This window comes from Plecotus auritus (assembly GCF_963455305.1).
Source record: "Plecotus auritus genome assembly, chromosome: 8".
NCBI lineage: Eukaryota > Metazoa > Chordata > Mammalia > Chiroptera > Vespertilionidae > Plecotus > Plecotus auritus.
The window spans coordinates 103521532-103809889 of record NC_137782.1 but is presented as its reverse complement, the minus strand read 5'-3'; the positions used below and the strand labels follow the sequence as shown (position 1 = coordinate 103809889).

Sequence of the window (288358 nt, the reverse complement as noted above, 5' to 3'; positions counted from 1 at the left end):
TTCTGGTTTCTTGGGATATAGTTCTAGAAGTGGGATAACTGGGTCAAATGGCAGTTCCATTTTTAATTTTTTAAGGAAACCCCATACTGTTTTCCACAGTGGCCGCACAGTCTGCATTCCCACCAGCAGTGAACTAGGGCTCCCTTTTCTCTGCATCCTCGCTGGCATTTGTTGTTTGTTGATCTGTTGATGATAGCCATTCTGACAGGTGTGAGATGATACTTCATTGTTGTTTTTATTTGCATGTCTCTGATGACCAGTGACTTTGAGCAAGAACATATTCCCCAATGATAAATCAGATAAGGGATTAATCTCCAAAATATATAAAGAACTTATACAACTCAACACCAGATACCCTACACCCTAGCTGGTTTGGCTCAGGGGATGCAGGCGTCCTCAAACTACGGCCCGTGGGCCACATGCGGCCCGCCGAGGACATCTATCCGGCCCGCCGGGTGCCGCTGCCTGTCCTGCTTAGCAGCCGACTCGTCCCGGGCCCGCAGTGCTCATAGGAATTTGTTCATAGTTTTTTTTTTTTAAACTATAGTCTGGCCCTCCAACGGTCTGAGGGACAGTGAACTGGCCCCCTGTTTAAAAAGTTTGAGGACCCCTGGTAGAGCATCGGCCTGCGGACTGAAAGGCCCTGCATTCGATTCCGGACAAGGGCACATACCCGGGTTGTGGGCTCGATCCCCAGTAGGCGGCATGCGGGAGGCAGCCAATCGATGATTCTCTCTCATCACTGATGTTTCTATCTCTCTCTCCCCATCCCTTCCTCTCTGAAATCAATAAAAATATATGTAAAAAATACCAGAAACTCTATAAAAAAATAGGCAAAGGACCTTAATAGACACTTCTTCAAAGAGGACATGCAAATGGCAACAGACATATAAAAAGATGCTTGGGATGCAGTTTATGCTGAAGGCAGGTCTTAGCCCAGGCCCACGAGCTCAGAGACTTGAACTCAACAAAAGGTAAACTGGGTTTGGCTCTTGCAAGTCCCCTCCTGTGAGCATGACCTGTGCCCTGCAGCCCTAAAGGGTGGGTTCTGAGGAAGAAATGTCTCATTTCTGTGACTTTTAATGTGTTGAAGAAAATTATGCAGGCACATTAGAATATAGCAGTTAAATCGGATGACATCAATACTAGATTTAAACTGAAATTCAAGTTCCTTGATAGTAACCATTACATTGACTCATCTTATATGCTTTAAATTAAAGTTACATTTCAGTAAAACTTTATTTTAAAGCCACAAAATTGAGGGTTTGACTTTTCATTCAGTCACCTAAAAAGTACTACAACAGGGTCTGGAGGAATGGAATTGCATTTCGGAGCCCAACATGACAGTTGGAATCAGTTAGGGGGCACACGGGTGTTCGTGAGGGTCAGTTGGTCTTTCCTCCAAGCTGCAGCGAACAGGCGACACCTGGAGGACACTGAAGACCTGCTCCTGTTCCTAAAGGCTAAACCTGTCAGGTAACGTTCACAGGGTACAGCAGGTAGATTACGGTGCAATGCCTAAGTGTAACATTTGAAGGAGTTATTTTTTTGTTGATTTTTAAATAAGATAAAATAAGGCAGGGGTCACTACCTGTGATTTCTCTAGGGATCTCTCTCTTTAGGAAGTGGCTCTGCATTGTCACAGCGGCCAGTGCATCGGTCGAAGCTTTAAAAAAGGATCTATACTAATAAAAGGGTAATATGCTAATTAGACTGGACATCTTCCAGACATCCTTCTGGACATCCTTCTTGACAAAGCCATGGTGGTGGGGGCCGAGACAGAGCTGGTTAAGGATGATCAGGCCAGCAGGGAAAATCAGTTGGGGGCGAGATTAGGCTGGCAGGGGCGGGCAGTTAGGAATGATCAGGCAGGCAGAGGCAGTTAGGGGCAATCAGGCAGGCAGGCAGAGGCAGTTAGGGGTGATTAGGCAGGCAGGCAGGTGAGCGCTTAGGAGCCAGCGGTCCCAGATTGCAGTCGGACATCCCCAAGGGGTCCCCGATTGGAGAGGGTGCAGGCTGGGCTGAGGGAACTCCCCCGCCCTGTGCATGAATTTCATGCACCGGGCCACTAGTATTGAAGATAATACACATGCAGGAAAAGGCCCATGTTACATGTCCAGCTGAATGAATTTTTACCCCCTGAACACACCTGTTTAGCCAGCACTCAGTTTAAAAAAATAAGACAGATTTATTTCACTTGGCACAGTACCCTCTAGGTCAGGGGTGGGCAAACTTTTTGACTCGAGGGCCACAATGGGTTCTTAAACTGGACTGGAGGGCCGGAACAAAAGCATGGATGGAGTGTTTGTGTGAACTAATATAAATTCAAAGTAAAGGAGCGGAGGGGAGAGCAAGAGAACCCTCCACTCTTTCGGCTCCACGGGCCAGATAGAACAGCCGAACGGGCCGGATCCGGCCCACGGGCCGTAGTTTGCCCACGGCTGCTCTAGGTCCATCCATGTTGTTGCAGAGGGCAAGATTTCATTCTGTTCTATGGCTAAGTCACACTCCATTGTATACATGCACCACTTCTTCTTTATCCATTTGTGTATTAATAGACACTTAGGTTGCTTATATATCTTGGCTTTGTAAATAATGCTGCAAATAATGTCAACATATGTGGACTCTAAAACACAGAAGAAACAAGCAAAACAGAAACAAACTCATCGATACAGGGAACAAACTGGATTGCAGGTGGGAGGGAGTTTGGGAAGATGGGTGAAAAAGGTAAAAGGATTAAGAAGTACAAACTACCAGTTATAGAATTAGTCACAGGGATGCAAAGTACAGCGTATGGAATAGAGTCAATAATATTGGAATAACAATGTATGGTGCCAGGTGGGTACTAGACTTAGAATGATCAACTGTAAGGTATATAAATGTCTAATCACTACATTGTACATCTGAAACTAATAGAATATTGTATGTTGGCTATATTGGAAAATAAAAATTATTTAAAATACATTTTAAAAATAAAGACAGAATATAACCAGCACCCAGAAACCCCTGCGCCCCCACCCCCCCACCCCCCACCCCCGCTGCCCCCGCAAGTCTAACAGCATGGATGAGTTCGGCCTGGCTCTGCATCTCCTATAAATGGAATCCCACGGGACGTTCCCTTCCTTGCCTGGCTCCTTTCACACGTCACGTCTGTGAGACGCGTCCACAGCGCTGTCCGTGGTTATAGATCACACTTTCTCTTTGTTGCTGACTGGTCCATGTGGGAACACGCCACAATCTGTCTCCATTCTGCAGCTGGCGGACATGGGTAGCTTCCCACCTGGGCCATCCCAAAGTGCCAGCTGCTCGAGCACTGCCCACTGCCGTGGGTGCAGTGTGCCCGCCGCCGCCTGGTCTGCGTGGATGCTGCCCGGCTGCTCAGAGAGCAGGGCCCCAGCCCCGGGCAGCCGGTCAGTCCTGTCCTCCTGGCAGAATGCGACCTGTGGGAGAAGACCACAGCTGCCCAGCTGGGAAAATGGAGTTTCATTTGCATGAAAAAGTTTCTTGAAAGACTAGCAACTGAGAACAGAAGTATTATTTGCATTATCGTGGAAACGTGAGCGGCGTGGGAGATAGGGGATAACTTATCCGATTAGCAGGATACAGCCTGACAATCCTGCGCAAGGCCAGGGCAGGCTCAGGGCGGAGACAGAATGAGCGGGAGTGAAACTCTGCGAGAAAACATCACTGAACCATCTCATCTGAACGGGTTACAAGCTTAGAAGAAGGGCAACGAGCCAAGGTGCTTTGTAAACAAAGTCGCCAGCTAAACTCTTCCTGGGAAGCAGGGAGCTCCGCGGGCACCTGAGGACACTACCTGGGCTGTGGGTGCCGCCCGCCCGCCAGAGGGCCGCAGAGTCAGTGAGACACTGTAAGGAAAGGGCTGGGGTGGGAATAGGTGCTGATCAAATGCTACCTTCCCTCTCCGCCTGGCCTTAACCAGAGCTCATTTGCTTCCATGGGCTAGAGTGCAGGAAACTGGAGGAAAGTCAGAAGGTTGACCGTTGTAGTTTAGAAAATGCAGAAGAAAATAAGTGAGAAGAGCATTGGTGCCAGCCCAGAGCAGAAGGGTGAGCGGTGGGGAGGTCAGGGTGCTCCGAAGGGGTGAGTGGTGGCTAAGGGGCAGGGCCAGAGGCTGTGCCCAGAGCACTCTGCCTGTTTATTCTAGGTGTTCCCTGCGTGTTGCTGGGAACAACAACAAAAAAGACTACAGCTACTTGCATCTTAGAATATTCTCGTTTGTCCAGATAAACCCATCTTTTTAGGCCCTCAACCGCTTGGCTAGGCTACCAAAGTGAGGCCTGGAGCCTCAGGGTTTAGGGCGGCTTCCGGTGGTCCCTTCCGAGAGCCCTCTGTGTGGGCCCACGTTGGTGGCTCCAAGACACCCTTCCTGTCTACTGCAAGTGGTCGTGGCATGAAGGCAACACACTGATGCTTCACGGCCGGTCCCAGTGTCTGATGCACCACGACGGCAGCCCCGCGGTGCAGGCAGCCCAGGCCCTGGGAGGCCGCAGCGAGCAGAACAAGTGGCCTGCGCCCACCCAGCTGGCTTCCCACCTCACTGGGCTGAGCTCCCTCTGCCTGTTGCTATCAGCTCCGTGGTTACTACACCTCATATTTACTCAAGGATGCCATGCTTGCTGGTCCTCAACATGAAAGTGATAAGGAGAATATCATGACAAATATGCTCAAGCAAACCCAGAGACCATAGATGACTGGCCGGCGTATAAAGAGCCACAGGTCATTGGTCCAGGTTTCCTGAGTGTTCACAGCAGACCACACCTTCCAGAACAGGGGTCTTCAAACTATGGCCCGCGGGCCACATGCGGCCCGTGGAGGACATTTATCCAGCCCGCCGGGTGCTGCTGCCTGTCCTGCTTAGCAGCCGATTCGTCCCGGGCCCACAATGCACATAGGAATTTGTTCATAGTTTTTTTTTTTAAACTATAGTCCGCCCCTCCAACGGTCTGAGGGACAGTGAACTGGACCCCTGTTTAAAAAGTTTGAGGACCCCTGTTCCAGAAGGATGGACATGAGTCTCTGACACAGGCAGCTGAATGGCCAGACCCAGGACTTAAGGGTCACAGACGGTGGCAACTCCGGTGCCACTGGCGGCAGATTAGCTTGTGACTTCATAACTAAGAATGAGGTGAGCAGATTTGAGATGTTTAGGTGGTACAGTGAACAGGAGTTGAGGAGAAACTGCTGGGCAGAGGGCAGTCCAATGGTTTCTAGTCTGGATCAGCATGAATGGTGGCATAATTGCTGGGCCAGCCAGCCCTGGAGGGCACCCTTGATCACAGAGAATAACCAACTTGATTACAGGAGTCATCATTCATTTATTTCATGAACAGACATTGTTACTACATGTGCCAAGCACTCTACTGAAGACAGAATCATGTGAAGCAGCAGGAATTGGTGTGGGAGCTGAGGTATTTGTTTGAATGTCATCCACGACTTCCCACTGCATTTAGAGTAAAATTTGAGCTCCTCCCCAAGGTCTCCAAATCCACACGGGAGCTGGCCTCTGCAGACTCCCACCTCATTTCCTCATCCTCCTTCTTATCTCCAGCCTGTGGTCACTTCCAACGCTGGGACCCTGGCAATCCCTTCCTTAGGACCCTCAGATATCACCTCCTCAGACAGGCCATCCCCAAGCACTCTCTTTGGTCTCTCTTTAGCCAAGTTCTCTGATGTGTTTTCCTTCATAGCACTTAATGTTATGAGAAACTACTGAATTTATTTATCAGCATGTTTGTTAACCACTTTCCCAGCCACATTTTATGATAGATGTTAGAAGGCAATAGCTGAGCAAGAGAATTAGACAAAGGTCATCCTGAAGGATATTGTTAAAGAGAAAACCACAGGCCCCAAATGGTGTCACGCTAAAGCCCATGATATCAAACCTACATTTAATTCCAGTTTCAACCTCTCCCAGAAACATAACATTAATCAACTGCGTCCAGTCTAGAATTTTCTGCTCAACATTAATGAGGCAGTCTAGTACATGGGTCTTCTCCATCCCCCATAGAAAGAAGAAGCAATCTGCATGATAAAAACCCTTCCTGTTCCCTTCCCCTCAAAAAACCTTTCTTTTCTTTTGTTACCAGCTCCATCACCCCACCCTTCTTCCCATAAAACCTATTTTGTACAACTCCTCAGAGTGCCCTTCTACTTGCTAGATGAGATGCTGCCTAGTTCATGAATTGCTTAATAAGGCCAATTAGATCTGTCAATTTACTTGGTTGAATTTGCTTTTAAACAAGATGGGGAGAAATTAGCAGATATATTCAAGAGATATTTAAGAGGCAGAGCTGACAAGGATTGTGGGTAAACTGGATAGGGAAGAGGAAAATGAAGACACCTTCTAGGTCTTCATGGATGACTGTTGCAATCACTGGGGAGTCCCAGAGGAGAGCTAGATGTGAATATGAAAGTCAACAGGTGGGCTATTCACTTACTGGTGTGCAGTGCCTTTGAGGCATCCAGGAGGACTTGCCAAGCACACAGGTGATTCCTGGATCTGGAGCTCAGCAGAGTTCTGAGACAGATATCATTCTGTGAGTTACCTTTGTGTAGCTCACAATGGACACAGTAGGTGTGGATGAGCTTGCCCTTTGGGTATAGAAGAGGGGGCCTTGGAGCAACCCGTGAGGAGGTTTACAAGAGCAGAGCGCAGTGGCCAATGACGGAAGATGTTGCTGTATGGGTGGACTTGCTTGGCACCCAAACTGGATTCCTTGGGAGGATCATCTCCAGCTCTGACAGCTAGTGTCTGTCCATAGCTGTGTGCTGGACTGGACACTCAGGCTTTCCCAGGGACATATTCCACAGGATTCACAAGAGCGGGCTCACTCAGGCCCCACAAAACCCACTCTTCAGGGTGGGAAACCAAGTCCCATGGGGGAAACCAAAGACTTGCCCAAGTCACATGGCAAACAAGTAGAGGTCTCAGAATTAAAACCCAGAATCCATGGTCTTTATCACCACCCGCCCCACTTCTCACAGGCTCCTGTTTTGGTGGTGCTGATACATCAGACCACTTTCAATGGCCAAACTTCAGCGTTAGTAAGACATATTCTCCCTGAATGCAAACAGGATATGAACCAATCTCCTCTTAAGCATTTGTTTAAGATGGTGCAATCTGGACTCTCCCCGCTTCTAGCTCCCTAAAGAATTGCTTTGTCACTCTTTGTGGGAGTTCCCGAGCTCTAGGGCAATTCCCCCTCGAAGAAGCTTCTGAGGTCAAGATCCCTGCAGAGGGACAAAGACTGAGCCATTCAGCCTTCCCCTCCCTCCTGAGTGGCGTCAGGGTCACCAGGGCCAGAGGACACTGGAGCCATTCACGGCAATCGCTCCTCATCACCTTCGACACTGGGCAGGGCAGCTCTCCCCACATCAGCTGAGCCGGGCCCGTTTCAGTTATAACTGAGTAAAAAGACGGTCTCAGCTGGAGAGTAGCTCAGTGATTTGTATGACCTTGAAGGTTCCTCTTCTTAGTAAGCTATCCTTCAGCATTATAAAGGCCAGGCTTTAGACTTGTCCTGTGATGTCGGTAACCAACATTTTTTAATTGCTAGTCCCCTCACAATTTCAAGTGAGTCTCTTTAACAGTTTGAAAACCTGCATTTGAAATTTAAAAAAAAAAAATCTTGACAACCAATCTTATCTTTCACAAAACAAAAAATAAGAGTTTCTCTTTGACTTTGTAAAATCCTAGGGCAGCCAACCTGAGGGTATATTTCAGTCACTTTGTATCCAAACAACACTTTGATTTGGTGAAAAGCCCTATGTTTACTCTCATCCTATATAATAAAAGCCTAATATGCTAAGTGTCTGGTCATCTGGTCATCCGTTCAACCAATCAAAGCGTAACATGCTAATGATATGCTAAGGTCACTCAACTGCTCGCTAAGATGTGCACTGACCACCAGAGGGCAGATGCTCTGACCGGTAGGTTAGCTTGCTGCTGGGGTCTGGCCAATCGGGACTGAGCGAGATGGTCTGGCCAACCTCCCACGTCCCTCCTTGGCCCCAATAGTGCACCGGTGGGGGTCCCTCAGCCTGGCCTGCACCCTCTCGAAATCCAGGCTGAGGGACCGCCCCCCCCCCCCCCCCCCCCGCCCAACAAGTGCACAAATTTCATGCACCGGGCCTCTAGTAAAATATAAATGTGTTAAAAACATCAAGTTACTATTGTGCAGGCATTTTTAATAGTCTATCAGAACTTCCTTCACTTCAGAAATGACACACTTTGGGGTAAAACTTCCTGTTTTAAAAACCACATAAATTCCCCCACCCGTTCTCCTTCCCACACATTCACAATCACTGTAGCAGACTTCTTAGTTCCCCACTGCAATTGGCGCTTGGCATCAAGCCTCACCAAGCTCAGAAGGATGCAGAAAAAGGCAGTCACATGGACACAGAGTCATTTTGTTGCTTCTTTCTTGCTTTTAAGGTCCATTTGGCTCACTGCCATCAGAATCTCTGTGGGTAATACATTATTCCCCAGGGCCAGACCCAGAGGGATATATGCTTGCCTTTGCATTAAGGTGGTTATCACGTGGGTTTGTAGTTTAAAAAGAAAGCAACTCCATTTTGCCTTGTAGAAACCTGACCTTTGGTTGGGCTGACTAATCTCATGACAAATCAATCCCGTCAGGATTGCACTGCTCCCTTATTCTCAGCACGACTTCCACGAGGGACAGACTGCTCTTCTGGCCCGGCCTGGCCTCAGCCCTGCCAGGGATTCGTGTTCACAGGGAGAGTCTCACCACATATCCGATGGGTATAAAGAGCTGTGGAAGCAGAGACCTGGGCTCAAACTCTTGCTCCACAGTTAGCAGCTATGCCAGCGCTGCGTCCAGGGCTCCCTGAATGGTCTTCTCCATTACCACCCACCGGCCAATCAATCACCAAGGCCTGTCTTTTTCACCTCTTAAGTGTCAGTCTACTGCAGCTGCCTCTCCCTATCTCCTCGGCCACGCCTGGCTCAGCCTCCATCACCCTTGGCCTCAGTATAGTCACCTAAATGGTCTCCTGCCTGGTATATGGGCTATGCAAGGGCTCTTTCAAAATGTAAACTGCGACTATAGCTCCCTCCCTCTCAAAATCCTCAACAGTTGCCCATCACCTGCAGGTTGAAGCCCAGGTGCCTCTTTTTTTACCCTGAAGCCCCCTCCATGCCAGGACACCCTCCCAGGCCTGTGTCCCCTCCCACCGCTGCCCCCAGCCTCACATGACAGGACAGGACATGGGTGCATACACAGTGCACTTTTCAGACCTTGCCTCTGGGCATTACTTGGAAGGGACTTAATCTCCACCCAGTTCCTCATTATCCCCAACATAGAACTCAGGGTCTAGAAACCTACTCTGCATCCTTGTCCTGCACCCAACCCCACCCCTAAGGGCTCCCTCAGGCTCCCATTTGCCTGTCTCCTGAGCTCCCTGAATACCCTACACTTGATGGAGTTTCTCTCTGAAAGTCTCCACCTCCTCCTCCAGGCTAAAGTCATTGTGGGCGGGACACGCTCTGTTTTCCTGTATCTCCACCCAAAGCATGCTCAGTGAGGGCTGGCCAGCTGGTGACAGGGCTGGAGCTCACGGTGGTTCTCAGGCTCCTGGGCTTCCGTCTGCGTCCATGGAAAGCTCCATGTAGGTTCCCAGGAATATTTGACTCTAATTTCCTTTTTAAAAGATTGTTAACTGATTTTGCATTCTGTACTATAATAGATTCAAAGACGTATTTATAAATACATGGCATATTGCAGATCAGCAGCTGTTACAAGGAGAAATCATTTTGTAAAGAGTAAATCTTCTGCCAAAACCAGTTTGGCTCAGTGGATAGAGCGTCGGCCTGCGGACTGAAAGGTCCCAGGTTCGATTCCGGTCAAGGGCACGTAACTTGGTTGCGGGCACATCCCCAGTAGGAGGTGTGCAGGAGGCAGCTAATCGATGTTTCTCTCTCATCGATGTTTCTAACTCTCTATCCCTCTTCCTTCCTCTCTGTAAAAAATCAATAAAATATTTTTTTTTTAAAAAAAGAGTAAATCTTCAATTGTTTGCTGCTTCCTTAAAGAATATCCCAAGGTTATGAGGTTCATTAGTTTTTAAATTGTTATTGTTTACAGCCATGCATCTTTGTGAATTAGGGATTTCTTATTACAATATGACCAAAGCAAACTGCAGAAATAAACCAGACCCTGAGGCTGGTATCAAATTGCAATGCTTTCCCATAACCCCAAGTTCCGTTTTTCCCACTTATTAAAACAGATTGTAATTGTCATTGGCTGACTTTACAGTGTGTGAGTAAATAAGCGTGACGTTATAATGGCAATGTATACGAATACGATGTAGTTGAGCCTTGACATTTTAGAGCTCTCTCTAATGCGTTGTTTGAAAGATGGGCTTAGCTACTTCTTTAGAAGTTTGAAAACTGCTTTGGAAGCAGGTCCCAGGGCTGAGGCTGCCCAGACAGCCCTCCCCACTTCCCGACCTTCCAGCTCCTGGGAGAACCAGGCAACTACCCCTGGGAGGGCGAGGGAAGGGCACCCCGACTTCTCTGAGGCAGAAGGACCAGGGATGTGCAGGAAGCGGCTCTGTGTCCCTCTACACACCGGAAGCCCTGGTCTCAGAGGCTGCAGGTCCCTGTTGCTGTCTGCCTCACAGAGGGGCCTGCTCTGCCTCTGGGAGGAACAGAGGCTGTGCGCCCGTGTGCTGGCTGCTGGGATGGGGACAGGCCCGTCTCCAGGGCTGCGAGGGGAATTCTGAAGGGACAGAGGTGAAAGGAAGCCCAGCCTCAGGTTTCTCACAGGAGCCTGGGGTAGATACAGGAAGGGGCCTCCAGAGCCTCCAGGACAAGGGGCAGCACTGCTCCTCTAGAGCAGTGTTCTCAACCTTTCTAATGCCATGACCCACAGGTTGAGAACCGCTAGCAGGGTCGCCTAAGACCATCGGAAAACACAGATATTTACATTACGATTCATAACAGTAGCAAAATTACAGTTATGAAGTAGCAACGAAAATAATTTTATGGTTGGGGATCACCACAACCTGAGGAACTGTATTAAAGGGTCATGGCATTAGAAAGGTTGAGAACCACTGCTCTAGAGATCATGCCCGGCCAGTGCTGGGTCAGCTGTGGGCTCCCGGGCTCGGTGCTGACGTCAGGCCCGGCCAGTGCTGGGTCAGCTGTGCACTCCTGGGTCTTTGTGCTATCTCTGTTCCTTTTTGCTCACTTAACAAATGTAGATTAGGTACAACATGCTGGGCTGCCTCTCTCTAAGATTCCTACAGCCATGCTTGCCCTGGGCTCCCTAAATCCCACCCCTAAAGCTTCTCTTGATTCTGGTTTTCCCCCAGCTACTGTCCTACCTCATGCCTACCCTTCAAACTGGAACTTCTTGGAAACCAGGTTCTTCCCCCGACCAAAACCATCAGGGCCCTCCCATCCCCCTAACACACCTGGTGTTTCCCTCCCAAAGGTCACCATGACTTCCTGATGTTAAATCCACAGCTTTCGGGAAGCCCTGCCGCCTCTCAGACCACCGGCCACACCCGTCATGCTTGAGAGACGCCTTCCTTTGCAGGTCACCTCCTGCCTCTCCCTCCAGCTCCCTGACCAGGTCTAGGCCTGCAGTCCCAGATCCAAGTGTCAGGGGCGGGCTCTTCCTGGGGCCTCTCTCCTGGGCTGGCCCGGCCGTCTCCTCCCTGAGTCTCCATCTGTGTGTGTTGTGTCCTAATCTCCTCTTCTCATGAAGGTGCCAGTCCTGTGGGGTCAGGGTCGCTCTCGTGACTCCATTTTAATTTCATTACCTCTGTGAAGGCCCTCTCTCCAAATACAGATTCACTCTGAGGCCTGGGCTTAGGGCTTTAACATGCACATTTTGAGTAAATGATTTTATCAATTTCATTTTTAAATTATAAAAGTAATATATCTCATTAAAATAAAATGTGACGATCCTTTACTGTTGGAAGGAAATATTAATAAGAAGATATGATTAAGAGCTCGAAGTTCTTTTTTTTTTTTTTTTAATTGTGGATGAAAGGGGCCACATGCTGACCTGACAAGCTCAGGGAAGGCCTGCATGGCGGTCTTGCAAACCCAGAGACCTAAAGTCACTACAAAGGATGGTCTGAAATTAAACTTTAACTGAAAGCAGTTGTAGTGGGTAGTCACCTCCTAGGCTGGTATCTTCACTGACGAGGTCAACCTTTACCTTAACTGAGCCTATTATTGTCTTTTTGCATCCATGATAACATATCATTGAAATGTCAGGGTAACTTGTAACTTCCCTTTTTCCTGGACTCCTTGGGACACAACCAAGTGTGCCTGGGCACCAGGACAGAGACCACAAGTTCCTTCGTTGTTGTTGTTATCTGTTAATTGCTGACTGTTAACTATCCTGCACCCACCTAAGTAAAAGAAGCATGTGAAGCGTTTGACTTTTTAGCCAATCCCAGAGGTTTCCCCGCTTTGCTTTCTACTGCCTCTCTAACCTATCACCAATGGATTTCATGTAACCCACCTTCGTCTCCTCCTTTGACTGTTATGTATAAAACAAGGTGAAAACCCACCATTCTCTGGAGCATTATCCCAATCCATTGAGATTCTGCTTCCTGGCAATTGTCAACAGTTTGGCTCAAATAAACTCACAAAAATTCTTTACAGGTTTTAATGTATTTACGTTAACAAAATGATGTTTTATTTTATTTTTTGCACTCCATCTGGATGACTTAATTTTATTCTTTTAATTTTATTTTTTGATTACAGTTCACATTCAATACATTTTTTGTATTAGTTTCAGGTGTACAGCACAGAAGGTAGACATTCATATAGGTTACACAGCATTCCTTCCGGTCATCCCAGTGCCTCCTGGCACCACAGGCAGTTACTACGTATTCAGTATTCTTGACTGAGTTCTAAGACCAAATTCCCGAAGTGCTGGCAAGCACCTCCCCTTGATGGCTGGCATCTCACACAGTGTTTTCTCCACAAACACTGTCTTACTTCCACTCCTCATCTGTTCACCTAAATGTCTCACAACTCTTTCAGTTACTTCTCTCCTCAGCCCCACTTGTAGGAAATGGGCCTCGTGACCCCTCTCCAGCATGGTGGGCTTCTGATGGAATTTCCCCCGGGCAATCAGAATGTGGGGAGGAGGAAGAGGATGTAGGAACAAAGAACTGGGCTCCTGGGACAGCATCCTGGTGGAAACCCCACAGGCGTCTGCCTCAGCTAGACAGGGGAGGTGGAGCAGCTAGAAAGGCCTCAGCCCAGTGTTTTTAATGGCCCCACGGGAGACAGCAAGACCCAGGCAACGTATGAGGAAACAGCTGAGCCCACAGTACCAGCCAATGAGGAACCGGAGGGGGGGCTGGATAACCAGGCTGTGTTCGCTGCCCTAGGTGTGCCTGGACAATGGACACCTGCGCTGGAGTTTTAAAGGCTTGTTTTTGCCATACTTCTGTCTTGAGTCCGTTATTTGAATTCGGACAGGTGAGCCAGTCCAGGTCCAAACATTCTGTCAGTCCTAGATGTCCCCTTCTCAAGACTGCCTACGGAACTTGCAAGATCCAGCTCAAAATTTGTGGGGCTTTTTGTTCAAAATCTATTAAGAATTTCAAGAGAGTGAGAGCTGAGCATTGAACCCAGCACAGGCCTCCAGCGCATGCCCCCAGGGTGTGAGGCCAAGGCCTGGGAGCCAGCCAGCCTGCCAGCATCCCTCCCACTCAGCCCCCACCACACCCCACGGCGGCTCCGGGGACCCTCATGCTCACTGCTCCCCACCCCACCATCAGCAGGGCCAGGCTTACTCAATGGCATCTGCACCTGGTCTCCTCTGCTCAAAGCGGCTGCCTTTTCCTCATTTCCTACCCGCTGGGCACAGACTCTTCAGGTCAGCATTTCAGGCCCTGATTTCCTGACTTGACTCCTACTCGCACCTCAACGGGACACAAAGCTTGAGGCGGATGTTCTAGTTACTTCCCCCTGGCTGTTCTCCGCATAGCAACCTCCTGCCTTTCTCTCTGAAATCCGACCCACCAGATGTGGGTCATTGGAACCTTCCCAAAGGTCCAGGCCAACCTCTTCCCTGGAGTGTTTCCTGGCCTCTGACCTGCCTGTCAGCCCCACATACCCCGGCACCACTGCAGGCTGCTCCCCCCACCCACTAACCCCATCCCCCGCAGGCTCTGTCACTGTCCCCTGGGGGCTGGAGGAGCTGGCTGAGTTGCATGAGCTCATTTGTACTGGGAAGTGGTGAACCCAGGTTCAAACCCACAGTCTGGCTCAGTCATGCCATCTGTGGGCCTGCGCAGCTGGCATCTGTGCATTCCTCCTGGGCCCACATGAGACAGCCCCCTGGCCTCTGGGCCCACACGAGGCAACCCTAGGAGGAAACAGATCTTTTTCCTCTCTGCTTCCCCAAGCACTTGCTGTGTCCCACACTCAGGATGAGTATGTGAGAGGACAGGAAGCCTGAACACTGGGTCGCCCAGAAAATCCCAGGGACAAATGCATGACTTTACATTTCCAAAAGCTCGGCCAATTAAGGGTTCTTTGGAGAGACAGGGACCCCTTTCAAAAGCCATGAGTGTGGGAGGCAGAGGCGAGCTGTCAGTCACACTTGCGGAGAACTGGAAGACTCAGCCCTTCAGGGTGCACCTTCCTTTCCAGGAGCCTGTGGTTGGAGGGAGGCCCCAGCCCCTCACACTCATCCTTCCTTTGGGTTGGTGTTAGCCTCATCTCCACCTCACTCCCCTGCCCCAGGCGAGGCGATCAAAGGGTAAAAGAAGAAATCAGATTTCTCTGCCGCCCAGTCTCTCATTCCCACCAGCACTGGGAGCCAGTGTCTCCAGACATCCTGGGCCCAGGTGGAAATGTTCTCTTCAATCCTCCTTCGTCCCTTTCCTGCCGAAGAGCCAGGTTCGGAGTGGAAACTGAGGAAGGTTGTGGAGAGTGGCACATGGTCAAGAAAAAGTTAGAAAATGTGCAACCATCAAATGTGCCATGAAAAATATTCAGTGGTAGGGACATGCCCATCGTGTGTTATTAACTGAGGGGAAGCAACCACAGAGCAGGTGTATAACAGGGCCCCATTCTCACACTTTCATATTTAAACAAATGTGTGTATTATACTTTATCCATAGATATTTGAGAAAATATGTATTGAAAAAAAGATATACTTCCCCAATATATTCACCAAAATGTTTTCAGTCCTTGTATGTGGGTAGCAAATTTTGGATGAAATTGTCTTACTTTTTAAGAAACATTTCAATGTCTGCAGTCAAGGACTACTTTGACCATGTTTGTGTTGAGTCAGAACCTTAGAGGAAATCTGCATGTGGCACTGGGTTTGGCCTCTGGTGTCCCTGTCTCCACCTCACCCAGTGGCCACCCTGGAACTACTGGGAGGAGGAGGGGGGACCAGGGGCTACAAAAGGCAGAACTCACCAGGAGTCACCACTTCCCCTTCAGGCAGGAATTCCAGGGCTGACGGTCTTACCTGGAGGAAAAGGGAATTGAGCAGAGCTCTCCTGATGCAACATCTTGTGTTTTTACCACAGAGCTCAGTTCCTTTGTTACTTTTTGCCACACTGGGGCTGGTGTCAGCCCAGAGCTCACTGGTGGTCCCCTCTTGGGTCTGCATGAGGTAGGGACAGGGGAGATGGCTCACAGGGGTCCTTTCACCCTGCCAGCCAGTGCCCTCTCTCTGGCCCTCTTGCCCCTTTACTTCAAAAGCCTGTCACCTGTCCTGCTCCTGACCCCTCCTCAGCCCACTGCAATCTTCCCAGCACAAGCTGGCACATTGTGGACATCCTGAAAATGCTGGCTAAGTGCCCAGGTCCTCACACCCTCCACAACCCACTCTGATTCCACCTCTCCTGAGACGGAGGTCTCTTCAACACTCCAGCCCTTCTCAGCCATGCTCATATCCAGCCTACAGGAACAGGAGGGTAGCACTCAAACAACACCCACTTCCATACCTCAACATTCCCCAGCTGCAGATAAAAAGAATGAGGGAGAAAAGCATGAACACTATGAAAACAAGCCCAGAGTGACAAAGTAGGATACTGTCCCACTTGTCCCTGCCCACCATCAGACCTGAGACGTGTCTGGTCATTACTCTTGATTGCTCATCCAGGTAGGCCTGCTCCCACCCACTCCCTCAGGCCATCCCTCTTCACAAATTCTCCTGGGCCCATTTCAACCCACAGAAGCTGCTTGTGACAATGCTGCTATTATTATTTCCCTCTTCATCTTCTCTTCTCCCAGACACATAACTCTGAGAACAGAGACCATATTCTTGGATGCATCAAAATGCATTGGTCTTGGGACTGAGACCTGGGCACAACACCTGACTCACACCCTTGGTGGTAATAAGAAATTAGGTAAGTAGCTTGAGCTCCCTGAAGGCTTGCTTATCTCTTCTGTCATTAGGCAGCAATAATCTCTACCTCACCGGACTGCTAGGATGATATATAAGGGTTCCGGGAAGTCAGTTATTTCCCCAACATTTGACATCCTGTCATCCTTCACAATACCTAGAAGAGGGCCTTTCATGTGTTGATGTTCAGTAAATATTTGCTGATTGATTAATTGACAGACTGTGAGTTACACTCCACTCCCCGCTGAATCTATATATCTTAGCAAGTTGGCCCTTAGGAAGTATTATGGAAGGGTTTGGATGTATACCTTGAGAGGAACAAGAAATTGGGGATAACTATTGCTGATTTTTTTGTTAATCCTCACCTGAGGATATCTTTTCCATTGATTTTTTTGTTTTAGAGAGAGTAAAAGGGAGGGAGAGAGATACAGAGAGAAACATTGATGTGAGAGAGACACATCGATTGGTTGACTCCCACACTTGCCCATCGGGACCAGGGAACAAACCTGCAACCAAGGTATGTATCCTTGACTGGGAATTGAACCCACAACCATTAAATGCACAGGCCAATGCTCTAACCACTGAGCTGGCTAGGGCAACTATTGCTGATTTTTATGTAACAATCCTACCTAATAAAAGAGTAATATGTAAATTGACCATACCTCCACTACACCCACAAGCCACGCCCACCAGCCAATCAGGAGCGAGTATGCAAATTAACCCAACCAAGATGGCTGCGACCACGGAGAGAGCAGGAGGCTTGGGTTTCCCCGGTAATGGAGGAAGCCAAGCTTTCCGCACACCCTGGCCCACCTAGGCCTCCACTCAAGGCTTCAATTGTAGAAGATAAATAAATCCCAACAAAAATGGCTGCAGCCACGGAGCAAGCAGGAGGCTTGGCTCCGCTCGAGGCTACAAAGTTTCAATTATAGAAGATAAATAAATCCCAGATACCAGGGCCTCCCCTTGGGTTGCCGGAGGGTGTGGCCTGCCTGCAAACCACCACAGGCCCCTTGCCCAGGCTGCCCCACACCCCAAAGGAACCCCCACCCTGATCCAGGACATCCTTCAGGGCAAACCAGCTGGCCCCCACCTGTGCACCAGGCCTCTATCTAATAAAAGAGTAATATGCAGATTGACCATCACTCCAACACACAAGATGGGTGCCCCCATGTGGTCAAAGATGGCTGCCCCCATGTGGACACAAGATGGCCACCACAAGATGGCCAGCAGGGGAGGGCAGTTAGGGGTGACCAGGCCAGCAGAGGAGGGAAGTTGGGGGTGACCCAGCCTGCAGGGAAGGGGAGTTGGGGGGACCCAGGCCTGCAGGGGAGGGCAGTTAGGGGTGACCAGGCCTGCAGGGGAGGGCAGTTAAAGGTGACTAGGCCTGCAAGGGAGGGCAGTTAGGGGCAAACAGGCTGGCAGAAGAGCAGTTAGGCATCAATTAGGCTGGCAGGGGAGCGGTTAGGGGCAATCAGGAAGGCAGGCAGGTGAGCAGTTGGGAGCCAGCAGTCCTGGATTGTGAGAGGGATGTCCAACTACCCTCGAGGGGTCCCAGATTGGAGAGGGTGCAGGCTGGGCTGAGGGACACACCCCCTCGTGCACAAATTTCATGCACCAGGCCTCTAGTACATCTATAAAGTAGTGTAAATTTTTTTATATATATATTTTATTGATTTTTTACAGAGAGGAAGGGAGAGGGATAGAGAGCCAGAAACATCGATGAGAGAGAAACATTGATCAGCTGCCTCCTGCACACCCCCCACTGGGGATGTGCCCACAACCAAGGTACATGCCCTTGACCAGAATCGAACCTGGGACCCTTGAGTTTGAAGGCCGACGCTCTATCCACTGAGCCAAACCGGTTAGGGCTGTAAATTTTTTTTGTTCCACAAGTTTTCCTATACCCAGACAAAAATAACATGTTTGAGAAAAAGTCTATGCCAGTCAGTCCTAATGGAATAGGACTTGTATGAGCAGTTAGTAGTCTCTTCCACAAGAGATTTAGAAAAATCTGACCTGTCCAATAGAAAGTAAGTGTATGGGTCAGGGATGTGGCCAGAAGATGGCACACTCTTGTTAAAGGGCTTTTCATTTACAAAGGGTTGGGAGAGAACAAAAAGAAATAGTGAAATCCTCCAGGTTACAGCAACGGGGAGCTTTTGCTATCCTATATCCAAAGGAGCAAAAGGAAGTATGAGTTCTTTGTTACCAGCAAGAGCTGGACCTGTCAGAGAAAGGCCTCCTGACATGAGCTACAGTCTCCATTAGAGTAATTCAACCTGTTCAGAGGGAGCTGGTGGGACCAATAGCCCAACCTTTCTGTCCACTGTCTTCCAATATACTGCTGGGGCTTCCATTGGCCCAACCTAATCAAACACCAAAGATCTGGGGGCAATGCTGGCAGTGCTTTGAGGTTAGCCCCTTAGGCACAGAGTGCGGTGGAGAGTGGATCTAAAAGGGAAATGGAGAGATAGAGAACCAAGATGCTGGTGTAGGTAATCACAGGTACTCACTGCCTCCCACAACCACATCAAAATTACAACTAAAATAAAGAACAATCATCATGCAGAACCACCTGAGAGCTGGCTGAATAGAAGTTCTATAACTAGAGAAGTAAAGAAGAAAGCACACTGAGACTAGTAAGAGGGACGGAGGCATGGAATGGGCTGGTCCAACACCCATGTGTGGTGTGCTTTTGATCAAGAGGGAGAACATCTCTGTGGAGGCTGCCTATGAGGAACAAGGGGTCCCAGCCCCACACCAGATCCCCAGCCCAGGGTTTCAGAGCTGAGAGGAGAAGTCAACGTAACTTCAGGTTGTAAAACCAGCGGGGATTGTGCCTGAGTGACACCAAGGCTACTGGAGACCCTGGTATTCCTCTTAAAGGGCCAGCCCACTTTACTTGGACTCCCAGCACCAGGCAGATTTGGGGGACCCAGACACATACAGAGAGGAACTGGATCGTCTGGCATTGGGGCAGGAACTCAGGAGTGCCTTTCTCCCAGACTGGGGGTGCTTGCAGGGGTCATTGTTCCTGTGATGGGACCTTCCCTGTCACAAGGCTGACTGGCAGCCATATCTGAGTCTCCATTAGCCTGGCTCACACTGTTCATGCTACCCTGGAGTTTCCCTGAAACCTGGCCCCATCCAATTTGCATCCTCATCCAACCTGTTTGCAGCAGCTTTGCCAAATGAATGGCCTGTCCTTGGTCAGGCTTCAGAATTTGCTAAAATTTCTCAAACAAGCTGCAGCTGGTGTAAGAGTGCCCAAAACCAATCAATAAAAGGCCCAAGACCTGGCACTGGTACCAGCCTGACTTGTCTGGGCACCTCCAAGCGCAATACAAATAGCTCTTGCCAGGTGGCCCCAGGCAGTGGCTGACTTTGCACCTCCCTGGAGGCCTTAGAGCAGCCATGGGCAAACTACGGCCTGCAGGCTGGATCCGGCCCGTTCGGCTGTTCTATCCGGCCCACTGAGCCAAAAGAGCAGAGGGTTCTCTTGCTCTCCCCTCCGCTCCTTTACTTTGAATTTATATTAGTTCACACAAACACTCCATCCATGCTTTTGTTCCGGCCCTCTGGTCCAGTTTAAGAACCCATTGTGGCCCTAGAGTCAAAAAGTTTGCCCACCCCTGCCTTAGAGCCTCCAGGGAGGTGCAAAGCATATAGGGCCTATAGCCAGTGCATATAGGGCCTAGAGCCAGTGCACCCATTGGACAGCTTCAGACCATAGCAGGTTACAACTCTACACATACACAAGTGACATACTCAAGGGGCAGACTCAGTGAGCACCAAAGCCCCACTGAAGCAAGTCTTGCTCCACAGGGGTATCTCCTGCACAGCAGCTCTCCCACTGTAGTCACAGCTGGTCCTCACAGCCAATTGGCCTGGAAGTCAAGTCCTCCCAGAGATGACAATAGCAATCAAGGCTCAACTACAACAAGACTGTGCTCACAGCTCACACAGGGGCACACCTAGAGTGCCCAGCTCAGGTGACTGGGGAAGCTGAGCCACTGGGCCCTACAAGACACCTACTACACAAGGCCACTCTACCAATTCCAAGAAATATAGCAGCTCTACCTAATACATAGAAACAAACACAGGCAGGGGAGCAGCCAAAATGAGTCTACAAAGAAACATGTCACACTGCCGAGACTGGTTTGGCTCCGTGGATAGAGCGTCGGCCTGGGGACTCAAGGGTCCCGGGTTCGATTCCGGTCAAGGGCATGTACCTTGGTTGCGGGCACATCCCCAGTAGGGGGTGTGCAGGAGGCAGCTGATGGATGTTTCTCTCTCATCGATGTTTCTAGCTCTCTATCCCTCTCCCTTCCTCTCTGTGAAATATCAATAAAATATATTTAAAAAAAAAAAAAAAAGAAACATGTCACAAATGAAAGAAATGGAAGCAAGCAAACTACTGAATACAGAGTTCAAAACCATGGCTATAAGGTTACTCAGAGATCTTCATGAGACTTTCAAGAATCTTAGTGAGAATTTCAAAGACATGAAAAAGGACCAGTCAGAAATTAAGGATTCATTAATTGAAATAAAGAATATTTTACAGGGATTCAACAGTAGAGAAGAGTATTCCAAGAATCAAATCAATGATTTGGAATATGAGGAAGCAAAACACCAGAAGAGCAAAAAGGAAAAAAAAAGAATCCGAACATATGAAGATAGTGTAAGGAGCCTCTGGGACCATTTCAAGTGTACCAACATTCATATTATGGGGGTACCAAAAGGAGAAGAGAGAGAGCAAGGTATTTAAAGAAATAATGACAGAAAACCTCCCCTACCTGGTAAAAGAAATAGACTTACAAGTCCAGGTAGCACAGAGTCCCAAACAAGAGGAACCCAAAGAGGCCCACACCAAGACACATCATAATTAAAATGCCAAGGGCTAAAGACAAAGAGAGAATCTTAAAAGCAGCAAGAGAAAAGCAGTTAGTTACCTACAAGGGAGCACCCATGTGACTGTCAGCTGATTTCTCAATAGAAACTTTGCAGGCCAGAAGGGAGTGGCAAGAAATATTCAAAGTGATGAAAAGCAAGGACCTGTGACCAAGATTACTCTACCCAGCAAAGCTATCATTTAGAATTGAGGATCAGATGAAAACATTCACAGACAAGAAAAAGCTAAAGGAGTTCATCACCACCAAACCAATATTCCATGAAATATTGAAGCGTATTCTGTAAGAAGAGGAAAAAGAAGCAGAAGAAGAAAAAGATAAAAAATATGAACAATAAAATGGCAACAAATACATATCTATCAACAATTGAATCTAAAAATCAAATAAACAAACAAGAAATCTAACGAACAAAATAAACTGGTGAATAAAATTGAATCAGAGGCATGGAAGCATGGAACATACGATCTCAAAGGGAAGGGAGTAAGGGTAGGGGGAGGGAAGAAATTAACCAAAGATCTTACCTATGGACACAGACAGTAGGGTGGTGAAGGCCTGGGGCAAGGCATGAATTGAGTAGAGAGGGGTAATGGCGGAGGAGGGACATCTGTAATACTCTCAACAATAAAGATTTTTTAAAATTTTTTAAATAAAAGGGAAATGGAAAATATCCAGTAGAATAGGAAAGGAGAAAATCAAGTTAAGAGAAATTAATGAGAAATAAGAACAACAAAAAATAGATGCTAGAAATAAATCCAAATAGTTTAGTAATCACAATAAATGTAAAGAGATTAAAGAGAGTCTCAGGCCCTAACCGGTTTGGCTCGGTCGATAGAGTGTCAGCCTGCGGACTGAAAGGTCCCAGGTTTGATTCTGGTCAAGGGCATGTACCTTGGTTGTGGGCACATCCCCACTGGGGGGTGTGCAGGAGGCAGCTGATCGATGTTTCTCCCTCATCGATGTTTCTAACTCTCTATCCCTCTCCCTTCCTCTCTGTAAAAAAATCAATAAAATATATTTTTAAAAATAAAATAAAAATAAATAAATAAAAATAAAGAGAGTCTCAGATTGGAAAAGTAAAAAGACAAACAACCACAATGTGCTTTAAAGAAGACATATATAAGCATAAGGACATTGAGAGGTGGGAAAGTAGAGAAAGATGTCCATGTGAACACTAAGCGAGGAGGCTTTCCAGCAGTGATATCAAACACGATTCAACTCAAGGTGAAAGTTTCAATTAAATGAGAATACCAATACACCAAGAAGATATAAAATCATGAAATAATGCTTAATAATATAATTTTAAAAGATATAAAGCTAAAATTGGTGGATTTCCACTAGGAAAGGGTCAAATATGCAGTCGTAACAGGAGATTTTACAGCATACTTCTCAGAAACTGACAGTAAGCAGACCAAAAGTTATAAACAACTGAGGCCTCCAAACTTAACAAAACCTTTAAGACAGGTTAACTTCAGTAGACAACATAAATTCCTGCCCCTTTCAAATAAATAATGCACTTTTTTTAAAAAGCACAAATGAAACATTTTCACAACTTGAGGACACTAGGCCACAAAGGAGGTTTCAACAAATTTCAATGAATCGGTATCATAAAGACCATCACAACCTCTGAGCGCAATGCAGTATAGGTGACTATTAAAAATCAGCAAAAAGGTATCCAAACCATTTCCTTATCTGTAGCAGGTCCTCCAATAACGTAATTTTGTAATAATGTTGATGAAAGAAAAAAACTGATTTCCAGAGGGAATCAGTGTGGAGTTTGCACTGGGTTCCCCCAGCACCCCAAAGCTGTGCATGAGAGGGAAATGGAGTGCCTGCACTGTCCCTGTCTGAGTGAGTGGGGGGAAGTGTGGACATGGCCCTGAGATGGAAGGTTGTCCTGCCTAGGGTGGGGTCCCGCCTGGCACCCTGAGCTGATAGGATGGGCTCCAGCTGCTGAGACCCTGAACTGGAATCAGTGGTTAGAAAAGAATTCCCTCACTTGTTTTATTCATATCTTTTAAATGTGTGTCCAGCTCACATTTATTTCACTGTGTACTATTAGAAGTGTTTAGGGTCTTTATTTAGAAGTTGGTGATGTTTTATGACATGAAAAAGCTGTAGGAACTTAGCTCTTGTCTGTATCAATTAGCTTAGGGTAAAATTGGTTTCTTTATGGGTCATTTGCTTAAAATCACAGTTTCCACCCAGCTGGTGTTGCTCAGTGGTTGAGCGTAGACCTATGAACCAGGAGGTCATGGTTCGGTTCCTGATCAGGGCACATCAGCGTTGGGGCTCAATCCCCAGGTGGGGGCATGCAGGAGGCAGCTGATCACTGATTTTCTCTCATCACTGATGTTCCTATCTCTTTCTTCTTCTCTGAAATCAATTAAAAAATACATATATTTTTTTAATTGACAGTTTCCAAGAACCTATCGACAGTGTTAAATGAGGACTTACTGTAGCTTACAACTAAATGGTACACTTCTAAACAGTTCATAATTTAGGGAAATTATAAAACATTAAAAATTAATAGTTATGAAAACTCAACATATCAACTCTTCTGGAATGTAGCTTAAAAAATACGTATAGGAAAAATCCTAGCCTTAAATACATATATTAAGGAACAAAAAGACCATAAATAAATGAGCTGGGGCTAAACTCAGGGAGCTAGGAAACAACAACAGTGAGTATAATATTTGTCTTAAGAAATAAATGCTACATTTCAATGGGATGACATCTATGTACGTACATCCAGATATATATGTATATGCTTATATTTTTTATGTGATGTGCAGCAATTTATAAGGTGCTCTTTCTTGTTGCTGTAACTGTTTTGCTTACTCAGTGCTTGGTACATAGTAGGTGGTCAATAAATGTTTGATGAATACATAAATGAGTGAATGTTCAATAAATTTTCCATTTTCTGGCAGACAAATTAAAAAAATGTGAAAACACAAAACAAGTAAAATAATTTTAATACCAGACTTTTCTTAATTCACTAGATTCAGCATATTATTACTTCAACATATAGTCAATATAAAAAAATCATTGAGAGATTTTACGTCCTTTTTTTCCTACTAAGCCTTAGAAAACTAGTGTGTATTTTACACATAAAGCACACCTCAATTCAGAGGCTAAATTTTCATCAGAAACACTTGATTTGATTTTAGATTTCATAACTTTACCATAAAAATAATTTTCACATACCCAAGTTGTTCAAAACTTACTTAAAAGTTTTCCAATAACTGAATTGGGTGTCAGTTATTAAATTTAAATACTAACATTAAGTAAAGTTTAAAATTCAGTTCTTCAGGCATGTTTGGGCACCTTTTAAGTGCTGGATAAATAAGTCTTGTGGCTGGAGGCCACAGTATTGGGCAATGCAGTCTAGTCCACATACCCTGCAGCAAAGACCTGCCCTTTCAAAGTATTCCTGCTGAGGGCCCTGCTGGCCGATGTTAGGACACAAAACTTCCCACTCTGACCTCAATGGAAAGCAACTTCGCTGCTTCGGCTACTATGTAGAAGTAAGTAGCGTTGGACTACCAATTCGCCCCTTTCCCCAGCGGTCCCTGATGATTTCAATTTAACAATAACATTAACCATGCTATTTGCTTTCTTTGCCAAGGATCCGTATACCACATTCAAAAAATATTTAAATCTTATAACAGAAGCAATAGAATAAATTCACAGCACTCCATTTCAGAGGCCCCGGCAAGAAAGTGGCAAGAACGGTGGTCTGTCTCTCCCCAGACTGAACTGGGTGCTTCTGAAGGCAGGGGAAGGAGAGCTGCTGGCCACCCCATCGGAGCCCGCTCCTTCCCGCCTCCGGGCTCCAGGACAGCGAGGCCCGCGTGGGCGCCTGTCTGCTTCCCCACCTGCTCAGAAAGGAGGACTTACCTCAGCTAAAGAAATAGAACACCTCAACCAGGTCATTCTTTGTACTTGGGCATAAATTCAAGCAGTACCAGCCCTCAGGCTCCTGGCCTCTCAGGGCTGCCCCTTCCCGCCCCTGGAAAGACGCTCAGAAACAGAGCTCAGGGCCCTGCCAGCACTGCCACGGGCGCCAGGAAGCCTGCGCAGGAATCGGATCTCCCTGGGCATCAGGGCCTTCTGGGGGAGGCGCAAGAAGAACCGTATTCTGAGGAGTGCAGGGTACTTGGCGCCCCTAGCATCCTGTTAAAGTCACGGTGGCTACACGTCTCCCACATGTGCCCATGGAAGACTTTGAAGGCTGGTAAAGCCAACAGCTGTTCTCAATTCCTGTTGGGATACAGTCAGAAAAAAACTTTTGGAGGAAAACTTGGCAGTCTCTATCAAAATGCTAAATGTTCATTCCCTCGGACCATAAATTCCACTTCTGAGAGCTCACCTTGAAGACCTGGGGACAGGCTTCCCTGTAGCACATCTGCAGCTGCAAATGTTGAAACCTGCTGGAGCTCCAACTAGGAGGCACCCTACGCCCACTGCGCTAGGCCGAGGGAGGCCTGCCGTCTCTGCAAACATGGCCATGCCTAGTGCTAGTTTATCTGACTCCAGATAGACGTCTGAGGTGGTATAAATACAGTGTCAGCGCTCATTAGACCTATGGAACATAATAGCGGAGGGCCTCTGGGACATGGACCTAGGAAGATACTAGGTCCAGGGACTAACCCTACCCCCTGCCTTTCACAATATACTTTTTGTTTTAATATTTTTTAAACTTACATTGAGCTTATGTCACTTTTTGGTAAACAAAAGCAGTAAAGATGTTTCCATCTTAAAACAAAAGAGAAAAAAATATGCCAAAAATGAGCTAGGCAGTGGGGATTTGAACTGATTTAAAAATTGGGTTTATTTCCTTGAGGGATTCACAGATTAGCCAGGCATCTATATATATAAAACCCAGATATGCAAATAGACGGAATGGCAGAACAACCGAACAACCAACCAACCAAACAACAGGTAGCTATGACGTGTGCTGACCACCAGGGGGCACACTCAAAACATGGTGGGAGTGAGCAGCAGGCGGCAGAGCACAGAACATGGAGAGCATCAGCTGCAGCAGGATGGTGGAGCAAGTGAGCAGGAGTGCCAGACCAAGGCGGGGCACTGGTCGCTGTCATCAGGGCAAGCCACTGGTGGTTACTGAAAATTCTTTGCTCCTGCGTGCAATGGTCCCACTGGGCACTCACACCCACTGCCAGCGCCTGGCACCAGTCTCAATCGCTCGGCACTGTCAGTGGGTGCAAGCGGCAGCTGCTGGCCCCAGTCGCCCCTGAGGACTTCTCTACTTCCCCCTGCTCCTCAGGGGCAATTGGGGCAGCACCTGCTGCTCACACCCACTGATGGCACCTGCCCCAATCACTCCACGCCATCAGTGGGTGCAAGCAAGGCCAGTGCCATCAGTGCGTGGGAGCAGCAGTGGTGGCGGGAGCATAGCTGCAGGCAGACAGGGGACCGAGGGCCACGGTGGGAGGGCCAGGCTGGGGGCAGAGGATGGGCCGAGACCCAACCCTGTGCCCACCACAGCCTCGCAGCCCACAGTTCCTTTCAAGGTGCATGAATTCGTGCACTGGGCCCCTAGTATTTAAAGAAAAAAGCACTTTCTTGCCCTTCAAATAATTCTTAGTTTTTTGAATTACTTTGTAAATTTTATTTTATTTTTTAAATTAAATTTACTGAGAAAAGATTGGTTAATAACATCATATGAATTTCAGGCATACAACTTACTAATCTGACATCTGTATACTCTATTGTGTGCTCCCCACCCAAAGGCTAGTGCCCTTTTGTCATATATTTGACCCTCTTTATCCTCTTTGTCCTCTCCCAACCATGTAAATTTTATGTATTTATGCATTTATTTATTACTAGAGGCTTGGTGCACAAAATTCGTGCATGGGTTGGATCCATAGGCCTGGCCTGCTATCAGGGCCGATCAGGTTCCCTGCCTCCCCAAGTCCCCACTTCCCCGCCTCCTCCTTCCCTTGCCATCTGTGCCCTGCCACCACATGGTTCCCCCACCTCCCCGCCTCCCCACTTCCTCCTTTCCTCATTCCCTCAGTGCCCCACCACCACCACTGGTCACCTGCCATGTTCCTCGTCACCCCCTGGTGGTGAGCACACATCATAGTGAGCGAAAGAACTCCTGGTCTCCCAGTTAAACTTCTGAGGGGACACTTTGCATATTAGCCTTTTATATATATAGATTTTGTTAAGTATTTATTGGTTCCAGAGAGAAGAAGGGAAGAGAGAGAATTGTGAGAGAGAACATTGGTAGGTGCCCTCACCAGGGATCAAACCCACAATTCAGGTATGTGCCCTGACAGGGAATAAAACCCACGACCTTTCAATACACAGGTCCACGCCCCACCAACTAAGCCACACAGGCCAGGGCTGTACATTTTATATTTAAGTGATTATATAAGACCTTCCTTTCACTATGTTAAAGCTTGTTGTAGCTCTTAAAGTCTCAAGGTATATTTTACTTCACTTTTTCTTTGTTCATTCAAGAAATAGTTACAATGCACCCACAGCCAACGACCTGCACTGTGTGCTAAGGTAGAATCAAGAGATTTCTTATTCTGTCCTTGGGGAGCTTGAGTCTGATGGGAAACACAAGAGATGTGTCTGAAAAAACAGCAGCGCACGGGAGAAAATGATGCTAAGCACCCTAAGAGACAAACTAGGACTCCAGGGCCCAGAAAGCACAGCAGGGAGAGCAGCAGGGAGATGGCAGAGGCTGTGAACGAGGGAGATGGCAGAGGCTGTGAACGAGGGCCCTGGCCCGCTAACAAGTTAACTGTCACCAACAAACTGAGAAATGTTTAGTAGCGACAGCAGGTGCTAAAGCTGCTACTGTAGTTCTCATTTCCTATGACTAAACCTACCCCCTGCCACACACCCCTCCTTTGTTCTGTCTAACCACAGGGGGATCTGGCACGTGCCTGCCACTCCTCCTCCAGCAGAGGCGCGGCCAGGTGGGCCTGCTGAGTTTTGGTGGTGCTGCTTCAGAGTTACTGCCTCACCCCTTAAAGCAGCCCTTGGATAGATGTTTCTGGTCATTGGAAACCTCTCAGCACACCTGATCTCTGAACTGAAGCAAAAGTCCCTACTGTGTGCAGCCCACACCCCACCTTGTGGCCTCCCAGGCAGCTTCGGTGTGGAGCCCGGGACAGGCCCTGAGCAGAACACTCCCCGGGAACCAAAACGCTCATTTCTCCCTTTTTGCTTTGTTCTTACAGTTTCGGGAAGCTCAGGGGAGGATCACCCCTTGCTCTGGGGGCAGTGCTGAGTCCTAGGCCCAAAGGCGCCCACCGGGCAGCTGCAGCCTCGCCTGAGTGTGCATGTTCAGGCCTGGTTTGGGAAGCGCCAGGCTCCGAGCGGCAGGGCCAGAGGATGGCCAGGGCAGTTCTCTCCCTCCTGCCCTGTAGACGGTTATCATTAAGCAGTTACTGTCCCTGGCACAAGGACACCAAAAATGAATGACCTGCCCTAGCAGGTTTGGCTCACTGGATAGAGCACTGGCCCTCAGACCAAAGGGCCCTGGTTCGATTCCTGGTCAAGGGCATATATGTACCTTGGTTGCAGGTTCCATCGGCAGCCAGGTTGGGGCACATGCAGGAGTCAGTCGATGTGTCCCATTCACAATGATGTTTCTCCCCCCGCTCTCTCTTTCTCTCTCTCTCCCCGCTCCCTTTCACTCTCTCTTAAAAAAAAAAAAAAAGAAAAGAAAAGAAAATCAATGGGGAAAAATATCCTCAGAGAGGATTAAGGTGGGGAAAAGAATGACCTGGTCCTTAGTAGCAACAGCAGGTGCTAAAGCTGCTACTGTAGGTGTCTGCACTCTGGTGGAGGCGAGTCCTTGCAAATCCTGTTTCTAGCTGCATTATTGGGCTCAGGTGCTATGGCAGTGTGATTTCAGTCACCTCCACAATGCTGCCAGTGTTTGTTTTTTTAATATGTTTTTATTGATTTCACAGAGGAAGAGAGAGAAAGAGAGAGACAGAAACATCAATGATGAGAGAGAATCATTGATCGGCTGCTCCTGCATGCCCCATGCTGGGGATGGAGCCAGCACCCAGGTATATGCGCTGACCTGGCATAGAACCATGACCTTCAGATTCAGAGTTCGGTGCTCAACCACTGAGCCATGCAGGCCAGGCTAGATAGGTTTTGTTAGTTCTTTCCACACATGAAGCAGAGGCTGCAGGGAGCACAGAAGTGAACAGAGCCCAGGAGAGGCCGGTGGGGTCGTCCCCAGTGCACACAAGGCCCAGTGAGAGGCAAGAGCGTGCACAGAGGCAGGCGCACGGGGAAGCACGGGCTGCAGGAGGCAGCAGCCTGGCCAGACTTCTACAGGAGCAGAGTCCCCAGCCCACAGGCCGAGCCAGGGAGGCACTGTGACCTGGGAGCAGCGATGCTGGAGCCGGCCTTCTTTTGCCCAGCTCCTCTCCCCTCCTAAGTAGCTATCTTGAAGCTTCAGGAGGACAGTGAGGAGCCTTGCTCCTCCCCTTTCCTGGGAGTGACTGTCCTCAAGCAGACAGTTCGCCCACCCGCAGTAGTGTCCCATGGGAGGGAGTGGGCACGTGGGCTGGCTGAAGTGCACGGTCCCACAAGTTCATTTTCCTTCCCCACTTCCCCAGAATTCTGCTGGCAGTGGTCAACCTTGAACTGCAACCCTGTGCAAGGCACCCTCTTGTAGATGCTTGTGGACTCATCTGATCAATGTACAGGGTGGGGCTGATGCCTACACAGTCCCTCCCTGCTCCTAATATCCGTCAGCGGAGTCAGCACTGTGAGAAGCCAGGTGAATTCTCACTCCTCCTCAGCCCTCTGTGATGAGCTATCTTATTGCAATAGTCAAACTTTACATGCGAAAAAAATATCCTAAGCCCCAAGCATATTGACAGAATATGAAAATGTGAGCTTTGAAGATTTTTAAAGTAGTAGGTGTCAGAGAACAGAGGTTTTAATCACAGAATCACAGCTCTATCACCTATTAGCTACTGAGATTTAGATCCACTCTACCCAAACCTCAGCTTCTATATCTGTCAGTTGTAGAAAAGCATCTTACTATGGGGAGTAGCTACAAGGATCAAATAGGATGATGGATACAAACGAGTTTGTGGAAAGATCAGAAACTAGACACGTGTATGTTAGGACTAACATTTCCAGTATTAAATTCCTGACTAGCAGGCAAAAAGTATGAGTGAGGCTGGGCAATTATGGGTCAGGGCCCTTAAAGTGGGGGAAAGAACTTGCTGACAAAACGAGCATCCAAGAAAGAAAGGGTGGTTTGATTTCAGCCGAGAATAAGGGAGGAGCTTTTGCAGGCAGTACTGAGGACTCCAGTGGTCCAGAGAGAAAGCCATTGGGCAGGCTCTTCCTTATGTAAATGCATCTTCTCCTGCGGGAACCAGGCACCCTGGTCAGAGTGCTGGAGTTCATGTTGCTTCTCAGGTTGCTCACCTGGGATCACCTGGCTGCCCCAACCAGAGCATTTAGGGAGGAGGAAGCAGATCAGGGGAAGCAAGATGACTGACCTGAGGTCACGAGACCAAACTGCAGGGGCCATCAGAGGGAGGGGCATTCATGAGCACCACCTGAGCTGGAGTCCAGGCTGCACAGAAGGCAGTCCTCACCTGCTTCCTCAGGGACTGTGCAGGGTCCAACCAGGAAAGGAGGTAACCCTCAAAGCTTAGAGTTAAGAGGCAGTTTCCTCTTGTGTGAGAAGCAGGCTGGACCCAATAGTGCACAGATATGAATCTTCAGCTGTATCGAGCTGCATTCAATGATAAAAATGCAAGGTTCATATTACACACCTCTATACAGTACAATCAGATTCCTCATGGACTACTCTGTATTCTGTGTGGCTTCCCTGGACATAGGTTGTGCAAATGAGCCACCAGCAGTTGGTTTGTTGTCATCCCAATTAAAATGGTGGAAATTATTCTTTGCCATATTGTTATGGCCACTAGTTGCTTCCCTGTGTCCCATGCTGTGCTAGAACCTGCATAACCTCCAGGCTGCACAGGCCCCATTGACACTGACATAGCAGATGAGGAAAATGAGGTTCAGGAAAGTTAGGTAATTTGCCTGGGGTCACACAGCTGGTGAGCAGCAGAGCCAAGATTTAAACCCAGTTATGCCTGTCCCAACGCCCAACCAATGTTCCTTCACCACCGCACGGTGTTCGAGGCCATAGTGATGGCAGAGAAGCAACTGCAAGACCCAAGACGATGGGCAGTCCCTGTCTCAAAATCACTAAACCAGTCAAAAGTCTAAACTTACGTCAGCAAAGTCATCACCTCTGCACTGTACCTAACTACTGCTCTGTTTAATTCAAGACATCACTTCCTGGGTTTGGCACAGAAAGCAAGTGTGCCAAGGCAGCCCATCACCATAGGACCTCAGAGCAGAGGAGGACCCATGCTCATGAGGTGCCCAGCTTGACACAGGAGAACATTTACTGTCAGGTAATTAGTCAAGTCAATTCCACAGGCCCTTTTTGAACAACAACACTTACTAAATCTGTGTACATGCCCGGGAAGGAGTGATTTCCTTTGGAGACCTGTAGGTGACATGCAAGAGGCCATGATTACATCTGACAGATGCTCGTGAGGTGTTTGGGGACTCTTTTTAAAGATAACCTTTACTAGCTGGCTCAGTAATTTCATCCGGCTGGGCTGTGATAGAGAAATGATGAAACAAAGCCCCATTTTTATACATCATGTAGAGGTCTGGAAGGTAAGCAAAGAAAGAGTGGGAGTCAGTGAACAGTTTGGAGACATGAGTCAGTGTCCTAAGTACGATGAAGAGGACAGTGGCCCAGGACAGAGCAGCGCCTCCACATTGCTACTCTGGGGAGAGCCAGAGACCACGGGGCAGCTGCCCGCACCCCTTTCTGTTCCTGTCATTCCTTTGGGAAACTGGGAAGAGAGATGGTAGGTAAGCCAAGCTGGACACATTCAGGCAAGGGTGGTACTAATCTTAGGGGTCACTGGCCTTATTTCAGGAACCTCCCCCTTTAAAAACATCCTATATAATAAAAGGGTAATATGCAAATAGACCGAACTGCAGAACAATCGAACAACCAATCAAAGCGTAATATGCTAATGATATGCTATGACATGCACTGACCACCAGGGGACAGTCAGTCAACTGGTCAACCAGTTGCTATGATGTGCACTGACCACCAGGGAGCAGATGCTCTGACTGGTACGTTAGCTTGCTGCTGGGACTGAGCGAAATGGGCTGGACATGTCCTGAAGCCCTCCTGCGGCCCCTCCCCAGCCCAATCATGCACTGGTGGGGTCCCTCAGCCTGGCCAGTGCCCTCTCGCAATCCGGGACCCCTAAGGGATGTCAGAGAGCCGGTTTCAGCCCGATCCTGCAGGCCACTCCCCTTGGGAGGGCGCCAGACGCAGGGCTCATGGCTGACGGGATGAGCAGGAACGGCAGGTAGAAGCTGCAGGCAGCATTGGACTGTGGGTTTCGGCCAGATCCCTGCAGGCCACCCAGAGGGACCCCACCAGTGCACGAATTCATGCACTGGGCTTCTAGTCCATTAATAAAAAATAATGACATTTATGGCTACAGATGCAATCATTATTCTCACCAATGACCTTGTTTGGTGGGATTGAATATCTGATTTTTGGACATGAGAAAAGACTGACACTCAGTGGGTTCACTTGCCTGCATTGGCACAGCGCACTCTGAGGGTCCTCCCCTGGCCCCAGCGCTGGGACTCACCTCCAGCCAAACAGCATTTCCTGACCCTTCACTCCCATTGCCAGAGGCTGCGAGGGAGCCAGGGCTGTGGAGAGCGCACTTCTCAGGAGGAGGGGCCTCACCTCCAGAAGAGTAGACATTCATGCAAGAAAATGACTCACTACTACAGGCCATAAAGAGATGACTGATGCTTGAGAGAGGGGCTGGCGGGACAGCTAGGAGCCTAAACCGGGCAGAGGGCGCAGGGCAGAGGGCGCTGGGCAGGGCAGTTGCCCAGGCGCTGGTCTTGGAGGAACAAGTAGAAATCAGACAGCAATGGAAGCGGGTCACATGATCCCACAGGGAAGACTGTCCCCTGGTCCAGAGAAAGCAGGGATTAAATCTTGGTGCTTCTAAAGTTTGGGGGAGAAGCAGCATGAGTATTTTGAAGAAGTTTTAAAAATCTTCCTAATTTAATTTTCTCCTTTTTAGTTAAAAAAGTATTGAGGTAAGATTTACATACAGTGAAATGCACAGATCTCAAGTATATATTCAACGATTTTTGACAAATGTCTACACTTGTGTAATCACCACTCCAGTCAAAATACAGAACATCTTTGTTCGCCCTGGAAGTTCCTCCCCGCCCCCTCAACTAGCCTGCACTCCCCAGCCCTACAGGCCAGCACTGTTGTGATGTTCATCTTCACAGCTAGAACTTCATGGGGAGATGCCTGTGGTGCGTTTCCTTTCTGCCCTGAGCAGCCCGGCAGTGCCAGCTCTGCTGGGTTCCAAGCAGAGGTTCACTTTGGGGGCCTCCAGGGCAGCAGGGGCAGCGAGAATGGTGTGACCATGCTGAAAAGAGGGGGTTGCATGAATGTGGACACTTGGACAGTGCCATCTCTCAGCCCTCACCAAGCTGACTCCACGCTCGTGAACAGCCGTGCTGATGTCTCCCAGGAAGGGGTGGGGACTGCTGGCCGTGCAGAACTTGCCTGGGAGAAAACACCAACTAATTACATTTGGAGATTTCCCAGTGAAACAGCTAAAACACATCACAAAAGAATGAAGTCCACCTACCCACACAGCATTTGCACTCTTCATTGTACGTGGATCACCAGACATTTGAGAAAGACTTCTAACCTGGACCACAAGTGTTAAAACCAAAGGAGCTTGGGACTGGGTGAGACATGGAAGAAATAGAGAAAGAAAAACAAAACAGATATAATTAACATGCCTTGAGAGATTAGTGATAACATTACATCCAAGAGATAAGAACTTGAGGTTATAAAAGAAATTTTTTAGAAGGGGGTACTTAGGAATTAAAGATATGATGACAGATAAGTAGAATCCAGTAAAAGGGTTAGAAAGACAAGTTAGGAACGATCCCTGGCATATGACAGAAAGAGAAAGAAAAAGAATTGAAAATGGTTTTTTGAATATTGAGGAGTAAAAATTGATCCGATATCTGGAAGGGAATTCAAGCACCAATAAACTGAGAAAAGCAAGGAGAGGACATAAACCTGGAGCAATTTCCTGTAGAGGGAGAGGGTTTGCCAAGTACCCAGAGCAAGGAACAAACAGGAGGACAAATAGAACGTCTTAAAGGCCTCTAAACTATATATATAAAAGCCAAGTGACCGGAACGACAGAACGACCAGTCCGCTATGACATTCACTGCAGTGGCCAACTGGCCCAATTGGGCCCAACCGCCCCCCCCCCCCCCGCAACCTTCCCCCGCCCCTCCCCAGCTGGCCCCGCCTCAGATAGGCCCCCCACCCTGATAGGGGGCAGAGCCAGCCGGACCCCACTCATGTACAATTTTGTGCACCAGGCCTCTAGTGATTAATATAATAAGAGGAAGAGAAAAAGAAGAAAAGACACAGTCAAAGCTTTAGGGAAAGACAGGGAGTCACAGTGACACCCCAAATGACAAGCTTGGACTCTCTTTGCAGGTTCTTGTCCTATGAAGTTTGAAGAATAAAATTCGTGGACTAAAAGATTTTAAGCAAAAGTGTGGAAGTTTATTGCAAGCATATACAAACTCTCCCTGGGGAGGACTCCTCAAATGGGAAAAACGTGCTCTCTCTCCCTCTAAGATGGGAAAAACCTAGTCCAGTGAGTCTCTTTGTCTGTGGGTTTAAAAATGCTCATAATTTTTTTGTCTGTTCGTTCCACTTTCTAATTGGACCCTTCATTATTTATGTCCCCCATGCTTTCCCAATTGGCTACTTTCCCCTTTTTCCCTGCATGGTATCAGTTTCAAAGCTCACCCAGTGCCCCCTCCCCACTTCTTTTCCTCTTATCTGGTTCCATTCTTTTTTTTTTTTTTATGCACATCTCTTTATTTTAACATTTAAAAGAATCACATATTCATTCTGACAACTTTACCAGGTGTGGCCACCCAGTAGGTTACACACCCACTCAGGTACCTGGGAGGTTATTGCACGGCTCCTGAACTGATAGGGTCGGGACAAAGGGGCCAACTGCCCACAACCAACTTGGAGGTCACCTTCCACAAGGACCCTTAGTCTATACGGGCTGCAGGGTGGCTGCACTTGCACCTTGCCTCCGGAGGATAAAACCAGTGAAGCGATCACGATTCTCATGGCTACTTGCGCTTCAGTGTCATGTTTATTGAAGTGGAACTTTCTATACTTTTCCCTAGCGCTGCGGATTGCGAGCAGGCAGTCGATAGTAGATTATGTCAGGAGTGTGTTTCTGACCAATGACACAGCAGCCCTGGCTCAAAGGCTCTCCCCCTGCAAGACTCTTAAGATTGCTTGCTGGTTGATTCTTTGGATTTTTGGCTACTTGATGGTTTTGAGGAATTTGCTGTGATCCAGGGGTGTTCCAGTACTTCTTTCAGGGTCAGCCTTTGGTTGGGGTTATGCATCAACAGTCTTGAAATCATGTCCCTGGCCCCCTCTGATACAAAGTCAGGGAATGTGAATTCAACCCGAGATATCCTTTTGTAGGTCTCTTGGTATGTGCTTGCCTCAAAAGGAGGCTTCCCAACTAAAAATTCATAGCAAAGAACTCCAAGGCTCCAGAGATCCACCTTCTCATCGTGCATTCGGCCTTCAATCATCTCCGGGGGCAGGTAGTCCAGGGTGCCACAGATCTGGTACCATTCTTATAAACCATCTGGCAGCTTGGAGCTGTCTGCCCCATCACATATTCCTCTCCCATGGACCCTTCCCTAAAGCTGCCTTTCCTGCCTCTAACATCCTTCCAAAAGTAGATCAGAATACTCATAAGTGACCTCCAAACTAGGAGACAATGACTGTACACCTTTAAAATTCTAGGGGAAAGTCTTCCAAAACCAAAATTCTACCAAACATCAGTAGAGGCTGAGGGTAGAATGAAACTTCTAAAACTTAACTTTACCTTTTGCCCTCCCATGTTTCTTTTCTTTTCTTTTAATTAACTTTAGTGAGAGGGGGAGAGAAAGAGAAAATGGGAGAGAGAACCATCGATTGGTTGCTTCCCGCATCAGCCCAATAGGGATCAAACCACAACCTGAGTATGTGCCCTGACCAGAATCAAACCAGCCACCTTTAGGTGTACAGAATACCGCTCCCACCAAGTGGGCCACACTGGCCAGGGGTCTTTTTTTTAATTTAGGGAATGCTGTGTTCTACCAAAATGAGGGAGTGATCCAAGCAGAGGCAAATGCAGGATCTAGGAATAGGCATTTAACCCAGATGAGCAGGAGAAGGGTGTCCCCATCCTGATGGTTGGGGAACACCCGGTGGCCATGCAGCAGCAGGCCTGGCACATTTATAAGAACTGAGAGAAATTAATGATTGGCACCTCAAAACCTAAACAGAAAAATTAATATAAGTCTGTTATTCCCTTAGAAAAGAAAAGAAGAAGAAAAAAAAGGTTAAACAAGAAAAAAAATGTAGTTAATTATAGTAGCTAAGCTTTGAGTAATATTTCATAGTGAAAGTAAATATGGATGCTGTCTATAAAGCAGAAGATCTTTCTATTGGGAGGGGAAGTATAATTAATGTATGAGGCCTAATTATATTCTCCCCCAGAAGGGAGTCAAAGGTTAATATCAATGAAGAAAAATGACAGAGTAATAGCAAAATCAAGTTATTTTAAAAATATGGCAGCAAAAAGAAATGAACATAAACTAACTAGAACTGGGATCCTCTTGAAGTGGACTGGGTTGGAGGCTGGCAGGAGTGCTGTTGTTTTTGTTACAGGCTTAAGATGCTCTGACTTTTTAATGTATGCCTTTAACTTTAAACATTATTTTCTAAAGAAAAGGAAAAGGATACCCTTCCAGACATTTTTTGGTGTCTAGAGACACGAATGAGCACATCGAGCAATGCGGGATCTGACACGTCTCAAAATTACCACCACCACCCCCTACCCCCCCTCCTCTCCCGTGCCTCCCCCAACCCCCGCCTCCCACCAGACAGTCCCCCTTCCCCGCAGGGGCACCTCTGACTGCTGGGGACACCAGCCTGCCTCCAGCTCCTCCCTTGAAGTTGTTGGGCAGGTTACTGAGAGCAGGTTGATTTCTTTTTGGCAGATATATCCGGGAACTAGAATGCAAGCTGTAGGCACAGTGCTATCTTTTTTAGCACATGAAAGAAACGCATAGGTTGCCAGGCGAATGAACTAAATGTTAAATTTGGCTGGGAAGATAACATATCCCTAATGTTTGGATTCATCAAAACAAATTCCAGATGGCAGGCAAGCCTTAGAGAGCCATCTGGTAAACTAAAGCAGGGCTCATTGTTTTAAACTGAAAAGTAGTAAATGTCAGAACTTCCTACAGCGACAATGTGTCTACCTGTCGCCACCCCTGCGGAGCACTCCTATGTGTGCGCATTTAAATGGAGGCAATATTTTGTTTTTTCAAATACCTGAGTGATTGACGGTGTTTATCAAAAAATTTAATGACTACAGTAAGGTTTCAATGTATACTTGGTAATATACATTGTATGGCGACAGCTGTAGGCATTAATAAAACCATTTAAGAACAGACTGTACAATTACACAAATTATTTGAGCATATAAACCCATAGAAACAGAAATAATTTTTTTCAAAATGATTTACAATGCTGCTGCCATTTTTGCTTTAGCTCAAGCAGTGGTGTTTTTAGTGCATTTTCTGTTTGACAGGATGTTTCTTGCACATATTTTGTTCTCTCTCTATTCCCACTGCTCCCCCTGAAACTAATCATTACATCACATGCCTGTGTTTATTCACTAGTTTCCCACCCCTCACCCAGGACCCGCATGCTCACAACTGCCAGCTTAATCTTCTTTAAACATTGCTCTGTTTATATAACTGCCTGGCTCAAAAACAGTCAATACCTCTCCAATGTCCAGAAGATAATGTGCAGGCTCCTATCCACTCATACCCCCACTTTCCCACCCTACTTCCCGCTGTGAAACCCCCATCTCCCCAGACTTCAACCAGGCTGCCACGCTAAGCTGAGCCTCTGTCTCCACCCGCAGTCATGTGGGCAGCGGCCTGATACCCTGCAGGACCTAGCCTGAACCCAGGGAGCTTAGACTCTGCTCCCTGTATCAGGAACTGAACCCCACATGCATGTCCAGCATGAAGGGGAGAATTGCCCCACACAGACTGGTGCCTGAGCACACCTTCAGCCAGCTTACTGTGGTGATGCCAACAGCCCAGCTCTTATCATCCTGGAAAATGGTGGTAACCCTTACTGATAGGCTCAATGACGGCCCTCCAAAGACATCAGTGTCCCAATTCCCAGAACATGTGGCTGCTACCTGACATGGCAAAGAGAATTTGCAGGTGGGATTAAATTAAGGAATTGGCGATGAGGAGGTTTTCCTGGATCACCCAGCAGACCCCATTGTCACCACAAGTGCCCTTACCAGAGGGAAGTGGAACGTCAGGCAGAGAAAGGGCTGTGATAACATCAGAGGTCAGAAATGTGGAAGATGCGCCGAAACCGGTTTGGCTCAGTGGATAGAGCATCGGCCTGCGGACTGGGGGGTCCCGGGTTCGATTCCGGTCAAGGGCATGTACCTTGGTTGCGGGCACATCCCCAGTGGGAGGTGTGCAGGAGGCAGCTGATTGATGTTTCTCTCTTATCGATGTTTCTAGCTCTCTATCCCTCTCCCTTCCTCTCTGTAAAAAATCAATAAAATATATTTAAAAAAAAAAAAGAAAGAAATGTGGAAGATGCTAAACTGTTGGCTTTAATGTTGGAGGGAAGGGACCATGAACCAAAGAATGGAGGCTGCTTCACGGATTTTTCCCGACAGCCTCTAGGAGCCAGTCCTGCCCACACCTTCACTGCTGCATGGGGCCCCAGGACTGAGAGACAGTAAGTGTATACTGCTTTAGGCCAGAGTTTGTGGCAATTTGTCTGGCAGAAGGAAACCAATGCCACCTCTTCAGCTTCCCTGGTGCAGCCATAACAATTCTGACCCACTCTCCTCTCTTCGTTGGCCCAGTAAGGTCCCAGCATTCTTAAGCTGAGATTGATGGAGGTTAAAACCTGCACTGTCCAATACATTATCACTAGTCTTATGTGGTTATTGATATTTAAAAGTACTTAATTTAAATAAAATAAAACATTCAGTTCCTTTGTTAGAAAGGCTACCTTTCAAGTGCTCAGTGTGGCTCAGAGCTACGACTTCACGTTGGGACGATGGGGGCATCTAGAAGCAGCCAGAGACCCCTGCAGGCAGCCCGCACTGCTCTGGCTGTGGCCTGGGGACTGCTGCCTGGCCTCTAAGCACGGGGGGCTTTCATTTTATTTGCTTATTTTTTTAAATCTATTGTGATCCTTCTAACTTTGTTCTGCTTGCTCAGGATTGCTGCAGCTATTTGGGGTCTTTTTTTATTCCATATAAATTTTTGGAAAGTTTATTCTAGGTCTGTGAAATATGCCATTGTTATCTTAATGGGGATTGCATTGAATCTGTAGATTATCTTGGGTAGTATGGACATTTTAATGATGTTGATTCTACTGTTGTATCGCAAATCACTGAGCTAGACAAGATGCCTTAATGAGCCAATTAGTTAGGAGTCATCTTTATCGCATGCAGGTTCAGAGCAGAATACGTCTGTCAAATTCTGAACAAACACAGGATGGAATATTTCCTTTTTATATCCTTCTAGTTCTTTGTGTAAGTTATTTTTGTAGACAACTTGTAACCTTGAGTACATATCATATCTAGAAAACACCTCTCATATCTATACAGACAACTTGTAAGCTTGAGTACATATCATATTTATACAGAAACCTGGCATCAGTATCAGCATATCAGTTCCTTATGTTAGGTGGCTAGCTTGCAAGGTCAGACAATTAAGTTTATCTTTTCTATTATTTAAGCTAAAAACAAAGTTATTTTTCAGAATAAGAGACTATCTAAAAATAACAGAGTTGACCTTCTGAATAAGAGACTATCTAAGAATAACAGAGTAGTTCAAACAGCAGTTTCAAACAGCAGTTGTCCAAAGGAGGGATTACTATGCTTCATTCCCCACTGGTTTTATGTAAATTGAGTCAAATCATTGACTCTTGTGGGCCTTTGTTTAGGAGGGGGTCATACCGGCTCCTGAGGATCCTAAGCTTAATAGAATTAATTTTCTGTTGAATAAAGTTAGTAAACCAGTTTATAAGACAGGGGCCCAGAATGAGGGGCAGGAGTACATGCAAGACAGTCTCAGCTTTAGTAGGTCTGATGAAGAGTTCTGGATTCTCTATTCTGCCGGTGCTGCCTTAAGCCAGGTGTGATGAAGCCACGTTGGGATCCCGTCGACCTTGACTGCCATGGGGGTGGTCAAGATGATGGTGTGTGGTCCTCTCTAGGTAGGAGTCAGTCCTTGGGTGGTAAATTTCTCTACTCAAACAGAGTCACCAGGGTGGAAGGGATGAACTGAATCAGAAGTTGGTACAAGCAGAGCGTCTCAGACATGCTTCTGGACTGCTCTCTGGGTGGACTGTAAAGCCTGTAAGGACTTGAATAAAGATTGGTTATGGATTTTAGCTTTTATTAATTTTTCTAAATCTGGAGACTATTTTTGCAGTAACTTCTTAGCTACTATGGTGGCTGTTTCTGTCTTAGTCAGGTAGGTCAGGGTCTGGAAGAGTCACTGGAATCTGTAGAGGCCCCACTGGTTTTCAGGGCAGCCTCCTGGGCTGCTTCATCATCCATCCATGGCTCGGTTCCCTTTTGCTTCTGGGGAGTCCCCTTCCTGGTGTCCCTTACAGTGGACCAATGCCACTACTTTGGGTAGCCAGATGGCTTCTAGTAGAGTCAATTTTTTTTTCTTATTTTTAATGTCCTTCCTGGCTGAAGTTAAAAAGTCCCCGTTCCTTGTAAATAGCACTGTGTACATGAGTAGCTGCAAATGCATACCTGCTATCAGTATAAATTGTTACTGATTTGTCTTTTTGCCTACCAGAGAGCCTGAATAAGGATATTAATTTGACCTTCTGTGCTGACATCCTGCGGGTGAGTGTCTGAGACCAGATGGTTCAGTCTAAGCCTCTTTTTTTATATACGTAGAGGTGGAAAGACTTAGTTACATTTGGTAGTGCCAGTTGGCCCATCGTCCTTGCTCTGCTCATGTCTGTTTTATTGCCTAATATATTACCTCAAGGATCCTGGCTCTGAATTCTTTTAGGGAAAATGGATGTCAGTAGGGTCCTCTGACTACTTCCACGTTGAAGGGGGACGGAGTTTTCTTTCAGAGCCAAGAGATCCTTACTGTCTGTCAGAGGCATGATGAGGCCTGGGCACAGAAGGAGGTGGGCTTGTGACCTGGCGGAGACAAACTGTCTTATAAAATTTAGTATTATTGAGCAATTAGAACAGCAAGAGTTATAACAAATGGTCTGGTGGAAGGGAAAGAAAACATTTCAGTTTTAATAACGTCTATTGAAATAGAAATTTTCTCCTTAAAATTATCCCTCTGTTTATTGAAAGAGCCAAATCAAGACTAATTTATCTATTGCATTCAATTTGGCCTGATTGTTTGCATAAACATAATAAGAATGATAACTAACCACCTTTTCCAGAATTTCATGATTGAATCTTAATGTGCCCCATAGGGTCAGAAAGCCAAACCATCCAACTGCCATCAAGCCTACCTGCAGTATTTGCTGAGTTAGGTGAATTCCTCGCCTGCAGCAACTCCACTGGGGACCGCGCCTTAGGCTTCAAGGCCCATCTCAGTATTCCTCCTACTCCTTGCAGCCTAGAGTGTGTGGGGGTCCCGCAGGGAGGCAGAGGCACCCTTATTGCTCCCCTTCTACTCTGACCAACTGCCAGCAATTGTAGGGTATGGGCCTGATGCTCCAGTGCCAGCTATTTTTAGGGCTTCGAAGCAGGATACCAGGCTTTCTTCATGGCACTTTTATTAGCTTCAAGACTTCAGAGTTCAGACAGGGCTTTTTAAAACATGACACTCTAGTCAAAGTTTTTGGTCAATAAAACCACTATTGGAAACTGGTCTTATTGAATTTATGCAAAGAAATGTATTGTCATGATTTGTTATTAAGTATTGCCAAATTTCAGAGGAATTATATAAGGAGAAAAATATACTGACCTGCTTTAAGATTTTTTTTTTTCCTTGCCAGTCCTTTTTATGGACTCTTTAGAGTAATATTTTTTTCAAATATATTAAAACAGTAACTGTCTTTAAATGACAAGAAGACATTTAAAATGCATCTATATTCAAATAGACAGTTACAACTGTCCCTGTAGTAGGATTTCCTCTATTTGACTTGTTCTTAAACCATATACAGTATGGTCTCTGGGCGGAGGGGTGACACGCCCTCTCAGAATGGACTAAGGGAGTAGCTCCTCTACATGAGTTTTTATGCCTTTACAGCAGGGGTCCTCAAACTATGGCCCACGGGCCACATGCGGCCCACCGAGGACATTTATCCGGCCCGCCGGGTGTTTTTGCAGCCACTGCCTGTCCTGCTTAGCAGCCGACTTGTCCCGGGCCCGCAGTGCGCATGTGTGGAATGTGCACCGCACTCTCCGACTTCCCTCCTCTCTGTCTCTCGACTCCTCCTCTCAGTCTCTGGTGTGATCGGACGAGTCACGAGCTTGCCTGTGCAGAGCCTGCAGCTGCCTGAGGACCGAGGTAAGAACAAGTTAGGATTTTTTTTTTTTTTTTTTGAAGTTAGGAGGTCTATTTTTTTTTTTTTTTATTTTGCAGTTAGTAGGGCCTTTTTTTTGCAGTTAAGGGGGGCCTTTTTTTTTTAAGTTAGGAGAGCCTTTTTTTAAAAAATTTGGTTAGTTGGTTGGGGGTGGTTTCTAGGGGGGTTGCATCACAATGATAACGCAAATAGTCAGCGCTCAGTGCTAATGCAAATTGTCAGTGCTCAGAGGTAATGCAAATGGTCAGCGCTCAGAGGTAATGCAATAGTCAGTGCTCAGTGGTAATGATAATTGTAAGTGCTCAGTGTTAATGCGAATGGTCAGCGCTCAGTATTATCGCATGGGGGCCCCAAACTGGTAATCTGCCTAGGGCCCCATGGGAACTTAATCCTGCTCTGCAGACAGCCGAGGAGTAGGAAACCCAATTTAATTGACAGTAAGTGCATTTATATTTTGATTGCTATTCAGTTGTGTATGATGTTGTATGTTGTGTGCTGTGTAAGCCCCGGTTCACACTGTTGCGATCTCTGAGCAGTGCGAGTTCAGCCATATGCTTGTATGGCTGAACTCGCATTAGATTCGGAAGAAAAAAGGCATATGTGCCTTCTTTTTTCCTGCAGTGGAATCTGATTGCATGGGTCTTCTCACCCATGCGATCAGATTCCTGTGCGAGTTCACAGATCGCAGTGCGGTTCGCACAGGGTAGTGTGAACTGGAAAGGTGGTGGAGGAACTGGCTCTTAATCGTGCCGGTTCCCACACGGCACCAGTGTGAGCCTGAGGTAAAAGCGGAGTTCCACCAATATGGGCATTGGTGAGGCTGAAATGATGTGGACTGGCAAGGCTGCATTGATGGACACTGATCAGACTGCATTGATGGGCAGTGCAGTCTATATGTCTCTGTGTGGGCAAAGTTATTGCTGGTATATTGTTTTTGTAGCGCTGTATATGTATATTGGTATTTTATTAATAGCAATTTGGAATCCTAGGAAACAATGATATCAAGAAAGAGAAAAATTGACTCGGAGTGTAGGATATTCAAAGAACAGTGGACTTATGATTACTTTTTAATGCAGTACAAGGAAAGAGCTGTGTGTTTGATATGCCAGAATATAGTGTCTGTGTTCAAAGAATGCAATTTGTGTCAACACTATCAAACTCAACATGAAGATAAATGTGATTGTTTGGTTGGAGAAATGAGAAAAGATAAAATATTAAAACTGAAAAATACATTGACAACTCAGCAAAATACTTTTGTGAAGCAGAAGCAGCTAAATATTTCATCACTGTGAGCAAGTTTTCAAGTTGCCAAGCTAATAGCGTGCACTGGCAGACCATTCATGGAGGGAGAATTTGTTAAAGAATGCCTTCTTTCTGTTGCCAAAGAGATGTGTCCAGAGAAGGCCGATTTATTTAGTACAGTGAGTCTTTCAGGACCTACAATTACACCAAGGATTGAAGAAATGGGAGACAATTTGCATCAGCATTTGCAAAACTCCTCAAAAAAACTTTCCTATTTTTCCTTGGCACTCAACGAAAGTAATGGTGTTCATGATTCTGCACAACTTCTAATTTTTATTTGTGGGACGAATGACTATTTTGAAGTCACAGAAGAGCTTGCTGCACTGCAAAGCATCAAAGGAACAACTACAAAAGAGGATATCTATGAAAAGGTTTGCCAAACTGTGAATGGTTTGGAGCTGGACTGGGCTAAACTAGCCAGTGTGACAACTGATGGTGTTCTAGCGTGGTGGGGTCTAAGAAAGGAGTAATTGCTCGCATTAACCAAGAGATGGACAAACATAACCATTCTCATCCAATAGCCATACACTGCCTCATCCACCAACAAGCGCTGTGTAGTAAATCACTGAAGTGGGATTCTGTTATGAAAATTGTGGTATCTTGTGTTAAATTCATTAGAGCTAATGCACTAAACCACAGACAATTTCTGTCTGAGCTAAATGTTGCCTATGAAGATGTTCTGTACCACACAGAAGTCCGTTGGCTGAGTCGAGGGAGAGTTTTGAAACATTTCTATGACTTACTTCCACAGTTTACAGCTTTTCTGCTTTCAAAAAACAAAGAAGTACCAGAGCTCAATGATGCAGAATGGAAATGGCACCTTGCCTTTCTGACAGATGTAACAGAGCTACTCAACAGTTTCAATGTGCAACTTCAAGGAAAGGGGAAGCTCATCTGTGCTATGCAATCACATGTGAAAGCATTTGAAGTAAAATTAGACCTCCTCATCAAACAAGTGAAGGAGGAAAATTTCTGCCATCTCCCCACAACTCAAAATCTGTCAGCGGAAAAACCATTGGATGCATTCCCAAACAAAACATGTGTGGATTCACTGGAAAAGTTGCAAAAGAAGTTCCAATTTAGATTTAAAGAGCTTCATCTCCATGAACAGGACATACAGATTTTCCGTAACCCATTTTCTATTGACATTGAAAATGTGGATACAATTTACCAAATGGAACTTGGCTGAACTGCAGAATTGTGACTCTCTGAAAGACGCATTCAAGTCAAGCAGCCTTCCTAATTTCTATGCATCTCTCCCCTCTGAGACATATCCTAATCTCAGGATATCCATGCACTCAAAATGGCAACCATCTTTGGCAGCACTTATGTCTGTGAACAGACTTTTTCCAGAATGAAACATCTGAAATCTCCAACCAGATCTAGACTAACTGATGCACACTTGCATCACTTGTTACGACTAGCAGTAACAAATATGGAACCGGACATTGACCATCTCATTAGCCAAAAGCAGGCCCATAGTTCCCATTGAAATACTGGTAACGTTGTTGATTTAACTTTACTTGTTCTTCATTTTAAATATTGTATTTGTTCCCGTTTTGTTTTTTTACTTCAAAATAAGATATGTGCAGTGTGCATAGGAATTTATTCATAGTTTTTTCTTTTAAACTATAGTCCAGCCCTCCAACGGTCTGAGGGACAGTGAACTGGCCCCCTGTTTAAAAAGTTTGAGGACCCCTGCTTTACAGGGTCTTATATGTTACAGGATTTCTTTTGAGGACTGGTACTTACCGCTTTCCTCTGTTCTAACAGGCCTCCCTTACTTTCCTAAAGTTGAGGTTTTTGCTACCCCTGATATGAGCATGGTCACACAGGCCTGCAAGGCAGTGCACAGGCTGCCAACTCTTGCTGCCCTTTGGCTCTAAGCTGCCAGCCCAAAACAGCCAGGGCTGCAACTAGAAGCAACCTTGCATATTGCAAAGTACTCTGGAGTCTGCAACCTAGGCATCAAGATCCGCCTTCCCACCTGTCCTCTTTGTGGCAGAGCAGCGACCAGGCCTCTCCCAAGAGGGTGCACTGGAAGGGGATATCAACCCCTCTGCTCCCAGCAGCAGCAGGTACTGGCAGCTGTTCTTGTAGTTCTGAACCCTTTCAGCACATTTGCAAACAGGGAGCTTTCACTAGCTCTATCTGCTGCTTTCACAGATCCCGGGCCTGCTGCTCTATTCCTGGGGCTGCAGGAAGGCTAGTAGCAGTCACTGGCTTCTGATTTCACTGCTGTAGCCAGCAAGTCAAAGGCCTCAGTCTTGTATTGCTTGTTGTAAAACGCTCATTACTCACAGGGCAGCAGCTGGGCAGCTCCAGTGTCAGGTAAATGTCTGCTGTCCTCCGCTTGTCACTGTTGCTGTTGTTTGGTTCTGGGTGTCTGACCTGCCCTCCTGCTCATTCTCCTCACCCCCCACCCCCATCCCCCTTACCTACCTGCTCTCACTCTAGGCAAAAATTTCTGCTGGGGCTGAGGGATCTCTGGATTGCCTGGCTGCAGCTTAGACATTTGGCCCCTCTACTTTTTTTTTTTTGGCTGCTCTTGCTTCTCTGGTGAAGGTCTCTCCAAAGCCTCCTGCTCCCTGCTGCTCTTTGGGGATCTGGTTCCAAGTCCTCAAGGAGTGGGGAGTCAACACAATCTCCCGACAGGGCACTTACCCCTAAAGTCCTGTCCTGACACCTAGTGTTGGGAGCACTGGCTCCTGCTGGGAACTATACATCTTCTAGATCCTGCCAGTAAAGCCAAGTGTCAGAGCAGCAAGGGCACAGCGGCTCTGAGTTGTTCTGAGTTCCTATATATATATTTTTTATCATTTTTTTGGCAGTTTTAACCTTTTAACTAGTAAGCCAAATGCTTAAGTCCTTCGTTGTGCATTGTAAAATACTTATAATTCACTGGGCAATAGCTCAGGTTACTGTCTGGCATTCCCCACTTTTCTCGCTTCTGCTTCTGCTGTTTCTTCCAGGGGCTGCAGGCGGCTCAGGCATCCAACTATACCTCTCCACTACCTGGCTCCCGGGAGTTCAGTTTTTCCCGAGCTATGCCTGCTCCTGTCCTGACTGTTTCTTTTCTGCCTGTTACCGAAACCTTACTCTGTCCCTTCTTATTATATACACTAGAGGCCCGGTGCACGAAATTCATGCACAGGGGTTGTGTCCCTCAGCCCAGCCTGCACCTTCTCCAATCTGGGACCCCTTGAGGGATGTCCGCCTGCCCGTTTAGGACTGATCCTACTGGGATCGGGCCTAAACGGGCAGGCGGACATCCCTCTCACAATCCAGGACTGCTGGCTCCCAACTGCTCGCCTGCCTGCCTTCCTGATTGCCCTTAACCACTTCTGCCTACCAGCCTGATCACCCCTAACCACTCCCCTGACAGCCTGATTGATGCCTAACTACTTCCCTGCCAGCCTGGTTGATGCCTAACTGCTCCCCTGCCAGCCTGTTTGCCCCTAACTGCCCTCCCCTGCAGGCCTGGTCACCCCTAACTGCCCTCCCCTGCAGGCCTGGTCCCCCCCAACTGCTCTCCCCTGCAGGCCTGGGCCCCCCCCAACTGCCCTTCCCTGCAGGACCGGTCGCCCCCAACTTCCCTCCTCTGCCAGCCTGGTCACCCCTAACTGCCCTCCCTTGTAGGCCTGGTCCCTCACACTGCCCTCCCCTGCTGGCCATCTTGTGGTGGCCATCTTGTGTCCACATGGGGGCAGCCATCTTTGACTACATGGGGACAGCCATCTTGTGTGTTGGAGTGATGGTCAATTTGCATATTACTCTTTTGTTAGGTAGGATAGAGGCCTGGTGCATGGGTGGGGGCCAGCTGGTTTGCCCTGAAGGGTGTCCCAGATCAGGGTGGGGGTTCCCTTGGGGCATGGGGCAGCCTGGGCGAGGGGCCTGTGGTGGTTTGCAGGCTGGCCATGCCCTCCAGTGACCCAAGCAGAGGCCCTGGTATCTTGGTTTATTTATCTTCTATAATTGAAACTTTGTAGTCTTGAGCGGAGTCAAGCCTCCTGCTTACTCCCTGGCCACAGCCATTTTTGTTGGGATTTATTTATCTTCTATAATTGAAACTTTGTAGCCTTGAGTGGAGGCTTAGGTGGGCCAGGGTGTGCGGAAAGCTTGGCTTCCTTCATTACCAGGGAAACCCAAGCCTCCTGCTCTCTCCATGACAGCAGCCATCTTGGTTGGGTTAATTTGCATACTCGCTCCTGATTGGCTGGTGGGTGTGGCTTGTGGGTGTAGCAGAGGTATGGTTAATTTACATATTACTCTTTTATTAGATAGGATAACCTTTATAAGTTTACACTTTCAAATTAGCCTTCAAACCTTTTTTCTATGTCCTTTAAAAATGCATTACAATGCCTTAGACCTTTTATTAAGTATTTCTATTCTAATATTTTTTTCTGTCACACTATCAGCAACTTATAGACCTTTTCTTTTTTCATTTTTTAAAGTGTATTAGAATTCTTTACTTTTAGCAATAATTATCAAAAAGTAAACAGCCAGCATTTCTTAGATTAATATTTATGAACATACTTTAAATGTACTTTATCAAGAAAATATACCTAGACCTTCTGTGATAAAACTAAGAACAGGTAAATTAAAACTTGTCTAGTAAAAACTGCTATATTTTTCCTAATGTAATTTCAAGTATATTTATTGGTATAATTTAGTGTTGGAATGGTTAAAGAGAACAAAATGGGCAGAGAAATATTTATTGTGCTTTGTAGAAAATTTGTGGCCTTGAGTTTAGCATAGCTCAGATAAGCTAAAATTAACAAAAACCTACCTCTTCCTGCTCTCCCTGCTGGTGTCCCCCACTTTCTGCATTAACTATTTACTCTGTCCTGAAACAAGGCAAATGGTATGAGAGCCTGTATATTTAGGCTTTTTACCTGTAAGGACACATTTTTCTCTCTGCAACAGCCGCTCTCCCTCCCAGATTTTTTCTTCTTTACTTTAAGCTTCCAGGGGGTCTTAAATCCTCCTCCTTACTATTTTTTATTTCTCCAACTATCCCCCAGTCCCCTAGCCTAGGGCTTCTCTATCTCAGCAGGCTGAGATTCTATTATCCTACCTAGTGAATCCCACTACCACTACCCTATCTCACACCTGCTCCAGAGCTCTCTTCCTCCCCCATTTTGGCACTAGCCTTAAAGTGTCCCCTTCAGGAGATTGCTGGTGCCAAATCTGACTTCATGCCCAGGGCCACACAGATACCCTCCCCTGGCGCCCCCCCCCCAGTCAGAGTGGGTGCTGTTCCCACTGTAAATCTATCAGGAAAGGCATGAGGTCGCAGGTCTTGGGACCACATGATTCTCTGCTTGCTAGAAGGGCTGAAAAAGGCAGTACACAAAGCAGTTAATTATAAAAAATCTGGCAGTCTTTCTCTCTCACCTTACACAGGCCATGAGAAAATGTATTAATTTTAATCCAACAAGCCTTAGCAGGGGAGAAAAGGGTAGTGGTCTAGCCTTTGTTTAAACTTTTTTTGTTGTTGTTGTAACCTTTACAAATTTATACCTTTAAATTAATCCTAAAATTCCAAAATTTTAACCGAATACAGCAAAATCACAAATCAGGGAAGAGCAAACCAAAACCCCCACTGTACAAATATAGACAGAAATTTTATTAGCTAAGTGGGCTGATTCCCTCCTTGACAAAGAGCAAACATCCCTGAGAAAAATAAATCTCAGCAGCTGCTAGAGACTTTTGCAGTTTGTCACGGCGTTCAGCCTTAAATAAATCAAACATTTTCACCAGATGAGTTAACAAAGGTACAGGATAACACAAAGTAGTTTTCACTTTTTTATGCAGGCTCTCACACTTATATTTATAGACCAATTAATGAACAAATAAATATGCCGAGACAGACAAACATCCACCCTCACACTCTTTCAGTAGACAAGCAGTCTTGGAAGTTAAGCAGATAACCAGAACACTGCAACTTCCCTGATGGACATGGGGGCACTCTTGGCATCCATGCCCCAGGACAGGATTCTCGACCAATGTCTCAGTGAGAACCTCAATGGAGAAGTTATGACTGTGTCCAGTCCTTCTTCCAGTACAAGAAGACTAGTCAAGCAGACAGAAAAGTGAACTCTAAATTCCTTAATTGAATTTGAATTCACTTACCTCCAGAGGCTTTCTTTCTGATGACTTCAAAAGAATGCAGGGGCATGTCAGGTGTCCCTTGTCTGGCTGTCAAGACCACTGGGAAGCATCTCTGGAGCCCTGGAAAGCTTCATCAGGTGGTACCTCCCCCTAGAAATCCTCAGGGCCTGGCAACCAGGACGGGGAGGCCGTCCATCCCAGACATCCGAGACTAGGTGCCAGGTAGGCAACTGTCTCTTATCTCGCTGGGGCCTCCAAATGTTGTATCGCAAATCAGCGAGCTAGACAAAACGCCTTAATGAACCAATTAGTTAGGAGTCATCTGTATCACGCACAGGTTCAGAGCAGATTACCTCTGTCAAATTCTGAATAAACACAGGAAGGAGTATTTCCTTTTTATATCCTTCTAGTTCTTTGTGTAAGTTATTTTTGTGGACAGCTTATAACCTTGAGTACATATCATATCTAGCAAACACCTCTCATATCTATACAGACAACTTGTAACCTTGAGTACATATCATATCTATACAGACACCTGTAACCTTGGGTACATATCTATACAGACACCTGGCATCAGTATCAGCATATCAGTCCCTTATGTTAGATGGCTAGCTTGCAAGGTCAGACAATTAAGTTTATCTTTTCTATTATTTAAGCTAAAAACAAAGTTATTTTTCAGAATAAGAGACTATCTAAAAATAACAGAGTTGACCTATTGAATAAGAGACTGTCTAAGAATAACAGAGTAGTTCAAACAGCAGTTTCAAACAGCAATTGTCCAAAGGAGGGATTACTATGCTTCATTACCAACCCATGAATAAGGTATATTCTTCCACTTGTTTATATCTTTCTCTATCTCTTTTTTCAACGTCCTATAGATTTCTTAGTACAGGCATTTTACCTCCTGCTGGTAGGAATGAAGATTGGTGCAGCCATTATGGAAAACAGTATGGAGTTTCCTCAAAAAATTAAAAATGGAACTCTGATTTGACCCAGTAACCCCACTTCTAGAAATATATCCTAAGAAATCAGAAACTCCAATCACTAAGAATATATGCACCCCTATGTTCATAGCAGCATAATTTACAATAGCTAAGATTTGGAAACAGCCTAAATGCCCATCAGCAAATGAGTGGATATAAAAACTATAGTACATCTACACAATGGAATACTATACTGCTATAAAAAAGAAGGAACTCTTACCATTTACAACAGCATGGATGGACCTGAAGAGCATTATGTTAAGCGAAATAAGCCAGAAAGGATAAGTATCATATGATCTCACTCATTTGTGGAATATAATGAACAATATAAACTGATGAACAAAAATAGATCCAGAGACAGAGAAGCATTGAACAGATGTCAAACCTCAGAGGGAAGGCGATGGGGGAGGGGGTGCAGAAGTGGGGTGTAATAGATCAACTAAAGGACATGTATGCATGCATATAAGAATAACAAATGGACACAGACAGTATGGGGGAGAGGGCATGTGTGTGTGGGGAGGAGAGCAGCTGGGGAGAGGTCAATGGGGGGAAAGGAGACATATGTAATACTTCCAACAATAAAAAATTTAAATTTAAAAAATGTATTATGATAAGAATACTTAACATGTGATCTATCCTCAACAAATTTTAAGTGTACAATCTATCTATATAATAGAAGAATATGCAAATTAGCCGGGACACCATACCGTCACGACCAAACAGCAGGGACCTGAGGCTGCATGACGCCTGGCTGAGGCAAGGGACTTCAGGCCACTCCCCCGCCCTGGTGCCAGACTGGGAGACCACATGCCGCATCCCCCACCTGGCAGGGCTTGACAGGGACCTCAGGCCATGCCCCCCACCTGGCAGGGCTTGACGGGAGACTTGAGGCTGTGCCCCCTGCCCAGAGGGGCTTGACAGGGGTGGGGCCAGCCACGTCTGAGTCTCACCCAATGGGGGTGGGGCCAGCCGGGTCTGGGTCTCCTATGTTTTTGAAGCATGTGCTGTTGGTGGGCAGGAACTTGACTCTAGGTCCTGCGGCATGCCCCAGACTGTGACAGGAGCAAGATTTTCATATACATTTTACCAATTTTCTTTCACCTCTGATACTTCTATTAGAAAAAGGGCAAATAGCAATATTAATATATTTCCTCTAATTAATGCCCTTTTAATGTGCACAGATTTTGTGCATCAGACCACTAGTACATTATAATTGCCTTCTAAATTAGACAAAAATGTCCAAGTAAATTAAATATAAGGGCAATAAGAAAGTATGCACTTTTAAAAGCACTGTATGGGATGACTAACTGAATCAAGTTGCCCAAATTAGCTGTATATTTATCTAAATTCATTTTTAAAAATTAAATAAAAATCCCAAATATTGAATGTTAAGGAATAATTTATTTTATTATTTTTCCTAATATATCCATATATTGAAAAATAACAAAAATGATGATGATAGCAATAGCTGTCATTTATTGATTGTGTTCATGTGCCAAATAAAAAAAAATTAAGTTTTTTCAACTATCTTTTTTAAAAAGATTATTGGGGTGACATTGGTTAATAAAACCACACAGGTTTCAAGTGGATGGCTCTATAACACATCATCTGAACATGCATCTTGTGCTCACCACCAAAGTCAAGTCACTTTCTGCCACCATTTATCCCCCTTTGCCCTCTTCCACCTTCCCCACCCTCTTTCCCTCTGGCAATCATCATACTGTTGTCTCTGTCTATTTTTCTTCTTTCTTTCCTTTATTTCCTGCTTAATCCCTTCACCTTTTTCACTCAGACCACCAACTTCTCACCCCTCTGGCAACCATCACTCTGTCTTCTGTATCTACGAGTCAGTTGTTTTGTTTGTTTGTTTATATTGTTCTTTAGATTCCACACATATAATTGAAATCATATGGTGTTTGTCTTCCTCTGACTGCCTTGTTTCGCTTAGCATAATATTCTTCAGGATCATCCATGCTGTCACAAATGGTAAGAGTGTTTTTTACTGCTGCATAGTATTCCATTGTGTACATACACCATGGCTTTTTTTATCCACTCATCTACTGATGGGCACTTGGGCTGTTTCTAAATCTTAGCTATTGTAAATTGTGCTGCTATGAACATAGGGGTGCATACATTCTTTGTGATTGGTGTTTTTGGGATTCTTAGGATATATTCCTAGGAGCTGGATCACTGAATCAAATGGGAGTTCCATTTTTCATTTTTTGAGGAAACTCCATACTGTTTTCCATAATGGCTGCACCAGTCTGCATTCCCTTTTCTCCACATCCTCACCAGGACTTGTTGTTTGTTGATTTCTTGATGATAGCCATTCTGACAGGTGTGAGGTGTTAATTTGCATCTCACTGATGATTAGTGACATTGAGCATTTTTTCATATGTCTGTTGGCCATCTGTATGTCCTCTTTAGAGAAGTGTCTACTTAGGTCCTTTTTCCATTTTTTAATTGGATTATTTGTTTTCTTGGTGTTGAGTTGTATAAATTCTTTATATACTAACTAGAGGCCTGGTGCACAAAAATTCGTGCACTTGGGAGGGTCCCTCAGCCTGGCTTGCGCTCTCTTGCAGTCCGGGACACCTTGGGGGATGTCCAACTGATGGCTTAGGCCTGCTCCCCAGGGGATTGGGCATAAGCTGGCAGTCAGACATCCCTCTGGCAGCTTTGGAGCCCTCAGGGAATGTCCGAATAACGGCTTAGTCAGACATCCTTAGTGCTGCCTCAGAGGCGGAAGAGGCTTCCGCCACCGCCACTGCACTGGCCAGCCATGAGCTGGCTTCTGACTGAGCGGAACTTCCCCTATGGAAGTGCACTGACCAGCAGGGGGCAGCTTCTGCATTGAGCGTCACCTCCTGGTGGTCAGTGCACATCATAGCAACTGGTCATTCCTGGTCATTCTGTCATTAGGGTCAATTTGCATATTACCCTTTTATTATATAGAATCCCTTATCACAGTGGTCAAACTCATTAGTCAACAGAGCCAAATGTCAACAGTACAACAATTGAAATTTCTTTTGAGAGCCAAATTTTTTAAACTTAAACTTCTTCTAACGCCACTTCTTCAAAATAGACTTGCCCAGGCCGTGGTATTTTGTGGAAGAGCCACACTCAAGGGGCCAAAGAGCCGATCACTGCCTTATCAGATGTATCATTGGCAAATATTTTCAACCATTCAGTAAGTTGTCTTTTTGTTTTGTGGGTAATTTCGTTTCCTGTGCAAAAGTTTGCTCTGGGTTTTGTTATTCTTGTTGTAGTTCTTTTAGATGTAGCGCTAGATTGTTTATTTTGAGATTTTTCTTACTGTAGAGCAAGCATGTCAAACTCGCGGCTCACAGACAGCATATGGCCTGCAACGAATATTTCTGTGGCCCAGCCAATATAATGGTATGTAAGAAACGTATTAATAAAAATTTTGTAACTTAATTTTTACAATGTCTTGTTATACATAATTATTAATAATGAACTACAACATTCTCTAATGATTGATTACTATAATCGTGTTGCATTCATTTCCCTTACACCCCTTCTGTACAGGTGCACCATTTCTCTCCACTAATACTAGCAGCGAATATTCTAGAAGCCAATTGCCATGTCATTAGTCTTGTACTGACTTGTTTGGTGTGAGCAACAGGAAATATTTTTCTTTTGGAGAACAAGAAAAATAGGTTTATTTGCATTACATTTATTAATTTGTGTAGTTATTCAGTGTCTGGTAAGTTAATGTTCAAGAAAAACTATTAATTTTTATTAAAATGTTCTATTATTTTATGTTAATGATTACTCATTTATTTCAGCCCTTTGTATTCAGCATGTCTCTATTGAAATAAGCCTATGTTTCTATGAAAAACAAAGCTTTTGTTTTTTTGCAGCCCACATAAACTTCAACCTTGTTTATTTGGCCTGTGTTAGCCTTTGAGCTTGACATGCTTGATGTACCAGAATGAGAAAACACATGGAAGTAGAGACATAGCCAATTCATGGTCATCATGTAATGTGAGCTGGAAATATATGTTTGCTATGATAAGCTACTCAAATTTTTTAAATGTTTGACACACATCCCTTTTCCTTTGATTTTTATAAAAACTGTTTCCTTTGCTGAATGGCATTCTTGAATATCATCTTTCTAAGAGGCCCTATGGGGTATAATATTTTTTAACCTTAGAATGTATAAGAATGTCTTTATTTTTTATTTCCTACTTGTATGTTAGTTTGGCTAGGTATAAAATTCGAAGTTTGACGTAATTTTCACTTGGAATTTTGGAGTAGTTTTTTTTCTCCCTTCACCCTCTTGTATATATTGCTTCTAATGTCAACCTGAGTACCAGTCCTTTCTAGACAACCTGTTTTAGTCTTTTGGAAGTTTTAGAAATTTATCTTTATCCTTGGAGCTTTAAAAAATTTTTTAACCTTATATATATAGGTTGCAATGGTGATCTCTTTCGCCTTTTTAAAAAATTGAGGTATAACTGACATGTAACATTATATTAGTTTCAGGTATACAACATAATTATTTGATATTTGTATACATTGCAAAATTGATCACCACAAAATGTCTAGTTAAAATCCTTACATAGTTACAAACTCTTTTCTTGTGATTAATTCTTTTAAGATTTATTCTCTTAGCAACTTTCATATGTGAAATATAGATACTAACTATAGTCACCATACTATACTGTACATTATACCCTCATGGCTTCTTTATTTCATAACTGAAAGTTTGTACCTTTTGAATTCATTTACCATTTCTCCTACCCCCCACCCCCATCACCTCTGGCAATTGCCAACATGCTTTCTATATTTATGAGCTTGTTTTTATGTTTTGTTTTATTTTTTAGATTCTACATATAAGTAAGACCATATGGTATTAGGTGGGGGTTTTTTTATGTCTGACTTATTTCACTTAGCACAATGTCCTTGAGGTATGTTCATATTGTTGCAAATGGTAAGATTTCATTCTTTTTTATGGTTAAATTAGAGGCCCGGTGCATGAAATTCATGCATGGGGGGAGGGGGCCTCATCCCAGCCTGCACCCTCTCCAATCCGGGACACCTCGGGGGATGTCTGACTGCCAGTTTAGGCCCAATCCAGAATTGGGTCTAAACTAGCATTCGGATATCCATCTCACAATTTGGGACCGCTGGCTTCTTAACTGCTCACCTGCTTGCCTGCCTGATCACCTCTAACTGCCCCTCTTGCCAGCCTGATCACTCCTAACCACCTCTGCCTGCTGGCCTGATTGCCCCTAACTGCCCCACCTGCTGGCCTGGTTGCCCCCAACTGACCCCCCCCCTGCCAGCCTGGTTGCCCCCACTCCCCCCCCCCCACTGGCCTGGTCACCCCTTACTGCCCACCTTGCCAGCTTGGTTGCCCCCAACTGCCCCCTCTGCCAGCCTGGTCACCTCAAACTGACCCCCCATGTCAGCCTGTTCACCCCCAATTGCCACCCCTGCTGACCTGGTCTCCCCTAACTGCCCCCCACTGGCCTGGTCGCCCTTAACTGCCCCCTTGCTGGCCTGCTCATCCTCACTCCCACCCTCCTTGCTAGCCTGGTCACCCCTTACTGCCCCCCCTGCAAGCCTGCTCGCCTGTCACTGCCCCCCTCTACCAGCCTAGTCACCCCCAACTGTCCCCCCTTGCTGGCCTGATGACCCTCAACTGCCCCCCCCTGCCAGCATGGTCGCCCCCAACTGCCCCCCTACTGGCCTGGTTGCCCCCAACTGCCCCCCCTTGCCGGCCTGGTCACCCCACGCAGCCTGCTGTTCAGTTGTTTGGTCATCCCTCACTAACCCCTTCCTGGCCTTGTTACCCCATGCAGCCTTCTGTTCTGTCGTTACTGTGAGGGTGTCCTGACCAAGTTGCATATTACCCTTTTATTAGTATAGACTAGAGGCCTGATGCATGAAATTCATGCAAGGGGCTCAGCCCTCAGAGCCGTGGCAGTTTTCCTGGGCCCTTGCAGCCCCAGCTTCATCTGGAAGGTCATCCGGAAGGATGTCCAGAAGGTCGTTCGGCTGTCCGGTCTAATTAGCATATTATGCTTTTATTATTATAGACTAGTGACCCAGTGCACAAAATTCATGCATATTAAAAGAGAATTAATTAGAGGAAATATTTTAATATTGCTATTTGCCCTTTCTCTATAATAGAAGGGTCAGAAATGAAAGAAAATTAGTAAAATGTATATGAAAATCTTCCTCCTGTCAGAGTCTGGGGCACGCTATGGGAACCAGAGTCAAGTCCCCACCCACCCATGTGCACCTCAAAATTGCGCTAGACCCAGACCCAGCCAGCCCCACCCCCATTGGGCTAGATCCAGACCAGGCTGGCCCCACCCCCGTCAAGCCCCACTGGGTGGGGGGTGTGGCCTCAGGTCGCCTGGCCCGGCACCAGGGCGCGGGGTATGGTCTCAGATCCCCTGGCATGGGCCAGGGGGCACACCTTGAAGTCCCCTGGCCCAGGCCAGGGGGTGCAGCCTCAGGTCCTCCGGCCCGGGCTGGGGAGGGGGCTCGCCTTGAGGTCCCCTGTCAAGCCCCGTAGGCGGGGGACATGGCCTGAGGTCCTCTGTCAAGCCCCACTGGGCAGGGTATGCAGCCTCAGGTCCCAGAGCCTGGCGCAATGGCGTGGGGCATGGTCTCAGGTCCCCTGGCCTGGTGCAAGGGGGGCATGGCTTGAGATCCCCCAGCCTGGCGCTGGGGCTGTGGGCACAGCCTGAAGTCCCCTGTGAAGCCCCACCAGGCGGGAGACTCAGCCTCAGGTCCCCTGCCACAGCCCAGTGCCACGCAGCCTCAGGTCCCTACTGATTGCTCGTTAAGGCTCATTACAGGAACTTGGCCTCCACTGTGGGTGCAGCCATCTTGTGTTACAGAATCCCTGCCTCCGCTGTGGACACAGCCATCTTGTTAAGGTGTGATGGTCAATTTGCATATTCCTTCTTTATTAGAAAGGATAATATTGTTTTATCCTTTAGCACAATATTGAGAAAGAATATATATACCATTAGAACTCCTGTAGGAAAAATGTTTAATTCTCTGTATTTCATGTCTTGTAATGTTTATTTCATGACTGATCATTGCCATTAGTTTATTCTTTAACATTATAATGAAAAAAATTCTTGGGTTAATCTTACACCAGTGGTTGGCAAACCAGGGCTCACGAGCCACATGCAGCTCTTTGGCTCCTTGAGTGTGGCTCTTCCACAAAATACCATGGCCTGGGCAAGTCTATTTTGAAGAAGTGGCGTTAGAAGAAGTTTAAGTTTAAAAAATTTGGCTCTCAAAAGAAATTTCAATTGTTGTACTGTTGATATTTGGCTCTGTTGACTAATGAATTTGCCAACCACTGTCTTACACTTTCAACTGATTCTAGTCTTCTATTTAATCTAATTATTTGTTTTTATTTCATAAATCATTAATAAGTATTAAAGCTAGGATTCAAATCCAGAGCCTGTGCTACTACACTGCTAGTAAAAGATATAAAGACCTTTTTCTTAACCCAGTTAGAGCTTTTATCCTTTAATAAAGAAATTTTAACCCAACTACATTTATTGGGATAATTGATATGTACTTTTACCATTTTGTTTTAAGGACATGAAAACTATCAAAATTTCTCTCATGTTATCACTTATAATGCATTTTTTCCTTTTCTCTATTGAGACTATGTACTTAAGAGTTTTTTTGTTTCAGTTTGATTATTTCCATGCTTTCTTTTTTTCTCAGCATTGCTTTTCCACACATACTAGACTAATCTTGGCTTTCTGTGTTTTTGTATTTGACATTCTTCTTCAACTTTCATTGAATGTTTTGATTAGTCAGCTTATTCAGATCATGGAGAAGTATTAGGATTTTGGATTAAGTTCATGTGGGGAGCTTGTCTTCTGGGTCTCCCTCCCTCCTGGAACCCCATTGCCTATTCTATGGACCTTCTGAGCCAAATTTCCGACTTAGGAGAAGTATTCATGTTCTTTAAAAGTGAATACTAAGTCAGCTCTTTTCACCTCTTTCTTCTAGCCTCTAATGTCCCTATAAAGGTCTGGAAGAACTTCAGAGAGTCAACTTGTATCTTTCTTTAACCCCAACAGAGTGAATATTTCTTGTTTGAAAGTAGTTGTAAGGTTTTAACCTGGGAACACATCCTGCTGTCACCATTGGATATGGACAGCAAAAAAAAAAAAAAAAAAAGAGGAAGAAAATAATTACTCCAAATATAGTTATTTAATTTATTGCCCTGAAAATTTCTTGAAAGTGCAGGCCTATTTTTTGCAGTCATTTATGCTAAATATGGGGAAATTTTAGAATTGCTTTCGTGGTCCTGAATTTTAAACAGGACTTTTCATGTTGTTGTTTTCCCACCAATGCAGTCCTATTCAATCTTTGTCTTCCAGAAATTTCTAAAATTTTGGACCAAGGAAATTTCTTCCTGCGTTTTTTGTGTTGTTGTTATGCTTTAGTTAGTCCTTTAATAAGGAGAGGGATAAAATATCTTCAGTTCTTGAGTTAGTCCACTTGATTCAGTACCCTCTACTTCATTTCAAAAATATATTCTTTTCTCTAAAACAAAGTAAGTCAGAAAAGGGGAAGAGGTACATTTGTGTGTAATTTCATTCCTCACAGCCACTCCCAACAGGCTTAACTGAGGGACCTTTATCCCCAGTCTCATAGTCCACATCCACTGGAGACTACCATGCTTGGCCACACAAGGTAACTACCTTTTCTAATTTCTCGATGCACTCTCTGTTTTAGTTTCACCTTTCACTTGCACTCTGACCCCAAACCTACCTTCACTTAATTTGAATGTTAGAGTTGTTTACTGGTCTACTTTCTTCTATAAAGAAAATTATCTAAGACACTAGTTTATATTAAAATGTTAGGAATTCTGGGTTTGAATAAGCCAGTTGTAAAAAACACTTTTTTTTTCCCAAATTTTTATTAAGGTATATGTGTACATATCTTACCATTGCCCCCTCCCACCCCACTCCCATACATGCCCTCACCCCCCAATGTTTTGCATCCATTGGTTACTCTAATATGCATGCATACAAGTCCTTCAGTTGATCTCTTATTTCCCCCACCTCTCCCTAACCTTACCGCTGTAATTAGACAGTCTGTTTGATGCTTTACTGCCTCTGTAACTATCTTTTGGTTCATCAGTTTATAATGTTTTTCATTATCCCCAAATGAGTGGGATCATGTGGTATTTTTCTTTCATTGACTGGCTTATTTCACTTAGCATAATGTTCTCTAATTCCATCCAGGTGCTTACAAATGGTAGTAATTCCTTCTTTTTTATGGCAGCATAGTATTCCATTGTGTAGATGTACCATGGTTTTCTGATCCAGTCATCTGCTGACGGGCACCTAGGCTGTTTCCAAATCTTAGCTATTGTAAATTGTGCTGCTATGAACATAGGGGTGCATATATCCTTTCTGATTGGTGTTTCTAGTTTCTTAGGACATATTCCTAGGAGTGGGATTACTGGGTCAAATGGGAGTTCCATTTTCAGTTTTTTGAGGAAACTCCATACTGTTCTCCACAGTGGCTGCACCAGTCTGCATTCCCACCAGCAGTGCACGAGGGTTCCTTTTTCTCCGCATCCTTGCCAACACTTGTCGTTTGTTGATTTGTTGATGATAGCCATTCTGACAGGTGTGAGATGGTATCGCATTGTCGTTTTGATTTGCATCTCTCGGATAATTAGTGACTTTGAGCATGTTTTCATGTGTCTCTTGACCTTCCTTCTGTCTTCTTTCGAAAATATTCTATTTAGGTCCTTTGCCCATTTTTTTATTGGATCATTTATCTTCCTTTTATTAAGTTGTATAAGCTGCCTGTAGATGTTGGAAATTAAACCTTTATCAGTGATACCATTTGCAAATATGTTCTCCCATACAGTGGGGTTTCTTGTTGTTTTGTTGATGGTTTCTTTCGCTGTGCAAAAGCTTTTTATTTTGATGTAGTCCCATTTGTTTATTTTCTCTTTGACTTCCATTGCCCTAGGGGCAGTATCGCTGAAAAAGTTCTTTTGGCATATGTCTGAGATTTTGCTGCCTGTGGATTCCTCTAGTATTTTTATGGTTTCCCGTCTTATATTTAAGTCCTGTATCCATTTTGAGTTTATTTTTGTGTATGGTGTAAGTTGGTGATCTAGTTTCATTTTTTTGCATGTATCTGTCCAATTTTCCCAACACCATTTATTGAAGAGACTGTCTTGACTCCATTGTATGCTCATGCCTCCTTTGTCAAATATTAATTGCGCATAGTGGTTTGGGCCGATATCTGGATTCTCTATTCTATTCCATTGATCTATATGTCTGTTCTTGTGCCAGTACCAGGCTGTTTTGAGGACAGTGGCTTTGTAATACAGCTTGAAATCTGGTATTGAGATCCCTCCTACTTTATTCTTCTTTCTTAGGATTGCTGTGGCTATTCGGGGTCTTTTTTTATTCCAGATGAATTTTTGGAGAGTTCTTTCTAGGTCTGTGAAATATGCTGTTGGTATTTTAATGGGGAGTGCATTGAATCTATAGATTGCTTTGGGTAGTATGGACATTTTGATGATGTTGATTCTACCAATCCATGAACATGGTATGTTTTTCCATCTGTTTACATCTTCCTCTATCTCTTTTTTCAGTGTCCTGTAGTTTTCCGCATATAGGTCTTTTATCTCCTTGGTTAGGTTTATTCCTAAGTATCTTAATTTTTTTGGTGCGATGGAAAATGGGATTGCTTTTTTAGTCTCTCTTTCTGTAAGTTCACTGTTGGTGTATAGAAATGCCATAGATTTCTTGGCATTAATTTTGTATCCTGCTACATTGCCGAATTCATTTATTAAGTCTGTTAGTTTTTTGATGGAGTCTTTTGGGTTTTTTATGTACAATATCATGTCATCTGCAAATAAGGACAGCTTTACTTCTTCTTTTCCAATTTGGATGCCTTTTATTTCTTCTTCTTGTCTAATTGCAATGGCTAATACTTCCAGTACTATGTCAAACAGGAGTGGTGAGAGTGGGCATCCTTGTCTTGTTCCTGTTCTTAGGGGAAATGGTTTTAGTTTTTGCCCATTGAGTATGATGTTAGCTGTGGGTTTATCATATATAGCTTTTATTATGTTGAGGTATGATCCTTCTATTCCCACCTTGTTGAGAGTTTTTATCAAGAAAGGGTGTTGGATTTTGTCAAATGCTTTTTCTGCATCAATTGATATGACTATGTGATTTTTATCTTTCAATTTGTTTATGTGATGTATCACATTTATTGATTTGCGGATATTGTACCATCCTTGCATTCCTGGGATAAATCCTACTTGGTCATGGTATATGATCTTTCTGATGTACTGCTGGATCCGATTTGCTAGAATTTTGTTGAGGATTTTGGCATCTACATTCATGAGGGATATTGGCCTGTAATTCTCCTTCATTGTGTTGTCTTTATCTGGTTTTGGTATTAGGGTGATGCTGGCTTCATAGAAGGAGCTTGGAAGTGTTCCTTCCTCCTGAATTTTTTGGAATAGTCTGAGGAGGATAAGTTTTAGTTCTTCCTTGAATGTTTGGTAAAACTCTCCTGTGAAGCCGTCTGGCCTTGGGCTTTTGTTTGCTGGAAGCTCTTTGATGACTGCTTCAATTTCTTCCATAGTTACTGGCATATTGAGCTGGCATATCAAGATTCTTCTTGATTACTGGCATATCAAGATTCTTCTTGATTGAGTTTTGGAAGGTTATATTTTTCTAGGAATATGTCCATTTCCTCCAGGTTGTCCAGTTTGTTGGAATAGAGTTGTTCGTAGTATTTTTTAACAATCCTTTGTATTTCGGCGGGATCTGTTGTTATTTCACCTCTTTCATTTCTGATTTAGTTTATTTGGGTCCTCTCTCTTTGCTTCTTGGTGAGCCTGGCTAGAGGTTCATCAATCTTGTTTATCCTTTCAAAGAACCAGCTCTTGGTTTTGTTGATCTTTTGTATTGTTTCTTTGGTCTCTATGTCGTTTATCTCTGCTCTGATCTTTATTATTTCCTTCCTTCTACTTACACTGGGCTTTTCTTGTTGCTCTTTTTCTAACTCTTTGAGTTGTTGGGTTAGGTAATTTATTACCATTGTTTCTTGTTTTTTGCAGTAGGCTTGTAGAGCTATGAACTTCCCTCTCAAGACTGCTTTCGCTGTGTCCCATAGATTTTGGATTGTAGTGTTTTCATTGTCATTTGTTGCCATGATGTTTTTTATTTCTTCTTTGATCTCTCTGGTAACCCAGTCATGGTTTAATAGCATGTTGTTTAGCCTCCATGTGTTTGATTTCTTTGGGTTGTTTTTATTGTAGTTGATTTCCAGTTTTATGCCACTGTGGTCTGAGAAGATGCTTGATATGATTTCTATCTTCTTGAATTTGAAGAGACTTTGCCTATGTCCCAACATATGGTCTATCTTTGAAAATGACCCATGTGCACTTGAGAAGAATGTATATTCTGTGGCTTTGGGGTGAAATGTTCTGAAGATGTCAATTAATTCCATCTGGTCTAGTGAGTCATTTAGGATTGATGTTTCTTTGCTGATTTTTTGTTTAGAGGATTTGTCCAATGGTGATAGTGGGGTATTAAAGTCTCCTACTATGATTGTATTGCTGTCAATCTCTGCCTTGATATCCTCCAGGAGTTTTTTTTATGTATTTGGGTGCTCCTGTATTGGGTGCATATATGTTTACCAGAGTTATTTCTTCTTGTTGGATTGCTCCCTTTAGTATTATGAAGTGGCCTTCCTTATCTCTTGTTATGTCCTTCAGTTTGAGATCTAATTTGGCAGATATAAGTATTGCTACCCCAGCTTTTTTTTCAGTTCCATTTGCCTGGAAAACCTTTTTCCATCCCTTCACCCTCAGTCTGTGTGCGTCTTTTTTTCTAAAAAACACTTTGGGAGTGATGGTAGTGGAGTAAGTCGATGCTGCACAGACATGCTCCCAGGACCAAACTGGAATTACAACTAAAATACAAACAAACAAAACTATCCTGAATAATCAACTGAAGACTAGCTGGAGAGAACCCTGATACCCAAGGACGGAAAGTGGAGACTGCATAGAGACTGGTAGGAAGAGCAGAGGTGTGAAAGGGCTGTCCAGGCACCCACGGATAGCAGCTGAAGTTCTGAAGAAATATCTCAGTTGTGGCGGGTTGCCACTGAGAACTCTGGGCTCTAAACCCCAAGCAGGGCCCCCAGCAAAGAGCACCATAACTGAGAAAGGTGCCCATATACCATCTAGCTGTGACAAGCAGCAGGGTTGTTGTCTGCCAAGGAGAGATGTCTGGAAATGCAGGCACTCACTTAAAGGGCCAATGCACAACATTTTATGCAGCCACTCACCTTGGGCTCCAGCAGAGGGAGGGCAGAGAGGACTGGAGCTGTGTGAGCAGAAGTCATGATTGGGGGCTCTGAGGTTAGAGCTTGGTGGACAGAAACCCTGGTTTCCTATGCTGAATCATTCCCTTACACTGTGGAGGTCATCTTTCTTAGGCAGACCTTTGCTATCCATGTGGTTTTTGCCTGGGGGAAGACAGTTACCCCACCCTATTGGAAAACCCCTTGCCCCATCCTGTGGAGTTTCTGAGGCCCATTAAGAGACTGACAAAAACAGCCTTCAGGCAGAAGAAATTGTCCCATCCTGCTGGGGAAACCTCTCGACCCATCTGTGGCTTAGGCTACTCAAGACTGAATCCAATTAGTCTGCAAGCAGAGGTAGGTCTTTGAAGGTTTTGACACTTTATCTGATCTAATTAGTCAGAAATAGTGTTTAACACTGTCCTGCACTAGAGATTGGGAGGCATAGCAGATCTACCTAATATATAGTCATAAACCTAAATGGCCAAAATAAAAAGACAAAAAAAAATGAAAGAATAAGAGAATTCTCCAGAAGAAGAGCTAAATGAAATGGAGATAAGAAATTTATCAGACACAGAGTTCAGAATAATGATGGCAAAGATACTCAACAACATGAGAAAAGATATAGTAACTATGAAGAATGACAAAGGACTAATAAAGAACACAATGGAAGGAATACGCAGCAAATTGGGGAAGCTGAGGATCAGATCAATGAATTAGAATGTAGGGCAGAAAAAAATCAATCACACAATCAGAGAACCAAAAAGAAAAAAACAAATAAAAAACACAAGGATAGCTTAAGGGAGTTGTAGGACAACATAAAATATGACAATATTTGTATAATAGGAATGCCAGAAGAAGAAGAAAGTGATCAAGTGATGGAGAACATGTTTGAAAAAATAATGGCAGAAAACTTCCTTAACCTGCTGAAGCAAAACGTCACACAAGAACAGGAGGCACAAAGAGTCCCAAGCAAGACCCAAACAGGCCCATGCCAAGACACAACATTAAAATGCCATAAATTAAAGACAAAGAGACAATCTTAAAGGCAGCAAGAGAAAAGCAATTTGTTACCTGCAAAGGAGCTCCCATAAGGCTGTCAGCTGATTTCTCATCAGAAACTCTACAGGCTAGAAGGGAATGGCATGAGGTACTCAAAGTAATGAAAAGCAGGATCTGAAACCAAGCTTACTCTATCTAGCAAGGCTATCTTTCAAAACAGATAATGAAATAAAGAGCTTCCCAGTAAAAAGGACAACAGGGTTTTATCACCACCAAACCAGCTAACAGGGCTGCTGTAATGAGAAGAAGAAAGAGAGAGAAAAACCTAGGCATATGGAATTAAAATGGTAATAAATAAGTACTTAACAATCATAACCTCAAATGTAAATGGATTAAATGTGCCAATCAAAAGACATAGGGTAGCTGAATGGATAAAAAAAAAAACACAAAAAACATGACCCAACTATATGCTGTCTACAAGCGACCCACCTCAGAACAAAAGACTCACACAGGATGAGAGTGAAGGGATGGAAAAAAAGTTTTCCATACAAATGGAATAAAAAACAAAGCAGGCGTAGCAATACTCATTAGTGACAAAATAGACTTCAAATTAAGGCCATCACAAGAGACAACAAAGGTCACTACATATGCTAAAGGGATCAATCCTACAAGAGGATATATTCCTTGTAAACATATAGCACACAATATAGGAGCACCAAAATATATAAAATATTTCTAGAGGACTTTAAGGGAGAGATCATCAATAATCCTATATAATAAAAGCCCAAAGACCGAAATGGCGGAATGACCAGAATGACCAGAGACAGAGCACCACGGCCCCTCACCCTGGCTGGCCCCGTCCCCCAGGGAGCTGTTAGGGGCAATCAGGCAGGCAGGTGAGTAGTTAGCAGTGATGAGGAAGGCAGGCAGCGTGGTTAGGGGTGATGAGGCAGCAGGCGAGTGGTTAGGGGTGATCAGGCAGCAGGCGAGTGGTTAGGGGTGATCAGGCAGGCAGGCGAGTGGTTAGGAGTGATGAGGCAGGCAGGCGAGGGTTAGGATAGATCAGGCAGGCAGGCAGAGGTGGTTACAGGTGATCAGGCAGGCAGGTGAGTAGTTAGGGGCAATCAGGCAGGCAGGCAAATGATTAGGGGTGATCAGGCAGGCAGGCAGAGGTGGTTAGGGGCAATCAGGCAGGCAGGTGAGTGGTTAGGGCGATCAGGCAGGCAGACGAGTGGTTAGGCGTGATCAGGCAGGCAGGCGAGTGGGTAGGGTTGATCAGGCAGCCAGGCAAGCAGTTAGGAGCCAGCTGTCCCAGATTGCGAGAGGGATGTCTGACTGCCAGTTTAGGCCTGACCCGCAGTGATCCCTGTGGAATCGGGCCTAAACCAGCAGTTGGACATCCCCTAAAAGGTCCTGGATTGCGAGAGGGTGCAGGCCAGGCTGAGGGACCCCCCCCTCCAGTGCACCAATTTCATGCACCAGGCTTCTAGTCCTATATAATAAAAGCCTAATATGCTAAGTGTCTGGTCATCCAGTCATCTGTGCAACCAATCAAAGCATAATATGCTAATGATATGCTAAGGCCACTTGTCTGCTTGCTATGATGTTCACTGACCACCAGGGTGCAGGCAGACAGTTGACTGGTCGACCAGTTGCTATGATGGACATTGATCACCAGACGCTCCTATGGGTAGGTTAGCTTGCTGCTGGAGTCCGGCCGATCAGGACTGAGAGAGATGGGTCAGACATAGCCTGGAGCCCTCAGCCCAGCCTGCACCCTCTCCAATCTGGGACCCCTCAGGGGATGTCTGACTGCCAGTTAAGGGCCAATCCCACAGGGGTACAATCCCAGAGGTTCCCCCTACCCCTTTGCTTTCTCCAGCCTCTCTAATCTATCACCAATGGATTTCATGTAACCCACTTACGTTTCCTCCTTTGATTGCAATGTATAAGAATAGATGAAAACCTGCCATTCTCTGGAGAACTATGCCAACTCATTGAGATTCTGCTTCCCGGCAGTGTCAACAGTTTGACTCAAATAAACTCACAAAAATTCTTTGTTTTTTAAATTTTTTTTCTTTATTGATTAAGGTATTACATGTGTATCCTTATCGCTCCATTGCCCCCTCCACCACCCCCCACTCATGCCCTCACCCCCACCCCCGTTTTCTGTGTTGATTGGTTATGCGTATATGCATGCATACAAGTTCTTTGATTGATCTCTCCCCCTTACCCTCACCCTCCCACACCTTCCCTCTGAGGTTTGATGGTCTGATCGATGCTTCTCTGTCTCTGGATCTGTTTTTGTTTATCAGTTTATCTTGTTCATTATATTCCATACTAGAGGCGAGTGCATGAAATTCATGCACTGTGGGGGGGGGGGGCGGTTCCTCAGCGCAGCCTGCACCCTTTCCAATCTGGGACCCCTCAGGGGATGTCTGACTGCCAGTTTAGGCCCGATCCCTATAGGGATCCCCTGAGGGGTCCCATATTGGAGAGGGTGCAGGCTGGTCTGAGGGCTCCAGGCTATGTCTGACCCATCTCTCTCAGTTGGACATCCTTCTCACAATCCAGGACTGCTGGCTCCCAACTGGTTGCCTGCCTGCCTGCCTGATTGCCCCTAACTGTTTCTGCCTGCCAACCTGATCACCCCCTAACCACTCCCCTGTCTGCCTGATCGACACCTAACTGCTCCCCTGCTGGCCCAATTGCCCCCAACTGCTCTCCCCTGCCAGCCCAGTCACCCCTAACTGCCCTCCCCCTTACCCTCACCCTGCCCAGTCGCCCCCAACTACCTTCCCCTATAGGCCTGGTCCCTCCAAACTGCCCTCCCCTGCTGGCCTGGTCACCCCCAACTGCCCTACCCTGCAGGCCTGGTCCCCCCACAACTGCCCTCCCCTGCGGCCTGGTCACCCCTACTGTCCTCCCCTGCTGGCCTGGTCACCCCTAACTGCCCTCCCCTGCAGGCCTGGTCCCCCCCAACTGCCCTCCCTCCCCTGCAGGCCTGGTCCCCCCCACAACTGCCCTCCCCTGCTGGCCATCTTGTGGTGGCCATCTTTGACCACATGGGGGCAGCCATCTTGTGTGTTGGAGTGATGGTCAATTTGCATATTACCTCTTTATTAGATAAGAAATAAGTGAGATCATGTGATATTTATCTTTCTCTGACTGGCTTACTTCTCTTAGCATAATGCTCTCCAGTTCCATCCATGCTGTTGCAAATGGTAAGAATTCCTTCTTTTTTTACTGCAGCATAGTATTCTCCTGTGTAGATGTACCATGGTTTTTTAATACACTCATCTGCTGATGGGCATTTAGGCTGTTTCCAAATCTTAGCTATGGTGAATTGTGCTGCTATGAACATAGGGGTGCATATATCCTTTCTGATTGGTGTTTCTGATTTATTGGGATATATTCCTAGAAGTGGGATCACTGGGTCAAATGGGAATTCCATTTTTAGTTTTTTGAGCAAACTCCATACTCTTCTCCACAGTGGCTGCACCAGTCTGCATTCCCACCAGCAGTGCACAAAGATTCCTTTTTCTCCACATCCTCACCAGCACTTGTCATTTGTTGAATTGTTTCTGACAGGTGTGAGATGGTACCGCATTGTCATTTTGATTTGCATCTCTCGGATGATTAGTGACTTTGAGCATGTTTTCATATGTCTCTTGGCCTTCCTTATGTCTTCTTTTGAAAAGTATCTATTTAGGTCCGTTGCCCATTTTTTGATTGGGTTGTTTATCTTCCTTTTGTTAAGTTGTATGAGTTCCCTATAAATGCTGGAGATTAAACCCTTATTGGTGATAACATTGGCAAATATGTTCTCCCATGCAGTAGGTTTTCTTGTTGTTTTGTTGATGTTTTTGTTTTGGGTTTTTTTTTTTTTTTTTTTTTTTTTTGCTGTGCAAAAGCTTTTTATTTTCATGTAGTCCCATTTGTTTATTTTCTCTTTGGCTTCCATTGCCCTAAGAGCTGTATCTGTGAAGAAATTGCCTCAGCATATGTCTGAGATTTTGCTGCCTGTGGATTCCTCTAGTATTTTTATGGTTTCCCATCTTATGTTTAAGTCCTTTAGCCATTTTGAGTTTATTTTTGTGTATGGTGTAAGTTGGTGGTCTAGTTTCATTTTTGCATGTATCTGTCCAATTTTCCCAACACCATTTATTGAAGAGACTGTCTTGACTCCATTGTATGTTCTTGCCTCCTTTGTCAAATATTAATTGAGCATAGTGGCTTAGGTCTATATCTGGGTTGTCTATTCTATTCCATTGGTCTATATGTCTGTTCTTGTGCCAGTACCAGACAGTTTTGAGAACAGTGGCTTTGTAATACAGCTTGATATCTGGTATTGAGATCCCACCTACTTTGTTATTCTTTCTCAGGATTGCTGTGGCTATTTGGGGTCTTTTTTTATTACAGATGAATTTTTGGAGAGTTCATTCTAGGTCTGTGAAATATGCTGTTGGTATTTTAATGGGGAGTGCATTGAATCTATAAATTGCTTTGGGCAGTATGGACATTTTAATAATGTTGATTCTACCAATCCATGTACATGGTATGTTCTTCCATCTTTTATGTATTCCTTCATGTGTTTTTTTTCAGTGTCCTGTAGTTTTCCAAGTACAGGTCTTCTACCTCCTTAGTTAAGTTTATTCCTAGGTATCTTAATTTTTTTTGGTGCAATGGTAAATGGGATTGCTTTTTTAGTCTCTCTTTCTGTAAGTTCACTGTTGGTGTATAGAAATGCCATAGATTTCTTGGTGTTAATTTTGTATCCTGCTACATTGCCCAATTCATTTATTAACTCTAGTAGTTTTTTGATGGAGTCTTTAGGGTTTTCTATGTACAGTATCATGTCATCTGCAAGTAAGGACAGTTTTACTTCTTTTCCAATTTGGATGCCTTTTATTTCTTCTTCTTGTCTGATCACAATGGCTGGTATTTCCAGTACTATGTTGTACAGCAGTGGTGAGAGTGGGCATCCCTGTCTTGTTCCTGTCCTTAGGGAAAATGGTTTTAGTTTTTGCCCGTTGAGTATGATGTTGGCTGTGGGTTTGTCATATATGGCTTTTATTATGTTGAGGTATGATCCTTCTATTTCCACCTTGCTGAGAGTTTTTTGTTTTTTTTTTATCAAGAAAGGGTGTTGGATTTTGTCAAATGTTTTTTCTGCATCAATTGAAATGACCATGTGATTTTTATCCCTCAGTTTGTTTATGTGATTTGCAGATATTGTACCATCCTTGCATCTCCGGGATAAATCCTACTTGGTCATGGTGTATGATCTTTCTGATGTAATGCTGGGTCCAATTTGCTAGAATTTTATTGAGGATTTTGGCATCTATGTTTATGAGGAATATTAGCCTGTAATTCTCTTTCATTGTGTTGTCTTTGTCTGGTTTTGGTATTAGGGTGATGCTGGCTTCATAAAATGAGCTTGGAAGTGCTCCTTCCTCTTGAATTTTTTGGAATAGTCTGAGAAGGATAGGTTTTTAGTTCTTCCTTGAATGTTTGGTAAAACTCCCCTGTGAAGCCGTCTGGCCCTGGGCTTTTGTTTGCCGGAAGCTCTTTGATGACTGCTTCAATTTCTTCCATAGTTATCGGCCTATTGAGATTTTTAGATTCTTCCTGATTGAGCTTTGGAAGATTATATTTTTCTAGGAATATATCCATTTCCTCCAGGTTGTCTAGTTTGTTGGAATAGAGTTATTCATAGTATTTTTTAACAATCCTTTCTATTTCTTTGGGTCTGTTATTATTTCGCCTCTTTCATTTCTGATTTAGTTTATTTGGGTCCTCTCTCTTTGCTTCTTGGTGAGCCTGGCTAGAGGTTCATCAATCTTGTTTATCCTTTCAAAGGACCAGCTCTTGGTTTTATTGACCTTTTGTAACTTTTTTTTTTTTTTTTGTCTCAATGTTGTTTATTTCTGCTATGATCTTCCTTATTTTCTTCCTTCTGCTCTCTCTGGGCTTTTCTTGTTGCTCTCTTTCTAATTCTTTAAGTTGTAGAGTTAGATTATTTACTACCATTTTTTCTTGTTTTTTTGAGATAGGCCTGAAGAGCTATAAACTTCCCTCTCAGGTCTGCTTTCATTGTGTCCCATAGATTTTAGGTTGTTGTGTTTTCATTGTCATTCATTTCCAGGATGTTTTTAATTTCTTCTTTGATCTCTTTGGTAACCCAATCATTGTTTAATAGCATGCTATTCAGCTTCCAAGTGTTTAAATTTTTTTGATTGTTTTTATTGTAGTTTATATCTAATATTATGCCACTGTGGTCTGAGAAGATGCTTGATATGATTTCTATCTTCTTGAATTTGGAGAGACTTTGCCTGTGACCCAATATGTGGTCTATTTTTTAAAATGTCCCATGTGCACTTGAGAAGAACATATATTCTGTGGCTTTGGGGTGACATGTTCTGAAGATGTCAATTAAGTCCATCTGATCTAGTGAGTCATTTTGGATTGCAGTTTCTTTGCTGATTTTTTGTCTAGAGGATTTATCCAGTGATGTCAGTGGTGTATTAAAGTCTCCTACTATGATTGTATTGCTGTCAATCTCTCCCTTGATATCTTCCAGGAGTTTTTTTTATGTATCTGGGTGCTCCTGCATTGGGTTCATATATGTTTATCAGGGTTATACCCTCTTGTTATATTGATCCTGTTAGTATTATGAAGTGGCCTTCCTTATCTCTTGTTATGGCCTTCACTTTGAGGTCTATTTTGTCAGATATAAGTATTGCTACCCCAGCTTTTTTTTTTTTTTTTTTTTTTCATTTTCATTTGCCTGATAGATATTTTTCCATCCCTTCACTTTCAGTTTGTGTGAGTCCCTTGTTCTGAGGTGGGTCTCTTGTAGACAGCATTTATATGGGTCATGTTTTTTATCCATTCAGACACTCGATGTCTTTTGCTTAGAATATTAATCCATTTATGTTTAAAGTTATTATTGATAGGTACTTGTTTGTAGCCATTTTTATTTTTTGTGACTGTGTTCCTTCTTACCCTTTTATTTCTTCTTTTTACACCAGTCTCTTAGCATTTCTTGCACTGCTGGCTTGGTAGTGATAAACTCCCTTAGCCTTTTTTTTTTGTCTGAAGCTCCTGATTTTCCCTTTAATTTCGATGATAGCCTTGCTGGATAGAGTATTCTTGGATTCAGTCCCTTGCTTTGCATCACTTTGTAAATCCTTCCATTCTTTTCTGGCCTGATGTGTTTCTGCTGAGAAATCATTTGATAATCTAATAGGAGATCCCTTATATGTAACTTTCTGTCTCTCTCTTGCAGCCTTTAAGATTCTCTCTTTGTCCTGAACATTTGCCATAAAAATATGAAACACTTCAGGAATTTGCTTGTCATCCTTGCGTAAGGGCCATGCTAATCTTCTCTGTATCATTCCAAATTTAGTATATGTGCTGCTGAAGCGAGCACTCACAAAAATTCTTTATAGGTTTCAATGTTTTTACATTAACACTGTGATAGATTTTTACATTTGTACACACCCCACCAGCCAGATCAAGTGTAGCTGTGAATGATGAACCTAATAGTTTTACTATTATTAAATTTATTGTTATTACAAGTAACATACCACTGTAGTGTCACATCTATAATAATAAAAGCATAATATGCTAATTAGACTGGACAGCAAAGGACCTTCTGGACAAAGACTGGGCTGCAAGGGCTGAGGCAAGTTGCCGCGGCTGTGAGGGCCGAGCCCCTTGCACGAATTTCGTGCATTGGGCCTCTATATATATAAAAGCCTAAGTGACCAAAGGACTGAATGACCAAATGACTCAATGCAGGAGCTGCCCCCTGAAGGTCAGTGCGCTCCCACAGCCAACTTCCCGCAGCCAGCCAACCTCCCATAGTCCCTCCCCTCAGCAGCAGGCCAACCTCCCACAGCCTCGCCCCCCAGCCAGCCAGCCCCCACAACCCTCATCAGCCCCGGTCGCTTGCAAGGCCAAGGGACCCCATCTGTGCATGAATTCATGCACAAGGCCTCTAGTGATATAATAATATGAAAGTTGCAGAATTCCACCACAGTTTACAATTAGAAAAATCAAGATAACAGATTTACTATAATATTACTGTCTTTGTGCACTCTTTCTGGAGCCATTTATGTAGGAACATCATGACAAAAATATTTTCATGTTAATTAAAGGTTTTATTATATGCAAATTAAGACATAAACTATTGAAGGTCCCGAGTTAGCCACACTTTATTACTCATCCTCAGTCAGTCAGTTTCAGGGTTCAACGTGCTAGTCTCCTCTTGTGGGTGCCAAGAATCACAGGGGAACCCAAACCCTAATGCCAGCCAAGTGCTGCAGAGCTAAAACTACAGCTCCCTCAAAACTGCCTCATGTGTCCTATTCCTGCCTACTTACTGGTAATACTGTGTAAGAGAAGAAGGTATTTGGTAAGTTGTACTAGTAAATTGTGCGTGTTCGTGTGTGTGTGTGTGTGTGTGTGTGTGTGTGTGTGTGTGTGTAATATATTAAACACATCTGAAATGAACAGGCCAAATGTGGGAATACCCTCTGTTAGGTTTGATCAAACTATTGAATCAATACCCCTCCCCTAGGAACTGACCTTTAGGCCACTTCACAGTGGACATTCCACTTGCCTAGACCACAATCCACTTGCTAAGACCATTCTCTCTCCCCTCGGGACTGCCCAGAATCCAGACCAGCACAGAGAAGTCTCTACCCAGAAAAAGCCCGCCAAAAGTCCTTTAAAAACCGCTGGCTCCGTCACTGGGGGCTGGAGCCACCCAGGCTCAGCCACCTGGTGTGCGGATGAGTGAATAAATTCGTAATCCCTCACCACTCTAGCCTCGTGCGGTCCTCTTGGACGACCTAACACCCTCTATGGCAGTGGTTCCCAACCTGTTTTTGGCCATGCCCCACCTAAGCATCTCTAAAATCCTGATGCTCCCCCGGTGACATGTAATTCTTATTAAAAAAGTGAATTCCTATTCACAGGGAGGAAGCCTAAAAGGCCATTAACTTGGTCTAAACAAGCCTCCTAAGAACATGGCATCTATGAAAGAGAAAAATAAAAGAGCAAAAGGACAGTTAAGTACTGAGGAAGAAATCACTAAGAAATTGTTAAAAAAAATAATAATATGAAATCATATGAAGAAATAGTAGTTTCAAAACATATAATAGAGTACTGAAATGCATAACTATGTCACAATATATATTTATATACTGTATATGAGGCCTTTAAAATCATAAGAAATGCAAAAAAATTACTGTTTATAACTCATTTTTGAATAGACCCTCTTAAAAATCAAAATGCCCCCCTGTGGGGCGGGTGTATCACATTGGGAACCACTGCTCTAAGGCTTTGTTTTTCTTTGTCTTTAGTGCATTTAAGTGCACATCACACACACAGTGGCCCTTGGCTTCCTTGTTTCAACCTTTAAAAATGGCACAAAGAGGCATCCTTGGGTTTTAGCCTGTTTACTTTTGTTGAAAACAAGAAACTGGGCATTATCTTTGCACTGTCGTCAGAGCTCTAAATAGTTGTCAAGCCCTGGCTGGTTTGGCTCAGTGGATAGAGCGTCAGGGATTTCCTGCGGACTGGAGGTTCAGGGATTTGATTCCAGCCAAGGGCACATGCCTGGATTGTGGGCTCAATCCCCAGTGGGGAGCATGCAGGATCAATGATTCTCTTTCATCACTTACTCTGCATAGTGACGTGTCTGGTTACACATTTTTTTTTAAGGATTTCATTCTTTTTTATTTTTATTTTTTATTGATTTCAGAGAGAAAGGGAGAGGGAAAGAGAGATAGAAACACCCATGATGATAGAGAACCATTGGTTGGCTGCCTCCTGCACATCCCCTACTGGGGATCAAGCCCACAACCCGAGCGGGTGCCTTTGACCGGAATAGAACCTGGGACCTTTCAGTCCATAGGCCAACGCTCTATCCCTTGAGCCAAACTGACTAGGGCTCCCTTAGCTTTTTAGACACAAAACAGTCTTAACAAGAAGATGGAAATAAAGGGAGTAACCGCATGATGGCATACCCATGCTGATTTGCAGATGTCACTGAGTAAAATAAATGTGTGCATGTAAGTGAAATAAATATATTTGCTTTCAAAGGCATGCAGCAGCAATAGAATCACAGTCAGAGAGTGAAGAAAGTGATGCTTGCTTTGCTCATGTACACTACATTCCCTGGTCTATATTTTTATGCCAAGGGATTCTGTCAAACTTAGCAAAAGATAGCTCTTTTGAAAAATTAAATAAACAAGCTTAAATTTCCACTTAAAAAATGAAAGTATTTCTAGCAATGCAGTGGGAGAAAGTCACAAAGAACAGTTCAAAATCAGTAAGACACTATTTTAAAATATTTTCACTAATTCACAAATATCCCAACCAAACTGGAGGTTACAGAAGGCTGAAAAAATATCCCTCCTGCTTTACAACTAGCAAAATTCATTTCTATTTTGACCTATTTCTACTTTAGTTTTCTTACTTTCTTTTTTCCATATCATCTATTATATATTTGTAGAAAGGTCTAAGAAATCCTATATAATAAAAGCCTAATATGCAAATGGACCAAATGGCGGAAGGACTGGTCACTATGACATGCACTGACCACCAGGGGGCAGACGTTTAACACAGGAGCTGACCCCAGCCCACAGACCCCAGGCCAGCCAAGGTGGGTACCAGCGGGGTAGGGGGCCCTGGTTGCCCCACCGGTTGCCCCACAGATCAGCCCTGATGGCTGGCCAGGCCTAGAGACCTCACCCATGCACGAATTTCATGTATCAGGCCTCCAGTATTTTTTTAAATATATTTTTATTGATTTCAGAGAGGAAGGGAGAGGGAGAGAGAGATAGAAACATAAATGATGAGAGAGAATCATTGATTGGCTGCCTCCTGCATGCCCCCCACTGGGGAATGAGCCCACAACCTGGGCATATGCCCTGACTGGGAATCAAACCAGTGACCTCTTGGTTCCTGGGTTGATGCTCAATCACTGAGCTATACCCAGCTGTCTAGTATTTTTATAGTCTAACTCAAAGATAATTCTTTTTTTTAAAATATATTTTATTGATTTTTTACAGAGAGGAAGAGAGAGGGATAGAGAGCCAGAAACATCGATGAGAGAGAAACACCGATCAGCCGCCTCCTGCACACCCCCAACCGGGGACGTGCCCGCAACCAAGGTACATGCCCTTGACCGGAATCGAACCCGGGACCCTTCAGTCCGCAGGCCGACGCTCTATCCACTGAGCCAAACCAGTTTCAGCTCAAAGATAATTCTTTACAGTGATTTGCAAACTGAAGTCATTCATTTTAAAGTTAGTCTATTTGAAAATTACACTGTAAATAAATGAAAGCAATTTGTAGTTAATAGTTAGAAAAGAGTTTTGTGTGTGTTTTTTATTTTTATTTTGATAGATTAACTTAGTACCTGCCTAATAAACACAAGTCAGATAATGAGAGGGGTGGCCAGAGAGAAGGTGATGAAGTCACAGCAAAGCTATCACAACCGCTCCTTTCCTAAACTATCCGTGTGCTGAAATGTGGAACCACTACGTTAGGGCAAGAAAGAAGAATGGTCTCCAACTTTTGTAAGAAACACCAAATTTGTTAAATTATTGTTGTAGGCTAAATTGTGTCCCTCCATAAAAAAAGATATAATCCCCAGTACCTCAGAATGTCCTTGCAGCAGATGTAATTAGTTAAGAAATAGTCCTGTTGGAGCAGGATGAGCCCTTACTTCAATATGACTGGAGTCCTTGTGAGAAGATGGTCACTTGAAGACACAGACACACAGGGAGAATGCCCCGGGGTCAGAGCTGTGCAGCTGTGAGCAGAACACCAAAGACTGCGGGAGCCACTGAAGCTGGAAGAGGCAGAAAGGGCTACAGCCCACATGTTCCAAAGGGAGCATGGCCTCTGAGAAATATACTTCTGTTGTTTTAAGCACCCAGTTTGTGGTACTTTGTTAGGGCAGCCATGGGAAACTCACACAATTACTTTATTTCATTTTAAATTTTAAGTTTCTATTTTTAAATTATAAAATAAGACCTGCTCATAGAGGAAATGTATAGAACCACATCCCTTTTTTATTATTTTATACATACTTTTAATTTTCAAATACAGCTTACATTCAATATTCTTTTCTATTAGTTTCAGATGTATAGTACAGTGGTTAGACATTCACAAACTGTACAAAGTGTTCTGCCCAATATTTCCAGTACCCAAGTAGCACCATAATAGTTATTACAATATTATCGACTACATTTCTTATGCTGTACTTTACAGCCCCAAGACTATTTTGCAAATACCAATTTATACTTCTCAATCCCTTCACCTGTTTCACCCAGCCCTGCAATTCCCCTCCCCTCTGGCAACCATCAGTCTGATCTCTGTATCTATAATTCTGATTCTGTTTTGTTTGTTTGTTTATATTGCTCGTTAGATTCCACAGATAAGTGAAATAATATGGTATTTGTCTTTCTCTGACTGACTTATTGCACTTAGCACAATCTCTTCTAGGTCCAGCCACACTGTCCCAAGTGGTAAGATTTCATTCTTGTTTTTTTAAATGTTTTTATTGATTTCAGAGAGGAAGGGAGAGGGAGAGGGAGATAGATACATCAATAATGACAGAGAATCATTGACCTGCCTCCTGCACACCCTGCATTGGGGATGTGCCCTGACCTGGAATCAAACCATGACTTCCTGGTTCGTAAGTTGACGCTCAACCACTGACCCATGCCGGCCGGGCAGATTTCATTCTTTTTTATGGCCAAGTAATATTCCATTGTGCATACGTATCACAACTTTTTTATCTACTCATCTATTGATGGGCACTTGGTTTGCTTCCATATTTTGTAAGTAACACTGCAGTGAATGTAGGGGTGCATATATTCTTTTGAATTAGTGTTTCTTCAGATATACACCCAGAAGTGGGATTGCTGGGTCAAATGGCAGTTCCATTTTTTATTTTTTGAGGGCCCTCCATACTGTTTTCCACAGTGGCTGCAGCAGTCTGCGTTCCCACCAGCAGTGCATGAGGGTTCTCTTTTCTCCACATCTTCGCTAATACTTGTTGTTTATTGATTTATGATGGTAGCCAGTCTGATAAGTGTGAGGTGGTATCTCATTGTAGTTTTAATTTGCATTTCTCTGATGATTAGTGATGTTAAGCATCTTTAATATACATATATATACATATTTTATTGATTTCAGAGAGGAAGGGAGAGGGAGAGATAGAAACATCAAAGATTAGAGAGAATCATTGATTAGCTGCCTCCTGCATGCCCACTACTGGGGATTGAGCCCGCAACCCAGGAATCAAACCATGAACTCCTGGTTCATAGGTCGACACTCAACCACTGAGCCACACCGCCAGGGTGTTAAGCAAATATGTCTATGAGCCATCTGCATGTCCTCTTTGGAGAAGTGTCTATTCAGGTCCTCTGCCATTAAAGAAATTTTTTTTATCAATCCTCACCCGAGGATTTTTTTTCCATTAATTTTTTAGAGAGAGTGGAAGAGACAGAGAAGGGGAGAGAGAGAGGAAGAGAGATTGATTGATTGCCTCCTACACTTGCCCCAGCCAGGTGGGGATCAAACCTGCAAGGGAAGTACATGTCCTTGACCAGGAATCAAACCCTGGATCCTTTGGTGCCAGGGTGGGGTGACTCTAACCACTGACAACCGGCCAGGGTACTCTGCCCATTTTTAATTAGATTATTTGTTTTATTGGTGTTGAGTTGTATGAGTTCTTTATAAATTTTGGATATTAACCCCATATCAGATGTATCATTGGTAAATATGTTCTCCCATTCAGTGAGTTTGCTTTTAATTTTGTTGATCGTTTGCTTTGCTGTGCAAAAACTCTTTAGTTTGATGTAGTTCCATTTGTTTATTTTTCTTTTGTTTCCCTTAAAAATATTGCTGCACTATCGGTGTGGCTCAGTTGGTTGGGTGTCATCCTGCACCACAAGGTTGCTAGTTCAATTGCCGGTCAGGGCACACGCTGGGTTGTGGGCTTGATCCCTGGTAGTGGGTGTACAGGTTGTTTTGCTTTCACGTTGATGTTTCTTTCTCTCTCTCTCTCTCTCTCTCTCTCTCTCTCTCTCTCTCTCTGTTTTCCTTCCTCTCTAAAAATCAATTAAAATTTTTTTAAATATTGTGAAATGTCAGAGACTTTTACTGCCTATATTTTCTTCTAGGAGTTTTGTGGTTTTGACCCTTACATTTAAGTCTTTTTTTATGTGATTACTCCACATTTTTATTTTATTTAATATATTTTTATTGATTTCAGAGAGGAAGGGAGAGAGAGAGAGATAGAAACATCAGTGATAAGAGAGCATCATTGATTAGCTGCCGCCTGCATACCCCACACTGGGGACTGAGCCCACAACCCAGGCAAGTGCCCTTGACCAGAATAGAACCCAAGACTGTTCAGTCCGCCAGGCCAATGCTCTATCCCAGTGGTCGGCAAACCGCGGCTTGAGAGCCACATGCGGCTCTTTGGCCCCTTGAGTGTGGCTCTTCCACAAAATACCATGGCCTGGGCGAGTCTATTTTGAAGAAGTGGCATTAGAAGAAGTTTAAGTTTTAAAAATTTGGCTCCCAAATGAAATTTCAATCGTTGTACTGTTGATATTTGGCTCTGTTGACTAATGAGTTTGCCGACCACTGTTCTATCCACTGTGCCAAACCTGCTAGGGCACATTGAAGTTTTTAATCCATTTGGAGTTTATTCTTGTGTGTGGTATATTGTAAATTTGTGGTCTAGTTTCATTTTTTTGCGTATATCTGTCGAAGTTTTCCAGCACCATTTATTGAATAGACTGTCTTTACCCCATTGTATGTTCTTGCCTCAATATTCATTGACCAGCCCAGCCGGTGTTGCTCAGTGGTTTAGTGTCGACTCATGAACCAGGAGGTCATGGTTTGATTCCCGGTCAGGGTACATGCCCAGGTTTCGGGCTCAATCCCCAGTAGGCGGTGATTAGGAGGCATCCGATCAAAGATTCTCTCTCATTATTGATGTTTCTACCTCTCCCTCTCCCTTCCTCTCTCTGAAATCAATTAAAAATATTCATTGACCATATAGGCTAGGGTTTATTTCTGGGCTCTCTATTCTGTTCCATTGATTTATATGTCTGTTTTCATGCCAGTACCATGCTGTGTTTTTTTTAACCCTTACCCAAGGACATGTTTATTGATTTTAGAGAGAGAGGAAGGGGACATGGGGTGGGGGGGGCGGTGGGAGAGAAATCAAACCCACAACTGTTTGTTGGTATAGGGGACAATGCTGCAACCAACAAAGCCACCTGGCTGGGGCAGTGCCATGCTGTTGTGATGACTATGGCCTTGTAGTGTAGTTTGATATCAGGTAGCATGATACCTCCAACTCTGTTCTTCTTTCTCAAGACTGCTATGGCTATTTGGGATCTTTTGTGGTTCCATTTAAATTGTGAATTATTTGTAGATCCACATGTCTTGAAGGGGAGAAAAAGCACTCACAATTTTGTAAACCAAAAGGTACTAAAATGTAATGTATTTCCTTCCTATTTTTCTTATGAACAGCTTTTATATTTTACTAGAGGCCCGGGGCAAGAAATTTGTGCACGGCGGGGGTGGGGGGGTGTCCCTCAGCCCACCCTGCACCCTCCCCAATTTGGGACTCCTTGAGGGATGTCCGACCGCCCGTTTAAGCTCGATCCCAGTGAGATCGGGCCTAAACGGGTGGTCGGACATCCCTCTCACAATCCAGGACTGCAGGCTCCCAACTGCTCTCCCCTGCAGGCCTGGTCCCCACAAACTGCCCTCCCCTGCAGGCCTGGGTCCCCCCCAACTATCCTCCCCTGCAAGGCCTTGTCCTGCCCCCCCAACTGCCCTCCACTGCAGGCCTGGTCCCCCACAATTGCTCTCCCCTGCAGGCCTGGTCCCCCCCAACTGCTCTCCCCTGAAGTTCTAGTCCCCCCCAACTGCCCTCCCCTGCAGGCCTGGTCCCCCCCCAACTGTCCTCCACTGCAGGCCTGGTCTCCCCCCACCCCCTCCCAACTGCTCTCCCCTGCAGGCCTGGTTCCCTCCAACTGCCTTCCCCTGCTGACCTGGTCTCCCCCAACTGTCCTCCTCTGCCAGCCTGGTCACCCCTAACTGCCCTCCCTGCTTGCCTGATCTCCCACAATTGCCCTCCCCTGTAGGCCTGGTTCCCCCAACTGCCCTCCCCTGCAAGCCTGGGTCTCCCCCAACTGCCCTCCCTTGCTGGCCTGGTCTCCCCCAACTGCCCTCCTCTGCTGGCCTGGTCACCCCTAACTTCCCACAACTGCCCTTCCCTGCAGGCCATCTTGTGGTGGCCATCTTGTGTCCACATGGGGGCAGCCATCTTTGACCACATGGGGCCGGCCATCTTGTGTCTTGGTGTGACGGTCAATGTGCATATTACTCTTTTATTAGATAGGATGTAGCCATGACTATAATCTCACACCTATTTTGTATAGTGATATTTTCAATTAACATTACAATACGCATTTCTATATTATTACAGACTTTTTGTAAACATCATTTGAATTTTCAAAATAAGCAATGTTGCCCAGATTATTGTTGGTCAACTCTATTTTATATTTCTACTATTTTCATTATTTTGGTCAGTCTTTTGTATCTCACTCTGAGGAATTAAAAATATTTTTATTATCTCACCAATTCTGTCCCAAATGTGCTGTGTGAGAAATAAGAGGTGGGTTATTTAGGCCAAAGTAGACCCTAGTAGACCATGGTCATACTTCAATGGACAGGAACAAGGACACAGCTCATCCTCAGGTATACCTATGAAAATGAAGAAGCATTTGGTAATGAAGGAACTGGCAGTTAGTGAGTACTTGCTCCCAAGACACCAGGCTGAGTGATCTAACCACTGAGCTAGTGCTGACTCTGGGAGAACTGAATCCAGAGCCCACGTGTCCTGGTTCCCTCTCCTTCATCATTTCTACTTTCCCGTCCCTTCACTGTGCTCCGGGGGATCATCTTTCAAATAAAGTCCCTGAACCAAATCCTTGTCTCAGGATCTCCTTTTGTAAGACCTGAGCTAAGACAACTTCCTCATCATAGAAGTGACAGCCTCTGCAGCCCTGGCAGCGGGGTAGGAGGTCTGTCTTGCCTCTGGTCCACTTCTTTTTTTGTTGCCCTTTGATCTGCTTCTGCATCCCACTCTACCACCGCGTTGTGCACTAGAGTCCTTGCTTTCTTTTAATCAAGTTGATTCTGTCTTTTTACCCGTGCTCAAAGGTGCCCGTTAAGGGCTGAGCTCTGCGGCTGAACCTACAGCATTCTACGTGTTCCATCAGCTCCCGCTGTTCATGAAACCCATTCTCACTCTGGCTGAGACGCCTGAGCGGTTAGAGGGTTGAGGCCAGGGTTACATAAATCAGAGTCTCTAAGGTCCTAAGGGGCCTTCCAATCATTTCCATCCAAACTCCTAATATCACATATTAGAAAACAGAGGGGCAAAGAGGGTGAGCATTTGCTCAATACTTTGTGCAATAGAGATTAAGAACTTGACCTCTGACCCTTAAGCCTATGGTCTTCCCTTTCTCTGAGCTTTTCCTGCATACATCTCACCATTGTTTCCTTTGTTTGACCCAATTCCTCTTGCTCACTACGATTTCCATCATTTATTTCCAGTTTACCTAATTCTTCTATGACCCTGAGCCCTTAACTTATATTCAAGCTGTTTCACAGCTCTGATGCCCCATTCTGAGGTTGAAAATAAACTTCCATCAATATTTTAACAATAAATAAAAAACTAGGAAATAAGTAAAATGATGTACAGGGATTGTCAATTTTCACCTCTTGTATAGCTCAGCTCCCCTGGAATTTCTATAACTGGGTGTAAGCTGATTTACCCTGGGAAAAGCACATTTAAATCCCTTGGTCCACTGAGCTCTCACCTGCCACTGGAGCTTGACTTGATTGATAATCTGGGTTCCGTTTTTAAACCCCATATTGCCCATGCCTCAGTTTTTCTTCTGGTCTCACCTGAACCATCTTGCTTTATCTCCCTGGGTTCTCCAAACTGAGTCCTCTGGCCCAGGGTGGCCAGTTTCCTCATTCTTTCAGCTTCTCATTCTTTGTCTATGTGAGAGGTCAAATGTTTTTTCCTCCAGCCTAAAATACCAAATTAGTATTTTTTTCCAAATTATTGTCTTGATTATCTTTTTGGGGGGTTTATTTTGGGTTCTCAAATAGACCCTTGGCTACCAGGGCCATGACTGAAGCCCAGCCCCTGGCATCCTGTGTTGCGAATGCTAGTAATAAACTAGATGTTTGTGTCTCCATATGCTGACACCCTAAGCTCCAGTGTGGCTGTTTGGAGATGGGGCCTGTGAGGACATAATTAAGTTTAAATTAATAAGGTCAAAAGGTTGGGCCGTATTAGATAAGACACCAGAGAACTGGCTTTTCTCTGTGTGCTTACACTCAGGAGAGCCCATGTGAGGACAGAGCGAGAAGGCGGCTATCTGCAAGCCAGGAAGGGAGCTCTCACCAGAAACCAAATCATGTGGAACCTTGGCTTTGGACTTCCAGCCTCCAGAACTGTGGGGAAATAATTTCTGTTACTTAAGCCACCTAGCCTGTGGTATTTAGTATGCAGCCTGAGCTAATACCTGCTTGACTGAGAACTTGGCCTCTGCCCTTGAAGCTGGAGCAGAGTTGCATGTTGGGCAGGGCATACTCTCCCATCCTTTTCTGTGTTTGTGACAGCATCCTCCCAAATGTGAACAAGGCCCCCATCCACAGCATTTTTACCTCCTCGTGTACACTGCCTTTGGCATCCCACCAGAAGCCAAGTCTTCAGAGAGTCCACTGGCACAAGAACTTCCATATCTCCTGTCTCCAGGCCTGGCTCTTCTGCCTGTGTTCCTGAGACTGCCTCTTTGCTGCCCTTTCACTCTAGTCTTCATCTAGCATACTGAAAAGGAAACAGTCTCAGAAGTTGGCAACATGTGCAAGGATGCACAACTGGAATCAGAACTAGGTTCAAATCCAGTTCATTTTTGCCCTAAATCCAGCATTGGACCACTTTTCGTTTAGCCAGAATTTATGATGTTCTGCCATTAGCTATAGCTATTTAGGAAACAATCTTACACCCATTATTCGATTGTAAGCTGTGAGGGTCTTAACCTTCCTTGTATCCTGAAAAATGGCTAAGCCAGTGCCTTGCACTGGGTAGGTACTCCAAGAACAGGCACTAAATTGAAAGTGGGAATCAGCGTCATAGTGGTGAAATGGGGAAATAGCAGCATAGGAGGCTTGGAGAAAGATTGGGAGGAGGAGGAAGAGATGGTTTTTGAGTTTGAGGTAACAGAGAAAATTTGGCTGGGCAAAGAAGAAGGGAGTGGTCTGAGGCAGGCCTATATGTCATGAATTTAGAGTTGAGGCTGTGGTCCTGTGGGGGCAGAGGTCTGGTGTTTATGCATGACTTCAGCTATGCACACCAAGCAAGTCACTTAACTTTTTTAGACATTGGTTTCCTAATGGGGAAAGTGGGGAAAATAAGAGTACCTATTATTTGGGGTTAATGTGAATAATAAAATAATGCATGTAAAGGGCTCAGCACACTGTTTGGACCCAATACATGTTATCTATCACGAATAATAAACACTACTAAAATACTATTACTAGTAATATGGTCTGAAAGTTCACATGTGCACCAGTCTAGCTCTCTAAGTAAATTACTTAATTTACACTCAAAGATAATGCCATTGCTGCTGATAGATTATGAAGCAAAATCAGTTAAAAGCACCGAAGTTCCGAGGAACACTCTGATTACTATGATTTCCCCAGTGGATTCCAGGCGTCCTTGAATGTATTGTAGCCTTACAAGGGATAGTTGAAAATCTTGGAAACCAAACTGCTGGGAGGAAGGAGAGTGCTAAACGTCTTCTGGGTATAAGACTCACTTGGCTGACCTGCTCAAAAAATCTTGGTTAATAGGATTAAATTGTCTAACTACTGACAAGTTTCCAAAGTTGCTGGAAGATGCCTGTTTATTGATCTTTAATGATCTCCAGGCACAAAACTTGGGTTAGTGCCCATGACCCCAGACACCTGAGCACACTCAGCATCTGGCAGTTAGAGAAGTTGTTCTGGAAACTTTCCACCCACAGTTTGGGGACCTGGCAGGCAAGGAATGCTCAGCGAATCCCCCAACTACAACCAGGTCACAAAGTTGGCCTGGAAAAGAAGAGCAAGGACAAGAAAACCATGTGGGGAATCAGAAATGAGGGTCCTTGAGAGTAGAGAATCCGGGTGCGGGAAGGCGATGGGGATGAGCGGGAGTGAGGAGGAAGAGAGGACGCCCTGGGTAAGGTACACCCATTTCGCGTCCTATGGGACAGGAGCCTCTTGCACTTGAGTCCCGGCTCCTTGTTAGTGCACCCCTGTGCCGCGTCTCCCGCAGCCCGGACATTGTTCGGCCGCACCTCTCCGCCCCCTAAGGCTTCTTCACGTCCCCCGGGCGTCGCCCCGCGACTGGGGCGGGGCTGCGGTGAGAGCGCTTTCGCCCGGCTTTCCAGCCGGAGCCGGCGAGGGAGCTGCTCTCCGCCCTGCGCTGCCGCCCCGGCCCGGCCCTCGCCCCGCCCGCTCGCCTCCCGCCCGCCCACACGCCCCGCCCCGGCTCCTTGCCGCTCCGCCCCGCCCCGCCCCGCCCGCTCGCCTCCCGCCCGCCCACACTCCCCGCCCCGGACCCTCGCCGCCCCTCGCCGCCCCGCCCAGCCCCGCACGTCCCGCCCGCCAGCCCCGCCCCGCCCCGCCCCGCGCGCGGGTAGCTTTGTCTCGCGGCCTCGCGCTCCTTCTTCGGCTCTCCCGGCGTCGCGGCCCAGCTCGGCCAGTCTGCAGGCGCCGCGCGGGGCCCGAGCACCATGGTGTGAGCGCCGCCCGCGCACGCCCCCCGCCCCCGCCCCCGCCCCCAGCCCCCAGCCCCGGCCTCGCAGTCGGACTCCGGCCGACCCTCTCCCGACGCCCGCCCTGGGCGAACGGGAAAATGGCGAACGACTCCCCGGCGAAAAGTCTGGTGGACATCGATCTCTCCGCCCTGCGGGTGAGTGGCCGCGCCGGGCAGAGCCGCGGGCGCGCGGCCCCTTTGTCTGCCTGCGTCGGGTGCGGACCGGGCCGGGCGCGGGGCGGGTGCGGGCGGCGGGTCGCGCCCCGGCTCCCGGCCCTCGGCTCAGGCGAGCGCGCCGGGCGGAGCCCACCTCCTCGAGGCCGCCCTGTGTCTGCAGCGGCCCCGCTTTATTGATTCATTGTTCGCTGCTCGCGGATGGTAACCCCTCCCTGCTCTCGCCTAGGATCCGGCTGGGATTTTCGAGCTGGTGGAAGTGGTTGGCAATGGCACCTACGGACAAGTCTATAAGGTCAGTGTGGGCACCCTCTTTGTTTCCCGTGCGTGGAAACTTCACGGGGGACTCTGCTGAGCCGCTGCCGCCCGAGGCCACGCCGCCGGCCGGAGTTGGCAGGGGCTTCCTGCAGGCCGCCTGCTCTGAAACAGAGCGAATATTCAGACCGGCCTCAGAAGACCTCATTTCCTGGCTTTGAGATAAGGAAACGAGCTGCACTCTGAGGCACTCACTGTGCTGAAATGGGAAGACATTTTTTCATAAGACAGCCTTCATTTTGTTGTTTTTCCCAAATCTGGCCTTCTGCGTGTGTGTTAATTAAAATTCAGAATAGAAGGCCTTGTCTGTGATTATCCTAAACCACTGCCTTGGCCTTGAAAATTGTACTCATGTTTCCTCTCTTGAGTGCTTGCCAAGGGCCCGAGGTGCAGAGTGGTGACACTTTATAACTATCAGACATCGTTCTGTTGACGGAAACAATCTTGGGGCAGAAGGGAGGGGCGTGTGTTTGGGCCACAGGAGCCGGAAGAATTGCCGTGTGAGGATTATAAAATCTAGTTCCAGGAATAACCTGTTTGACAGGTGTGTAATTGAAACAGAAATGAGGGAGGGCGAGGAGTAAAGAGGATGCCCAGCTTTCACACCCACCCAGGCCTTTCCTTTCCTAACACCCACCGCCCCACCGCAAATGAACCGAATCGAACCGAACCCGGGGGCCCAGCGGCCTGACGCCGACACCTGGTGGCCTCCGCCTTCCTGGCGCGTCCTCTCCGCTCGTGCGGGAGTGCGGGGCTGGGGCCGCGGCCGAGCGGAGGCGCAGGCCTGGAGCACTCCACGCACCGTGTTAGGTGCTCCGCATCATGATCGTTTCTTCTTATTAAACGTTTTCTGGAAGTTATGTGCACTGGGCATGTTTCCTAGCTGTGAGAGGGTGCACGGTTGAAAGAAGAAATACCTCATGAAGCAGGGCTTTGTGGCCTTTCATGAAGAACTGTCATTGTTTCATTGGAAATGGAGGAGGGGTTGGAAGCTGACTTGGACATTTTTTTCGGCCAAATGAAGTATGGAGCCTATTGTCTGCCTTCTGCTTTTTGAGAGGGTTTGTCTGCCACTTGAACCCCCGCCCCAGCCCCGGGTTCCCCGGCCTGGGCTGTAGACGGGCCTGGAGGTGTTCTTAGGTGATCGCAAGTGGAGTAGCCTGCGTTTTGTTGTTTAGCTGTTGGGGCCCAGGCCAGATTTTTGAGTTTGAAAGGGAGCCCTGTTAAGTCAGCCGCCTGGGCTGGCCTGAATTGGACGCCTTTGGAACATTTTGGAGAAGATTGTGCTGCGGTTCACTGAGTGGCCTGGTAACGGGCTATAACACTCCCCCGCCCCAGTGTTTGTTTAAGAAGGAGTCAGTTTTTTTCTAACCCCCTTTTTCTGGCCAAATCTCAGTGGTGAGTGTACTCTTCCAAGTGAACGAACCAGCGCTTGTCTCTGACCTGGTCACACAGTGGTCGGTTGTCTGTGTCTTCCTGGGTCAGCTTGGAAGGGTGGTGAAGTAAACCAGAAGCCGGCAGTCTGCGGTTAAACCATAAGGAAAAAGAAAGACTGGAACCTGGATGTGTGAATGGCTTTAAGAGGTGGGAGGTCTTTGTGGCAGGGGTAGCAGGTTCCTGGCTTTTACCTCTGCATTTCCTCTCTGCTTCTAGACCCTGAGCACTGCATTTGGAAAGTGTTTGGGATTCTGGCAGTGACACAGCTCTCTGACTGCAGAGTTTGTACCTTTGAGGAGAAAATCTCAAATTATGCAAACCTAAGGAATTAAAAAATCTGCAGAAGAGGCATACAATCATGAACAAAATAGTGCCTAAGATTTTGCTAACCAACAGTTCTATTTTATTACTTTGGAAAATTTCAACATATACAAGGAGAGAGAATAGATTACTCACTCAGTTTAACAGTTACCAGCACATGACTAATATGTATCTGTGGTCTTCCTCCCACCTTATCTTAACCATTTCACCCATAAACACTTCAGAATGTACTTTTTTTTGTTTTGTAGATAATCACAAAGCCTTCTCACACATTTTCCTGATTGTTTCATGTGTGTTTTCTTAGTATCACAGAAGTTCTTTAATTGTTATGCACTGGGAAGTTTAAGTCTTAGTGGTGGTGGAGATAGCAGAAACAGTTAACGTCTCAGTTTTCTTCTCCCTTCAAATGTGTAATTTCTAGAACTATTATGCATAGGAGTTTGTTTAGGGTATTTGTTGGCATGATTTGTATATGGTAGTTTTGGGATTTGGTTGTTAACACCTTAGCATTTGTTTATTGCTGCTAAACATCTCGCAGTGTGAATAGCATCAGAGTTTGGGAAATATTTTGACTATTTATAAATAAATTATTTTTTCTTAAAGCAGTTTTAGGTAAAACACCTGTAAGCTGAACAACCCATAGTCCTAATTTATTTCATTGTTAAGTTTTTCTGTTTTTCACTTTCTCTATGAACTTTTTATGTTATAGCAACAGTGGTTGTTTATTTTGAGAAGACTATATGTGAGGGAGTTTTTTGAGTTTTGATATGTTCTGTGAAAATGGCTTTTTTGGCATCTATATCTATAAAACCCTAATATGCAAATAGACCGAACAGCAGAACATCTGAACAACCCATGCTGTGACGTGCGCTGACCACTAGGGGGGCGCGCGCAGAACATGGCGGGTGTCGGCAGGAGGTGGCAGAGCATGGAACATGGCAGAACACAGCGGGATGGTGGAGTGAGTGAGCGGGGGCGCCAAACCAAGGCGGTGCTGGTCGCTGTCATCGGGGCAAGCCTCTGGTGGTTACTGAAAATTCTTTGCTCCCATGCGCCGCGGTCCTGCCTGGCACTTGCACCTGCTGCTGGCGTCCGCCCCGCTCGCACCCACTGCTGGCTCCAGATCTCAATCGCTCTACACCGTGAGTGCATGTGCGCGGGGCTGGCGCTGTCAGTACATGGGAACGGGGCTGCTGGCAGACAGGGGACCAGGGGCCCTGGTGGGAGGGGCCTGATGGGGGGGCGCGGAGGATGGGGCGAGACCCACCCACTCCTGTGCCCACTGCAGCCTTGTGGCCCACAGTTCCTTTCAAGGTGCATGAATTCGTGCACTGGGCCCCTAGTAGTTTATAATTTTCTCTATCTCTAAAAAAATAGTATGTAGTCTGGGTATAGTTGAACAGTGTATACCTGTATCTCAAAAAAGGAGTTGAAACACAGGATATATTTTGTTGAGAGGAATTTATTTTTTGCCTTAGGTTTCTGAGGGCTCACAGGGAAGGTCACGCATATAAATTAAAACTTAAAAATATTTGTGAATTTCTCTTTGCAGTGTTTTATTCATAATACCACATATAACAGAAGTAGCTATAGGATGATCTTGTGCATGTTGAGTAAATATAGTGAATTTTAATTATTTTAATCGAAGGGAGAAAGTGCTAGCCTGAAAAATAAAAACCAGAAATAATAAATCAAAATTCCTTTTATGTTACATTGGATTTTATTATTTTAAATACTTTGACTGTTTTGTTTTTTTCTTGGGGTAACTGCTGTTATTGTATATGTCGTGAGGATACAGTGGCTGGTATTTTAAATTGTCTTGACCTGGAGAAGGAAGGCCCTGCCCCTGGAGAGGTACTGGAGGGAGTGAGAGGGAGAGAGGGTGAAGCTCAATGGGTGAAGTGTCTGCGGTCAGAGCTACTCCCAGGAAGGACCGAGCCCCTTGGTCCTGTCTGATCCTGGCCCGGGAGGCAGAGGAGGAGAGTTCTCTGGCCGGAGGATGGTCAGCAGCACCAGCACTGAGTTTGCCACTGTCCGCACTGTGCTCCTGCTGTCACCCTCATTCACTGGAGGACGATGAGGAGGGGTTGTATGGCCGGAAGGCTGCTGGTGACCTTTGGGAGTGGCAGGAGGGTCAGGGAGCAGTGGGCATCTCGGGGAGAGGTTGCTTGTGCATGATTTGAGGAGGGATATCATTCTTTGAGCATTGAGGAGCCATTGGAGTTTGTTGGGCTTGAGGTCCTTGGGAGTAGGAGATGTGATCAGATGTTTTGGAAAGGAACAGGAAAGATGGCTCACTTAGGATAGCAGCCCAGGAGAGAGCAGGGGAGGCGGTGGTGGCAGTGCTGGTAGAGCAAGAGTGAGAGCAAGAGTAGGGAGTGGACTCTGGGCTCCATTGAACTTGGTGAATTTGCTCATTCTCCACAGGCTTTGGTGTGGCCCTTTAAATGGGTGCACTGCTTGCCCACTGGATTAGGAGCCTTGGAACTTGTGAAAGTGCCAAAACCACTTTCCAATGCTCACCAAAAAAGTGCCATATAAATTTTGAAGCAAGCACTTGGACTATTGTGAGGAGTTATCTAAATGTTATCTTCCCATTGTCCCATCTTTTGTTCTTAACCAGATGTTCTCCCCAGGGGGCAAAACCAATTTTGTAGAAGTAGATGTTTCCTTAGGAGGCGCTTTGGCCTGCCACGGGGTGGCCTGTACAGACTTGTTCGGGATAGAGTTCCTTAATGTGGAAAGGATTCCGGACTTGTCAGGTGGGAGGAAACCAGCCCTGCTGAACACGTGTTGGTGTGCACCTCTTAAGAAATATCAACCCCAAACTTCCAAAAATTGTTTTGGAACTCAACTAAATCAGGAACATCTAACCACCAGGTAAAGCCCTGCTGATGATGGGTTTTTAATTCTTGTTGCTTGAAACTTTGTGATAAATATGTGTTCATTTGCATAGTTGCGGATTTGTATTTTGCCTTTTTTCTTAACCAATATTGGATATATGAGTATTTCTCCATATTGACATAATCAAAAAATGTTATCTGAGGGCATTTTTGGTGCAGTGTTGTGTGTTTGTAGATTCTGAACTGATCCTGGAAGAGCAAAGAATTTTTGAAATAATCCATCCTACTTTTGCGATAATGTATCCCTGAACAGGTGTGCTAAGTCAAGGGGAAATCATCTAAGGAGTTTCATTCCCAGGGAACTAAAAATATTATAAACTAAGTACATTTTAACTTAGAGATGGATGCTTGGACACATGAAGTTCATACATGGTCTTTTATTTTGTTTCTTTGCTCTGTTAGTAAATACTTGGTCACTGGTTGTGAATAGCTGTTTGAGCGAAGGAATTGCCTGGCCTTCGAGCAGTGGTTCTCAACCTTTGTACTGCCGTGACCCTTTAATACAGTTCCTCATGCTGTGGTGACCCTCAACCATAAAATCATTTTCGTTGCTACTTCATAACTGTAATTTTGCTACTGTTAATGCATCGTAATGTAAATATCTGTGTTTTCCGATGGTCTTAGGCGACCCTGCTAGCGGTTCTCAACCTGTGGGTCGCGATCCACAGGTTGAGAACCGCTGCTGTAGAGCGTAAGACCCACAGGTTGAGAACTGCTGCTGTAGAGCCTAAGACCATTGGGAAACACAGATATTTACATTACGATTCATTAACAGTAGCAAAATTACAGTTATGAAGTAGCAACGAAAATTATTTTATGGTTGGGGGTCACCACAACATGAGGAATTGTATTAAAGGGTTGTGGCATTAGAAAGGTTGAGAACCACTGTCTTAGAGCATCAGATGTTTTCCATCTCGCAGTTGTATTGTGTGATGCCTGTGCTTCTTATCATTAGTATCAATGCTGTCATTTTTTTGTATCTCAGTCATTGAAAAGAACTTGGCAGAGAGTAGAAGATTGCGATAGTTGCACAGGTGCACTGCTTTTAGCCCTAGGTGGTCTGGTCCTGACAGAACTGTGGGCCAGAGGCTGCACTGACCCGTGACAGACCCTGGAAGGCCCACTCCCTTCTTATATGCAGGTCTGTCATGGACATGGAAGTAAAAGCACGCACAAATGCAGACTGCTTGGCAGTTGACTGTGTTAGAGTCAAGGATTTCACAGGAAATTCTCAAAATCAAACTAGGATTTGTGACAATTTTAATGGTTGAAACAACTTTAGGTTGCTATCTTACTTTTTAGATGCCATATATATGTATATATATGGCATCTAAAAAGTATATATATGTGTATATATATGTATATATATACATATATATGTATATATATGCACTCACACACACACATATATATATTAATCCTCACCCAAGGATATGTTTTTCTCATTCTTTTTTTTCCCTCTTTTTTAGAGATAGAGGAAGGGAGAGGGAAAGAAACATTTATAAGTGAGAGACATATCGTTCAGTTGCTGCCTGCATGACTGGGGTTTGAACCAGCAACTTGAGTATGTGCCCTGACTGAGAATTGAACCTGTGACCATTCAGTACATGGGACGATGCTCCAACCAACTGAGCCACATTGGCCAGGGCACTACCTTACCTTTTAAAAACTTTGTTTCTTTCACAAGTAGATACATAGATGATCACAGGTCATCCTATAAAGTACTTGCAAGTAATTGCTTTGAATATTTACTACAGATTTTTGGGAATTCAAGTGGGTTTCTTATAATACCAGTTGGAATTACCAGTGTTAAAATATTAAGATATATTTACTATTTAATTTGGGAGCAGGGGCATGAACTGGATGAAAAATGCCAAATATGGGACATCCACTCTGCCTCCCAGAATGTCTGCTTTCCCGAGTACAGCCACTCAGACTCAGTGGGTGTGTCAGCCTCAGCAGGGCTGTAATACAATAACTAGAAAAGTGAAAGGAAAAAGTAGACATACAAGATGCCCTGTCAATAGCTATAAAAGTTTTCACACAGTTATTCTCAATTTCTGAGACAACTTTGTGTTCCACAGCCCCAGACCACACTTGGAAGAGCACTGACCTGGCAGGTGGGTTGTGCCCAGGGTTCTTGGCGCTCTCGGGGGATCGGCTGCATTAACCAGCTGGAGAATTGGGGGCCACGGTCCACACCAGGGTGTTCTCCCACCTGAAGAAGTAGGGAGCCAGGCACATGCTGCTGACAGCTTTATGCCTAATTGGCCTTTGATCCTGGGGCACTGAATCTCAAGTTTTGGCCAAATATTGGACAAATTATTCTATTCAATTTAAATAATGAAAAGAAAAAGTCACTTTTACTTTATGAGTTAAAAACTTTATTCTCATGATATGATAAGTAGGGCCTTAAAAAACTTAATCAGAGTCATCAAAGCACATGGTTACAATTTAGTGATGCTAAAATTCTCAAATCAGAACTCGGAGTAGTTATTCTAGTCCCAAGAGGAATTTGTTTTCAATGCTTTTAGGTGCTATATCTGAAATTTACTACCATATTGCTAAATTACGTGCTTATGTGGTTATTTCTTAATTCATCAGTTTTATATACTTACTGACTTTTGACAGTACAGTTGTTGAACTGCTAGTGTAGTTATATGGTAGTTGAAGATTTAGCTCTTATATTCATCTCCCTTAAATGAATAAGTATATCATTATCTTGGGTTAATATGATAATTGCTTATATTATCATGACTATGTAAATACCATTTATCTCTGAGCCAAGCAGCCTAATAGGATTGCATTTCCTTTTTTAAACACTCTTCCCCCTCAGGTTGCCTTACTTTTCATTAGCCCAGTTTTCTGTGTACTTATCATTGCATTGCCTTAAAAGATATACAAATGCCCATTTTTCCAAATGCTTAAATAAGTCAGATGATTAAGTGTTTCAGATAACCTATCGACTCCACTGTTTTATCTCACAGCTGGCCAGGTGTGGTTTCCCCTAGACCTGGTCCCTAGCTGCTGACCTGGAACATCTCTGTCCTGGATACCACAGTCTTCTTTTTTTTGGTTTGCTGCCTCATCTTCCTGAAGCACATTCTCCAGTAGCTTTGTAAGAAAGGTGCATGGCTGTAAAGGTCCTTGGATGGCTGGAATGTTCTTACTATTTCTTTATATGGGATTTGTATGCCAGCTGTGTGGGCGACAGTATTCTAGGTTGAATATCCTTTTTTCTTGGAATTTTGAATACAACATTGCTCTGTTGTTTTTGCATGACCCCTTTTAAACTTCTTCTGGGAAGCTTCTAGGGTGTTATCTTTATTCTTGGTATTAGATTTTATGAGTGTGTCTTGTTGTCATTTACTGTTCTAAGTATTTGGTTAATTTTTTAAAGATCTGGAGATGCCCCTTTTTTCTGAGAAATTTTTTTGTCTTTCCCTTCCAACTTCTTTGCTTTCTCTTTCTGGAAGTCATGTTAGTCACCTCTTTGATTTTCCCTATCTTTTCTTCTATTATATATATCTTTTGGTCTTTTTGCTTTGCTATTATGAGATGTCTCTGACTTTACATTTCACTATTTTTATTGAATTTTGAATTAGAGCATCACTCACTTTTTTGTTTAACTGCATCTGTTCTTTCGTGGGTATGTCCTTATCTCTCTGAGGAAATTGAGATAGATTATGTTTGTTTGTATGGTTTTCTTGTGCTCCTGCATTTTTCCCTGTTTCACCCAGATTTCATTTTTTTCTCTTTATTTTGGTTGTTGTCTTTAACACTGAAGATTTTCCTTAAATGCCTGGAGGTTCATGACTGCATGTCTTTGAAGTCCAGCGCTAGACTTGGGTCGGAGGCTCAGTGTGCAGGTGCAGGAGGGTGTTGCTGGTAGTCCTCAGTGTCCGAAGGACAGGTTGGGATCAGCACATGATCACAGACTCGGAACCCCACTCTTAAATATCTGTAGGCCTTTTTTGGGGGGTCATTTTCTCTAAGAGTAATACTCAGAGACTTTTCCTGTTCAGGGTCTCTCCATCTGTTTATTGTAGTTCTGGGGTTCAGGGCAGAGAAAGGAGCTGAGTGCCTGTGGTCTTACATGCTGACTTCTCAGCTGTGTCCGCGACTTTGCCGCGTGTCCTCTCATAGAACATGTTTCCTTCCTTTCTGCAGGGACTAAACCTCGGGCTCCAGGGGTGCGGCTGATGTGGGGTGGCCTCTCCGACCTGCAGGAGGTAGATGGAACCGGGGCCCCCTCCCTAAGCACCAGTCCTCCTGAGTACTGCACCGGGATCAGTGCTTCCACATGACGATCTTCCCAGGGTTCTGTGGGGCAAGTTGCCTTCCATTTGGTACCCTCAGTACCCACTTAGGTTGTAAGGTTTCCTCTTCACTGAATGGATTACCACTCCATCTGTTTTTTAAATTGTCAAAACATCTTAGAAATCACCTCTGATGTCATCTCTTCCCCTTTATTTCTTTGCTAGAGGCCCAGTGCATGGATTCGTGCACCAGTGGGGTCCCTCAGCCTGGCCTGCGCCCTCTCGCAATTCAGGACCCCTCGGGGATGTTGGACTGCCGATTTTGGCCCCGTCCCTGCAGGCCTGGGCAAGGGACCCCACTGGTGCACTTGGCCTCTAGTATGCATATAAGATCTTTGGTTAATCTCTTCCCGCCCTCCCCCCTCCCCCTTTCCCTCTAAGATTCATCAGTCTGTTTCATGTTTCCATGCCTGTGTGTTGAGTGTCTGCCCCTTGGTGGTCAGTGCGTGTTATCGCTACCAGTTGAACAGTCGAATGGTCACTTAGGCTTTTATATATAGAGATTCTTCTTATAATCTTTTTTTTAATTTTTATTTGAATTAACCCCTCTGAATCCTGTGATCAGTCCACAACCTAGAGGTTTACTAGAAATCTAATCTTTGACTTTAAACTTCTTTGATTTTGCTCAGGTGTTTGCTGTTTTTCATCCAGAACAAAAACTAACAAAAACAACCACAGCAACAACAGAAAACAAAACCAGGAATAAAGCAGTGCCTTAGTGCTTGACCTCTGTGCTTACACTCAGTTTGGGAGGTGCAGGCCCAGGGCAGTGAGGATGAGAATGGGAGAGGGGCAGGATGCAGAGCAGAGCCTTACCAGGCCTGCCGCTACCTGAGCAAGCCTTCGAGAGATTTAGAAGTTCCTTCAGCAGGTTTGCTTTTGTTGTTTTAAACAGCTTTCTTGGAGGTACTGGTATGAAGTTCACTCATTGCAAGCTTACAGTTCAGTGATTTTTAGTAAATTTACTGGGTGGTGCAGCCATCACCCCAAATCAGTGTTAGAACTCTCTTGTCACCTTAGCAAGGTCCCCATATTCATTTATAGTTAATCCCTGTTCCAGTGCAGAGCTCCACACAACCACTAATCCTGCCCTATAAATTGGCCTTTTTGAACATTTTATATAATTGGAATCATGCAATAAGCGGTCTCTGGTGTCTTGTGTTTTTCCACAGTGCATCATATTTTTGAGGTTCACTGTACTGCTAAGTGTGGTAGCTTATTCCTTTTTTATTGCTGAATAGTTTCCAGAGTATGGGTATGGCGCTGCAGGCTGGCTGTTTCCCCCAGTTGAGGCGGGTGGTGGTTGTGTCTGGTCTGGCTGTTCCACTCTGTCCTGGCATCCTGACCTGTACGGAGGAGCTGCTTCGTGGGGTTGCACCGAGGGGTCTTCATGAAGGGAGAGAGAGTGGAGCTTTATCTGCGGGGCTTCCCATTTCTCATCGCTTGAGCAGATGCCGCGGGCACTGTGGCCCTGCCTGCCATCTTACGCTGCCTCTCTGTCCTTCCCCGCTGGCATCACTGGGGGTTTATAAGTTTAAGTCGTTTCTTTGACTGTGAATCCAGTTTCTGATCCCTGTGAAGACAAACTGTTTGCTATCAGTGAGGTCTGTGAGGTCAGGTATCAGGAACGAGGCTGAAACAGCTTTTCCTTCTTGCGCTTTTTGGGGGATTCCATGTGTAGTAGCCACCACTTGCCATGTGGTGCTGAAGACGGGGGTTCCCTTCATCGCAGGCAGACACTGGGCCTCACCAGGATTTAGAAGAAAAACAAACAAAAAAAATCTATTCTCTTTGGTCAGAAGATGGATACCAAGTTAAAGAAGGATTTCTTATATTACATATGGGGAATACGATTACTCATTTGATTCGCTTCCAGTGTGCCTTTAGAGTATTTTTAAAATCGTTTATTCTAAAGTACTTTTATGATGTCTTTTATTAGGGACTTAACTGCACTCAGGTACAATCTAATTAAATTTAATAATAGTGCCCTTTGGAAAATTCTTGTACTTGGAGCTTTCATTCCTGCCTGCTGTGATGATAACAGAACACTGCTGGCAACCAGAACCCTGGCCCTTCAGTGCTCTGGGACCCTCTTCATGTCATGGCTGTGCAGTTCTATGACCGTTCAGTTTGAGATCTCAAGTCAAGACAGCTGTGACCTGAGTTAGGGCAGTATATCCAAGGGGCACACAGTTTATTGGGTCCCACGTCGGGCACCAAGTCTTAGGGTGAGGATGTGCCTTAAAGTGACACACAGGCCACTGAGTGTCTTCATTCACCTGCGAGGGGGTGCCTTCAACTCCAGGCCTTCTGTTGGAAGTGGGCACACTAGAGTGTGTTTGTTCGCTCTCTGTATGTTGTCTATACAGGGTGGGGCTCGTGTAAGTTTACAGTTGTTCGTAAGGAAAATAATACAATAATTAGTAAGTAATAATATAAGGATAAACAGTTTCCTGTACTCACAGCTCTAAACCTCTTTTGCCCACCTTGTATGCTCTTGCATCCATTCTTGTTGTTCCCTTAGTTTCCAGAAAAAACTTGTGGATGTTCAGCTTTTTACTCTAGTGATTTGGGGACTGAGTATCGGGTTAGTGTTCCTCTGTCTGGATATTTTGAGCCTGCTCTGCTAGGCAAGATTCCCGTCAATCATTCCTCCAGTGCCAGGCCAGGTCTGCTCACTGGTGACAGGAAGAGGAAGAGCACGGAGCAGGCAATTTGAAGAGGATGATACTGCAGGTGGAGAAGAGCCGGGTGGGGTGTGCCACAAAGTCGGATCTGATGGAGTAGAGGAGGTGTGCACGGCGAAGCTTTGTGATTTAAATTCAGGTTCTCTGGATGCCGCTCAGATGGGCTGGGAGCAAGGACAGTCAGCCTGTAGTTGAAACAAGCCTTGAGCTGATAACTCATCCTCTTGGTTGAGAGAACTTTGAATAAAGATAGGAGGGGGTGTCATTGCTTATGGTAATGGCGGCCCTTTCAGTTAAGCCCTCCTTGGGAGGCCTTCCCTCCAGTGTGTGCTGCTGTGGTGTTCATCCTGCATCAGTGAGGAGTTGACAGTTGATCCACTTAGTACCCTCAGCGTCCCCAGAGAGGTGCTGTGGAGGAGTGGCTTCAGCAACATCTGGACTCCTATCTGGAATATGGGGTCCTCACATTGCCCCTCAGGGAGCACAGTAGAGACTACCTGATTGAGCCGCTGCTCGCCTGGACCTTGGGGCAGAAGGCACTTCTGTAAAGTGGCGGCAGTGGTGCTGCTGATATTCACATATTTTTTAATGAGTTTCTGGAGTTCAAATATACACGGAAACGATTTAAAGAGCGGAGTTTTTAAAGCATTTCTTTTTAGGTGCTATATTTATTTCTGATAATATAGGCAAAAGGTAATTTTATTTTCCTAAGCTTACTTGAGTGAAATGGTTTTGTGGGCTTTTTTGAAAAAATTTTATATCACATGAAATATTTCTAACCTTTCTCTAATAATGCTGGCAAAATGGCCTTTGCTAGCTATCAAAGTGTGAATTGTTTTTGTCTTATTTTGTTTAAAAAGGCCTCTATCAGTCAACACCAAGATTGAATTAGTTTGCTACACAATTAGTTGAAAATATATATTCTCCTTTTCACTTATATGAAAAAAGTGACTTAAAATACTAAATAATAGGATTTTAAAAACCCTCCCCCGAGGCTATGTTTAGTCATGAGAGAGAGAGAATGAAAGAGAGAGAAAGAACACTGGTCAGTTGCTTCCCGTACAACTGGAGCTAGAACCTGCAATCTAGATATGTGCCCTGCCTGGCAGTCGAACCCACACCCTTTGTCCACACCCTTTGTCCACACCCTTTGTGCTGTCCGCTCCAGCCATCCGAGACCCCGGCCAGGGCCTGTAGGACCTTCTTGAGCTGTATTTTGTTTCATGTCTTTCTGCTGTGGATTTTCTTCTCATTTGTGGTTTGTCTTTCCCCCTTTTATCTGCTTTCTTTTGGATTGATTAATTGAGTGGTTTTATGATTCCATTTTCTGGCTTATTAGCTACTTTGTAGGTTGCTTTAGGGTTTATAGTATATACTTTTAACTTGTCACAGTTTATCTTCAAATGATAAATACTTCATGTACAATGTAAGAACATTATAATAGTATCATGTTCATTTCTCCCTACCTTGCCTTACAGTATTTTTGTTATACCTTTTACTTTTATATATCATAAATCTCAAAATATATTGGTGAAAAAGATGTACACAGTAAGGGACAAACCCTAATGTAAGTACCATGTGGTTTGTATTTCTGGGGCTCTTCCTTTCTGGTATAGGTCCACATTTTATCTGGTATCATTTTTCTTCTGCCTGAAGGACTTACTTTATCATTTTTTGTAATACAGGACTGCTGGGGATGAATTTTTTTCAGCTTTTGTATTGTTACAGGAAAGGGGAACTGGCTCTGCGAGCGGCTGCCTAGAGTCAGCTGGTGGTGTGTGGGTTCTTCACTTCATGTAGGAAGAATTTCACAGCACAGGTCCAGGTGAATTTTAGAGGATGTTTATTAAACAATGAGACAAGGAAGGGCTGGGGAAATGAGCCTCTGCTGGTCTGCTTTGGCTCATTAGGAAGTCTGAGAAAAAGGGGTCTTGGGGACAGGCTCAGGGGGTTTGCCTGGGATGAACTACCATTGCCCATTGTTGTCCTAGTTGCAAGCCTAAGTGGAGTCCCTTAGCGCTTGCCTATGGGAGAAGGACGGGCTGGGGGAGGCACACAGTGCTCCTGGGCGGGACAGTGTGCTGGGACCTTTGTTTTGAGGGATTCTAAAGGCTGGGAGTTTAGGAGAGGTCTTAAAGGAGTATTTCAATAGAATATTAATCCGCTTTATGCTGATGTACCACATTGAGATTTATTCTCTTAACTCCACCTATCCTTGGGTGTGGTTAGCAAATGGCACTAATTGGATTTTTGCTGTCTCCCTGATTGGGGTGATTTAAATTACCCTTGGGTGGAGGAGAAGTGCCAAGCATTTACTCTTAGGTGTCCCCAGTTCAGGGAAGGTGGGATTTATTAGATGGCTGCAGCTGCTTGGCATCTTGATTTTCTAGATGGTTGCACACTGCTGTTTAACCACCTGTCTCAGTTTCCCTCTTCTGCTTGTCCTGGATTACTGGCCTGTCTCTGTATGTCTGAAAACTTTTTTTTAACAGGTAGGTTGTTTTTTCTCTCAAAGTTTTCCCATTGTCTTGTCACTTGCATTGTTTCTACTGAGAAATCTATTCATTTAGTTCCTTTGTATACGTATATGGTATTTTTTTTCTGAACACTTTTAAGATTTTCCCTTTACCCTTGGTTTTGAGCAATTGATTGTGATGTGTCATGGTGTATTTCTCTTCATGTTTCCTGTGCTTGGGGTTTGTGAGCTTTTTGGATCGGTGGGTTTAGTTAGAAGTTTCAAATTTGGAAAAATTGTAGCCACTATTCAAATTTTTTTCATCTCCCCTGTTTTTACATTTGGGCACTCCCATCACATGTTTATTAGGACACCTAAAGTTGTCTCATGGCTCTCCCTTACCCCCACTTTGGGCTTTTTTCGGCTAGTTTCTTTTGCTATGCCTTATGTCAATGTATCTTTTTTTCTTCAGTGTTGACTCTGCCATTAATCCCATCTAGTGTACTAGTATTTTTCATCTCAGACATTTTTTTTTTAATCCTCACTAGAGGATATATTTTTTTCATTGGTTTTTAGAGAGAGTGGAAGCGGGGGAGAAAGAGAAAGAGAACATCAATGTGAGAAACATTGATTGGTTGCCTCCAGCGGCAGGACTGGGGATTGAACCTGTAACCCAGGTACTGTACATGCCCTTGACTGGGAATCAAACCTGTGACCACACTGGGTGGGACCCCTCCTCCTTTTTTGATGGAAGTAGTGGGGAGTAGGAGGAGATTAACCTTCACTAAAAAATGGTTTATTTCAGCCAATGCTCAATTGGTTAGAGCAGTAGTCGGCAGACTGCGGCTCGCGAGCCACATGAGGCTCTTTGGCCCCTTGAGTGTGGCTCTTCCACAAAATACCATGGCCTGGGCGAGTCTATTTTGAAGAAGTGGCGTTAGAAGAAGTTTAAGTTTAAAAAATTGGGCTCTCAAAAGAAATTTCAATCGTACTGTTGATATTTGGCTCTGTTGACTAATGAGTTTGCCGACCACTGGGTTAGAGCATTGTCCTAATACACAAGGTTTCAGACCAGGGGCACATTCAAGCAACCAATGAATACATGAATAAATGGGACAACAAAGTTGATGTCTGCCTCCCTCTCCCTCTCTCCCTCTCTCTCCGTCTCCTTCCCTCTCCCTCTTTTTCCCTCTTTCTAAAATCAATAAATTAAAAAATTTAAAAAAGAGTTTATTGTAATGTGATTCAGATATCCCACTATTCACCCATTTTAAGTGTATAATTCAGTGGCTTTTAGTATATTCACAGAGTGTGCTATCGTAGCTGCACTTTAGAACACATTTAGCATTCTAAAAAGAAACCCCATACCCCAGCCATTCTATTACTACCTCTCCCCTTTCCTCTCCTCAGTCCTAGGCTACAACTACTTGACTTTCTGTCTCTATAGATTTACCTATTCTGGACATTTCATATAAATGGAATCAAGCAATATGGGCTTTGTGACTGGTCATTTCACTTAGCATGTTTTAAGGTTCATCAGTATTGTAGTTTATATTGGTACTTCATTTCTTTTTATTGCAGAACAATATTCCATTGTATAGATATATCACATTTTATCTGTTAAATCAGTTGAAGGGCATATGTGGGTCTTTCTGCTTTTCGGCTTTTAGGAGTAATGTTGTTATGAACATGTATGTACAGGTTTTTGTGTAGACTATATTTTCATTTCTCTTGGATATGTATCTAGGAGTGCACTTGCTTGGTAAGTGTATGTCTAACCTTTTGAGGAACTGCTAGACTGTTTTCTAAAGCAACTAGACCATTTTACATTCTCACCAGCAGTGTGAAAGGTTTTAGTTTCTCCGCATCCTTGCTAACACTTATAATCCTCTGTCTTTTTATTGTAGCCATTCTAGTGGAATCTTATTTTAGTGATTTTGTTGTACATTTCTCTGATGACTAATGATGTTGGGTATTTTTACATATGCTTGATGGCCTGTGAATATTTTCTTGGAGAAATGGTTATTCAGATCCTTTGCCCATTTTTAAATTGTGTTATTTTTAAAAAATCGAGTTATAAGATTTCTTTAGTGTTCTAGATACAAGTCCTTTATCAGATGTATGTCTTGAAAATGTTTTTCTCCCATTTTTTGCTTTGACATTTTACTTTTTTGATGGTGTACTGTGAAGCACAAAAACTTGTAAATTTTATCCATTTCTTTTGTTGCTTGTGCTCTTGGTGTCATATTTAGGATACCATTGTCTAAGCCAAGGTCATTAAGATTTATTCCTATGTTTTCTTTTACGTTTTCTACTTTTAGCTCTTATATTTAGTTCTCTGATTTATTTTGAATTAATTTTTGTTGTGATGTGGCTCATTTGCATGGATATCTAGTTGTTCCAGCACCATTTGTTTTCAGGACTATTCTTTTCCCATTCAATTGTTTTGGTACACTTATCGGAAACCACTTGACCTTAAATGTGAGGGTTTCTAAACTCTTTTTATTATTTTTTAAATTTCTGGACTCTTCAGTCTTTGCCATTGATCTCTGTTTACTCTGTGTCAGTACCACAGTCGTGGTTACTATAGCTTTGTAGTAGGTTTTGAAATTGGGAAGTGTGAGTCCTCCAGCTTTGTTTTTCAAATGAACCTATTTTTTTCTCATCTTTTTACTAATGACTGACCCTAGCACATACTTTCAAGAACCTTTTTCTTACAATTGGCAAAAGTTTTGTGAATTAGGACTTTTTCTCTCAATTAAAAGCTTTACAATTTTGTGACTCATGTCTATTCATACATATGTTTCTATCACATAGACCTCCTCCCCCCCCAAACACGTTTGTTAGGGAGCATTTAGAGATATTTTTGAATCCTCTTCCATCAGCAAATGCATGAAGGAGTAATTTGATAATGCCACTGATTCTTTCAGGTTCTTAGTGTCCCTATAAATTCAGTACTGTAAAGCACAGAAGAGGAAAAGATCAAAGGAAATAGAACCATTTGGAAGCCCAGATATCTAGATGCAGAATAATTCTACCTGGCTTAGTTTTATATTTCTTACAAGAATTTCACTGTAAAAAATCCTCCAGAATATGTACAAATTACATACCTAAAACAGTGTAGCGAGATAAGAGTAAATTCTGGCCTTGAAACACACTGAGAAATAGTTTGCCTTGGACTTAAAAGGGTTTATTCATAAAAATTTTGATTAAACCAAAATCTTCATTATGCTTAAAATATTTCATCTAAGGAAAAATGTGTTTTGCTAACCCAGTATTCCAGTTTGACAATTATCAATGAAAAAGTTTTTATTCTCTCATCACCCTGCCCCAACCCAAAATAGCAAACACTGCAAGAGCTTTCCATTTCAGTCTGTCTCGAAGCTCAGCTGGCCCCTGACAAGAGCAGGTTGTTTAATATCTTTGAAGAACCTCACTCATACAGTACAGATAAAACCCAAACCCAACCCAGAGCGCTGCTTCAAGAAACAATGGTGCCTAGCTGTTGTGGCTCAGGGGTTGAGCGTCAACCCATGAACCAAGGGGTCACCAGTTCGATTCCTGGTTAGAGCACATGCCAGGACTGCAGGCTTGATCCCCATGGGGGGGCATGCAGGAGGCAGCCAATCAATGATTCTCTCTCATCATTGATGTTTCTCTTTCTCCTTCTCCCTTCATCTCTCTGAAAGAAATAAAAATATATAAAAAACAAACAAAATGGTGACTTTAAGGCACTTCGGAAGTGGGATGGTGCTACATAATCACTAAACAATCAAGTCTTGCAGGTTTAACATTTATTATTCTTATACTCCCAAAGCATAGTTTTCATTTCCAACTGCTTGTTTATAAATATTAGCAAAAGAGGAACTACCCAGAACACAGATTTCATCCTAGCAAACCTATGGGGACTAAATCGCAGGGCAGGAAGGTTTTGCTAAAGTGCATTTCCTCTGCTTGTGAAGAAACCTTTGAGAAATGAACTTTGAGAAGATTATGCCCTCGCTGTGCTACATATTTCTACTTAAGAGATATATTGTCTTACAAAAGAAGCTCTTTGAAGAAAACAGCAAGAGAAATTCTCTCCCCTCAAAAGAATGTAAGAAATATAGCCCTAACTGGTTTGGCTCAGTGGCTAGAGCAGCCGTGGGCAAACTACGGCCCGCGGGCCGGATCCGGCCCGTTTGGCTGTTCTATCGGCCCGCGGAGCAGAAAGAGCGGAGGGTTCTCTTGCTCTCCCCTCCACTCCTTCACCAGCAGCAGTGTTAACATGGCAACGTTGGGAAACAGGGCCGCAGCTCCTTCTTCTGAGTGGGCAGATTTATATCCACCCATTCAGTAGAAGGAACAACCTCTCAATCTTCCAGAGGCTCCTTGTAATGCCCGCGGACGCGTCCCCCGACATCACCCTGGGAATGCGGAGACACGTTATCGTGGTGATGTAGGGAGACACGCCCCTGGAGAGCACAGTATCAGAGCATTAGCTAAAAAGGAGACCAACAACACTGTTCCCACTGAAGATGATGTTTTAAAGACCAAAAACCTTTCAACCCAGTCTACATTGCCATCTACATCTACGTCCCGGGCATAATTTGGAAGTTGCACTAAAGAAAATGTTTAATTTACTGTTTACACATTTTGTTCTTTTCTATTTGTTTTAGTTTTAAATTATTTTATTATATTTAAGTTTAATTTGAAAGGCTTTTGTACCTTTCCTTTGTTAGGCAATTTTATTTTGCCTTTGCCATCTTCAATATAAGGTATGTTATTGTGCTATGATTCCTCCATTTTTTGAAGTTTCAAATTATAATAATTAGTGTTTACATTCTTCTTGTTAAAATGTTTGAAATGAATAAAACTATTGAAATAAAAAAAACAAAAAAGACCGTACCCTTTTATGTAATGATGTTTACTTTGAATTTATATTAGTTCACACAAACACTCCATCCATGCTTTTGTTCCGGCCCTCCAGTCCAGTTTAAGAACCCATTGTGGCCCTCGAGTCAAAAAGTTTGCCCACCCCTGGGCTAGAGCGTCGGTCTGTGGACTGAAGGGTCCCGGATTCAATTCTGGTTAAGGGCACATGCCTGTTTTGCAGGCTCGATCCCCAGTGGAGGGCATGCAGGAGGCAGCCGATCAATGATTCTCTCTCATCATTGATGTTTCTATCTCTCCCTTTCCCTTCCTCTCTGAAATCAATAAAATATATAAGAAGAATATAAGAAATATATTCTACAACTATCTGATTGCTCAACATAGCATTTCTGTGCTTTCTTTCACTAACAAACTATGGGAAAACTTCCTTCCTATGATGTTCAACAGTGATATCAACCAACCCTGAGTAAAAGTGGAAATTGAAACTCCTTTTTAAATCACTTGCAGAATTCATTTGCACATTCTGGTAATTATTCCCATGTTTGCTCACTTAATGTTAGGGCTACTTGGGAGTTTCAAGATTATCTGGTTGAAACTTTGGTGAAAGAATGGGCCCAAGGTTTGTTCTGAAGAGGTGACAGACCCCCGTAAAATCACAGAGCTCATCAGTCACAGAAATGGGACTAAAACCCACTTCCGAGTTAAAAATCAATTCGGCATATAGAGCATCAGCCCATGCACCTAAAGGTCTTGGATTCACTTCCCCGTCAGGCACATCCCTGGGTTGTGGGTTAGATCCCAGTCCCGGTCGGTTGGGGGTTGTGTGGGAGGCAACCTATCGATGTGTCTTACTCACATCGAATTCTCTCTCTCTTTCCCCTTGTCCCTCCCTCCTTTCCACTCTCTAAAAAGCAATGGGAAAATAATCCTCCAGTGAGGATTTAAAAAAAAAAAAAAAATCAATTCAAAAAATTACTTGCCACCCAACATTTCTCCCATGAATCTTTCAATAATTTTTATTTTTTAGGGAATGTGGTAACACTGTGAGGCCACAAGAACAAATGCATGTGAACTCCTTACCTGCATTGATTGGCTTGAGCTGCCATACAAAATACCACAGACTGGACGCTTAAACAGCAGAATTAATTTTCTTGCAGTTCTAGCAGCTAGAAGTCCAAGATGTCGGTGGATTTGGTTTCTCCTGAGGCCTCTCTGTGGCTTGCAGACGGCTGTGCCTCTCTATGCCCTCACATGGCCTTCTTCAGGGCACCCCCAGTGTCTCCATGTGCCTGGTCAACTCTTACAACCTCACTTTAACCATATTACCTCTTTAAAGGTCCTGTCTCCACAAAGTCACTTTCTGAGCTATGGGGAGGTCAGGCCTTTGCCACATAAAGCAGGGAGGTTGAACACAGTTCAGTTCATAACAGAGCCATGAAGACAGTGAAGACACAGAAGATAACTTTGTGCTCTAAAGTACTAATGCTTATTAACTCATAAATTAAGAATTTCACTTTTAAAAACTTTTAGTAAGAAGTACATATGGTCTTCCCTTCAGATATATGGCATGTTTATTCAATGCAGAAATACCACAGACTATTCTAGATGTTGGAGATACAGAAGTGACAAAAAACTCCTTGTTTTCATGGGGCTTAAGAAGACAGAAAAGAAATACATCAGGTGGTGATAAGTGCCTCTTTCAGTTGGCCTTTGCTGTGTAATAGGCACCCCCAAAACTTACTGGCTTAAAACAACCATCATTTCATTTGCTCATAATTCTGCGGGTCAGCAGTTTGGGCGAGGGCCAGGCTCTGCAGGTAATTCTGCTGGTCTCTCCAGGGCTCCTGCCACTGCAGTCACCTAGCTCACAGGCGCTGCACAGGGGAGGATGGCAGCCTTTAAAGCACCTGTTGTCTTCCTTGCCTTATGTCAGTTTTCTCTTCCTATCATTCTTTATTAAGGTTTTGGATATTGTGGAAAATTCCATTTTGATGAATTGAGATGGAGCTGCAATGCTGATATTGTTAATATTTTCATTTTATAAAAAAGTCTAATCACTATTAATTGCAGTGTTGCCACATGTCCTGTTTTGCAGCTAGAAGTTAGGATCTTCCATCCACTTACTGGATAGGGTGATAGTGGCACAGTGATGAATAAGCCTGAAGTTGCTTCGGCTTTAGGTGCTCACTGCCTCAGCTCATGCACTGCAACTCGGACCTGCTGCGCTTAGCCCCACAGGAAGTGCGCGTGGGGGCCGGCCCAGGAAGTCCTGCACACCCGTTCTCCGTTTGCAGGCTTCTCATTGGTTGTTCAGTAGAGTAAGTGAAGCTTATTTCCTTCCCAGAAATGTCGATTATGAGGGGGAAGTGAAATCTCTCTACTGGTAAACGACCAGATTGTATCTTCTGTGTATGTGGTGGAAGATGAAGTCTGAAGATGCATTTCAGTTCTTAGGAAGAATAAAGCAAGTGCTGGGATTGGAGGTGTCAGTACTTGACGTTAAGGCTCTCATATGTAAGTGTAGGAAAGAGAACAGACTCTTGAATTAATGAGCTATTTTACAAATTCATGGCCTCTTATTAATGGGAAAGTTGGCATGGGCTCCATTACTGGGTGATTTCAGGTTCAGTGGGTGGCACATGGGGGTTTGGTGTATGCCATCTGCAGTGTGCCAGCCACTGGTTTGAGTTGAGGCTATTTCACAGTGGTTTTGGTGGGTTTAGAAGAGAGTCAAGATGTGTTCAGCCCAGTGAGCACCTATCAGCCCTTGTTATGTGATGTATAAGTGGATGGAGGTGGAGAGTTGAATACAGAAGAGAAAATGCTGATGTTGCAGGCTGGCTGGGTGTGTGGGAGCTTTGGAACCAACATGCTTTATTTGAATTAAAGAGAAGGGACACCTTGGCAATGTGTTAAAAAAAATAATAGCTAGCTTGTGCTGACGCCCTGAGATCTTCTTATCCTTCCTGTCTGTCTATATAAAAGTCTAAGTGACCATTCGACCGGTAGCTATGATGCGCAGTGACCACCAGGGGGCAGACACTCAACACATAGGCATGGAAACTTGGAACAGACTGATGAATCTTAGAGGGAAGTGGGGAGGGGGGAGGGCGGGAAGAGATTAACCAAAGACCTTATATGCATACTAGAGGTCTTATGCATGGATTTGTGCACTGGTGGGGTCCATCGGCCTGGCCTGCGGGGACTGGGCCAAAACCGGCAGTCCAACATCCCCCAAGGGGTCCTGGATTGCGAAAGGGCACAGGCCAGGCTGAGGGACTCCACTGGTGCATGAATCCGTAAGCAGGGGTGGTGGGGGAAAGACACCAGATTTTAAGGCCTTTCAGTCTTGACTTTTCTGTTTAGTACTTAACCATTTGCCAGACTATTTCCAGGGTATGGACAGGCTGAGCTGATAGGCATGACTGACTAGGCCAGTGGTCGGCAAACCACGGCTCGTGAGCCACATGCGGCTCTTTGGCCCCTGGAGTGTTCTAACGCCACTTCTTCAAAATAGACTCGCCCAGGCCGAAAACCGACTTCTGCGCATGGGCCACGAAGTTTCAATCGCACTGTACGTGCGCGCCCGCATGTGGTATTTTGTAGAAGAGCCACACTCAAGGGGCCAAAGAGCTGCATGTGGCTCGTGAGCCACGGTTTACTGACCACTGGACTAGGCCTAGAGAAGGTGGGAGGGCTTGGGGCCCTTGGATGACAATGGGAAGAGGGACTGGTGGGGTTGAGAGAAAAGGACAGAAGCTGCCAGCCTTAAGCTTTCCTTCCCCCCTTTTTAGGCCAGTTTGGTGGTTCTCAGCCTGAATATGCGCTTGCATCAGCTTGGGGCTTGTTCTAGTGCAGACTCTGATTCAGGTCTGAGGGCCTGGGATTCAGTCTCCAGTCACTTCAGCTGAGGCTCAAGGAACTTCACACTTTGAATACCAGGGGCCTAGGTGAGCAAAGCGGAGTAGGGCAGGAAGAGTTGGTGGTTAGCAGCTGATGTAGACATTTCATTGGAGCACAGCTGTTGGGGTGGCTTATTTGGGGGAGGATTCTGTCTTATCTGTGTGGTGTAAAATATACTGTGTGTCATCCGTTCAAAATCGATGGTTTTGTGAGGGGACTATAGCTTTCAGCTGGGATGGTAGTCTCTGAGAACTACAGGACTCACGTCGGGAAGGCTGTTAGAGACGGTGCAGCCGACCCCTTAGGTTCTGGGTGGGCATGATGGGCGCTGCGGCCTGCCCTCTCCGTGAGTCACCGCCAGTACTTTCTGTCCCTCTAGCTGGGCTGAAGCAGTGCAGCCAAGTACAACCTCCCTCCCCACCCCATTTGGTGATCTAGTGAGACAACAAAAGTCAAAATAAGAAACTGAGTATGGTACTCTTATCCATTTCCCGCACAGTGTTTCAGAGAGTGAATGAATAAAGCTTTCCGGGTGAGGCCAGCACAGTGGGTCAGGGGCCTGTGGTAGTATCTGAGGACTTGTACGTTTTTTGCCTAAACTGACTTGTTGACATTTTGGCTTTCTCTCGTCTTACTCAGTTAAGAGAACCCTTTTACTGAGCACCTGTTATGTACAGGCACTGTAATTAAATATAGTTCTTTTTATCACTTTCCTTCGATTTACAGATTGTGCTTCCTGAAAATTCAGATATTTAAGGTAATTCAGTACTCTTTTGCTACTATTTTTTAAATATGGGAATAAGTACTAGATTTGTCTGTCTTAGGCTTTAATTTGGAGAGCAAGTAGAATTATTGCTGAATTTCTGGTTTTGGTAGAATTGTTATCATATTTTGCAGTTTATTACATCAGGCTGCTCTTTAGAGAATGACATTTTTTTTTGTTAATCCTCACCCGAGGATATTTTTCCCATTGATTTTTAGAGTGGAAGGGGCGGGGGAGAGACAGAGACACATCAGTGTGAGAGAGGCACATTGATTGCCTGCCGCATGCACTCCAACTGGGGCCGGGGATCGAGCCTGGAACAGAAGGAACTGGACTTGAACCCGGGACCCTTCAGTCTGAGGGCAGATGCTCCAACTAGTGAGCAAACCGGGTAGGGCTAGAAAATGACATTTTTAATACTTATGTTTTCTATGCTTCACATTAATAAAAATCACATTAAAAATTTGTCCTTTAAAAGCTCTGTGCTGTAGCTGTTGCTTTTAGTGCTACTCACAGGCGTGTTACTAATAGGAACTCCAATCTCTCAGTTACCTAAACAGTACAGAAATAACATTCCCATTTCACAGATAGGCCTTTGAAAGTTAATTTCCATTGTAGACCTTGTCAATAGGCTCTGAGGTTAATGAAAGAGAATAAAAAACCTAGAAATCGTCAACACTTCATGGGAGACATTTGTTTGTGTTTCCTGGTTTTTGTTTGCTTTTGTGGTAGTTCATATAGTAGACAGGAGTTTCCATGAAGCTGGGGTAATCCTTTCCCCAGCAATGTCTAGCAGGCAGAGCCCCTTGCTCCTCTTCTCTTTCCTCAAAAACCAATAACAGCCATCAAGACAAAAATTGATAGCGACTTCTCTACTGTGTTTCATTCCCTAACTCCTGCTGCACCTGGTAAACTGAGGTCTTACCGTGACCTTTTGGCTGGGAGCTCATGACCATGGTTTTCAGCAGAGAGAGAAAGAGAAGCAGGGGGCAGAGTTCTCCACCCTTGTGCACCTCGGATCACTTTGGGGAGCTTCTAAACCTTACCCTAAACAGTGAGTCCTAGCCTTGCCTTCACATTGCAGCTACATGGGGAGCTTAAAAGTGTTGGTGACTGTGCTGAGATGAGACCCAGAGCTCAGGCTTGATTGTCCCAGGGGTTCTGGTTCTGGGGATGCCAGGTGGGCAGAGGGTTTTTGAAAGCTCCCGAATTATGCATATTCAAGCTTCTACTGTGAGTGTGGTCAATACCCTTTGTCTGCTGCAATTGGTCAGTGTCTGCCTGGGGCCCTGCTGGGTGTTTAATGTGGAAATTCTTTGCATCTTTCTCTCCATACATTTGTCCCCTTCATCTTGATTTATAACAGAAGTGGGGAATCATTTTTTCTGCCAAGGACCATTTGGATATTTATAACATCATTCACAGGCCATACAGAATTATCAGCTTAAAAATGAGCCTGCTGTATTTGGAGAAACATTTAATAACTCTCCCCTAATGCCTTGGCAGGGCCAGACCAAATGATTTCTTGGGCCTTATACGGCCCTTGGGCAGGATGTTCCTCACCCCTGATTTATAACTCAATTTTGGGAACACATATTCAGTTGATTGCTCCTTAGCTAGTTCTACATTTTAGTGAAAAAGGTAAATCAAAGTCTGCTTTTCCCCCTCTTTTCTTTTTACTATCATTCCCTGAATAGGAAGGTCATGCATTGCTAGTAATTTCCCGACGGCTTACCTAGGTATTATGTTGGAGGTTCTTCCTTTGGGGAATTTGTTGCTAATTTTCATGGTTTGTACAGCCTTCTCATAGATATGACTTTATGTGCAACTTGATTAGAGGCATTTCCTAGGGGTAGGGTACCTAGACCGCTTTTGGAGGAAGGTACCATTGAGACCAAGGACTAAAAGGGATTCAGCGGCATCCGTTCCTTACCCCCTTCTCCTTTCCTGCAGAACGGCGCACAGTGGAGTTGGGCTTGTGTATATCAAACGTTGACACTGTCTGTAGCAGGAGTATTCAGCATCTTATCTGAGGATGTTTCCCCTAAGGTTTCTGCATACAATACAAACACTTTGTATCATCCATGCACTATAATGCTTCCTTGTAAATACTTATAGTAAGTGTAGGATAGTGTTGCTAGATGTTTAGTCGTCTATAAGTAAAGGTAAGAACAATAGGCTTTGGATAAGCACAGAGGGTGGTTAAAGCAGATTATAATTTGTTTTTGCACAACTTCTGGAAAACTCTTAGAATCGCTGTTTTTGTTCTGTGAGGTTAGGTTTAAGAAAGCCTTGCCCTCACCCGGCCGGAGTGGCTTAGTGGACCCGGCTGGAGTGGCTCAGTGGGTAGAGCATGTGTCATGCACGGAAAGGTTGCCTATTGGATTCCTGGTCAGGGCACATACCTGGGTTTCCAGTTTGATCCCTGGTCAGGGAGCATACAGGAGGTAACCAGTCAATGTTTCTATCTCACATTGATGTTTCTCTCTCTCTTTCTTCCCCCCCCCCCCTCTTTTTCTCCCTCTCTCTCTCTGCCTCCCGCCCTCCCTTCCTCTAAGCATGTCCTCTAGTGAGGATTAAAAAAAAAAAAGCCTTGGCCTTGTGTAGGGTATGTGTTTTCTGTAGGTGAAACCCTGGGACAGCCAGCCAGTGAGTAGAGATTGTAGCTTTCACATTAAGAAACTTAGAAATTATCTTTTGTAGGTTCAAATATATAATTTACAGCCTGTTTTTGGGTTATTTTTAATCCTCACCCCAGTATACTCTTTTTATAGAGAGAGTGGGAGGAGGGAGAGAGAGGAAACATAGATGTGAGAGAGACATTTTGATTGGTTGCCTCCTGCATGCGCCCTGACTTGGGCCAGGAATTAAACTTGAGACCCTTCGGTGTGCAGGCTGGCGCTTCAACCACTGAACACATCACATCGGCCAGGGCCATTTACTAAGTTCTTTGTTTCCAGCCTAATATTGTTCTCTCAACTTTGTTGAGAGATTGAAAAGAAACCATAAATTGGCCTGATGGAGTTAAGTGAACTCTTGATCATGGAATTGGAGAAGAAGCTTACAGGCTAACTAGTCTGTGCTGCCTCCCGCCCACATTCAGGACCCTCCCAATGCACGGCATCTCTGGCCAGTCTTTTGTCCTTGTCCCTTGCAAGCTCATAGGGACATTATCTACATCACTCACACTTAGAAATGCCAACTGTCGTTTCCTTCCCATAGCTCCTGCCCTGTGAGTGATGGCCGGCCAGGTGAGGAAGACTCCCACCTGTCGGCCCAAAGCCTTAGGCTGACGCCGCTCTGTGTTTGATTGACATGATACCTATGGAGATGTTCCAACTTGATGATGGCCTGTTTAAAATGGTGGTGCAAGGGGGAGGGGGGAGAGGAATGGACCTGGGAGTGTGTGTGCTGTCCAACCAGAGTGCAGTTACCTTCCCTGCAGGTTGGATTCTGGGAGGAAAGCAGGCAGAGCCTTGAGTGACAGCCGCGGGGTCAGGACGGATCCCTTCCCTGCTGCAGTGATAGGACCAGTTCTCTGGCCTCAGGTTTGTTTCTAGAAGAGGAAGGGGGACCAGTGTGGGTCTATTTATCTCTAACATTTTGAGTGCTTCCACAAGGTGCCCTTTGGAAACCTCTAGTACAGGGGTGGGCAAACTTTTTGACTCGAGGGCCACAATGGGTTCTTAAACTGGACCGGAGGGCCGGAACAAAAGCATGGATGGAGTGTTTGTGTGAACTAATATAAATTCAAAGTAAACATCATTACATAAAAGGGTACGGTCTTTTTTATTTTTATTATTTCAATAGTTTTATTCATTTCAAACATTTTAACAAGAATGTAAACACTAATTATTATAATTTGAAACTTCAAAAAATGGAGGAATCATAGCACAATAACATACCTTATATTGAAGATGGCAAAGGCAAAATAAAATTGCCTAACAAAGGAAAGGTACAAAAGCTTTTCAAATTAAACTTAAATATAATAAAATAATTTAAAACTAAAACAAATAGAAAAGAACAAAATGTGTAAACAGTAAATTAAACATTTTCTTTAGTGCAACTTCCAAATTATGCCCGGGACGTAGATGTAGATGGCAATGTAGACTGGGTTGAAAGGTTTTTGGTCTTTAAAACATCATCTTCAGTGGGAACAGTGTTGTTGGTCTCCTTTTTAGCTAATGCTCTGATACTGTGCTCTCCAGGGGCGTGTCTCCCTACATCACCACGATAACGTGTCTCCTCATTCCCAGGGTGATGTCGGGGGACGCGTCCGCGGGCATTACAAGGAGCCTCTGGAAGATTGAGAGGTTGTTCCTTCTACTGAATGGGTGGATATAAATCTGCCCACTCAGAAGAAGGAGCTGCGGCCCTGTTTCCCAACGTTGCCATGTTAACACTGCTGCTGGTGAAGGAGCGGAGGGGAGAGCAAGAGAACCCTCCGCTCTTTGGGCTCCGCGGGCCGGATAGAACAGCCGAACGGGCCGGATCTGGCCCGCGGGCCGTAGTTTGCCCACGGCTGCTCTAGTACAAGATTCATTCGAAGGTGATTGAAGTTTATAGGGCACCAGGTTCCACTCAGTTTTAGGTCTAAATTGGTTTCTTGGTTTGCTATTTTTGTTACATTTCCCATATTCTTCAGAAGATTCTCTCTTTGGAGCGAATGAAACAAAAGTCAGCTTTGGGTCTAGAATTTAAGGACTAGTTCTTTCCCAGCTCAGGGAGATTTATCCTGAGAGACTACAAAACAACCTGATCCAGCACCCTACCCAGACCAAAAATCGGTATTTTTTATTTATTTATTAAAGTACATTTATATTAGGAAAAACACAGTGAGTCAGTTTTCACAAACACATGCTTGAAATCGGGTTCTGGGTGTTCATTTGTGTCTTTGTAACATCAGAATCCGGTTTTATTCTAAATTTTGTTTTGGCTGCAAATATTGAGAAAATTCTAATCCATGCAAATAAGCAGTTGCAAATGGCAAGTATTTTATTTATTTGTTGTCAATTCAGTTGGTATATACTTTATTAAAGCTCTACAAGTGACTTCACACAGCCAGTTTGGGAAATTCTAGTTTCAAAAATGTTTGCTTCTTATAAATAGTGAAGTATTTGCACATGAAATGATGCATGTCTGATTTTTACTTGAGAGGAGCCTGGTGCAAGGAGGGAGGGAGGTAGAAGCAGAGAGGAACAAGATTGCCCATGTGTTAAAGCTGGTGAGGATGGGTGCACAGGCCTGCATTTGTGGTTTAGTTTTCCAGACTGAAAAGATAAGCAAAGAAAATGTTTTACTTTTTAAAAATATATATTTTTATTGATTTTGGAGAGGAAGGGAGAGGGAGAGAGAGCTAGAAACATCAATGTTGAAAGGCAATCATTGATTGGCTGTCTTCTGAATGCCCCACACTAGGGACCAAGCCCACAACCCAGGCATGTGCCCTGACCAGGAGTTGAACCGTGACCTCCTGATTCATAGGTTGATGCTCAACCACTGAGCCACGCTGGCCAGTCGAAAATGTTTTACTTTTTGAGACCATTTCCTTTTGCCTGTTGAGTTTAGTTTAGACACAAAAGGTAAGGATAAGATAAGCACCTTGCTCATCTCACCTTAGACTCACCTGGGGCACCAGCTCCCTGCACCTGCGCCTCTGCAGCCACACCAGCTGCTGGTGTGCTCACCGGGCAGTGAGGACGGGGACGCTGCTCAGCACCACTTGGGCTTCAAGTCTGCAAGGTAACGTGAAAAGAGATGTCCTCCACCCAGTGCTCCTGTGCCAAACCAGCATCTCAGCACCGAGGGCGTGAAAGGAAAGCTCTGGTGGGAGGAGCCAGCACCCGTGCCATGGTTCAAGCGTGGCATTCAGCATTCTGCAAGACTTGCTGGTTCATGTGTGGATTTCATTTCTTCCAGGCTGAGAGCTCGTTTCTCTGGCCACCTTATGCTTTGTTGGTAGAAGTCTGCATGAAAGCTGAGTGTCTGATGAGTCCGTTGGAAGTTGGCCTGTCATTGTTTAGCTTCATAACGTCTCAGTTTTGGGTGTAGCTGTTGGGATTAACTTGGACTCTGGGATAGGATAGCTCAGTGGTCGGCAAACCCATTAGTCAACAGAGCCAAATATCAACAGTACAACGATTGAAATTTCTTTTGAGAGCCAAATTTTTTAAACTTAAACTATATAGGTAGGTACATTGTTATTAACTTAATTAGGGTACTCCTAAGCTGGCCTTTGCTAAAAACGTCCTCAATCTGATTGAGGTCCGTTCGCTGAAGTTGACCCCTTCCAACTCTCCCATCCACACTTGTCTTCTATACTTGTTTCGTCTATCTCCTTTCGTTCATCCTCTCTATATGTCCAAACCATCTCAACATACCTTTCTCAATCCTCGACACTACATCTTCTTTCACTACACAACGTTCCCTAAAATGAACTTATAATAAACTTTACTTAAAGTTTTAAGTCTTAGTTAAACTATAGATACGTTGAATAAAACTTGATATCATACTTAATAACGATATTATTTATTGATAAAATTAAATTCCTTACAATATCCATAAAATTAAATCATGACAATGACTGACAAACACTAATGTGAACAATGGCCTTGCATCTCCTTGGAAAGTTTGGGTAAGTCAGGTTTGTATGTTGCTGTTTTTAATTTTAGGCACGATTCCAGGTTCTCATCAATAAGACGACTTCTCAATTTACTCTTGATAAGGTTCATGTTTGAAAATGATTGTTCTCATAAATATGTAGACCCGAATAAGGAAAGAACAGCAAACGCTAGTTTTTTTCAGTTGATTATATGAGTCAGGAATACTATTCCAGGTGTTAAAAATCAACATTATCTTCCTTCTCTAGGTCTTTCAAAGCAGATCACTTGTGCTGTGAACTAAGTTCACATTTGTTTTTCTCCAATATTTCTATATCAGCACAAAGACGTTCAAATTTCGAGCTCCACAATTCTTTGTTTTTTAAATCCAGTAATTGCATTTCAAAGTTGCCAGTGTCAATATTAAAGGGAGAAAAATTTAATTCTGTTACAGTAGCATTAAGAGGTTTTTTAACAAAGGCTAACGTCGCTTTGCTGTTTCTGAATTCCTGAAACCTGTTGAGAAAAGCTTCCCTCATATTTAAAAGTGTTGTTTTGAAAAAGCAAATGTCAGTATCAGAATTATTTTCTTGGCGATGTTTCAATAGGCTTGGAAAGTGAATCAAAGTTTCTCTTTCAAAATCTTGAGCAAAAAGAGATAATTGTTTTTCGAATGACATAACTTCTTCTAACATCGAAAAAATGTGTTTCCTTTCCCCTGTAGTTTATGATTAAGCTGATTTAGATGAGACGTAACATCTACCATGAAATAAAATTTTTGGATCCACTGATCGTTCGTTAGTTCTGGATAGTGAACACCCTTCTCAAGGAGAAATGCTTTAATTTCTGTTAATAAGGAAGCGAAATGTTTCAAAACGGTTCCTCTTGATAACCAACGTACCTTGTTATGCAGAAGAAGATCTGCGTACTCACTGTCCATTTCAACTAAAAATTCTTTAAATTGGCGATGATTAAGAGCTTTAGCTATAATGGAATTGATAATGTTAATCACCAATTCCATAACTTTGCAAATTTCTTCTGGAAATGTCTGCGCACAAAGCGCTTCTTGATGAATGATGCAATGGTAAGTAAGTATCTCGTGATTAATTTTTTCTTTCAAAATAGCAACAAACCCGTTTCTTATGCCGGTCATACTTTTCGCCCTGTCTGTTGAAATTGAGACGATTTTATTGAGTGGAATATAATGTTTTCCAATTCACTCAATTACAGCATTTGCTATATCCTCTCCACGTGTTTGACCTTTGAGTGGCAATAATCCTAAAAGTTCTTTAGGACCTGAAGATGAAATAAATCGTACAAAAAGTGAAACTTGCGCTGTATCATTTATGTCACAAGACTCGTCACTGCTATTGATAAATTTAAGATCTTCGACTTGCTGGTGGGTTATATTCGAAGACATTTTGACTATCTTTCACTGTTTTAGCAGACAGTGGTAACTCTTTAATTTTTTTTTAGAATATCTGCTTTGTTCTTAAAAATCCCGAAATAGCTCTTTTGATGCATTTATAAAACAACTTTTTATGTATTCACTGTCTGTATATGGTTTTCCTCTCTTAGCAATCTCTTGACTAACCACAAAACTTGCAATATTAACATTGTTGGAAGATTGCATCCAGTAATTAAATACAGAACTTGATTTTTCTTGACTCTTCTGAAGTTCCTCAATTGCTTTCTTCCTTGCATCACCGACAGGGTATTTAGTACTAAATGACACATGTTTAGTTGTAAAGTGCACCAATTTTTCCTGACAAATAAGACAGGTTGGAAGGCCATTTAAGTTTTGAATAAATGCGAAAGTCTCGGTCCATTCAACTTTAAATTCACAGTTTTCGTCTTCCGTTTTTCTTTGCTTCTTCTTTGTAGCCATGTCAAACAGGGCACCTAAAAAAAAGTTTCATTTTATAATAATAAAGCCACCAACACAAAATAATTACAATTCTTAAATTGATGACAAAAATACCTGTAGGATTTGCAGCTGGTTGGAAAAATACAGGTAACTTTATGCTTCGAGTAGGTACTTTTGTCACCCGCGCGAGATTTGCGGAGGCGACTAGCACTAACCACTGCACAATGAGACTGCTGACTGACTGGCTCACTCAACTAGTGCATGAATCGCGCGCGCTGTGTCTCCTGTCGCCCAACTGACCGACTCCCTCACTTCTTCCAACGCCACTTCTTCAAAAATAGACTCGCCCAGGCTGAAAACCGACTTCTGCGCATGGGCCACGAAGTTTCAATCGCACTGTATGTGCGCGCCCGCACGTGGTATTTTGTGGAAGAGCCACACTCAAGGGGCCAAAGAGCCACATGTGGCTCGCGAGCCGAGGTTTGCCGACCACTGGGATTACTCATTTGGCCATTTCATCTCTTACACCTTATGAAGATAAACCAATCAGATTGGTTTATATGTTAGAGAGTTGCAAATTTAAGAGTTTTGAAACTGCTTTATTATCTTTCAAGTGAGGATTTAGGACTATAAAGTGTCTTTGTGTACATTTCTGGTGACTCAAGGAATTATCAGGAAAACTGATTTTGAATTTCTGTGGGATTAAAAACCTGATATAAGCATCACTTTCTGTCACAAGTTGTATGGTCTGATGTGGGTTAGGTAGGTAGATATGGATGTTTTGCCACAGAGAAATACCAGTAATAATAAGCTAATTTCTGAGCCATTTCTCTTTAGTAGTTTAGTTTTAGTTAAGTATTAGCTAATGTCCAAGCTGGTTTGACCCAGTAGTTGGAGTGTTGTCCCACAGACTGAAGGGTCTTGGGTTCCATTCCAGTCAAGGGGCATGTACCTTGGTTGCAGGCTTGATTCCCACATGCGGGAGGCAACCAATAGGTGTGCCTCTCTCACATCGATGTTTCTCTCTCTCTCTCCCCCTCCTTTCCACTCTCTAAAAATCAGTAGAAAAAATATCTTCTGGTGAGGATTAACAACAACAAATGAGCGAATATTAGCTAGTCATCTTGGAGTTAAAGGTGAACCTTTAGTGGACGATAGCAGAAAGCCTTCTGTTCGGTTTTCTACTCTGCATTGGTCTGGGTGACCTCTCATACGCCGTCACCAAGGATTCAAGTTTTACTTAAAACATAAATAGTTCTATTTTGGAGTTAAAGGGCTTTAGTGGACAGGATTATAGAACAGGTTCTTTTTTTTATTTTTTAAAATATATTTTATTGACTTTTTACAGAGAGGAAGGGAGAGTGATAGTTAGAATCATCGATGAGAGAGAAGCATCGATCAGCTGCCTCCTGCACACCCCCTACTGGGGATGTGCCCGCAACCAGGGTACATGCCCTTGACCGGAATCGAACCTGGACCCTTCAGTCCGCAGGCTGACGCTCTATCCACTGAGCCAAACTGTTTAGGGCAGTGGTTGGCAAACCGCGGCTTGCGAGCCACATGTGGCTCTTTGGCTCCTTGAGTGTGGCTCTTCCACAAAATGCCACGGCCTGGGCAAGTCTATTTTGAAGAAGTGGCGTTAGAAGAAGTTTAAGTTTAAAAAATTTGGCTCTCAAAATAAATTTCAATCATTGTACTGTTGATATTTGGCTCTGTTGACTAATGAGTTTGCCGATCACTGGGCTAGAACAGGTTCTTTAAAATACATAGGAAAGAACGTAGTGGTCTTGGTGTTGTTTGCATGATTGTTTTGTAGAAGGAGGAGGAATTCAGTTCTGCCCTCTCAAACGTTCTCATGCTGTAAGTGGAACAGTCTAGAGGTGATCTGTAGAAACAGTTACAACAGGCAGATTATTCCTGTAATGACCATTTTCAAAAAGAGAAGGGTTTACTTTCATCAAACGGTATAATCTCAAAATGCCCACGGCATGCTGAGCTTGTGTGCAGGTGGGACTCCTTCAAGACAAAGCGAGTTTCATCAGATAAAAACTGCCTTTGTCAGATGTAGCTTCCAAAATAAATGGCCTGTGTTTTAGACCAGTGGTTGCCAACCTTTCAGACCTCACGGACCGCCAGTGGTCCGCAGACCACTGGTTGGCGACCGCTGTTTTTGACTATAATTTTTTCTGCAAATACAGATGAATATAAAATGAAAGAGAAATGAAAGAGACACTTGTTTATTGATTTGGCTGTTAGCTTTTACACTAAAACTTATGAAACAGAAAAGCCATGTGGAGACCAAGTGAGATGCACATTTAGGACTCCATGGAGCAGAGAGCCGGGAGATGGTCCAGTGCGCTGCCCTCAGGAGGCACTGAGGAACTCGGAGCTGCTACCGGAGGCAGCCGGCTCCTGATTCCCTGGGTTGGACCGGCAATGGGGTTTGCGTCCAGAAATGCAGACTGTGGGCACATTTTCCTCAGGTGCTTGCGCAGCCTCCCTCCACGCTTCTTCCCCAGCACGGTTAGAGCCTCGTCCAGTGGGGCTGGGACTGAACCTGATTGCTATCAGGTTTCTGGGTGCTGTGGAAGCACCTGTGCTGGGACCCCACTTTGTGGTACTATCTTTGTATTATAATTGCCTGTCCCCTAGACCGGGAGTTCGACCGGGAGTTACACCAGGGCGTGAGACGGCCCCTCCCCCCCGGCCAGCCCGGCCCAATCGTCCCGATTGGGGTGGGCCGGCTGGACCCCACCCATACATGAATTCATGCACCAGGCCTCTAGTGTAATTATGAAAATTTTAAGCCTTCAGGAAAGTTAGAGTTATAAAATGAAGATCCATATACACCCACCTCCTGGATTTTATAATTAACATTTTATTGTATTTGCTTTCTCACATAATTGTACATATATCTATCAGACCATCCTATTGTATTTAGAGCAGTTTAGGATTGCAGGTGGGTTAAAATAAGGTGCAGAGATTCCCCCTATACTTTCTCCTTCCCTCTCTCCACATAGCCTCCCTTATTATCAGCATCCTCCACCAGAGTGGTGCATTTGTTACCACTGATGAAAAACTACAGTGACACATCATCGTCACCCAGAGGCCATAGTTTACATCAGGGCTCACTCTTGGTGTTGTGCATTGTGTGGGTTTGGGCAAATGTTTCCATCATTACATTATTTTCACTGCCCTAGAAATTCCCTGTGCTCTACCATTCACCCCTCCATACTTCTCCCTCCCCTGACAACCACAGATCTTTTCACTGTTTGTCAAGTTTTGACTTTTATAAAATGTCCTAGTTGGAATCATCCAGTGCATTCATACCTCAGAGGTAATGTGGGCTCGGTTCCAGAGCACCAGAGAAGCGAGTCCCGTGCACAGAAAAGGTATACTCTGGGAAGCTGCTAGCGCAGGTGTCTAAGAACAATGTGCATGCCTTAGTTAGAAGATACTTTATTGCTACAAAATGCTAACCATCACCAGAGTACTCAGAAAACACGTTTTTGGTTTAGGATTTAAGTTTACAATCTCATCCTCAATTTTTTGCCTTCTTTTCATAAAATGATGAAGTCAGACTGTTTTTCCCTTGGTGTGGGTGAGTCAGTCCCTTCGTGGGTGTACACCAGCTGAGTCGGTCACCATTGCCACTTTCCTTTTATTGAATAGAAAGTAGAGTGTATCTTATGTACTCGAGGAGAGGGTGGTAGGGAGGGTTTGGTGAAAGTTTTAGAAACCCTTATTTTGATTAAAAATTTGTGTTATGTGTGTATTGGGTGGTGGTTTTAAATTAATTTTTAATTATAGGTTGCATTCAAGACAGGTTGAAAGCTAATGAAATGGGAGGTGTGTGCTAGGTTCTTTAGCAAAAGTGAGGAATTATTAAACAAATAAACATTTAATTGTATAGACATTTCTTTTGAACTGAAACCCAGCCATGTTGCCCACTGCTCTCTGCACTGTGGACGAGTGGTGCTCTGCTCTGCACCACTCCCACCCACTTTGTTTGGCCGCCTCCCTTCCCCCGCCCCCACTGAAGCCCAGGACCACCCCTTCCAGCAGTGTGTCCTGCCCCTCACATCAGAGGTCCTTCCTGTCATGAAGTCCTGCTCAGCCCCTGTCTCCTGTCGCCTTCCTCTTGGTTCACAAGATGTTTCCGGGCTTGAGGGTTGTCTGGACCAGCGTGGCATTTCCTGCCCGCAGCGCCGCCTGAGTGGCTGCAGAGACAGCTGACGAGGGTGGGCCTTGTCTGCTTCTCCTCCTGCAGGGGACGGGGTCCAGGGCCCCACCCTGTAAAGGCTATCTCTGGACCATGATCGGGAAAGGGAAAGGCTTGTTTGGATGGTTTCTGCTTTCTTCCTTTACTTTGTATCCAAAACATTTTTTTCATGTTTCTTATGCATCTAATCATTTGAAATGTCTTGTGTGGCATCTTGTGGATTTCTGCCATTGAGATATTAGAGAACAGTTTGGTAGGTGGTTTATTTCGGGATTATATTCATAGTTTACTTTTTCTGTTTTCCTTTGGTTGTGAGAGATTTTGTGATGATATGATTTTTAGTTTAGGGTAGAGGGGTGTGCAAAATTCTTTTGTTTTGTTAATCCTCATCTGAGGATACCTTCTCCACTGATTATTAGAGAGAGTGGAAGGGAGAGAAACATTGATGTGAGAGAGACACATTGATTGGTTGCCTCCCACAAGTACCATGACTGGGGCTGGGGATCAAACCTGCAACCCAGGTACGTGCCCTTGACTGGAGTTTAACCCTGGGCCTTTCCGTGCACAGGCCAACACTCTTAACTACTGAGCAACACTGGCCAGGGTGAGGGCTGAGTAAACTTGACCGACAGGCCATCTCTTCCTGACTGAAAAGTCCACCTTCTCATTCCCTCCTCGCTTTGGATGGCAGGGGACGGTTTCTCCGACTGTGTTGATTATAGCAGAGGAGAGCTGGCGGTAAGCTCAGGGCTGGCGAGCACCCTGCAGGGAAGCCTGTGTAAGAAGGTTGTCCTGGAGGTCACGGTTGCAGGTCACAGACCCCAGGCCATGCCTTCAGGAGTCGGGGCGAGTGCCCATGAGCACTGGGCATGTCTCTGCAGGGCTTGCTCCAGTTGTATCTAGAACAAATGGAAAAGGTTTTAGTGTGGTTGAGGGCACACTCTTTTCCTTGAGGACATTGTAACTTCTTAAAGTTTAATTCCTATCACTTCAACTCAGAAGTATGTCAGAGAATACATGTACATTGATTTGAATGGGACAGTACGTGTTAAAATTATAAAGAGCATCCCAGAGTAGGTTGGGGTGGCGTTGGGCACTACGACTGGCACTGATGGGGTGGGGTGCTGTGCAGTGCCCACTCAGCGGTGCAGGTCTCAGAGCAGCTCTGCCCCCAGGATTTGAGGACACCTGGCCTGGTCATGTTATGTCACCTCCTCGAACCTTCGTTCCCTGGACTGCACAAAGCCTCACCCAGACCTGGAGGTTGTCCCTGACCTGTGATGAGGGAAGTGAGGGTGAAAGTGCTGTCAAGAAACCACTGTGCATAGGCTTGTTCGAGAACTTCATGTCCATCTGGTCCACTAGCCTCATGGGCCCAAAGACGTTAAACTTCATGCACAAGGCTTTACCCAGCAGGTGGTGTCAAGTCTAAAACTAAGTTGGGTATCCGACATCCGCGAGGGGAGAAGAGCAGTGGCATCAGGTGTGGCCATTGATGTGGGAGCAGCAGGTACCGTGACCTTGAGGTGGAAGGGAGGAATCCAGGAGGAGGAGGTGATTGGCCCATCAGCCCCCTGTGCCTCTCACCTAAACAGGCCAGAGCGTGCATGGGGCAGTGGGAAGCACAGAACAGGAGTTTTGGAGCCACTCAGACTGAGATTTAACTATCCTTCCTGCCACTTCCTACCTTGGAAACGTTGGACAACTTACATGTATTCTCCTTGAAATTTCTTTTTCTTCCTGCAAACCATCCCGTCAAGCTTTACTTTGCAGATGAAATGCTCTGTGTGCAGGCGGCCTTGCACAGCGTCAGCCCCTCCAGCCCCTCGTGGCGTAACACATCTCCTTTGCAGGTTCCCTGCCCCGGGCGGCCCTGCTCGTGGGCTAGTGATGGGCTCTACTATAAAACAGTGCAGACTTAGAGTCTGATGTTTCTGAGTCAGTTCCAGTTCTTGCACATACTAGTTGCATGACCTTGAAAAGGTTACGTCATGTCACCTCCTGGACTGCACAGGGTGTTGTGGTCCCGACCTCAGGGTGGGAGGGCTGCAGGACAAGCCTGGATGGCAGGGGATGGCATTTTATGAATTTAGCTGGGCTTGTCCCCCTGGAGTATGTGGTAGGAATTTCTTTATCATTTTTTCTTCCGTTGTTATTGAGACTATTGATCGAAAAGAGATCCCACAAGTTAGTTGAGTCATTATGCATTACACAGGGAATCATACCATAATTTAATAGAGCAGATTACAATTTTGAAGTTACTTTTTCTGATAATCTGTACAAGATAAAACAGTTATGGAAAATATAAAGGAAACAATGACCTGGTGACATGTGGTGTCCACCCCACCTCTTATTTTTCGTTTATTTTGTGGCACCCGATTGTTGCAGGTACCAAGTTTACTATTGTATTTAAAAAAACTTACAAAAAACTGACAAGGTAAATCTGTGGCACATTGTTCCGTACCTCTGTGATGCTGTTATGCTGATTAATAATTAAGCACTAATATCAGTTTACCTAAAAGATTGCAATTAACCTTACTATAATTATATTCTAACTAGTGGCCCGGTGCACAAAATTCGTGCACATTAAAAGGGGATTAATTAGAGGAAATAATTTACTATTGCTGTTTGCCCTTTCTCTATAATAGAAGTGTCAGAGATGAAAGAAAATTAATAAATTGTATATGAAAAACTTCCTCCTGTCAGAGTCTGGGGCACACCACGGGACCCAGAGTCAAGTCTCCGCCCACCCACATGCGCCTCAAAATCACGTGAGACCCAGACCCGGCCGGCCCCCTTCCCATTGGGATAGATCCAGACCTGGCTAGTCCCACCCTTGTCAAGCCCCGCCGGGCAGGGGACGTAGCCTCAGGTCCCCTGGCCCGGCACCAGGACGGGAGATGTGGCCTGAGGTCCCCCAGCCCAGACCGGGGTGGGGGGACATGCCTTGTGGTCCCCCGTCAAGCCCCTCCAGGTGTGGGACATGGCCTGAGATCCCCTGTCAAGCCCCGCTGGGTGGGGGGCATGGCCTGAGGTCCCCCGTTAAGCCCCGCCAGGCGGAGGTGGCGCAGCCTCAGGTCCCCCGACCTGGCACCAGGAGGGGGGAACAGCCTCAGGTCCCCTGTCAAGCCCTGCCAGGCAGGGGGCGCAGCCTGAGGTCCCCTGGCTCGGTGCTGGCGCAGGGGGTGTGGTCTGAGGTCCTCCGGCCTGGTGCTGGTGTGGGGGGCGTGGCCTGAGGTCCCTTGTCAAGCCCTGCCAGGTTGGGGGCATGGCCCGAGGTCCCCTGGCCTGGCGCTGGGGCGGGGGGAGCAGCCTGAGGTCCCCTAGCCCAGCACCAGGACGGGAAGCGCACCTTGAGGTCCCCTGTCAAGCCCCGCCGGGTGGGGGGCAAGCCCTGAGGTCCCCTGTCAAGCCCCGCCGGGTGGGGGGGTGAGGCCTGAGATCCCCTGTCAAGCCTTGCCGGCCTGAGGTCCCTTGTCAAGCCCCATGGGGGTGGGGGAGGGTGTAGCCTCAGGTTCCTGCTGATTGCTTGTTAAGGCTCCTTATGGGAACTTGGCCTCAGCTGTGGGTGCAGCCATCTTTGTGACGGAGTTATGGTTAATTAGCATATTCCCTCTTTATTAGATAGGATTGCTTATAAATGACTAGAGGCCCGGTGCATGAATTCGTGCATGGGTGGGGTCCGGCCACTCACCCCTGATGGGGGTGGGGGAAGGAAGGAAATCAGGGGCAGGGCCAGCCAGGGGTAGTTATTAGTGTCAAAGATCTTTGCAGGGTGTATACACGTTTGCTGCTGGCTTTTGGATGAGTTGAAGCTTGAAAGGCGCTTTAGTGTCAGGGACACTTACCGCTTCCGTTTCTAAGCCTCTCCCTAGACAGGTTATGCGGTTTTGTTCCCTGCTGACAGACCCTCTGAAGAGAGGCCATCATGTGATGTGGCTGCCCTCTTTGGTAGTAAGCAGTGGAGAGAGAACACAGGAAGATGGTGGCTGTGTTAGAAATAAGGCGAGCCCCCCAAGTCAGGGGTCCTGGTAGAACACAAAACATACTCAGGAGCCAGGCAGCAAGGCAAACATCTTTACTTCTACGTAGAAAGGTGCGCACACATGGTCTGGAAGCAAGTGCACACCGAGCAGGGCGGCTGCTTAGCTTTATAACCCCTGAGGCACATGACCTGTCCCTTGCTCTTGATTGGAGCTCAGGTGCACAGTCTTTCGCGATTGGCTAATGCAAAGGGAGCGGTGGGACTTTGTCATTTCAAGATGGTGGCCCCCAGGGGAGCTGCAAGCCATGAGGCCAACGTGGCAGCTGCCAAGTCACGCAGTCCAAAATGGCAGTTGTCTAAACTGTTCTTTGACAGAAAAGATGACTTGTTTATTCTCAGAGCTGTGCTGGGTACCTCTCCTGGACACCTGACTGCATCAGGGTCGGGGGGCGGAGGGGGCGGACGACGATCAGGGGGCGGGGAAGATGGAGGTTGTGCTGGGCACCTCTCCTGGACACCTGACTGAAGGTCCAGACCGTGAGCAGTTTTCCTCCTGATCACTCGTCACTCAGGTCCTGGTCTATGAAGGCTGGAGAGCATTTACTTACTTAGAGTCACTGAAAGGCACACTTCAATGGTTGGGATGGGGGGGCGGTTGGGGGCGGGGTCAGCCGGAGGGAGGGGCTGCAGGCTGTTGGCTGGCTGGCCCCACCCTTGATTGGGCCAATTGGCTGCCAGTGCACATCATAGCCACTGGTCGTTCTGGTCGTTCCGCCGTTTGGTCGCTTGGCTTATATGTATATAGATAGCAAGCCAAATTTACTTCTATATGTTTTTTCCATTTCCCTGTTTTGTACCTGTAACTGTACCAGGTCAGTCCTCATGGGCTGTGAGGTGGACAGTGTGCAGTTGCCACCCACTCCTCCAGGTGCACACTGATGAGCGCCAGGCCCTGGCGCCACTCTGAGAACTGGCCTGCCTTCTACACACACCCTGGCCTCGTGTGTAGAGCCGGCTGCCTGGACTTGTATGGCTGACACATCTTTCCTGTGTGTCCCCGGTGTGGTTCCCAGGGCCAGCGCGCTCCCCGCCCGGTGGTCTGGCTGGAGCTGGAACTGAGGCCTGGTGGCTGTGGAGAAGGCTCCCAAGAGAATGGCCTGAGTTCTTCAGATCCAGCCTCTCAGCACAGAGTGCTGCAGATGAGCGAGTCCAGCATCTGTGGTCTAGCCTTGTTTATCTTCACTTCTGTACCAGGCAGGTGGGTGTTGGCAGGGCAAAGGTGGGTAGTGAGAGGCTTTCTGAATGGCCCAGCAGGGCACCAGCTGGGCACCACCTGCTTTAGCTTTGTCCTAGAGTTTTCGGCTGAGGCCAAATGGGAAGTCTATAGGTTTGGAGTACACGCTTCCCAGAATACCCTAGATCACTTCTCAGTCATTTGTTGGGGGTAGGGGAAGGCCAAGACAAAAAGGCAAGTGGGGCCAGCTGGCCCACAGGAGACGCTGTGCTCCAAGCCAAGGAATCCGTGCTTTGTCCTAAGCTGCAAGATGAAAGGTTAGAAGTAGGAGAAAGAGACAGCTTTGCATTGGGACACCTCCCCAGCAGCAGTGGGGAGGTGGCATGGGGCAGAGTCCGATCGAAGGCAGGGAGACCAGGGTGGATGCTGTTGGAGTAGGGGTCAGAAAAGGAGTATAGAAACGGAAGTACAGGTCCCCCTTACCTGTGGTCAACTGTGGTCTAAAAATATTAAATGGAAAATTGCAGAAGCAAACAGTTCATGAGTTTTAACTTTTGCACAATTCTGAGTAGTGTGATAAGGTCCGTGCCTCCACTCCATCCCACCAGGACAAGAGTCATCTCTGTCCAGTGTGTCAACACTGCATTCCCTGCCTTACTCAGCAGGTCGGCTGTTGAGGGGTCGCAGTGATGTGTTCCGGTAACTCTTACTTTACTAAACAGTGGTCCCAAGTTCAAGAAGAGTGATGCGGGCAAGGTGGACATGCAAAAGAGAAGCTGTGCAGAGCTTCCTTGAAGTGAAAGGGGGAAAGTTCTCAACTTCATAAGAAAAGAAAAAAAATCATATGCTGAGGTTTCTAAGATCTACAGTAAGAGTGAATATTTTATCCCTGAAGCTGTGAAGAAGGAAAAAGAATTTCGTGCTAGGTTTGTTGTCACACTTCAAACTGCAAAAGTTACAGCCCCAGTGTGTACAGAAGTACGTATAAAAGACGAAAAAGGCGTTATATTTGTGGGAACAGAAAACGTGTTGTGCCAGGAAGCATCGAGCCTCGATGAAGACTTAAGGGATCCCCTGTGATGAGTGACCCTCCCTGCTGCACATGTCAAAAATTTGTGCCAGGAAGCATCGAGCCTCGATGAAGACGTAAGGGATCCCCTGTGACCCTCCCTGCTGCACATGTCAAAAATCTCTCAACTTTTGACAACCCCCAAACTTAACTACAGTTATCCCTCGGTATGCGCTGGGGATCAGTTCCAGGCACGCTGCCCTGAGTGGCATCCCAAATCCTGGGATGCTCAAATCCGAGTGGCATGTGCAGCAATGTCTGAGTCAGCCTTCTGCATCACGGGTTCCCAAAAGTGAGCTGGAAATGGTTTCCAGTCTGCTGTTGGTGGACTCTGTGAATGGGAAACCCAGGGACATGGAGGGCCAGTTGTGTATTCATCAGAAGACACCCATGTATAAGTGGGCCCACGGGTTTCAAACCGTGCTGTGCAGGGGTCAACTGAATATTATTGTACTGTCTTACTGTGCTTGATTTATAAATTAAACTTTATCATAGGTATGTACGTATAGGACAGTGGTCGGCAAACTGCGGCTCGCGAGCCACATGCGGCTCTTTGGCCCCTTGAGTGTGGCTCTTCCACAAAATACCACGGCCTGGGAGAGTCTATTTTGAAGAAGTGGCGTTAGAAGAAGTTTAAGTTTAAAAAATTTGGCTCTCAAAAGAAATTTCAATCGTTGTACTGTTGATATTTGGCTCTGTTGACTAATGAGTTTGCCGACCACTGGTATAGGAAAAAGCAGAGACTGTATAGGGCTTGGCACTATCCTTGGTTTCAAGCCTCCACTAGGAGTCTTGGGACATGTCCCCGTGGACCAGGGGGAACGCTGTAGGTAGAAGTGCGCCAGTGTGAGAGTTGCATGAGGACGACGGGTAAGCTCTGGTGACAGGTCATACTCTGACAGTGACGGTGACGTCTCGGGGCTTGCTGAGATGCTCTCGGGATGGGTGGCCCTTCTGCTGAACAGAAGAAATCCACTTTCCCCACCTTCTGTGCTAATGTTCTTACACTTTCCAGAAGCCTGTTAATTCCAGATGTTGTATTCCACCCAAAACAAGTTGCTGTAAATACTTCCAAAGCTAAAAATTCTAGAGCTGCTGCTGCTGCTGCTGCTGTCAGAATTCCTTCCCACTTGTTTTCCTGTCCCGCCATGCCTGATCCTGGCTGGCCTCCATGTTCCATCTGTCTCTACAGCTCAGCTGTCGGATCTGTTCTGTACCTTGACCATGCTCCCCTTCAATGGTTGGATGCAGGCCGAACTCTTCGGTCTGACGCCAGGCCCAGGCTGGCCCAGCCCTAGCCAGGTACCATCGTCCCCCTTCATCTTCATGCTGCCACTCACTGGCCACCTGTCAGCCCCTGCCTCTTGTCCTGTTCCTGCCTGCCAGGCACCCGAGACTTCTGCTGGTCTCCCTGGCATCCCAGCTGGCTCCTGGTCACCAATCCCGGACTTTGAGCACTGTCTCTCACTGTCAGAGCACGTGGCTTAGCTGCATTTTCACAACTTGTATCATCTTGGACTAGTGAGTGTTGGAGAGGGATCACCACAGGGTGTCCCCTTGTTATCATTATACCTGACACATAGCCGGTCCTTAGGTTTTTGTACTTAATCTTAGCCGGAAGGCCGAGAAGTGATCCGTCCGTGTGTCCTTTGGAATTCAGCTCTATCTAGTGCATTATAGTAACTCATTCTGTTGCTGACCCTCAAGTATTCAGAAAAGTTATATTCAGTATTTATTGTGATCATCCTACACCAGATACCTACACCTTTGCAGGGTGTCCCCTAGTACCCCGTCCTGATTTCATCCCGCTCTCCTATTTTGCTGTAGTGGTTTGAGCTCTGTGAGGACAGAGGGGGCTAGTGCTCCTGAACCCGTATGGCGCCAGCTGGGAGGTCAGGGGCACCTGGTGGGTGTGGGCTTAATGAAGGCTCAGCGCTTTAGAAAGGTTTCCATCCGAACCAGCAGAGGAAGCTCTGCTATCAGAAAAGTTAATCCTTCTCTCTCCCCTTTCCTCCCTTCCCCAAGTCTACATTTCCTTCCTTCTCCTCCTTTGACAACTCATTTTTACTATCTGGGCAGATGTTCCATGCTTGCTGCATTATCATGCGCTGTTCACATATAGGGAAAGGGGCTATTGTGCAATGTGGGATTTGATTATGAAAGGTTAGTCATTATGACAAATCCGTGAAGCACAGATGAGAAACCTCCCAATAAAGTGGGATCTTGTGAAATTATTTGTCACCTGGAAGAGCTGCTATTCTGACCTCCAGAGCGTTTTCTTTGGGGGGTAGGGGGGTGTTTGTTGGTCAGATTGTGAATGGGGCGGTTTCTGGGAGATGCGAAGGTGGGGCCAGGGCTGTAGGCGCACAGTAGAGTAATAAGCTGCCCCCTTATTTGGGTAATGAGGGCTGCACCTTCTTTCTAATTCTTGGATTAAATGAAATTGGCTACATGGTCCCAAAGAATTTAGGAATGTACATTATTGCTCCAATTACTTAAGCCACTGAGGCTTTATATAATGTGTTGCCCTGTTACTGATTGTTGTCTCTGTGGATCGGAGAGTGAGGTTGGGAAATCTCAGCAGGGTAACCCGCGCAGACAGGCCCTGCGTGCGTGGTCTGGAGGCGGGCTGCTCAGTGCTTCGTTCAGCAGGACGCACGCCTCCCAGATGACGGGCGTTTCCTCTCCTTTCTTCTCTCCACTCCTTTTGAATTGCTCATGGCCCAGAGCTTGTGTCTGGAACAGGTGACTCAGATGAAATAAAGTTTGCAAAGGAAAAAAGCTGTCATTTTCTGATTACTCACTGTCACTCAGGCCCATATTACGCCTTTCCTCTTCACTCCTCCTCCTTCTTTGCTCCTTCATTTAGATTTCCATCTCGATGCTTTAACCTTCCCCGCACTTAAACGTTTGCCAATAACAAATTGAAATGAAAGGAGTGGCATGAGTGAACATTGTTGGTCCCCTGCTCTGTGTCAGCCTCTGGAGGCAGGAAATTCAGAGAGGTGGTCCACATGGCAGCATCACACAGCTGGGAGGTATAGAGCTCCCTTCTGCTGCCGTCTCACCACCAGGGAAGGTCGGCTGGAAAGTGACCCCCCCCCCACCCCAATGGAGGAAGATCCTTTTTACTTTCTTCTCTGAAGTCACTAAAATACATTCCTAGGTAAAGACTGGGAAACTTCAAACACCAAGGTCCTCATAGAACTGGGTCCTCTCAATCCACTGAAGGACAGAAATGAGCAGAAACAGACTTTTAATGAACACCAGGGGCCACTGGAGGGATGCGAGCACGTTAGGTGCAGTGCATGGGGAAAGACATGCCTCAGTCAGTCCTGGGGTGACTGACATGCAGGTTACGACAAGCAGTAGGGTGCCTTTTTATTCAGGGCAATTGAAGCCAGTTTCGGTTGAACAGGATTGCTAGTTTTTGCCTCTGGGAGATGATTTGGTGCTTGGAGGTTTGTGGTGTGAAAGAAATAGGATAATGATCTGCAGAAGGCTGTTGGGTTCAGTTATTTTTTTTCCTGGACCCCTTGAACCTGTCCATCCCCAACCTGTTCTGTTGCTTGGGGAGTGCCCCTGGGAGTGCCCCGGGACTAGGCTCGGGGGCTGTCTTGCGTGCAGCGGCTCATGACCTCTTTCCCTCTTTGCTCCTGTCAATCTGCCTTGCTGTCTGGGTTCCCCAAGGCCCCAGGTAGTTTAAAGGAAGCATTGAGGGGTGGAAAGATCACTATCCGCCTGGGCTGCCATCAAGTAGGTGGTGACCCTAGGAACCCATTTTTTCAGCTGCAGGCAGGGACTGGTTGTAGTAGGGCCTGAGAATGGGGAGGTGTGAGGGCTCTCAGACAAACACAGCAGGACACTAACTTGGTAAGGACAGTAACGTGTAATAGCTGCTGTAATAGGGAAGAGTCCCGCATAAACTGGACTCAACCTCAGCTTGTAGAGGTGACAGGGGGCATGAGGAGTGGGAGAGGAGGGACTCTGGAGTCGGGATGGAGATGGGGCCGTGTGAGACCAGCTGGGTGTGCTGGCCAGCACTTGCTGGGGTTGGGCTCCTGGCCTGCCATTGAGACTGGGAAGACAAGGCCTGTCTTCAGGCATTGGCTGGAACAATCAGTTCTTTTGCCAGCTTGAGTTTTCTCAGGTGGGCACTTTGATGGGGGCTAGGTTCATCCTAGGGATGCGGCCTTGAGCTGTCATGGAAGCTGTATGTGTGTTCTCTCAAGTCTTTAACCTCGTTCGAGGTTAAGGCCCAGCTGAGGAGAGGGCTCGGAGGAGCCTGGCTAGAGTTTGGTCAAGAGAGAATTGTTGGCAGGTTAAATAAGGTCTTGATCCTAGGTGACCGTGTCAGTGTGATGGCTGCTGGCCGTCATGTTCCATGGTCCCTCTGGTAGGGCATTTTGCTTCTTGTCTGCTTTATCCTGGTTGTCTCCTGTTCTACCGTAGTTCCTGGCGGGCAGAATCTGTGCCTTCCGGTGGCGCAGGGCTGCGGGCAGAATCTGTGCCTTATGGTGGTGCAGGGCTGCGGGCAGAATCTGTGCCTTCCGGTGGCGCAGGGCTGCGGGCAGAATCTGTACCTTATGGTGGTGCAGGGCTGCGGGCAGAATCTGTGCCTTCCGGTGGCGCAGGGCTGCGGGCAGAATCTGTACCATATGGTGGGGGCTGCAGGCAGAATCTGTACCTTATGGTGGTGCAGGGCTGTGGGCAGAATCTGTACCTTATAGTGGTGCAGGGCTGCGGGCAGAATCTGTGCCTTATGGTGGCGCAGGCCTGGCCTGGCGGGCAGAATCTGTGCCTTCCGGTGGCGCAGGCCTGGCCTGGCGGGCAGAATCTGTGCCTTCCGGTGGCACAGGCCTGGCCTGGCGGGCAGAATCTGTGCCTTCCGGTGGCGCAGGCCTGGCCTGGTGGGCAGAATCTGTGCCTTCCGGTGGCGCAGGCCTGGCCTGGCGGGCAGAATCTGTGCCTTCCGGTGGTGCAGGCATGGCCTGGCAGGCAGAATCTGTGCCTTCCGGTGGCGCAGGCCTGGCCTGGCGGGCAGAATCTGTGACTGCTCAAATAAAGCTGACACCAGCATGGGCACTTGCCTTCCTACACACAGTCGATGTTCAGTAAGTAAACTGGCTCTGGGGCTTTTACTTGGGATGGTAGTGCTTTCTAAAACTATAAATCCCAGTGAGGGATATAGATCTCTGTGGGCATCAATACCAGCTGTCTGTGGGCCCAGTGGGCGGCCCTGGGACCCCGTAGTGCTCAGTTCTGTTGTGGGGGAAGGTGGATTTTCGTTGCCTTCCGTTACCAGCTGGATGACCCTGAAGGAGAAAAGCGTTGATGAAGACATTTTATGTAGGATATAGTGGGAACAGTTTTCTTCATGGCTAGGAGTCCTAAAGTGTTTTCTCCCTTAAATCTCATTTCATTGTAAAGGTTTCTTGGCTGTATTACTTTTATAATAATTCAGTGCAACTTAAAAACTACGAAAGCAGAGGGCAGTTCTGCAGGAGCTGGCAGACTGTGCTTCGGATTCTCAGTGGTTGTGACTTAAGTTCCCTGGAGGTGCCAGCTACCTCCTCAGTCTGAGTATTCTGTGCCTAATCGAGCTGGGGCTTATATAGATTTACTTTCCATAAACTTTGTGGACTGAAAAAAGGTTAAAATAAATAAACCTGCCTCTGAAAACTTGTTTCTTTACATAATGGCAGGTAGAATTTCCAGGGACTGTAAATAACCCCCGCACTGAACTCAGATGGTCTTGAGTTGGTAACCGGCTCTTGGGGGGTGGCATCTACTGGAGCCTTCAGCTGCCTCAGTGCTATATTGGAGAACTGCATTGGGGGACCAGCCTTGGGACTTCCAGGGTGGCTTCTGCCTCTTTTTTTTTTTTTTTTTTTTTTTAATCCTCATCTGAGGATATTTTTTTCCATTGATTTCTAGAGAGTGGAAGGGAGGGAGGAGGGGGAGAGAGAGAGAAACATCAATGAGAGAGAGGTACATCTATTGGATGCCTCCTACACTCACCCCTACTGGGGCTGGGGAACCTGCATCCGAGTACGAGCCCTTGACTGGGAATCAAACCCGAGACCCTTGAGTCCACGGGCAGCTGACGGTCTGACCACTGAGCCAAACCAGCCAGGGCGTCTTCTGTGTTTTAACGTATAAATGTCAGCAAGGCAGTCCCCCTCCTCTCCTCTCTTCTCCTTCCTCTTTATGTCTGAGACTCCGGCGCTTCTATGCTGCAGGGGAGGCCACTCATTATTTCACACCCAGAGGAACAGGTGGAGGAACTGTTGTTGAAACTTGTGGGTATGTGGACATAGACCCCTGGAAGCAAAACTTGAGTGTCCTTGGACAGTGGAAAAGACTGGAGCCTTCCGTCTGCCGTCTGCCCACGGAAGTACTGTGATTGATTCCCGCTAGCCATCGCAATCTGAAGCTTACTTGATTGTCTTCTAGTGACTAGTTCATTGTACAAATTGTAGCACCAGGCAATCAAGGTCACTGCTGTCTCCAGCAGAGTGAAGATGATGGTGCTGTCTGACTAGGTGTCAGGTTTTCTGTGAAGACAGAAAGGAATTAGACATTGAATGGGAAAGTACACATTTGAAGATAGGTCTTGCTTGCACTGTCAGCACCAGCACAGCCCTGCCCTTACTCACATTGAGAAGAACCTTATTTTTAGAGGAAGGGAAGGAAGGAGGCCTGTGCAAACACTTGGCTGAGCCTGTGCTACAGACAGTGCTCTCCTGTCTGCTCTCCTGCTGTGTGGCCAGTCATAGGAGCAGCATTTGGGTGTTGATGTGCCAGACACCCTGCTGAGTCTTCACGCTGAAAATAGCCCATTAGTTGTTATTCCTAAAGCTACAGGCGTGAGACTGCGGCCTGTAGAGGTGACTCATCTCACCTAAGGCCAGAAAGAGATAACAATGAAGGATCTGGGACTCCCAACACAACCGTGTGCTGGGGGACTCACACCATTTTATTAGCACCTCTGCAGTTTTGACCCCCCTTCATTTTACATGGGGACGTGAAGGGAATGAGCTTTTTCTCTGTGAGCATGTCACACACTATGTTAATGAGGGATTCCTTGCCCATTCTCTAAGTTAGATCAAAGGAGTTTTATTGTTCCTCTCCCTCTTCGCCCACTTTACTCAGTTTTAATTTCTAATGTGGTAAATATTGATACAACCCACCTGAACAAAAGCTGCCTGGAGTCTTTAATTTTTGTGAATATAAAGAGACCCTGAGACCAAAGGTTTGGAGAATTGGGAGCCTCGGGGTTGAAAGTGCAGGCTCTGGGCCAGCTGCCCTCTCCTCGCATTTGCTAGCTTGGGCCACGGGGAAAGTTATCTTTCTATATCTCAACATCCTTAGTTGAAAAATTGGGCCAGTAGTAATAACTGATAGAGTGTGAGGCTTAAATAAAGTAGACATGCCCAGTGTTTGCCCTGGGGCTAGACGCTCAGTTAAGTGTCCCTACTGCGCCCACCCGGTGAGTCTTGCTGTGGATTGCGAAGGACCGTCCACGTCCTGCGCTCTTGGGTTGGGTTCAGCCTGACTCGGAGGGAAAGTGCCCTCCCCAGTGAATCTGAGCCCTACCTTCTGGGCATTGGGGATTTCGCTGGGAGGCTCCCAGGCAGGTGCCGACAGCTGCTGACCTGCCCAGTGGGGCAGAGGGTGGAGGCTGCAGCCCCGGGCGGTGGACTGCGGACTACTCCGCAGTTCTCTTCAGGGATCTCTGGGCTGGTGCTGTTCTCTGAGGCTTTCCTGGGCTTTGGCTCCCACCATGCTGCCCACCTCCCCTCCCTTTGCTTTCTTCTCTCTCTCTGTCTGCTCACTCCCTTTGGGATGTTGAGGATGTGTGAGTATGTACTAACTTTGGCTGAATACACTGAGTGGGAACTAGGGCCACGCAGCCTCCTCCCCACCTCTTCTGGCCCCCCACCTCGGTCTTTTCATGCCACCCTCTCCCCCCGGCCTGTCCCCCCACGCCCTGTTTTCCATCAGCTGGTTCTGGTCAGAGGCCTTGCTCATTCTTCCTGGAAGGGGTTTCCTCTTGAAGGTTTGACTGATGGTGGGTCGTGCAGGGTTAGGCAGGTGAAAGGGGGCGCGGATTGACTGCTCAGGACAACAGACATTACTCTCGTGTGTTTTCTGAAATGGCTGAAAGGACGTGAATTACCACCTCCTCCGCGAATGGGGTGCGAGAAGCAGCTCCCACTACTACCCCCATCATGTGTAAGTTGTGAGTTAGAGCCTGAATAACAAGTCCATTTCTCTCTCTAGACTTTAAATCTCTGGTGAACCAAGAAGAGGCTTTCCTTCCGCCCAGCACACACCCTCCCTTTTTAGAAAGGGGTTTTACTTAATTTAAGATTCTTAAAAATAGAAATTTGTTTACATGCAGTTCTTGGCCTCAAGTTTTCTGCCTGAAGGGCTGGTAAGACTAGAGCGAGGCAGACTTCATGTTCACAGGCTCCTCAGACATTAGTGCGAGCGCTCCGTGTGGCGCAACGTGGGGTGTCTTGGGGACAGTTGTAAAGGGGAGCTGCCTTTCTTTTTAGGGTTGTAAGATCACATGCTCCTAACATGCGTATGCTGCTCTGAGAGGCTTTCTTAGGCTGCGCGGGTCAGCAGTGTTCCTAACAGGCTGAAATGAGCAGCTCTCACAGGAGCACTCTGCCCGTCCCGGCGAGTGACTTGTGTAGGGCAGCACGGGGTCGGTCATCTGTGGATGTGAGAAATAGCTCACCTGTCCGAATTCAAATGGCAGACTCTGAGGAGACAAGAAGCATGGTGAAAATGAGACTTTAATACACCCCTGAGATGGGGTGTCCATTGTCCAGGCACACCTAGGGCAGCGAACACAGCCTGGTTATCCAGCCCCCCCTCCGGTTCCTCATTGGCTGGTACTGTGGGCTCAGCTGTTTCCTCATACGTTGCCTGGGTCTTGCTGTCTCCCGTGGGGCCATTAAAAACACTGGGCTGAGGCCTTTCTAGCTGCTCCACCTCCCCTGTCTAGCTGAGGCAGACGCTGGGGGTTTTCCACCAGGATGCTGTCCCAGGAGCCTAGTTCTTTGTTCCTACATCCTCTTCCTCCTCCCCACATTCTGCTTGCCCTGGGGAAATTCCATCAGAAGCCCACCATGCTGGAGAGGGGTCACGAGGCCCATTTCTTCCAGCGATCAAGTGTTTATTGAGCCCCCAACTCTCCACAGCAGCAGGCCCTTCTGTAAATGTGGTGTCTGATCCCTGCCCATGCGGCAGGGCTGCCCCTCGAGCTCTGGGGATCTTACCCTTCATTCTGCTCCACCTTCCCACCCAGACCTAGTCACTGTTTTTTTCCAGGGATAAAGCACCCCCATTTCCTCCACCACTCCAAAACAACACTTGAAGGAATAAAACCTTGAGGGTGAAGGGGCTGGTTTCTCACGGTGTTTCTACCACTTTTTTCTCTACTGCTCTGCTAGAACTGGGAGGAGTCTGGTTGGGAAAGTCTGACTCTGCCAATGGAATTTGTCTCAGCATATAAACCAAGAGAGCGTAGAAGTCTTGAACTGGCTTCTGAAATGGACAGAGCAGATTTAGAGAGTTTGGCCTTTTTATTAATGAAATGTTGTTTAGTTATTCCCCTCCTTATGGGATTGTAGACATTCTCTTTGCAGAGTCTTCCCTTTGACCAGCACCAAAGGGTTCTGCTGTGCCCGCTTGCTGTGAGGAGGCGAGGAGATGGGAGCTGGTGTGCGGCTCGTCCTCAGGCTTGGGGTGCACGAGGCATGGGGGCCAGTGCACCCATGGCAGAGCCTTGGTGGGGGGCTTTCGCTGCCCTCCCAGCCACCTGCAGGGTCTTGCCTCACTTGAAGACCTGGGGTGTAGGCGGCATTTTCTAGTCTTCACTGTCTGCAGATTGCTCCTTCCTAAGAACCATGTGGATGGCTTAAAACTTTTATTCAGTGAGCATATGGTTCTGAACCTCTGAATCCTAATTATTTGAAAAAGACAGGAAATGAGTTATTCTGAATAGTCAGTTTCCCAGAGAGCAACTCTTTAAGCATCAGAAGTGTATTTAGTAACTTTTATGGTGGGAAGGGTTCTAGGTACTTCCGTCATCAGTAATGTGGCAGAAAATTTCAATTTCGTCTTATTGCTAGGCAGCACTATGTTGTCAGTCTTCTCCTGTTTACCGATGAGTAGCAAGTCCGGCAGACGAATGCACCAGAAGCTCAGTGGGGGTGTGATGGAGAGCAGCACCTGCTCTGTTGAAAAGGTGTTTGGTAGTGGTTCCTTTGGTTCATTTGCATAAATTTCAAAGGTGAACCATAGCAGATGCAGCCTGCCAAGGTTTGTAGTTCTAGCTTAATGATCCCCAGGTTTTTACTACAGAATCTATCCTATATAATAAAAGGCTAATATGCAAATAGACAGAATGGCGGAACAACCGGTTGCTATGATGTATGCTAACCACAAGGGGGCGTGCATGAAACATGTCAGGCATCAGCCATGGGATGGTGGAGCAGGTGAGCGGGGGTGCCAGACCAAAGCGGAGTGCCAGTCGCTGTCATCGGAACAAACCTCTGGTGGTTACTGAAAATTCTTTGTTCCTGTGCGCCGCTGTCCTGCCTGGCGCTCACACCTGCTGCCGGTGCCGGCCCCACTTGCACCCACAGCTGGCACCAGAGCCACCACTTGTACCCGCCGCTCACAGCTGCTGCTGGCACCCGATGCTGGCCTCAATCGCCCCTCAGGGCTTCTCCACCTCCCTCTGCTTCTGAGGGATGATCGGGGCAGCAGCTGCTGCTCGTACCCACTGATGGCGCCGAGGGAAGGGGAGCGGCGCCGGGTGCCGGCAGTGGGTGCAAGTGGCGGCTCCAGCACTGGCTGTGGGTGCGAGCAGGGCCGGCGCTGGCAGTGGGTGCGAGCAGCAGGTGCAAGTGGGGCTGGTGCCATCAGCATGTGGGAGCAGCGGCAGTGTGAGTGGGACTGCCGGCAGAGAGGGGACTGTGGGCTGTGGCAGGAGGAGCCGACGGGGGTGCAGAGGATGGGCCGAGACCCACCCCTGTGTCCACCACAGCCTCACGGCCCATAGTTCCTTTCAAGGTTCACGAATTCGTGCATGGAGCCCCTAGTATATATATGAAAGGCTGATAATGGTATGCTAAGTGGCTCTCCTACCATCTGGCTGGTCACTATGATGCTCACTGACCACCAGGGGGCAGACACCCAACACAGGAGCTGCAGTGACTTGGCAGCAGTGGTTCTCAGGTGATGCACCCTGAAACCAGAGGGGAGGGAGCCCAATTCCTAATGGGGCCGTACAATTCCACCTTCAGCCGTGGGTTATGTTGTTGCTGGGGCACTGTTGGCCCCAAATCTGGTTTACTGCACACTTGTGTTTGCATTCCGTACCCTGTACGACCGCAACTTTGAAGGGTGCCCTCTCACATTCTGAGTCCCCTCTGTGGCTTGCCCGGTTGGTATGGTTCAGTGGTCGAGCATTGACCTGTGAATCAGGAAGTCGAGGTTTGATTCCTGGTCAGGGCACATGCCAAGGTTGTGGGCTCAATCTCCAGTGTGGGGCATGCAGGAGGCAGCCCAACAGTGATTCTCCCTCATCATTGATGTTTCTATCTCTTTATTCCTCTTCTTTCCTCTCTCTCTAAAATCAGTGAAAACATATATAAAAAGAAAATGAAGTGGCTTGATTGTTGATCTCTCATAGAAATGTACATTATATATTCTGGAGAGCCGACTGCTTCTCAGGCTGAATCAAGGCAGGGAGCTGGCTTCTATATCCTGTCTTCTGGAATTTTAATTTTGTGGGATTACTTGTTTAATTTCAGGATGAGAGCTTGCTATAAAAATGCTGTTTTGGGGATCTTGTACATTTTGGACTGTGCCTTTATAAATGTTCATTTATTAAGGAAATTTAAACTCATACTAAAACTAAATTACATTTCACTTCTGCGAACAGTACAAACATTTGGGAAAAAAGGTTTAGGCCAAAATGTGGACTTGTTTCCTTAAGTCTTGTCTCTCCCTCCCAGCCCCCTCTTTCTTGACTTAGGTGGTTTAATTTTTAGAACCATTTCATTTTTTTTTCTTTTCCTGTTTTTTTTTTTTTTTTAATAGAAACTTGAGATTTCTTGTGTAGGGGTGTATTGTTGCTAAAACATAGGCAGTATTGAGGGATCCAGGGTCACAGGTTATTAGCAAGTATGTTAGGTGAATAAAAATATTTTGTCCTTATGTCCCCACCCTTTTACCCTCAAACACATTTTAGGTTGGCATCCGAAGTAAAGTTAACTAGGCGAGTTTAGGGTGAGACCAGGAGAGAAATCTCAAGGCTTGTACTGGGCTGCTTTTGTGCACATATTCTTTCTTGGTAAAGGTTGGTGTGCGTTTCCACCAGTTTTGGGTAGCGCAGAGCGACGAGTCCGGTCTGTAGGGGGGGCAGACATTTCATGGTGGAGTAAGTAAGGGAACAGATACTTCCACCTTCTCTTTAGAGAAGGTCTGTACTGCAAGTGACCACAAATTAAAACAGCGCACTTAGGACACAAGATTGGATGCATGTTTCAACAGCCTTATCCAGCCAGCTTTTCTTCCAAGGAATGTTTTATTCCTTCTAACTTTGATAAGGGGTTAGGAAAGTTTTCTGAGGCAATGAACAAACTAATCAACAAAAACATCCTCAGGGATGTTCATCAGGAATGTTGGCCTGCAATTCTCTTTCTTTGTAGTGTCTTTATGTGGTTTTGGAATTAGGATAATGCTGGCCTCATAAAAAGAGGTTGGAAGTATTCCTTCCTCTTGGACGTTTTGGAATAGTTTGAGGAGTGTAGGTATTAGCTCTTCTTTGAATGTTTGGGAAAACTCCCCCGTGAAGCCATCTGGACCCGGGCTTTTGTTTGCTGGGAACTTTTTGATTACTGCTTCTATTTTCTCAGTTGTTATTGGCCTTTCAGATTTTCTGATTCTTCCTGGTTCAGTTTTGGGGAGATTGTATTTTTCTAGGAATTTGTCCATTTCAACCACATTGTCCAGCTTGTTGGCATGTAGTTAGTTGTTCATAATATTTTCTTACCTTTGTATTTCTGTGGGTTGGTGGTTACTGTAAGGTTCGAGGCGCAGGAAACGGAGTCGGGGACCAAGACAAGCTAAAAGAGGAAGTTTATTCTGCACTAACGAGCGAGATTCATTACGAAAGAGGGTAGAAAAACCAGGATTAGAGGAGGAGGACCCAGCTGGGCTGTCTCGCAGGGGAGAACAGCAACACGTGCAGAGGTGAACACGCCTTTTGAGGGGAGAAATGGGAAGGGGTGGGGCCCAGGGAGGAACGGGAAGGGGTGGGGCCCAGGGCACTCGGCACACGCTGATTGGTGGTTCAATGTCTCGGGAATGTCCTGGCGGCAGATGCAGGTTACATCATACTTAGCCCATCATTTGTGGAAAGGGAGGATCTATCATTCCAGGCTTTTGGTGATATTAAAAAAAATTGAGAGTCTGGGCAAGGTCAGGGGGTGAAGGTCCATTTTTCATAGCTACTTCCCGCTGAGAGGGGGCGTCATCAGGGGCGTCTTCCCGGGGTCTCAAGGATTCTGGTGACATTGGTGTCTCTAGGTTCTGAATTCAAGGCAAGATAGATCTCTCCCACCTTCTGGTTGGTGAACGCCTGCATTCTGTTCTGCAAAACACTAGTGAAACAGCGCATGAGACAGGGGCCAAAGAGCAAAATTAAAGGAATAGATATCAGTGGGCCTAATGATGGGAAGAGCCATGGGGTAAGTGAACGAAAAACAGGGAGTGTTTTCCGTGCTGGACGAGGGGTTCCCCAAGGGACTGGTTGGTGAAGTCTTGAGAGCAATCCTGTTGAGTCACTTTGGAGGTAAAAGCTAGTCTTGAGGCTGCCACAGTGTCACTTGTCTGGTTTTGCTGCTTTTCTGGGCCTGGAGCTGAAATACAACCTGGGGGTAAGGTTCTTGAGGAGGACTGAGTCCCCCAGCTGGAGGGCTGGTCCTCGGGAGTCTTGGTCGGCTGGTTCTGGCCTGGGCAGAAACCTGTCAGTGTGTTCCCAGAGCAGTTGCCTGAGTAAGGGCACGTATGGAAGATAAGTAGCCAGGAGAGGAGGGTCAGTAGGGAGACGATGGTTGAGCAAGAAGGAGTTCAAAAGGGCTTAAGAAGGTGGGGCTCATTGGTGTAGCCTGGATTCCGGTCAGGGCCATGGGCAGGAGGTACGGCCAGGAGCTGTGAATTTCTAGAGAGTGTTTATTTAGATGGTCTTTAAGGAGGCCGTTGATCCTCTCGATCTTACCCAGTGATTGTGGGCGGTAGGGTATGTGCAGTTTAGTTAAGTCAGGATTAGAGAGAGGAAAATCTGAGAGTCCCGCCTGAGGTTGAGTGAGGGCCTTGACGACCTCGGGACAGGAGTGCATTGCCACAGGTTGGTTGGATGCAGCGGGAAGGAGAGTGGCCGGGTTCAGGGCTGGGGACTGAGTTAGGGAGATGTCAGGCCTCTCGAGGAACAGGAGATGGAGTTCCTGCATGCGAGATGGGGCAAGGAGAGATAAGGATCGGTGGGACAGAAGATCCTGTAGCCTATGGGTGGAGAAGACCTGTAAGGGTTGCTGGAGGCAGATCTTCTGGGCCTCCTTGGTGAGAGCTGCGGCTGCAGCCAGAGCCCGGAGGCAGGGCTGCCATCCCCAAACAGTGGGATTAAGCTGTCTGGACAGGTAGGCTACGGGGGTTAAGGCTGGCCCTAGAGGCTGGGTGAGGACCTCCATAGCTATTCCCTGTCTTTCATCAGTAAATAGTTGGAAAGGCCTAGAGATGTCTGGGAGAGAGAGAGAGAGGGAGATGCCAGAAGGGTATCCCGGAGCTTAGAAAAAGCCTGGTGAACGAGGGAGGGTGAGGAGAGGGGGCCTATTGGTGTTTCTTTAGTGGCCTGGTATAGGGGCTTAGCTAGGAGAGCAAAGTTTGGGACCCAATGGCCGAAGAATCCTACCAGCCCTAGAAAGGACAAGATCTGTTCCGCAGAAGTGGGAGGCTGTAGGTCTCGTATTGCTTACATTTGGTCAACTGTCAGTCCTTGGGAATTGGGTGTCAGACAGATCCTCAAGTAAGTGACGATGGGGGCCGACAGTTGTGCCTTGGCAGGGGACACATGGTATCCTTTGTCCCCTAGAAAGTTGAGGAGGCCAGCTGTATGCCTCTGAAACATGTCCAGGGAGGGGCTGCAGAGAAGGAGATCATCTACATACTGGAAAAGAGTGCTGGGTTCTAACAAGCATTGTCAGAGGTCTCTGGGTAAGGCCTGGCCAAGCAGATGAGGACTGTCTCTGAACCCCTGGGGCAGGACCATCCAGGTGAGTTGGTGGGATACCTGCTGGGTCCTTTTACAATTCTTGTCAAGAGTTAACTTTAGAACTTCTTTCTTTCTTTCAACATACCTTCCATTAAATATTTCTAAACATGTCTAGCAATTAAAGTTTCAGTATTGTATGCTATTTAAAATATTTAGAAAAGGCAGGGGGAGGAGGGAGCAGGCCCTGCAGCCTGTTTCCAGGCCTCTAGCCACTTGAATTTTAAAACTGCCACTTTTTTCCTAGAGATAAAGATCTAAGTTTCTGATAAGCCTGTGCCAGCAAGAAAGTTGTTCTTTAGGAAGGGTGGAGTGGGGGAGGGGGCGGGGTGAGAAGGCGGGCTTCCCGATCTGACTCTGCCTGCTCCTATGGGTATTAAAACCTTAAAGGTCGTATTCACTAGATCTCCGACCAGGGTCTGAGAAGGCGTTAGGGGAGGGGGTGGCGGAGCAGGCAGCGGGCCGTGAGGAAGGGGAGGGGGAGGGGGAGGGAGAGGGGGAAGAGGAGGAGGAGGAGGAGGACTCAGTAACTTTATTCAAAGAGAGAGGTGGGCCTTGCTGTTTCAAGATGGCGGCCCCTATGGGAACGACAAGCCATGTGGCCAGAGAGGGGTGGGCCTTTTGTTTCAAGATGGCGGCCCTCATGGGAGCGGCAAGCCATGTGGCCAACATGGCGGCTGCTCACAATACACAAGGGAAGAGCAAACCAAAATTTCTACAAACAGAAATCTCACTTAGCTGTTTGGAGCGGCCGGCGGAGGGGCGGCTCTCGCGCTGCGTGGCGGCCTCTGCTTGGCTCGCGGCCTGAGGCGGCGATGGCGGCGGCACCAGCAGCTGTGGCTGCTGGCCGGGAAAGGGGCAGCCGTGGCGAAGGAGGAGGAGGAGGAGGAGGAAGAGAGGGAGCAGAAGGCGGGGTGGCGGGAGCGGGAGAGGTGGAGATGAAAGATCAGCTGGGTCAAAAGAGTCTAGAAGACAGAGAAATGGGCTGAGGACCGGTTTGAGGGGGTGAAGAAGACTTTGCGAGGAGGACCTGATGAGTGGAGCATGAGGAGTAAAGCGAGGGGCGGGAGCGAAGGGCCACTTCCCAGTTTGCCGGCAGAAATTACTGAGGTCAGTGAGGATGTTAAAATTAAAAGTCCCGTTTTCGGGCCATCTGGACCCATTCCAATTCATACTGAGGCCATGCCATGTTACAGAAGTAGCCAGATTGGTGAGGAGACACCCTAGAGGTGTGCTAGGATCCGATTTAGATTTTTTTATTACCCATGTCTAATACCTGGGCTCAGTAGCCAGGGCTAAAGGACCAGCATCCCAGTCATTCAGCCAAAGCTATGGACGAAGGGACCCGAGGGACGGCAGGGACTTCTTCACTACCGCCCGGGGTCTGGGAACCCCTTCCTGGAAGGGGGTCTGGAAAACGGAGGCCAAAAGGCCGGAGAACTGAGAGGCGGCAGGAATGTCTCCGCTGCCTCCCATGGTTCGGAACCCCTCCTGGAGGGGCCCGGAAGGCCATCTCTGACACGGGCCGTGGTTTATGGACAGAGACGCCGGAGGAGACTGCCAGGGATCAGCACAGGCTGGAACTTACCGCTGACACTGCCGAGCCAGGGGGGAGAGGCAGGAATATCCTGAACCATGAGGAGAGGGGGGCATCCCGGACCGTGAATGGTCAGATGGAATGCTCGCCCCTCCTGGGTTTCACGGCACCAAATGTAAGGTTCGAGGGGCAGGAAACGGAGTCGGGGACCAAGACAAGCTAAAAGAGGAAGTTTATTCCGCACTAATAAGTGAGATTCATTACGAAAGAGGGTAGAAAAACCAGGATTAGAGGAGAAGGAGGACCCAGCTGGGCTGTCTCACAGGGGAGAACAGCAACACGTGCAGAGGTGAACACACCTTTTGAGGGAGGAATGGGAAGGGGTGGGGCCCAGGGCACTCCGCATGCGCTGATTGGTGGTTCATTGTCTTGGGAATGTCCCTGCCGCAGATGTAGGTTACGTCATAGTCCGCCCACCAGTGGGGGAAGGGAGGATCTATCAGTTACCTCTTCGCTTTTGTCATTGATGGTATTTATTTGGGTCCTCTCTCTTTGTTTTTTTGGTGAGTCTGGCAAGAGGTTCATCAATCTTGTTTATCCTTTCAAAGAACCAGCTTTTGGTTTTATTGATCTTTTGTATTTTTTTTTGGGGGGGGGTGTCTCTGTGTCATTTATTTCTGCTCTGAGCTTTATTATTTCCTTTCTCTGGGCTTTTTTGTTGTTGTTCTGTTTCTAGTTCTTTAAGTTGTAGGGTTAAATAGTTTATTATTAATTTTAATTTTTTATTTTTTTTTAGGTAGGCCTGTAGTGCTCTGAACTTCCCTCTCAGGACTACTTTTGCTATGTTTCAGAGATTTTTAGTTGTATGTTCATTTGTTTGCAGGAGGTCTTTAATTTCTTTTTTTATCTCATTGGTAACCCATTCATTGTTCAATAACATGCTATTTAGACTCCATGTGTTCAAATGTTTTTGGGTGTTTTTACTGTAGTTGATTTCTAATTTCATTCTACTGTGATCTGAGAAGATGTTTGATATGATTTCAATCTTCTTGAACTTTGTAGAGACTTGTTTTGTGTCTTAACATGTGGTCTATCTCTGTGAATGACCCATGTGCACTGGAGAAGAATGTATATTCTGAAGAATGTATATTGGGGTGAAATGTCCCATAAATGTCAATTAAATCCATCTGATCCAGTGTGTCATTTAGAGTCACTGTTTCCTTGTAAATTTTTTGTCTGGAAAATCTATCCAGTGAAGTTAGCAGGGTGTTAAAAGTCCCTTACTATGACTGTATTGTTGTTGATTTCTCCCTTAAAAACCTCTAGAAGGTTTTTAATATGTATATTTAGGTGCTCCTATTTTGGATGCATCTGTGTTTACCAGGCTTATATCCTCTTGTTGGGTTGATCCCTTTAGTATTATGTAGTGACCTTTGTTGTCTCTTGTGATGGCCTTCATTTTGAAGTCTATTTTGTCGAATACGCTACCCCAGCCTTTTTTTTTTTTTCTTTTCCATTTGCATAGAAAATTTTTTTCCATCCCTTCACTCTCATCCTGTGTGAGTCTTTTATTCTGAGGTGGGTCTCTTATAGACAGCATATAATTGGATCATGTTTTTGTATCCATTCAGCTAACATATGCCTTCTTGATTGAAGCATTTAATTCATTTACATTTAAGGTTATGATTGATAGGTACTTATTTATTGCCATTTTAAGTCTATATACCTAGGTTTTTCTCTTTCTTCTTTTCATTACAGTAGTCCCTTTAGCATATCTTGTAATGCTGGCTTGGTTGTGACAAACTCCTTTAGCCTTTTTTTTTTTTTTTTTTTTTTTTTGGCTGGGAAGCTCTTTATTTTACTGTCTATTTTGAATGGTAGCCTTGCTGGATAGAGTAATCTTGGTTTCAGATCATTGCTGTCCATTACCTTGAGTGCTTCATGACACTCCCTTCTGGCCTATAGAGTTTCTGATGAGAAATCAGGTGTCAGCGTTAAGGAAGCTCCTTTGTAGGTAGGAAACAGTTTGCGTTTCTCTTGCTACCTTTAAGAGTCTCTTTGTTTTTAAATTTGGGCATTTTAATTATGATGTGTCTGGGTGTGGGCCTGTTTGGGTTCTTCTTGCTTGGGGTTCTCTGTGCCTCCTGAACTTGTGTGACTTTTTCCTTTACCAGGTTAGGGAAGTTTTCTGCCATTATTTCTCCCAACACCTTCTCTATGCCTTTCTCCCTTTCTGCCTCTTCTGGTACACCTGCTATTTGAATATTGTTACGTTTCCTATAGTCCCCCAGCTCCCTTAAACTGTCCTCCTGTTTTTTAATTGTTTTTTCTTTTTGGTTCTCTGGTTGAGTGATTTTTTTCAACCCTGTCTTCTAATTCACTAATCGGATCCTCAGCTTCCCCATAATCTGCTGTGTATTCCTTTCAGTGTGTTCTTTATTTGTGCTATGTCATTCTTTATTTCTGTTTCATAGTTACTATATTTTTTCTTATGCTGTTGAGCATCTTTGCCATGATTATTCTGAACTCTATATCAGATAAATTTCTTATCTCTGATTCATTTATCTCTTCTTCTGGAGAATTCTCTTGTTCTTTCATTTGGGGGTTGTTTCTTTGTCTCCACATTTTAGTTGCCTGTTTGGGTTTGTAACTATGTATTAGGTAGATCTGCTACACCTCTCAACCTCTATTGCAGGACACTGTCAAACGCTGTTTCTGACTAACTAGATCAGGCAAAGACTCAAAGTCTTCAGAGAGCCTCTGTCTACTACAGACTCATAGGATTTTTGTCTTGAATTGTCCTCAGGCAATCGTCCACAGGTGTGACAAGAGTTTTTTCAACAGAATGGGGCAGTTTCTTCTGCCTGGAGGGCAATTGTTGTTCTCATTCTCTTAATGAGCCTGAGCAACTTCATACATGGGGCAAGGTGTTTTCCAATAGGGTGGGTCATCTGTCTTCCCCCAGGCAAGGTCGCCTGTATAGCAAATGTCTGTGTGAAAAAGATGTTCTGTGCAGTGTGAATGGAATGACTCAGCACAGGAAACTGGTGTGTCTTTCTTCTGAACTTTAACCCCAGAGCCCCCAACCCTGGCTTCTGCTCCCACAGCTTCCGTCCACTCTGCCCTCCCTCTGCTGGAGACCCAGGTGAGTGGCTGCACAGGGAATTTTGTGCGCTGGCCCTTTAAGAGGGTGCCTGAATTTCCAGCCATCTCTCCCTGGCAGACAGCAACCCTGCAGCTTTTCACAGCCAGGTGTTCTCTGGGTACCCTTCTCAGTTCTGGTACTCTCTGCTGGGGGCCCAGCTTGCAGATTAAATCCCAGAGTTCTCAGTGGCAACTCCCAACAGCTGAGATATCAGTCTCAATGCGGCCTTCACTTCCTGTCCTCGGGTATCAGGGTTCTCTCCAGTGAGTCTTCTGTTGATCATTCATGAAGTTTTTCTGTATTTTAGTTGTAATTCCAGTCTGGTCCTGGGAGCTTGTCCGTGCAGCATCCACGTACTCTGCCGCCATTTTTAATCCTATGCGCAGCAGCCTTTTGAACGATGGAGCGCTCAGAGGGGATCTGCTTGCCCGCAGGTCGTGCTGGGAAAGCTGTGGAGCCCGAACCTGAGCCTGAGCACCGTCAGAGCTAAGGGCAGAGGCGTTTTCTTTGGAGAAGCCTAGGACTCTGAATGTCTTTTTAGCGTGTGTTTAGCATGTGTGGTTTCAGATTGTATTGTTCAAAGGAACAGCCACAACCTGTTGTTGTAAAACAGAGCATCTGAGTAATTTATGGGGTTTTCCAGAGAAAGTTGATGGGTACTGTATGTGAATAATAAACCTTGCTTTTTCACTTTTGAAGAAGAGTCTAGAGCAGTGGTCGCCAACCAGTGGACCACTGGTGGTCTGTGAGGTCCGAAAGGTTGGTGACCGCTGCTCTAGACTGCAGTGAGTGAAGCTGTTCAAAGCAGAGAGGCTCCTGAAATAGATTTCCATTTGCACACCTTGAAGAACTTGTGGAAATAAGTGCTTCTGGGCATTTGCCATTTAAAAACAATCAAGCATAACAACCAAAATGTTCCCACTGTTCTACTTTGGGACTGAAACCAGCCAATGACTATCAGATAAATTTATTGAAGAGATTTCATATGTCCATGTCATTTCTATTTACCATTTTTTGACTCTGAATTTGGAATATATGAGTCAGCATTTAGAAATAAGGAATGCAAACAGGTCGGATACCCTCACAAAGGGGACGGGATGCAGATAATCTCTTCTGCTCTGAACCCTCTGCCCTTTCTCTTTTTTAAAATATATTTTTAGTGACTTCAGAGAAGAAGGGAGAGGGAAAGAGAGATAGAAACATCAGTGATGAGAGAGTATCATTGATTAGCTGCCTCCTGCATGCCCTCTACTGGGGATTGAGCCCACAACACAGGCATGTGCCCTGACCAGGAATTGAACCATGCCCTCCTGGTTCATAGATCGACACTCAACCACTGAGCCACTCTAGTCAATATATTGAATTTATTGCGGTAACATTGGTTAGTAAAGTTAAATAGGTTTCAGGTACCCAGTGGAATTCTTAAGGTAAATTATGAATGATGGTGAGCGAGGCATCCTGGAGAGAGAACTGGCACCAGGGCTGGCTGAGCCACTATACGTGTGCCCTGTTAGCTCTTTGGACTACTTTCTTGTTTGTAAAATCAGCTGTTTTGTTGAATTAGGCTTGCCTGTCCTTTGAACTCAGGAACATTTTAGAATGTAAGTTATATGACTTTATGATAAACATAGTAATTGACTTTTTAAAAAATATATATATTTTGATTTTTTACAGAGAGGAAGGGAGAGCAAAAGGGATAGAGAGTTAGAAACATCAGTGAGAGAGAAACATCGATCAGCTGCCTCCTGCACACCCTCTCCTGGGGATGTGCCTGCAACCAAGGTACATGCCCTTGACCGGAATCGAACCTGGGACCTTTCAGTATGCAGGCCGACACTCTATCCACTGAGCCAAACCGGTTAGGGCGTAATTGACTTTTGTTAGAATTTGCTTGTTACAAATCTAACCTTTACACACCAAAACCCCAGCTAAAACGAGTGCATATATTACTGTAATAAATACTATCTAGTCCAAAAAAGGATGAGAAAACTTAATTTGGGCTTTTTGTGTAAGCACGAAAAACTTCAGAATGCATAGGAATCACTAGAGACTGGATAAGAAAGTCATGGGTTCCTGTATCCACTTACAGAAGCCTCACGTTGGGTCTTGTGTGGGGTGTGAGGCCTGCACATCACAGGTGAAAGGGAGACTGAGCTTGCCTTTCTTCATAGAAAAGAAAAACTTGACACCTCTCCCCACAGCCTCTTATCTAAGATGTTCCATCTCTAAAGAAACAAGCACCACTACGACATCATTAAGATCAAGGAACAAAGCTTCCATGTTGGGTGGAATGAGGAGCGACCAGTCAGGTCACTGGGGGGCCCTCTTCCCACCTCGTAGGAGACAGCACCTCCGGACTGGGCAGTGGAGGACCGTGTCTGGAGAGAGGTGGTGCAGTTCTGTGACAGCTTCTTGCCCTGGCCTGTGGGGGACTGCACACCTGTCCCTCTGGCATTTGGCAAGGATTGTTTGCAGCTTACATCTGAAGGGATCCACACCCTGTCGGGCAGCCTCCTCCACTACTAGCCCCATTGTGGTGTTTGCTTCCTGTCACAGAGAGCGATTGGTCTCGTGTCCTGAGTGTTCTCTGTCACATGCCATGCTCCTCCTCGTGGGTTTTCCATGCCTCTGAATCTGTTTTAGGTTAAACTAAGCAGAAAGAAAAAGTATTCTGATCTCCAGTATTTGTTGGAAGAAAATTTATCCTTTCTAATAAAGAGGGAATATGCTAATTGACTGCCACGCCCCCACAAGATGGCATGCCCAGTCCCCTCAGCCCCGCCTCATCCAGCCTCAGTCCCCCAGTCCCCTCAGCCCTGACTCATCCAGCCAGCGTCCCCCAGTCCCCTCAGCCCTGCAGGGGAAGGCAGTTAGGGGCGATCGGGCCAGCAGGGGAGGGCAGTTCGGGGCAATCAGGCTGGCAGAAGAGCAGTTAGGTGTCAATCAGGCCAGGAGGGGAGCAGTTAGGGGGCTATCAGGCTGGCAGGCAGAGTGGTTAGGGGCAATCAGGCAGCCAGGCAGGCTAGTGGTTAGGAGCCAGCAGTCCCAGATTGTGAGAGGGGTCCCAGATTGGAGAGTGAGCAGGCTGGGCTGAGGGACAACCCCGCCCCCCCCCCCCCCCCCCGCACGAATTTCGTGCACCGGGCCTCTAGTCTATGTTTAAAAGCCTAAGTGACCGAACCATCGGTCAACTGGCTGCTATGATGCACACTGATCACTAGGAGGCAGACGCTCGGTGCAGGAGCTGCCTCCTGGTGGTCAGTGCGCTCCCACAGTGGGAGTGCTGCTCAGCTAACCGACCCATCCCAGTGGCCCACCTGCCTAGTGGCAGTCACTCCCTCCTTCAGTAGTCCTGCAGGTTTAATCTCTGGAGAACGGGCCAGGCACCGATGGACCAGTGCCGCCCACCTCCTGGAAGTTGGCCTTGGGCACATTGGCCACTTCCCCTCCCTAGATGCTCTGCACGGAAGAAACCATATAAAAGCGGCCGCCAGGTGGTTCCCGACAACCGGTGCGAATGTCAGCAGGACGGATCTAGATCCTGGGCCTGCAAGGTTGTCCCACCGCCAGCCCAGAGGGCTGATCATGTGTGTCGGACTCCCCCCCGCCCCCCTGCCCCTTCGGGATGGGCGCCAGTCGTAGGGCTCATGGCTGGTGAGCACTGCTATGGGGGCATGAGCCTCCCCGATCAGGACTGACTGGGCGTGAGCCTGTGGCAGGTGTAGTGGGGCCAGGATGAGCGGGAGTGGCAGGTGACGTTGGACTGCCGGTTTCAGCCCAATTCCTGCAGGCCATGCTGAGGGACCCCACGTGTGCATGAATTTGTGCACCGGGCCTCTAGTGGGAAGATGAAGGAACAAAAAAAACCCTGCTATCAGTGTTGGGAAGCCTGGGATGGGGATTTTGAGTGTGTTCACACGTGCCTTCAGATTCCGTAAAGAATTCCTTTGGTGTGTTCTTTGCTTGACTTTTTCTGATTTGTGACAGGAAAGGAAAGTCCAGGAAGTGAAGCTAAGTTTTATTATTGGTTACTATATTGACATGTTTAATTATAATCTCTTAAGATTATAATGTTGTAGAGGAGTATACTTAGCAGTCCCTCTGGAAGTTGGTTGAATAGGACATTTGTGGCCATTTGTATTTTAAAATCCACAGCCTGGAACAGGGAAGAAGCCTGATGTGCATCTTGAACTAGTTAACTTAACCCTCTCCAAAGCTTCAGTTTCTCCATCTATAAAATGGGGACAGTGATACATATGTTGGGTCATGTGAGGAATAAATGGTAATGTGTGCAAAGTGCCTTGTTCACTACATGTCCCTAGAGTTCAGGCTGTAAGTGTGCATGCTCCCTCTGGCTTGTGGGGGGAAAATCCTTGTTAAACCTAAATTGTGTTTACTTACCTTGCATAGTGCCATAAACTTAATAGACTTTCTTCCTCTCATCTTCTGCTCACTCTCAGGCTGGATGAGTATAGAAGCTTTCTGATTCCATGAAGAAAGCTGAGATTTAGGTAGAAAGCACCAGGAGTAGAAAAAGAGTTGTAGCGCACTCCTTGTTCAGGGGCGGGGTGGTGCCGTAATAATAACAAGGACCTGGAAGGAAGGCTGGAGGTGGCCGGTCAGCTCTGTGACCCGAGAATCGGTGTTGAACAGTGTCATGACCACTGGGATTGGAGTCCTAGTTAAGGGTCCTGTCTTACATTTACTTCGTTCATTCACATCCCCTCTAAGTTTTGTGTGTGTTTTTTTTTTATCCTCACCTGAGGATATTTTATTGATTTTAGAGAGGGAGGGAGGGATGGAAGGTGAGGAAGAGAGAGAAACATCCAGGTGAGAAGCATTGATTGGTTGCCTCCCGTATGCACGCTCTGACCAGACGTCAACCAGGAATCCAGCCTGCAGCCTTTGGCGCACAGGGTGACACTTCAAACAACAGAGCCACCTGGCCAGGGCCCTCTAAGCTTTCTTTTGTGAATGTAACAACCTGAACTTCCCTCTCAGTGAGCAGAGGAGCGTTGCTGTCTTTTCCTCTTGGACTTAAAAGCTTCCCTTGACCGCTCTTCCTTTTCTAGGTTCCTCTTGGTAGGTTGGTGACAGACTTCCTTAGAGGCAGACAGACAGCCCTGTGTTTTAGAACCATGTGTGTCATAAATGTAATGCATATTTGCAAATGCAAGTTCTCAGTTTTGACTCTGTTAGCATCATGAAGGAGAGTTGAAAATTAGGGCATTTTCCTGAGCTTGGATGTCTGCTAAGAATAGTTTTTTCCTTTAAAAAGAAAGAAATGTGCATTTTCCTCACTTACAGACAAGAAAATACTGAATCAACTGCATGCAGGTGGTTCTGCTGGAGGGACAGTCTGGTGAGCGTGAGCCGTCTGACTGGGAAGGGGTGTCAATCACAGTAACAGTCTTAACTCTGAGTCTTGGCAATATGCCAACTCTTTGAGAGCATTGAGCGAAAATAATTAAAGGTGTTCCTTTAAAAACAAAAAACTTGAATGCAGGAACTTGACAAGTTAGTAGAAATAGTAGGAACCCATCTCTCGCTTTTTATATAATTGTTGCAAAGAGGGGATTTCGCTGCCACTGTACCTTGGGTAGGTAACTTAGTAATAAAATTCAGTTCTTCAGTTGCAGAATAGGATAGTGACCTGCTTTACTACCCTTACAGGGTTCTTTAGGGTCTATTGGGAAAATAACTGAGAATGGTATTAAGAGACTTTTCACTATCAGATGTCTCATAAGTGCATTAATGTTTACGTGGGGCCTCATCAGCACAGCAAGCGATGGCCTTTACTGCCCTCCCTGTGGCATTTTATAGCCCGAACTAGAGGCCCGGTGCACAAAATTCTTGCACGGGGGTGTGTGTCCCTCAGCCCAGCCTGCACCCTCTCCAATCTGGGACCCCTCGAGGGATGTCCGACTGCCCGTTTAAGCCTGATCCCTCAGCCCAGCCTGCACCCTCTCCAATCTGGGACCCCTCGAGGGATGTCCGACTGCCCGTTTAAGCCTGATCCCACCGGACATCCCTCTCACAACCCAGGACTGCTGACTCCCAACTGCTCACCTGCCTGCCTTCCTGATTGCCCCTAACCACTTCTGCCTGCCAGCCTGATCACCCCCTAACCACTCCCCTGTCAGCCTGATTGATGCCTAACTGCTCCCCTGCCAGCCTGTTTCCCCTAACTGCCCTCCCCTGCAGGCCTGGTCACCCCTAACTGCCCTCCCCTGCAGGCCTGGGTCCCTCCCAACTGCCTTTCCCTGCAGGCCTGGTCACCCTCAACTGCCCTCCCCTGCTGGCCTGATTGCCCACAACTGCCCTCCCTTGCAGGCCTGGTCCCTCCCACTGCCCTCCCCTGCTGGCCATTTTGTGGTGGCCATCTTGTGTCCACATGGGGGCAGGATCTTTGACCACATGGGGGCAGCCATCTTGTGTGTTGGAGTGATGGTCAATCTGCATATTACTCTTTTATTAGATAGGATAGAGGCCTGGTGCATGGGTGGGGGCCAGCTGGTTTGTCCTGAAGGGTGTCCTGGATCAGGGTGGGGGTTCCCTTGGGGCGTGGGGCTGCCTGGGCGAGGGGCCTGTGGTGGTTTGCAGGCCGGCCATGCCCCCGGCGACCCAAGCAGAGGCCCTGGTATCTGGGGTTTATTTATCTTCTACAATTGAAACTTTGTAGACTGGAGCGGAGCCAAGCCTTCTGCTTGCTCCGTGGCGGCAGCCATTTCTATTGGTATTTATGTGTCTTCTATAATTGAAACTTTGTAGCCTTAAGCAAGGCCTGGGCCAGCCAGGGTGTGTGGAAAGCTTGGCTTCCTCCATCGCCAGGGGCAACCCTAGCCTCCTGCTCTTTCCAGCTCTGTGGCTGCCGCCATTTCTGTTTGGTTTTATGTATCTTCCATCATTGAAACTTTGTAGCCTTGAGTGGAGGCCTAGGCCGGCAAGGACAGGCGGAAAGCTTGGCTTTCTCCATTGCCGGGGACACCCAAGCCTCCCTCCTGCTCTCTGTGGTGGTAGCCACCTTGGTTGGGTTTATTTGCATATTCACTCCTGATTGGCTGGTGGGCATGGCCGGTGGGTGTGGCTGGTGGGCGTGGCTTGTGGGTGTAGCGGAGTGGTGGTAAATTTGCATATCACTCTTTTATTAGATAGGATGGGACACTGAGTGCCCAAGAAATGGAGACAGTAGGACAGAAGAGTCAGGGTCACACATGGATGTTAGCTGTGCAAATTTCATACTGACCAGGTCATTTACCCGTGTATGTTAGGACTGGGTGATGCAATGGAAGTTTCTCATCTCTCTATGCGCAGGCCGGGAGTTCAGAGTCAGTCAGGGAAGTGGCACTTTCTCCCTCGATAGGAGCAGACCACAAAGCTGTCCTTAGGAGACGGACTGGGGGTCTCGGGTGCATTACCGCCTCGACTTCAGGGAAGAGTCCTGTTCCTGTGCCCTCAAGTCCTGAGCATGGTCAGGTGGTTCTGAGTGTGTGTTCTCATCACATGCTACTGAGGCAGTATGAAGGAGGGCCATTTGTTACAGCTAAAGCCACGCCAGGGAACATGGGGCCTCTCTCATGGACCCCAGCCACCCGGAGAAGGGCCATCCTAGATCCTCTCATTGGTGTTGAGTAAATCACACACGATTTATCATTTCAAACTACCCTTCATGTAGCCTCCTTAGCCCACAATTGCATACATATGTACATTCAGCACATTCAGCTTCTTCAGGGCACTTTGCTGCCCATTTTGGTTCCTTTACATATGGTGGCCCACCCCAGTAGGTAGAATACTAGAGAGAGGGAGGGGAGAGAGAAGTTGGTCGCTGTAGCACCCCACAGTCTCCCCACATATTGGCCATGCTCTCTGAAGATGAGAAATGGGCCTTCATTGATGAGGTCTGAGCCTGAGGCAGGATCAGGAGCCAGCATGGCCTCTGGAGGGAGTGAAGACTCTCACCTGAGTGTCAAGGTGTGAGGGCCAGGGCTCTATGCCCCGGGCACTTAGGATGGCCTTCATTGGGGTCTGCAGTGATCTGAAAGCTCTGAGAAGTTATGCAACTTCCCTGAGGAAGTGCAGTGATGAGTGACAGCCAAATGAGAGCCCAAGGGTGCCCGAACCAGGGATGCGTTTCTTCCAGGGCATTGTCTTGTTTCTCAGGAAGGAGGGAGTCAGTTTCCTGAGTCATATTTCAATTTAAAATGGAACCTAATTTTGGAAGAACTGGTATGTGATAATCAAGACTAAAGCCTTTACTTGGTCTGTTATATCTGGATAAAAATAGTTGATGAGTTGTTAGGTCCTGATTCTGTAATCTGTTACTAAGGAAAACTAATATTCTGTATAAAGCAAATACTGCGTGAACCTGCAGTTCAGCTTCTGTGCCACTGTCCTGAGCCTTAATACACTCGCCGTCCTGAGTTCAGGTGGGGGAGGGGGGATGAGGAAGGGGCTGCTACTTTGTAACACCTGGAGAGATGTTTTCATAGACGGGGATTTTCACTCCCCACATCTCACCTGCACTCTCCCGGCACAGTGCTGCTTGCCCCTCTTGGAAAGAGAGAAAGCTGGCGCAAGCCTTGTGATGTTTTCTCGGATTCTGTCAGTCAGAAATTTGCTTTAGTCATTTGGAAGGAATCCCACTGCACAGAGTAGGCATGTGTTTGCAGATTTGAGGGCTGACTGGGTGCTAAGGAGATGGTCTTGTGTCTCTTACATGGAAGGGACCAGATGATATCAGCACCCTGTCCTCTTAAGTTCTACCCTTGCTTCTTGGATTCAAGGAAATCATGATTTGGTTTCATGTGACAGGTGCGCGTGGCAGTTGCTTGATACGATGCTAAAAAGTTCATTTCTGTCCTTGTTGAGAGAAACAAGGTTCAGGCGTCATTTATTATCAGGGCTCTGCATGTGCCATGCCCTCGGGTTCTTTGCTCAGTTTTTCTTAACAATAAACCCGTGAAGTGGGCACAAATTTACCCCTGATGACAGATGGGAGCCTGAGGCACCAGTCATGCTGAGCCTGGGGAGGAGGCTCAGTGCGGTGCAATCCTGCCTGGCCCGGGCTCTGGCCTGAGCTGCCGCTGCAGGCTCCTCCATGCCCAGGACGAGAGCTCAGTCTTCTGTGTACTTCTGCTGAGAACAGTGCTGTGGCTGCAAAACTAAGAGGCCGAGGCTACAGAGCTTTCCACACACAGGAAGAGGAGTCTTACTCTCAAAGGATGCTGAATCTCGGACAGACAGGTAGTAAAAACAGCTGTACGTATCAGAAATAGGGGAGCCCATGCAACCTTCATCCAGAGTTGGAGTCCTTCTGCAGTTCTCTGAGATGGAGCCTGTCGTTTTATTGTACATGTAGGCAGGACAACATTTTCTATCAGGATCCTGGGTGGCCCAACTGTCAATGCACTGCCAGGGCCAGACTGTTCTCCGGGCTCCATGGGCACGGTGAGCATGCGATGACGGGTGCTCTGAGGCCGCAGTTAGGTGTCGGGTCAGGTCTGTTGAGGCTGGGCAGGCGGCACAGCAGGCCTGGAGGGCAAGAAGGCAGGGTTCCCTGTGCCTGGCTCTGGATCTCTGTGCTGCCTCAAGTGGAACTGCAGATGGGGCCCCACTCACAGGGCAACACTGCAGGAGACAGGAGGGCAGCCGTGGGGAAGGCCAGGTCACAGTGCCTGCAGGGGGTGCGAGCTGGGGAGCTCTGGGCCTGGCCTGAGGGCGTGTGGGCCCTGGTTGCCTGTATGTGCGAGGGTTGCATCTATCCAGGCACCTGTCCTGCCGTGAACTGCAGGGCGATGGGCCATCGCGCGGCTCCCCGCGACCATGCTCATTTTCATAGGTTGGTGTTTTGACCCAGTTATAACTTGAGTTCCTATGTAAACTTTCCAGAATTCTCCAGAATAAAGGGAGAACTTTCCTCAGGCTCAAGCTCGAGTGTCCCAGTGCTCCATCCAGGGCTCTCGCCGTGCCTTCCCGGTGGCAGGCTGGGGACCGTTCCTCACCAAGCTCTCAAGGCACTGGTGCTCAGGGTACTGCGGGCTCTTTGCTGCTCAGCTGGGAAATGACCGACCATGGCAGAGGGTGCAGAGAGGAGGGAGACGCACAGGAACTGATCCAGTAGCCTTGCGCTGGTGAGGGGAGAATGACCAAATTTGAAATACCTAGTGACAATGGGGGAGAAAGGGGACAGATGTAATACTTTCAGCAATAAAGATTTAAAAAATAGAAATACCTAGTGATATAAGTGGATGACGCATTTTTAGGTTCTTGGTCCGGAATTACCATAGAGCTGTGACAAGGCCTCAACACGCGCCCTCCCGCCCTGCCCCACCGCTGCACTCCCTTCGTTCTGGGGGATTCTTCTAGCCTTTCTGCACTGGGGCTGCAGGATGCGGGAGCCTTCAAGGAAGACTCAGGTGAACTCTTGTGAAGTCAAGATTGGGCATTGGGAACGCCACTAGGGAAGGACTGTTAGTCATTTTCAGCAATACACATGTGGAGGTGTGTGTGTTTTTTTTAATGTTTTTTTTTTTTGTCTTTTTTTTTTTGAGTGCTCAATCTGATGAATAGAAGAACACATTTGAGTTGTTTGGGTTGAAAGGTAACAATACAGAAATTAAACCCTGGAAAAAAAGGAGAAACTTATCAAAACTCATTTGTTTCAATTGTTCTGTTTATCACGTGTGGTTCATTGGTATTAGTAACAATATTGTTCTATTGGAAAGCATGGTCTATTTCATCATTATTTTTTTGGGAAAAAAATATAGAAGAACTGATTTGTTGAAGCACCAACCATTCCGTCCTAGTGATTGTGCAAAACATGGTGCCAATTATCTTTCTTTCCTCTGTTTTCAGGGTCGACATGTTAAAACAGGTCAACTGGCGGCCATCAAAGTTATGGATGTTACTGAGGTAAGATGGGGTCACACACATACTTACCTATATCGGGAGGTAGCAGTCAGGGACCCCTGCCCCTGCCAGTGGAAGAGCATTGTTCTGTTTGGAGAATCGATCTTGAGCAAATTACCTCCCCCCCCCCCCCCCTCCCGACAATGCGACCCAGCACAATAGTGGGGCTAAATGGTTGCAGATGGTCCCCAAGTAACTAACAATCAGTAGCATCTTCTTAAAAACAAACAAAAAAAAACAACAAAAAAACACCTCTGAGTGATATCATCCTTGGCAACATAATGGACTATAATTGGAAACATCTTCTAGTGCAAAAGATGAGATTTGAGAGGGGATGGCGAAGTCACATAAATGGGGGAGAGTCAGGCTGTGGGGGAGGGGAGCTTCTCTGGGGTACAGGGCCACATTTGGGCCATTTTTTTTATTTTTAACATGGGGAAGAAAACAGGTCCAGCCAGTTCCCAGAGGTTTGAAAACAGAAACATCTGCTAGAACGCTGAGCAGATTGTTGGCAATATTTAGTAGCAAAAAATAGTTCTTAAAATGGTCATGTGGGGTTTACTGTGTAGCTCTAGGTGGAAGGAGAAGTCAACACCACAGAAAGGGAGGGCCTCCCTCTGCGTGTGCCTGTGTGCATACATGTGCTGAGTCATAGTTGCTGTTTAAATAGCCATAGTCATAGTGACTAAACCCGTTCTGTCCTAAGTTACTGTTGACCCTTGAACAACATGGGTTTGAACTGTGCCATTTCACTTATATGCAGATTTTTTTCAATAAATATTGTTAAAAGTATTTTCTTATGATTTTCTTAGTATCTTCTTTTCTGTAGCTTACGTGGTTGTAAGAATACAGTATGTAGAACACACAGTACACAGAGTATGTGTTAATTAAGGCTTCTGGTCAACAGTATGCGATTAGCAGTTAAGTTTTTGGGGAGTCAAAAGTTATAAACAATTTTCAGTGGTCATCACCCCTAACCTGTTGCCCCCCATGTTGTTCAAGGGTCAGCTTCATTTTCACCAGAAATTTTACTTCACACTCTCATGATTTCTTATAACTTGTTTAATTCTGAATAAGGTTTACCATCTTATATCACAGATTCTAGAGAGAGCTAACCAGCAGCCTTGGGGGTTTGGGGTATTTTTAAATCAAGCCCCAATCTCCCCCAATCTGGAGTCTATTGAGGGAGACATGGCTGACTTGGTGTCAGGTGTACTAGCACAGGTGAATGGTCTAGAGAGCCCCTCGCTGCCCTGCTCTCCCACATGTGTGTTGGTGAGAGGTGGAGAGCACCGTGGTCTCGGTTGCCGGTAGTGACAGAGCTTTTCACAGTGTGAGGTGTGGCTCTCTGTGAGTGACTGCTCTCTTTTCTCTGCCACAGAGGATATGGGGACTTGCAATGGAAAAGTGCCGTTGTGTGGTTGACTGGCCAGAGGTTCTTGTGGACTGCTGTGCAGGGTCCTAGTAGCACATGGAGATGTGGCTCTGTGCTGTGTGCAGGGTCCAGGTAGCACATGGAGATGTGGCTCTGTGCTGTGTGCAGGGTCCGGGTAGCGCACGGAGATGTGGCTCTGTGCTGTGTGCAGGGTCCGGGTAGCGCACGGAGATGTGGCTCTGTGCTGTGTGCAGGGTCCGGGTAGCGCACGGAGATGTGGCTCTGTGCTGTGTGCAGGGTCCGGGTAGCGCACGGAGATGTGGCTCTGTGCTGTGTGCAGGGTCCGGGTAGCGCACGGAGATGTGGCTCTGTGCTGTGTGCAGGGTCCGGGTAGCGCACGGAGATGTGGCTCTGTGCTGTGTGCAGGGTCCGGGTAGCGCACGGAGATGTGGCTCTGTGCTGTGTGCAGGGTCCTTCCTGGTGTACAGCTCGTGGGAAATGGATGCTTTCCAGTAGATATGACTTTTAAGATTATGTTAAAGAGCAGTAAAGGAGCAGCAAATTCTGACTGTAATTTAAGTACAATGTTGAGTTGTCTTGTGGGCTCGCTGTGACTAGGATGACCATCTCCTGACCACCATCCGTGCCTGGCGCTGGCACCGCCCTGGGAGGCCATGTGGCTGGAGCCCATGCTCCATGACATTTGTTAACACATGTCCTGGCAGACTGATGGGTGACACCGTAACTGTCACCTTTGGGAGTTTTTGAAGCATTTGGAAGTCCAAAGGGCTGGTGTTTTCCTCACTTCCCTGGGGCTGCCTGGCCAGCTCCTTCCCCTCGCAGGGAGGCGGGTCTTCCCTGTAGAGGTCCTCCTCGCGAGGCCTGGCTCTGGTTATATGTGTGCAGGACATGGTCACTGTTTAAAAACGTGTAAAACATAAGAACATGTCAAGGAGAATTAAATTCTTACACTTCCTCCTCCTCTCCTCCTCACATAACCACTGTGGTGCTCGGCTGGCTCCCTATTGTTGGTCTGTGAGCACAGCTCCAAACCACACAGCTGTGTGCAGTAGACGCTTTTGTCCACAGCTGCTGAGTTGTATACAAAAAACCAGGCCGTGTTGGAAAATGCATTTTCAGGACTCCTTTAAAAATAATTATGCACAACCCATGTGTGGGGTGAAATGGACACCAAATGGTGAGTCTTGAGAACAAATGCAACTCAATCAAGCATCTACTGTCCTGGCCGCTCCGTCCTGTGTCCACGCAGTGACCTCTGTGCTATCGCTCGGGGCACAGTGTGGGTAGAGGACAGCGTGCAGCTGGCATCCCAGGAAACATGCTCTTGCCTGACCCCCATTGGGGGCCTCTTGGCAGTCCTGCGAAGTTGTAGGCATTGGCCTGGGTCAGACCTGGGAGCAAATTTCTGTTGACTGAAATGTTTCTGCTTTCAACTCCAGCAGGAGGAGAGCAGGATTCTGCATGGTTTTTGACTTCTCAATTTTGTCTGGGGAGCAAAAAGTTGTGAATGCTTATTTTTGGGAAAAATCACTGACTCTTGAGTCAGTTTCTTAAGTGAAATCAAGAGGCAGATACCAGGCTCCTCTTATTCCTTAGGCTCTGAAGACCAGAGAAACAGCAGTGTGGGGAGGTGAGTGTGGGGCCACTCTCTGTCCAGCTCAGCTTCAGCAGTCCTGAGTAGATGTGCTCCCTAGTGGTCGCACTTCACCTGCTTTGATTATGGACCTGGACCCAGAACACAAAGCCAGCAGAGCATTCATATCTCGCCCTGGGGCTAGGTGTTAGGGACTGTAGGAAGCCAAGGGATCTGAAAGAGAGGCATTTATTTGCAAGAGATGTAAAGATCCTATATAATAAATGGCTAATATGTAAATTGTCCCCTCGGGAGTTCAGCCGACCAGGAGTTTGACCACTCGCTATGATGTGTGCTGACCACCAGGGGGCGGTGCTGAACAAAGGAAGGCCCCAGCTGGCAACTGACAGCCAGGGAAGGAAGAAGGCCCCGCCCAGCGGCCAGCAGCCGGGGAAGGAAGGCCCTGATCGGTCCTGATTGCCAGCCAGGCCTAGGGACCCTACCTGTGCATGAATTTTATGTACCGAGCCTCTAGTCTCTTTATATTGCTTCTCAGATTTTAACATTTTAAGAATTGATTATCTTTAGGATTTTGAAGAAAGCTTGTCATTTATATGATTGGTTGTGGGAAGGGTTTCAGGAACAGGTTAAGGATGTGGGCATGACCAGGACATGAGATGTAGAATGTGTTGTTTTGTTTTTGAGATAATTATAGAGTCACATGAATTTGCAGAAAAGTATATAAGGAGGTCCTATACACTCTGCACCCAGTTTCCCCCCAGTGGTATAACTATTTATACTAATAAAAGAGTAATATGCTAATTAGACTGGGAGACCTTCCGGAGACCTTCCAGACGTCCTTGCAGACAAAGCCGGGGGCTTGGCCGGCCTGCAAACCACCCCCAGGCCCTCACCCAGGCCGCCCCGCCCCCAGCAGGGACCCCCCACCCCATCAGGGGGCTGGCCAGCCTACAAACCGCCCCAGGCCCCTCAGGCTGCTCGCTCCCCAGCAGAGACCCCCACCCCGATGGGGGTGTGCATGGCCTGCAAATGGCCCTCAGCCCCTTGCCCACTCCGGCCTGCCTCCCAGTGGGGACCCCCACCCTGATGGGGGTGTGGCCGGCCTGAAAACCCCTGGCAGTCGCTTGCCCAGGCCGGCCCCATCCCCCAAGGGGATCCCCACCCTGATCCGGGACCCCAACCCTGATCCAGGACTCCCTTCAGGGCAGACCAGCTGGCCCCCACCTGTGCACCAGGCCTCTATCTTCTATACTAATAAAAGGGTAATATGCTAATTAGACCAGACATCCTTCCAGACAAAGCCATGGCGGTGAGGCCCAGGCAGAGGCAGTTAGGGGTGATCAGGCTGGCAGGGGAGAGCAGTTAGGGGGATCAGGTCAGAGGGGGAGAGCAGTTAGGGGGATCAGGCTGGCAGGGCAGGGCAGTTAGGGGGATCCGGCCAGCAGGCAGACGAGTGGTTAGGAGCTAGTGGTCCCGGATTGCGAGAGGGATGTCTGACTGCCAGTCTAGGCCCAATCCCGGTAGTTGGACATCCCCCAAGGGGTCCTGGGTTAGAGAGGATGCAGGCCGGGCTGAAGGACACCCCCCTCCCATGCATGAATTTCATGCACTGGGCCTCTAGTTCTATATAATAAAGAGGTAATATGCAAATTGAACATCACTCCAACACACAAGATGGCCACCCCCATGTGGACACAAGATGGCCGCCACAAGATGGCCAGCAGGGGAGGGCAGTTGTGGGCGATCAGGCCTGCAGGGGAGGTCAGTTGGGGGGGACCAGGCTGGCAGGGGAGGGCAGTTGGGGGCGACCAGGCCTGCAGGGGGGGGGGCAGGCCTGCAGGGAAGGGCAGTTGGGGGGTACCAGGCCTGCAGGGGAGGGCAGTTGGGGACGACCAGGCTAGCAAGAAAAGGCAGTTAAGGGTGACCAGGCCAGCAGGGGAGGGCAGTTAGGGGTGACCAGTCCTGCAGGGAAGGGCAGGCCTGCAGGGGAGGCAGTTGGGGGGGGGGCAAGGCCTGCAGGGGAGGGCAGTTAGGGGTGACCAGTCCTGCAGGGAAGGGCAGTTGGGGGGGGCCAGGCCTGCAGGGGAGGCAGTTGGGGGGGGGGCAAGGCCTGCAGGGGAGGGCAGTTAGGGGTGACCAGGCCAGCAGGGGAGTGCAGTTGGGGGTGACCAGGCCAGCAGGGGAGGGCAGTTAGGGGCAATCGGGCCGGCATGGGAGTGGTTAGGGGCAATCAGGCAGGCAAGTAGTTGGGAGCAAGCAGTCCTGGATTGTGAGAGGGATGTCCCAGATTGGACAGGGTGCAGGCTGGGCTGAGGGATACACCCCCCCCCCCCATGCACGAATTTTGTGCACCAGGCCTCTAGTCTATACTAATAAAAGGGTAATATACTAATTAGACTGGGTTGACTGTACATCTTCCAGACATCCGACTTCCTTCCAGACAGCGAGCAACCAGGCCAGCAGGAGGGCAGTTAGGGGGCAACCAGGCCAGCAGGGGGCGGGGGGGGGCAGATAGGGGGCAACCAGGCTGGCAGGGGGATAGTTAGGGCACGACCAGGTCGGCAGGGGACCAGTTCAGGCTGGTAGGGGACCAGTTAGGGGGCGATCAGGCCAGCAAGCAGAGGCAGTTAGGGGTGATCAGGCAGGCAAGCGAGTGGTTAGGGGCGATCAGGCAGGCAGGTAGAGTGGTTAGGAGCGATCAGGCAGGCGAGCGGTTAGGAGCCAGCAGTCCTGGATTGCGAGAGGGATGTCCGACTGCTGGTTTAGGCCCGATCCTGCAGGATCGGGCCTAAACCGGCATTCAGACAACCCCTGAGGAGAGGTTGCAGCCAGGCTGAGGGACACTCCCCCCCCCCCCCCATGCACGAATTTTGTGCACCGGGTGTGTGTGTGTGTGTATAAAAGCCTAAGTGACCTTTGCGACCAAATGACTGGAACGACCCGTCAACCAGTCACTATGATGCGCACTGATCACCAGGGAGCAAATGCTCAATGCAGGAGCTGCCCCCTGGCAGTCAGTGTGCTCCCACAGCCAACCTTCCACGGCCAGCCAACCTCCCCTGGTCCCTCCCCCTGGCTGGCAGGCTCCAATTCCTGGGAGCGCCCACCAACGACAGCCCCTCGGTTCTGTCGCCTCTGTAGTCACCACAGGCCCCGTCCACCCCCGGAACGCAGTGAGGTGGCAAAAACACACACGTGATTGGCCTGGACCTGATTAGCCCGCCCCGATCGTGCCTGGGCGAGATGGCCCCGATCAGCCCTGATCACTGGCCAGGCCTAGGGACCCCACCCGTGCACGAATCTTGTGCATTGGGCCTCTAGTAGTACAATATTATAATTAAAGTCCATGAACATAACAAGGCAAGACAAATGAGTGGGTTTATAAGATAAGCATTTGACTTGGATTCCACTATGAGTTAGTAACAAACAAGGCTGCACGTTACTCTGTGGTTACTTGTGCCTTCTGCAGGCAGGCCAGAATAGGAATGGCACCATCCACAGATTTCCTTAGCTTCAGAGTGCATATGTTTGTGTGGTGTGGGTTTTTTAAAAATACATTTTTGTTGATTTCAGAGAAGAAGGCAGAGGGAGAGAGAGGTGGAAACATCAATGGCAAGAGAGAATCACTGATCGGCTGCCTCCTGCACGCACCCTGTGGGGGATCGAGCCTGCAACCCTGGCATGTGCCCTGACCAGGAATCGAACCGTGACCTCCTGGTTCATAGGTCGATGCTCAACCACTGAGACACACCGGGCAGGCTAGAAACCAGCGTTTGAATGTGTGCTCATTGCTGCTGAGGTGTTAACTGCTTCTAGGTCCTTTCAGTAGACAGTATGGAAATATACTTTTCAAAAATCAGAGTTTTTCCTTAGTTTTTAAAATCTTGTATACTTTATATTAAAAAACTGGTTCATAATAAAGTAATGCATTTACTTATTTGCTTTATTTTAAAGTCCTTTCAGAATTTGAATAACAATGTTACTACTTATCAGTAGACATGAAGCTTAAGATTTCTCTGTAGTTCTTTTTGTCTGTGCAATGTATCTGTTAGGCATAGTGCTGTGTTCAGAAGCTACATGAAGTAATTCTTTTCTCTGTAAGGTTCATCAGTTTGATATGTAGCTAGATTGAGTTTCTGTATTGATTCATTTGTAGGGTTTGCTTTTTCTCCTGATTTAATTTAATTCCTGATTGTGTAAGTACTTTACATCGTTCACAGATCAAATCTACATAAGTAGGTGTGTATTTTGATGAACAACTTAGAGAAGTTTAGGCTAGATCGTCCTGCTGACAGACCACCTCCTACCCACGTGCTGCCATGCAGCTTCGGTGCCCTTATTGTGCTTGTTATGGGGCCACTCATTTCTGGGGTGTTGCAGCAAGAGCAGAGACTGACTTGGAGCTGGGTGGTGCTGTATGGGGGGTGTTTCACCACAGCTCTCACCTGAGTGGGAGCGCTGTATGAAGCCAGTGTTCTGGCTGCTTCGGGGTCTTCCCTCCAGTAGGCCTTTGGGCATAGGAAGGGGTTAAAGTTGTAGATTCTCAACCTGGGAACTTGTTAGAAATGCAGGTTAGTTGTGGGTTGGGGCCCAGCAATCTGGGCTGTAACAAGCTCTCTAGGGGTGGAATGCTCCCTCACATTTGAAAACCCTGACTTCAGTGGCACCTCAGATCATAGGCCGCCTCCTGTCTAGGAGTGAGGAATTCTAGCTCACAGACCCACCACCTCTGTTTAGGAGGATATTGCTAATTAGAGTTCAGGGATTAGAACCCAGATCTTTGATTCTCAATTTATTGACTCTTTGAAACTACCAACAGTTTCAAACATGGGGTCTAAGTAGGTATGTTGAGAGAGCTGGTTTAATCTGGACCGTAAAGGATGGATGGACCTTGACGTTCTTTTAGTTTCATGAACAAAATGTGTGTGATTGGTAATTGTGAGATATACCTTGGAGGAGTGGAGGTGTGGGGCCTGAAGCCTGTTGGGGTGCAGGGAACCAGCCAGCAGATTTCATTGGGTACTTTCATCTATCTTGCATTGTGCTCTTAGAGGTATGAGTATGAAAGCTACATAAACATCCGGCCTTGCCTAAAACAGCCAGTAAAAGCCCAGCCTCTTTCTGTGTCCTGAGCAAGGGAGCATCCCCGAAAGGAGTCATACACACCGCTTGTGTCTTTCTGCAGGGCCACGTTTCTTAGGAGAGACCTCCCCGCAAGCAGTAGTCACACGCAGGTTACACACAGAGAGGGGAGCTTCCGGCACAAAGTCCTTGTCACTGGAGGTGTCCGCTGGTGTGGAGGCAGCCACAGCGGGGCCTGCGTCCCGTGGAGGGGAAGTCCAGTGGGGCTCCGGTGTGACCCCCTGCACAGCCAAGCTTGAGGCCAGGTGGTGGGGAGCTCTAAGTTCTGTGCCCGCCAAGGGTGGAGGTCAGTGGAGTCCTTATCCCAGTGTCCAGCCTTGTGGTTTTGGGTTCTGGTCCCCTCCTAAGGGCGTTCCTGTTAGACCTCATTCTTGACATAGCACTTGACATACTGTCCTGGCTGACAGGGACTCCACATTGGGTTGTCAAGAGTGTCCAGCAAGTGTGCTCTGCTAATGCACTCTGCAGCCTGTTCTCACATCGGTGAGGCCAGAGCCACAGCAGCAGTGGCCTTATAGCAAGCAGTGCACATCACCACTGGCGGACACCTTTGGCGCTGACCCAGCTGGGTCCACAGAGGAGCAGGACCCCTTTCTGCTGTGTTTCCTGCTGTGGCTAGCTGGAGGGAAACAAGCTTACTCCAGGTTACAAAGCAAGGCCTGTGAGGCTTAGCAATTTTGCCCCCTTTCAGTGGGAGGAGCACAGTGTCATGAATGTGCCATTCTTGTCTAGACTGAAAATAACAAAAGGAAGGGCAGGAGAGATCTCGGACCTTGTGACCTATTGTTCCTAGAGGCCAGTTACATGTTGCAGGCCTCATCGCTTGGTACTGGCTTCTTCCATTTCAGGCAGCTGGCGGCTCTTTCTCCTGCCCTTGCCAGGACCTGGCATCTTGCCACAGGCTCACTCGGGGTTGTGGCGGAGCCCTCACTGCACCAGTGAGAACCACTGGGTGTGTCTCCTTCCGCAACTGTTCTTTCTGTCCATATTTTGTCTGCTTTCCCCCTGTCTTAACAAACTACCTTCTCTTTCATGTCTACTGGGAGAGAAACTGCCGTGCCAAGATTGTAGAATGCTGAATTTTCTTACTTTAGGTAACTTCTAAATTTAAATGATCTTGCTCTTCAATTTCAACTTCCTAATTTGTATTGTCTTCTTTACTCAGTCGTTCTGTGGATGGAGTAAAGGTCCCAAGTTGTACATCTTTATTTTTAATATTGGTACAAGTCCTTGGAAAAAAGCTCTTAAAACAAGTTAGGAATTGGTTGAATTTTGATTTATTTTAATTGAGAAGTATGACAGTGATATTGAGAACTAACAGTTTCAGTGTACTCTCATAGAGTACTGCAGTGTTTCTTAACCTTATTTTCTTTATCACCTCCCTAAGAAGAATCCTTTTAAGATATTTTTTCCTAGTCACCCCATGAAAAATTTAGACTCTCTCTAGTATATCTGTTCATGTATTGTATGTATATACACTGAGTGGCCAGATTATTACCACCTGACGTTTGTAGGCAAACTAGCATTGCACTGCATCGTATGGGATATGGAAGCCGAAGGCCTGTTCAAACACCTTTGCTGTCTGCAGTTACCAAGATAAAACGTCTCCAATTCGCACAGGAACACAAGGATTGGACAGTCGAGCATTGGAAAAAAGTCATGTGGTCCGATGAATCACGTTTCCAGTTGCATCATGCAGATGGCAGAGTGAGAATTTCACGGAAACAGCATGAAAGCATGAGTACAACCATGCATGAGTACAACCCTTCAAGCTGGTGGGGGCAGTGTTATGGTTTGGGGCATGTTTTCCTGGCATGATTTGGGCCCTTTAATTCTTGTGGAACAACGTCTGAATAGCACAACATACCTAAGTATCGTTGCTGATCAAGTTCATCCTATCATGTTGATGGCGTATCCCAATGGAGCAAAGCGCCATGCCACAGTGCTCGTATTGTGCAGGAGTGGTTTCAAGAACATGAGGGAGACTTTACCTTGCTTAGGTGGCCCTCACAATCACCAGATCTCAATCCAATTGAGCATTTGTGGGACGAAGTTAAAAAAGCCATCAGGCAGCTGGTTCCACAACCATCAAATCTCACAGAACTGGACAGTGCTATTCATCAGGCATGGTGTCAGATCCCTCACATCACCTTTCAACATCTTGTGGAGTCAATGCCAAGAAGAATGGTTGCAGTATTGAAGGCAAAAGGTGGCCCAATGAAGTACTGATGGAATGGTCATAATTGGCCACTCAGTGTATGTATGTATGTATGTATGTATGTATGTATGTATGTGTGTATGTATATGTGTGTGTGTATATATATATATTAAAAACATTTTTTATTGATTTCAGAGAGGAAGGGAGAGAGATAGAAACATCAGTGATGAGAGAATCATCCATCGGCTGCCTCCTGTATACCCCACACGGGATCAAGCCCGCAATCGGGCATGTGCTCTGATCAGGAATCAAACTTCGACTTCTTAGATCATAGGTCGCTGTTCGAACGCTGAGCTACGCTGGCGGGCATTTCTTTACGCTTTATACATACAAGCAGTAGGCTTTCCCTCTACTTCCAAGAACCACCCTTGTGCCCTTAGTGTGACAGCTCCCGCATTGAGAACACCCGGTATAGACTAAGATAAACATACAGCCTTTTACTAATGAGCCAGAGAAAGCTTTGTACTGTTTCTAATATTTTCTTTTTTAAAACAATTCATTAGATATTAGAATTAATCTCACCCTGGCTGGGTAACTCAGTTGGTTAGAGCATTGTCCCCATACACCAAGTTCGTGGTTTGATCCCCAGTCAGGACACATATAAGAGCAGCAACCAATGAATGCATAAATAAGTGGAACAGCAAATCAATCTCTCTCTCTCCCCCCTTCTCTCCCCCTCCCCCTTCTTCTCCCTCTTCCTCTCCCTCAAATCAACTTTAAAAAATTAAAAAAGTGGAAGTAATCTTAAGTGGTAAGGACTTACTGGCTATAAAGTGTAGAGGGGATGAAGTGAACCAGAGTTTTTTAAGGACTAGTTCCTGCATCGCATAGGCACCTGCTCGAATTCATGCAGCAACCTCGGAGGCAGATAACATCACTTCCTCCAAGAACAAAGGCGGGCCTAGGATCCAAGCCTTTCTGAAGGTATCCATCCTCTCTTTCTTTCTGAATCCTTTTTATCATCTTCCCCCCAAAGTAATATAACTGCTCAACACACAGGTACCTGATAAAGTATTTTAAAAACAGCCATGCTGGTGATGATGTGATAGTGAATTTTTTTAAAGGATTAGTTCTTTTGGTTTTGGCAGGGGTAGAATGTATTTCTATTTTTGATTAATTTATTCTAATTTAAGAATGTAACCAGAAGCTTACAAAATGTAAAAATTCTCCTCTTCTTGACTTTTAAGTAAATAAGCAGAGGAAGGTTCAGAGTAAGATCGCGTATTCCTCAGGCATTTGTGTTTTTCATGTTGAAAAGTCTTCATTTTATTTATGGACTAGAGGCCTGATGCAGGAAATTCGTGCAAGAGTAGGCCTTCCTTTCCCCGGCTGCTGGCATGGGCTTCCCTCTGACACCTGGGACCCTGGCTTCCCTCCAGCCACTGGCAGGCGCCCCAGAAGGATGGAAGGAGGTCTGGTCTAATTAGCATATTATGCTTTTATTATTATGGATATGTTGGGGGCAGCGGGAATGGCACCAATTATAAGACAGGTGGGGTCAGACTCAGCAACCTCCGTTCTGGCTAGAAGACAATTTAGAGCCAAGACTTAAGCTATAAGAGAATATTTATTCAGAAAGTCACAGAAGTGGAAGAAATGAGTGATAGAAGAAATGGGCTGAGGAAACAAGTTACAGAGACAAAGAAGGGCTCTTGGAGCTTAGAGTGAGGGAGGTCAAGATGACCCGCCTGAAAGGAGTGGGGGAGGAGGGGAAGGTGCCAGTGTGCTCCTGGGAGGGAGAGGAAAAGGCAGGGTCCTGTTTCCTGGAGGGAGGCGCTGGGTCCTCCGTCCTAAGGGCTTTAAGGGCGGAGACTTTGGGGGAGGTCCCAGGGAAGATCTCAGTAGAATAGTCAGCAGCTTTCCTGGTGTGTCCTTTCAGGGTCATGGTCTCCACCATGGTCAGCAGCAGGGCAGGGGGTCATTACCCAGTGCAGCTGTGCCTGACGGCAGCCGTGGGGTCACTTGTCTGGTTTTGCTGCTCTTCTGGGCCTGGAGCTGAACTACAACTGAGGCCTAGATGTTACCTCTGGGAGGAAAGGTCAAGGGGTCTAAAGTAATATGCTCGGGGAGGAAGGTCACCCAGGGGATGAGGACCCACCCTACAGGTGTCCTTTGCTAGGCACCCGGGGCTGTCCACCTGGTGACCTTCTGTACCTGGCCTGTCGTCCTTGCACTGCTCATGTGTGTCTAATGCCTACCACACCCCCCTTCAAGGATCTTGGCTCTGAATTCTTTCAAAGAAAAGGAGCATAGGGTGTCCTCTGTAGCTGTTTCCTACTGAAGAGGGATGATGTTTTCTTTTGGATCCAAGAGATCCTTACTCTCTGTCTGAGGGACGATGAGGCCTGGGCACGGAAGGAAGTGGCAGTGATGTGTAGGGGTGGTATTCCCTGAGTGCAAGTAGGGCTTAATACCTGGTGGAGAGAAACCAAGATGGCGGCATAGGTAAGCACCTAAACTGCGGCCTCGCACAACAATTTCAAAACTACAACTAAAGGACAGAACGGACACCATCCAGAACCACAGGAAAGCTGGCCGAGTGAAAATTCTACAACTAGAAGGAAAGAGAAAAGCTCACAGAGAATTGGAGGTACGGCAAAGGGTCTTTGTGCGCGCAGAGAGGAAGGGCGGCTGAGAGCCTGGCTGACTTTCTCTGGCGGAAGGGAGAAGGAAGCTCCCGACCGCACTGAACCACAGTTCTGACTGCACTGAACCCCAGTTCCGGGCGAGCCCCTGGGGACCCACGCTCTTACGGGGGGAGTCTGGACTCTCGGGTGGAGACTCAGGAGCCGGAGAAGGCAGAGGTCTGAAGGCGCGCGCGTGCCAGTGCGCACAAAGGCTGCGAAGGTTGCCACAGGCTTTCCCTAGTGGAAGGGAGTCAGAGGCTCCTGACTGCACTGAGCCCCAGTTCTGACTGCAGTGAACCCCAGTTCCAGGCGAGCCCCTGGGGACCCACGCTCTTGTGGGAGGAGTCTAGACTCTCGGGCGGAGACTCGGGAGCCGGGGAAGTCAGAGGACTGAAGGTGCGTGCGTGCGCGCAAGGGCAAGGCTGATGGGAAGCCAAGACTGTCTGCTCCGCCCTGAGACTCCACCCCATCTAAGCTGAGCACAGAGGCTATTGCAATTTGGCAAGTCTAATCCTATAAGGCTGTCTCCAGCACCAAACTTCTCCCAGCATAGACACAGCTGATCCTTACAGCCAACTGGCCTGGAGGTCAATTCCTCCCAGTGATACCAACAACAATCAAGACTTAATTACAACAAGGCTGTACACACAGTCCACAAAGGGGTGCACCAATAGTGTCCACCTCAGGTTAACTGGGGAGGCCGACCCACTGGGCCATATAGGAAACCTAGCACACAAATCTACCCTACCAACTCAGGGAAGCAGTGAAAATGCGGCGTCAAAGAAACAGATCACAAACGAAAGAAATGGAGGAAAATAAATGACTGGATATAGAATTCAAAACCACGGTTATAAGGCTTTTCAAGAATATCCTAGAAAAGGCCGATAAATATAACGAGACCCTCGAAGATATGAAAAAGGACCAACTAGGAATTAAACATACACTGACTGAAATAAAAAATATTATACAGAGACCCAAAAACAGACTAGAGGAACACAAGAATCAAGTCAAAGAATTGAAATACAAAGAAGCAAAAAACACTCAACCAAAAAAGCAAAAAGAAAAGAAAAAAAATCCAAAAAGTTGAAGATAGTGTAAGAAGCCTCTGGGACAACTTCAAGCGTACCAACATCAGAATTATGGGGGTGCCAGAAGAAGAGAGAGAGCAAGATACTGAAAACCTATTTGAAGAAATAATGACCGAAAACTTCCCCCACCTGGTGAAAGAAATAGACTTACAAGTCCAGGAAGCACACAGAACCCCAAACAAAAGGAATCCACAGAGGACCACACCAAGACACATCATAATTAAAATGCCAAGAGCAAAAGACAAAGAGAGAATATTAAAAGCAGCAAGAGAAAAACAGTTAATTACCTACAAGGGAGCACTCATATGACTGCCAGCTGATTTCTCAGAAACTATGCAGGCCAGACGGGAGTGGCAAGAAATTTTCAATGTGATGAATAGCAAGAACCTACAACCAAGATTACTCTACCCAGCAAAGCTATCATTCAGAATTGAAGGGCAGATAAAGAGCTTCACAGATAAGAAAAAGCTAATGGAGTTCATCACCACCAAACCAGTATTATATGAAATGCTGAAAGGTATTCTTAAAGAAGAGGAAGAAGAAAAAAGTAAAGATAAAAATTATGAACAACAAATACATATCTGTCAACAAGTGAACCTAAAAATCAAGTGAATTAAAAACCTGAAGAACAGAATAATCTGGTGAATATAATAGAATCAGGGGCATAGAAAGGGAGTGGAATGATAATTCTCAGGGGGAAAGGGTTATGGGGGGTTCAGGAAGAGTCTGGACAAAAATCATACACCTATGGATGAGGACAGTGGTGGGGGAGGTAAGGGCAGAAGGTGGGGTGGGAACCGGGTAGAGGGGAGCTATGGGGTGAAAATGGAGAAACAATTGTAATAATCTGAATAAAGATTTATTAAAAAAAAATACCTGGTGGAGACAAACTTATGTTATAAATTTAAATATTATTGGGGCAAAAGGTAGAACAACAAGTATTATGAGGAATGGTGCAGTGAAAGACAAACATTTTAGTCCTCAATAATTCCAGGTCAGATGATGGAAGAAAAATGAAACATTAGTTTGGAGGTTGTAGCCAAATATTTAAGAAAACTAGAAAAATTCAGGGTCCAGTTTAATTTATAGGTGAACAATAAAATTTTGAAGACAATGAATTGAACTAGACTCTAATCTTCATATCTAAATTATAGATTCCAAGACCAATTTATTTACTGCATTAAGTCTGGTTTCAATTTGACCTGGTTATTTGCACAAACATAATGAGAATAGCAATTGATTGTCTAGGCCAGTGGTCGGCAAACTCATTAGTCAACAGAGCCAAATATCAACAGTACAATGATGGAAATTTCTTTTGAGAGCCGAAAACCGACTTCTGCGCTTGGGCCACGAAGTTTCAATCGCACTGTACGTGTGCGCCCGCACGTGGTATTTTGTGGAAGAGCCACACTTATGGGGCCAAAGAGCCGCATGTGGCTTGTGAGCCGCAGTTTGCTGACCACTGGTCTAGGCTCTTTTAAATCTGCTTTGCTGGAATCTCATGATTAAACTTTAGTTAGCCCCTCTGGGCAAAAAAGCTGAGCCACCTAGTTGCCTGCAACTAGGTTTGTCTGCATTACCTATAGGTTTGGGTGAATTCCTCAATTTCTTGAGGTCCCCAAAGATGTCATGAGGTTCCTCCTTTGCCATCTCCCAGAAAAGCAACCTTCTCTTCTTACCTGGAAGACCTGCCATGAACCATATGAATAAGCAAAGTACCAGGACATTTTGATGACCGGAACGGTGTGCCATGGTGTTTTCCCGGGGTTGTGTCTCCCCACAAGGGGAGGGGGACCCAATAATTGGCTGCCCCGTAAAGCCCTGTAGTCCAGGGTTATATATTTGCTAAAAGCCTGCTTCTATATCTATCCGAGTTGTCACCTGATTGATTCCCTCAATTGTTCTTGCCCAGCAGCGGGCCTGAACTTTCCCTTTCTGTGTGTCCTTCCTCTGTCCCTGTGCTGGACTTTGTTTCTATGCGTTCATACACCTTGCTGCTGCAGGCCCGCCCTTAGTTTCTCATGCCTCTCGCTCTGAGTCCAGAAGCATCTTATTATTTCTGCTTGTTTGGTGCCTGCCCCTGCCTATGTCCCACCTGCCTTTGTTTTCCACCAGACCCCTGCCCTATCTGCCTGCGTTTCAAGTCAACCCTCTCAGTTTCTCCAAGTGGCTTTTATGAGCTTCAAAGGCAATCTCAATTCCTTAAGGTTTCTGGTGACATCCAGAGTCCAAGTATGTCTCTCTCAGACTTGACACCCCAGTCAGTGTCTTGTTTAATGAAACTGCAATTGGAAACTGGTCTTACTGAATTCATGCAAAGAAACATATTGCCATGACTCACTCATTAACTAGTTAACTGCCATGATATTTTGAATTTAATTGAAAAAGGTCTGCTGCTTGCGGGTACAAATGGTTAAGAATTACCAAATCTGGAAGGATCATGTAGGGGAAAAAATATGTAACTTACCATTTGTTTTAAAGAGTGGCAAAGAACCAAAGTCTAACTCTGTATTAGCTTACTTTTTATCTTTAAATTCATTTGTTTAATTAAATTAATTATTTAGCATATTTATACAATTTCCTCTCAAGGTTTCTCTTCACAAATCATCTATAACTTTCACAAAAATTTCTACCCATTCAGAAATAACAACTTACTTTCTTCCTTTTCCTTCAAAAAATATTTCTATACCTTATACCTTCTATTACCAAAACATAGGATTCTTAACTTTCAGAAATCTTGATTTTTATTTTTATTTTTTAGTGACAACTAAAAAGTAAGCTATTAGCATTCTTTAGATTGGCGAGTACATTTTATAACTTCTAGAAACAGGCTCCTCCATTGGCAAACACACTTTTAAGAGACATCTATCTATAATAATAAAAGTGTAATATGCAAATCAACCAAACGGCTGAACAGCAGACCATCTGGACAACCACGCTATGACTCCCACTGGCTGACACGCCTGGTTCCAGGTCAGCCAAGGCAGGTGCTATGTGATTGGCCAAGGGGCCACACCATAGCCCCACGATTGCCCCGCAGAGGGAGGCCCATGCTACCTGGCCAGTGGTGCTGTGGTGGGTGGGTGGATGGGGCCTCCCTCGGTGGGCCAATTGATTGTGGGGCTCTTGGACTGCGAGAGGGTGCAGGCTGGGCTGAGGGACACCCCTCCCCCCCCCTCGAGTGCATGAATTTTGTACACCGGGCCTCTAGTACTTCTAATAAAGTATAAGACATTCACTTGCAGCTTCAAGTATATTTTCTAGGTTTTATGTAAAAAAAAGAAAAGCCAAAAGTAGGTGAATTTAAGACTTCTCTAGCAATCAGTGTTTAACAGCTGAAATAAGTTAATTTGATCTGCTAAGATGGCTAAGGTTTTTTCCTTTTGATGAGGATTACCTCACAGAAACTTGCATTTTAAAAGATGGCTTAGTTAATATTTGGTGGGATTTGAATTGATTCTGGAGCCACACCTCTGGCCTTGTAGAGACTTCATTTGTAATACCTCAAGAATTGGGTTCAAAGGACTGACAAAGTCATTCACTCAGTTTTAGATTTTTCTTTTCCACTGGGGTATATTTTTCTTTCAGGGTCTGTAGCAATTACAGAGAGGTCTAGTTTACATTACAGGTAGTACATGGCTGAGGTCATCCCTGAGAGCTATAAAAGCTTGGATATATGAAACCTCAGTCCGTTTTCCTCGGACCGGCAAAACAGGTCTAGTTACATGATGGTATTAAACTTAACGGTGCCATTAACTGGCCAAATCTCTCCATTGCCCACTTTATAGTGGGGCCAGGCTATGTTGCAAAAGAAGTTTGAGGGATTTGGGGTAAGATTTGGGTGTCTCGAGGCACTGTGGACTGCTCCCCAGCTATGGAGAGACAGGCGTATTCCAAGCCTCGAGTTAGAAGCGTCCCTGTAAGTCTCTGGGCTGCCCTGTGCTGAGAACCACAGCAGGTTCCCTCTTGCCCCGGAGCTACCTGGGGTGTGGGATGCATCCCCTGTGCCCTGAGGTAGGCTTACTATGGTCTCCATGGTGGCTAGTCAGGGGAGGATGGACTTACTCTGCTCAGACAGGTGGACTGCACTCCACAGGGATGCCCTGCTATCTGGGTGTAGAGTGCTACCCTGTGCCCTGAGGCAGTTACCACGGTCACAGATGGACTCACTCCGCTCAGCAGGCGGACTCCACTCTACACGAAGCCTGTCCCAAGCCAGGCATCCCTGCTTGTTGGCCTCCATACTTAGCTAGCTTCCCCTCCATCATGCCTGTCCATACAGGGGGTGCCTAGAAAACTGGTCCCACACCTCTCATCTTTAGTAGTCAGGCTAGTGACCTGCCTTCCATGTTCCTAGCAGCCCTGATTCTTTAAGAGGCCTAGTAAGGAGGGAAGCTGCCCGTTATCTTCGGAGTTGAACGAGTTTAGGCTCTCACGTATCCAGCAAAGGGTGTTGTTCAGACCTTCAGAAAATAATTCCATTTCTAAGACCAAAATTAAAAAGCAGCCATCCATTTTTCTCTCTCCTATCCTTAGTTATCTCACTTCTTATCTACAGCCTTGGGTCTCTCAATACTTAATCTTTAGCTCCCCCTTGAGGATTTAAAAAAATACAGCTCAAAGAAATCAGCCTCTTACCTTAAAACAAGGAGGTCTGTAATTCCAAGGAAAACTTACCCAGGTCCACCCAGTGCAAAGCGAGGAGCTGGTGGGGCCCAGTGGGCCCAGCTAGTACCCAGCACTGGTCTGGTTCTGCAAGGTGCTCCTGGGTGGGCTTCTCCAGAATCCTGCAGACTATGTCATGACCAGACAGTCTGAGTCTCACAACTTGAGTCACATCACCATCATGTTGGCAGCGGTGGGAAGGGCAACAGGTGTCTGACCGGTGGGGTCAGACCAAACCTGGGCTCAGCAACCTCGGTACGTGGGTTCTGGCTAGGAGAGAATTCAGAGCTAAGACCCCAACTATAAGAACATTTATTCAGAAAATCACAGAAGTGGAAGAAATGAGTGATAGAAGAAATGGGCTGAGGAAACAAGTTACAGAGGCAAAGAAGGGCCCTTGGAGCTTGGAGTGAGGGAGGTCAAGGTGACCCACCTGAAAGGAGTGGGGGAGGAGGGGAAGGTGCCAGTGTGCTCCTGGGAGGGAGAGGAAAAGGCAGGGTCCTGTTTCCTGGAGGGAGGCGCTGGGTCCTCCGTCCTAAGGGCTTTAAGGGCGGAGACTTTGGGGAAGGTCCCAGGGAAGATCTCAGTAGAATAGTCAGCAGCTTTCCTGGTGTGTCCTTTCAGGGTCATGGTCTCCACCATGGTCAGCAGCAGGGCAGGGGGTCATTACCCAGTGCAGCTTTACCTGACGGCAGCCGTGGGGTCACTTGTCTGGTTTTGCTGCTCTTCTGGGCCTGGAGCTGAACTACAACTGAGGCCTAGATGTTACCTCTGGGAGGAAAGGTCAAGGGGTCTAAAGTAATATGCTCGGGGAGGAAGGTCACCCAGGGGATGAGGTCCCACCCTACAGTTGTCCTTTGCTAGGCACCCGGGGCTGTCCACCTGGTGACCTTCTGTACCTGGCCCGTTGTACTTGCCCTGCTCATGTGTGTCTAATGCCCACCACTGACTCAGTGGTTGATGTTCAGAAGTGATGCCCTGCCCAGGGTTGCATCGTCGTTACAGAGTAGCACTTTGGTCTCCTCTCCATCGTGCCAGGCCGCTCTCAGTCCACTTGGGGAGCGCAGCAGTGGTGTTCTGTCGCTGGATTTTAAAGTCGTGGCAGCTGACACGTTGGCATTTCTGTAAGTTTGCAGTTATTCAAATCTTTGAGCATGGGCAAAAAATATACATAGCATCTTCTTTATAAAATTAGAGACAGCCCTTATTTTAATGTGTATGTGCTGGAATGTTTTTATTATATTACTTTATAATTATACATTTTCTGTATTGATTTGTGCAATAGTTTTAAATATTAAAAAGGGTTAGGGAACAATATTATTCAATCTTATTAAAAACATGACCCAGGACTAGCCGCGTTGGTCAGATGAGTTTGGGTTCATCGGGCCTGGAAATGGCAGGTGTCAGCCGGGGTGCTGGTTTCTGTTGATGTTTTTAATGCTGCTCATGGAGCTGCACTAGTGCACTCATTAAACAGTCCTGGACACTTCGTCTTCTTAACCCCCACAATTCCCAGGCCTGGGTGGGAGAGGCTTCGAGGGTGGAGGGCTTTCTCTCCTCTCAGTGGAACTGCCTCTGAGGACTGCCCTTTGCCATTGTTGGTGGGCTTCTCCAGGCAGGCAGAGCACCCACATTTTCTTAGTTTAATTTCATCACTTTATGAATGAAAGGCATTTTTCTGGTAAAATAAATAGTTGACTTAAAAGAAACCACCCAGCATTTTGTATAACCAAATTGGTATCTTTAAAAATAGGGACACTATTCTTGAACAGTTCCATTCTCCTTCCCCACCAACTTTATTTTCAAAAAATTTGGGGGCTATAAGTGCACAATTGTGTTTTTCATCTTGACACTTTCCTTCTTGCTCTCATTCCCAAATTTATTGAAAGGAATGCGTGTTGGAGGTTCAAGGGCATCCTCAGGTCCGGTGGTCACTGGAGCACCACATGACTCAGCAGTGACCTAGTCCAAAAGATCATAAAGCACATCAGCAAGGGGAGGGGCGCAGGGTGCAGGGAGGCCCTGCCCCAGGCTTCCTTCCTCAGCAGTCAGTTGTCACCACACACGAGACACTGCGTGCCGTGCCAGGAGGCTCCTTGGAGACCCAGTGCTGGGTTTTGTTTGGAGCTGGTCACAGAAGCACCCTCTGCCTGGCACATACCCACATTTCAGACTCCAGGAGGAAAGTAGGTGTTCAGCCTAAACCTCATTGTTTAGGGAACAGCAGGCCACTCAGTTCTGGGAGTGGTGGGAGCCCTCTTGAAACCTGGGTCCCAGGTGTCAGCTCAGTTCCAGCCTAGCAGGCAGGCCTCTCTAGAGAGAGCAGTCTCTGGCCCTGGGACCGCTCTTGAACTGGGCCATTATCACCTTGCTGCTCAGCATCTCTGCCCGGGTGTCTGACAGCCCAAATTCAGCATGTCTCCCATGAATCCCTGGTCTCCCTCATACACTTGTTTCATCGGCAGTTTTGCCCTTCAGTTGGTGGCCACTCTAGGCTTCTGTTTGCTCAGGCCACAAAACCTTGAGTCCTCCATGACCACCCTCTGTCGCATACCACTTATCTCACCTGTTAGGAAATCCTGTTGGTGCTATTTTTGAACAATCCTGTTGGTGCTATTTTTGAACAAGTTATTTTGACACAAACTAGCACCAATCCTGTTCAAATCCTGGGCCCTGCTGCTTGTCACCACGTCCAGGGCCTTTTTCCTGGCCAGGAGCCGGGAGCCTGGGCCAGTCCTCCTTTGCCCTGTCTTTTGTAATGTGCACATACCCTCGGGCAATTCAATCCTGTTGGTGCTAGTTTGTGTCAAAATAACTTGGCCTGTGGTGGGTGGTGGGAGGGTGTAGGCCACAAGTTAGTAACAAGACTTAGGTACAAGAGGGTTGGATACACTGTTTTGTCTGCTTCTGTGTATTTGAAATTCATAACAAATTATAACAAGTCTGTGAGTTTGTAAGAAAATGTCACACACATGAATCTGACCCCTTTTGCCACAGCCTCTACCACCACCATTGCTCATGTCTTGCCTGGATTCTGTGTAGCTCCAAGCACGCCTTCTCCCGTGTATGGTCACCAGTGTCTTCTCTGTGCAGCAGCCTCGTGATCTTTTTTGAAACAATGTCAGATCAGAATCCTCTACTTAGCTCAGAGTCTGAGCTTAGGTTCTTACAGTGGCCTGCGCGCCCCATTTGATTGGCCTCTCCCTCAGTCTTCCTCAGACCTCCTCTCCTGCTGCCCGCTCCCCATCCATCCACAGGGCCTCTCCCTGTCCTACTGCTCCAGCGTGCTCCCTCCTGAAGGTCTGTCCCTTGCTGCTTGTATCTTCCAGGAACGCGAGTACCTCATGATGGCTCTGCCTGCTCCCTCGCCTTCATGCCTTGACACAGTGAATTGCAGCCTCCTGCTCCTGATGCCCTTATCCTATCTCATGTGTACCATTTTCCATTCCTATACTGTGCTATATAACTGCGTTCACCTGCCTTTCCCATTGCTCCGTTCCTCCTCTCACCCCCAAGCGCATAAACTCCCTGGTGATGGGGAGCTTTGTTCTTGGCCAAGCACCAGTGCCTAGACTGCAGCAGCACCTCCCGGCCTTGGTGGAGTGAGCGGCCAGTGGCATCCTGGAAGATAATGCAATGCCCCTTCTTGCTTTCTCTACGTGTAAAGGCCCAAAGCTCAGACAACTTAAATGTGGCTGAGGGATGGTTTTGCATGTGCATGTACGTTTGTTCATGAAACTATCTGAAAATTAAAGTTTTAAAAATTATATGTTCGTATTGATTTTTTAGAGGAGAGGGAGAGGAGATAGAGATAGAAACATCAATGAGAGAGGAACATCATCCATCGGCTGCCTCCTGCACACCCCACACTAGAGATTGAGCCCACAAACTGGGCATGTGCCCTGCCTGGAAATCGAACCAGTGACCTCTTGGTTCATGGGTTGATGCTCAACCACTGAGCTACACTGGCTATGCAGAAAAGTAAACTTTTAATCTTTTAGTTATGTCCGATGAGATGTGATAAAGGGGTGAATTGGAGCAGCTGGAAAGACAGGCCTCAAATGTCCTGTGCCCATTCCACTGAAACTGCACCTTTTAAAATGGTGAAGCCTTTACAAGGACCTCCTTAGCACCCCAAACCATGTTTCCTAAATTATACTCGAATAACTGCTTTCTAGTTTAAATTATTGTTATATAGGACCTGAGTACAGACTTACAGGCTAAACTAAACTGCCCATATAGTAAACTTCCTGAAGTTGCTTCTTTGATTAGTTTCTCAATGTCCAGTGAAAATCTATGGTAAGAACATACACAATATCTTAAGTTTATATGCCAGCGAAAGAGCTTTCAGAATAAAAGCTTTAATTCTTTAATTGGAGGACCTCGGCCCCCACCCATGTTCATCATACCCTGAGAAGGCAGTGAGAAACATCTGGTGCTGCCTTTGTAGTAACCTGTAGAAAAGAGGGTTGCATGCAGTGGGCTCGACCTGAAGCAGGGGAGAGAAGCAGCTGTTGATGGGCTAGGTTTCTGGCTCCCACATGTGCAGTATTCTGGGCGCATGGCGCTTCGGCAGTGGGAGGCTCAGCTCCCGCGGGGCAGAAGCCCGGCCTCTTCCTGTCCCCACTGTGCCCTACATCCTGGCTGGGACACAGACTGGACTCTGTTCCCTAGAGCAGCGGTTTCAACCATGTGCCCAGAGAATGTTTAAAACTTGCCCTTCCTAACTGTCTAGTCAGGGGCACCGATCATTTCCCTTAGATTGTCAAATAAAAAAATGACAACAGCTAATACAATAGCTGTTGGTGTCAATGAATCAAAATTATACCTATTTTTTTTGTCAGATCAGCAAAAATATATATTTTTTGGTGTGCCACAGAATTTTAGTAATTAGTTTATGTGCCATGAAATGAGAAAGGTGGGAAATCGCTGCCAAAGATTTTAATGCTACATGCTAACATGGCAAGACAAAGCCCAAGTCATTACCACCGTATTCTGCCCCAAAGCTCCTGTTTGCTTTAATCATTCACTTTACAGATTTACCGTGTCCCTTTGAACCTTGGGCATTATATGTAGTTTAGTACAGCGGTCGCCAACTGGTGGTCCGTGAGGTCCGAAAAGTTGGCGAGCACCGGTTTAGTATGTGTTTGAGGTCTGAAATGAACTCCAGAATCATTAGTGTCGAGGTTTTTTTTAAAACTGTGGTGAGGTGAAGGGAGTGGATCCCTGGGTCTCAGCTCTTCCAGTGCAGCCTGGCTGGATGGGCACCTGCCTGCGGGGTGGCCCTGCCACCTGGGCCCTGCTGCTTGTCACCACGTCCAGGGCCTTTTTCCTGGCCAGGAGCCGGGAGCCTGGGCCAGTCCTCCTTTGCCCTGTCTTTTGTAATGTGCACATACCCTCGGGCAGTTCTTCCTTCGCCATCCCCAGGAGCTGGCAGTCCCAGGAGAAACGTCTCAGGGTGGTGTGTGCTGGCCTTTGTACAGAAAGTAAAACCTGCATACAAAAGTGCATGCATTATAAGTTTGGTAAATTTCAAAAAAGTGAACACACTCCACTTATGAACCAGCTGTTTGTTCAAGAAGCCCTGGTGCCTCTCCCGGCCGCCTCTCCACCCGCCTTCCCGCCCCCCCCCCCCCCCCCGCCCCCCGGGGCTTCTGTCCTTAAGGCGTGGGAGTTTGGGGGTGAAATCCTCCTAGATAATAAAAGGGTAATATGCAAATAGACCAAACAGCAGAACCAAACAACCAATCAAAGCGTAATATGCTAATGATATGCTAAAGTGCTCAACCAGACAGTCAACTGGTTGACCAGTCGCTGTGATGTGCACTGACCACCAGGGGGCAGATGCTTTGACTGGTAGGTTAGCTTGCTGCTGGGGTCTGGCTGATCAGGACTGAACGAGATGGGCCAGACACACCCTGGAGCCCTCCCTCGGTCCCTCCCTAGCCCGATTGTGCACCAGTGGTGTCCCTTAGCCTGGCCTATGCCCTCTCACAATCCAGGACCCCTTGGGGGATGTCAGAGAGCCAGTTTTAGCCCAATCCCACAGGCCACTCCCCTTGGGAGGGCACTAGATGCAGGGCTCATGGCTGGCGAGTGCTGCTGTGGCAGCATGAGCCTCTCCCGATCGGGACTGATTGGGTGTGAGCCCGCGGCAGGCATAGTTGGGCCGGGATGAGCGGGAGTAGCAGGTGGGAGCTGTAGGCGGCATTGGACTGTGGGTTTCGGCCCGATCCCTTCAGGCCACCCAGAGGGACCCCACCCATGCATGAATTCATGCACCAGGCCTCTAGTAAAGAAAGATAGGGAGATGGAACCAAACAAATGAAATTCCAAGCAAGCTTGTGTCCTTGGCCCCCCCAACCATCACACATCTTCAGGTGGGAACTCCCTCAGGGTCCGCACATTCTCCTTTCTGAAGACAAGGATGTTTATAAAACAACAAAGTCTTTGGTGTGACATTTTGTCATAACTGAGAGAACAGCAGTAACTGGTAACTTAGGTTGTGGAACATGTTTTGTGGTATTTCCTGAGGATGAATTACCTTCCCGTGAGTCCTGGGTGACCCCTCCTCCTGGAGGCCGCTGACTGTCCTTCCAGGGTGCCTGAAGGTGCTGAGTTCCCCTGAGGCTGGCCCTGAGGGTCCCTGGTTATTTGTTCTCCTTCAGTTGTTTAGAAAGAAGAACCACACAGTTTACTTGGGGAATAACTGCAGCTGTTTGTTCAGAAGGGAGAGGATGCGGAGACTTGAGATAGAGAGATGAACCTGGAACTGCAGAGTGAGCGCCTCTGTCTGGCTGCGCTGCTTGGACCCATCTCTCCTGTGTGGTGTGTGCGCCTCCCTCCCCTCCACTTGCCTGCATGGCCTTCCTTATGAGAGTTGAGTAGACTAGTGCTGTGTCTTGCTGTGTTTATGGGGTGTGTTACAATGAATGATACCATGGCTCACAGGGCATGGGGGGAGGGTTGATGAGGGGTAGTCCAAAGGCAGAAGGGTCAAGAGGGTGGGCAACATTTGTGATCCAAGATGCTTCTTCACAGGGAAGTCCAACAAAGTAAGTTGTTATTTTCTTCAAGAAAAAAGCCCCTGCCTTGCTAGTGACACCAGTTCCAGCATTTTCCTGGGTTTCTTTTCCCCAGTAGGAGACTGGGGAGTAGATGCCCATTTCTGCTGACTTTGGGAGAGGGGCTGGGTACTGTGTGGTGTGGGCCTGTCGGGGCTTGTGGCCTGGAGTTGGGGAGAGTGAGGGGTTCTGGCTTCCTGAGGTGCTGTGGACCCAGCCCTCCAGGTTCTGGTAGGTCCTCACCAACATGCTACAGCAAAGCAGGTTGCACCCACGGTGAGGTGGGGGTCCCTTAACTGCTCGCCTCATCTCACCTGGAAGTCCAGGTCTTTCAGGCTTTAGTGCACTTACAATGGTGAATTTTATGGTCTAAAAATTACCCTATATAATAAAAGCCTAATATGCTAAGTGTCCGGTTGTCCGTTCAACCAATCAAAGCATAATATGCTAATGATATGCTGAGGCCGCTCAATCGCTCACTATGACGTGCACTGGCCACCAGGGGGCAGACATTCAATTGGTCGTCCAGTTGCTATGGCATGCACTGACCACCAGGGGACAGACAGTTGACCGGTCGACCAGTCGCTATGATGTACACTGACCACCAGGGGGCAGACGCCCCAACCAGTAGGTCAGCTTACTGCTGGGGTCTGGCCAATCGGGACTGAGCAAGATGGGCCAGACACGCCCTGGAGCCCTCCTGCGATCCCTCCCCTGCTGGACAACCTCCTATATCCCTCTCCGGCCCTGGTCATGCACTGGTGGGGTCCCTTGGCCTGGCCTGCACCCTCTTGCAATCCAGGACCCCTCGGGGGATGTCAAAGAGCGGGTTTTGGCCCTATCCCGCAGGCCAGGCCGAGGGATCCCACCAGTGCATGAATTCATGCACTGGGCCTCTGGTAGTTTAATAAAACAGTTGAAAAAAAAGTTTAAGTGACTTCTACAGTGTTTTTTTTTTTTTTTTTTTTCTGTTTATAAAAGGGAGATGTTTTAGGTAGAAAATATAGAGAAAAATATGGAAAAAAAGCTTTTCATAATGTTGTCATCTTGGCTTAATTACTGATAACATGTTAATGTATGTTTTTATAGTTTCACTATAGGCCCGGTGCACGAAATTTGTGCACGGGGCGGGGGTGTCCCTCAGCCCAGCCTGCACCCTCTCCAATCTGGGACCTCTCGAGGAATGTCCGCCTGCCCGTTTAGGCCCGATCCCACCGGTGGGTTCGGGCCTAAACGGGCAGTTGGACATCCCTCTCACAATCCAGGACTGCTGGCTCCCAACTGCTCGCCTGCCTGCCTTCCTGATTGCCCCTAACCGCTTCTGCCTGCCAGCCTGATCACCCCCTAACCATTCCCCTGCCAGCCGGATTGATGCCTAACTGCTCCCCTGCCAGCCTGTTTTCCCCTAACTGCCCTCCCCTGCAGGCCTGGTGCCCCCCAACTGCTCTCCCCTGCAGGCCTGGGTCCCCCCCCCAACTGCCCTCCCCTGCAGGCCTGGTCACCCCTAACTGCCCTCCCCTGCAGGCCTGGTCACCCATAACTGCCCTCCCCTGCAGGCCTGGTGCCCCCCAACTGCTCTCCCCTGCAGGCCTGGTCACCCCTAACTGCCCTCCCCTGCAGGCCTGGACCCCCCAACTGCTCTCCCCTGCAGGCCTGGGTCCCTCCCAACTGCCTTTCCCTGCAGGCCTGGTTGCCCTCAACTTCCCTCCTCTGCCGGCTTGGTCACCCTAAGTGCCCTCCTCAGCAGGCCTGGTCGCCCCCAACTGCCCTCCCTTGCAGGCCTGGTCCCTCCCAACTGCCCTCCCTTGCAGGCCTGGTCCCTCCCAACTGCCCTTCCTCACTGGCCATCTTGTGGTGGCCATCTTGTGTCCACATGGGGGCAGGATCTTTGACCACATGGGGGCAGCCATCTTGTGTGTTGGAGTGACAGTGAATCTGCATATTTCTCTTTTATTAGATAGGATAGAGGCCTGGTGCATGGGTGGGGGCCAGCTGGTTTGCCCTGAAGGGTGTCCTGGATCAGGGTGGGGGTTCCCTTGGGGCGTGGGGCTGCCTGGGTGAGGGGCTGCCTGGGCGAGGGGCCTGTGGTGATTTGCAGGCCGGCCACGCCCCCTGGTGACCCAAGAGGAGGCCCTGGTATCTGGGGTTTATTTATCTTCTACAATTGAAACTTTGTAGCCTGGAGCGGAGCCAAGCCTTCTGCTTGCTCCATGGCGGCATCCATTTCTATTGGGATTTATGTATCTTCTATAATTGAAACTTTGTAGCCTTAAGCAGAGGCCTGGGCCTGCCAGGGTGTGTGGAAAGCTTGACTTCCTCCATCGCCGGGGGCAACCCTAGCCTCCTGCTCTTTCCAGCTCTGTGGCTGCTGCCATTTCTGTTTGGGTTTATGTATCTTCTATCATTGAAACTTTGTAGCCTTGAGTGGAGGCCTAGGCCGGCAAGGGCAGGTGGAAAGCTTGGCTTCCTCCATTGCCAGGGAAACCCAAGCCTCCCTCCTGCTCTCTATGGCTGTAGCCATCTTGGTTAGGTTTATTTGCATATTTGGTCCTGATTGGCTGGTGGGCGTGGCTTGTGGGTGTAGTGGAGTGATGGTTAATTTGCATACTACTCTTTTATTAGATAGGATATTAGACATCTATATATGCATATACGTGTGACAGGGTAGCCTTTTCTCTGACATTAAAGGTAATGTACTCATCTAGAAAATTAGAGATCGAAAAATGTTTTTGCAATTCCCCATCCCTCACCCCACCCCTAATAATTGTCATTGACTTTTTGGTGTGTGTTCGTCTTTCGTGGATTAAAGCTATTTGTTATTGCTGTTGATTATTCAAAAACTCCCAGTTGAACATGTGTGTTTACCTGACTACATTTAGTTTAAAAATATTTTTGGCCGAAACCGGTTTGGCTCAGTGGATGGAGCGTCGGCCTGCGGACTGAAGGGTCCCGGGTTTGATTCTGGTCAAGGGCATGTACCTTGGTTGTGGGCACATCCCCAGTGGGAGGTGTGCAGGAGGCAGCTGATTGATGTTTCTCTCTCATCGATGTTTCTGGCTCTCTATTCCTCTCCCTTCCTCTCTGTAAAATATCAATAAAATATATTTAAAAAAAACACTTTTGTATTTATTCTAGGAAGATGGATTCCTCCGCCTTGTCTAATCTGACACCTCGCAGCCTCTGAGCTCCTTGGTGGTGCCCCGGACACTCTCTGTCCCCGGCTCTGTTTGCACATGTGGCCTTGGGTTCGAGTTGGCTGCAGAGCAGGCCGTTGAGTGAGTTCGTAGTGCTGTGGGACTGACTAGAAACACTTTCTGTTCTAGTTGTTTTTTGTGTTTGGTTTTCCAGTTGGCCCACAGGATCTTGAAAGGTGGGCATTCATCACCAGTGTACGCCATGGTTACTTCATCAATAAGTCTTCCTGGATAGGTGCTCCTTAAATGACAAGGTGTTTATCATTATCTTTATGATTTTAATAAAGAACACTGAAGTTAGGGAAGCAAAATATGCTTACACAAAGCCTGACAACCTTGAAATGTATGTGCTATGCGAAACCTCTTTGGTAGATTCTGTATTCTACTGATACTTGACTTCAGTCTTCCATCAGTTGATAATTGCGGTGGTTCAGTCCTAGTATTTGCTTATCTATCATCTCCAGCATCCATAGTGGCATTGCTGTGGGAGGGAGCTAGGCTGCCAGCTGCTCTCTGAGCTGCACTGTGACGTCACATCTGATGGGCAGACACAGCTAGGCGTGGCCGCACCATCCCCAAAATCGTCTGGTCTGAGAATGACGTTTACTTCCCTGGTAACGATGAAAACGATTTTGTTTGTAATTAAATCATGCCAAGTATACTTCCTCGATAGAGAAGACACAGCCATTCAGGAGCCAGGATGTGTTCTGTGCAGACCTGAAAATCTCAATGAGTTAAAAGTACCTGTAACCCACTTAGTCCAGGGCCCGTGGATATGTGTTCCTTTCTTCATCCTGAGTTTATCAAGTAGCCATTTGGTATAGCAGGTAGCAGAGCCAGCACTGCAGACTTTGACCAGACAATCCGAGTGAGTTAGTGTGAGTCACATCTCACCAGGATTGCTGTATCTCAGATGCATTTCTTAGCAGTTCCTGTACATTTTTAGAGGGAAGATTTCATGGTACCACTGGGGTTTTTCTTTATGTCGATATTCACTGTGTGTGCCCTGGCCTAGTTATGTTTATGTTAGAAGGTATGAACTCATACATGCTGTAATCTGTGCACAGTCTGCAGGCCTTCACCCTCCTCGGCGCTGGCACTGGCACTGCTGGGATGTGTTCTCTGATGGACACTGGTTTTTATAATACCTGAAAAAGTTCAAAATACCACTTAAAACACAAAGGTATCCAGAATGTATTTATTATATCTAAGATTAGAGGCCCGCTGCACGAAATTCATGCATGGGGGGGGTTGTCCCTCAACCCAGCCTGCACCCTCTCCAATCTGGGACCCCTCGAGGGATGTCCGACTGCCTGTTTAGGCCCGATCCCGGTAGGACTGCTGGCTCCCAACTGCTCGCCTGCCTGCCTTCCTGATTGCCCCTAACCGCTTCTGCCTGCCAGCCTGATCACCCCCTAACCACTCCCCTGCCAGCCCAATTGCCCCTAACTGCCCTCCCCTGCCGGCCTGGTCACCTTTAACTGCCCTCCCCTGCCAGCCTGGTCACCCCTAATTGCCCTCCCCTGCCGGCTTGGTCACCCCCAACTGCCCTCCCCTGAAGGCCTGGTCCCCCCCCCAACTGCCCTTTCCTGCCAACCCGATCACCCCTAACTGCCCTCCCCTGCCAGCCTCATCGCCTAACTGCTCTCCCCTGCTGGTCTGGTCCCTCTGCCCAACTTCCCTCCCCTGCAGGCCTGGGTCCCCCCAAACTGCCCTCCCCTGCAGGCCTGGTACCCCCAACTGCCCTCCCCTGCAGGCCTGGTCACCCCTAACGGCCCTCCCCTGCAGGCCTGGTCCCCCTCAACTGCCCTTCCCTGCAGGCCCAGTTGCCCCCAACTTCCCTACTCTGCCAGCCTGGTCACCCCTAACTGCCCTCCCCTGCAGGCTTGATCGCCCCCAACTGCCCTCCCTTGTAGGCCTGGTCCCTCCCAACTGCGCTCCCTTGCTGGCCATCTTGTGGTGGCCATCTTGTGGCGGCCATCTTGTGACCACATGGGGGCAGCCATCTTTGACCCCATGGGGGGCAGCCATCTTTTGCGTTGGAGTGACAATTTGCATATTACTCTTTTATTAGATAGGATTTTATGACTTTCCCCCCAAGTAATTAAGAATGTCATTGTCCTCAGTTAAAATCAACCACTGAAGGGATCTTTGCTCTGAATAGCAAGTACCAAATTAACCGTTTATTTACTCTGGACCCACAGGCATTTCTCTTCCTTTCTTCTGAGGCTTTCCTTGTAAGGATTGTGAGCCTTAGGAACCTTACATTTAAACTCAGTTCCCCCATTCTGTGCCTTAGCTTAGTCAGAGAGGCCAGTCCAGCTACCTATCCAATCCTGCAGACAGGAGCTCCTGTGCCCCCTTCAGCCCACACCTCAGGGCAGGAGGAGACCAGCTACTGAATGTGCAGGGAGTGTGCAGACCCTGCTCTGTGAATGGGCACCATTGATGGAGTCAGACGGGAGGGTCCCCATTTACACTGAGCCTGGCAGGAAAGGGGGTTTTTTGGATTACTCTCACAGATTTGTTTTGTTTTCTTGACACCGTTCTTAGCCTGGGCTCTGAGAATGCGCAGGGAGATTTGCTAGCCTGGAGCATCCTGCTTCATGCTGCATCGGGTGGCTCCTCTAGTCTGGATCTCCCTGAGGCTGCTGTCCCTGGCCCCTGGGGACCAGCTGGTGTCCTTTCCTGACTGTCACTAGCGGCCCTGCCCCGCGCCCTGTCCCTGCCCGCGCCCTGTCCCTGCTTGCTCTCTTCCCAGTGCCCACATGCTGAATCTGTTAAGAAGTGGGCAGATTGGATGCATTTGTACCAGTGGATAGCATATCCAAGGGCGTGGCTCTTCTTAAAAGGCTGTCCAGAAAGGTGATGGCGCCACCGCACCTCATTGTTGGGTCACAGCAGGTGGAGTTGGTGGTTGGACTGCTGGGTGGCCTGGAGGAATTGGCAGTCTCCAGCATGGGAATGTCCTTTGTGCCTGTGGGTTTGAGATGGTGAGTGGCCTTTCAGGCTCTTCACCGTGGAAATGCTTTATTTGAACATAAAACTGACTGGTTTGCATTTTGGTGTCTATGAGTCTGTTTCCTCGTGGAGCGGAGATTCCATTGGAGGCAGTGACCCTATATGGTGTTCATGGTGGTGGTGATTTACTTTTCTTTGTTCCTTTTTTCATTCCTCTCCAGGAAGAAATCAGCCCCTCATACCTCGAGGGTAGCCTGTGGTAGTTTGTGGTTCCTTTTTTCATTAAGGGGTTCAGTTTTAGAACAGTTACTTTCTGGTAGCCAGGCTGACTCAGGAGGCACCCCACAAACTCACCCTGTGTTTCGCTTTATAGTCCTTCAGATGCAGGGGGGCGGGGGGCGTGCTGTTCTTCAGGGAGTGTCCCGTTTGTTGCCCTACAGAACGGGTGTGTCCAGTCCAAGGCTGCCTTCCAGATCTCTCCAGTGAGGCTGCCTGCATCTCTCCCTCCCAGCGCACACACAGTGTGGCCGCGTGCAGCTCTCCCTCCCAGCGCATGCACACAGTGTGGCCACATGCAGCTCTCCCTCCCAGCGCATGCACACAGTGGGGCCGTGTGCAGCTCTCCCTTCTAGTGCATGCACACCTGCAGATGTGTCAGGAGGAGGAAAAGTGGGTTGATGAACATAATCCTTAATGAGCTTTTTTAGGCCAAAATGACTTAGGACAGTTTTGTGAAGCTGTAGCAGGCCACCCTGAAGTTCATATAAAGTGATGCCTGCCAAAAAGCTAGCTAAGCTCTCATCTTTCTGATGATCTGAATGAAAGGGAAGCTGACCCTTTGTGTTCAGTTGCTGCTGCAGAGCTCCTTGCTGCTTGTTGGAGTGGGTGTGGACTTGCGTCATCAAAGTTTGTGGGAACCTTGCTCTTGTTGGCCTGTTTAAATGGTATAACATCACTCCTGTTACTGCCTTATGCTCTAAGATTAAAGATTTCTTTTCTGTAAAACACTTTGTTCCTGCGTGCAATTAATTCACATTTTGAAGTCACATTGATCAAGAAGATCATCTTCTGATCAACTACATGTATCTTTTAGCATCAGCAGTCGTAGGCATTGTGTTCAGAACATGTCTCGGGATGACAGTGCTGCCATGTCGCGCACCCACGTTGATGTGTGCCCTGACGGGGTCCCGCCCCTCCCAGCTTGGGAATTGAGAAGATGACTACCAGTCTCCACAGTGAGCCAGCGCGCTTCTGGCTGAATCTGGTTTCAAAGCCCTGGTCGTCGGTTCCTCCCAGTCTTCTGGTGTCTGGGTTTGGGGCATCTTTTCACATTTCCTCATGAGGAGCCCTGCAGCACACTGCTCATCTCTGGCGGTGGACTGGTACTGGCGACAGCAGGCAGGCAGGTGACGCTGGTGTGGACCGTTTCTGTGGCTGGCTGTTGGTTTAACTGAGCACAGGGAGCCTTGCTTGGCCCTTATTGTATCCCAGCAGTGAGTCTGTAAAGCCTGCAAAGTGTGCTGTGGATCACCCGCCCACCTACCTCTGCGGAGGCGCAGTGAGCCAGCGGTAATGTCGCCGAGTTCACCAGGTCTGAGCTCACGGGCTGCTTCTGGAATGCTTTGTGTTTAGAATTGTCTCAAATGCTCAGTTTATAAAGCAAAAGGTAATTCTAGCTTTCCTTTGCACCGCGTGGCTGGCATCAGAGAGGTGACGAAGCGTGAGCAACGTGGGAGTGGTCTCAGGGGTGCCGAGTCCCACTTCCCCATGGGAGTGGGCGCGGCATTGCCGGGCGAGCGTCTTGCCCAGATGCTGCCACTGCACTCTCAGTGGAGAATGTCGGGAATTGTACTGTCTTGGTTCTGTTTCTCTGTTGCCTGAAGCTATGAGGAACTGGTCACTCCTCTCTGCAGTGTCTCCTGTTTCCCCCTCCAGAGGCTTCAGCCTGCTTCCTCCAGGCGCGTGGCATGCGTGTTAGCGCAGCTGTTGTGTGTGAATGTAAACTGTTGCTTCACAACTACAGGGGGTCCCTTTGCAGACATGAGATGATCTACAGCGAGGTTAATAATTTGCAACAAAATGGCACTATACACACATTTAAACAAAGGCTTATTTCCTGTTGCCCTAATTGGTACTGGAGCAAAGTTCTAATAGGTCAGAGGTCCTATTGATTTTGGTTTAACACCACGTTTAAAAGATCACTAACCAAGGGAAGATTTATTACTTTTCTCTGAGTGATCATTGTTTGATTTCTTCTTTTTCCTTTTTTCACTCACCTACTGTGTTGTATCATGAAACATACCAGATAATATAAGCAGAAATGAGAGCAGCTTATGAAGGGGAGGAGGGAGGCAGGAAGAGGGAGGGAAGCATTAAGTAAAACTGACACACCAAAAATCTCTGCTTTTCCGCTAGTGCTCTCAAGAACTGGAGAATCACTGCGCTCTGTAAAGGCCATCCCCGATCACCGCCCTTGCACCTCCCCTGGCTCTTTTCCAAGTACAGTCAATAGAGCAGTTACTTGGGTCATTTTGGCAATTTTCATTCCTTTTTTAAAATTCTCATTTGAGGAAATGTTTCTACCAGTTTTGAGAGAGAGAGAGAGAGAGGGGAACATTAATCAGTTGCTTCCCCTTCACGCCCCACCCCGACTGGGGATCAAACCTGCAGCTTTTTTTGTGTGTGCGGCACGATGCTCTATTCAACTGAGCCACCCAGCCAGGGCAGCAATTTTTATACTTTTGGTTCAGGCATAAATTAATAGCTTGCTTATAGTAATTGAGATCAAACAAACATTAATCTTATCAAAAGCAGCTGATTGCACACATTAATTTTGTTCTGTTTTTTGTTTTTTTTCCTATGTGTGGTTTAGATTTTTTAAAACTTATGATTATATGCTTTTAGTTGTGGAAAAGTGGGAACATAATCTATACGATGTGTGGGGTTTACTCTTCCACCTGTTTGAGGAGTTGAAACATCTGTAAGTCCAAGTTGTTGCTTTCTAAATGCACTGATTTAACGGAACATATATAACAAAGTGAGTCTCGCATTTCTCTATGGTTTTTCATTTTTGTCTGCTACTTTTGTATCACCTGCGTTAGTTCTGGGTGCCTTTCGGTTTCCACCCCCATGTGTGTTTGTTCCTGCTTCTTTGCATGCCTGGTAGTTTTTAATTTGGATGCTAGACATGTGGTTTTTTCCCTGTAATTGGGTCTTGGATACTTTATATTCTGAGCTTGCTCTGGGATGCAGTTACTTACTTGGAACTATTTGACTGTTGTAAAGGTTCCTTGGCTGGGATCAGACCAGCCTGGAGTGAGGGCTGAGCTTCCCCATAGCTGAGCAGAGCCTCTCGCGTGCTCCCAGCTTCCTGAGAAGGATGCGTTTTTCGTCTGGTCAGTGTTAGCAGGCACTGCTGCCTGTCCTTGTGAGCCCTGGGTTCACCCCTGCCCCCAGTCCCCTTGGGGCTCCCTCCCTGACCTCAGAGAGCTTCCTCAGCGGATGTGTGAGCAGGGCTCTGCCTGGTACTCCGGGGCATCCCCGAGCTCCCTCAGCTCCGTGCAGCTGTCTCCTCCGGGTCCTGTCTTGTGAACTCGGGCTGCAGCCTCTCGGCCCTGGCTCCTCAGCTCAGATCCTCTGGGTTCTGCTGGGTCCCTGTCCCTGTGCCGCAGTTTGGAGCCCTCCCAGGGCAGCGAGCCAGGCAGCTGTAGGGCTTTCCTCGCATTTCCTATCTGTCAGGGGTCAATGTCCTTCAATGCCTGATGGTCCGTGTCTTAGATTCTTTTATATGTTGTGTCTAATTTTAGTTGTTGAGTCTCTCTTTTTAAAAAAAAGTTTTTATTGATTTCAGAGAGAAAGGGAGAGGGGGAGGGAGATAGAAACATCCATGATGAGAGAGAGTCATGGATTGGCTGCCTCCTGCACGCCCCCACTGGAATTGAGCCCGCAACCTGGGCATGTGCCCTGACCGGAAATCGATGTGACCTCCTGGTTCACAGGTCGACGCTCAACCCCGGAGCCACGCTGGCTGGGCGTTGTTTGAGTCTCTTTAAGGTATCCTCTGGCAGGTCCAGAAGATAAAACAGCCTGGCGGGCGATCCTGGGCCCCATTTACCATCCGTCTGCTTTGCTCCAGGAAAGATTTAAGTGTGTAAGTTTCCAACTCAAAGAAGCAGTACAACCCAAATGCTTTCATACTTGGTTGAACAAGGAGAGGCAGTTGTGGGAAAGTAAACTATATGGGGAGGCTAAAGGAAGGTAAGAGTTATTTATTTTTTAATATTTTTATTGATTTCAGAGAGGAAGGGAGGAGAGATAGAAACATCAATGATGAGAGAGAATCATTGATTGGCTGCTTTCTGCACACCCCACACTGGGGATCGAGCTCGCAACCCGGGCATGTGCCCTGATGGGGAATTGAACCGTGACCTCCTGGTTCACAGGTTGACACTCAACCACTGAGCCACGTCGCTGGGCAAGATAAGAGTTGTTTTAACAAGGTGTGCTTGTACAGATTCTCTTGACCTCAACTCCCTGTCTCTGGTGATAAATTTTTCTCATCGGTAAAGGGAGGACGTCTTTAAAGTGGGAGTTTTATCTCTTGCTTTCAAAGGGAGGCCAGAGTGCCTGCACCTGCTGTTTTCCAGGCGCTTCTAGATAAAAATATCCGTATGTCAGAGAAACATGTTTTGGGTTGACATATTCTGGTTTCCTTTAATTAGTAATCAGGTTGTTTTAGTAGAGGATTTAATTTTGGTCACACTGGGGTTTACCTGGAAGATTTGTTTCCCATTTCAACCAGGGTCTAGGTCTCAGTTCCTACTCTTGGTGACCACACTTTAGGGTCCTCAGTAGCAGGACAGACATACCTTGGAGACATTGTGGGTTCCCAATCGCCGCAGTGAGTGACTGTCATAGTAAAGCAAGTCGCAGGCATGTTTTGGCTCCTGCTGCACATAAAAGTTAGGATTACGTTGTACTGTCATCTATTAAGTGTGCAGAAGCATTGTGTCTAAAAACCGAAAGTGTATCATGCTGGCTGGTGTGGCTAGTTGGCTGAGCACCTCACCAAGCACTGGGAGGTCACGGCTTGGATTCCTGGTCAGGACACAGGCCCGGGTTTGTGGGCTTGATCCCTAGTAGGGGGTATGCAGGAGGCAGGTGATCGGTTCTTTTCTCTCACTCTCCCTTCCTCTCTCTAAAAAAATCAATAAAACATATTTTAAAAATTTAAAAACCAAAGTATAAACCTTAATTTAAAATACTTTATTGCTACTTGGGGTGGTGAGCACACGGTGCAGTATACAGACCATGGTTCATAGACATATGCACCTGAAACCTATGTGACCTTATGAACCAGTGGTCACCCAGTAAATATAATTTTAAAAATGTAAACACATAAACCCTTTATTGCTAAATGCTAACCATCATCTGAGCCTTTAGCACAGGGGTAGGGACTGTCGCCCCTCGGGCCCTATACGGCCTGTGGAATCATTTGGTCTGGTCCTGCCAAGGCATTGGGGTGGGTTAACTGACCAGTTACAGCAGGCTAATGTTTAAGTTGGTAACTTTGTGTGGCCCGCGAATGATGGTATCAATATCCAATGGCCCTGGGCAGACAGAAGGTTCCTCACCCCTGCAAGTTAGCACATGGCCATCTTTTAGTTAGCTGGCGGAAGGGTCTCCCCATGTGAGGCTGAGGCTGACAGGGGCGGCTGCTGGAGGCGGAGTGGCTGCGGTAATGCCTAACAAGAGGGCAGCAGTGAGCCTTCCCCAGGACTGCCCCTCCTCTCACAGGTGCCTGCCCCTCCTCTCACAGGTGCCTGCCCCTCCTCTCACAGGTGCCTGCCCCTCCTCTCACAGGTGCCTGCCCCTCCTCTCACAGGTGCCTGTCCCTCCTCTCACAGGTGCCTGCCCCTCCTTTCACAGGTGCCTGCCCCTCCTCTCACAGGTGCCTGCCCCTCCTCTCACAGGTGCCTGACCCTCCTGCCCCTTCTCTCACAGGTGCCTGTCCCTCCTCTCACAGGTGCCTGCCCCTCCTCTCACAGGTGCCTGCCCCTCCTCTCACGAGCGCCTGCCTGTGGCCTGTGGCCTGTTGGACAGCGCTGACTCCCAGAGGAGGTTCTTTCACCATTGGAGCTGCCCGGCACCCGCACTGCCTCAGCTCAGCGTGTGGCGCTCCCAGTCATTGTTGCAGCCCTCAGGGCCTCTGCACCGGGCAGAGATTCGTCTCTAGAAACCTCTTTCTTGCCCTAACCAGTTTGGCTCAGTGGATAGAGCGTCAGCCTGCGGACTGAAGGGTTCCAGGTTCGATTCCGGTCAAGGGCATGTACCTTGGTTGCAGGCACATCCCCAGTAGGGGGTGTTCAGGAGGCAGCTGATCGATGTTTCTCTCTCATTGATGTTTCTGACTCTCTATCCCTCTCCCTTCCTCTGCAAAAAATCAATAAAATATATTAAAAAAAGAAATCGCTTTCTCTGCTCATCATAAGAAGCAGCTCCTCATCGGGTTAAGTCCCCCCATGAGGCACAAGGCTGCAGGGACTCAGGTCTGCAGGCTCCCTGCTGACTGGGCCGTGCTGTTTCCACACCTGCAGGCACTTCCTCCACTGAAGTCTGGAACCTCGAGTCATCCACATGCTGGCTCCACTCCTTCCAGATTCTTACCTCTTCCCATGGCTCCTAGTGCTCCCCGTGGGTCTGGAATGGGGAGCCCTTTCCAGAAGGTTTCTAATCGACTTTTCCCCAGATCCACGCAGAAGCGCCGTCTACAGCAGGCATCGTTTTACGGAGCGTAGTTCTAAGACGAGGGCTTTGGCATCCCAGAGGTTCATTGATTCAGCAGCAAAACTGGAGAGAGTGTCATTTTGTCTAAAATGGGTTCAAAGTAGTGTTTTTTCTTGAGCAAGATGTCATAACTGATTTTCACTTCAGTTATGTTGATTTTGTAATGTTTCTCTTGGATTTTTATTCTGAGACTGATGATCTTAGGAGACTGGGCTGATTAATTTTAAAGAATATGCCATCCCCTCCTTTGACCAGGTAACCTGAACTTTGTTCTAAAATCTTTTCTGCATATTTCTGTTCACCTTGGGTTGAATTGTCAGGGAATTTAAGTGGTCTGTTTGGGTCAAAAAATTTAATTTTGGCTAATTCAGTGTGGTGTAATGATAATAATCTCAGCTCTAGCTGTGATTGCCAAGTAAGAGGTGGTCTCATTTGTCTCCCTGTTCACAGTCACACAAACATATAAATTGGTTCTAAAAACAGATACTTCCATTCTAGTGTATATTCACTTACACATTTGGTGGTAAAATCTGCAGAGATGTTTGCACATCTCATTCATCACCAGCTAGCTGGGTGCACAGGGAGGGCCTCCTCTTGTTCACCTGCTGACGGGTAGTGAGTTCTGGAGAGGCCTGCTGGGAGGAAGGCCAGCTCAGAACATTGCCGGCGTCCAACTCCTCGTTAGCGGATGTGCTGTCCGCCCATCTCTCTTCACGTAGTTACTGCCATCAGGAAGGAGAGAGAAGTAGGTAACAGTAGTTTAAATCAACATTTTAAGGAGTCGTGTGAAAAAAATTACTAATATGCACCCCTGTGTGCTCAGATGGCAGGGGGCGGGTGCTCAGATGGCGGTGTGGGCGGCCGTGTCATGTGGTTCATAAGCAAACCCAGAGTTGCTTTTGAACATTACCACTGTTCTATGGTCTCCCCGCCCCCATCTCTGGCAGCCAGGGGAGGCAACAGAGAACTCCTGCCCAGCCTGGGACAAAGGCCTTTTCTAGGAGGCTCGACTTCCGCTGGTTGGAGTCCAAAATGCTAATTGGCATCAGCTGCATTGAAGCACTGTGTGGGGCCAGCAGCTGCTGGTCCCGGGAGACATCCAGCAGGGGCCTTACCTTTTTTTCCAGAATGTCCTCTCGCCTCTCTCAGTTACCCTAAACTCCAGCGCTTCTTCCTGCCAGTGTGTCTGGTTGTAGCCTCCCAGGGAGGGGAATGGAGAGCAGGCATTTGGACAGCCTCCCCACAGGGGTGCATACACTGTCTTGTCCGTCTGCCAGTTCCTCTCTCCTTTCATGTGGGGTTTGTTGTTTAAAATCCCAGTTCTCATCTGTTCTCTGTTGTGTCTTCTGAGGCAGGTGGTGGGGGGGGGGTGTGTATTTAAATGTTGGGTTGAGACCACCAAGCTTGTTCTTAACGAATGGTTAAAGGAGGTGTGAACTCAGAACTTGGTTCATTATTACTGTATCTAAAGACAACACAAAACCTCGTGTTAGTACCATCAGCCCTAAATAGGGTTCCAACTGTTGCCGACTCAAAGTTGATGGATGGCAGGTCCTGCCTTCGGACGCTTTCTCTCCAAGGTGGGCACTCTTTACTGGGTGATAGTGAGGTACTGTATGCCTTTTTATCTGGTCAAATTTATAATAGTCACTACTCTAATCATAGCAGTGAGAGGAGGGATGCTCCTAAGTCATGGATTCATTACATGGTGTCTGCCAGCACCTTAGCTTCTGGGATGCAGGCTGCCCTGTGCCCGTGTGCCCACCGTGTTTGCCAATGTGCACATCGTGTTTTCACACCAGTGGGTAGCACTGGATTTAGGCCTGCAAGGAGTTTTAAATGCGTAAGAATTTTAACGTGGTTGGAACCAGTCCTCGGAGTCCTTCATGATCCTCTGTTGTTCTTAGGTGCACTGCCTGGGAGCAAAGAAACAGCGTTTGCTCTCTGTCCTAGGGTACGATGGAGGCCCTGGGGTACCTGCCACTGTGGGTAGGGACAGGGCTCAGCGCTAGAGGAGAACTGAGTCTGCATAGCACACGTAGCTGCTCAGAACTTCAGAAGCCATTGCCTGCTCTTACCACAAACAGAATTATGATCAGTGTTTTTCTTTTTCCTATCCTAATCAGCATTGTTCTTTTTGTTTTTTCTATAGTCTTTATACTCCAGATCCTTGTAGGTTTACTGATTAGTATAAAGAGAAAAAACAAATCTCCAGTTCACTTTCTAACAACCTAGTCCCGTGTAAGTTAAGTGGGAGGTTGGCTTTTCGGCCCGATGTGTTTCACGGTGACCTGTCCCGGAGTAACACATGCCTCCCAACAGGAGCACGTTTAGGGCCGTCGTCATGTGCCGACTGCTGTTAGGAATCCTTCCTCTCAACCAGCCTCATTAGGGACACCCTGGGCTGCTCAGGAGCCCACAGGGACTGGGGGCCACGTGCTGACTCAGAGGAGAGCAGCTTCGTGCGCCCTGTGCCCACGCTGTGGTGGCAGCTCATTGCGTCCCCTGTGTGAGGGAGTGGTGGACAGAGCCCAGGACTGCGCTGTGGATGGATTGGGCTTCTAGTTCCACTCGGGCCTGGCCCTGTGCCGCAAGCTGATGTTTTAGTAGAAGTTCCTTTGAAGAGGGCCTATTCTATAACCCTAGCCAGACTGAATACTGGTTCTGTTTAGAATTAAGGTAGCATCCTAGTTATTCAGTGTCACATTTTTTATTGTTACTTTTAACATGGCCCTGTTGAAATCACAGATGAAATGATACACATTTGGTGTGGTTTTCTATGTACGGGACTCAAAGGAGTCATTGCACGGGCTGTCACAGTGACTGGCCACAGGACTCTGCTCTTATTTGCAGTCATTACCTCGTGAGTCATGTGACAGCTATGCCTATAGAATATCTGTAATCTTATGCGGGGGCCAATCTGAAGCCACCATTTGAGAATTGCTTTTCTAAGATGATTCCATGTTTGTTATGTGTTTGGTTTCTAATGCAGTGGTGTACAACTGGAAGTTTCTCTTTAAAAGATAGTTTCTTTCCCTCGCTGGTCTGGCTCAGTGGCTAGAGCACACAGACTGAAGGATCTCAGGTTCGATTCCGGTCAGGGCAAGTCCCCAATTCTTGACGTGAAGATAGAGAGAATGGACTGGAAACTTCTGTCATTGCCTGTGGGGAGGGAAGTAAAGTTGTGCACATTATCAGAAGCCACACATTCTGTTTTTATTTTTTTCTTAAGGATGAAGAGGAAGAAATCAAACTGGAGATAAATATGCTGAAGAAATATTCTCATCATAGAAATATCGCCACATATTACGGTGCTTTCATTAAAAAGAGCCCCCCTGGACATGACGACCAGCTCTGGGTAGGCACCGTGTCCTTCGGGGGTATCCTGTGGGGGGCTGTGTGGGAGGCAGTAGGGACCTTCCAGATGGGGAGAAAGCAGAGGAAAGGGGCTGGTGTCTGGGACCTTTCTTGGTGGACACTATACTGATGTTTATTTTGATGTTGATTTCACTTTGCCTGGAAAAGGGGTAAATTTTTGTTTCAGGAATAAAATGGCATGTTTTAAAAGCAGTGTAATTAAAGAGCAAGGAAATTAGGATCTTGAAAATAAAAGCAAAAAAGTAAAAACTTTAATTATGAAAATTAACCAGTTAACTGCTACGCGTCCAAAATGGAAACCATACTTGCATCTATAGATGCTTATGTGTACAAAGGGTTAATATGGAAGCAGTACTAAATGCATCTTTCTTTATTACCTGGAAGTGAGAGACAAATCACAAGAAAACAAACATATTAGTAATTTTTAATAGTATTGGTAGTAATAGTTAATTAAAAACAATAAATTCCAGGGAAATTTCTGGGCTTGACACCTTCAAACATCTCTCTTCTTAAACACATGTATATTTAAGATGATGAGACAGATACTGTGAGAAATATGGTCATTACATTGGTTACGCCAAAGGCTCTGGACGTAGATAGCAGGAATAGAGATTAATCCTTTTCCTACGTTTTAAAAAAGCCATTGTAGAAAATTTGCAAAATTAAGAAAATGCAAGGGAAATAGTTACTTTCATTTCAATTGCCCAAATGTCATCATAGTTAAAATTTTAGTTCAATTCATTTGATTTTTCAGGTACTTAAAAAATATACTTATGTTGATGTTGTTCAAACATTTAGATACAGTATATAATATAGTTTTTAAAACTATGTGTTACTTAAAAATAGCATTTCTCTTTTGTTCTAAATCCAATGTTTGGGAGTATTTGTACCAGGTTTCTGATAATTGGGCATTAATTACGACCAAAATGGTCCTCCTGTTCCTGTGTGCTTGGGAGAGAAAGGCCACGTCAGCACCCGTGTGCTGGGAGGCATGGTGCGGCAGAAGCCTCAGTCGCCTGCACCAAATGTACGCAGTTAATAATTGGATGGTGACATGTTCTCAATAATTTGAATGTCTCCAAAATGAACATGTGCCTGGATCTTCAGGAAGGGCAAACGGAGGTCAGACTCCTGGGTGTGTGGGTGCCCATGCCGCTGCCTGCCCCAGGCGTGTGAGTCGCAGTGTGTGCTTCTGCTTGCAGCTGGTGATGGAGTTCTGTGGGGCGGGGTCCATCACAGACCTGGTGAAGAATACCAAGGGGAACACGCTCAAGGAGGACTGGATTGCGTACATCTCCAGAGAGATCCTGAGGGTAAGGACAGGCACGGCTCTGGTGCCCACCGGGATCTTGCGTTTCCATTTTCACTTTCCTTGCCCCAAGTATTCCTTGCGTTATAACTGTACAGATCATTCTTGTCTTGACAACCAAGGGCTTTGTATCGCTAGCTGGCTTTGATAGTTTAAGCTACATCATGGTTTTGATCTAAAGAATCAAAGTATTCTGGCAAGTATCTAAAGAAAGTAGATTGAAACAGGAAATAACTTTTTCTGTATCTCTCTGAGTTCACCTCCAGGTGTTGAGAAAGTCAGAGTGGAGGGGAGAGAAAGCAGCCTGCTTTTCTCTGAGAGCCCGTGCCTGAGCTGCAGGCCAGCCAGTGGTGCCGAAAGCTGGCCCCTGGTCGTGGGGCTGGGCGCTAGCTGCTGGTCCATGCATGAGGGAAAGATCCAGTGTTACTGCTACCTATAGCCAACTAGAGGCTTGTCTTATGCTCTTAGAGGAGTTTCCATGCTACTGTTACAGCAGCTTCTGAAGACCCCCTGGGGGCAAAGCCGCCCTGACCACAGCCAGGGCCCTCCGTGCTTGCCCCTGGATTACACACATGAATGACTTGGTTTGATTTCATTTACCACCATGTTCTACTGAGTTAAACTGGAATCTAATTGTTAGGCTTCTCTCGTTAATATAAAAATTACTTTATTTTTTATTTGTAGGTGAATTTACCCCCATTTTTATATTGAAGTTTCATAGAGGACTACAGGTTTAAAAAATGCCAAGTGGAATTCATAGGGATAGGTTTTAGTTTCTTTTTATTTAGATACTAAAAGCCCAGTGCACGGATTCATGCCCCAGTGGGGTCCCTTGGCCTGGCCTGCGCCCTCTCGCAATCCGCAATCCGGGACCCCTCGGGGGATATCGGAGAGCCGGCCTTGGCCCGGTCCCTGCAGGCCAGGCCGAGGGACCCCACTGGGGCACGAATCCCTCCTTCCCTCTGAGATTCATCGGTCTGTTCCATGTTTCCATGCCTGTGGTTTCCTATCCTGCGTTGAGCATCTGCTCCCTAGTGGTCAGTGCATGTCATAGCTTCCAGCTGGTTGCTTAGGCCAGTGGTAGGCAAACTCATTAGTCAACAGAGCCAAGTATCAACAGTATGATTGAAATTTCCTTTGAGAGCCAAATTTTTTAAACTTAAACTTCTTCTAACGCCACTTCTTCAAAATAGACTCGCCCAGGCCATGGTATTTTGTGGAAGAGCCACACTCAAGGGGCCAAAGAGCCACATGTGGCTCGCGAGCCGCAGTTTGCCGACCACTGGCTTAGGCTTTTATCTATATAGATTTTACACAGCCCTTGACAATAGGAAATTCCCTTAAGAAAACGAGTTGTGTGGATGAAGTGGGAGAACCATCTATTTATAGTCACATTCAGATTTTATTATTAAAACATCAGGGTTCTGTCTAAGGCTACCACGGGGAGCAGAGTGTGAGGTAGGGAAGGCAGTGCACCTGCCCACTGGGATGGAGCACAGGGCGCGCACGGGTGTGCGGTCAGCTGTAAGGAAAACAGCCTGGTGGACAGGAGGGCCTGGCTAAGGCTGTGGCTGCTGGGGTCCTTCAGACTTGGTTGTGAGCCCTGCCCTGCTGCTTACCTGATGTGCACCCTTGGCAGCGCACTCGGCTTTCAGGACTGCCTTTCTCAACTGTGAAATACAGGTACCAAGCCTATAAAGGGAGTGCCTTCATCATGAGAACTCAATGTCAGTGTATCGGAGTCATTTGATGTAACACGTGCATACACAGCTAATGCTCATTTAATATTAGTTGTCCTTACGCTGTTAGAAGCACACACACATGTTTTCCTACGTGTAATTCCAGTGTAGGATTTCTCAAGCAGAGAGCTAGGTTTCACTGTAAATGTCTGAGGCATCAAATAAATGTATTTTAGACACATTTCTTCACTGTTTCATGCTTTTTGTCTTTTCCAAAGAGCTCGCAAGGTCAAAGCTGGAACAATTCTTTTTATTGATTTCAGAGGGCAAGGGAGAAGGAGAGAGAGAGAGAAACATCAATGATGAGAGAGAATCATTGGTTGGCTGCCTCCTGCATGCTCCTTACTAGGGATCGAGCCCGCAACCTGGGTATGTGCCCTTGACCGGAATCGAACTTAGGACCCTTCAGTCCGCAGGCCGATGCTCTCTCCACTGAGCCACACCGGCGAGGGCAGTTTCATGCTTTTCTGTGCACAGGCATACGTTGTTACCGGGTGTGTGCACTAAGCCTGTCTCGGCAGCATGTGCCAGCAGCCTGGTGTGTTCCCCAGTGAGCGCGTGGCTTCTGTCTTTCCTGTGATAAGTCTGAGTGAACGTAAACACACCAGCGTCTGGGATCCAGAAGCAGGCATGGAAGTGGGTGTGCATTTATCATGAAGGAATTGCTAGGAGTCATTCTGGTAAGGAGAGGGCAGTAGACTGGGAGGGTGAGCTCTCATGGGAAAGGAAGGCTGCGCCCCAGCAGAGGCTTGGGGCTCAGTGGCACAGAGAACCCCTGGAGAACATGCAGAGGGCCGGGCTGCTCTCACTCCTCAGTGGGGGTTGATTCGGATGCTGCTGCATTGAGATCACTCAGAAGGGTGTCTTGAGCGTGTAGAAAGCTCCTGGCCGTCCCACTGGACCTCTTGAGACCAGAAGGTTGACCGGCATTCCAGCCACTTCACGTTCAGTCTACACGACAGTTCCATGCATTTAGGTGGAAACGTATTTTTATGTAGGTGGGCACTTAGAGCCTTTCGTAGCCAATGCTGAAGGCCAGCCTTCGACTGCTTCTTGTTCTCTGACCACTGATGAGATAGTTATGGGGAGACTGCTCCCCACCTTTGAAACATTGATTCATTTGGTCTAGAACAGCCGTGGGCAAACTACGGCCCGTGGGCTGGATCCGGCTGTTCTATCCGGTTCTCTTGCTCTCCCCTCCGCTCCTTTACTTTGAATTTATATTAGTTCACATAAACACTCCATCCATGCTTTTGTTCCGGCCCTCCGGTCCAGTTTAAGAACCCATTGTGGCCCTCGAGTCAAAAAGTTTGCCCACCCCTGGTCTAGAATGTTTACTTGTGTGTATATTTGGATTTGTCATCCGTCTCTGCTAAGAAAGAATAGTTGCAGCTTGGTTTTTGACATGGGAGCCGCGAAACATACACGTTCCGTCTCTCCTTCCCGGGCACGCCTTACAGGAAACATGTGTTCACTGTTCAGAGAGCCGTCCTGGCACGGGGTGGCACTGGTGACAGCGTCGGTGCCCAGTGGCCACCCTTGGCTGTACAAAGCACAGGAGACACTCCTATGTGTGTTGCTCGTTAAGAATAAGAATACCCAGGCCACGTTTGTCTGAGGACACTTGGGTACTTGTGTTTGTTGCTAAGGTGATGCTATAGAAGTGTAAGAAGGGGTTGTGCAAATGAGCGGAAGTGATAAAGTAGGAGATAGGAAAGAAGTAGGGAAGCTGCGCATTTTTTGCCTCTTCCTTTGCTGTCACAGTTACTTCACGTGGAGAGGAGGCTTTCTTTCTAACTGGCCCTGTGGTGGCTCCTGTGTTAGTGCCTTTACCCCCGCCAGCGCCGTGGCTAACCCTGCACCCTCCCACGGCTGCACGCATGGCTGGTGGAGGCCGCGGGCAGCCCTGTGCTTGAGAACGAGTGTTGTAGAGCAGCTGTCTCACTTACTTCACAGTCTTCAAAGTCATGATAACAATAAAACCCACAAACAATGGGACGGGGAAGTCAAACTCTTCTCTTCAGTCTACCCCTCGGGACCAGGCCTTTCCCAGTGAGTAGGCTGCTTGTACGGAAGGAGGCGGGCTCTCGATTTTGCTTCTCGAGCTAAAGATGGGGCATGTGTATCTTTCAGACCATATTTGGATGCAAAATGTAGTTGTGTTCTTGCTCCCCCACTCAGAAGAGACTGCTCTTGGGCTTCCTTCAAGATACAAGGTCATCAAAAAGCACCATATGCCAGTAGGTCTCTCTCTGGGAAACAAGTACTCTAACACAAAGCTCTTTGATGGCCAGATTATTTTGCATTTGGAGCAGAGGTGGAATGATGCGCTGTGTGCTGGGGGACCCAGCTAACCTTCGCTTTCCCCTGGGATGTGTCTAGTTCAAACATACCTCGGGGTCACCCCCTGAAAGACGGGTGCACAGCATGGGAAAGGCACCGCCCGGTGCACAAATAGCACAGACTGTAGCCGCACGAGCACTGACAGTCATCCACAGCGTGTCTCGGGCAGCTGGAACGTGGTGACGCTACCCACAGGGACCAAGCCCACTGGAGCGGAGGGTGGGCACTGCTCTGCCTGTGGAGTGCTGTGAGCACCGTCTCCCGGGAAGCGCCCGAGATTGAATTATGTGTTCTAGCTATGGTCCACAAAGCCTGTGGCCGCACACGCCCTTCTCAGCAAGGGTGTGTCTTGGTGACTGACTTACAGAGATAGCCACTAAAGTTCAGTCTGTCTTCCTATTCAGGGCCTGGCGCATCTTCACATCCATCATGTGATTCACCGGGACATCAAGGGCCAGAACGTGCTGCTGACCGAGAACGCAGAGGTGAAGCTCGGTATGTGACGGAGGGCCGCAGGCCACGCCTCGCTCCTGGCGCAGCCAGCAGCACCCCCTGCCCGTTTGCATTTAGCCAACGTTCAGCCTATGCCCGCACTGTCTGTGTCTGCGCTATGTAACAGGTTATTGCTTAGCCTGGCTCCTCCCTTCCATCGTGCCCCCCCACCCCGCCACCCCCGTTCTCTGTGTAGTAGACAGACTCCAGTGTAAATCAGATCATGTCATTTTCCTGCTTCAAGATCACTAATAACTTTCTATTTAACTTTGAATAAAAGCTGCATTTCCTTCATGGCTCATAAACAGCCATGGCCCTGCTACTGCTAGCCTCCTTTTGTGAGGGCCTCACTCTCTTCTTCCTCAGTGACTAACTTTTATTTCCTGGGAACTTGACTCAGGGCCTTTGCCCACATTGTTCCCTAGGTTGAAGCTGCAGTGTTTTCTTCATTCTCATTGGCCTTCCCTGACCCTCTGATCTGTGTTGGGTCCCGCTGCTTATTTCCTCCATAATAATGATCACAATTTATAATTATAAAGCTATTTGTTTACTTATATTTCTGACTCCTTTATGAGAATATAAGTTCTGGGGGTACAGCGACCAGGATTGATTTATCTGCCAGAATATTCTTATGCAGCACCTGCACAGTGCCTTGAATGTGCTCAGTAACATGTGGTAGATGCGGGGTGGAGCCCATGGTGTCCTCCTGGATATGGTTTTAATGGTTCTCTATGTTCCGGTGGCTCTCTGGGTTTCCGGTTTCCCTTGCCTGGATCTCAACTCACTCGCACCCACTTTCATATAATTCTCCTGTCAGATTTAAACAGGTTTAACCTTGTTTTCTCCCTCTAAGTCATCACAAAAGCTGTGCTAAGAATCTAGTCCTCCTGTAAAAAGTTGTAGGAGCAGTGGCTAGTACTGAAAAACAAGATCTCGTCCTTGCTCTTGCACAGTGCCTGCAATTGCTGGCCATCTGTGGAGGAATAGTCTGCCTAGTGGGGAAGTCCCTCCCAGCTAAGATGGAGGCACTGGAATGGCTCTCACTCCTGACTGCACAAGCCGTGTGTTCCCACGCACCCCGCGGTGCCGCCTGTGCACCCCTTAGTGGTCACTTGCTGACCGACACCTGGCCGGCGAGTCTCTGTCTCAGAGAAGCCTGCACCCCACGAGCTGGCCAGGTGGCTCCTCAGGCTGACCCGCAGGCAGGAGTGGAACCTGTGCCCTGGGAGTGATCTCGGCCTCCGCCGGGAAGCTCAGAGGCAACCAGGCCTGGCAGCTCCCGGCGCAAAGAGGGCTGCTGGCTCCCTCTGGAAAGGCTGCTCGTCGTGCGGTGACCTGAGGGGGCTGCACATCCACGACATGCTCTGAAGACACCGCCTCCAGGTTCTCGTGGTCTTGTGTTTTTCTTGTTGGTTAGTTGTGTTTTCCGTTTTCTTTCTTTCTCCTCTTCCAGTCGATTTCGGAGTGAGTGCTCAGTTGGACAGGACTGTGGGGAGGAGAAACACGTTCATAGGCACCCCCTACTGGATGGCTCCTGAGGTCATCGCCTGCGACGAGAACCCAGATGCCACCTATGACTACAGAGTAAGAGGCGCCTGCGTGCTTGGCTCACGGGGTCCCTGCCGCTCCTGAGGGACAGGCTCTGTTTACACACCGCCCACCCTCATCCTGCCTGCTCCCTCAGGGAGGGTGCCTGGGCTCCTGTGGAGGTGTAGCTCTGTCAGCACAGTGTTTAGATGCTGCCTTCTCGTGTCCATTCTGCACCATCACCGTCTTCTTACTAAGGAACAGACTGCCTCCAGGGCAACCTGGGCCACTGGGCAGATCCTGTTGCAGAGCTCCCGCCTTTTTATTAGGTCATGAGTGTATTTGCATGACTGCAGTGCCTCAAGGCACATGGCTTCCAGGCACATGGCTCAGGCGTGCAGTCCTGATCCTCACGGAGAACCATATTTGACCCTCAGACTTGGGTTGAATATATTAACCCAAACAAGTTTTTAAAAAGTCCCCTGGCCTTACCTAACATGTCATAGTGGTTAATGTACCTGTTAATAATATTCAGAATTGCGTTCATATCATAACACTGTCCATTTCCACAGTGTCTATATATATATATATATATATATATATATATATATATATATATATATATATATATATAAAGCCTACGCAACCGTTACAAATGACCAGTCGATCGGTCACTATGACGCACACTGACCACCAGGGGGCAGATACTCAACACAGGAGCTGCCCCTGGTGGTCAGTGTGCTCCCACAGCCAACCTCCCGCAGTCACTCCCCCTGGCTGGCCCCAATCAGTCCTGATCTGCACCGGGCCTCTAGTTTATTATAAATACCCAGTTAACGAAATTTAATTTAAGCTTATGGTGTAGAGCAGTGGTCGGCAAACTGTGGCTCTTTGGCCCCTTGAGTGTGGCTCTTCCACAAAATACCATGGCCTGGGCGAGTCTATTTTGAAGAAGTGGCGTTAGAAGAAGTTTAAGTTTAAAAAATTCGGCTCTCAAAAGAAATTTCAATTGTTGTAATGTTGATATTTGGCTCTGTTGACTAATGAGTTTGCCGACCACTGGTGTAGAGGAATATGCATTTTATTTTTTTATTTGCTGAAGTATTTTCAAATAGATTATAGATTCTATGATTTTTCACTCTTTAATACATCATTCTGAACCTGCAAAATTTGCAAAAATTTTCCAATATTTTCATACATAAGAAAATTAAAAATGATTTTTAAAGACAAAACCCGTAGTTAGACCCAGCTGATCACCTGGATTAGCAAGGTTGGCTCGGAGGAGATGTGGTTGGCTTTGCTGCACTGGGCACAGGCATGCTGTGGAGGTGGTCCCTGGTCCAGGTGCTGTGCCCTCCCTTGTTCCCTGCAGTACAGAAACCTCCATGGAACCGAGGAGAGATGTGTGAGCCTCTCCTTAGTCTTGTGATCAAACATACGTGTTTGCATGCTAAGTAATTACAGGTTATTTGAAAACCATGAAACTGAGCAACTTTAGTGATTCCCATGTTAGGATAGCATATAAATAAAAGAATGCTAATGATAGCAATCCTTCATTAATTACTGTAAAAGCCTTATTTGGATTTTGAGAAATTGGCTGATGAACCTTTATTCATTCATCATCCATTGTTTATTGAGTGCCTACCACACGCCAATCACAATTCCTGGGACACAAAGGTGAATGAAATAGATGAAAATGCTTGTCCTCGTGGAGAATAAAGTTAAAATTCAGCTTCTCAAACTAAGAAAAGATTCCATGCACAGAAAGCCCTTGACCTAGTGCTCACTCCTTAGGAGTAGGCGGAGCAGGCGGGGTCTAGGCGGTGACTCTCACATTGGCACAGTGTTTCCTCCGCAGGTCAGGGCCTTGCACAAAGAGCCCTCCGCTGCTCACATTTAGCGCCCTCATGAAGTTGGAGAGGTGAACCTAAAAGGAAGCATATATCAGGGCCAGGGATCTACACGATCGAACTCTCATAAAGAAATGAAACACTGGACAGAAGAGCAGGCCGAGGTGGGGGGAGGGTGGCGGGGAGAGTGCTTGCCCAGGCACCACCTCTGCTCCCTCGTAGACACGAGTGGTTCTAATGAACAAATCACTTTTATCTTATCTTTATCTTACTCACTTAAAACAATTGTGTGTGTTTTTAATTTCCTGAGCATTTTTTAGTTTATACACCAAAGAATGCATTTGTCTCGTTTGTGTGAGTAAACAGCAGTGCTACGCTGGGGGCCTCCTATCTACTGTGATGGCCGTGACGTGCTGTTCTGTTTTGCAGAGCGACCTTTGGTCCTGTGGCATCACAGCCATCGAGATGGCAGAAGGTGCTCCCCGTAAGTAATGTTCTTTGTCGCTCAGTTGTTATCTGTGACGTACACCTCGCTTCAAGGTCTCGTAAAGAACAGCTTCGTGGATGAAGCCATTCCTGGTGGGGCGTCCGATGCAGGAGCCTAAGCGCAGTGAAGCTTTAGGTGTGAGAGGAGCCAGTGGGACCCACTATTCCTTCTGGAGATCCCAGTGAGCTCCGTAGGCTCCTGTCCTTTTTTAAGTTAAACTCCGATATGGGGCCTGAGATTCCGGTGAGTGACCTCAGGTAACAGGCAGGGATTTTTCTTTATTCCGTGAAACTGGTCCTAACACATGGAACTTAAGTATTGTTTGTGTTTTGACTTTACAAATAGAGGCAAAACTTTTTATCTGTAGAATAACATTTTTTGGTATTACCTATGAAATTTTCTTCTGCTTTGGATTAAATCAGTGACAATTTCATTTAACTGATTTTTTATCAGGGATGTGGTAGAATTGCAGAGAACAGGAAAAAATAGCATTTTCTGCTGGTTCCCCTAATAAAAAAGTATACACAAAGAATGTATAACTGTCTGGTAACTGGTTGTTGCTGAGTAAATTTTTGTTGAATGAATGAAAAAAAATTGCCAACAGCTAAGAATTAGTTTGCAGTACAGAAATGAATATCTGTCTTGAACACCATGTGTCCCTCGTGTTTCCTCCTGAGTGACTGACGTTGCCTGGCCCTGCCTTAGTTCCTTTCACAGTGGGAATGGGGTTGTCTTTTTTTTGGCCCCCATTTCCCAGCTGCCTTCTAAGATTCTCATGAAGGTAAATAAACACATCAAAGTGCCCATTGCCCGTTGTGCATAGAATTGTGTACCTAACGTGCCTTAATTGGGCGAGTGGTAGGAGTGCAAACAGTAACTTCACAGAATTAAACAATTCCCTTTTACCTAACAGGTGTGCCGGGTCATGTAGCACCAGTGTGTCCCTGAGCGGGCGGCCTCTCTGGAGGGCTGGCCTGTGCTCACTGCGGCCCAGCCTGTGAGCCTTCACAAGCAGTGTCTGATACTCCCCACAGCAATCCAAAGAATTAAACTTATTTCCATTGTCAGCTTGTAGATGATTTAGGAACTTAAGCTATTGAGTCTTTGAACACTTTGAATCAATATTTATCTTTGATTCATGAAAACTTTTCAGTGTCTTTTTGAAATTGTATATTCTTCTTGTGCTGGTCCTCCTTATATTTTGCTGTGTTTAAATGGGAAATTCAGGGTTTGCCCTAGGGCTCATAGCTAGAAATCTGGCCTGCTTGACACAAGAAAGCATATCAATCAGAGGACGGGCAGAGTGTCTGGTGTTTGAGTGAGTCCTAGAGATCAAGAATGAGTGAAATAAGTGCCATACTGACACGACCGTCTCCTCTCCCCAGCTCTCTGTGACATGCATCCAATGAGAGCACTGTTTCTCATTCCCAGAAACCCTCCTCCCCGGCTGAAGTCAAAAAAATGGTAAGCTACAAATGGTTTTGTTGTTGTTGTTGTTCTTTTCTTTAAAAAAAAAAAAAAAAAATTGTTCCTTTTTAGTTTTACTTCAAGTCAAAATTCTGGCCATTCTAATTCCCAAAGAGCAAGTGCCAGTGCCCCAGACACCAGTTATATGGATCTTTTTGTTCTGTTTTATTTTCCTCGATAGATTCTCTTTGTATTATGAAATAGTCACAAGTGGCCATATGAAACACTGTAACACGGTTAAAGAAAAATGTCCCATTTTAATATTTCAACACACTAAAGTTTGCTATATTTCTGAACATTTTTGCAGTAAAAAGCAAAGCTGAATGGACTTGTAGTTCCTCGGCTGAAATGGGATGTTAACATTAATGGTGCCCTTTACTGTTATCATTGCAAAACATTGACGTCAGGCGTCCTTCTTCATCCCAGAGCTCATTGGAAGGGCCTCTCTCGTTGGGCTGCTGCCTGCTTCTCCCTGCAGCTCTCATTTATTTGCTAAAGAAAAATTTGTGTTAGTGGAGAGCAGCGTGCCCTTTCTGAGAGCTGCGCGACCTGCGGTGTGGACTGCTGGTGTGGTGCCATTTCAATGTCGCCAAGGGAGCGCGTGCGCTGTGGTCTGAGCACGTTGCCCACTCGCTCCCGCCTGAAGTGTGAGCCTTCTCGCTCAGCCCCCTGTGTGCTATCTGCCCACTGTGCCCAGCTACCTGGTTTTGTTCCTTTCTGGAACTATTTCCCAATTAGTGTTGTCCTCTTAGGTTCTTGACGCTAACCCTGAAGTAAGCAGAAGACCTCGATGTTAAACCTGTCATTCTGGATTTGGTCTTTCGCTGTCCTGTCTGCTCTTTTCTTCTTGGCTGCTTCTCTGATGTTCGGTGGCTTCCGTTTTCTGTCTGGCTATGTCCACGCACACGTGTTTCTGCCTCTGTTTTTTTCCTGCCCCTCACTGTCCCTCCCCCAGCACATTTCCCCACCCCTTGTTTGCAGGCAGTATCTTTCTATTCTTTATATACTGTCTTGAACCACATTTAACTCCAGAAAACCGCGGTTGCTCCTTTATAGAAAGGTGTTAAGGCCGTGTAGTTGTGAAGACTCTAGCTCCAGTGGTCCCCCTCCTTCAGGGCTGCTGTCAGACATGATAACTGGACCTCCATGGGTGGCCAGCTGAGGGAGACCAGTGCCTCTCATGGAGGTCAAGGAGGAAGCCGGGGCCGGCTCACATACATCTGGCTTGTGCTGCGCTAGGTGCTGTCACTTTTCCCTTTCCTTTTCTCTGTCAGATTTTACTAGAGAGAGTGTAGCTCCATCTTCAGGGTGCCTTACAGTTTACAGGGCTTGTCAGCAGGGCTTCTTATGACTCTTCATCAGTTTGGGATCAACCACTACTATGTACAGAATACAGTGATGCAAAGGGACAGATGTGGCTGACGACAAATTCTTCCTGAGAGTTCTTGCCCAAACATTCCCCACTAAACTTGATTAGATGCCTGTGCAGCCACTGCTCCAGTTTACCCATGTTTTCTAACGCGGCGAATGGCTACAGACATAAAGGCCCCTCCTTCAGGGCTACTGTCAGTTTCTTCTGTGTAGGGAGAAGGGGCTCCAAGAGGTGATCAGGAACTCTTTGCCAGCAGAATGTAATGGTCAATTTTAAAGGATTTGCTGCAGACCCTCGATTCCCAGATGTTTATCCGTGGGCATGGTATGTCTTTGGAATCTTACTTTAGGGCTCCAACCTCAGAATTCCTGGTTCGCTAGGTCTGAGGAGGGGCCTAGGGCTGTGTATTTCAGTGAAGCCCCACAGTGACCTGTGACAGGGCGTTTCTCCACGGCAGCGAGGACCCTCCCTGCCATGCCCACAGGATGAAGCAGCAGCCTCCTTGACAGGGGCCTTCTCTGAGCCCAACCTGTTTTTCTATTCTGTTCTGTGTTTCATACTAGCACTAGGACAGGATTCATCATTCTTCAGTTTCCTACCTTTGTTCACGTCATTCCCTTCTCTCTGGAATGATGGCTTGTCTCACTCACCTTGAATACCAGAGGTCCTGCTTTATGCTGTCCGACCCACCCCCTTCTTCTCTGTGACGACACGTGCATACACCTCCACTGTATTCCCCGTGCGCTCTTCTCATAGAGCCGAGCATAAACAAGTGTCAGTTGTCGATCCATAAATATTTGTTGAATTGAAAAAAAACCAGTAGGTTTGAATGGAAATATAGGACAATAGAAGTGATTCTTAAAAGGAGTGAAGTAATGGGAAAGAATTGAACTAATTTTCTAATTTACATTTTTTTAACTGAATAACTCATTCATTCAACAAAAATTTATTGTGTACCTATTGTGGTCTGCCATCCTCGGAGCTGGGCATGTTGACAAATGGAGACTAGGAGCCCGTGTCAGCGCTGTGCCTTTTCCCACCAGTGGGGAGCAGGGCCATGGCGCAGTTCATTCGGTGCAGATGCCCTGAAGAAGGGCTCCTGCTGGGCACGTGGGGGGTTGCAGGGGAGGCTAACCCAAGAGGTGATGCCGGGCCGAGTCTCAGAAGGTGTAAGGGCCGAGGGTCTGAGCCATGACTCAGGCTGGGGGTCAGCAAGAGCTAGGCTCCTCTCAGCAAAAACCCAAGTGGCTGGTCTGAGAAATGTTGGTGACAGAGTTACTGCCCCCTTCAAACCATCGTTTCCATCAGCATAAAGAGCGAATGATAATCCAGTTTGAGGCTGGGATTGGAATGTCACGTTAACAGGTTCAAGAGCCCCAGCCTCTGGTCACTTACTCGGCTCCTTCTCTTTTGTTTCTATGTTGTCCTTGTCTTCCAGGTTCCAGACATCCATCCTCCACCTACCTTCGTTTTAGCAACTCCCCCCCACAACTAAGGGATTACTAAGCAACATGAAATTCAAACCCAGTTACTTTAGATCAGGCTCTGCGTGAGGAGGTGTGGCAGATGCCAGTGATCTGGTCCAGCCCCTGGACTGTGGGCGCCTGCTCCTGGTCCCGATCCTGAGCTCCCATTTGTCCCCATGCCATGCCTGTGCGTTCCCAGGGCGCCTCGCCGTCCGGGGCTCGTCTCTGCTTTCAGCTGATGTGCCACTGCTCTTTTGGAGGTTTGCTCTTTGTGGTAGACATTTGATAATCTTTTTACTTTCTCTTACAGGTCAAAGAAATTTTTTAGTTTTATAGAAGGGTGCCTGGTGAAGAACTACATGCAGCGGCCCTCCACGGAGCAGCTTTTGAAACATCCTTTCATAAGGGATCAGCCAAATGAGAGGCAAGTGAGAATCCAGCTTAAGGACCATATAGACCGGACCAGGAAGAAGAGAGGAGAGAAAGGTATTAGACCTGTTTTTATTTCATCTTACACATGTATATTTTGCCAACTAGGATAGGTTGCTCCTGCCCGCTGGGCTTTGCCCACAGGCCTGCGACGGGCCAGGTCCAGCAGCTGCGGGTGGGCCCAGGACCTGCGGGCCTCGCATGCTGTCGTTGGGCTCGCCCAGCCTTTGAGAGGCGGTGCCATGTGTGTGGCCAGGTGACCTTGTGGATGTGGGTGCAGACGGACCTGCAGCTGCATGTGACACAGGCGGGACCAGTTTCAGTTCTCAGGCTGCATTTTTCTTACCAGGAAACTGGTTTTAAATGTACGTCTCTGGAAAAAAAGTTAGAAATGTATTTTTTGTGAAGAGACTTTGTTTATAAATCTCTTCAACCTTCCTGGTTTTGATTGCTCCGTGGAGGGAAATTGGGAAATTGCTCACTGAAAAGCCAGGTACTGACATTAAGGTCAGGGTCCAACAGAATGGACTGTTACTTTTGGGGAAATGGCATAAAACCTGTTGAAGTGAAAGTAAGTTATTCATGTTGACACTTCGTCTGGTCTAAGGAGAGCCAGTTTTGTCTCCCTCTGCTGTGTTGTTTCATCAGTGTCTCCATGATTCACCTTTATAACTGTGGGAACATTCCATTTTGTTTTTTCTGCCATTAGTATCTACTTCCTGCTTCCTTTCTGCCAGCCTAGCGGACTCTGCTGCACTTTAGGGGGATCTCCGAGCACTAACAATAAACATTTTATTATGTATATATAAATGCATACATACACACACACACATCTCTTAAATCTTTATTGTTGAAACTATTCCATATGTCCCCTTTCTCCCCACATTGACCCTTCTAGTCTACCCCTGCCCCCTGCCTTAGTTTGGGCAGTTAAATCTCCTTCTTTTGAAATTGAGCATCAGAGTGGGTTTTCTGAATTTGCTGACGCTCTTGAGCCATTTTTCTTCTGTGTCCAGGGCTCTGGGCCTGTCCTGGCCTGCTCCTTCAGTGGACATCCTGTGGGGGTGTCTGGGATGCATAGATCTGCTCTCGCCTGGGGAATATGGCCAGGGAGTGGCCCTTCCCGTAGAATGTGCGGTCACGGGCCTCCTCCCCCACGCTCTGTACACATTGCTGTTTTCACCAGGAACATGTTGTTCACTTGCTCCTGGAGACTTGTTTGTGTGTGCATGTGTCATGATTTGTGAACAGTCCCGTTCGTCTTTTCTGAACAGATGAAACGGAGTACGAGTACAGCGGCAGTGAGGAGGAAGAGGAGGAGGTGCCCGAGCAGGAAGGAGAGCCGAGGTACACCAGCCGCTGGTCCACAGAGCGACGCGGGCTCTCAGAGGGCTCCCTTCTCCATAGCGGGCAGGATCTCACCTGATTCTGGAAGGGCCTTAGTAGCCTCCATTCTTCTCTATTTTTTGAAACATTTCTAGCTCTTCCCCACTGATCCTTTACCAAGATTCCATTTCCATTGCTGGCGCCCGTCTCCCCCCGCCCGCCCCCCCGCCCCAGTCCTTAGGGAACGTGTGGGCTGCGTGAGGTCCTGAGGAAGGGAGCCTGCCGCTGGCACCCAGGCAAGAGGCCCTGCATGCACATCGGCCGGGAGGGCCGCCATGGAGAAACTGCACTTTTACTTAGAACGTTTTTTTTGTTTTGCTTCCACAAGTGTGGTGAGCAGCATTCCGTTCCCTTTATTAGGTATACTCTGTCCTGACCCATCTCGTAGTCCATGGTCCTCTCTGCCTCCCAATGTACAGGGAAGCAGAAGGATGAAGAGTTGGTCATATGGACCTCGCGGTAACTAGTCAAAGGATAGAAGAGTTTAAAATTGTAGTACTGGTCTTGCCTGGCTCATGCTGCAACTACACATACTAACTAACCAACGGACTGCAGGCGGGCAGGAGGTGACACGCCTGGGGGCACGCGTGTACAGCTGGCAGCTTGAAGAGAGCATAGCAAGAAATAGGGGAGAATGTGTTGAAAAAACTTTGTAATGTCCCTTTCTTCATACAGAGACTTGAATCCATTTGAGACTAAAACTTTTAGTGATTTGAGTTGATGCCATGAGCAGCAGTTGTTTTGGGGTAGGAGCATCATCTAATGGAAGAGGCTGTGGAAGCAGATTCCTTTGCCATGTTACTCCATGTGTTTGGGAGTGGAGTGGGGAGACCAGCTAGGAAGGGTGCTGCTCAGTCAGTGCTTAACGCCTGGGGCTCCGCTGCTGACCCCGGACTCACGGGAGGTGCAAGGGAACACCTGGTGAGATTCATGTACAGATGATGAAAATGAAGGTACTGAAGGTTACGTGGTATTTCCTGCCCAGCAGACCCAGAATGATGTTACTATCACTGATGGAAAGTAAGGTGGTCAGAGAGGGATGCTCTCAGCTTTTAATTTTAGAGTTTGAGTTATGGGAGAGTCGTAGGGAGATGTACTCAGGCCAGGGTTTTAAGATATTTATGAGGTGAATGAAAGCAGCAGGTAAGTACTACTGAACTGTAGGTGTGCTTACTGCCCTGGACTTGTTGGAGGGTGCGTTAGGGTGATGGGAGATGGAGCCGCCCCTCAGAGGCAGCGGCCATCCTGAGCGCCCCTTCCTCCCGCAGCTCCATTGTGAACGTGCCTGGGGAGTCCACGCTGCGTCGCGACTTCCTGCGGCTGCAGCAGGAGAACAAGGAGCGCTCGGAGGCTCTGCGGAGACAGCAGCTGCTTCAGGAGCAGCAGCTGCGGGAGCAGGAGGAGTATAAAAGGCAGCTGCTGGCCGAGAGGCAGAAACGGATTGAGCAGCAGAAGGAGCAGCGGCGGCGGCTGGAAGAGGTAGAGAGAGGACATGTCCCCGTTGGTTTCTCTTTCTTTATTCACATGGGTCGCTAGACACTCACAGGGCATTGCCTGCAGCCTGGCCGAGCCCTGAGCCGCCGAGATGCAGGCCTTCACGTTCCTCGTGAAAACGCCAGGGGCCTGCCCTGCTGCTGCTCACACAGTGCTGGCCGGGCCGAGCCAGGCGGCTTGCCCTGGCTCTGAGAAGCCGCTCCCTGGAGTTCAGCTCAGGCTCCACCTGATTTCTTGTTGTTCTTGGCCTCTGGGTTCAAGTTTGGGTGTACATATTTGTCACCTGGCTGTGAGCACGCCACGTCCTGTGGTGGGAAATACATTTTGTACCACCTGCTCATTTACCTCAGAGACACTGTTAACATTGGTAATGTGGTTACAGCTTTTTCATTTTTAATTCACAGAAAAATTATTTTCCTATATTTCACTTGGGCCTCAAAAGAGGTTTTTGAAAATCTTTTCCTAACTGGTTTTATTATATATTTCACAGCTCCAAGTTTCTCATTCATGGTATTTCTGTCCACTTCATTTACATACTGTTTCACCTCTATCTTTCACTCCAGAAAAAGAATGCAAAACAGATATAGATATAATATCAATACTGGGCTTTATTCTACAAATAAAATAACACATGCTGTTACCCAAGTTACTTCAGAGTACATTTTGTAGGGGAAGACTTTGTTTCATTTTCTGTGTTTTAACCTGAATTCTGCAAGCTTTAAATTCTCCCCAGCCTTGGAAAACCCAGGCCTGTCTGCCCGAGAGATTGGGAAATTGATCCAGAGTGTGTGGAAGAGAACATAAGACAAAGCCTCCCTCTGTAGGAGGGACACTCTTTATGGGATGCCCTTGGCAGTGTATTTGCACACTCTGGGGATATTTTTAAAGCTGTTCTCAATGCTCTTTGAAAGTAATGGAGTGGATCCGAGGCTGCACATCACATGTTGAACACAGGACTTGTGGGGCTGCTCGGGTTCGGAGGCTCTTCCTAGTTGTTGACCTGGAACCTGCAGCATTGTTTACTGTCCTTTCTGACCATGGGCTGTCCTTCCCTTTAGCACAAGAAACAGGTGAGTTGGGTGGTTTATAACTTAAGTGCGAAGGCAGCTCAGCCAGAGCTTGTTTGTGGTCCCGGCCCAGGAGCTGTGGCCAGGCCAGGTGGTGGGTCCAGCTTCCTGCAGCCTCCGCAAGGCAGCAGGGCCTAAGCAGGACTTCTGCTACATGAGAACTTTGCGCTCGCTGCTAATATCATGTGGCCTTTAATGTCAGCTTCTCAGTGAACGTTCACACTCAGAGTTGCCTTTTTGCAACCCTTGTCAGGAAAGAGGAACTGCGTGCTGAAACGGGCATGTTGGCAGGAGCGTCCCCCCGGGGTGTGGACTCCTGGTGCGCGGGCTCTTTTTGTTGGCCTGGGGAATGAAGCAGTTTGGGAATATTTGAGCCATCAATGGTTTGTAGCCCTGAATTGTCATTAAAGGTTCAATCAGAACTGTTTGCGTACTAGGGATGTCTTTTGTTATTAACAGACAAAGTAGATAAAGGTGGTCGGCTCACTCATAAGACAAGTGACAGTTAAACCTGAAGGGAATAACTTCTACCTGTGAGTGCGGGAAGTAGAAAGGCCCACATGCTGAGATTATGGGGACACAGTGCAGCTGTCCTTTCTTTGAAACGGCCATGAGGTCAGGCCCATTGGGGGGTGGGAGGGTGGGGGGTGAGGATTTCTGCCAGCCCCCCTGTTCCTAACCTCCTGCAGGTGAGCACTTCTGCTCTGCCTGCACACACTCCCTCCCCCGCCAGGGCTCTGGAAAGTGCTGCTGCTGCCCTCTTCCCTCTGAGGTGTCTGTCTCCTCTCCCTGGCTCCTTTGTGAATTGAGGGTCTTGGAAGTCCTTAAAGATATGTTCCTGTCTTTCAGTTTTGCTGAAAGTGCAGTTTTTATGTTTGCCATTTTCTCTTGCTTTTGGCTGTCCCAGGAGGATGGGAGCCAAGAGCATGAGCGCGTTAGTCCTGGGTTTCCCCACGGTTCCCACTCGTGCCTCAGCGCCTGGCGGCTCCCTCCTGGCACAGGGCTGCTCGGCTCACTGCGTGTGTCGCCCGGGTCGGAGCCGTGGGCTGCAGATCCCCTTCCGCACAAAGTTCCCTGCCACCACCTTACCTTTCACAGCTAGATGCATCGTCACAGCTTGGGCTCATACAGAACATGGTCTCTAGCTTTTTTTCCGATCAAAATTGTACACGGGCCAGATTTTTCTCCCATTCTACTCTCACTTGTTTTTTCTTTTGAGCAAAAATGAAGAATATTTCATAGTATTGTCATTTTACCCTAATGGTTTGTGCTCTTTTTATTGAATCTTGATTTGATACCTATTAATTCTTCCTATTTATTCCCATGACATCCAGGTATTTGATGAATATGTTTTCTCTTTTGTTTTTAATTTTTTTATTATGATTTTGCAGAGAGAGAAGAAGGGAGCAATAGAAACATCGATCAGCTGCCTCCTGCATGCCCCCCACTTGGGATGGAACCTGTAACCCAGGCATGTGTCCTGACCTGGAATTGAACTGTGACCTCTTGTGCACAGAACAACGCTCAACCACCGAGCCACATGAGCCGGGCTATTTTCTCATTCTTTGTCTAAGTTTAATATAAAATTTTAGACAGAAGTTTGCCTTTGAGAAAAGCCTGTCGGTAGTCCAAGTCAAGGCCACTGCCTTAATTGATGTACTTGGATAAGGCTCCTATCTCCCAGTCTCTCCTTCACTTTGACCTCCGGGAGCTGTGGGTTACTAGTGAAAGCAAGACAGTGTGTCTGGTTTGCTGCGCTGCCTCTTTTCTTTCTAGAAAGGAGCCCATGGTGCCGTGCCGTGGCGCCACCTGCTGTTCCTTACTGAGTATAAATGACCTTTTTCAGTATAAATAGGAGTCAAAATCACGCTTTTTTTCTGATGTTAGAACTTACCCTTTTCTTAAAAAACAAACCAAGAATGTGGGAAAAGCTCAATTCCCTGTCTTCCAGCCCTGCCCTGGCCCGGCGTGTGCTCCTAGACCTCAGGAGTCGCTGTGCATCCGGTCAGGACCGCACAGCAGCGCGGCCTTTCCCTGCCACTGTTTCCCTTTCTGTTCTGTCTTTCCCTCCCTTCCTCTCCACCTTCCTCCTCTCTTTCTTTCATCTCTCCCTCCTTACCCGAAGATATTTTCCCTATTGATTTTTAGAGAGAGTGAAAGGAGGAAGGGAGAAAGAGAAGAAACATCGATGTGAGAGACATCAGTTGCCCCCCCACGAAATCCCATCAGGGCATGGAACCTACAGCACGCCCTTGACCAGGAATCAAACCCTTGACCATTCGGTGAGCGAGCCGAAGCTCTACCACTGAGCCACCCCAGGGCCCCCTTTCTGTTCTTGAACAAACACTGCTGATGGGATGTCCCGGACCTGCCTGTCCCAGAGTATTTCTGCAGGTATTTAAAAAATAACTGTCTCTATGACCTTTGCTTTCCAAGCGTCTCCGCAGACACTCTGTGACTTGGGAGCTGCTTGCCTCTGGGGGGCAGGGTGTCTGTGCTGTGCCTTTCCTTCCACCCAGGGACACTTTATTTCTGTCATTCTACAAATCCCAAAGTGACTTGCATTTTAGAGAGGGGGGTGGAAATTGAAGAAAGGAAAAACAAAGGAAGACAGAGGAAACTGTGTATGTGACATGGGATTAGTACTGAAGCTAAATGGAAACACTGGGAAAACATGTAAGTTTCTAAGAAAACAGTTAATAAACTCTGGCGTGTTTGTTGTGTGTCTTGGCTCTGCGATCTTGGAAGGCGGGTGAACGTCGCCCAGCAGTGTTCCTATGCATGCTAGTGAAATAGCCATTCCTCCCCTCTGTCTACTTCAGGGGTCCTCAAACTTTTTAAACAGGGGGCCAGTTCACTGTCCCTCAGACCGTTGGAGGGCCGGACTATAGTTTAAAAAAAAAAACTATGAACAAATTCCTATGCGCACTGCGGGCCCGGGACGAGTCGGCTGCTAAGCAGGACAGGCAGCGGCACCCGGCGGGCTGGATAAATGTCCTCGGCGGGCCGCATGTGGCCCGCGGGCCGTAGTTTGAGGACGCCTGGTACTTGGAGGTCTTGCTCGCCCTGGCGGCGGGCGTGTGGCCGCCTGCACAGCGCAGCTCTCGGCCTTAGGGCACCCTGTGAGTTCTTAGGTCTAGTGTTCGGCCATATTGACAGTTAAATTTTGTAAGAGTTAGTTTCTCACAGCAGATGCCACTTGTTGCCTAAAGATGGGGAGAGGCCGATGGCTTCTCTGCTCAGGGTTCGTCAGAGGCCCCACTTAGAAAAGCCCAGGTTTGGTGGCACCTGTGCCTGGTCCCGTGACCACAGAGTTCTTGGAAGTGGTGGACTCGGAGCAGAGTCTGGTTCTACTGAAATGAGTTTGTGCTAAAGCCGGGAGCCCAGTGCCATGTATTTAAGTGGGCCTCACTGTTACCAGTGCACATAGTTAGAAAAGTCTTCAAAATGTGAGGTCAAAGCATTGCTTTTTAAATGCCATCATCAAAGCATATTCACTCAGGCACGCTTGGAAAAGTTTAAGTAGGAAGGAAATCTCGTCATAATTTTAGAGATTTGGAAATCATAGCATCACGCAGTTTCTCAGTTTGATTTGTTTCTAAAGAATTACCTAAGAAAATAATGACCGCAGTTTGCAGATGCTTCAAAGCATTATGTCATGTTGATCATTCTCAGCATGTGAACCTGAAAAGGCATGTTTCTTAGACTTTCCTGGGTTTTGTTACTTGAAATCTCAGTATAAGGTTATCTGGGATGGGAGGCTGTTACTTAGTGGGTGTTTTATTTTTGGTCATTTTCTTGCAAGAGGACAGCTCTCACGTTAATCATGTATAAGGAGGTACTGACTAAAGCTTTTCTTTAACTTTTAATTACCTCCCGCCTCCCCCTCCCCCAGTAGAGGGCCTATTCTGAGTGGTGATTTTTATGGTTAGTGGTTTAAATTCTTGCTCTTGGTCCCATTTATGGTTCCCAGTACTAGAAGGTAATGTGGGAGAGGCGTCAGGACTGCTTGTGCACGGCCTTCGCTACAGCCGCCCAACCAGTCCCTGCTTAGCGGGCTGGTCCCGGGAAACTTACCACTTTCCACTTTGTCCTGTGAATTTTTAAAAAGTACATTACTTATCTTACCTGCAAACTCGGGGGAGAAGGGGCTATGTCTTACTCACCTTTATGTACCCTGGTACTTAATAGATATTTCCCAAAGGGGTGAATCGTGTGGAGTCCTTGGTGTATCTCTGGAAAGAAAGGGCTTGCTCATGAAATCTTCATCCATCCTTAAATGGACCTTAGGTCTCGGGGTTTCTCATTGGAGTTCAGAGCCACTTTAAAGCCCTTTAAAGGACCCGATAGACTGTCCTGGGCGTAAGGGGTGTGCTATGTACCCCGGGATGCCCTCTGCAGGTGTGAAGGTCATTGTCCAAGCCTTTGTGTACTCACTAGGTGATCTTGAAAAGGTGACTTCAGGTTTGGTTGGATTTTTTAGGACCTAGAGATGTGAATGGGTTCTTTAGTCTTTGCTTACTAAAGTGCTAAATGTTGGAGATACAGACACAACCGTTTTCACCTTGGATGTCAGGTGCGCATGTGAGGGTGTGATTTACAATTCAGAAAAGCACTTACTGGGATACTCACTACGGGCAAAACCTGCTCACGCTGCCTGCGGTTGCTTGTGTGCTTCTGCAGTGACCCAGCGACGGTTCTACACAGGAACCAAGAAGAAAAGCCTCAGGCTTCCATTTAACATGGATCACCAGTTAGCGCGTCCCCATTTGTGAGATGTTTGGTCACTGCTATTTTATGATGTGCATTTACTAGAATAATTTTTAATTAATTACATAATTTAATTATTGACTTTGGAAAAGTTGAACACAAGCAGCTTGAAGCTTACTGACGGGAAAAGCAAAAATGGCATAAACAACAAAGACAGCGAGACCAGGAAAGGAAATCCAATTGTGTTAGTGAAGACCAGACGCTAACACTGCAGATCCTGGGAGAGTAAAAAGTGGGTGGTGACATGTGGGCCAGTTATGCTCCCCACGCGTGCAGCCTGGCTGCTGCGCTCCCCCTGCAGGAGCAGGTGTGTTCGCCCAGAAAAGTGAGCCACAGGGACTCGGAATGGAGGGACCTGCACAGCTGTGGAGGGAGAGGCTGAGAGCGAGCTAGTGAGGTCTGGACAGGCTGTGTGGCTGTGGGGTGCTCCCCTCACATGCCGCACTTGCAGCCACCTCCTCCTGCACCTCCCTCACCCCAGGACAGTGGAGCATTTTCAGAATCGTGCAGACTGCTCTCCGGAGATGCTGGCCAGACCAAGGGTCACCAGGCCCCAGCGAGATGGCCAAACTGCTCACAGTCAGCGGCTCTGACGCTGAGGTTGCCAGTGCTGTCTGCAGCCCTCACTGTTTGCTTCTCGCTGTCTGAGGTGGGAGTGTACAGCCAGATTGCAGATCCCGAGAAAAAAGTCTTGAACAGGAAATATTCCAGGGTAAATTTTTCATTGTGACATGCAAAGTCCCTAAAGTCTTCTTCCTCGAGAAGTTATGGGAAAACATGTTCCAGCAAATAAAGAGGCTGAGAAGGGCTCCAGGAAATGGGATCACACACAGGAGAGTCCAGAGGGTTTCTGGTAAGTTGGTGGACAAGTACAGGATGCCGAAGCACAATCAGTCCAGCGTGGCATGGAAGAGAGGGCTATGAGAGGGTGACTCTCTAAGATAAAGAAAGAATACCTGATTTATTTGACCTTATTGAAGGAGTTTTGCCCTGGCTGGTGTGACTCAGTTGAGCTTTGCCCCATGCACTGAGAGGTCACCAGTTTGACATGCCTGTTTGCAGGCTTAATCCCAGTAGGAGGCAGCTGAACAATGTTTCTCTCTCCCTCTCCCTCTCCCTTCCTCTGTCTCTCAAAATCAGTAAAAACATTTATTAAAAAGAGGAACTTTATGGTAGTGTAAGAGACTTTACAGATGATTTTGTGATATGATGGGTCTGTAGAAAGTCAAACAAAGAAAAGGCAATTAACGCCTCAAAAAACTAAATGAAAAGTTACTTATACATGACTCATCAGCCTTGAATGTGGTTTTTCACTTGACCAGAATTGTCCCAGGACTAGATTGGAGCATGGGTTGCGATGGGATGCGCACCACGGACGGTGCAATGGATGTTCTTTGGGAGAAGTCCGTAGATGGTGTCTGAAGTGGAAAAAAAATTAACTCTATAAGCACAGAGATGTAACTACTGTGGCAAAAACTAAAAGCATTGACAGTACTTTGGCAATAAGAATTGAGAGTGAGAAGTGGGGTGGCTTGCTTTTTACACAAGCCTGATTGTTTTGAGTTTTAAAAGTACTCTGTACTTTGATTTAAAAATGTAAAACATGAATAAAATGGAAAAGCTACTTATAAAGGCACTAGAGGCCTGGTGCACGAAATTCGTGCATGGGGGTGTGTGTGTCCCTCGGCAAAGCCTGCACTCTCTCCAATCTGGGACCCCTCGAGGGATGTCTGACTGCCCGTTTAGGCGTGATCCCAGTGGGATCGGCCTAAATGGGCAGTCGGACATGCCTCTCACAATCCAGGACTGCTGGCTCCCAACTGCTCGCCTGCATACCTTCCTGATTGCTCCTAACTGCTTCTGCCTGCCAGCCTGATCACCCCCTAACCACTCCCCTGCCAGCCTGATTGATGCCTAACTGCTCCCCTGCCAGCCTGGTCACCCCTAACTGCCCTCCCCTGCAGGCCTGGTAACCCCTAACTGTTCTCCCCTGCAGGCCTGGGTCCCTCCTAACTGCCTTTCCCTGCAGGCCTGGTCGCCCCCAACTGCTCTCCCCTGCCGGCTTGGTCACCCCTAACTGCCCTCCCCTGCAGGCTTGATTGCCCCCAACTGCCCTCCCTTGCAGGCCTGGTCCCTCCCAACTGCCCTCCCCTGCTGGCCATCTTGTGGTGGCCATCTTGTGTCCACATGGGGGCAGGATCTTTGACCACATGGGGGCAGCCATCTTGTGTGTTGGAGTGATGGTCAATCTGCATATTACTCTTTTATTAGCTAGGATAGAGGCCTGGTGCATGGGTGGGGGCCAGCTGGTTTGCCCTGAAGGGTGTCCTGGATCAGGGTGGGGGTTCCCTTGGGGCGTGGGGCTGCCTGGGCGAGGGGCTGCCTGGGCGAGGGGCCTGTGGTGGTTTGCAGGCCGGCCACGCCCCCTGGTGACCCAAGAGGAGGCCCTGGTATCTGGGGTTTATTTATCTTCTACAATTGAAACTTTGTAGCCTGGAGCGGAGCCAAGCCTTCTGCTTGCTCCTTGGCGGCAGCCTTTTTTTGGGGGATTTATGTATCTTCTGTAATTGAAACTTTGTAGCCTTAAGCGGAGGCCTGGGCCTGCCAGGGTGTGCGGAAAGCTTGGCTTCCTCCATAACCGGGGGCAACCCTAGCCTCCTGCTCTTTCCAGCTCTGTGGCTGCTGCCATTTCTGTTTGGGTTTATGTATCTTCTATCATTGAAACTTTGTAGCCTTGAGTGGAGGCCTAGGCTGGCAAGGGCAGGCGGAAAGCTTGGCTTCCTCCATTGCTGGGGAAACCCAAGCCTCCCTCCTGCTCTCTGTGGCCGTAGCCATCTTGGTTGGGTTTATTTGCATATTTGCTCTGATCGGCTGGTGGGCGTGGCTGGTGGGTGTAGCGGAGTGAGGGTTAATTTGCATATTACTCTTTTATTAGATAGGATTTTAAATTTGCCTCTGAAATCAGACTTCGCAAGCAGGCTGGGATCCCTGCCCTCAGTGCAATTGGAAATAACCAAGACATTGGGTTCCGCACATTTCAGCACTTTGGAGCTCACGGCCTTTGTGAGTGCTTTCACCTGGAGCCAAAGCCAGAGGATGTGCACCAGGCCCTCCATCTCCTGAGACCCCAGCTGATGACAGTGCAGGGAGAGAGCAGGAGGGGCGAGCAGGAAGTCGGTCTTGGGAGTGGGCTAGGCTGAGACCGCGCCCGCCCTTCATGGACCTGTGGCAAGTGATGCCGGAGAGGGCCAGCCTCGTCCTGGTCCACTCCTCGGCTGGGTGCTGGACTGCGTCCGGACGGCGGTTTAGCAACGGACTCCAGTGAAATGTTTTCTCGTCTGGTTCTTTCTAAGAACAGGCCAGGCATCAGCAGAAATCAAAATGAAAAAAAAATTTAACAAGAGAGGAAAAAGCAAGTGCAGCCCATGGCTTTTCTTTCTGGTAGTGTGATAAGGTGGAGCTCAATGGCACCTTAATTCACTATCATTCCTAAAAGTCAGAGCTGTAGTGGCTGCATGGTGTGTAAGGGCACGGCAGCAAGCCTCTCCCAGGCTGCCTGCGTGTCCAGGGCCCATGGCAGCCTGCAGAGCAGCCACGGCTCCGGCCCACGGACACCAGCACTTGTATCTGATACATATGCACTTACGTACATAACAGGCAATAGTCACTGTCTTGAAAGGGTGAGCTACAAATATAAGTAAATAGAAGTCCTAGGTTAGTTGTTTTTCCTGCCCTTCAGCTCACTGTTAGAGAGCTGATATGGAGAAGAAGTCGCTTGGTCTTTCCGTCCCTCCTTCTGTTGGTCCTGCCATCTCACCACATCTGGGCACACTTCCAGGCTGTGGGCAAGGGAGGGGAGAGCCCACATTTGGCCTGGAGCAATGGTCCTCTTACAGTTCACTGTTTATGAGACCTTTTAAAAATTGTTCTTACTTCACACATCAACTATTGACTTCTTCCAAAAATCTATCCCTTGCAAACTCTATGCCCTGATGGTACCTGGTACACTTTGATAAGGCAGGGGTCAGGCTCATGGGAGGGGAGTGGCTTGTGTCAGGGCAGCCAGTCAGGACAGCACCCGCCCCTGCGGCCTTTGGTTCTCTCTAGAGTGCCACAGCACATACCATAGCCTCCTGAGAACCCTGTGGCCCTTCTTGGCTACTCTGTTGACTGGAAGTTATAAAAATCAGCGTAGCAGATTCTTTGCCTCTTTGGCCTGTTCACACTGATTGGCTTGGAAGTGGAATTCTCTGAAGCTAAGGGCAATTTTAAGGGTGTAGCCCTGGTCTTTTTTCTTTTGTTTCCTTTTGTCTGACTGGAGGAGGAGGGTTGTTGACATGCCCTGTGGGAAGCTGCCTGCCTGTGTGATTGTGGGCTCTCTTTCACTGGGAGATAGGACTTCTTACCAGCCTCCCAGGTATCTGCTACCAGCTGTGTATTCTAGCCACTCCACACTGCCACAGCCTTGGCCTTGAGCCTCCGCTGTGGGCCTGGGGAGGACAATGGGCTGCTGCAGCCACACTTGCCCAGCAGGGCGGAAGCTTCCAGAACACTTCTGTTCTTACCTCTTCAAGGAGAACACGTATAAGGTTGAAGCTCTAAAACTGATTAAATGAGAGACAGTCTTCTTTGCATTTTAGCTTCAGGTTTTATTTTTAATGTATTTTACTCAACAAAAAAGTTCAGAAGATGTTTCCTTTGAAAATTTTGGCTAGCCAGGGATGTCTAAAAGAGTTAATGTCTATTTAAAGCTAAGAAACCTATGTTTTCCAATTGGAAAATTGTGATTTTTATTGCCGATGTTGGAAAAGCGGTTGTGTTCTCAGCAACTGTACATTTAAGTGATGTGCCGGCAAAAACCAGCGTTTTGTGTTTCTGCATAGAAGATGCAGCAGGTGTAAGTGAAGGTCTGTGCTCACTTTGCTCTGAAGGAGAAGGCCCAGCACCACTGCATGGCTGTGACTCGGGTCTCTGACCTCGTGTTTCTGCATGCGTTTGTCCTAGTAAGGGGAGTGTTGCTGGTTGTCCTATGTTCTGGTAGCTAGTTTTTAAAAGAAAAGGGGTGCCAAAACCGGTTTGGCTCAGTGGATAGAGCGTCAGCCTGCAGACTGAAGGGTCCCGGGTTCGATTCCGGTCAAAGGGCATGTAACTTGGTTGCGGGCACATCCCTGGTGGGAGGTGTGCAGGAGGCAGCTGGTCGATGTTTCTCTCTCATCGATGTTTCTGACTATCACTCTTCCTTCCTCTCTGTAAAAAATCAATAAAATATATTTTAAAAAAAGAAAAAAAAAAGAAAAGAAAAGGGGTGCAGGGCGGGGTTCAGGCGGGAGCCCAGGCCATGCGCTTTCCTGCCCCTGAGTGGGAGCCACACATGGAAATGGCATCAGTGCGGAAAGCCTGCTTTTGAGGCCTTTGTTTTGAACAAACTCTAGTGTCTTTTTTTTCCTCTTTTCTAAGATTGAAAGAGTAAAAAGTCATTAAGCTAGCAGGTGGCGGGCAGCAAGCGGGTGTACCAGGCAGTGTTGGTGTTCGCATTCAATGGAGATGCCTCAGCCATTGGAAGTTGTAGTTTCTAAAACAGGACAGGAGCTCAGTTCTTTCTATGACCCTGCCCCCGCCCATGGGAAACTGGTGAATTTTGTGCATTGAATTCTAAGAGCAGTCAGTGGAGAACAAAGCCACAAAACACGGAAGGTATGAAATAGGAGGGGGGCCAAAAGCCCACTCAGAGCCCCCTGAGGATGATGATGATGTAGTTAGTACTCAGCCAAGAGACCAGGTACCAAGTGATCCTTTATACCCAGTTATTCCACAAGTACGGTCCTGGGCATTCTCAGGAAATCATTTGTGAGTGTCTACTTCAGACTGAACACTAGTCAAGGGTCAGGGGGGAAATCCAGAAGGAATGCTTAGACTACAATAAATACTTTGTATACCCATTGTAAACGCTTGTGTCTAATATCCCCAATGCTTTACCTCAAACTGTCTTTTTTTTTTTTTAATATGTTTTTATTGATTTCAGAGAGGAAGGGAGAGAGAGATAGAAACATCAGTGATGAAAGAGAATCATTGATCGGCTGTCTCCTACACACCCCCTACAGGGGATCAAGCCCACAAACCAGACATGTGCCCTGACTGGGAATCAAACCATGACCTCCTGGTTCATAGGTTGACATTCAACCACTGAGTCACACTGGCCAAGCTGTCTTGTTTTTTTAATATTTAATCTCAATGTCACATTAAAGTTTGTGGTAGTAATATTGGCTTCCTGTGTCTTGAGAAATTTGATAGCTGTTTATTCTCTAGAGCTATTCAATATAATACATTAGCCACTAACCACATGATTATTTAAATTAACTTTAATGAAATAAAATTAAAAACTCAGTTTCTCAGTCAGACTGGTCACATTTCAAGTGCTCAGTAGCATGACCAAAAGGGGGATGTGTGGATGAAAAGCGGCCACATGCTAACCTGACTAGCTCAGGCAAGGCCTGCACAGTGGCCTTGTAAACTCAGAGACCTAAAGTGACCACAAAGGATGGTCTGAAATTAAAACTTTTAAATTAAAAAGCAGTCTGTAGTGGGTAGTCATGTCCTAGGCCAGTATCTTTCCTGACAAAAGTCAACAACATGTGGCTGCAGGCTACTGCATGGAACATGCTGAGAGGTGTTTCGCCTTCTGAGGTCTCCTGGCTAGCGCCTTTCCCCTCCGTGGGGAGAACTGGTGCTGTTGTTCTCGGTCCTGTGGAAGTGTGTACCGTCAGACGTCTGGGCTGGAGGGACAAACAGCCAGATGAGTGCCTGTGCCTGTGTCCACACTATGGGTCACTAGAGCAGCTGGATTAAGGGCGGCTGTCAGAGCCAGGCTGGTGAGTCAGGCGCCTTTTGCACCTGTTGGTGGATGCAGAGTGTTGTTAATGTTAACGAATTGGCTTTAGAGACCATGTGTCCTTCTAGCTGGGGCTTACGAGCTGGTAACACTGCACAAGTCCCTTAACTTTTCTGAACCCATTTTCTCCTCTGTAGAATTGGGATGAAATACCTACTTCCTAGGTTCGTTATGAGAATCATATTAGGTAAAGAATCTGGAATAAGGAATATCAAATACTCCTTGGCTGGGTCGCTCAGTGGCTTAAAGCATTGTCTCGATAAGCCAAGGTTGCAGGCTCCATTCCCAGTCTGGATACATATAAGAATTGACCCATGAACTAGGAGGTCACAATTTGATTCCCGGTCAGGGCACATGCCTAGGTTGTGGGCTCGCTTCCCACTTGGGGATGATCAGTGATTGTCTCTCATCATCGATGTTTCTCTTTCTCTCTCCCTCTCCCTGAAATCAATGAAAACATACTTTAAAATATTTTTTAAAAATCAACCAATTAATGCATAAATAAGTGGAACAACAAATCAATGTTTTTCTCCCTCTTTAAAATCAATTTTTTAAAAAAAATATCAAATAGCAGTGTGGGATGTGTAGTAAACATGTGCTTGATAGCAGTTGTTTATATTCATATCCTAATATATAAAAAGTCCAGGGTCTGTAACATCCACAACAACCGGAGGCTCGACCAACTGGAAGTCATTGCTGTGTTGCCATGGTGACCCACCACTGACTGCCTCAGCTGCGGGAGCCAAGACCCAGCACTGACTGCCGAGGGGGCTGCGGATCAGGCCTAGAGAGAGAAGCAGGGTCTGATCCGTAGCCTCCATGGCAGCTGTTGATCAGCACTTGCCTCTCTCTTTTGCTCTGGGCCTAGCCAGCAGCTGCACCTCTCTTTCTCTCGGGCCTCTGCTGCCCCACCTCTCTGATCAGGCCCATTGATAGGCCCGAAGACACTGACTGGCATGGAAACTGACCAATCAGAACCAAATCTGGGTGAAGTGTGAGGAGCCAGTGGCTGCCTAGGAGGCGGAGCTTTTGACACTGGCATAGAAACGGACCAATCAGAACCTAATCTGGGTGAACTGCAAAGGCAGAACCTAAGGTGGGGGCTGAGGAGGAGTTTTAAAGGCAACAGCTGTTTGGTGTAAGGTGTAAGAAAGTGGTTCAATTTTTTAATGACCGGTTTGGCAGTATAGTGCATATGGCTGGCTATCAGTCCAGATATAGGGATTATGTATTTTTGTCTGCCAAGAACATATCCTCCTGATGAAAAAGGCTTCCCCCCACCATTTAAACAATTCTGTCCTATATAACCTATACTACTAAAAGGGTAATATGCTAATTAGACCAGGTTGACTGGATGTCTGACTTCCTTCCTTATGAATCGTAATGTAAATATCTGTGTTTTCCGATGGTCTTAGGCGACCCTGCTAGCGGTTCTCAACCTGTGGGTCGCAACCCACAAGTTGAGAACCATTGCTGTAGAGCCTAAGACCACCGGAAAACACAGATATTTACATTACGATTCATAACAGTAGCAAAATTACAGTTAAGAAGTAGCAATGAAAATGATTTTATGGTTGGGGGTCACCACAGCATGAGGAACTGTATTAAAGGGCCACGGCATTAGAAAGGTTGAGAACCACTGATGTAGGGCCTTGGGTAACTGTTAGTGATATTCAAGGATTAAGAATTCCCTGTCCACTAATTGCTATGATACAGTGAAGAATGGGGAATAATAGATATAAAAATTAAACCTAACCCTGTAAGGATTCACAGAAACACAGCACTGTTAACCAGTATTTATGAGGAAGCTGGTATGTGTATATAGGTCCAGGGCCATGTGGAATAATTGGCCAGTAGAAATGGGATCCATGAACCCCCTCATTTGTTATAACTGTCCCACAAACTGTCATGAGAGCCATGGCCAGAAGATCCCTGCTGATTCTATCTTTCCTTATGCAGCAACAAAGGAGAGAGCGTGAGGCTAGAAGGCAGCAAGAACGTGAGCAGCGAAGGAGAGAACAAGAAGAGAAGAGGCGGCTAGAGGAACTGGAAAGAAGGCGGAAAGAGGACGAGGAGCGGAGGCGGGCCGAGGAAGAGAAGAGGAGAGTTGAAAGAGAGCAGGTTAGTTCACAGGGATGTTCCCACCTGAGCTTGTGAGGTTTGTTACTTTTTTTAGAGTTGGGGTATTTAGAGAACGTACACACACGTGTGGGTGCACATGTCCAGGACATTAGAGGTTCAGGATGCTGAAACAAATTGGAAGTAACCAGTAAACTGAGCCTATTGTCTTTTTTAAAAGTTATATAAATTATTATACTTTAGGAACCTTGAAACCAGAAAAGTGGTCTACAGATAGTATGGTGGCTGAAAGATTTCTGAATATATCTTCTCGGGTTCAGTTTAAATGCTTCAGACCTAACACTTTAAAAATGATATTAAAAGTCAATTATAAGAAATTTCTTATGAGCAATTTTTGAAGTAAACACTGGCTAACCAAATATTTAATACTAGAGGCCCAGTACACCACTGGGGTCCCTCATCCTGGCCTGCAGGGATCGGGCCGAAACCATCAGTGCAGTATCCCCCGAGGGGTCCTGGATTGCGAGAGGGCACAGGTCAGGACAAGGGATCCCACCGGTGCACGAATCCATGCACTGGTCCTCTAGTATGCATATAAGATCTTTAGTTAATCTCTTCCCGCCCTCCCCTCTTCCTCCTTCCCTCTGTTCCATGTTTCCATGCCTGTGTGTTGAGCGTCTGCCCCCTGGTGATCAGTGCATGTCATAGCTACTGGTTGAATGGTTGTTTAGGCTTTTATACAGATAGATATCTTTGCATATAATTCAGTATACACATGTAGCATTTTAGAAAAACTAGCAACATTGTTGTTTTGTTTAACCACAAAAAGATCAGGTTTAATAATATTTATAACATTTTATTAATTCCAGATGGTAGTTTTCTTTAGAACCCTCTCTGTTTCTTGAACCAGCTGTACAAACAAAAATTGAGTTTTCTGTTGTCTGTTGTCAATGTGGATCCCATCACTAGCCTCCTTGCCTTTCATGTCTTTGAAGGAATCACTGTTTGTTATGAGCTTTGAATAAAGAAGAAAGATATGAATGGGACCAATTTAAATGAAACTTGTGATTCATATTTAAAGTACCTTAAGACAGTGGTATTAACTTCCAGGTGTGGTTGTTCAGTTATTATCCTGATACTAACTATATGCTTCAGGTTTTCTGCGACTCGGTCTGCCTGCTCATTGCCAGTGTTCCTAGGAATTCGAGTGACATTCTTTACGTCACCTTCCTGACATTGTGGGCCAATTAACTGGTGTGTTTTGTTTGTTTTTCTCACATTCCAATTTATACTTGGGAACTGCAAAGAAGACATAATATGCACTACAGGCTTTTAAAAATTAGATCACAATTTAATCCTCACAATTCAGTTGTGATAAGATGATATGAAAGTGATACTTACCTTTATTATTCTAGTGACAGGCATTAGCTATTGTGTATAGCAAGCATTGTTCACCTCTTTAAAAAAGTAACATCAAAACAAACAAATTAAATAACATCAAAAGTTAGTTTTATTCGGCTTTCCTCATTCTATTGCAGAATTCCCACGGGAACGGTGCTGAGGGAACACCCCTCTGCATAAGTGTGCCTGTGTGTGTGCATGTGTGACTGTTCTGTGTTCGTGGACTAAGACCTGTGACTTGGATAGATGTGCATTTTCCAGGTGCCCCTGTGTTTTGAAGGCAGAAAACAAATGAGTGGGCTACTTGATCCTTTAGCTTATGGCTTAATTCTGTCTAGTCCAGAGAAGAGAGGAGGGGAGTCGGGGTCCTTCCTCGGTCACTCCGGGAGGCAGGGCGTGCTCGGCCGTTGCTAGCGGGGCAGGAGTCGCCCGGGACCAGGCTCCGGGGAGCCAGGGTTGGAGTCAGGGCATGTTTGCCACTGGTCTTGTGGATATGCTTTCCCCCAGACTGGCTTTTTTGTTGTTTTTTAGCTAAATGTTCTTTGTAAGATGAACATTTCTAAGGAAATTTACACGTTGTAATTTCTGTTACCCAGCATTCTCGCGATTAGATTGATTGGTTAGCCACAGCTTCACTTCAGGTATCTCAGGGGTGCAGTTTGGGATAAGTGGGTTGTCAGCAGTGGACTCTGTAAAGAAGTCTCTGAATTTCAGAGTGAAGGCTGCCCTCAGGGACCCCTTCTGAGTAGTTAGCTTTGTTCCCCATTGAAAAGGAAGGAAACTTACATTTTTTGTACCAACTTTGTTCTTTCTATACTTTATTATTATACTTGAGGTTATCTGTATCTCATATTTGAGCCTCACAAAACCATCCTGAGAGTGGAGAGAGAATACCCCTGAAGTCATTTCTCAGATGTGGGGTCTGCGAGCCTGGGAGGGGGCTTGCTTGATCCACAGCTAGGGCCACTGGTTCCCCAGGCCACTAATATGCGTGGACACTCCAGGCTGGAGTTTTCCTCTTTATACACATATGTTGGATGTGTTTGCCCGTTTTCATTCTTCATCCTTCTCTTCCCATTGGAACAAGCTACTCCCCTCTCCTTTCTCGGTCATGGACACACACAGGGCCCCTCATTGTGAAGAACCTGGGCCTGTTCATTGGTGGAAAGTCGCCGACGTGTCCAGAATGGGCTTTCAGAATGTAATTATTCTAGGTGCCTTGTATATCTAACACCAGCGAAAACACATCATGCTTGTTGTGTTTTAATATTAAACAGGTTTTGGTTTGGGGTTTTAAAAATTGGCAACCCATGCTGGGTATAAAGAATGACTAAGAAGCAGACATTTGTGGATGAGAACACTTTGGTTCCTAAAATTAAACTGCCGACTTCAGAGTCTGCCATCCTGAAGGAGCTTCGCAGCCTGTAAAGCCAGCATTTGTGTATGGCAGACGCACCCAGCTCCTCGTATGGACTGGTGGAGTGCACGCCATCATCTGTTACACTCTGAAGGTCCTGGTGGCCAGTTTTTGAAGTTCTAGGGAAAATTCTGAGCAATAGATTTTGTTGAGACTCATTACTAAGTGAACAACCACCACGGATGACTGGGGCCGATGGCGGGTGCGCTCCATTCAGGGTCCTAATCTTCCTGTGGGTCCATTGATTGCTGGGTGATTTCTGTGTGACAGGAGTATATCAGGCGGCAGCTAGAAGAGGAGCAGCGGCACCTGGAAATGCTTCAGCAGCAGCTGCTCCAGGAGCAGGCCCTGTTACTGGTAACGCCCGCGTCTGTCTGTCTGTAGTGCCAGGGCGCGTCTGTCCTCCCCGAGCGGGCACAGCTGTGAGCCACCAGACCACTCTGGGTAGTGCTGGGGGCTGGCAGGCTCAAGTGGAGACACCTCCGTGGTCCTACTGCTTGGGAAACATCTCCAGGTGGCTTTTATTTACCTACTTACTTCCCACTAATAACTGTCCTTGTTTGGTAGATAGAAAAGGCTTTGAACAGAAGTTGGCATTCAGCGAGCAGACAAGAATGCTAGGGGTTGATGTTTGAAAGCGCTTGCGTAGGATTTCACCTAGCTTACTTACTCCAGGTTCCTTTTGAAACCACTGCTACTGACATTTAATTGAATTCTCTCTTAACTCTGTCCAGTGATATTGTTAGCAACAAGCTGTCAGATTTTCCACAGGTAATATGCTATCTGAAACCCCAGCATTTCACTTTGTTACAAAGCATTTGGGGGGGGGGGGTGGGAAATAGCATGGTCTTTAGAGAGCTGAGAATGAATTGGAGAAGAGGCGAGCCCTCCAGCGTCCCCTAGATTCAGTGTTCTCCTCTCCCTCCCCAAGGAGTGCCGCTGGCGGGAGCTGGAGCAGCACCGGCAGGCAGAGAGGCTCCAGAGGCAGTTGCAACAAGAACAAGCATATCTCCTGTCTCTACAGCATGACCACCGGAGGCCGCACCCACAGCCACCGCCACAGGAAAGGAGCAAGCCCAGCTACCACGCCCCGGAGCCCAGGCCCCACTACGAGCCCACCGATCGAGCGCGAGAGGTACCGCTCCCCTGCATCGACCCCTGCGTCGCGCAGACAGGAATCCGTATGGGTTCCTGTAAGGTGTTAGTGCTAGACGTGCCGGCAGCTGAGGACCCACCCCCTTTGGGTTTCCAGCTGAGACTCGGGTCCTGAGAAGTAAGGGACTGACTCACAGGGTTTCTTACCCAGTTCGGCGTGTTCTCCATAGAGGACCAGTGTGCCTTTGGTACCGATTCTCAGATGAACTGAACACTGAACTAAACACAAGGGGAAGATTGTCTGGCAGAATCATTCTTTAAAATGCAAATGAGGGAATGGTGGCCTGGTTAACTGTTTTTCCCAAATGGGGATGAGGATGAAGTGTGTCCACAGCCGACTTCCTGATTGTTCAGTGATCCTGACTTGGTACCGAATTGCTGCCACAACGGTGAGGTGTGGCACAGGTGTCCTGGGCTCCCGAGGCCGCCGGGGGCGCCCTCCCACGCTCCTGGCCCCCAGAGAGCCCGGGAACAGATGTTCTGGAATGCCCTTTGTGCTGGAGTGAAATCCCTGATGGCAGTCTTTTTCTCTGTTGGTTTAGTTGGTTGTGACACATTTAATTTTTTTCTGGTTTCTCATCCTCATGTACAACCCTAGAACTCCTGCCAGGTGGAGATTTCAAGGCTGCCTCTTTTAACTGGCTCTCATAAGTATTCCTTTATCCTGCTTTATTTGCTCCTTCCTTTTAAGCTCTCCCTTTCTTTTCTTGTAGTTGAAGTTAACAGAAAATGTCTCTGTGCAGTCCGCTCATTTCCAGGCTTTCTCTGGTACCTGCTTTCCCCACTAACACTGCGTTATGTCTTCTAATTCTCTGATGCAGGTGGAAGATAGATTTAGGAAAACTAACCACAGCTCCCCTGAAGCCCAGGCTAAGCAGACAGGCAGAGTGCTGGAGCCGCCCGTGCCTTCCAGATCAGAGTCTTTTTCCAGTGGCAGCGCCGACCCTGTGCACCCTGCCCTGCAGAGACCAGCTGAGCCCCAGGTGCGGCGGCCAGGCCGTGGGTCGTGGGCACGTGAGGGCTCAGGCCACGGGCCTGCTTGTAATAATCACATTGTGGTATGTTCCCACATTGAGAAAGAGAAGAGATTAGCAGGAGTGAGTTTAGACCAGCCGTGGGCAAACTACGGCCCGAGGGCCGGATCCGGCCCATTCGGCTGTTCTATCCGCCCCGCGGAGCCGAAAGAGCAGAGGGTTCTCTTGCTCTCCCCTCCGCTCCTTTACTTTGAATTTATATTAGTTCACACAAACACTCCATCCATGCTTTTGTCCCGGCCCTCCGGTCCAGTTTAAGAACCCATTGTGGCCCTCGAGTCAAAAAGTTTGCCCACCCCTGGTTTAGACTAACTGAAGAGGACAGACCCTCTTTTGATAGGGAAAAGTAGGAAGTTTTCAGATTTTTGTTGTACTTACTAAGCATATCCACATTCGGTGATTTTTTTCTTAGTCTAGCATTCTGTCAGATGTTCATGAATAAGTGTTTTCTTATTTTAACATAAAGGATTTTTTCAGCTTAGTTTTTAGAAAGTTAGTGTTACAAGTACATAAGGGGCGAACCAGACCTTTTCTTAGCCAGACCTTGGCACCTGGCTAGCCCAGGAGTGGGCATCAGAGAGCCAGCATTACCCTGAAATTGCAAGACAAGTTTGGGGTTTGTCCAAATGTGCATGCTTTTTTGTTTCCCTTTTTTTTTTTTTCTGGGAAATGAGCCTTTTATCAGATTCTCAAAATGTTCAAGATCCTAAAAAAGTTACAGTCCAATAGGTGAGGTGTGGCTATCCCTGAAGCAGGTGGGGTAAAGGTCACAGCTCTCACTGGTCGGCCACGTGGCTGGTGTGGGAGAGCCTGGGCTAAGTGCTGTGGGCCAGAGAGCCCTCTGCTGTCTAGAGAGAACATGGACGGCAGAGGGTGCCACACAGAGGTCTTAGGTCCCCACTGATGCCACTTTCTCGCTGAAACAGCAGACTTTTAGTCATTTTGCTCTGCACAGCTGTGTAACTCAGAATATTGGAAGCAAGTTCTGAGGCCCAGGTTCACTGAGGTTTGCATGTGTTGGGGGCAGAATTCACGTTCTTGTGAGAAGTAGCTGCAGTGCTTCGAAAAACAAATTCAAACGAGGATTTGAATGTGCTTCCCAGTAACTAAGCCCTGTGTGGAGGAGTTTAGGGACCACAGAACCAGGCTCTGGTCCTAGAGGGCAGGGGAGGTGCCCTGGGCCATGGGAGGTGTCCCATGGAGTCAGCAGCTCGTGCTTCACGGGAGAGCTGGCGCACCAGCGATCAGCAACTCCGAGTAAGGGATGGAAAGACAAAGGAGACAGAGCAGGACAGGGTGAATGGGGAAAGGAGGAGGGACTAGTGGGATCAGTTTGACGACGTTCCTGTGTAGAGGCCAGGATTAGTTTTTCATCTGAAAATCAGCCCTGCTGTGAATAGAAAACCTTTACCTGTTTGGGCCACTGACAGTTTAGGAAGCAGGCACTCCTGATTCCACAGGCTGCATTCTATGCTGACATAAGGGGGGCGATAAGTATTTATGCTGACCACTCCTTAATGTGGTGCCTAGGAGGGTCTCCTGGCTCCTCCTCCTGTGACAGGTCGCTCTTCGGAAGCACACACCTGTGCAGACGTCCTCTCCGGGGGCTTTTCAGGGAGGACCCCGTGCTGAAGCCATGTTTTGAGCATTGTAGTTACAGACAACACTTTCAGGTCCACGCTTTTCCAGACTCTGAATAGTTAGCACATTTTAGGCATTTGAGATTATACCAATAACTAGCTATGTGACTCTCAGCTGGAACTCTCAGATCTGGAACTAATTTTGGATCTTGCTTTAGTGAAGATTGAATCAGTTGTGATTTGGCATTTCTAGTTTTCATTAAATGCATTGATGTAAGACATATAACTGGAGTTATGTAAATTGCAATATTAAACATTTTAAAACAAAATAATAATTTAAAGAAAATACAGATTATTTCAGAGATTGTCCAATTTAAAAGCAACCAGATAAAAACCCAGTTAACAAGTGTTGTCAAATAGATCGATTTAGGGAATAATAGTAATGAATATTTCTAAAGAAATTAAAGTTCTTTTTTCCTAACTAGTGTGAAGATGTATGGAGACCTAGGGTTTGAGTGTTTTAAGACTTGGAAGAAGAAAGAAGGAAAATGTTGGTGTAGGTGGAAAGTTGGCTGTTTTTAAGTTGCTATATTATAATTTGTCAGAACCTGAGGGCTTTGTGTTTGCCCACTCAGTGTGCTATTCACTGCTGCTGGTCAGGGCATGCCCTGCAGGGAGCGGGCGGGCAGGCAGGTGTGCACGCACAGGCCCCTCGGTGCTGCCCGCCGCCTCCAGGCTCGGCTCGGACATGTGTCCCACATCAGGACAGGGGCGATAAGCCTTCTTTAAACTTTAAACCCTTCATGTTTGCTGCTCTCATGGTGCTTATCTGGGTTAAAGATTTTCCCTTCTAAGTGTGCATTGGTTCTTCTGTGCATACTGTGTCGCAGGCCCTGTTCACGTTGGAGGGGAGCGGCTTGCTGCCAGGCTTGCCTAACCCTAGAGCACCCGTTGCCTTACCCAGTTTCTGTTTGAATTTGGAATTGACCAGAAAAGCCTTTTATGCAGAACGCATTGAATGTCTTGTGTTTTGTTTTCTTGTAAGGTACAGTGGTCCCACCTGGCATCTCTCAAGAACAATGTTTCCCCTGTCTCGAGATCCCATTCCTTCAGTGACCCTTCTCCTCCCAAATTTGCACACCACCATCTTCGCTCTCAGGACCCATGTCCACCTTCCCGCAGTGAGGCGCTCAGTCAGAGTTCTGACTCTAAGTCGGAGGCGCCTGACCCCACCCAAAAGGCTTGGTCTAGATCAGACAGTGACGAGGTGCCTCCAAGGGTAAGAAGCAGACAGACAGATGTGTGCTGCTTTTTCCTGTTTGTTCTTTTTTAAAAATTGCTAATTTCAATTAAGGGTATGGTGACATCACCAGAATTAAGGGGCCGTGAAATTTCACAGGAGCTTTTTACGGTGGGGAGAGAGCTGCACAGTTAGGAGTTAAGTCCAGCCAGTGCTAGCTGTTCATTTTTGTTGTTAACTCTGTATCTAAACACTGGGTAACAAAGTAACTTAGGAGCATGCTTTTAGAACAAATAGGATAGACTAGTGGTCGGCAAACTCAGTAGTCAACAGAGCCAAATATCAACAGTACAACGATTGAAATTTCTTTTGAGAGCCAAATTTTTTAAACTTAAACTTCTAACGCCACTTCTTCAAAATAGACTCGCCCAGGCTGTGGTATTTTGTGGAAGAGCCACACTCAAGGGGCCAAAGAGCCGCATGTGGCTTGCGAGCCGCAGTTTGCCAACCACGGGGATAGACTATATTTTAGCAGCTGTCTTATGTTTATACAGAAGTTACAGATTATTTTCAACATTAACCATTATCTAAACTTTCAGAAAAGGTCTTGTAAAGAGAAATCATTAACAAAAATTTCAAAAAGGAGACATTGTTCTTTTTAAATTGAGGAATTTTTTGGCTTTGTTTTGCTTTAAACTTTTTTTTAATTTTTATTTTTTGGTAATTACTTAATGGTGAAATTAAACATAAAGGCACATTTTAGTTTATTTTTCCTCCACTTACAATTTGCTTCCTCTGAATATTTTCTTGCTTCCTACCAGTCTTTGTTTCCTACTGATCCATTTGTGGACATTGTTTGGTTTCTTTGAGCTTATTTTCCTGATTCTCACATTTTCTTAGCAAAATGCTTTGTATGTCCCCGCCAGCAGACCTCCGTCCACACGGTAGGGGGTGCTGCAGAAGCACCTGCTGTGGTCCTGCGCCTTCGCTGCCTGGACCAAGTTTTCTCTTCCGTGTGTCAGTGGAGGCAGAGTGGGCGGGTGGTGCGGGGCGGTGACAGCGAGGCTAACAGAATTAGGACTGCTGTAGAAAATGTTTGGGCAAGGAAATCTTTTTCCCCCTCATATTTTCAGGAACGTGATTGCTGTGTTTTCTACCCAAAGGTTCCTGTGAGAACAACGTCTCGTTCCCCTGTGCTGTCCCGTCGGGATTCCCCGCTTCAGGGCAGTGGGCAGCAGAATAACCAAGCTGGGCAAAGAAACTCCACCAGGTAAAAGAAGGCGGAACTTAAGAGCAGCTTACGTACAGTCACCTTCGGGGAACTTCTGTGGCAAAGAGGAGATTATCAGTTTATGAAAGAAAAACTGCCATGAAATACATTAACTACCTGTCTGTGAGGATGAGTGCAGAGCAGTGGGGCAGGCCCTGAGAGGTCTCCTGGGCTGTGGGAATACGAAGATGACAAGCAGCACTAAAGAACATCGTGGTTGGCTTACAGTCGCAGTAAACCAGTGAACTAACCAAATACTGTTTTCAGTGTAAAGCTCTTCTGTCCTGTGCGCAGCTCTTAGCTGCATGAGGCTAGTGGCCGCTAGATTATACAGCTAAATGCGAGTGCAAATTCATTAAAATGAAATGAGTAAAACTTGATTTTCTTGGTAACACTGGCTGTGTCGAGTGTCCAGTAGCCACCGCTCAAGCTGTGGGGTCCCCACCACCTCTGGGCCGGAGCAGGAAGAGGCCACGCTGCTGTCCTTGCCCCTTACCGAGCCTCAGGTCCTCTGTGCTGGAGGTGGGGTTGTCCAGGAGCCGCAGAGCCCCCTAGTCCTTGGTGAGCAGGTGGGCCGGGCTCTCCTGGGACTGGGTGTGCCTCGTGTCCTCTGGGCCCTGTAGCCCCTGCCTCTGCCAGGCCCGGCAGGTCGCATCCACCCGTGCTCCCTGTCACAGCCACACAGAGGAGGACGCTGTGTAGTGTCAGCTCTGGAGACCAGTGTGGTCGGCTGGGAGCAGCAGCCCGGAAACAGTATAATTTTGTGCATAATTTGTATAAGTGGATTTTTTATAATGTTGCTATGTCAGAAATGGTGACACTTCTAGACCCAACAATAGCATTAGCTTTGCCTAATGAAGATTTTGGGTCTGCTAATGGTAGGATATCATTTACATATTTGGTTTGTTGGGGTACATGAGATAAAAACCATGAAGAACGTTAGAGCTTCCTGTGTGTAGGCTCTCATCATACCTGTGTTTGTGCATACAGCTCGATGCTGCATCTTGGTTAATGCATGAGCTGTTCTCTCCCCTTCTTTCCCGACAGCAGCATCGAGCCCCGGCTGCTGTGGGAGAGAGTGGAAAAGCTGGCGCCCAGGCCTGGCAGCGGAAGCTCTTCAGGATCCAGCAACTCGGGATCCCAGCCCGGCTCTCACCCTGGCTCTCAGAGCGGCTCTGGGGAGCGCTTCCGAGTGAGATGTAGGGTGCCTTTCTGTACCCCTCCGCTCTCACCGCCCCCCCCCCCCCCCCCCACCACCCCGTTAGTAACACTAGGCTCTGAGTAGTGCACTGAAGGCCTCCCAGCCATGGGAGCTGCCTGGTGTTTGCACAGTGCATGTCATAGGACACGGTCACAGCGTAGGTTGTAATGGCACAGGTAGTCAACATAATTTTAATACGAGAGTTGACTTCTGAGAGCTTACACATACCTCGCACTGTGAGCGCTTCACCTGTGTTGTCTCATTTCATCTTCATCATAACCTCATGAGATACACTTACTGTGTATCCACTTTACAGACCGCAGTAACCAGTTCAGTGAGATTGAGTAGCTTGTCCAAGGTGATTAGCTAAATGTCTGAGCTGATTTTTGAACCTACTTCTTTTACTACAGACTCCATCAGTATTGGCGTTAACGGGTATTTAAACCTACTCATCATAATAGGTTATGTTATTGACATGACAAGGTTCTGTGAGGATGTGTTAAGTAGAGAGTGGTGATGATGGAGTCTGGGTAGGAGTCAGAAGCCCAGGCGTACAGACTGGCGTGTGGAGACCCTGCCCAGAGGCTGAGAGCAGTGGGCAGGGGCGAGGGGGAGAAGCAAAGGCTGATGGGCCAGTCTGCCTTATAGCACCATCTGGATGCTTGTATGTATCTGCCTTTCTTGTCTCTCTTGAATTTCACAGCATCATCTAAATCTGAAGGCTCTCCATCTCAGCGCCTTGAAAATGCAGCAAAAAAAACTGAAGACAAAAGAGAAGTGTTCAGACCTGTGAAACCTGCGGTAAGGCATGCGCAGCCTCGTGCTCCCTCAGGGCGTGGGGAGATCTTCCTGCTGTGAGCATGCCTTTGAGGGCACGCCTTTCTGTGGGCCCTCACAGAAGTGAGGGATTAGAATGAAGGCCATAACCCTCAGACACATTTATGCCCCTCCCAACTTAGTCACTAAGAAAAATACAAAAGAAAGAAAGCCTTTATCTCTTTGCTTTGCATTAGCCTCTACGGCGCATTCTAGATGAGCTGGGCGTTTGTAATACTGGCTTTAGAATCTTTTCCATCCCCTTTTTAACATCACCTGTTATTTAAGTTCCGCCTTTTGGTACCTAGAGAGGCAGCTGTGACTTTTCCATGCTCCTCCTGTAACCCCTGCTGCACTAACCGACCCTGTCTCTGCACACATTGCGGATTGTGCACCTGTTGGAACTGTGATTTCCTGCTTGATGAGTTCTGTGCTCCGTCTCCCTCTCTCCGTGCTCCCCGTGCTGTGCTCCCGCCCCGCCGACAACACGGCTGCCGGACGCAGAGTGAAGTGGTAAGCCGTCTCTGGAAACACCGGAGCCATTCCAACCGCCTTTCACACTCAGCTTGTACTCCACCTGCATTGCTTTTCCTTCCTCAGTTTATCTTTTATTCTTTTCTAGAATGATAAAGCCCTTATCTTTTGCTTCATCTTTTTAACACACAAAATTTGCTGCATGCATTTTTTGTTATTAACTATAGTTTTAAAAAAGAACTTTTTAAAAAGCCACACTGTATTCATGCAATGGTTAGCAAGGCTCAAGGTCCATACTTGGTCACTATGATTTCAGAGGCTCAGGCTCAAAGAAAGGAAACATGCTTCTCACTGGGGAGAAGAAAACTCTGGTGGAACTGCCGGGGGAAAGGCTACAAGGCCTGCTTTGTAAAAAGTCATTGTTTTAAAATAAAATTCCCAAGTAGAAAGATAAACTTTAGACTTCTGTATGAAATGTGGACTATGAATAATAGTCGCACTTGGTAATTATATTTGGACCAGAGGCCCGGTGCACGGGATTCGTGCACAGATGAGGTCCTGGATTGCGAGAGGGAGGTTCTCGGAATCGGGCTCCTTCCTCTCTGGTTCCGAGTGTGTCACCCAAGATCTGCAGCTGCCAAGTCACCACAGCTTGGCAGCTCCTGCCCTAAGCACCTGCCCCCTGGTGGTCAGTGCACGTCAGAGCACCAGTTGGCTGGTCGCTTAGGCTTTTATATATAGAGATAATTGATTGAGTCTTAAAATAGCTCAGTGTAGAGTAGAAAAGGGAAACTTTTCCTGTGATTTCTCTCTGATGTTCACATTCACTGGCACCACTGCAAGGTGATAATTTGAAGATTTGGGGTAAGGCAGGGACAGATGGATATTCTCCTTAAAAGAAGACTTTGTGTCGGCATGGCTCAGTGGTTGAGCTTCCACCTGTGATCCAGGAGGTCCTGGTTCTATTCCCGGTCAGGGCACATGCTCGGGTTGCGGGCTTGATCCCCAGTGTGGGACGTGCAGGAGGCAGCCAATCAGTAATTCTCATCATTGATGTTTTTCTCTCTCCCTCTTCTCTTCCTCTCTGAAATAAAAAAAAAATATATGTTTTTTAAAGAAGACTCTGTTACATTGGCAGGTATCTTCATAACAAATTCCAAGGATCTGTCTACATACATTTTTTATCTAGAATTGTATTGTATAGTTGAGAAAAAATGCTAGCAGCTTATCATAAGTAGGTTCTGGTGGGTTTTTTGGTATGAGATTTGGACTGTTTGACTGCTTGGTCTTTTTTGTCAGAAGAATTCACCTTCATATACTGGTAAATACTCGACCACACAGTTTTCCAAAACTGAGGTTGTGGCTCTTTTACTAATGGTGAAAGTGAACGTCTCATTCCTTGCTGCTCTCTCCTCTCCCCGCCCTGGCTCACTCTTTTCTGTCCCCGCGTTAGGACTTGACTGCACTGGCCAAAGAGCTGCGAGCAGTGGAGGACGTGCGGCCACCGCACAAGGTGACAGACTACTCCTCGTCCAGCGAGGAGTCGGGGACGACGGACGAGGAAGACGACGATGCAGAGCAAGAAGGGGTCGGGGAACCCATGTCCGGACCAGAGGACAGCAGAGCAGCGTCAGTCCTGGGTGTATTTAGACGGGAGAGCTTCACTGAGTCTGTCTGCCCCAGGGCCAGGTGGTTCCCTGACCTGTCTTGAGACCGCGAGCATGGAGCGTGGTCAGCCGCCCATGTGCGTGCATGCCAGTGCCTCTCCCCAGTCCCCCTGTGTAGTTCCATTTTTCTTTTTAATTTGAAAGTCCAATAAAAGGGAAATTTCTGATTGGTTTAACTACTTTAACCATAAGCATTCATTGTGATTTTTTTGCTCAAAAACAAACTGTGCCAGCAGGAACTTGTTTGTTGAAGGGAAAGTGATAAGTATTTGCTTTCCTTAAGGAAATAGTCTACTTGTGGCCTGATCTTTTAATGACCTTGAGAAGGTGAGAAGTGTAGACAGAATATCCTCAGCTTATGGTATTTACGGTCCTTCACCTCTGGTTTTTTCTCAGTAGGTCATCTCTGAATTTGAGCAATGGGGAGACAGAATCCGTGAGAACCATGATTGTCCATGACGATGTGGAGAGTGAGCCAGTCATGACCCCGTCCAAGGAGGGCACGCTGATTGTCCGCCAGGTACCCATGTCTCCACACACTTGTCAGGCTGAGCTTCTCCTGAGTCATTAACCCACTTGCTCATCCACTCCTCATGCTGTTTCTACATCATCATCTGTTCTCATGTTAACAAGGCCCGAGGGCTGAGTGTCTGGGCCAGGGCGGCAGGTGTGAGCTGCATGTCAGGAGCAGGGCTGGTGGCGCCCCTGCATCGCTGCCTCTGCACGCCCCCCAGCAGTCTCAGCACCGCGCGGAGTCTGTCTGTGTCTAGAGTAGGAAAGCCACAGGGCGGCCTTCAGGAGGCTGCGAGCCAGGGCCGCGCCGGGGGCCCTGCAGAGAGCGTGTGAGCTGAGCCAGGCAGGAGGGCCCGTGCAGTAGCAGGCGGAGGTCTCTCTTGTGTGTCCCAAATGCTCGCCCCCTTCCCGCAGATCGTTAATGCCCCGCCCAGGTGCGCTCAGTTGGGTGACCGCCTTACAGCTGTCTGTCCATTGCTTCGCTGAGCTGTGAGGACAGGTGTCTGCTTCTCCTTTAAATAGAATAGGTACCTGCCCAGCACATTGACTTTTCCCTGAGTGTGTCTCATGCTGTGGCAGTGCATTCGGGTGGAAAGGGAGAAGAACGTGGAAAAGACCAGAATTCAAAGAAGCGACGGGCACTTTCTAGAGCTTTAGACAGAAAGATTTAAAAAGAAAAGCCACTGCTTGTGGTTTCGGTAATGGCAGCTAGGGTGGCAGGCAGAGCAGATGGGTGCCGCACGGTGCCGCCCGGGCGGGTGCCTTCGTGCTGCTGGCCCTGCCTGGGCGTCAGCAGGGAGACGAGTAGCAGCCGCCCCCGCCTCGTCAGTCACACAGACCTGAGCAGAGGCAGTTGTCAGGGGCGTAGGCAGCTCCAGCGGCGCCTGAGCGAGACAAGTGTGCCTGTTTTTTCTACAGAGTACAGTTGACCAAAAGCGAGCCAGCCATCATGAGAGCAATGGCTTTGCCGGGCGCATTCACCTCTTGCCAGATCTCTTACAGCAAAGCCATTCCTCCTCCACTTCCTCCACCTCCTCCTCCCCATCTTCCAGCCAGCCGACACCCACCATGTCCCCACAGACACCCCAGGACAAGCTCACTGCTAATGAGGTAGGTCTTGCCCATGCTGGCTGCTCTCCTAGGTTAGACCTGCTGCCTGGTAGCGAGTGTGCAGAGCAGACCTCCCACGTCCCTCCCCCTGCCTTCCCCACCCGCTTTCTTCTGTCACCTCCTCGCCCCCTACCCCCAAGTAACATGGCTCAGATCTGCATACAAATCCCATAACGGACCAGTCTCCCCCACTCCTGCAGCGCACTTCCCTGGTCTCGCGGTCAGTGTAGCTGCATGGCTTTTTGTGTTCAGTTTACTTCCCAAAAGTCTAAATGAAGTGATTGCTTTGTTCTCAGAGCCATTATGTGTTTGACATGAAACTCTCAGGGTCATTTGTGGAATCTTCCTTACTTTTATCCAATGAAGAAAGCAGAAGCAGTTGGTAAAGCAGATGTGGCCTCCCTTGGGCAAGCTTGCCATCGGAGCAGGCGTGTCCTGCAGACAGGGCTGGCTGGCTTTCTGTTGGGGAGGCACTGCTGATTTGTTTTCACCAACCCTGTCAAAGATTTCTTCCCTTTGAAATCCACAGTACTCAGAGTTTAAGAAGAGGCCAAGTGTTTTTTTGGGGGAAACCTAAACACGTAGGGTTTTAAGCAGGAAGGTCTGAGTGTGCTTTTAATGTGAAGCCTGGCGTGGGCCTCGGGGCTTGGCTGTGGCCTCCTTCGGGCGCTAGGTGATCTTCACTCTTCGGGACAGGTCACGCCCCTTCCCCTGGGCAGTGACGCAGTGCACCATGAGCACCTGTTACTGAACTGAACCGTGATTTGATTTCTTGGGAGGTTAGATTTAAGTGCATTTGTCTTAAGATTTGAAGGAGGTCAGAGGTGGCAGGTCGCTTCCGCCAGTCTTGTTGCTGGGAACCTGTAACTGCTGGTCTGCCTGCCTGCTTCTATTTTGGTTCCCTTGTTAGAAAGAATCAGAATGATCCTTACCCCCTGAGGAGCAGGGGCACGTCGACTGTTTCCAAGGCAGGCTCAGCACAAGACTGGGCATCGGCTGGGCTGGCCACTGGTCAAGGGCAGGAAGCCCGTGGGGGCAGCTGGGAGCCGAGGACGGCATTGGCTCCAGGACAGGCGATGAGCTGCCCATGTGGGGAGACGGTACGGGCGCCAGCCCTGGAGCAGACAGGTTCTGTGTCCTCCGCCTGCACACACATCCTCTTTTATAGTTGCATTTCAGTTTTGCTCCATTTTGCTCTACTGCACAGTATTTACTACACCCCTTAACCCACTAAACCGGCAAGTTTATTTTCTGTTTGTTTTGTTTTTAATTGTCATTACATTTTCACTTAACAATTTGTTTCACTTTCCTTGTGTTTTTTTCTCTTAAGTTACATTATTAACCAAAACACTAGTGCTCCTAAAAGAGCAAGGGCTGCAGCCTCTTTTGCCGTTTGCACCGCTCACTCCTGAGCCCTGTGTGATGCTGTCTGATGGTGACACATCTAATGCGGGACCGCCAGCGCTCCCCTTGCTTTCTGCCAAGAGGCTCACTTTACAAAAAGTAACATAAAGTTAAGATTTGCCCGGATTCCAACATAGATTAATTGGACTTTTTTGGACAGGAAAGTAAATTCAGAAATTGATGAATTGAGATCAAGACATTTCCAACCTCCTTTAGGAGATTTCATCATTATTATTTGTTTTAAACGACTAGGAGCTGGAAGTGTAGATGGATTGGCAGCGTGCAGCGTTCCTGGCCTGTGCACAGTGCTCCTGGGAGGATCCACGCATGCCGTGGAGTGTGTGCACACGCAGGCCCCTTGGGCTACTGCGGAGGGTGATGCAGGAGGACAGGCCTGGCTTTGGGAACAGTGCAGTTTCGGAGTGGGTTGGGATGTTTTAATGTTTGCCTTTCTCATGTCATTGTATTAATAAAATTGAAATTTACATTGCAGACTCAGTCCGCTAGTAGCACACTCCAGAAACACAAATCCTCCTCCTCCTTTACACCTTTTATAGACCCCAGATTACTGCAGATCTCTCCATCTAGTGGCACCACAGTGACTTCCGTGGGTAAGTAAAATAGCAGCAAGCAAGCAGCTGGCACCCAGGACGTGGCCCTTTGCGTTGCTCTCTGGTGCCTCCAGCACACCTCTCCTGCTTGCATTGCCTTATTTGCAGTGAGCTGCATAGTTGACTTCCTTTTTCCACATCCATCTCCTACAAACTTCTTTTCCTGAACAAAGACTTAGTTATGGCCATGAATATTTCCTCGGAGAGGGGGAGGGAGGCAGGAACAGTGTTGGCGTGAACAGAAAATAATTCCAAGTGTACTGTGTTTCAGTGGGATTTTCCTGTGATGGAATGAGACCGGAAGCCATAAGGCAAGATCCTACCCGGAAGGGCTCAGTGGTCAATGTGAATCCCACCAACACTAGGCCACAGAGCGACACCCCAGAGATCCGCAAATACAAGAAGAGGTTTAACTCTGAGATCCTGTGTGCTGCCTTGTGGGGTAGGTAGCCTCCTGCCACTCTGGCCCTTGTATTGTTGTGAGCGGTAGTCTGGTCTTTTAGAGAAGGGCAGTGGCGCAGTTTGGGGATTTTTTGAAGAGGTGCTCAGGACGAGATGGCAGGTGCCTGTGGTCCCATCCCTGTTTCTGCCGGGCAGCGGGCGGTACTGGGCTCGCTGCCACCTGTCCAGCCACCAGGGATTGGGAAGAAGGGCTCGTCTCCATTTCTTCGTGGAAAGAAGCAAAGTGAAGGACAGGAAGACACTGGGTTTGGTTCATATTTGTGGGGAAAAGGGAGAAATGTGTCGAATTCTTTTCTTTGGGTGTGTCACTGAGCTTGATTTCCTTGCTGCCTGTGCCGTGGGCTTGACGCTTTAGAAGCAGGTGCCACTGGCAGGGCCGCTGGCTGTGGGGGTGCCTTCCCCAACCGCTGCAGTGTAGGTGACCGCATGCAGACCGGCCTCGGGGAGGGCCGCACACAGACTCTGCCCCACACTATACCGCCCTCTCTGCCGTCCGCTCTGCCCTTCCTCACTGCTCGCTGACCGGATCCTGGACTCCCCTGCTCCCAGCCCCTCACTGGGTGTGTTCTCCCCGTAAACGCCAGCTCTGCTGTCTTTAACAGGGACCCTGCTTCTACTCAGGAAAGTTTCTTACTCCCTGGACATCGCCAGTATGTGCATGGGACACACGCAGTTCTCTCATTGGTGGAGTCCAGCACATTTTCCTCATGCATGTTCCTGGAGTGTCGTCTGCGTTCTCCACAGGGGCTGGGCCAGCTCTCCTCACCCTGAGGCTGACATGAAGCCCCACATTCACCTCTGACCCTCAAGGGGTCCCTCGTCCTGTCTGTGAAGAAGGACCCTGCATTTGATAACCTTCCTCCCACCTGGCTCCTCCCTCACACGCTGCTCAGCCTCCTCCGGGGTCTGGAGGGCTTGTCTCCTCTGCCCGTTGCAGACATACCTGCTTTCTCTTTTATTCCTTGAGATCTGGACTTGTGTCCTTGTCACTACTGAGTGTTTTAAACCCCCTAATGATCATAAGAATGTTTCTTTATTACTGCCAGGCAAGGAAACAAGCCATTTGGGTAATCAGGCTCAGGTGACCGCAGCCAAGGGCGTCGGTACCCGCGGCCCTGAGTGCCGAGGCCACTCCCGGGGCTGGGCCATCCATCACCTCTGCACAGGCCATCGGGGTGTTCACGTCATCAAAAATGATCGTTACGTCCAGTGCAAAAAGTGTTAAATATGTTCATTTTTAGAAATTGACATTATTTTTATCCATAATGCTTCTACACTAATTTTATATTCCTCTAATGTCCTGCCAAGTGCTGGGCCCCATTCTATGTGCCATTAACTTATTTTTTTTAACTAAAATTCTTCTTTTTCCTAATTAACGTCTTCAATACCTCTGAGAAAAATAGGAGTGACTTGAGCCAATGTTTTTAAAAGTGAAGTGGGACTTTCATTTATCACTGTGTGAGAAGAAAAGACTGGGAATGCCTTAGAGCGGACACGTGTTTACGAGCCGGTGTGTTTGAGTTGCTCAGCGGCTGGGTCACCAGGGAGGCTGCTGTTACTGTGAAGGTCAAGTCGGCCTTGTAGAGGGCGGGCTGGATGGACCCAAGCACCTGAGAGGTGGACTCGGAGTGTTTCTCTGCAGTGGGAATCACAGCGTTTCTGTCCTGCTGGCCATTGTTGGGTGCCTTCGCTTTTTTGTACTTTCAGGGAAAATGCTTGAGAATAAATTGCTGTATATTTATTATATTTTTTAATAAGGCAGTCTTCTCCTTCACAGCCAGGATTATTTTAACACATTTTTTAACATGATTGTTTCCATCCTTACATTCAGAATGAACTAGAGGCCCAGTGCATGAAATTCGTGCACAGGTAGGGTCCCTAGGCCTGGCTGGTGATCAGAACCGATTGGGACCTTCCAGCTGCTGGCTGGTGCCTCCCTTCCCTGGCTGCAGGCTGCCGGCCTGGACCTTCCTTCGTTCCGTGCTGCCCCCTGGTGGTCAGCACATGTCATAGCGAGTGATCGAACTCCCGGTCTCCCAGTCCAACTCCCAAGAGGACACTTCGCATATTAGCCTTTTATATATATAGATTATCTGCAGCTAACTATGTAATATTGAACTTACCATGGAATTTAAAGGAAATTTAAATCACGTGTTATACAGCTCTCCCGGCAGCCTGCGCCAGGTTCCTCCGACTGCACTCACAGTTCCTAGCACCACGCGCCTCTGAACAGTTAGCAAACATTTAATTACATCTAGCAGCCAGAGGTTTAAACTGTATTTATGGGAAGTCATTGCAGCATGTGAGCTCACTGTCTCCTAGGCCCCTCGTCTCTCAGGGGTGGTCTCCCAGTGACGGTCATGTCTCTTTGGCACTGGCTCTTGACACTTGGCACAGAGCCAGGAAGTATGTGCTGGCAACGTGGAAGGTGGGGTGTGAGGGCCAACCCAACTGCAGTTCTGTGCGTGTGAAAAGATGTTTCAGCATTATCTTTTATTTATTTTTTTCTTACTGTAAAATTGTGATTGGTATTTGAATGCTATTTATTTTTGGAAACCACAAATAATAGATTTCACAAGGCTCATATTTCGGGTGGATATTACCAGATCTTTGATGTAGATGTTTTTAGGTACTTGATATTGAAGGTTGACCAGGAAGGTGCTGGAATATTGTGAAATGAAGTGAAGCCTTTGGAACGGACCTGTCCGACAGCAGCTCTGTCAGTTAACGTTTTGTTTTATCTACTGCAAATAAATTTAAAGCTGCTTAGAATCACCTCACTTAGGTGTGGAGGGAAACACTAAGAACAACGTCCAAATGAGCTCTGCTTTGATCCTCAGCAAAGCGGCCACCTGAGACGGGCTCCGGGGAACAGAGCAGGCCGTCCCATCTCTTGTGGTAACCTGGGCAAGGTGGCGGCTGTTCTTCCCAGCACAGAGTCGTGCCCTCACGCGTGCTGTGTCTGTTAAGGAACTGACTTTGTAAGAGCAGGGCCTGTTGTAAGCCGGGGAAAGTGTCACCCCTGAGCTAGTTGAAAGCCAGGATGTTTCCTCGTTAGTGAAACCAGTGTCAGCCATGCCCACTGACTGCATGGTGGCCACTGGCCTCAGGCGGCTACTTACATTTCAGTGAATTCGAGGAGAAGTGTTTCCTCAGTTGGACCAGACACAGTTCAGGTGCACAGTAGCCATCTGTGGCCGTTGGCTGACCTTGGCACTCACCGTGGAAGGTGGCCAGGCTATTTAGATGGCACGTTCTGAAATCCTAATTACAGGTGACAGAGGAAGCCATGTGCACGTGAGGCCTTTTTCTTTATGTTGTACAGATGATGATTATTCTTGATGGTTTTGTTTAATTTTAAGGATCACTCAAGATAGGGAGTGACTACTCAGATTTTTCCCTTTCCTCCAAATTCCAGGGGCTCCCCTCCGGTTTTCTGAAGTGATTTCATTGTTTGTCAGGCTGACAGCTGTCACATGAGGCCACACTAGACCGGGAGACCCATGGTTGGTGGGTTGTGGGCGGCATGCTCCTGTACAGTGCGCAAGGGAAGGGCGAGCTATCCGTGCTTGACGGTGGCAGTGGCGCTTTCACGGTCATCGCACTGTCGTCAGAAGTTGGCACACTGGTCTCTGGACTCAGGAGTTCGCCATGTGCTCTGCATTGGGGATTCAGAGGTGGCTGTGCCAGTGCTTGTGCGAGGCCTCAGGGTAGCTCCCCGGCGTACCTCCCGCTGGGTGCTGTAGCCCCCTGCCTGCCTCCCTTCGACCCACCTAGAGCTGCAGTTCCTGTGTGCTGCCCTTCCCGGGCTGCTGGAGTTTGTGCTGAGTTTAAGTAGCAGTGACAGTAAGGACCTGTGTAAACTCCAGGTCCTGCTTTTCCCAGGCCCCAGGTGCTCATAGTCTCCTCACTAGGCTTGCTGAGGCGGGGTTCCACCTGCTCATGTCAGAACAGAGAGCCAGGAGCCTGCTGGGAGGGTGAACAGGGAGCCGGGAGCCTGCTGGGAAGGGTGAGCAGGGAGCTGAGAGCCTGCTGGAAGGGTGAACAGACAGGGAGCTGGGAGCCTGCTGGAAGGGTGAACAAGGAGCTGGGAGCCTGCTGGGAGGGTGAGCAGGCAGGGAGCTGGGAGCCTGCTGGGAGGGTGAGCTGGAAGTGAGTATTCTTCATGTGAAGATTTCTGGAAGTCGGGAACATATACTAGTATTAGAGGCCCAGTGTACGAAAATTCGTGCACTGGGAGGGGGGGCGATTGGTCCCTCAGCCCGGCCTGCACCCTCTCGCAGTCTGGGACCCCTCGGGGGATGTCCACCTGCCAGCTTAGGCCCAGTCCCTAAGCTGGCAGTCAGACATCCCTCTGGCAGCCCGGGAACCCTTGGGGGATGTGCACTGCGAAGGAGGTGGGAGAGGCTCCCGCCCACCACCGCTGCAGCCGTCAGCCCGGCTTGTGGCTGAGCGGAGCTCCCTCTGTGGGAGCGCACTGACCACCAGGGGGCAGCTCCTGCGTTGAGCGTCTGCCCCCTGATGGTCAGTGCACATCATAGCGACTGGTCGTTCCACTGTTAGGGTTAATTTGCATATTACCCTTTTATTATATAGGAGGATATGCGTGTAACAAAACGTGGACCATGGGGTTCAAGAAATACATACTTTGTTCTGTATCATTTCATCTACCGGAAAATGTTGATTGAACAATTCCTAAAAGCACAGATACTTGATTTCCTGTCTCAGTTATTTTATTTCCCAGTTTAGGGAATTAGTGCGAATGTGTGTGCCCAGGCCCCTGGGACTATAGGTGATCTCTGCTCCATGTTCAAAGTTAGTTCAGACCAAGGAAGAAAGTGCACTTGGGGAAGGAGTGGGTGATAAGTAATTTGGCTCAAGGGGCAGATTTCAAATGCTCACCTAGGCTGTTGTGGCGAGGTCGCTGAAGTGCAGTCTGGCTCGATGAGGGCTTGGGAGGGAGAAGTTTGGTGTACAGTCCTGGGAAAGGACAGGGGTGCTGTACCCCCCAGGCATGGTCTTGGGGAAAACGGGCCGCGCCAGGGAAGGACGGGATGGAGTTAGGAGTCAGTGGTTCAGAGGTGCTGCTCCAATAGCCACACAGCAAGGGGTGTGTGGAAATGAGCCGGGGGGGGGGGGGGGACACTCGGCAAAGCCAGAAGCCAGGTGGTCGGGGGGTGGGGGCGAGTGGGGGGGAAGGCAGGGGCTGAGGGCAAGTGCAGCTTCTTTCTTGGTGATGACGGGGAGTGTCTGTAAGAGCAGCGGTCGCCAATCTTTCGGACCTCACGGACCACCGGTTGGCCACCGCTGTGTAAGAGAACCTTAGCCTCATGACAGAAGCCAGACCACTGAAGGGCTGTATGCAGCCCTTTCCATGGAAATAGCGGTGGAGAAGGAAGTGAGACGAAGGCTTGTTCCTTGTCTAGTGTGGCGAGTGAGCTCTAATACCAAGGAGATGTGAGCCCGAGGCAGTCTGGGGAGCTAGGCGAGCATAGAGCTGGTGGATGTGGAGAGCGGGGTGCAGTTTGCTCACTTTCCCCCTCACATCCTTTTCTCTATCTGAGTAAATATGTCCCCATCACTTGACTACTCACCTGTGACTGCCGGCATTTCTTTCTGGGGGTGAGTTAGGAAACCACTCTGCCAGCCAGGTGGCTCCCTCTCCATGCCCCCAGCCTGCCTGCCTGCCAAGCACAGTGTAACCCAGGCCTGTCTGTGTCCTTGAAACAGGAGTGAATTTGTTAGTGGGAACAGAAAGTGGCCTGATGCTGCTGGACAGAAGTGGCCAAGGGAAGGTATATCCTCTGATCAACCGAAGACGATTTCAGCAAATGGATGTCCTCGAAGGCTTGAATGTTTTGGTGACAATATCTGGTAAGTATTTGCTCAGTAAAGCAGGATTGTAGTACTGTTTAAAACAGCACCTCCTAGCACTGACCTTCAGCTACCTCAGTTTCTGAAGTAATGGCTAAATGAAATGAGATACAGCCAGATCAGGTGTGACCCGCTGCACACGCTAACCCCGGGTGTACCCTACCCCTGGGTGCACTCTAACCCCAGGTGCGCCCTACCCCCAGGTGCACCCTACCCCCGGGTGCGCCCTGACCCCGCATGCACTCTGACCCTGGGTGCGCCCTGACCCCGGGTGCGCTCTGACACCTGGTGCACCCTAACCCCGGGTGTGCCCTAACCCCGGGTGCACCCTAACCCCGTCCCTCTGAGGAGCAGCCTTGGGAAGCACGGGAGCCCCGGGCATGGACACCACCACAATCCACACTGCCCTGTGGCTCCTCGGCGTGTAGGTCTGTGCCGCTTCCTCCCGTGCTCCTCGTCGTGCAAAGGCACTGCTGCCACAATAGTAAAAGCAGTGTGTGTGTTTTTTCCTCCACCAATTAGCACCATAAGTTTCTTCTCAGGAAGAGCACCTTTTTTAGTATAAATTATGTAGTAAATGTTCATTATTGAAAGTGACAAACTGCTGCAGAGAAGCAAGTAGAAGAAGTAAAACCTGAAATCATCCAAAGATAAGGTATATTAACCTTTCAGTTTTTAACTTCCAGTCTTTTAAGCATAGACACACTCAAAATACACACTTACGGAGGGAAATCTGCGTAAAAATGGTTATGCAATGTTTCAAAACATCCAGAGAATAAAAATGAGAAAATACGTCAACCATATACTGATTAGCTGGTTTTAGTAGAAGTTAAAACACACTATTATCCATGCAGTTAGCATGCCCTCTGCCTCCCGCCTCCCACGGGAACCACTGTCCTGTGTACCCTCCATTCCTGTGCCCAAACCTTGCAGCCTGCTCTTCCCATCATTGGACATTCTCCCATGATCCCGTCTTACAGACCCAGTGCTTCTCTGTGTAGCTGTGCTAACATTCACTCGCCTTCTGTTGTACATCTTTCCGTTCACCCCTTCCCCTCATGTATGTGTGTTTCACAAATGTCTTTGTAGCTTGCTTATCCATGGGCATGCGTACTCATGTTTCATAGATTGTAATTTCCTAATAACTTGTATTAGTGCTGGGATCAAACAGGATGCAAAATTATGACTTTCAATATGTCTTAGTTTTGATTTAGTTATCTGCTAACTCAATCTTGTTGTGTTTGTTTATATGTAACAAATTTCTTGCAGTTATTTTAGTTTTCAAATAGGCTTTTGGTTGTAAGTAAAGGTGTTTGTTGAAATGCAAAAATGTCGCCATCCCACTTAAATGAGAAAACAGTCATTTAAAATTTGAGTGTTGATGGGGAGTGGGTTCTGAAACAGGAGGAAAGTAAATCTGCACGTAGAAGCTTCAAAAACAGGAACACTTAGCGTAAATGTTACTCCAGTCTTTGGCATAACTGTTGTTAACATTTTATTGTATTTTCTTCTCTTTTCTATAAATATATCTCACAATATGGGAATAAAACTCTTTACATAAAACTATGTGGTCTCTGTTTCACCATATTCAATATTCTCCCAAATTCTTCAAATTTTAAAAAGTATAAGACATAGTACAGAAAGTCCACAGATGCTGAGTCCACAGCTCAGTGATGGTCAGTTAGAACCCACGCAGCCCGCGCTGGTGGAGGGGGCAGCTGCTCCCAGACACTCCCTCGTGCTGCCTGCCAGTCATAGACAGAAACATGCCCCTGACTTTAACACCTTCGATTGATTTTGCCTTCATTGACCTGAAGTCACATTAATGGTAAAATCATAAGTAGTGCACTCTAACCCCAGGGGACTGTGTCTGGCTACTTTAAGTCCATAGTTTCTATTGGGGTGCACTCTTGGTGTTGTGCATTCTGTGGGTTCTGACAAATGCGTAATTACCCACCATGACAGTGTCATACAGACTATTCTCACTGCCCTGAGGATCCCCTGGCTCCACCTACTTGCCCCTCGTCCACGCCCCTGCAACAGCTGATCTTTCTCACTGTCTCAGCGTTTGCCCTTTTCAGAATGTTACAGTTGGAATCACAGCATGTAGCCTTTCAGACTGTTTAGTTTCAAATTTCCAACTGCTTTTGCAAGTATATAAGAAAAAAGTTGACTTTTAAAAAGCAAACATATTGCCAAAACCGGTTTGGCTCAGTGGATAGAGCGTCGGCCTGCGGACTGAAAGGTTCCAGGTTCGATTCCGGTCAAGGGCATGTACCTTGGTTGCGGGCACGTCCCCAGTAGGGGGTGTGCAGAAGGCAGCTGATCGATGTTTCTCTCTCATCGATGTTTCTAACTCTCTATCCCTCTCCCTTCCTCTCTGTAAAAAATCAATAAAATATATTTAAAAAAAAAAAAAAAGCAAACATATTTTGTTGATTTTGGAGAGAGAGAAAGGGAGAGAGGGAGAGGGAGGGGGAGAGAGAGAAATAGCAATCGGTTGCCTCCTGAACGCCCCCACCAGGGATTGAGCCTGCAACCCAGGTATGTGTTCTGACAGGGAATCAAGCTGGTGACCTCTCGGTACATGGGCCAACACTCCAGCTGAGCCACCCAGCCAGGGTTTGCCTGGATTTTTATCATGAGATGGTGCTGAGTTTATAGCTGTATTTGTTTATAGTTTATGGTTTATAGCTGTATTTGTTCCTCTTTATTCCTGTGGATGACCATGTCACACTCATTCTGCTGTTGATAAACACTCGTGTTGTTTCCTCTGTGGGACTGTTAGAAACAATGTTCATGTATGTGGGAGCTCCTATACACACATGTATATTAGGAGAGAAATGACTGGATCATAGCAAGGTATACATATATCCTACTTGAATAGATAACGCCAAGCTTATCAAAGTGGTTCTCCCAAATTTCAGCGCTAGTTATTGAAGTTCCTAGTTATTCCATGTCTCCTGCTTTTAGTATTCTCTTTTTAGTTCTAGACAGGGATAGGTGTATGACACTATGCCTCATTGTGTCTAACGTGCATTCACTATTGACTTTTGAGAGAAGTACCTCTGTATGTATCTGAGATAACTTCTACCCGCTCTAGTCACTTGCCCAGTCTTTCTATTGGGTTATCTCTCTTCCAGTTGATTTATAAGAGCTCTTTACAAATTCTGGATGCTAGTGGCACACATCTGTGGATGAAGTCCCCGTTGGTGATTTATTTAGCCCTTGTGCTGCCAAATGGGAAGTAATAGCTATGCTGGAGGGTTTTGAGAATCAGATAACATGATATACGTGAAAGCATCTCACTAGCTCTGTTGATTATTTGTTGTGGAAGTGTTTGTACTACTTTGTGGTTTATTGACACTGTTCATCTACATAAGTATGAGTTCTTTTTAAAATCTTTTCTTTTAACTCAAGCTATAACTGGTGATAATTCTTGGGTTTCAAAGTCCCCGTGAAGACTCTGAATTGCATTTCTAGTAAAACTGCTGCCACATGATTCCCTTAGGGCAGTGGTCGGCAAACCCATTAGTCAACAGAGCCAAATACCAATAGTACAACGATTGAAATTTCTTTTGAGAGCCAAATTTTTTAAACTTACACTTCTTCTAACGCCACTTCTTCAAAATAGACTCGCCCAGGCCGTGGTATTTTGTGGAAGAGCCACACTCAAGGGGGCGCCTTAAGGAGATAATATTTATTGTTTATTGAAGTTTCTTTTGTTGACTATTGTTATTGATGATGATATCTACTTTATTTGTTTTGCTAGGCAAGAAGGATAAGTTACGTGTCTACTATTTGTCCTGGCTAAGGAACAAAATCCTTCACAATGACCCGGAGGTGGAGAAGAAGCAGGGGTGGACCACCGTGGGCGATTTGGAAGGATGTGTACACTATAAAGTGGGTGAGTCGCAGCGGGCCGTGGGCTTGTTTTCCAGGGTTTCATTAGTGCTCCATTTAACATCCGTGTGCATAAAGCCCTAGAAGTAAACTTGTCCTGACACACAGCTCATCCCTGTGACGTTTGTAAGGCTCCTCCCTATCCTGGAGGCTCGGCTGGACACAGGTGCACCTGGAGCAGGACACACTGTCCCTGCTCACTGTCCCCCTGCGACCCAGCTCATCTGTGAGAGGGTCTCTGCCCTTTCTCTTTGACAGGCCACACTCTTCTCTGTAAGATGTGGTTCAAATGAATTTTAAGGAAACCGGTCGATTTGGAGGACTGAGGGCCAAGGACTCTGGGTTCTGGGCACCTGGTAGGGCCTGCATGAGTTTGCCAAGGGCCGTGCTTGGCGTTTTGAATTAAGTCCACTGTGCAAGCTCCTGCGCTCTTAACTAGGAAATGAATCTGGCCGGCCAGTCGGTGTCTCATGGCAACTCTGTTTTTTCTTTTTAGTATGCATGCTGTGGTTCCCATGAAATGACGCCTCACAAAAACAAAACAAAAAAACCGTTTTCTTTGTGTATTAAAAAATCAAAATACCAGTATAAATATTGGAAATGAAGGGGAAATCATGGTGCTTAGTCAAATTGAAGTTTTATGGGAGAGATGATCTATGATACTTCATTTGAAGGGGGAGCTTGAAAAGATCAAGTGTCTGTGTCACCATTATTATCAGCATAAGGGGCCTGCGAGCACTGACTTCTGCTTCTGCGTTTCCTTTAGTTCCGTGTTTATGAAGTGCATGCTACTGGCAGTTCTCTGCTGCCAGGATGCCACTGTTGTTGGCATTGTCTTCTTGCTTACATGAGCTGTCCACAGTCCGTAGTCCCTGGCCAGTGATGGGCACAGCACTCGCCAGTATTAGAACGATTCTGAGTGATACCAGACAGTACTGGTGTCTCCTTGGCATAGACCTTGGGATTAGGATTTTCTTGGTTGTGTTTATGTGGAACATTTTTGTCTGTTGAGGTGTAGTAACTAAACTCATCTAAGTCTAAACTTAATGAAACAGCTCCTAAGAGCTGAAATGTTTATGATAGACTGTCCTGCAGGGGGTGCTCGAGGTGGCCATGTGGAGGGAATGGGTTTTCATCAAAACAAGCAGAGCCCTCTTGTGGCTCATTCCCACTGCATCTCAAGCAGTTTCTGGAAATAAGGATGCGTGATGCGTCACTTATTTGAATGGTGGCAAGATGAAATTGAACAGGGAGAGGCATCAGGTTAGCAAGCCTGACTCTCATATGCAAAGGAAGAGACCCTTTACAAAGGGACTGCGGGTCTGCCCAGACCAGTGCACGCCTGTGTTCAGGGCCCTCGGGTGTTTGTTTCAGCAGAGTCGCTCCACAAGGTTGAAACAGCAGGTATGGGGCATTTGGTGTGTGTGTACACGTCCTTCTCTTCCTGTGTGTAGATCGCTGAAGAGACAGTTTCTTTATTCACTCCTGCTCTTTTGTATAGAACTTTAGTGGGAGCCTAGCACTCACTGCCTCTCTAGGGCTGGACGTGGTTGGGAATGGTACTTGGTCTCTTACACAAACAGGGAGAATCCAGCCTCTGCCAGTGGGTGTTTGGTACAGCCTCGTGCTGTGATTGGGGGATTCTCAACTGATTAGTCTCATCACTGTCCTTTTCAAGTGCTACTGAGCCCTTGACTTGGGGGTTACGCCTGTCATTGCCCCGGGTAATTAAATACTTGCAGTATAAGATTAGGAGCAAGTGAGAGTACTCAATGGTAGTAACCAGCAAATTGAACAGCCTGAATCACGCACCAAAGAACTTGAAACTGTGAGCCTTGATCTCACTCAGCATTTTCCTCCTGTTGGTTTGGATGAACCAAAAGTCATCTTTATAAAGTTTGCAGAAGACAGCCCAAAGAATTTAGAGTTCCATGTTGATACTGACTTGTGTTCTCATTTGGTTTTTCAGTAAAATATGAAAGAATCAAATTTCTCGTAATTGCTTTGAAGAGTTCGGTGGAAGTTTATGCGTGGGCACCCAAGCCATACCACAAGTTCATGGCCTTTAAGGTAACAACATCAAGTGCACTGAAAAGTGACATTAGTCATGCGCGCTGCGACCACGAGCCAGGGAACAAGTTTAAAAACCGGGGCAGTTAAAACCGATCATGTGAAAGCTGTCCCTAACAGCGTCTAACTTGCCGGGAGCGGCCATCTCTAGCGTCAAGCCCAGCTCTGCTCTCCAGGCCCAGCATGGGGTGGAGAGCGGGTGCCGTGCAGACGCTGGTCGCCCTGCCAGTGTGGCAGCAGGAAACGGCAGAGGCACACCACCTCACTGACCTTCCACTGTCCTCAGGGATGTGTCTAATGTAGATAACAAAACAGTACCCAACAATAGACAGCTTCAAGGTGTATCTATTCAGTGGAGTACTGGTTAAAAATTGTTACAGCCTTAGCCGGGGGCTCAGTGGTTAGAGCGTCACCCCAAGAATTGAAGGGTCCCAGGTTCAATTCTGGCCAAGGGCACATACCTCGGTTGTAGGCTTGATCCCCTGCCCCGATGGTGATGCATGTGGGAGACAACCAATCCATGTGTTTCTCTCTGTGTGTCTTTCTCCCCTCCCTTCCACTCTCTCGAAAAAAAAATCAATGGGAAAAATATGCTTGTGTGAGGATTAACAAGAACTTAAAAAATAAAATAAAAAAATTAAGTTACAGAAATTATTAATGACACCAGGAATGAATAATATTACACCCTAAATAGAAAAGTAGATTAAAATATCTATAATATACCATTTTTGTTTAAAGAAAAAAATTGTAGAAAAGTATTTTTATTTTATATGGGTATTTTTGCTATTTTAAAAATAATTTTAGCCGAAACCGGTTTGGCTCAGTGGTAGAGCGTCAGCCTGCGGACTGAAAGGTCCCAGGTTCGATTTCCGGTCAAGGGCATATACCTTGGTTGCGGGCATGTCCCCAGTAGGGGGTGTGCAGGAGGCAGCTGATCGATGTTTCTCTCTCATCGATGTTTCTAACTCTCTATCCCTCTCCCTTCCTCTCTGTAAAAAATCAATAAAATATAAAATAATAATTTTAGAGTTTGTACTAGATATAAATTTATGAAATTTTTAATTAAAATAATAGTACTGTGACATTAGATATTGTAAATACCTAACTTAACACACTGTGGACAGATCACAAGAATTCTCGCTTCACATTATACAGTGTTTTACGAAGTTCATGCTTTAAAAAGATATTAGCTTGTAAGAACATGTAATAAATAACTTCAAGATGCAATGGGTATTTAATTTTAAAGTGTGCCTTTAACATTTATGTAAAATGTTTTTGTAGTCATTCAAAAGAAACTTATCTGGCCGCTGGGTGAAGCTAGCAATAAAACTACTGGTCTGCAATGTGTTAATAACATCATTTCTAATATTAGACACAAAACCTTAAGCATAGCCTCTGTGTCTCTTTAGTGTAGGGTGAGAATTTAAGAATTTTTCATCCAAAATGATTCTATTTACTTATTTAAAAAAAATAGTTTTGACATATTTTATTTAGGATAAATCACCTTTAATTATTAGGGAAATTGACATATTTAGATTGCTTATTGTTTGATTCCCAGTAGAGTTGGCTAAATGGGGTTATCATATTTGCTTAAAAAATAAATCTACAGCCCTAACTGGTTTGGCTTGGTGGATAGAGTGTCCGCCTGTGGACTGAAGAATACCGGGTTCGATTCCTGTTAAGGGCACATGCCCAGGTTGTGGGCTCACTCCCCAGTAGGGGGCGTGCAGGAGGCAACAGATCAATGATTTTCATCATTTATGTTTCTATCTATCTCTCTCCCTTACTCTCTGAAATCAATAAAAATATATTTTAAAAAATAAATAAATTTACATATTATTGAATGAAAGTAATTGGTTATGAAATTATAATCATCTGAGGTCGGCTCTTAATATATTCTCTATGTTACAGGTGCTGTACTAGTTGCTTTGAGTATCTTATTTAAATCTGTCTTGGGAGCTGTAGGTACTGATATCAATGAAGAGCTAGGCCCTCCAGGCCCGTGTGTTAGAGCCTTTTGTCACTGCACCCCTGGTTAGAGGTGAAAGTCGCAGTCCAGGCAAAGCCTCGGTGCTCTGGCAGTGCTCTCTGTTCATGACCTGTTAGAACAGCTGAGGGTGTGCTGCAGAGCCTGGCTCTCCCTCGGCCTGCACTGAGACATGCAGAGGGACGGGACAGGGAGTGACAGCAGAACTCTCGGACTAGGGAAGGAGAATTTGGGACGTGGCTTCCAGAAGACGTGTTTTCTAGGTTTTCGTCAACAGACAGAAGCATGTTGAATGAAAGGCTTTTGGAAGAGTGTTTTGCTCTGGCTGTGGCAGGTGACTTAGTCACTGCAGGGCGGGGGCCCGCTGTGCCTCACGGCTCCTCCCGCCTGTTTGTGCTGCAGTCGTTCGCGGACCTAGCGCACCGACCACTGCTGGTGGACCTCACGGTGGAGGAGGGCCAGAGGCTGAAGGTGATCTACGGGTCCTCCGCCGGCTTCCATGCCGTGGACGTGGATTCGGGATCCGTCTATGACATTTATTTGCCGACACACGTAAGAAAGAGCCCACTCTGTGCTTGGCTGGCTGCTTCGTTCTGTCCTAACTTTCTTTACTCTGCTTAGTGAACTAACACAGCAGGGACTCCTTCTTCCCTGGCCTGGGGGTGAGTATTTAGGTGGCGTGCCGTGTCACAGCCCATGCTCTCGGGGACACGCGGGCCATGCCCCCGGCTCTGCAGCCCTCTGGAACCCTCGGCCCTGCTGTGACTAACAGTGGGTGGGTGGGGGCAGTCGCTGGTGGTCAAACACCCCTGGGTGGGAAGTGCTTTGAGGACCATAATTTCTTAAATGGAGCCCACAATCGTGTGATCTAGGGACCTCAGAGCACGGGAACTCAAGAGTATATGACCTGAAAAAAGTAGCTGGGATAGAGGTTGCAGGGGTTTCCCCAAATGTGATCCAGTTGCTGGGTTTGTCACCAGGAGTGTGAGCCTGTGCGTTCTCCGAGACAGCTTCCGAGCCCTTCCGCAGGGATGGCAGTGGCCACGAACCTCTGCCCTGTGTCCCCGCAGATCCAGTGCAGCATCAAGCCCCACGCGATCATCATTCTGCCCAACACCGACGGCATGGAGCTGCTGGTGTGCTACGAGGACGAGGGCGTCTACGTGAACACTTACGGCCGCATCACCAAGGACGTGGTGCTGCAATGGGGCGAGATGCCCACCTCCGTCGGTGCGTGCGCTCTGGGCGGCGTGGCGCCCAGGACGGCGCAGCAGCCATGGGAGTAGCACGTTCTTGGAAACTGCATGTGTTTGTTAGCAGAGTGGTTGGTGTGCACAGTGGGGAGTTAGACTGTAGACCAGGGGACTGCTACAGAACAAAATCCAAATAATTGTTTAACACGTTTTAAAACTCTTGTTGTTGACAGTCCTTCATTTAATTCTTAAGCCATTCAGGGGAAGTGGGACATGTTGGCTGACTGTGGGAAGAGGGGAGGCAGGCGGTGTGTTGGCCACCTGCCCATGGCCGAGAGGCACCAGGAGCACGGCCTCTGTTCCAGGAATGTTCACGCCAAGGCAGGGGCAGGGCGCTGGCATTCTCTGGTTTTTTTAGGCTCAGACAGCTGGGCTTTGCTGCAGTGGAGGCACTGCCTTGTCCCAGCCAGGCCTTCCTCCTGCCTCCCTCAGGGCGGGTTCATGGAAATGCGGCATTAGGCCATCACCTTAGTGGTCCTCCTCAAGCCTCAAGACAGGCCTCAGGGAAACGAATAGATTCAACCATTGATTCAAATGACAGCGTCCCAGGATAGGCCGGGAGCTGGCAAAGGCAGAGCTCCTGAAACAGCAAAGCTCTTAAATGCTAGTTGTTTAGGGGCTCGTGCATGTGTGTATGCGTGCATGCGTGTGCGTGTATTACATAAGCAGCATCTTTTAAAGGCTATTTCCTTATTTTTAACAATATGTGATTTTGCCTCTCCAAAGCTTATATTCGATCCAATCAGACGATGGGCTGGGGCGAGAAGGCCATAGAGATCCGGTCTGTGGAGACGGGCCACCTGGATGGCGTGTTCATGCACAAAAGGGCTCAGAGACTGAAATTCCTGTGTGAGCGCAACGACAAGGTACCCGCGTTCTCGCTGCATCCTTCCGCAATGGCTGCTGTCTCCTGGGGTTCGAAGCTTTCCCTAGGGTTTTGATAGATTCCCACGTGAGTGCATGAGGAACTTTTCAGGAGTGGATTTGTAGACATGTTTACAAGCCCCTCGCACATGAGCCCTAGGGCACTGAGCCCCAGTACAGAGCCTTCCTTTTCCACAGCTGACCACATCCTGACTTCTCCTGTCCTACTCGCCCAGGGTGTCCCTCCCCCAACCAGCTTTGGAACGGGGCAGTCATGGCCAGGGCATGGGACAGCAAGGCAGGCGGGTCTCCCCAAGCCCAGCCTTCTCTGCTGTTCACTCGGGAAAGCACCCGGCACCCACGGCAGCCAGTCCTCATCCTGAGAAGGGCGACCCATCGACAGCCTGTGGCTGGCTTCTGAGGGGAAGGAGAGTTTGTATGCGACAGAAGCTGTCGGCCCTCAGCAGCCCTCGCACCGCGCCCACCCCCACCCGCCCCTTGCCTGCGACCTGAAGGGCCATCTCCCAAATGTTTACCTGGAGAACCCACACTGCCTTAGGTCCTACCCGGGATCTGCCCAGCTTTCTGGCTTGTATTTCCCACGTGTGTTTAATGTGGCTGTAAGTTTAAGCTTCTTTGAACTTCCGTTAAATAACTTTATCACTCATGATGGCATGCCCTCAAAGTTTATAAAAGGTACAAACTGAGTAACTTTATAGTCATGAAATAACGAGTACATTTTAGCTTAATTTTTTAAAAGAGAAAAACAGCTTGCTGAGGAGTCCTCCCCCGTTGTCCATTGAGCTTTCTTTTTGTTTAATCATACATGAGCGTTTATTCCAATAATGCCAGCACCAGGGCATCCAGAAAAATCTTCTCTACTCCTTCCCATAGCAGCCACTCATGTCGGGTGGAAGGACAGAGATTACGTGGGGAAGTAGGTGTCACAGGCATGGGCAGTGGGCAAGGTATAGGGTTACAGGCCAGGCAGCTGGGGGTCAAGAAGGGCGCTTCCGGGACCAGGTTGTTTCAGCAACAAGGCTGTTCATCTCCATGATGACAGGCAGTTTTCGGAAAAGGGGGATGGACAGTCTGCGTTCCTAGGTTCCCTTCAGTGTCCCGGGCGCATGGCTCTCAGCCAGGCTAGCATGTGCTTCTCCAGCCACACAGGGAGCTCTCTGGGGCCTTGAGACGGCCCCGCGACCCATGAATCCCACCCAGCCTTGTGTTCTCCATGGGGCCACACTCTGTGCTGTTTCCCGGCAACTTGGAAATGGGTAACCTCATTGAGCTTTCTAAGCACAGGTGTCTTTTAGGAGGCGTGCACGTGGCGGTGGAAGAAACAGCCCAATTTCAGGAACACCCTTCTTTTCTTTTGACGTTCTCACAATATGACTGTGTACAAGGAGTTGTTTGACTGATCCGCCTTCCTAGTTGTAATACACATTGGCTGCAGGTGGCCATTCCTTATAAATGAAACATTGGCGTTCTCCCAGCTTTCCTGTAGAAGGAGCCCTTAGGGTTCGCCCCTCACGTGGGCGGTGGGCAGCGGGTGGTGCCGTGTGGCCCGGAGCCCCGCAGGATCTGCTGCTGACCCCCTCCTCTCTTGCTCACAGGTGTTCTTTGCTTCTGTGCGGTCGGGCGGCAGCAGCCAGGTCTACTTCATGACGTTGGGCAGGACCTCCCTCCTGAGCTGGTAGAGCCGCAGCCCGACCGCTGCCGTCTTCAGACCCGAGGGCTCAGAAGCTTGGCCGGAGCACCGCGTGCCCCGGCAGCAGGACCGTGCGCAGACCCCTCGGCTCTCCTCCTCCTTCCTGCTCTCCCTACCAGTTTGTCCCCAATCTTTTTAAACTTTTTTTTTCTTTAAAAATAAATCAGGCTGCAATGCAGCTGGTGCTGTTCAGACTCTACCATCAGGTGCTATAGTGTTTGGGATCGAGCATCAGACCAGACCAGAAAGCAAACACCTTTCCTCCAGCCAGAATCCCTTGGAGTGACTGTGGGGTCTGTGGCTGCAGCGCTGGGCGGGCATGGTGGCCAGTGGGGTCTCAATGAGCAGGTTGCAGAAGCAAGAGCAGATTTGCTAGAGTAACATTAACAATGTATTTAATTGACCTTTCTTTTTGTAATGTGACAATATGTGGACGAAGAAGAAGGGGCAGGTTTAAGAAGTTAATATTTATAAAATGTGAAAGACAGTTACTAGATAACTTTTGTGGGTGGGTCTAGGGAGGCAGGTAGGGTGGGTGAAGGGGTCCCATTTTGTTTCTTTGCATATTTTGTTGGTTTCACCGAGAGCTCAGTCATTTTTCTACGTGCCAGGTTTTGCCTGAATCATGTGCAGATGGTTTTGGAAAAGAAAAAGGAAATGTGTGCTTCCGTGTTGTGGCCAGAACTTCGCTGTGTGACAGTGTCAGCGCTGCCTCCGCTTGAGGGCTAGTTTCTGTTTAAACCTAGATGTGCGACAGGTTTTACCACTGTCTGCACTTGCAGAGGAAAAAAAATGTTTCCAACCACATGTTTGGTTTTTTTTCCTACCTCATTGTTTTTAATGCATTAAGAGGTGGTTTAGTTTCTATGTTTTTGGAGGAAAACATTAATGCTTAATTTAATCTTAATACCAAAACGATCAGGGTGAAGTCTGACTGTATGTGGGCACTGCGGAGTTCACCGTGGTGGGCGGCTGTTCCGAGACCAGTGTCCCCGCCCTGTGCAGGCGGGCAGGTAGCAGACAGGCGTCGTCTGAGACAGGCACACCGACTGTCCGGTGCTGCAGGGGCCTCCGGGTGGGGGTTAGCCTTTCTGAAACACAATGCGCTGGCACTGGTTCGAGAACGTGGCAATCCTGCTTATGCATGAGACGCAGCGTCCTGGATTCCGGGCGCATAATGGCAGAGTCCTGGCTTCTGTTCTCTCATCCTCTTGTTCTCTGTCTTTTAAACCAACTTTACTTCATGAACATGTTCATGGCACTTGTGATAATGTCTTGGGTAATCTTTTGTTCCTGGCTTCCTGTCACTGTTCCTCTGAGGATGTCAGCGGAAAAGAGCCACACTCGGCTGTGGTCCTGCCCATGGTCCTGCCTGTGGCCCGGGCACCATGCTGCCTGGGGCCGCTGGCACCACAGGCGATTCACAGGCTGCGGAGCTAACCCACCGACACTCGGGTTTGAGTTGAAGGGAATTGGATTCGTTGCTGGGCCTCAGGTCCCGTGCTCAGCTGGCCACTTGTTCCTGCGGGTGGGTTGGTGTGTGCCCTCCATGATGTCACTGCCTGGGCCTTGTCAGCCAGACTTGCTACCGCTTGAAGCAGGTGCCCAATTGGGTTTCTCCATAAATGATTGTGAGCTGTTAGAATCGCATTCTTCTAGAGAAGGGATGATTTTGTTCCTTTAAAGGGTGATTCACAAAAGTGCCAAGATGGCAAAATTACAAAAGAAAGCAGTATTATGATGCTCCCGTTAAATGCGGGACCTGAGGGTGGTGCGGAGCCTTCACACCAGCGCCCGCCGGGTCAGCCTGCGCAGGTCAGCCACCCTGTGTGCGGGCAGTGTTCCCTTCGTTCTCAGGCACGTGTTGTGTTGGAGAGAATGTTTACAAAAGGGTTTGCTACACTAACGTGCATCACATATTTATGGATTATTTTTAATTGACTTTTTTAATGGGTTATTTAGGTTTTTGCCCTAGCTATAGTTCACTTTTGGTGATTCATAATCCCTAATTTTGCCAGTTATCAGTGTGCTAAACAGTAACGCGCCTGACCGACCACAGCGGATTCGCCAGCCGCACAGCTGCACGGTGGGGCCAGGCGCAGCCTTCTCTTCCGTGCTAACTTCTGTGAATTATGAAAATTACTGTTGTTCTCCCCCATTTTTTCTATTAAATAAAGTAAAAATGACACCTATTTTCAAATGTATTCTGTTCTTTCAGAATGTTTCCTTCCCATAAGGACCCATATTTCATGCACACCTTCCCCAGCACCCCGCGCCAGGGCGACTCCCACACCCCTTGCACAGCAGGCTGCCCAGGGATCCCCAGCATGGGCTGGGAAGTCGCAAACATTTGTTCAAAGATCTGGAATGAAATTGGTCGTGAGCTCTTGAGCACCATGTTTTTTGAAGACAAAAAGGAGTGAAGCTGGTCCTTCAGGAAAGAACGGTTTTGTTTTGCAAGTCTGAATTGGGTCAGAAAGTAGATCATGTTGTCTGCACCTACGAGGGCAGTTACAGTAGCCCTTTCTCAAGGGGCGCAGCACTAATGACGCGTCTAACACGGCTCCTGGGTGTCAGGTCGCTGGCTGTGCCCGGTGGTCCCCCGGGTCAGCAGGAATGACCCCCGGATGCGTCTGGGCCCTGCCCTTGCCTTCCGCACTTTGCCCAAGCCTTGGAGTTAGAGAGGTGGTACGCTGTTATCAGTTAAATGTTAATAAACCAGCTCCTTTGCACTTCATCCTAGAAATGTTATTTTTCGGAGCTGAAAATAAAACTAGCCAGGCCACATGAGTATGGGTTTTCTTTTTCTGCCGTGTGTGTTGCAGACGGTGATGTTTGGGGGTAACTCCGGTACATGCTGGTGGTGGGGCACCGTTCCTGCTGGGCCCACTCCTGCGTTGGCTAAGAGCCACCTGCAGGAAGCGGTGGACAAAAGCGGCCCAGTACTGACCCCAGCGCCATTGGTCACTGGCAGGGAAGCGGCATTGCTGTCTCTGCTGCCTCGGGCCACTGTCCCCACAGGCCAGGAAGGCCCTTGATTCTAAGTCTTCCTCCTGGTTTGCTCAGTACAGGAAATTTGAATGTGATGGTTCAGCTTGTAAAATTCTCACTCCTGGTTTGGTCTAAGTCATAAAATGCTGAGCATGCCCACAGAGACTCTGGGAGGACCTGCATCAAGTTTGGGCAAGCACTTCCACTCCTTAAACTTGTGTGGAAGTCGGACATAACTAAAAACCTCAGAAACCAATATTCAGCAACTGTTTTTGCGACAAATGATACTAAATTTTTTTAACAGCTTTATTGAGATCTAATTTGCATACCATACAATTCACCCATTTAAAGTAGTTTAGTGGCCTTGAGTCATTTTTATTATCCCAAGAAGTCATCCACACCCATTTGCCATTATCCCCTCCTCCCCCGACTTCCCATGCTAGTAACTAAGCAACCACTAGTCTTACCTGCCTCTGGGCATCTCCTGTGGATGGAGTCACACTGTGCATCCTGGTGACTGGCATGTTGATTTGTGATGGGTTCGCCAGTGCTGTGGATGGCCTAGCACAGTGGTCGGCAAACTGCGGCTCGCAAGCCACACGCGGTTCTTTGGCCCCTTGAGTGTGGCTCTTCCACAAAATACCACAGCCTGGGCGAGTCTGTTTTGAAGAAGTGGCATTAGAAGAAGTTTAAGTTTAAAAAATTTGGCTCTCAAAAGAAATTTCAATCGTTGTACTGTTGATATTTGGCTCTTTTGACTAATGGGTTTGCCGACAACTGGCCTAGCACTTCGTTTCTTTGCTTGGCCATCCTTGGTCCGAACCTCAGTCCCTGCCGCCCTCCTTCAGCCTCAGGACCAGCCACTCATGGCAGCCAGGTCCCAGCCTCAAATGGAAGCCAGGGAGTTGACCTTTGGAGAATGAGCAGTCCCAGAGCCGGCTTCCTGCTGAGAGATGTTCCAGTCTGAGCTTAGCAACTCCGTGGTTCCCTTCCTCCCAAGAGGTGGATGCTAAACACGGGGCTCATTCCAGGTCAGGGGTGGGGGTCCAGTTTTGAACTGGGGACTGTTCTGAAAGCTCGCTTGCCCACTGAGAGCAAGCCTCTGGTGCCAGGAAGTTGGGGACTGTGAGCGTTCTCTCTGATGTTTGAGGCCTGGGTCCCTCTCACTGAAGTGTACTCACCCCATGAGAGCAGGGCCTGCTGAGCCAGGTCCAATTTTATCCTGGGCAAGTCAGTACTTACAATGGCCACATTTCAGAAGGCTGGTCCTGTGGGCACCTCTATATTGTACTGGCACTGAGGGTGTTTCCTCAACGCTGCCTCCTGGAAGGCCACCTGGTGTCTTACCTCTTGGAGGGAGCCTGGTTGAGTAAGTGTGAGTGCTGGTGAACTGGGAACCTGGTTTCTTTTTGGTCCAAATACCAAGTTGAGCAACCACAGTGCTGAGTGGTCCTGAGGTGCTGGCTCCTCAGAGGAGATGCAAGGAGCCACCTAGGGGGGCCTTGAAAGTGTGCTCAGGGCCTTCTGGGTGTCAGGCCCGAGCTCCATGGGGACAGATCGCCGCTTCTGAGCTGAAACCACAGGTGGCTGCCAGGGAGCTCCTGGGAGTGGGCATGCGAGGGAGCAGCAAGGCTGCCTGCAAGACCACGCTCGGCTGGGCCCCCAGGGTCTAGACCCACTGCAGCTCATCACAGGTGGGGACCCACCTGGGAAGACCTCAAACAAATTCCCATAAAGACTGGTTCAAAGAAAAGGTAACAAGAAAATTAGAATTATGTAAACTAAGGATTCAATGAATTGTCCTAGTCTGGGGTTTCCAACAAGGATGAAGCTAGCAACTACCTTGTGTTTGCGTGCACAGCAGTGGTCGGGCTGTGTTACACATGCCTCCATCTGTGGGAGGGAAGACGCAGTCTGCACTTGTCCCCGTAAATGTATTTGGGGGGAGATCAAGTAAGGAGGGGCTGCTGGGCAAGGTGCCAGATGGTAGCGCCAAGGACAGTGGGCGACTGCAGGGACAGTGTCTCCTGAATGAAGGGTCAGTCACCACTGCAGGCAGGTGGAGTGGGCGGCCCAGTGGGGCCGGTCCAGCCTGTCAAATGGGGAGGAGATCCCTGAGGCGCTCTGAGACTAGATACACAGGTGCCCCACACTGTGCACACACACCTTGAAAGATTATCGAGTCAATGCTTAATAACAGTTCATTTTCAAAACTTAAAAGAATCTGCAGAAATGAATAATTTTTTGTCGGAGCCTTTTTCAAACTGGTGACTGTTCTGGTCCAGGCAATGGGGACTTCCTGGGAGCGTGACCAGCTTCCCGGTGGACTCCCCAGCCCTAATTCAGCACCTACAGAATGGCCCCCTTCCTGCTCCCCCACCCCCGGGAAGGGCAAGGCTTGCTGCTCAGACCAGGCGAGGTGGCTCCCTTGGTCTGGGGCAGTGGTTGCCAAACCGTGGCTCACAAGCCACATGCGGCTCTTTGGCCCCTTGAGTGTGGCTCTTCCACAAAATACCATGGCCTGAGCGAGTCTATTTTGAAGAAGTGGCGTTAGAAGAAGTTTAAGTTTGGAAAAAACGGAGCGCACGTTCCCAGCCCCTGCACCCCAGTTTCCAGCTGTGAGCAGGGGGGTGCCAGTATGGAAAGCAAGGAAAAGGTATTGGTGTGGGTTTAGGGTTTAACGCTGCACGTCTCCCGCCCCAGTTTTCTTCATCTCCAGGCCACGAGGAAAGGGTTACTGCCAAGGAAGCCACATGGAGGCTTTGCAGCTGCTCCTGAGGGAGGTCAGTGTTTAGATGGATGTCCGTCCACTGCCAAGGAATAGTGTCCAGTCAGGAGACAGCGGGTCCCATGTAGGAGCAACAAGAGCCTGGTCTGCTGAGAAGTCAGAGATGTCTCACGGTTGTCAAGAAAATCCATTCCACCTTCATGTCCAGACATGGGTCCTGCCATATGTGAGCCATAAAAATGGGGCCCAGTCCTGGCCAGTGGCACAGTTGGTTGAAGGGTTGTCCTGTGTGCCCCCTCCCCCCCTACCTTCCAAAAAGGTGGAAGGTTCAGTTCCTCGTCAGGGCACATACCCGGTTTGCGGGTTCGAGCCCCAGTTGGAGTGTATTCAGGGGGCAACCCTATTGGTGTTTCTCACACAGATGTTTCTCCCTCTCATTTTAAAGTCAATCAACATACTTGGGTGAGGATAAAAAGAAGGGTCCATGAGGAAGGAACCGAGAGATGGCACAGCATTGTTGCCTGCTGTTCTCAACAGCACTGTCGTCCATGCCTCAGGATGCCCTCCGCATGGTCACAGACTCAGAGGAGCGAGGTGTCTGAGCCTGGCCTTCGCCCATGCAGAGCTGCAGCCCCGCGTTGATCTGTGCCCTGCATGCTCTACACCTCTGGAGAATGCACGGCTATCTGCCACACTGTTCACGTTGAAGCCATCAGTTTTGTGAACAGGGTGTAACTAGAGAGGGCTCATCCTGGGCTTACCACGTAGGACTGAACTCCTAATGAAATGGAGATAAATCTATCTAATACAGAGTTCAGAATTCTATATAATAAAGAGGTAATATGCAAATTGTCACTCCAACACACAAGATGGCTGCCCCCATGTGGACACAAGATGGCTGGCAGGGGAGGGCAGTTGGGGGGGGACCAGGCCTGCAGGGGAGGGCAGTTAGGAGGGACAAGGCCTTCAGGGGAGGGCAGTTGGGGAGGGGCAGGCCAGCAGGAGAGGGCAGTTGGGGGGGGGCCAGGCCTGCAAGGGAGGGCAATTGGGGGGGCAGGCCTGCAGGGGAGGGCAGTTGGGGGGAGCCAGGCCAGCAGGGGAGGGCAGTTGGGGGGGACCAGGCCTGCAGGGGAGGGCAGTTAGGAGGGACAAGGCCTGCAGGGGAGGGCAGTTGGGGGGGGGGGGGCAGGCCAGCAGGGGAGCGCAGTTGGGGGGGGCAGGCCAGCAGGGGAGGGCAGTTGGGGGGGGGGCAGGCCTGCAGGGGAGGGCAGTTAAGGGCAATCTGGCCCGCAGGGGAGCAGTTAGGCATAAATCAGGCTGGCAGGGGAGTGGTTGGGGATGATCAGGCTGGCAGGCAGAAGCAGTTAGGGGCAATCAGGCAGGCAGGCAGGTGAGTGGTTGGGAGCCAGCAGTCCTGGATTGTGAGAGGGATGTCTAGGGCCTAAACGGGCAGTCAGACATCCCTTGAGGGGTCCCAGATTGGAGAGGGTGCAGGCTGGGCTGAGGGACACCCCCCCCCCCCAGGTGCACGAATTTCATGCACCGGGCCTCTAGTAATGATGGTAAAGATGATTAACAGCCTGAGAACAGATATAGTAACTATAAAAACAAAGAATGATGTAGAATAAATAAAGAACACATTGGAAGGAATACACAGCAGATTAGGGGAAGCTGAGGATTGAATCAGTAAATTAAAAGACAGGGTTGAAAAAATCAATCAGAGAACCAAGAAGAAAAAAAAATTAAAAAACAGGGGGACAGCTTAAGGAGCTGTGGAACAATGTGAATCTTAACAATATTCAAATAGCAGGTGTGCCAGAAGAGGCAGAAAGGGAGAAAGGCATAGAGAAGGTGTTGGGAGAAATAATGGCAGAAAACTTCCCTAACCTGGTAAAGGAGAAAGTCACACAAGTTCAGGAGGCACAGAGAACCCCAAGCAAGAAGAACCCAAACAGGCCCATGCCCAGACACATCATAATTAAAATGCCAAAGTTTAAAGACAAAGAGAGAATCTTAAAGGCATAAAGAGAAAAGCAAAACAAAGGTGTTCCCATAAGGCTGACACCTGATTTCTCATCAGAAACTCTACAGGCCAGAAGGGAATGGCATGAAGTCTCAAGGTAATGGAAAGCAAGGATCTGAGACCAAGATTACTATAACCAGCAAGGCCATCATTCAAAATAGATGGTGAAATAAAGAGCTTCCCAGCAGGAAAAAAAAAGAAAAAGGCTAAAGGAGTTTGTCACCACCAAGCCAGCATTACAAGAAATGCTAAAGGGACTGCTGTAATGAGAAGAAGAAATAAAGAGAGAATCTTAGGCATAAAGAATTAAAATGGCAATAAATAAATACCTATCAATAATAACCTTAAATGTAAATGGATTAAATGCTACAATCAAAAGGCACAGGGTAGCTAAATGGATACAGAAACATGACCCAACTATATGTTGTCTACAAGAGACCCACCTCAGAACAAAAGACACACACAGATGAGAGTGAAGGGATGGAAAAGGAAAAAGCGGGAGTAGCAATACTCACATTCAACAAAATAGACTTCAAAATGAAGGCCATCACAAGAGACAACAAAGGTCACTATATAAAGGGATCAATCGAACAAGAGGATACAACCCTGGTAAACATATGCATCCAAAATAGGTGCACCTAAATATATTTTTAAAATTCTAAAGAACTTTAAGGGAGAAATTGACAACAATACAGTCATAGTAGGGGACTTTAACACCCCGCTGACTTCACTGGATAGATCTTCCAGACAAAAACTTAACAAGGAAACAGTGACTCTAAAGGACACATTGGATCATAAGGATTTAATTGACATTTATAGAACATTTCACCCCAAAGCTACAGAATATACATTCTTCTCAAGTGCAGATGGAACATTCTCAAAGATAGACCACATGTTAGGACAGAAAACAAGCCTCTACAAGTTCAAGAATATTGAAATCATATCAAGCATCTTCTCAGATCACAGTGGAATGATATTAGAAATCAACTACGGTAAAAACATCCCAGAACATTCAAACACACGGAAGCTAGATAGCATGTTATTAAACAATGAATGGGTTACCAATGAGATCACGAAAGATATCAAAAACTTCCTGGAAACAAATGAAAATGAACACACAACAACCCCAAATCTCTGGGACACAGCAAAAGCAGTCCTAACGGGAAGTTCATAGCACTACAGGCCTACCTCAAAACACAAGAAAAGTCAACTTAAAGAACTAGAAAGAGAACAACAAGAAAATCTCAGAGTAAGTAGAAGGAATGAAATAATAGAGATTAGAGCAGAAATAAATAACATAGAGACGAAAAAAACTATACAAAAAAACTCAATGAAACCAAGAGCTGGTTCTTTGAAAGGATAAGTAATTGTATGCACTAGTTTATCCATTCAATAAATATTTATAAACTGCTGTACATCACCTGAGCCTCTGTCTCATGCTGAGATTACTATAAAGGGTAAGGAGGAGGATCTAATTGTATCTCAGATTCCAGAAGGAGGCTTATGACATGGATTCAGACGCCATGGCAGCCTCCCCAGAGAATGGGACCGAGGCCAGAACAGTGCAACGCTGGCCCAGGGAGAGCGAAGCACCCCTCCAGGTGCAGACTCTTAACTCTGCACCTGGTTATCAAGAGGCCTGTGACAGCAGGCCGCCGGCCTTCTCCCCAGAATGTCGGGCTCTGGTGGTCTGAGGCAGGCCAGAGAACTTGACCTCCCAGGGGCATCCAGGCGGCCTGTCACACTCTGAGAGCCACTGTTCTACAAACATTGTTAGTAAAACTATGAAAATGAAAGTCACATGAGGACACAGCCATCAGTGCACCAAGGGGAGAGGCCTCAGGAGCAACCAACCCTGCTGACACCTTGATCTTGGACTTCAGTCTCCAGAACTGTGACCATTTTTGTTGTTTAAGTCACTCAGTCTGTGGCCTTTTGTGATGGCAGCTTGAGCAGAAAATACAGGGCACAGCCACAGTGGAAGGTGAGTGTCCTGAAGCTGGGATGGTGAAGGACTTAGAAGGGGGTTCTGCAAGTGGAGACTTACTTAGCTCCCACAGGTGACTCCTGCCAGGCAGCTCCCTCCGAAGAGCTGGGTGCCATGGAAACAGTGTGATGAGCTGAGGTGGCAGGAGGCTGAGCAGAGACCCTGGTGACGGAGTCACACAGGTGGACCTACGCATGTCTCCTGGGCTGAAGACTTGAGGCCTATCTTGTTCGGAGGCTGCTTTTATTTTTGTTTTTGATATTTTGTCCACTGCTATGATTTTTCATTTTGCTTTGCATTTCTAGGAATTGCTTTTTAAATTTATGCTTTATAATTATGTAAAATATTACCTCATTTTAAAGTCAAAGCTAAAAAAAAGAAAACACTCAGTGAATCCAAGCTCCCCTCCCTCCTCTATCTGGGTTATTTTCCTTTATCAGGAACTATATTTTGGTTTTTGATTTTTGGTTTATCCTTCCATGTAAAACATATGTGTATTTTACATGTATACATGCACACATGTTTGTATTCCCCCCTTGTCCACTCCTTTTTTCCCACCTGGCCCTTTTTGTTTACCCCACAGATCACTTCATAGCTGCCTGTAAAGATATTCTGCATTCCTTTTTAAATACAGCTTTATTGAGGTACTAGAGGCCCGGTGCATGAAATTCGTGCACTGGGGGATGGGGGTGTGTGCCCCTCAGCCCAACCTGCACCCTATCCAATCTGGGATCCCTTTCACAATCCAGGACTGCTGGCTCCCAACTGCTCGCCTGCCTGCCTAATTGCCCCTAACCGCTTCTGCCTGCCAGCCTGGTCACCCCCTAACCACTCCCCTGCCAGCCTGATCGACACCTAACTGCTCCCCTGCCAGCCCGATCGTCCCCAACTGCCCTCCCCTGAGAACCCGGTTACCCCCAAATGCCCTCCCCCGCATATTCCCTCTTTATTAGATAGGGCTTTTTCTTTAACATATTGGACAGCCCTAACTGGTTTGGCTAGGTGGATGGAGCATTGGCTTACAGACTCAAGGGTCCCAGGTTTGATTCCAGTCAAGGACATGTACCTTGGTTGGGGGCACATCCCCAGTGGGGAGTGTGCAGGAGGCAGCTGATCAATGTTTCTCTCTTGTAGATGTTTCTAGCTCTCTATCCCTTTCTCTTCTTCTCTGTAAAAAATCAATAAAATATATATTTTTAAAAAGAACATTTAAGATTCCTCCATATCTGCCTGGCTGGTGTGACTCAGTGGTTGAGATCCCAGGCTGCCGCAGCTGGGAGGGGATTGCACCTTGGGGGTGTGGCGCCCCTGCCAGGCTGAGACCCCAGCCTGTGGGGGATCACGCTGTGGGGGAGCGGCGAGACCGCAGCCCAGGCTGCTGGTGCTGGGAGGGGATTGCGCTGTGGGGAGTGAATTTGCTTTTGTTTTTTATAAAGGGTCAGGAGGGCCTCTGTGTAGCATTCCGCCAGGCCGCTTACTCTGCAGGCTGTCAGTGGCAGCCCTCCCTGAGACTGGGGGACTCCGGCGGGGCTGAGAGGACTAGGCACCGCCATCTTGTGGCTATGGGGGCCACCATTTTTGTCGTGGAGTGATGGTTAATTTGCATATTACTCTTTTATTAGGTAGGATAGTTTACACACCATAAAATTCACCCCTCTGAAAGTTACAGTTCAGTGAGTTTTAGTATATAGTCCTGCAAGCATCGCACAAGCCCGGTTTAGAGTGCGCCCTGGTCCCAGCAAGATGTCTTGTTCACAGTGTGCGGCAGCTGCAGGGTCCGGTGTGTGTGCCCTCAGCTTACTCGACCAGCCCAGAGTCCCTCTGTGAGGCGCTGTGTGCACATTGCGTTTGAATTTTTGCCAGCATCTTCAGAACAGATTCCTAGAAGGGTTTCTGAGACAAGTGGTCAGTGTGCACGTCATCTCTACGCAGCGCCCAGGCCATTGCACAGCTTGTGCATAGCTTGTGCCATTTTGCACACCCACCAATGGCACATGAACGCACATTTCCCCACGGCCTCGCCAGCAGAGGTGATTATTAAACGTGGAAATGGTGTCTCAATATAGTTGTAGTTTGCATTCCCTTTCCCATAAAGAATTGAACCTTTTTTCAAGTTTAAGATTCATTTGCATTTTTCTGTGAGGTGTTGGCTCTGTCTCTTGCCCATTTCTCTATTTCGTTCTTCACTATTTTTAGAATCTATAGATTAGGGATAGTTTTTTGTGTTATAAGTTGTAAATATTTTTCTCAGTTATTTATCTACCTAATTTTCTAAAATTGTATTTTTACACTGGGTAAAACATTTTGTTTTTATGTAGTCAACAATCTAAACCTTGAGTCAGGGAAACTTCCCAATCTTGTTTATAGAGTGATTTGCTCATATTTGCTTTTAGTATTGGTATGGCTTTTTTCCTTTCCTTCTTACATTTTATTTTCTGACTTGTCTGAATTTGTTCTGATGTGCAGTATGAGGAAGGAATCTGTTTTTTATCTTCTTTGTGTTTGGTTATTACAATACCCCAGAACACATATTTAAAAACCCAGCTCGTCCCTACAGATTTGTGTTGACATCTTTATCATATGCTAAATTTGTACATGTACATTGAGACTATTTATGGATTTTTCTGTTTTGTTCCATTAGTCTGTGTATTCACTCACAACCTCACTGTTTTAATGATGGAGACTTCATAATTTGTTAAAATGCTGTTTTTCTTGATTGATCAATTTTAATGGTTTATTGACTGCTTGTTAAGAAAAGCAAGGCTTTGCTGAGTTTGCCCCTCCCTCCTCCCTTCTCTCCCCTGTGGTGCTGGATCTTCCAGACCAGTTGGGCTTCAGCATCCACAGGAAGGAGCCAGCTCGCTCTCCCCACTCCCCCTTTCCCTCCTCTCCCTACTCCCCGCACTCCTGCTCTCCCCACACCCCACCTCCGGGTCAGGAGGGAGCAGGACTCAGCCTGTCAGCACGGTCCAGGCCGAGGAAAGATCACCTGACACTGCGTGTCCCAGACACTGGCTGTGGGGACAGGAATCGGTGACTGACCAGACGCACAGGTGCATGGCCGGGGGTCTGACCAGGCAGCACACAGGACACCTGCTCGCCGGCGCTGGCGTTGATTCCGGGGCCTTCACACAGGAAACCCACTCCACCACCCCGTTCCCATGCCGTGCTGTTGGAAAGCATGCCTGTGAGGCTTGCTGCCCACCCACACGCCTGCCTTCCCGGCTGCACTGTGGCTGCGGGCGGGAGCTGAGCTGCTCCCGTCCCAGGGGCTGACCAGGCAACTCGTTCCCCTCTTGGCTCAAGAAACTCTGAGTTGCCCTGGCTGGTTTGGCTCAGTGAATAGAGCGCCAGCCTGCAGATTGAAAGGTCCCAGGTTCGATTCCGGTCAAGGGCATGTACCTTAGTTGTGGGCACATCCCCAGAGGGAGGTGTGCAGAAGGCAGCTGATCGATGTTTCTCTCTCATTGATGTTTCTAACTATCCCTCTCCCTTCCTATCTGTAAAAAGTCAATAAAATATATTTTTTTAGAAAAAGAAACTCTGAGTCAAATTTGATAGTCTCTACACTGAGTGGCCAGATTATTATGTCCACCTGACGTTTGTAGGCAAATTAGCCGTGCACTGCATCATATGGGATATGGAAGCCAAAGGCCTGTTCGAACACCTTTGCTGTCTGCAGTTACCAAGATAAAACGTCTCCAATTCGCACAGGAACACAAGGATTGGACAGTCGAGCATTGGAAAAAAGTCATGTGATCCGATGAATCACGTTTCCAGTTGCATCATGCAGATGGCAGAGTGAGAATTTGGCGGAAACAGCATGAAAGCATGCACCCCACATTCATGAGTACAACCCTTCAAGCTGGTGGGGCAGTGTTATGGTTTGGGGCATGTTTTCCTGGCATGATTTGGGCCCTTTAATTCTTGTGGAACAACGTCTGAATAGCACAACATACCTAAGTATCGTTGCTGATCAAGTTCATCCTATCATGTTGATGGCGTATTCCAATGGAGATGGCTTCTTCCAACAAGACAATGCGCCATGCCACAGTGCTCGTATTGTGCAGGAGTGGTTTCAAGAACATGAGGGAGACTTTACCTTGCTTAGGTGGTCCCCACAATCACCAAATCTCAATCCAATTGAGCATTTGTGGGACGAAGTTAAAAGAGCCATCAGGCAGCTGGTTCCACAACCATCAAATCTCACAGAACTGGACAGTGCTATTCATCAGGCATAGTGTCAGATTCCTCGCATCACTTTTCAACATCTGCTGGAGTCAATGCCAAGAAGAATTGCCACAGTATTGAAGGCAAAAGGTGGCCCAACGAAGTACTGATGGGGTGGTCATAATAATATGGCCACTCAGTGTATAATGATATCAGTCTCTACCATTAGTATATTTACTTCCTCCCTTTTCCTCAGCTCACAGTTTGATTTTATTTACTACATCTGTTGGTAAACCTCAAAAATATTTTAGGCACAGTCAAGGCCAAATGTGTTTCAAAGGGAACGTGGCCGAGGAAGCCCTCCTGGCGGTCATGCAGGCCAGTCCCGCAGGTAACCCCCACGGGACCAGTTCTGAGACGCAAGCAACTCGAAGCGGGACGACTGTAAGAAAATGTTGCCTAAAAATCACTGCCATGTCCTGGTGCCCTGATGACATATTGGGTGGCAAAAGAGGAAGGGGAACAACAGTGTTGCAGTTCCATTTCTGGGGGAATGTGGACTCCATGTAACTAAGAGAATAGTTTAGACATGTCTTATTGCAAAATGCAAGTTCATCATCAGAGGGGCTGGCTGTTCCTGGGCCCCTTGAACGTGTTGCCACACCTAGCATGTTCCCTCCATGCTTAGGAAATGCCCCGGCCGGTGTCTTAAAGTGACAGTGCAGCCCTGGCCCAGAGGGCAGGGAGGCAGGAGTGAGGAGCAGGCTTTGGAGCTAGGTTTGTAGCAACAACATCGACAACCCTTTTCCCTAACGTTCATATTGAGTTACTAGAGGCCCGGTGCACGAAATTAATGCACGGGTGGGGTCCCTAGGCCTGGCCGGCAATGAGAGCCAATTGGGGCCATCTGGCCCAGTCCCGATGGAGGCTGGGCCAATTGGGGCCTGGCAGTGGGGATGAGGGGCAAGGGGAGACCGCGGGAGGTTGGCCAGCCGGGAGGAGGGGCCACGGGAAGTTGGCTGTGGGAGCGCACTGACCACTGGGGGGCAGCTCCTGCATTGAGCATCTGCCCCCTGGTGGTCAGTGTGTGTCATAGTGACTGGTCAACTGGTCATTACAGTTGTTCAGTTGTAAGGTCACTTAGGCTTTTATATAATACATATTTAAACCACTTCTCCCGGGACATTAAATCATAAGAAATGGAGGTTGGGGGGAACTAGACTAAGATATTAGTTAAATGAGTTATGGTGAAATACTACAAAACCAATAAAGCTGAATTATACAAAAATATTTAACAATAGTCCTGCCGTTTTAAGCACTTATGAGTTTAGAATACTAAATATTTATTTTTTTTCTTTTTGTTTTAATCAACATTTGTCACCGTTGGTCAGACACACTGAAAAATAGTTAAAATTTGTCACTCTGAATTATAAAGAACTAAATAAGTTGAAAAGAAACTTAAATAACTGATGGTCTTTTGTAAATGTGCAGATTTATATTTCTGTCTCTATTGAAGCCCAAAGCAGCGCTAACACTTTGAGACACATGTGCTATCTGCTGACCAGTAGAGTCTCCAAGAGTGTATGCACATGGTGCAGGTGTGTAAAGCACAGCCTGCCTGCTTGTGTGCCCACAGGAAGAGCCCACGGCTCTATAACCAGGCACATTCACAGAGCTATTGTCTCTTCTGTGGGATGTTTTCTTTTTTGTGATTTTCTGTGTTTTCCACACTTTCTGTAATTGGCATACAGAATTTTTAACATGGAAGGGAAACACCTTTAAAATGTCCTGGTGGGAAGGGTCTGAGGCCCTTTTTATCATTGTTATTATTGATAGGGTTCAGGTCCATGCCCACATACCACCCATCACCTCTGCCCGGGCTTGACAAGGTGCAGGTGCCCACCACCTGCAGGTGGGCAATCAGGATGGGTATGTGGCTGACTTTGCCAATAAGACTTGTGGGCAGATTTGCTGGAACTTTCTGAGAAAAGTGTCTTCACTTTTGAGCAAGAGCTGCAGGAGGAAGCAACTGCTCTGTTCCCTGGAGGCCCAGGCATCAGGGAGAGGCCCAGAGAGCAGGGAGAGGCCGGGCAGCAGGGGAGAGGCCAGGGAGGAGGGGAGAGGCCGGGCAGCAGGGGAGAGGCCAGGCAGCAGGGGAGAGGCCCGGGAGCAGCAGGAGAGAGGCCCGGAGAGCAGGGAGAGGCCACAGAGCAGGGAGAGACCGGGCAGCAGGGGGGAGGCACAGGAGCAGGATGGGGGCGACAGGAAATGTGACAGACACCCAGCACCTGTCCTCAAGTTCCAGCCAATGCCAAGCGAGATTTCTGCCTCCTTCATGTTCCCACAGACACAGGCTCCTGTGAAATCCTTGCTGCTGCTGGCCCTGTGCAAGGCTCCCCTCCGGCCCGCCAGCCCCAAGAGCCGCAAGCTCGCTTGATGTGAGGCCAGGAAGCAGACGGCCTGAGTATCTTCCTTCCATCTGAACAGGGTGGTGTCAGTAGTGCAACCCGTCTGCGCCTGGGGAAGGACGCGCCTGTCTGCAGCTGGCCAGCCCACATCCTGGGCCCCCAGCTGCCTCCAGGCTGGCCTTCCCATCCTGCACACAAAGTGGAGAAAAAGTACTTGTACTAATGCCTGACGGCGTGGGCCTACCTCGCAGTTAAATCATTTTTGGATTATCCAAATGTAACTTATTTGCAAGCATGTACTTTATTTCTTGTTTTGAATTTGCATTTGATAAATGTCATAGAGACTCTTAGGTTAATGCATTGACATTTTGTAACTCTCAACATGGGTACAAGAGTGAGTTTTTTGGGGTTTGCCTGTTAATCTTAAATACAGGACTTGGTAAATTCCATCTTGCTAGTTTATGCCCATTATCCTAACTTATAAAAAAATTTCCCACTTCTGAACTGTCACTCACTAAGTTAACTATTGATTTGTGCCATCTGATGTTTGAGAAATAAATGTGTCTCTTGATTTAGAGGCAGCCCCCAAACAAGCTCAGGAAAGGGTCCCAGGAAGAAAGCCCCCCTCACTGTGGAGGCAATGAACCCGGTGAGGGCCTGTCAGTGAGCCCATGTCCCTCCAACGAGTCCAGACGGAGGAGAGAGAAGACAATGCCTGCCACAGGCGCAGAACGCTGCTGACCCTGGAGCGCAGCCACAAGCAGGGGTCAGTGGGCATCCGGCTGGATTGCAGGGTCTTAGTCTGTCATATTTCATTAGGTTCCAGCTACCAACTTAGCTCAAAGGTGTTCTTGCTTAGCAAGGTCTCCTAAACCCCGAGGATATAAATAAAATTTCCTTGATAATCTTTTGCATTTGTGTTGTTTTATTTTGTATTTAAGTTATAATTCTTTAGGAGTTTATTTTCGTATCTATGTGAGATAGGGAGTCAGCTTTCTTTTCCCCCAGGTAATAGGCAGTTGTGCTAGCTCCTGCCTTTACCAATAATTTGGAAATACTTAAATATTAATATGAAAACATTTCCATTTATATTTATAACAATCATTGGTCTATCCTTTCCTTTTTATCATTGTTATTATTGTTATGAAATTTTATATAGAAGTAATACTAGCTTTGTAAAATAAATTGAGAATATTGCCACATTTCTATAGTTTTGAATTGATTAAATGATGTTAAAAATAACTGAGAACTGGTATTCACATGTAAAAACATTTGGTCCCAGGGACCCTTTCAGTGGTATATTTTTAATTGCCTCTTCAGGATCATCAATGGTCATTTACTTACTCAAGGTTTCTATTTCTTGGTTTAATCCTAGTAATTTTATATTTTGCAAAAAACACATCTGTTTCCAAGTATGTTGCTATGTGATTGTAAGTAGTATTTTTTTACACCAGTTTCACCTGTCCCTGTGACTGCAATTATCTGACTTTCTCATTCTATTCATACATACTTTTGCAGTGATTTTTTTTGCCTTTATTAGTCTCATAAGAAGTATAATTGTATTATTGGTCTATTCAACATTGTACTGGAAGTTCTAGCCAGAGCAATTAAACAAGAAATAGAAATAAAGGGAATAAAAATTGGAAAGACATAAAATTATCTCTAATATAATTTTACTAGAGGCCCGGTGCATGGATTCAAGCACCAGTGGGGTCCCTTGTCCTGGCCTCCGGACATCTCCTGAGGGGTCCCAGATTGTGAGAGGGCACAGGCCAGGCCAAGGAACCCCACCGGTGCACAATCGGGACCGGGGAGAGACTGTGAGAGGGCTCCAGGGCGTGTCTGGCCCGTCTCCCC

At 47.1% G+C, this 288358-nt stretch overlaps 1 protein-coding gene across 50 annotated transcripts; it reads left to right on the top strand.

Annotated features, from left to right (window-relative positions):
• The first annotated feature begins 86698 nt into the window (after positions 1–86698).
• Positions 86699–270393, top strand: MAP4K4 (mitogen-activated protein kinase kinase kinase kinase 4). 50 transcript variants are annotated; one of them, XM_080684171.1, is made up of 32 exons: positions 86699–86981; positions 87229–87294; positions 160845–160901; positions 202866–202991; positions 204214–204324; positions 208807–208897; positions 210348–210478; positions 212701–212755; positions 214144–214222; positions 217374–217549; positions 218767–218839; positions 220147–220357; positions 235058–235219; positions 238266–238352; positions 239020–239130; positions 239972–240133; positions 242816–243043; positions 244168–244274; positions 245325–245473; positions 246179–246276; positions 248219–248394; positions 248829–248952; positions 249864–250055; positions 251953–252070; positions 252342–252512; positions 258263–258406; positions 262179–262313; positions 264279–264379; positions 266769–266918; positions 267437–267596; positions 268346–268485; positions 270100–270393. In XM_080684171.1, exons 1-32 carry the CDS (start codon positions 86925–86927, stop codon positions 270181–270183), a joined length of 4032 nt encoding a protein of 1343 aa, XP_080540297.1. In that variant the 5' UTR covers positions 86699–86924; the 3' UTR covers positions 270184–270393. The 50 variants fall into 50 exon arrangements, with proteins under 50 accessions (XP_080540297.1, XP_080540295.1, XP_080540284.1 ...); XM_080684169.1 differs by having other exon boundaries at positions 245322–245473; positions 248832–248952; XM_080684158.1 differs by having other exon boundaries at positions 245322–245473.
• The last annotated feature ends 17965 nt before the right edge of the window (positions 270394–288358 follow it).

Bases quoted from the DNA above. Each gene is read 5' to 3' on its own strand.
- MAP4K4 (XM_080684125.1), top strand. From the start codon at position 86,925: ATGGCGAACGACTCCCCGGCGAAAAGTCTGGTGGACATCGATCTCTCC. The intron at 204,325-208,806 runs GTAAGGACAGGC...CTTCCTATTCAG, and splicing joins TCTCCAGAGAGATCCTGAGG to GGCCTGGCGCATCTTCACAT. The intron at 210,479-212,700 runs GTAAGAGGCGCC...TCTGTTTTGCAG, and splicing joins ATGCCACCTATGACTACAGA to AGCGACCTTTGGTCCTGTGG.